We start from the raw sequence: 288,358 nt of genomic DNA on the forward strand, positions 1-288,358 counted from the left end.
ACATTTACCCATTTCATGCTTGTATAAATGTTTTGCTTCTTATTTGAAAGTGCACTCTGTGCTTCATGAAGACAATCTAATGAATTAAATTGGTGTTTTTTTATTTATTATTATTTTGCTTTAGTAAAAATTGTCCCCACCCAGTGCATAAAGACAAGTGACTGATTCCAGCGCTGTTTTATTTTCTTGTTTTTCTGGCAGTGAATGAAAACCAAAAAGCTAAAAACAAAACAAAACAAAACAAAATCTCTTTTTTTTAGTGGCCTAGTAACTGTAATGAAAAAGCCAAGCATTTGTGGCTGAATGAATGCAAGAGCAGCAGTTCCTTTACAAGTGAAAGAAAGAAAAGTTCAATCAAGCATGACTGCCAGTCTCCTTAACATGCTTGCAAAATGTACAAGTAGACACCATGTGTTCTTATTGCCAAACCAGATCGAAGTTGAAGTAGTGTATGAGAGTTTCCACAGGAAAAAATATAAAACCATTACACAGGATGCTGCCGAAGCCATGTAGAGTGAAGGAAATGCAAACTTCAGAGTTGGGTCTTTGAAGGTCTGTGCACCTGCTGTTTAGCATTACTGAGATGGTATGTCATCTTTCATACATAGAAAATGATCAAATGGCAGATAGATATCTTTTCTAAAAATACGTTTTAAAAAACTGAGAACATTACCTTTTCAGACAGAGAGACAAGATATATGGAACTTTGTTTTCTAAAGTAAGAACAGATGCTGATGGCATAGAAGTTATTAGTAACCAGTGTACAAACTGTCCATGAAGTCACTGATGATGAGCTTTTAAATCACATATCCATTTCTGGCACCCTTAGGTATAGAGAAATTAACTTGGTTAGCATCTTCATTCTCAGAATGATAGATTCTGAGACATTTTCATGAAGTGCTGAGACATTCTTATCTTCTGTTCCCCTTCCTCTAATCTATTTTTAATTGCCTGGTTTGGGGGAAATTATTGAAGTTGTTTATATAACATAAAAGAGGTACCTCACTGCTAAAAAGTTCAATTTTTCTTAACATTGGAAGTCTCTTGTAGAAACTGGAATGATGAAGTGACTCGAATATCCATTTTATTTTCCTAAAGATAGAGGTATCAAATTACAAATACCAAATAATTTTTATAAATTCCTCAAAAAGCTGGTAAATTAGTCATACTTATTATTTCTAAGTCATAGTCTACAAATATATATGCCCTGCAATTTCTACAGATTAGACTGTAGAATGTTTAAGATAGATTGAACATAAGAGTGATGAAAAGGATGGTCCCTGGCATCATATATATGTGCCACCAAGTAATACTATTTACAATTTAACTTCTCTGCAGCTCAGTGTATTAAGCTGATATATGGGCATACATTGTAATAGTATCTCCCAACAAGAGTTGTTTTGAAGATTATATAAGGTAAGGAAATAATTATGTTTTCCTCTGCTTCAATCCCTTCAATGACTTCCCATGCCCTTCTGATAAAACCCCAAAACCTCGGCATGGCCTGTGAGGCCCTATGTAATGTACCTGCTTGTCCCTGCCGGTTCCACTTGTTCCACTCTACTTTATGCGCTATCCAGCTGAAAGACCTTTCAGTTCCTCCAGATTTCCTTCTTTTTGCTGCCTCTGAGGTTTCACTAATGCTCTTCTTTGCATGGAACATATCTCCATCCCCTTCCTCCCTACACACACAGCGCCCTCAGCTCACTCCCACCCAGCCTTTACTTCTCAATTTAACATCACTTATTTTAAAAGGACTCTTGATTTATCAATCAAAAACCCTTACTTCCCTTTATTATTCTCTTCCTTTAAACTTTGTTCATTCCTAATACCACAAATGTTAGAGTACCCTCTTTGAAATGAATGGAAAGATAGACAGGAATCAGGCAGATGAGGAGTCAAATATTACTTTTATACAAATGTCAGACTCTGGAAGCTATGGATAGATTCAAACCTCCCATAGGGTTTGCAGTTTGGGAGAGCAACACAGTTCCTTGTAAGGAAAGGGCCTGAAAGAGCAGGGCTCATGGGGCCAAGTTCCTCCTTCCAAATACACCGAATAAATAAGTTACTACACTGTCACAGGACAGTGTGTGTGTGGTGTGGGACTGGTGTGGGGATGGAGGCAAAGAATGGCCAGAAGAATTAGAAACTCCTTTTACATGAACTAAAGATTAAGAGTAGCAGGAAATCATTGCCTCCAGATTCAATCAAATTGTATTAATTTGAACCATATGCAATGACGATTTTTGAGGTTAAACATAGACAAATATCAGCAAATCCTAATGGTTGAAACATAATTATACATGTATATGTTGCATACACATGTAAATATATAAATAGATATGTATGTATGCATAGATATACTATGTAGTGAATGTATGTATCAATGAATGTGTACTACACATATAGTATACAGGCATACCTCATTTTATTGTGCTTCACTTTATGAGAGTAACAGGTGTTTTGCTTTTTACAAATGGAAGGCAAGACCCTCCACCAGCAAAAAGATTACATCTCACTTTATTGTGACACTCACTTTGTTTTGGTGGAACCGAACCCACAGTATCTCTGAGGTATGCCTGTATGTACTCTACTACATGTTATATGCACATGTCATACATATGTGTGTGTGTATATATATATATGTGTGTATATATATACACATATATATAAATATATATATATATATATAGTGATTATTTGGGTAATATCTGCCTCTGCTATCATAGTGTAAGCTTCAAAAATATAATGAAGTATGTCTACTTTGTCTCAGCATTACTATGAGTCATGACATCTTATGAGATCTACAAAAATTAGTTCAGTGAATAATAGCTGCAAAGTGTTCAACATGTTATTTGATTTATTTTAAGAACTCACTAGATGCTAGCTTTTATGATGATCACACTGCTGCTGCTTTTGCCGATAAAACATTCTAAATATACGGGTATTAATGTTTGATCTGGGCTGTATATGTCTAAGACTTCCATTTCAGAAACCCATAAGCTTGCCTCGAGTGTCACTCATATAGCTTGTTTTTTATGAAGCATAATTTCAGGCAACATCCCATAGTTGCAACTTCCATAGCTCCTAAGGTATAATCTCTAGGAGAAACAGGGTGAGTAGGGGCTATAGCAAACTATAGAGTGTAAGTTCTGTCCAAAAATGGCAGCAAGATTTCCAATGTGTTCAAATCTACTTTGTGAAAATGTGATTTAAGTGCTGTCAGATATTCTGATTTTTCAAGACAGGATGAAAATCCATAGTTTAATGTAAAATCTAAATTGGGGGAAACTAATTAAAAATTGCTAAACTCTATGTGGTCTGAAAGATACTTGGACTTCATGCAGCTGGTTTGTGGCTTCTGCTTTTATGGTAGTTGTCTTGTGGTATAGGTTTTTATTCTTTTCTTGTTTTTCACTTATCTTTTATATGGATATTAGTCTGTGCTTTTCAAGTTAGTTTTTTAACGTTGAATTTTATTGCTTTGTAAGGGATATGTTTTTAGCTTTTATTTTTGTATTTTCATCATTTTGTATTTCTATCAAGCTCTCTATCTTTTGCTTCTCTAAATCCCTCCCCGCCCCTTTTTTTCTTGTTGTCAGAAGAGCTTTCATGTTGATTTTCTATTACAAGGGCAGCATTTTTAGCAAAAAGGAAAAATATGGAGCTATACAGCATTTTCAAGTTATAGCACAAAGAAATAGAATTTGGTGATGTGTTTAGTAAACTCAATTTCAGACATCTATAAGAAAAATTGACAAAACAAAGTAGAAGCAATGATTTTACACTCAGTTAATGTATTCATATGCAAATCCATTGGTTAAGAGTTAGGTTTTTTTGATTTCTCTTAATGATTTTTCCTTAAGGCACTTTTATCTGCAGAAAAATGAAATCAGCCTTTTATGTTAGCAGTGGTAGAAACTACTAGATATTAACAACTCTAAAATGCAATCTATTTTCAGATACGTGAATATTTTCCAAACTACGAGAAAAAAAATCACTGTGACATAACACTATTCACTTAGAATTTTTTTCATATATGTATACATGCATATAGATAGATAGATATAGATATATGCAAATGCTCTTTGAGAATTATTTAGACATAGATTTTAATCACATATCACACAGCTCTGTTTTCTTGTCTTTCTGCAGATCTAATATAATCTCAAGGGCATTTCAAATGATAATTAAACTCAACATATGTAGCACTGTCATTGAAAATAACGAAAGAATTGATGACAACATAAATGTCTGTGATCAAGTTCATGAAACATGTAGACAATGACAACTATGCTATGACTGGCCAACAGCAATTGATTTTAAGATGAATCCCCATTTCAAAAGTAGCAAAGTACAAAAATATTTGTATCAGTATCAATGAAATACTCTAATCTCTAGTGCCTAAAATGAGTTTTTGAAATATTAGCTTTATAAGAAAACTTATGTTCACATTTTTCTGATATCATTTAATTATTTCTGAAAAACTTACATTTTAAAATAAATTAATTCCATAATACCATCAACTGTTGATCAATAATCAACTTAATGGAATATTTACTCTGCTCCTTTGTCTACCTTACAGCAGATATCCACTAAGTTGTTCTGTTGTGCTGAGAAAGAGTTAAAAAAAACAAAATAAAAAACTTAAAACTTATAACAAAGTACCAAGTACCCATAATGCAAAGCAGACTGACAAAAGTACTCCAATGGTACTTCTGGAATACAAATAGTAATAAGAAAAGCTCCTCAATATCCATAATTCAAAGCCCACTGACAAGAGTACTCAAATGACAATGAAAAACAAAGGGCAATGGGAAAATCCAAGAGAGAGTATTGTATATGCCTGAATATAAGGTACATAATTTTCACCCAAAAATTAGGCATCTGAAAGGAGGTTCTTAAGGTCAAAACTTTAAAAGTCTCTGAGGTTATCACAGAAGAATGCTGAAGACATAGGCTTTGAATCCACCTTATCTAGGTTCAAATCCTTTCTACTTTATTTACTGCTTGTGAGTTCTTTGATGAGATAACCACTCCGCGTCTTGGTTTCTTCACTGGCTAAAAAGGTCGATAATGATAGCTCCTACCTCCCAGCCCTACTGAGAGGATTAAAAGAGTTTATAATGTATAACTATGCCTGGTACATAGAATCTGTGTATCGCAGGATTTCTACCTTCCTTCAATTATTGTACATTCATCTGAACTGCAAACTACTAAACTACTGGAGTGGGGAGTCTAGCATGAAATATCCTCCATCAATGTAGTGTAGGATATATACGGAGGTCATCTGACAAAATTGGTCTAAAATATAAGGAGGCCAAGATATTAAAAACATTAAATAATTATATATGGGGGTATGACCCACAGTTTTAAGTGTCCCATGTTAATGCAAGCATCCAAAAAACCAAAAACTGGTGGAGATCCACTAATTTACATACTTAGGATGAATGAGAAAAACCAACTTCTCAATATATTGCAAGTGGGAACTTGTGGTTTGTAATAAAATTCCTTGTGACAGCATCATAAAAGGATTCAGAAAGTTAGGTACTGTAAAATATAGACAGAAGTGAAAATAATATGCTCTGGAAAAAAAACAAAACACTGATGATTTAAAATATGACTTTTATGATGGTCACTGATATCAAAGTGGCACGCTAAAATTTGAATAGAATTATTTGTAAAATATGAATGGAAAGGCAGTATTTATACATTAATATCAAATTTTACTTTTATATTTGTTTATCTAAAATGTTGAATTAAATATTATAAATACACATATGCCTATTTTATCTATATCCGTCAAATTTTATATTTGGCAAAAATAATATTGGATTTTCCTTTAGAGAAAAATGGAGCGATTCCTTCAAATTCTGTTGTGTAAATAATTCTGGGTATTAGAGATTTGGGAAGGCTTGAGAGGGAGGTGAGATTTGAACCTGGTCTTGGAGACTAATTGATCTAAATGTAATAAAGGACTTCTATTTTCTACATGCCTTAGATATGTAATCACATGAAATTCTCATAGGTATTATTTCCAGTTTACAGGTCAGAAAATTGAGGCACATATTAAGTTAATGAGTTTGCTCAAAATGCCATAACCCACAAAATCAAGCTTCATTTTGAGTGCAGGCCTTTACAATTCCAGTAGTTTGCTTTCCCTAAGAGGCAATCCAGGCCGGGGGCAGAGGGTAGATCCTGGAGAAGACCGGGTTAGAATGTTCCTTTCCTTGCAGCCTTAATTGGTATCAATTGCTCAACCTCTCTTAAGTTTCTTATCATGGGGATAACATCATCTCTTTAAGGAGCTGTTGAGATAATTAAATGAGCTTTTACAAGTAAAGTGCTGGGAATAGAAACTGGCTCCTAAATGCTCTGTGGGTGTTAGCCTCCATAATGCAAGGAAAATGTTAAGGAGGAAAAGGAGGGAGAGGAGGAGAGAAGGAAGGTTTCCACTTTCTCAAACTGTCTCTTTCAGAAGCAGTGCATTCTGGGTAGGAGGCCTCAATTTTTACAAAGTTAGTTTTCTTATCTAGTTTGCTCCCTGAATGCCTCAGTGTGAAGGCTACTACATAAATAATTTTTATAGCATACAAATACAGCCCAGTTGTGTTCAATTTATCTACTACTTAGCTTCTTTAAGTATCATTTAAACCTATATAAATAAAATTGGGAAAAAATCCCAACTTATAGAGTTGAATATATGTGTTAGATGTTTGGCTGGAACCTGGTATGATTAATGAGCAATTCATAAAAGATAGTTTTTACCATATTTCCTCAGACAACTTTTATTTTCCTCTATACATTAAGGTTCCTAAAACTGGAATACATGTTATAACCAATGTATACATTCCATGGGGGAGCTGTGTTTTTCTTCACTTCCCAGAGTTATTATTAAATCATCAGTGTGCCTCATAGCTCTTAACTTTATTTCCCCTCAGAGAAGACTGTAAATCCAGAGGTCATGTTGTATTTGCTAACCACTGTATTCTCAAACTATCAAAAAGTAAGTGTTCAATAATTTTTTTAAACAATAAATGACTGAATAATCAAGGAACTAAGACATTGTTGCAAAGAGGCACAGTCCTAATTAGCTTATAAAATCTACCAGGAGAAGTAACTTGAGGATGAAACAATGCTTGACATTCTGAGACATACCATAACTGAGGTAAGAATTTTTATTTATTTATAACCTATCTTGTTCAGAAAGGGAGTTAGGATAGCTTACAAAGATAAAAATAAAAGTATGTGAGAACTCTGAGATGGAAACAAAACAAAACAAAAAAACAAAAAGAATATGGACTTAAAATGAAGCCAGGAAAGAGCCACATAAATAAGATTGTACAGGAATGCAAAAAAAAAAAAAAAAGACAATTGTTGAGGTTTAGAAAATGTCAAAAACAAACAAACAAACAAACAAACAAAATGCTCCCCCCAAAAAAAAAACACAAAAACTTTCCTGATGGCAAACTTTCCTGGGGTTTGCTATGAAGTATTTAATTCTAAAGAAACTGATGATTTGGTGTCTCTGGAACATGCCACAGCTGCTTCAGGAGGAGCTGCATCTCTGCGGCAGGAGGGTGCTTTCCGCTGGGCAGGTATTTTGATGAAGACGATGCCTCCCAAGGGCCTGGGCTCCTGGGAAGCCTCCCACTCGCTGGACTTCACCAATTATCTCATTTTCATAATAAGCTCACCACTTTCCCTAATTGCTTCACTTCTATCAACAGTACAGCAGAAAGATAAGGACATTACATGTTTTAAGGGAGAGAATTTCAGATATAATCTGTGAAGAGATGATTATTTTTTAAAAATATAAGTAAAAATAAGGAGTTGGCCTTTGAACTCTCTGGCAAACAAATGATTTTATGGACTCTTAGGTACTGGGGGCGCACGAGGATTTTTTTTTTTTAAATCTCATTTTCTTTTGCCGCCTTGTTATCCTCACTTCCAAACGCAGAGTGTCAAGGTCCAACTCTAAGGGGAAATGTCCATCCAAGACCTAACAATCTCAGGTGCCAGAAGGACTGGAGGCATGGTTATCCCTTCCCTCTGGGGAAAACAAACACACCAACAAACAAGAAACACCAAAAAACAAAACAAAAATAAAAAAACAAGACAAGGGGATTTAGAAAATCAGTGAGGAGGCTGTATTGCTCGGGGAAAGAATTCAACTTTTAACTGAAAAATCACCTCCAGTCTTTAAAGCTGTCTGCCTAGGCAAGTTGCTTTGCCTCTCAGACTCATCAACTACAAAATGGGGACACTAACTCCATCCTCACAGGGACGGACGGCTTGCTGGAGAATCCTATATAATGAATGGGCTCAGCCTAATCAGCAGGGAGCCTGGTAAATAGAGATTCTCACGGGTCCACTGAATGCAGTTTTACAAAGCAGCAGCCCGGGAAAATGAACGCCCTCGATGAATCCTAAGTTTGGGAAACGCTGAGGCAACATGGAAAGTAGTTAGTAGAGTAATCCTAATAATCAGTAGTGGTGAGGTTCCGCCCATTTGACAAGCAACCCCACCAGTGCGCACCGACAGACCAACTGGCCGGCAGGAGCCCGGGAGCGAGCACGGGCATCTCTCTCCCGGGAGGGTAAGACCCTCGCCCGCCTCCGCTCCCGGACGCGCCCTCGCAGCCTCTCCAGCCCCGCCGGCCCAGAGCCTCGCGCCCAAGGTGCGCCAGGTGGCGAGGGTGCCAGGCGCGGCCAAGTGGCGGCGGACTGAGTCAGCCACCTAACTATGCTGCGGAACCAGGACGGCCGGCTCCGCCGCCCCCGCAGCTGAGCCCGGGTTACCCCGGCGCGGGACGCCGGCTCCCCGCCCCCGCGGGCCGAGAGGAAGCAGCCGAGGCGGGGCGCGGGAGCACCTGGGCTGGGCGCCGCGCGGCTGCGGGCGCGGTGCTTCCGGAGCTGCGCCGTCTCCGCCTACAGGTGCGGCGGCCGCGGCGCGCGGGCCCGAGTGACAGCGCCGCCCGCGTGGCCGCCGTCCGGGCTGCAGACGCGGTGCTGGCAGCGGGCGGAGTCCGCGAAGGAGGAGGCCCCGCGCCTGGATTGACGGGTGAGGACCAAGCAAACCCGGCAGGGAGAGACGCCGGCGCCCAGGCTTCCCCTTCTGCAGCCTCCCGAGCTTGGCGGCCCACGCGTAAGGCGAGTACCCGGGGCCACGGGTGGGCTGGGCTGCGTGGACCCGGCGAGTAGAGGAGGAACGTCTTTTCGGTACTTTTTCGGGTAAATTTCCAGACCGCAAAGTGCTGGTCTCTGATTTCAACCCGTTGGATTTCGCTCCCGCGTGTGGGCGTCTAAAAGGAAACCAGAAGCGGGTAAGTGATACAAAAAACCCACTTACTAATGGGATTTGGCCCGGGAGGGTGACAATCCGGATAGACAACTAGACGCCCCCTCTATTCCCCGCTCCCCAAAAGGAAAAAGAAAAGGAGCCGCCCTTGAGCGAGTTTCAGGCACCAACTCATTTACTGGGTAGGTAATGAGTTTGCACTGATCTCTATGCTCCCCCGCATTCTGCTTGTTGTACACGTTGAGACGATAGGCCTGTAAATTAACTTTGATTACAGTCATTTGGCTTCCACCTGCCTCAACCCAATGCAGTACTTGGGGACCTGTCAGCAGCGAGTTGACCAGATCGATCTTTATCCTTTACTTTTGGAGACAGGTCTCTTGAGGATATGAATGTCCATCTCATTTAGTAAAGTAAGTTCTTCCTGGCTTGTTTTCTTAAACACTTCCCTAACCTTCTTGCGTCGATCTGGAGTTACTTTGGTTTGGGGGAAGACTTCGTGAAATTATACTGTGAACTATATAACCTTTGATCATTAGAGGACAATAGAAGCTAATTTGTGTGGAATAATAACTTTTTAGGCTGTTGCAAGTTTGTATGGTGATAGCAACATTTTTTTTTTTTTTTTTTTGCAAGGTTGTCCTTGAAGTAAGTAGGCTGCTCAGTGGAATACATCCTTTCGGTTAAATACAAAAGTGTATTGAAAAAAGAAGCTATTTTTAAAAGTACCTTTAATCGGATGTCATTGTGATTACCAATAATAGTATTGTACTTACAAGCTCAGTATTGATTTCCCCCGCACTTAAGCACTCAACACCCTAGCGAGTTTGTGGAACATTGCCCATAAGTAATTGGAAAATGAAGTTATGAATTTTTTTAAAAAATAAGCTAACTTTTTAAAGGAAAAAGCTACAAATACCTCTAAACTCTTAGTTATGATTTTCATACAAAAGAAGTATTAAGGGAAAATTCTCATGACAGTCCAATGTTTAACAATGTTTGAAAAAGAAAGAAAAAAAGTAAAATGGGTCATGGAACTATGCTAAAGCCTAATGTGGAAGTATCTCCCTGGCTCCTTTTAAAACATGTATTTAGCACATCATATCATACGTAAGGTGGGTCTTAACACCAAGACTGTTTTATATACATGTGATTGGTCAGTACTCAAAGATTTATTTAAATTAAGATACCTAGAGGGTAAGTCAATGAATTACTAAAACATATTAATGTGAGTATCTTTGTATTTTTTCCTTCTTGCATAATCCTCTCAAATTTTATGTGGGTTGTCTATGAAAGGAGAAGCTGACGGTTCATTTAAAAGCAAATTCTTAATCATCTAAAATCACTACAACTTTCTAGCAGTATGAGACTTATAGTCAATTCATACTTTTCAATTTAACTACTTTTACAGTGGTAAAATATAATACTCAGATTATAATGAATTGCAATTTTCTTGTAAATTGTTATGTTAACACTGTGAAACTATGAAGTTTTAAAAACCTATTTAGGACTCTCGGTTATAGATCTCATGATATCCAAGAAGGTATTTCTTGTGTCCTTACTTTCTACCCCACCTCCTTGCAGCTTTGAGAAAGTTTGTGAAAGATGCTGTAAATGCTAAATATAAATGATGGTCATTGCTTTAATAGTACTATTTTAACAAGTGTTTGTTTTCACTCATTTTATTGTCTCATTGTGTCCAATCTTTGCACTTACTCTAAACTGAGGGATTTTAAAAATTCTCTGTAAAATGTTAATTAGGTAGAGAACTTCGTATTAACGTTGGAATATTTCTTGGCTTTTAACCAACAGTGATTGATGAGATGAGAGGTTATGAGATATCGTCTTAATCTTTCTGCAGTTTATCATTTTAGGTTTCTTTTAAGCATTGGCCAGAATAAATATATAATGATAGTTAAACCATTTTGCTTGCTGTTTTCTTTAACTGAACTATTAGGTCAGTGGTATTCTCTTCACATGATCTTTTCTAGTTAGAAATTTGATCTGTTAGAATTTTATTGTAGTTTTGACTCAGCGTAAACTTACTTCCTTACCAATGCTATGGAGGAAACAAGAGAGTCCTGATCTGGGTTAAAGTAGTCTTTTTGAGCAGCTTCAGGGGTAAAAACTATTAGTGAAGAAATGGGGAGAATCTTTTTATTTTATTTTATACCGTTTGTGTACAAAGGTGTGTGGGTAGGTGAGGGAATACTTAGGGAAGGGCTAATAAGAGTGATTCTGCCCTAATAGTTTTCACAAAAATGGATGCAAAATGGACTGTTACATCACATAGCTTTAGAAAGAGTAGAGAGTGGTTTAATCCATTTGGAGTTGGAGAGAGGATCAGGACAGAACAGAAGAGAGGTGTGGTCTCCTTGCTGATTATCAGGTGACTTGAGCTCCTGGGGGGTGAGGGTGGTGATGGTGAAAGTGGTTGCCAAAAACTCTTTCACAGTACCTTGATGAAGTTCAGAATTCTTAGCCTCCTGTTCAAGGCCCTCCATAGCCAATCCCAGCTTCCTTTGCTGGCGTCACCTTTCACTGAACCCTCAGTCTCTCCTAGCTCCTCTCCTCTTCTTCCTATTGTCTGAAGACATCTTCTCCCTCGATGCTCTCTTTATGACATCCCTGCCACTTCAGATGCTGCTGTCTCCGTCTACTACATTTCTTCCTGTACATCTTGAGACATCCCTCCATAGCTCCTTCACTGAGCATTCCATCCTCAAGGCTCAAATTGCTGCATATTTCACTTATATTTATGGAGCTGTTTTGAGATTTCAAGAGTTCCTTGGCACTTGTGAAAGGTGATGCTATTGCTTCTTTGTGTACTTAAAAATAAAGCAGTACTTAAAATGTAAACCACGTTAAAGTCAAGGTCACAAAATTTGATTTTTTCTTATCATTATAATTTAAGTGCTTTGTTAGAGTCTTCCAATTTGGGTATTCCTTCTTTTCTGGCGCTTACTGCATTGTAAAGTACTGAATTTTCACGTGCATGCTATTTTCTTTTGTTTATAGTCATGCCTAATTTACCCCTTTGGATTTTAAACTCTTTTAGAGAAGACATTGCATCTTCTCTTTCTTTGTAGCACTTAACACTGTTTTCAAATGAGATAATAGGTGCTGTTATCTTAAACTGCAAATATTTCCTCCTATTATCTTGGAGAGAGTAAATTGTGTCCTTTAAATATTTGTTGAACGAAGAAATGTAAATGAGTCAATAAGCTGGGAGACATTGCTGAGTTACCCTTTCCTAAGAAAAAGAGACTTTGACAATTACAGAAGCACTAGGAATAAGCCCTCAAATTCAGTTGGAAAAGAGGTCAGGGTGCTATTTATAAATGCAAAGAGAGGAAACGGTTCACTGGGCTATTTTGAACATCTGGTTGTTAGTCTAGAAAATTCAGCTCAAATTCAGAGAAATGGTGGGGTACACATTTGTACTAAACTAAAAAAAATTAAATATAAGGTAATATATAAGAAAGTGCACATATCATAACTATACCTTTTTAAATCTTTTTATTGAAGTATAATATGCTAGTTTTGATCTGAGTAAATTAGACATTAAAGTGATGTTCAGTGCAGCATGAAATGGAACAGAAGCCTGAAGAATATGTGTCTGTGTTCATATCAAGAGTTCTTAGGGGTCTGATTCTCCTTTCTTCAGGTAGATGTGGCTAGACTATAGAGAAGGGTAGGAGGGGGGGCTGGCACTGGGCGGAAGGAGCTGTCCAGATGTCCATGCAGGTGGGTGTCCTCCACAGTGATGCAGGCTTCCACTTACTCCTTTTCATTACCCACACTTTGGCTCTTGGAGGGACTCGGGAAAATGAAATCTTTCTCTGGTTGCCCAGTACTTATGGCTCTACTTTAAAGACCTCCGAATTAGAATCGAAAAGAAGCCTCAAACATTAGCCAGTTAACTTAAAATCTAGGTGGGCAGCTTGAAAGAGAAAAGACTTACTGAAGCTAAGGAGATTATCAGCCATTTAACTATTGTGATATTATCTAAAACACCTAAACCTAGGTACTACATAGGCTACTAATAACTTCTCATAATAAGTAAAGGGATTATCACTTCTGGCCTTACATCAGATGTGGAGATGGATATTAAGTTGTACATTTTGACAGAGTTGTATATTTCAGATTGCATAGTACATATAATAATCAAATCATAGAGCAGTCCTTTCTCCTTGATCCAAGCCATAGATCCTTTTGCCCAGACCCTGGCTATTTCAAACCTCAGTTATTCTCCACTTAGCAGACAACTCGATGCTTATTGCTTGCCAGGGACTGTTCTAAGATCTTTATACGTATTTACTCATTTCATCCTCAAAACAGTCCTGTGTATTGTGATCACTGCTTACACATGCCAACATTGAGGCTCAGAAAAATAAAGGATCTTTCCTGAAGTCATGTAGCTAGCACACAGCGGAGCTGGGATCACTGATAATCACTGCTCTGTGTCCCGAGTCTAAAGTCTTCAGGTAAGGTCATCATTCTCACTAACCACATCTACAGAGGGTGCCAAAAAAATGTAGACACATTTTGAGAGAGGAAAAACTGTATTAAAATCGTAATACTCAATATATACCGATAACAAAGGATGACTACAAGTCACGTTTGACTTCTGCAATTATAAGAGGTGCTCAAAGTGGTTACCATCAGTGTCCAGACACTTCTGATTACGGCGCACTGCTTGAGCAATGTTGACCAACGTTGACACATGTTTTTTTGGCACCCTCGGTCTATTTTACTAACTTAATAATGCTATGTTGACTGCAGTATCAAATGATTTGTAGGTCTCTTAGAAGAATAATTTACAGCGCTAATTTAAAGGAATGTAATTGTACTAGGCAAGCAGAATACCAGTCAAACCAAGTTCAATAATCTAGTACAAATATGACCAAGTGCAATATTGTATACAACAGATGAATGAATATTAATAGCCAACATGCTTCGTACATTTATAATACATGTCAGGTACTGTTATGTATACCTTACATATTTTACTTGTTTAATCCTAACAGAAGTCCTATCATATTTGAGGCATATTATCCTCATTTACAGAGGAGGAAACTAAGCTTCAGGGAAGTTACGTAATGTAATCAAGGTACGGTACGAGGCCAACAAATGGGGAAGGCCAGATTGGAATCCATGCAGCCTGACTCCAGACCACTGTGCTCCCGATACACTGCCTGGGGAGAATTAATGAGGAATTAAGGAGGGATGGAATAGGTGGGGAGTGTTCATGGGTGTGTGGTACATACTTGAAAGACTCGACTTGGTCCCCAAAGGAGAGAAAAAAGCCAAGGTATGTACAGGAGTTCAGTTTGAATAAAAGCTGAGAAGCTAGCCCAAATCTTCTAATCCATCTCCCTACGTCCTTCTTATTGTGGTTTAAAAAATATACACAGACAAACATAGCATTTAATTCTCCATCTTAGCTATTTATAAGTGCACAGTTCAGTAGAGTTTAGTATATGTTTACATTGTTGTGAGGCAGCTCTCCAGAACTTTCTCATCTTGCAGACCTAAACTCTGTATCCATTAATCAACTGCCCCTCTGCCCCCAGCCCCTGCTAACCACCATTCTACTTTCCAATTTTATGAATTTGACTACTTTATATCCCTCATGTAAATGGAGTCATACAGTATTTGTTTTTTAGGCTGGTTTAGTTATGTCCTCAAGGTTCATCCATCTCGGTAGTGTACTGCAGAGTTCCTTCCGTTTTAAGGCTGCTTCAATTGTGTGTGTATGGTGAGGCACTTTTGTTTATCCATTCATATGTCCATGTACACTTGGGTTGCTTCCCTCCTTGTCTTCTTTTGTATCACATTTGAAGTTGAACCTTTAAGACCATGGTTAAGTACGTTTTGGAACAATACTTCTGTTGTAGTCAAGCAGTTTTGTTTTTTCATCCCATCACCACTGACTGCTCTGGTGAGAAGGGAATGCTGTGGTCACGTTCGATGATTTCATTTTGGCTTCATACTGCTGAACGTTACTATATCTGTTGTCCTACATAGAGCATTAACTACCTTTCTGCAATGAAAGATGCAAAATAAGTTTAATACACTAAACTCTATATTACAGTTGTTTTGTACAATTGTTTCAAAGATGTTCTTTAATATGTGATTGCTCTTAATCTCAAGCGATTAAATGTAAATGAATGTAGGCTTCCATATTTAACCACTTACGTGGACACATATGTCCACAATCAAATTGAAAAGGTGTGTAAAACTTGGGTTTGCAAGGCATGGTGTAGGTAAGCAGCATTTCTCTATTGAGTGTAAGTCCATAACTAGACAGTCAAGGGAGAGAGAGAGAAAACATAGAGTCCTTTTACACACCTCTACTGTTTAAATAAATTGTATGTTAGGCAGCATAGTTAATTGCACAGGTGGTAGAATCCAACTCTTAGAATTCTGGCTCCACTGGTTATCTGCTGTGTGGCTTTGGGCGTGAACTTTCCTCCCAAGGCAGCTGTGAGGATTACATGAGATCCTACACAGATGGTTTGTTAACACTCCAGACGTGTTGGCTATTATTATTATTAGCAATATAAGACTGAGGGATAATGAAGGAGGAAGGCTGTGTTTTGATGGATGGGAAGGAAGAGTGGTCAAGATAGAGAACATGGCAGTGAAAGTCAGAGTCTGTGGATGACCACAGTTAAGTGTGATGACCTGACGGAAGAAACTGGGCTTCCTGTAAGGGGTTTAATGGGGTGGTGTTGCTCGAAGCTAATTAATGTAGGTGAGTGGATGGTAGAGGAGAGGGACGCTAAATGACCAATTTACAGGGTTCTGGGGCCGAGCATTCAGGCCAGAACAGTAAGTTAGGATCATTGACCTTTGACCTTTTGCAATCAGTTCTGTATATGGGATGGAGTAATTTGACAAGCACATTTTTTTCAAAACCACTTCCTCTTCTGCATGGTTATGGGGAACAAAGTAGAAAGAACGTGTTGTCTTTATGAATACTTGGAGTTAATATCTTGGTATGTTAATGAGTTTGCTTGATATGCAAATACCATGATACCCATTTCTTGTGACTATATTCTGTACTGAAGCAAAGGTGGGATTCCATTAAGCTCTGTAGCTTGAACTAACTAGTTCAGCAGGTATCCATATGGAGCCCTCTAATTTTTTAAGGGCTTAGCTCTTTTTCCACAAGAAGTTGACAACTTGAAGGCAGGGGCACTTCTGTGTGCCTATTTTGCCAGGCGCTTTGTGGGAGTGCTTCATTGTAGAGAACTGAAGTAGTAAAATTGTGCCCCTAGGATATCATAAATCACCTTTCCTATCTACTGGTGCTACTCGAGCATTATGATCAGCAAAAGCATTTTCTCACCCATTTCTGGATTTCCCCCTCAGAGACGGTGTTCTCTGAGGTTCCTTTCCGTCCTGTGATCCTGTGATGGTTAAGCTTATCGTTTTGACACATTGCAGTTTCTAAATGCTCTAAGGCTATGTTTCTGATTTTAATATGGTGTGCTTTTTAAAATCAAATGGATGAAATTTGTGACTGAATTTGATTGTCCTGTGCCAATTTTTGCTTCCTGTAAGATACTGGAGTAAAGCACACGTGATTTCAGAAGTGTTCAGCACTGAAGAATTGATGACCTTAGAAGTTTATTGAAGTGACCCATGGTTTTCAGTTATTTTCTTTCCTTCTAGTTCAACTCTGGGAACCCCACTGGTAATGAGTGGGGAATGGGGGTGAGGAGGGGGTCGCTGGGGTGGTTTTCCTTACTTGAGGCATTAGCGGAGGAAAACTGTCCCAACCCCTGAGTTTTTAAATAAAAAGTCCATAGGTGCTTTGCGATGTTTCTAGCTGCCCTCCTGGCAACGCCTAACCCCTGATTTGATCTCTTTTCATGGTTGCATGGATTGGAGAAATCTGTACTTGAATCCTGTCTCTACATCTTGTAAGTGTGGTGACCTAAATAGAGAAAACTTTAAAAGTATACTTTCCACTTTTCATCTTAAGTCATCTCAAAGTGGGAAGAAGTCATTCAGCAGACATTTGTTGAGCCCATGCTACATGCCTGACTGACAGTGTTCAAACTGAAGGGCTAGAGTGTTGAATAGTAGACAGGATCCCTGCCCTCTTGGAACCGGTGGTAACAAATGCCATGAAGACAGATAAAACACAGGTAAGGAGTAGTGAGGTACAAGGTGTGCTTCCATGCATAGGAGGATTAGGGAAGACCTCCCCAAAGGGGCACATGTGAGCAGAGACCTAAAGTGATGGAGTGAGCCACGCGTCATGGGTGTATGTTGAGGAAGCAGATTTGAAAGAGATAGAAGGGTGAGAAGGTCATGAGGTGGGAATAGGACTGAGGCCAACTTGGTGGCAATTGAGTGATGGAGAGGGAGAGTCAGGAAGATGAAGTTGGAAGTTGCAGGAAGTGGTATGGTATGACTTTTGTTATAAAATGAATCATCTGGCTGTTGTACTGAGAATATGTTGTGGGGTAGGAGGCCAGGACAGAATCAGAGCTGTCAGCCGGGAGGCTATTGTAATGGTCTAAGATAGACAAGATAATCGCTTGAACTAGGATCTGACCAGGACAGGTGGTCAGAAATAGTTGGTTCAGGATGTAGTTTCAAGGTCATGCTCAGGAAGATGGTAAGATAATGTTTATTAAGTGATATCACAAGCCAGGCATGTAGCAGACACTCCTAAATATTCCTTCCCTTTTACTTAATTTTTCTCTTGGAAATGGGTCCGGATAGGATAGGCAAATGCACAACCACATATGTCATGCCAGCTATTTGTACATTCTCTAAACATGTACTGCATAGATGTCATATACTATGAACAGATAATTTATAAACAGATCAGAATTTATTGGTCAGTTTATATGGTCATCTTCTTGGCAGAGTTATTAGTTTATTATGGGATAATAAAAATAATTATAATGGCGAACAGTTATTTAACGTTTGTTGTGTGTAATTGGTGTCCTAAATCCTTTACAACAGCCAATGAAGTAGGTACTACTTCATTGCTGATGAATCTAAGGCACCGAGTGGTTAAATACTTGTCCAGGCTCACAAAACTATGGGTGCTATTATTACTCCCATTTTCCTTCCTGAGGCACAGAGAGGTTAAATACTAATCCAAGCGCACAAAACTAATAAATGGAGGAACTGGGATTAGACCCAGGTTGTCCAGCCCCCAGATTTTGGCTTTTGCACTGTACTTTCCCACTTCTGTAGGTTACTACTGATGAATAGAATAGAACAGAATTTAATGCTCTAAGAAGTAAATGCTGTAGGAATATAAAGAAGACAGTTTATTTCTTGTTCAGTAGACTTTGTGAAGGAAATACATTTAAGTTAGACTTCAAAGAATGTGGAGTGACTGTAGTGATGAAAAGAAATAATATTGGAAGTGAATGTTTGCTTAGCACTTACCATATACTAAAGTACTATTTCAGCACTCACGGTGGATTATCTCTTTTAATCCTCACCAGAGCTGAGGTACATTGAGTGTTTCCATTTCTTGGTTAAGGAAATGGACATATAGACATGTGCCTATGTTTACACCGCTAGAAAGTGGAGGAGGTGGGATTTGAGTCTGACTCTAGCCTTGGGGTCAACGCGTTTGTAGGAGGGGCCTTCATCCTAGGGGAGGAGCGTGATGAAGTTAGGCCAGGTAAGATGGTATAAAGCGTACTGGAGAATGAGCAATTTAAAACTGTAGTTGCCAAAATTTGTTGCACATCCCAGTCATTTTTGAAATGTGTTACAAATACAGAGACCTGGGCCTGTCACAGCACTTGTTACTGTACAGCAGATCCATAGACCAGAGCCTGGAGAGCCGCTGACCTAGAGCACGTCATGTGTACCCTTTTGCCCAAGTGGAGGTCAGAATGGAGAGGGCTTTGATTTCATATGAGAAGTTTGAATATAATAGACTTATAGTTAGGTACGTCCATCACTTGCCTCTGATGACGTGCATATGGGTAGAAGCCTCTAAAGAAGTGGATCTGTGAACACCCTTGTGGGTGGTAAGACAGTTAAAGTCAGGTGATTGGAAGATGGAGCTGATGATAAAGTACAGAGAGTATTGTAGGGCCTGTGGGAGGGAACCTCTTCTGGGTCACGAAAAGGAATCAGGTTCACTAGCCACATTCAGCATGTTGACTGACAGCAGTGGTTTTGGGTGGAACGTGGTGTTTCCATCCTTGAGCCAGCACGCAGGAAGTGTATGTGTACACTCCGAAGGAAGGAAAGCGCTTTGTGTATTTGTGTAAACACACGTGCACACCAAAAAACTAACACAATGGGCTTCTCAATCACTTCAACCATCCCTATGATCTTCCCTCTCAGAAACATTGTCCTAAGCACTTGGCAAATTACAAGGATCCTAGTTCTATATTAAGAAAGGAGTGATTCTGTTTAAGGTCAGTGGGAAGCTTTCACAGAGAAGGTCATACATGTCCTCCTTTTAAATAGTGCTTAGGACTTTGCAAAATGTGTAGATTTGCAAGCAGTACAGTATACACAAAAGGTATGGGGCTATGAAATGGTTTGTTGCCTTGGGAACAATAATTAACAAAGAGCTAAAGTGAGTGAAGGATGTTGGTAGACGGTTTGGCAGGGATTAAACTTGAGCCTGGAGATAGTACGTACTAGGAACACTTACTTACCTTGCAGGAAATATACATGAGGTATGATGTCTGGCACATAATTGCTGTTTACATCAGTAGTAGCTGCTCTTATTATTGTTAAACCAAGACCAGACTGTGTTTATGGCACCATAAGGAGCTTAGACCCTGGAGGATGTGGCATGACATGGCAAATTTGGATTTCAGTAATTCACCAACACATGGAAACTGGACTGAGGGATTTGTTCAGAGTGTAGCAGTAATCCAGGCAAGAGATATAATGTAGGTCTGAACTGGGGCGAGGTGCAGTGAGTCTGGAGGAGTGTGTTAGTCATTTGGGCTGCTGCAACAAAATACACAGACCCCCTGGCTTAAGAAACCAGACATTTATTTTCTCACAGTTCAGGAGGACAGAAAGTCCAAGGTGCCAATCAATTTGGCGATAATTATTTCCATTTTGTGATGTGCCAAAAAATTAGCTAATGTATTTATTTACAAAATATTGTAAAGAACTGGAATGGTATATCTGAGACTTAGGTTTGTATGTGGTATTGAGGTTTAACTTTATACTTTTTTTTTCTGGCATTTGTCATGATAGAGAGATACCTTATTGACAAAGGCATTTCCTGCCTTTCATCTTGGCTCTGTATTTTTATTTCTCTGCTCCTGCAGTGCTACCTGAATATGATATGTGCTTTCCCTCTTATCCTATACCTGTTTGTCAATATTTACTGATATTTTAAATAGTTGAGGCAATAGTTTCTGGTCATTGGTGTATAAGACGTGGCAGCTTGTGAGAGGTGTCTTTTGAAGAGCTATTTGAGAGGTGATATCCAGAAATACTGCATCAACGCTTGTTCAGATAAATTTACCTTGTTTGGGTGTGTCTCATTTTATTACTTCAGTATGTGGGTGTGAGGCATATTGTGTACTTTTTTTCTTTTAATTGAAACATAATATACAGAAAATTGCACATACCATACATTTTCACAGGTTGAACACAGCCATAAAAACAGTACCTTGATAAATCGACTTTTAAAACAATTTAATGATGTTGTTTGGGAGAAAAATGAACCTATATGAATTTGCACTGTATAAAGGAAAATGTGACCTTTAAACTTTTACTTTCATATTAACTTATTTCTTGTTATTTAATGTATTTAAGAATTAACTAATTATTCAACTCATCTTGTATGTAAATATTGTACATCCAATGCCACTGTTTTTTTCAAATGAAATTTATTGATCTGAGAAACATGTTCTAAATGTGCTTTTTAATAATCTTCCAAGAAAGTATATTAAAGGGCACAGTTGTTCATATGCTTTTAAGAAAAACTATCTAAAATTTGGTAATCAAAAGAATGTATAACATGTTCTTTTAACACCGTGCTTGGAGTATTGTTTAACAGGCCTATCCTAGGGATATGTAATTCTAATTTTTATGTTCCACTTTCTATTTACTATTTGGTTAAAGCCTAGAACTGGAAAGTTATCTATTAGCTTATAGACCATTTCTGCAGTAGAAAAGATAGCTCTAAAGATTATAGTTTTATTGCCATGTAAGACATTAACCAGCTTTTGTTTCCCCTAGTCTACCAGTCTTACTCTAACACTAAAAAACAAAACGAAACAAAAACCCCAAAACAACAACAACAACAACAACAACCACCACCACCACCAAGCCTTTTGAAGGACTGTATGAGTCTATTCTACAAAACCGGCTAATTCCTGTATAAGCTAGTTCTTCTTGGAACTAGTCTTACCACCATACTGGTTCCTTCATTAATGAGTTGAATAACATTTTTGACACATGCTTATTTTATATCTGTGTGAGAGTCATTTTTTAACTTTCTGGAAATCATTTGATACTGCCATAGCATTTCTGTCCAGTACCTTCATACTCAGGAATTGACTTTCTAGGACATGCAGAGTAATGCACAAAGATTCCAAACTCGGTGAGCGAAAGTAGTTATCTTTATTTCTATTGTGTTTCTTCAGAGAGAGTTTATAATGTAAAACTAGGTTTTAATAGCTAAAATGTCCTAATAAATTAATTTTCCTTTTTTTTTCCAGGCTGAAGCACATATAGCATTCACTATGGAACAAATAACATTTTGAGACATTTTTCTGTTGCAAGTGAGAGAGGAAAACCAATACAGAAGCGTATCCTCCTTTGTGTGTATCTCATTGTACTCAGCTTAGTAATGAAGCCACCATTATGTCCTCAGTCAGTGAAGTAAATGTTGACATCAGAGATTTCCTAATGAGCATTAATTTGGAGCAGTATCTCTTACACTTCCGTGAGTTTGGTTTTAATACTGTGAAGGACTGTGCAACAATAAATGACAGCGTCCTACACAAAATTGGAATATCACCTACAGGACACCGGAGGAGGATAATTAAACAGTTACAGAAAGTCTTGTCAAAATCACAAGATATCCCAATATATGCAAATATTCATAAAGCAAAGAAGAATGCTGAGACTTCAAAGGATCACCATGCTCCGTCTTCTGATCAGGATACCTGCATAGAACTTTCGAATTCATGTCGCGTTCAGACTCCTAACCCAATGCAGTTGGAGACTGTTACCAAAAATCTTGATCAAAATGACGTTAGTGTGGAAAATAGCCAGTCTCTTAAGTCAGATGATAAGATATCTCTTCCCGAACATAACTTTCCCATTCCAGAAGAAAATCCACACCTGAATTTAGGTTCTTTTCAAGGTTCTCTCCTTGGTAGAGAAAATATTAAAATAGAATCTTTGATTACAAAAACTGTGGGTTGTACAATTGAAGAACAAACAGAAAAAATTGATTTGATCTCAGAAAATGTGAGCAAGCTTCCTAATGCAGATCCTGTATGCCTTTCTTCTCTTGGCGGTTCAGTATCAGAAGCAAATTCCGGAAAAAATGGAACTGGGGTTTATTAGAAAGATCAACCACCAGCCCAATTCTTTAAATGCAAGGAGAATGGTTGGAAAGATGTCGATTCCATCATCACCGGGCACACCTATGAGAAGTCGTCGCAAGGTTTCAAGGCCATCGCGATCTGCTGCGAAGACATCGACCGTACCAGCGAGGCCAGGATCAACAAAGGAATTACAGGAAGGTAAGAACGTTTATGAGTAAGCGGTGTAAGTACGCACATTTGGGGAATTTAGTTATTTTTAATGATTATATGTCGAGGGTGTTCTTCTAATTTGACTTCTATTAAATTACCTATTCAACCAATTCTTTCTTAAAACATTTTTTGTTATGCCACTTCTCTTTTACACTTTTTCCCAGAGTCTGTTTCCAACGTAAAGCTGCCTGGCACTCTTTAGCTTTCTCTCATTTAATTGGGGGGAACATCCCTTCCCTTAATTCTGTGTGGATATTCCTTCACATACCTCCCCTCCACACCTGGTATTACATCTTCCATGAGTACAGTTCTCATATTTGAATAGCTGACTCTGTCTCCCCACTGAATTATTTGTTCTTTGGCAGGGCCATGTTTCTAACGTTTGCACCTCACTGCCTGGCACAATGCTGGCATGAATTAATAATTCAAGACACATCTAGTGAGTACCTAGTTGGTACTGGTTAACTCGTGCTAGGTGTGAAAGGTAGTATATATTAAAAAAACAAAATTCAACTGAGTAAATCTGAAAATGTATTTGATTTATTTGATGATTCATGAATTGGGCAGCATTCCATTTAGCAAATAGAAAGGAGCTCCAGATGTTGCACAAAATGAAGACTTTATAGGCAGATGGAGGTGGGGCAAGGAAGATATTCTAGCAAAGAATGGATTGTTTCAGGCAGGTCACTCTCCTTGGGAAGGGAAGGCATGGGTCTCTCCTGCAGATTACCTTACTAGTGTTGACCAGATAACTCGACATTGACTGATTAAAGGCTGAAATTGCAGTTTGGTTAAGTATTAAGTCTTGATTTGGTGATCTGGTGCTTAGCACTAGTGACTCCATTTTAGGCCTATTGTTTCTTTCTTTCTTTCTTTAAAAAAAAAAAAAGCAGTAGCAAAGAATAAAGGGGCTTGAAGTGTGGTGTAGAATATAGACATGAAAAGATGGTAACAATAGAGTGTGAACCAGGTCCCTAAGAGACAGCAACTCTAACGAGGGGCTCTCACAGTATGTCTGGTCGTTGGTGGTCTGAGGTAACTGTAGAGTCTGAAAGGAGCAGACTTAACAGTAGAGAGAGCTTTTATCTATGTCTCGAAGTTACACCTAAAATAATTGTGGTTTTCTCTAGGGTCGTGGTGGTATATATTTTTTTTTTCACTAAAAGCTAACACTTGTCTCTGCCCGGAGTCATGAGGCTGTTCAAGTTTGACTGTTACTGCCGAGGCTGTTCAAGTTTGACTGTTACTGCGAGGCACTAAAAGCTACTACAGATTTCTTGCACTGGTAGAGGCTGGCATAGATTTCTTGCACTGGTATCAGTGCAGATTTCTTGCACTGGTAGAAGGAGCATTTCTGCAAGATGCTCCTTCCCCCCTGAATCTATTTTATTCCTGCTACTGGGTCTCTTGCTATCAGGCACCTTTGGTAATTACAGTGCTAGATCTTGGTTATGTTTGCAAGTGAAGACATGGCAACTACAAGACAGTTAATTTAAGTACCTCTCGTTAGAGCACCTACTCTTTGAGGACAGAGGCCCTGATCTATTGGTCTAGCTTGGCATCCCTGGTGCCAATAGTAGTTTCTAGTATTTACTGGGAAATTAGTAGTAACAGTGTCATTTATTAAGCACAGAGTTGCTAGTTTGGTTTATAATTTTCCATGAGTTATCTAATTGTCACAATAGCCCTGTGAAGTAGATAATATTCATCCATTTTCTTACGAGGTAACTCAGGTAACTGAGCCTTAGATTAATTTTCCCAGGATCCCATGGATAGTGAACTGGGATTTCATTCCAGTAAATGTAACTCCAGAACCCACTTCTAAACCAGTCATTTGGTAAATATTCTTTAAATGTGTTTGCATGTAGAAACATATCTCGGAGATATTGAGGGTTCTGTTCCAGACCACCCTAATAAAGTGAGTCAAATTCTTTTGTTGGTGGAGGGTCTTGCCTTCACTTTTTTAAAAATGCAACATCTGTGAAGCACAGTAAAGCTAAGTACAATAAAATGAGATATGCCTGCATAAGAACTGGAATATTTCCTAGGAATGTAGAAGAGCCCTGATTTTTGTATGCCATGTTAGCTTTAAAACATTTTACTAATTTGAAACAATTGAAAGAAAGTAAACTGAGAAGGGTCTGCTATGAGTACACACATTAAAAGTATATCTGTGCCAGAACAGAATCCTTTTGGGAGCCGTGGGGTAACTTCAGATAAGAAATATTTGGTTTAAGTTTTAAACTAGATTTACTATTTTTTTTAATAAGTTAAAGGCTTGTTATTCCTTTTGTCAACCTATAGTCATTGGCACCAATTCAACATGAAATGGAATCCCCAATTTGGGGTGTGGTGAAGAAGGAAACTTTATTCAGTGCAGATAGCTCAGTTGTGATAAGAGCGTGGCTGTGAGAAAAGCATGGCTGTGGAACAGCTCAATAGTGTTACAGCTCAATTACGAAGCATCACGCTGTGGCAATGAGGCAGCCTTGAGGCAAAGCCCCTCTCTGGCTAGACAGCTCTGCTCTGGTCTGATCTGGTTTGTTACACCTGTTTCGGTCCACTCTGCTCCCTAATGTTTCAGCTCCAGCTGGGGAAATGTAGTCTTCAGTCTTTGGTGGAAAGGGAAAGTACACTCCCTGAGTGAGCTTTATAGACAGGGAAGTCCCCACCCCTTTTTCCTTACTGGCCTGTCCTCATGCAAATGAGGACTCTAAATCCTTGCAGTTTGATTGGTCCAAAAGGCACTGTCTTGATTGTTCAGAATGGAGCTATTCTGATTAGTCAGTGATGATGCTGTGGGGATATAGCTGCACAGCTCTGATTGGATGGGGAAAGTCTCGGTCCTATTGGTTGAAATGCAATTTCAGGACCGCCTTTATAAGGGCTGACTCAGGAGGCAGGAACACAGTGCAGGCATGCAGTTTAGTGTAGGCTTCTCTCTGAAATGAAAATTTGATTTCTCATAGAACTGTGTGGAAATGGCTGCTAGGCTCTGATTTTTTATTTATTTTTTAAGCCCAGTTACCACTAGGAGCCCTTTTTGGTAGGGTATCCTCTCAGGGTTTACGCCACTGTGACTATAAGTCTTTGAAATGAGAAATGAAATAATGTTAAAATTACCGTGTTTCCCCGAAAATAAGACTTAGCTGCACAATAAGCTCTAAAGCGTCTTTTGGAGCAAAAATTAATGTAAGACCCAGTATTATATTATTATATTATATTATACCAGGTCTTAAAGTAAAATAAGATTGGGTCTTATATTAATTTTTGCTCCAAAAGATGCATTACAGCTGATTGTCCAGCTAGGTCTTATTTTCGGGGAAACGCGGTAGTAGTAAAACTTAATACTAGCTGCATTATAACCAGATTACCCATTGTAACCTATTTTTTCTTCTTTGATTATAGCAGTAAATGATAGCTATGCATTTGTAGTGCTTGGATCATAATATAAGAAAGTAAGTTATTTTCAGACCTCACTATCAATTTTTTACTTATGGTTCTCACCAGAATTGCAAATAATAATTGTGTGTTTTTAAAGTGTTAAAATATGACTTTTAAAGTAAGATTGTGGATTATGTAATCCCTGATGCTCTCTTTTAATGATTTTTAGTACATTCCTTAATATTACCACATAAAAATATTTCTTTGTGGCCAGTGCTTTTAACATAATGTCTTTACTAATTAAACATTTCATACTACTGTTAAAAGGAATATGATGCTGGATGTGTTTTCTTGAAGTGAAATCCTGTGTTTCTCTCTCCCTATACAGCACCCCTGACCATCCCTTTTCTTGTTTATCTGACACAATTGAGTCTCCAGTCAAATGGGTTATTTTGCTCTTGCCTTGGGTTTCTTCCCTGAATTCCCACTGCTCCTTTCTGGGAAGGCTGGGCTGAGTGGGGCTATACTGAACAATGAAACAACCTCAAGTTCACTTTTTAAGTCCTCTCTTGAAGGCCACATCAGAACTAGGCTGGAAAAACCAAGTCCTTTATTGCATTTCACCTGGCGGTCTCCCTAGTCCCATGGAGACCTCCAAGCTGAGAGCAAGTCCAACTAGCTGCCATTTCCCTGGGAATGATAGGTATGTCCGCTGATCCTTACAGGAAGGACCTCCTTAGTGATCAAGGCAAGAAGGAACAGGTATCTTTCGTCTACTGAAGAGGTACCTCTTTTCTTCTCCCCAGTTTAATGATTTTTTGCACATCTTTCATGCAACTATTTTATCCTTGGTACAAGTCACACAGCCTCCCTAATTAGGTGTTGTGCCTCTGTTCTTTTAAAAATTTATTCTCCCATTCTAGGTTAGTTACGTGCACATTATAGAGTCGCTTTATCAATTTCTATTAATGAAAAGGCCCACTGGACTCTTGTCTGGGATTATGCTGAACCTATGTATCAATATGTAGAGAACTGACATCTTAATGTTGAGTCTTCAAAACTATATAAATGTATTGTATCTGTCCATTTATTTAGCTCTTCTTTAATTTTTCTCAGCAGTATTTTATAGTTTTCTGTGTGCAGATCTTGACCATATTTTGATAAATTTACCCCTTAGTATTTCATGGTTTTGTAGTTTATTGTAAAAGTTGTATTTTCAAACTATTTTTTTCAATTGTTCATTGCTAGTATTTAGAAATATTACTGAATTTAAAAGTATTTATCCTTTATCCTGGGACCTTGCTAGATTTACTTTTTTTTTTAAATTAAATTTATTGGGGTGACAATTTTTAGTAAAGTTACATAGATTTCAGGTGTACAATTCTATATTACATCATCTATAAATCCCATTGTGTGTTCACCACCCAGAGTCAGTTCTCCTTCCATCACCATATATTGGATCCCCTTTACCCTCATCTACCACCTCCCTCCCCCCTTACCCTCGATTTACTTTTTTTTGAAAAGCATTTTGGTAGGATTTTCTACTTACTAGATACCTTCTAAGTAGACGATAACTTCCTTTCCAATCTGCATGCTTTTATGCATATTTCTTTTTTGTGTGTTATTGTACTGACCAAGACCTCTGAAATAATGTGAACACAGGTAGTGAGAGCAGACCTCTTTGCCTTATTCCCAATCTTAGGGGAAACCATTCAGTCTTTAACTATGAATTATGATGTAGGTTTTTCATAAATGACCTTTAGTAGGTTGAAGACGTTTCCTTCCATTCCTAGTTTGCTGAGAGTCTTTGTCAAGAATGAATGTTGAATTTTATCAAGTGTTTTTTTCTGGATCTATTGTCAAGAGCATGTGATTTGTCTCCCTTATTTTCTTAGTGTGGTGACTTACATTTTTCCATATTAAACCAATTTTACTTCCCTGAGGTAAATCTCACTTGGTCATAAAATATAATTTTTATATATTGTATTTGATTTGCTAATATTTTGTTAATTAATTTTGAATTCGTGTACATGAGGAATATTTATCCAACATTTATCTGTAGTTTTGTTTTTGACTGGTTTTGGTATCAGTAATACTGGGCTTAAGGAATGAGTTGGGAAGTATTCCCGCTTCCCCTATTTTCTGTGTGGAATTGGTGTTATTTTGTCCTTAATTGGTAGAATATCTGGGCCTGGAGTTTTTTGTGGGTAAGTGATTAATTGCTAAATTCAATTTCTCTAGTAGATCTAGGGATATCAAAGTTTTTTGTTTATTTTTGTGTCATATTTGGTAATTTGTGTCTCTTAGGAAATTTTCCCATTTTATCTAAGCTGTTGAACTTATCGACAGAAAGTTTTTCTTAATAATATGTAATTGTCCCTTTCGTGTTTATAGGACTTATAATAATGTTCCCTCTTTCATTCCTGATATTGGCAATTTATGTCTTCTCTTTTATTTTCCTTCCCTGAAGGTTATCAATTTTATTGATCTTTTAAAGAACCAGCTTTTGATTACAATGATTTTTAAAATTTTGTCCATATTCTATTTAATTGATTTCTGTTTTTTTGTTTTTAGATACTTGAGCAGCTATGTATTTCAGGACACTGTCCAGGCCCTTATATTTAGCTGGAAAACTAGATAGAACTCTTTCATTTAGTAGTAGGTATCCATAATCCTCTGTTTGTACTATTGTTTTCCTCTGCCATTACTGTTGTGTTATATTCATAAAATTACCTGTAATGTCTCTCTCCCAAGATTTTTAAGACCTTTGAGGGAAAGTCTTGTGTGTTTTCATAGTATGCTCATCGAGGCAAACAAGTTTTTTATTCAGTACTATAACACTAATGACAAAAAACAACAGCAGCACAAAACTACATAAATACTGAAATCTAGTTAGAAAATTTGTTTCACTGTTGGGTATGAATAGCAGTTTTAAAATTGCTTTATGTTCATACTAGCGTTGTTTATTTGCTCTTGTGAATTATAAAAATGAGAAGCAAATACTTAAAAAATCCATTGAAATCTCTTCCTTTAATGCTATTTAGAAAAACACATTTATGGAATTTGGACATTCTGTTTATTTAAAATCAAACTTATTTTTGAATTTTTTTTTTACCCAAAAGAACGTATGTCTCAATAATTAATCTTTTACTCAGGACAGTAACTTACCTATTTTTACTTATCTATTTTAATATATCTATTTTTCCCTTTGCTTTAAGCTATTACCGAGAGAGAAGAAATGTTGCTACCTCAACTGGAAAATCTGTGACACAGCAAAGTGAGTCTGAGCATTTCAAATCTCTGACGATCAGTGAGCACTCATTTGATAGTCTTAAATGTGTTTAACTTGTGATCAAACAAGGCAGCCCACAGGCAGAATAGGGATAATGGGCACAACTGTCTGTTAGGGCTCGTAGTACTTAAGACACTTTTAAAGGTGAGTGAATAAAAGACAGTGATGTATATGCAGACTTCTGAAAATTTGCACATGGTCACATAAAAAGACTTTTTTGTACAGGCTTCATTTATCATTAGCCACAGCTGATGAAGGCATTTAAATGAATTAAGTGGTTTCTGACTGTCTGAGCTATAGGACATAGATTTATGGAACATAATTTTGCTATGGTAACAGTAAAGGGCTGACATTGCCTGGTAAATTGATCATTGACAGAGGGTTTTCTTTTTCTGAAAATTCAGCTTATACAAGTTCAGGAACATTTTTCTCAACAGTAAGATGGCAAAAACACTTGGCTACTGACTCTTTAAAAAATTTTTTTGCCATATCAAAAATTGCAAGTGTTGAGAATTCTTTCCTGTAGATCAGTGTAATTCAAAGATGGTGGAAAGTCTCTTGAAATAATTTGTTGACACCTGTGTTAGTAGCTATGGAATTAGAGGGATTATATTAAATAGATTCTGGTAATTTGAATGGTATAACATCTAGTTATGTTAATGAACTTTTAATAATTATTGAAAGTTATGATGGAATTAAGATTAATTTTCTGCTGTTAATAAAATTCTCTTATTTAGGTATTAATGTTATAAATGGCATCATGACAATTTCCATTGTTTGCGGGAAATGTGCTTGGTTATATTAATGTGATTCTTAGAGGTTAGCAAGGACATTTATGACGTGTCACACTTTAAGAAATAGTGAGTAATATGTCATCATGTGATGCGAGGGGTATGTATATACAGTGAGTGTTACATCAAGAAAACCATGGGGACAGTTGATTTGGGGGTAAAAATTATGTGCATAATTTTGGACTCTCAGAGAATAAAGCTTAAGCTGTAATATTGTTTTAAAATAATTAAACACATTTTTTTTCAATGTTTCACATTATTCACATTTTTCCATTCTCATCCTATAATTCCCACAGAAGATTCAAATGAGGAGAATTTATCTTCCATCTTTCCTTATGGAGAGACCTTTCTCTTCCAGAAACTAGAAAATTCCAAGGTTAGTCCCATACATTTTAATTTTTTTCCGTATTCAGTTCTTAGCTCTTCTGCTCATATTTGACGCTTTATTTTCCTGTAAGCTGTTTGAAGAATGTGTTATATTGAAGAATGAAATTTTCAGTCATTAAAATTCTGTTCAGTAAAATCATGGTAAATTTACATTTTTAAATATATATCACAAAATCACATTTTTAGTTTGATTTCAGAAATACAGGACAGTGGGTTTTCAGTTTTCTGCAAGATAAGTTCCTTAAAAAAATAAAAATAAAACAAAGATGAGAAAACCATACAATCAAAAGCAAACCAACAACCTCCCCCTATATTTTGCTTTGCCTTATACCCAAATACAGACTTCTCACTATTTAAATATCTTAATTATTCAGTTTATCACTTAGTCTTTCTACTCCAGTATTTGTGCTCAATTGCTATTTTATTTCTTGGTCATGATAAAGAGAAGCTGGAAGACAAAAAGTAAGTGGGAAAGTAAAAGTAAATAAATTTTATTCTTGGTTAGCATCTTTTGTTTTCTTAGTTGGAATAATGAATTATTAATGATTTAAATAAAATACTGAAAAAGGCACCAAAAGGTTACTGTTTAATATAGTCTCCCTAATTAAATTGATTTTACTGAAAATTGATCTAAGCCATTACACATTTGTTTAATATAACTAAACCCAAATGTTGTGGATCTTTGTAAAATATTGCTACCCTAAAAATAAGTGCATTTTTTTAAATAGAAAAAATCTATAAAGAATGAATTTTGGACCCATGAAGGACCACTCAAAGGGGAAGGAACTACTGAAAGAAACTCTTTTCTTGTCACGTCAAGGTATGAGGTCATGATTGATGATGATTAATTCTTTTGAATAAAATGTTGACTTCTTGCTCTTATTATAATACAATATTTCGAAGAAAATACATTGGTAAGTTAAAATCTTTTTTTTTTGAATGTTTCAAAAACAACTCATTTTAATAATTGAATTTAGAGTCTATATATCAAGTATATAGTGATATTCTTTAGCAGATCAGTTTTCTTTCCCTAATTCAAACCACTCTCCCCTCCCCATAGTGACAAATATGTGGTGATTATGATTGCACTTTAAAGATGGGAAATTATATTAATGTGAAAGAGAAAAGGACAGTGCAAAAAATGTCACTATGTGAAGTGCAGAATTTTTACAGATGTAATGTAGTATCCTTTGTATTGCAAGTTCAGCATTGACAAGTAGCTTGACAATTATCTGGTTATTTGGGTCAAACATGAAATTAAACAGTTTGTAAAGAACCAGCTTAAATTTTATTTTTCTCAGTTTTATTAGGGTTTGGTGTACTGGATTTTTATTTAACATTGGTTTTATCTTCTATTATATCCTTCATTTTCCAAAGCTAACATTGTCGTAGGTTTCCTTAAGTTGAAACTAAACTTAAGGAATATACTAAAACTTAAGGAAGATACTAAAATATTACTTGAGCATCTTCAGCAAGCATTTGATGTGAACCTATGATAATGCAAAATGTAGAAGGGGCCAGCTGAAATCATTCTTTAAGGAAGTAATGGCTTTTAGAACACTGTATCTGGAAGGACGTAATTTGAACCCCAGGCATATCTGTTTTATTGATTAACAAAACATTCTTTATAATAAGTTTTATTATACATAAATTACTCAGTGCATCTATTTTGTCATTCCTTAAATTGATAGCAATATGCTTAGCTATCATAAATATGTTCCAGTAAATATTATATGCTGCACAGGTTTTTACCTTCTGAGTACCCTGACCCTTTCTCACTTTCTAGCTAGTAGTGGAGTGCAGTTTTTCTTCATTAGCATTGCAAAATTATACTAAAGCTCTCACCAGTCAGAGGTACTCCCTGTTTTATTACATTACAATGGAACATGGTCCTTGGAGCTGATTAGTGGAGAGCCAAAGCGGTGGCAACAAGTTTGGAAGTAAGAATTCCAAAAAAATAAGTTCATGGTTCCTGATGTTGCCCCAGTACTAGAGCTGGGGCTGCCCATTTAATGGTACTGGTGAAGAGGTTTAAATTGTGATGCAAAGAGTGTCGTCACTCTCCATCCTTCTGCATCCAAACCCCAAAATAAACAGATCAGATTAAATGATACATAAGAAAAAATACACTACTTTTAGTAGTGTTCAAATATGTCTTAGGATAATGAGAGATTTCTATTTAATTTTTCTGTAAGAGTTTTTAAAAGTCTCAGATGGGTTAATTGAATTCTAAGATTTTCCTGGCCTTAAATTTCTGCAGTTCGTTGTTTGTAAATTTAAAAAGTAGCTGATGGCATAAATGACATACAGCACTTTGAAATGTTTACACCATACTTTTCCTTTTAGCGTATATGATAACAGGAAGGAGAATGTAAGTGAAGACAAAGTGGAAGATATTTGGATACCTCGAGAGGACAAAAAAAGTTTTCCGATAGACTCTGCTTCCGATTCAGAATATTCAACAGTAGAAGAATGCTTTCAGAGTTTAAGAAGAAAAAATTCAAAGGCGTCTAAGTCTAGGACTCAAAAAGCATTGAATTTGGACCCTGTTAATAGGCATAGTTATCCGTTAAGCTCAACAAGTGGAAATGCTGCTTCATCAGTCATTTCCTCAAATGCGATATCTCCTTATGCCTGTTTTTATGGATCATCTGCAAGGAAGGTGAAATCTGGATGGCTAGACAAACTCTCTCCTCAAGGGTATGCATTTATTCATTTTCTTTCATAAGTAGCATAGTTTTAAAAATTCAAGTTTGTCCATTTCTAAACCCTCAAAGTTGCTGCTTCTCTCTAACTCCTCCCACTCTCTCCCTTCCCCTCCCCCCATACAGATACAGGTTTTAGGAACTTTCAACACACTTTTTCAATGCTATCCTTTAGACATAAGGGGGAACATGTGCAGTGTGCTCTATGGAATGCTGGGTTAAGGTTCTGGATAGCAAATTAAAACTGGCAGTTATGATTTCATGTCTAGATCCTTAAGGTTAGTTTCTCACTTTGCACTAAAATGCACTATGCTGTGTCCCGGTGTGTAGCAAAGAAAAACAACATAGATTGAGTTAATATTACTCAGCCCACACTGCCTTTTGCTCATGTCATAACAGTGTTCTGTTTGGGAGTACAAGGCTTATTGTAGTTCAGGGTAGGTACATGGTTGCTAGATTTCGGGCTTCCCTGTTACTGATATATTGTTTTGGTTTTTTTTGTATGTTGCACGGAGGATCACAGTCCCTTGAAAATTATACTTTTCAAACAGATTTATCATTTCCGTTTACAAAGAAACTTCTGTCCCTTAAGCAATTTATAGTACTGAGAAATCTTTGGGGAGGGATTATGTTTAATTAGAATTGTTTTCTGGCACCTTGATTTTTGGATGTCTTTTTGAAATACTTATTTGAAATGTCCCTTGTGAATTATTAAATTATTTTGGGGTCAAAAAAAAAACAGCAGAAAATTTTATCACCTCTCATATTTAAATAATTAATATGGTGAGTCTCTATAATGTGCTGGTTTTCTCTGTTATTCCCCCCCAAATATGCATCATTTCTAGAAAGCCTTTGTTTGACCTAAAATAAGTTTTATTTGCAAAAAATTACCAAAAGAAGCATTAGTTGACTAGTGAGAGCAGGAATTAAATTTCTTAAGAAAGCAAACAAACAAAAAAACCCAACACTTTTATTGTTAGTAATTATATAGTTAATACATCATAGGATTGCATGCTTTTAGCAAACTAGATGTTGAATAAACTGAAGCAGAGTACTTCTTAATATCAGTTACTTTGTCTCACTCCTTCCGATTACATTAGAATGACAAAGTAGTCAGCTATGTCTATTTTTCATCAGTCATCAATATTATTGGTAAATGCATAGTCAAATAGCAAAGATATGAGTCAGCCCTCAAATAAACACTGGTAGAATGAAACAGTGAGCTGGAATATTCTCAAATCTTTCATTTCTATGAAATTTTAGTGTTTTGGGAGTTCCTACTGCTCTCTCAAAATATCACCGGAAGATTTCACAGACTGGGTACAGAGCCCTCGGCCGCTATGATTTCCTGTGTGATCTCCAGTGGCACCTGCTCTTTATAGAGTTAGGACGCTTACACCATGAAAGCCATCATAATTTGCCACCTTTGAGACAGAATATTTTGCCTTTCTCTTTATCAGAACTCTGAGTTTCCATCCTTTCTAATCTGAACCTGCCTGAGGTTAGATGCTGTACATTTTCTAGATTTATAGTCTCTTTTAAGGGAAATAATTGAGTTTTCTGGCTTAGAAGTTTTTTCTCCTGGATACCAAGATGAATGGAGATAGGAAAGTAAACAAAGGAGGTTGTTATATTACCAAGAAATTTAGAAATTCTTCTTCATGATTATATTGCTATGACTGGAAAGAAATATGTGTAACTGGCTAAGAAGCAGGTATTTATTAGACCAGAACTAGAATCTGATTTTTTCTTCTTCATAATTAGACTCTATAGGCCATTCTGAGGTTGTATAAGATGCTCATTAGTTAAAGTGGTGCGTACCCATTTCTTACGCAGAGGTTACTGAGCTTTCTTTAACTCATAGTCACATATCTCTTGGTGCAGGCAGCACTGATTTAGATGACATTCTGAATTCCATAGAGAAGATGTTAGCAAACTTTTTCTGTAAATGGTCAGACAATAAATATTTTAATCTTCACAGCCATATAATCTCTATGGGATATCAGCAGCTCAGCAGTTGTAGCGTGAAAGCAGCCTTAGAGAATATGTAAGCCAATGCATGAGGCTGTGTTTCAATAAAACTTTATTTATAAGTATAGGTCATGGGCCCTATACTTGGCCTGTGGGCCATAGAATCACAAGACAGATTAGATGGTTTGGCTAAAATCTTACACCAGCTTCCTCCATCTCCCCTGGACCCGGAATAGAAAATTATAACCTGATAGATGACAAAATAGGGAAACCAATTTCTATTATTACATGTACAAGTGATAAGAAGAAGGAGCCCTCTTCAAGGACCTTTGCACTTTTTCTTCTCTCTGCCTGGGATGCTGTTACCCGAGAGCAATGTGGCTTGTGACTTATGTCCCTCAGGTTCTTGGCTGTAATGTCTGCTTTGCACTGAGGCCCTGAACACCAAATTTAAAATTTCCATTGCCCCTCCGCCACCCACCCCATCACTCCCTTAATTACTTTATTTTTCTCTGCAGGACTCATCTGCTGGATGATCTATTTACTTCCTGCACGCTCCATGGGGACAGCGTCTATATTGGCTTTTAATTACTGTGATCTCCTCAGTAGCTAGAATGTTGTCTGGCACGTGGCAGATGCTCTTAGTACCCTGTTTCCCCGAAAATAAGACCTAGCCAGACAATCAGCTCTAATGCGTCTTTTGAAGCAAAAATTAATATAAGACCCGGTCTCATATTATATTATGTTAGCTAAGACCCGGTCTTATAGGAAAATAAGACCGGGTCTTATATTAATTTTAGCTCCAAAAGACGCATTAGAGCTGATTGTCTGGCTAGGTCTTATTTTCGGGGAAACACGGTATTTGTTGTTCAATGCATCAAAAAAAAAAAAAAGAAAGAAAAAAAAGCACCTAGCGTTAGACATACTTTTTTCTTTAAATTTTTCTAGAACAGCTAATTTTGTAAAACTGAACTCTAAGCACTATAATGGTTGAAAATCTGCAGATGCCATTGACAGTGGTGGTATACACGAACAGCGCAGCAGACTCAGTGTTCTTTTTATAATTCTGTTTCCTCCTTAAATACACTTACATGTTTTTGTCAAAGCACAGTTTAAAAACAAGTAGCCACACTCAGTTAACCTTCTCCACGTACTGTTTGAAACTGTTGTCAGTTATGGGTGATATGAAACAAAATAATCAAATTCATAATCTGGATTTATTTCCCATGATTGAGTAGATTTGCTTTTGAAATGGAAAGGCCAGCGCTGAATTCATGAACAGTAGGTGAAAACCACCCAATATTTGGTAAGAAAATAAATGTGTAAGATTATGTAACTAAAGAAATACTGACACATTTCCAGTTGAGCTTAAAGTATGAAGTTTGTTTAAGTATTTGAAGGATCTAATTATTATATAGCCTGATACTATTGGTTTACAAAATTGTATGTAGTGAACTTGACAAAATGTTGAACGTGGGTCTGTTATTAGTATTTTAAATACATCAGATGAAAAATTTATAAATGGTACCTCTTTTTAAAAAAAAACCTCATTGGGCTTCGAGGATTAAAAACAAGTCTCTCCCTTTCCCCATTTCTAGCTATAACTAATAAGCCCAAGCTTTTCAGCGTATCTGGGTAGATGCAAATATGAAAGGCTGAATATAATTTATTCCAGCATTTTCCAAATACGTAACTCAGAAGAACAATCCTGCAAGTTGCTGTAAAGAAAAGAGAACATGGTTGAATGTGCTGTACTCCTTTTGGGAGATGCACATATTGAAATATCCAAGAATATCTGCAATAAGAAAATCCTTTTGACTTTAACTTGCTGTTTTCTAAAGATGTTTGTTCAGCATAACACACTGAGAATATTTTTCAAAACTGTATTATATCTTGAGTAATTCATATTTTACTTGACAACATGTCTTAGGACTTTTTTTTTTACTCAACTAACTTCTCTTTTTTAATTAGTATTGAATTTTTAATCATGGAGAAGCATTGTGTGATTACGTGAGCCTGAGATAGCAGAAGTTGAATACATGAGGCTAATTCAACAATTTGAATAAAAACATACTTTAGGATTTATGGAGAAATACAAAGATAAGTGAGATGTGTGTGTTCCTTTTCTTTTCTGTATCTTCCATTAGAACAGAAAAAAATATAAAAATCAAAAAAGGACAAAAGACAAGAGTATGATAATTGGTACAGAAAGGTCCATGGAGTACAGAATCCTGAGGTTACAGAGGGGTTGAAAAAACATGTCTTCAAAGAATTTTTAGGGAGAAGTAGTAGTTCAGTTGGTCTTTGGAAAATGGATATATTTTTGAACTGGCATTTTTAGATGAAATACTTTTTCTCGTTTGAGGGAGTGAATAATATCTGGAGGTACTGAAGTCTATGAGGCGGATAGCAAGAGTTAGCTGGGGTTATTCGATGGACAATGGAAAATGGGGCTCTAGGATTAGGAGGGAGAAGCTGCCAGTGGATTTCAAGTTCAGGTTGAACAGAGATCTAGGGAAAATCAAAAGGCCAGTGGTCAGATACCAAGAAGAGATCAAATCCCAGATGGAGATTAGGAATCAGATCACGCAGAAGCCAGCAGTCCGGGCCTAGGTGGGAGATCAGAGCTTGTACTGTTGGTGGCATTGTTAGTAACTGATTTTCCAGCCAGTGCCCCGTATCCAAGACTGCTTTAGTGGAGGATACCCCTCCATGGCACACAACCGTGTGAGGGCAGATCTGGGAATGCTGTCCTGTGGCTGGCCTCTCAGTGAAAAGCAACCGTAGTGGAAACTTGACAAGTCTTTCTCTGACCAGGGTGTGATGTATCAATCACCTTGTTGAACTTCAAGTTGAATCTTAAATCTGATTGGAAGTATCTTTTTATAATACTGGCAAACCAGTTGGCTGTTTCTCCAGTCTCATCACTTGTAAAGCCTGTGCCAAGCAAATAAAAAGCCTCAATATTTTTATTTGTAAGTTGAGGGAAAAAAATTCTCAGTTTTAAGTGCTTATTAAAATAACATGCTGATTTTTTTGTCAGTCTGACTGCAGAGAAGTGAATGAGGCTGTTTTGGAATCAGACAGACTGAAATTAGTATTGTCGAGCTATCATTTATTTGCTGTGTGACTCAGTGTCTCAGACCCTCCATTTCCCACATAAAAGTGTAAGGTCAAGATTTCCTCTAAGGGATCAGTTCGAAAAGGTAGGTAACGGGGCCTGACAATTAAGGCTAAGTTTTCTTCCCCTTGAGAAGGGCATCATTTTAATTCAGGTTAACCTTCGATGATGTTTCTGAAAGTGAGTTCTTGTCAGTTCTTTTCTTGGCAAGTACAGTGTGAAGAAATCATGTGTTCACATTAAACTTTCAAAGTCATAATTTTCAGTGGTTATAAAAGCACATAAGTTTAAAGTGTCAGAAAGCTCTACATGATTTATTAAAAAAAACCATAGTAGCTTCTTTCCCCTCCCACTTCTTCACAAGAGGGAGCCACTTTCAACTCTTTTAGTAATTCCTTTTGTTATTTACTTGGTATATCTTAATAATATTTTTATACCGATTCTTTCTCCCTTTTCAGTGGTAGGAATTAACTATTGAGGTACTACCATGGAATATAATACTTCTTCATTTAATCATTGTTCCTTCTTCCACAATCCCTTCTAGCATGGACACAGTTCCTATCTTTCATCCTTTAACTATAGTTAAAGATTTAGATTATATCTGTGTGTAGTTTTATACTCTTTTGACTGTGTAAATGGTAGTCGTGTGAACTGTGTAGCATGTTATGATTAATTTTTCTTTGATTTGCAACCTTTAGTTTTCCTTAGAATTAATAAGTGTTGACTTTTTTGTTTGCTTAATATTTTATGTACTTATTTATTTATGCCAACATTTTTCCTCAGAAGTATACAACTGTGAAAACCAAAATACATATATGTATCAGTTTCATCATCCTACCGTCTCCTAAGGAAACTTATTTGGTTTGGGCTGGTTGTTTCCCAGGCGTGCTGCACAATTAGCATTCTGTGATCCCTTTCATTGTTATCCTGGGGATTCTCTATGCATCTCTCTAGTGTTTTTGTCTTTCCTCAATCCCATGTCATTGTACACTACTCCCCTTGCTCCTTGGAACTTCCTGAAAAAAGGTGGATAGCAGGTATATTTTTTTGAGGCCTTGCGTGTTTGAAAGTGTCGTTTTTTTCCTAAGCAGGCTTATTGGTCATTTATCATCGTTGATTAGAAAGAATTCCTCCAGATGAGCAATCCATAGCCTTCCTGATCTCTGGTATTATAGAACTGGTATCGAGAAATCTGATTCTTGATCCTTTACACTTTCTCTCTCTCTCTCTCTCTCTCTCTCTCTCTCTCTCTCTCTCTCTCTCTCTCTATATATATATATATATATATATATATATAAAGGGAAAATTTTGAACCCACTTTTGTGTTTTGTTATCCTGTATTTAACAGTACTTTCTTTTGACCATCCTTCTTATAACATACTCTTACTGTTCCACGAATACAATATATTCTCTTGTTTCTCTGAGGATATTAATACATAGGTTTTTTGATGCTTTCTTTTCCTGTAGAGTCTGTTTCTTTCAGTTTGTTTTTTGAGAGGATGGTCCTTCCCATCTTCTACCTTAGAGATATTTTCCTCCAGTGTTTTGTTATTCATGGTTTGTTCATTTTTACAGTGAGATATTACAAAGCTCATTGGAACAGGCTCCGATGGGTCTTGCTATTTGTTTTTCGTTAGATCTTGCTAGGCCTTTCCTTATATGTTTCCTTGGAGACTCCTCATGGCAATATCTTTTAAGTGAATCCCCTTCTTGAAGGTGATAAGACTGCCAAAAAGCTTTCTGGGAGCTTAGTAGGGAAAGTAGACTTTGAGTATAAATATTTACAACATAGGTTTTCATTTGATTCTGTTGTTCTTAATTCTGTCCCCTACTTTCAGCCATGTATGAGTCTCAGTCCAGAGATCCCGTTTGGTCTTCTCTAGTGAATAAAACTCTACCATTCTTTTGAGGAAGAGAAGGGGCAGTTTTCCAGCTATGTGAAGTAAGAAAGGGATTTGGGGATGGAGTGATGAGGCACAAGTTTATCTCTTAAATTGCCTTTCAACAAATCTTCCTGTCCTCACCCTGTTCTTCATAGTAACTTCGTTGGTGCCTCCATCTCCTGAGACTTGAGATTTTTGTGGGTAAATTGGTTTTCCTCTCAAAGTGATTGATTGCAGGCTTAGCAGTCGGCTCTCTGAAGCCTCCTAAGTCAGTTCCTATTCCTCCTCCTCTTTTCCTGATTCTAAATATTACTATTGTCTACTTCTCAGGTCAATGTTGGTTTGTAGATATTTATTTTAATGTTTTTTAATCCTTTGAAGTATTGGAAGAAGTAAAAGTAAGCATACTTAATTGATTATCTTAATTAGAAGCTGGTTTCATGTTGCATTTATTTTTACTTTTTATTTTTTTTTATTATTAGTTTTTTTAGAATTTGACTCCATAAAATAAAGAGGAAAAAATTTTTTTAACATAGCTTTTCATACAGTGTTTCCCCAAAAGTGAGACCTAGCTGGACAATCAGCTATAATGCATCTTTTGGAGCAAAAATTAATACAAGACCTGGATCTATAATATAATATAATACAGTATAATATAATATATGGTCTTATAGTAAAATAAGACCAGGTCTTATATTATTTTTTGCTCCAAAAGACACATTAGAGCTGATTGTCCGGCTAGGTCTTATTTTCAGGGAAACATGGTATATCATATCATGTAAGCACTATGCTCTTTGTAAATATTATAAAAATTGGTAGTTACACATAAAAATTCATGCTTTGTCATTGACTTTCAAAAGTCTTATTAGCACCTGGAATTTTACGTTAAATAAGATTTGTTATTTTTTCTCATTTAAAGGGTTAGGTCTAGCAGAGATGGCAGCTGGGATTTCAGAGAATTTTTGCTTTTCTGACCCCAACGCATTTTAGTTCATATAAACTTGGAAACTATCACTTTGGTTTACTTAAAAGTGAAGAAATGCATTTTAGAACAGAAAAGTTCTGGCTTTTTATAGAAATATAATAATTCCTTGGATCTGTATAAAATACTTCATAATTAATACTGCATCATTTAAAAGCCTCATACTTAAAAGAGTACTTAGGTTAAATAATAGAGAAATACAAAATGAATGATTAGATAAAACAAAAATCTATACTTTTGGGACTTGCAGGACTAAAATTATTGGTGCTAGTTAGGATTAGAGTAGAGAATAAGGTAAATGTGCATATAATTCTTTAGGATTATGTAAACAAGGCAGATGAATCAGGAAAAGTATATTGATATCTTTTTTCTTAGATATTGTTTAGAGTGATTAACAAATTAGTTTGTTTAATTTAAATTTGATTTAAATACAGTGATTTAATTTGATTTAAATACAATGATTAATAAAAGCTATAAATGACTTGCGCCTTTGAGGTTCATTCCAGTTGTATGATTTTTAAAGAGGACAATTTGGTAGCCTCTGCCACCTTAAATTAATATCATTGGTTAGCATGCTTGTTCGATTTTGGGACTTATTTTTTTTTAAATTATAAGATGTAATCTTAAAAAAAAAGAAAGTTTCCTGGCATTTAGAAATAATGTTAAACAGAAGTGCCCTGTGAACATTTTATAAATAGAGATTTAATTGTTTGTATATACACTGCTGTTAAAGAATTTTTAAGATACACAGTTTTGAGACAACAAAAACTGACACCAGGTGGTGAAGCTGTATTTATGAAAGCAATTGGAACTTTATACCACCTGCCCTACCAGAGCTCAGGGGAAGAATTTGTAGAAATCTGTTCAATAGCACTGCACAAGCTTTATAAACTATTCTAAAAAAGCTTCTTAAAGAAATGTTTCCCTTCAGAACCCTAAAAAAGAAAAAAGGATAAAACCTAGGCTAATATGTTTCTTGTCTGCTTTACCTTTTTTCCTGAAGGGATTCTGAAGTACTTTACAAAATTGAACTTACACATAAAATGGGTAGAGGTCAAATGTTAATGGCTGCCTAAAGAGATATCAAGGATACTTTGCTGTAAAATGTACTAGAGTAGAGTTTGCATAGTGGTTAAGAGAACAAACTGCCTGGGTTTGACGCCCAGATATACTCTTTACTTGTGTGATGTGGGCAACTTATTAAACCAACCAGTGCCTTTATGCCTTCATCTGTAAAATGGGAATAAAAATATTACTTATATGTATGTTTGGAGGATTAAATAAATGAATATTTATATATGACTTGCAGCAGTGCCTAGAATAAAGAACTATATAAGTGTTTGCTGTTTTTATTACCAAGATTATTGTGCCAAATAAATTGTTAATTTACTGAGGTTTTAAAATCTCTCCTCTGTGTAATAAGTCATTGTTATTTCAGATCTAATTTGTGCTGTGCGATAGGAACATAGGTTAAGGTGCCATTTGTTTCATACCTAGTTGTTTTTTTGTGTGTGTTTTTTTTCCATAACATTTACTAAACCAGTTCAGCTGTTAAAAGACATTTATGGGAAAGGCATAACTTACACATTACAAAACATTTTAAAAGTATTTTAGCAACTTCTAATTGTGTGTACTAGATAATTTTACATAATTCCAGTGGAATTAGTTGCCTGATTTCTAAAAGACTTTTATAAATACATGAGAGAAACACTTAACCCTTGAACAGAAAAGATAATTCTTAAAAATCTAGTATTCACCAATATTTATTTATTTTAAATTGTTCGACATTTAGAAACACATCCTTCTCAAGCTATCTCTTTTAATATTTAGTTGAAATTTTGATTAATTTGTAGGATTTCCTAATATTAAATCCAAGTTTTCATTTGGTAGAAAGGGGAGTAATATTGTGATAAAGGATCTAAGTGTAAGTTCTTCAATTAACCAGTTATTAGAATTCGGTATTGACGCTCACGTGCAGAAAGTAGCTAATTGAATGTTGACATACTGAATAAGCAAAATAGATTGTTTATATAAATTTAGTTTTAGAAACATCTTAAACTGATTAATTTGCATTTTAAATAGGAAAATATCAAATGAATACATTTTGAAGAATATTTTTAAAATGCTTACTTCTAAAATGTATTTTAAAATTACATGCAAATTAATGCTCAATTTCTCAAGTTTGCTTCAGGCTTTAATTTTTCTTTAATAATGAGGTAGTTTTAGAAAACTTTTGTATGTTCATATAAAAATCTGATCTTTTAATAAAGATTTTTATTAAAATATAGCTGACATATATTAGTTTCAGGTGTGCATCATAGTTATACAACAGTACCTACTTGGCACTATGTTTTTGATTATATTCCCTATGCTAAAGAAGTGATCAACATGATAAGTCCAGCAACCATCTGACACCGTACCATGCTATCACAGTATTATAGACTATATTTCCTATGCTGTAAATTAAATCCTGAAGACTTGTTTGTTTTACACCTGGAACTTTGAATCTCTTATCTCCCTTTATCTTTCCCCCTCCTTTAAAAATTTTTCAATTATAGTTTACATTCAGTATTATTTTATATTGATTTCAGGTGTACAGAATAGTGGTTAGACAGTTATATAATTTAAGAAGTGACCCCCCTGACTAGTACCCACCTGGCACTATACATAGTTATTACCATATTCTTGATTATATTCCCTATGCTTTACTTTATATCCCTATGACTATTTTATAACTACCAAATTGTATTTCTTAATCCCTTCACCTTTTTCACTCTACCTCCAGCCCCCTCCAATTCATCATCCTTATATATAGATCTGACACCATACATTGTTATTACAATATCATTGACTATATCCCTTATGCTGTACCCTCTACGCCCATGACTACTCTGTAACAACCAATTTGTACTTCATAATCCTTTCCCCTTTTTTGCCCACCCCCAAAACCACTCCCATTTGGCAACCAACACAATTTTCTCAGTATCTATGAGTTTGTTTCTGTTTTGTTTGTTTATTTTGTTGTTTAGATTCCACTGATAAGTGAAATCATGACATTTGTCTTTTGCTGTTTGACTTTCTACACTCAGCAAAATACCATCTAGGTCCATCCATGTTGTTGCAGATGGCATGATTTAATTCTTTCTAATGGCTGAGTAGTATTACACAATATATATGTACCACCTTTTCTTTATCTATTCATCCATTCAGGGACACCCAGGTTGCCTTCGTATCTTGGCTATTGTAAACAATGCTGCAATGAACATATGGATGAGCACGTCCCCTTGAAGTAGCGTTTTGGATTTCTTTGGATAAATACCCAGAAGTGGGTTACTGGGTCCTTCTTTGTCTTTTATTGTAATCTTTGTTTTAAAGTCTATTTTGTCTGGTGTAAGTATTGCTACACCAGCTTTTTGTTTGTTTCCATTTTCATGAACTATCTTGTCCCACCCCTTTCCTTTTAATCCATGTGAGTGTCAAACTGAAGTGAGTCTCTTGTAGGAAGCTTATATAAGGATCTTGTTTTCTTAACCATTCATACCCCCCTATCTTTTCATTGGAGTATTTAATCCATTTACATTGATAGGTATGTAGTTATTGCAATTTTATTCATATTTATTATTTATTTTTTTATTTTTTCGTCTTAAAGAAGTCCCTCTAAGATTCCTTGTCATACTGGTTTGGTGATGATGAACTCCTTTAGCTTTTTCTTGTCTGGAAAGTTCTTTATCTGTCCTTTGATTCTAAATGATAGCTTTGCTGGGTAAAGTAATTTTGGTTGTAGATTCTTGCTTTCCATCACTTTGAATATTTCCTGCCAATTCTTTCTGGCGTGCAAAGTTTCTGTTGAGAAATCACCTGATAGTCTTATGGGAACTTCCTTGTAGGTAACTATCTGCTTTTCTCTTGCTGCTTTTAAGATTCTCTCTTTGGCTTTAACCTTTGGCCTTTTAATTATGATATGTCTTGGTGTTGGCCTCTGGGTTCATCTTGTTTGGGACTCTCTGTGCTTCCTGGGCTTGTATGTCTATTTCCTTCACCAGGTTAGGGAAGTTTTCTGTCATTATTTCTTCAAATAGGTTTTCAATTCCTTGCTTTCGCTCCTCCTTCTGATACTCCTATAATGTGAATATTGATACTCTTGACTTTGTCCCTGAGGCCCCTTAAACTATCCTCGTTTCTTTGGGTTCTTTTTTGTTTTTGCTGTTCTGATTGTGTATTTTCTGCGACCTTATCTTTTAAATTGCTGATTCTATCCTCTGCTCCATCTAATCTAATCTGTTAATTTCCTGTCATGTAGTCTTCATTTCCATTACTGTATTCTTTATTTCTGACTGGTTCTTTTTTATGTTTTCTATCTCCATTTTTATATTTCTTATCTCTTTGTTGAAGTATTATTGAATATTTTTGTAACCAATGTTTGGAACTCTGCTTCTGGTGGATTGCTTGTTTCTATTTTGTTTATTTCTTTTTCTGGAGTTTTGTTCTGTTCTTTTATTTGAGACATGTCTTTTTGTCACCTCATTTTGGCTGCCTCCCTGTGTTTGTTTCTATGTATTAGGTAGGGCTGTGATGTCTTTCAATCTTAGAGAGTGGCCTTATGTAGTAGGTATGCTGTGGGGCTCAGTGTTGCAGTCTTGCTGGTCACCTGAGCTGCACACTACAGGTATGTCCCTTGCATGGGTTGTGTGTGCCCTCCTGTTGTAATTGAGCCTTGGTTGCTGTTTAATGTCAATGGGAGGGACTGACCCTCAGGATTATTGGTTGTGAGAACTGGCCATGACTACAGTGAATGAGCTGTTGTGCAGGGGCTACAGAGCAGGATTTACTTTAGCAGGGCTCTGGTGCCTGCTTAGTCTGCCCCTTGGGTGTATTGTCCATTGAGGCAGCTGGGTTGTGTTCTGGCTTGCCCCCCCACAGGCCAAGTTCAGGCTTAGCCTGTGCACTGCCCGTTGTCTTCTGGCAGGAGCCACAGAGCAATCCGCAGATGGCCATTGCCAGTGCTGTGCTTGAAAGTGCCTCGAGAGGCCAAGCAGTGAACCAAGGTTGTCTGCCTATAGTGCTGGGTTTAGGGCTGCTCAGCCAGAGGTATAGGACATGCTTAAGCCAGACGCTGCTTGTCTGCGTTCTGTAAACCTTTAAGAGACTCTAGGAAAGTCTGTAGCATGAGCCAAGGCAGGCAGATTGTATGAAAAAGCCACTGGAAGCAGCTTGGATGTGCCCGAATGTTGGATGGGGTCTGGTCTCAGAATCATCTCGGCATGGTGAACGGATGGCATTAGCCAGCTTGATGGAGATTCAGATATGGTGGCCACCTATGTCTGCACACCCAGAAGGGGGATGGCTCAACAAAGAAACAATGGCTTGTGCCAGCTCCTCTGTCTGGGAGAAAGTTGCCCCTCCAGCCCTCATCCTGAAGCCAGACAACTTAGTTCCCTACTGTATGTCCTTTTTGCCACTTCAGCTGCTGCCCCAGAGCTGGAGCTCAGAGCCAGTGATTCTGTCATAAATCTGTGTGTGGTCCCTTTAAGAGGAATGTCTGGGACTTTAGCCGTCCTCCATTTCAATCAGCCACAATCTCTGCTGGTTTTCACAACCAGAAATTATGGGGACTTCTTTCCCTGGCACTAGAACTCTGGGCTGGGGAGCCTGGCCTGGGGCTGGGAACCCTCACTCCTCAGGGGGAGACCTCCACAGCCAAGGTATCCCTCCCTATTTTTAACGGTCACACGTGGGTGTGGGGCCAGCCCATTCTGCTTCTCTGCTCCTCCTACCAGTCTCGAGGTGGCTGCTTCTGCATGTCCATAGTTGTAGGGCTTCGGTTCAGCTAGACTTCAGGCGATTCTCAATCATCGTTGTTTTGTAGTTTAGTTGTAATTTTGATGTGGTCATGAGAGAGGTAAGCACAGCGTTTACGTACTCCACTATCTTGACCAGAACTCCTTCTAAAAATCTGATCTTTAATATTTGCAAAAAGCAAAAAATAAAATTACAGGTGAAGTGTTTTATTAGTGTTTATTTTCTCTATATATAAAGTGCAAGTTTGTGTATTTTTAGTGAAAAATATATTCATTCTTTTGTTAAATATTTACAAAGCATAATTTATATGCTAGGAACTGTGACAGTCACTGGCTTTACAATGATAAACAAAACAAAAATGGTTTCTTCATTCAAGTACCTCAGTATCTAGCATGGGAGAGGAATGAAGCAAAACAGGTTTATATTAATAATGACAAAATCTGTGAAGTATGATTAAGTAAAGAAATGGAACAAGAGACCAAGGGGACCTGAAGGATCTTTATGGGAGTCAGGAATGGCTACTTGGAGAGAATGACTTTTAAGTTGAGATCTCAAGGATAAGGAGCAGGACACTCATAAACACATCTCTCATTCACACAAATCATGTTTTTAGTGTACAGTTTGTCTCTGTGTTTGTTGTTGATCATAGAGATGAAATGTTCTAGGACTTTGACCTTGTAAAACATAAGGGCTGGTGTCGGAGACAGACATTAAACACAGAAACAGATGCGCATAATTGGAAATTGTGTTGAGAGTTAGGAGGAAAAGAAGAGGGTGCTTACAAAGACAACAGCTTTGTGCTTGGTTTGGATTGGCCCACTAGAGAAGGAATGTCTGTGTAGGAGGTTTAGGTGGAACGCTGAAAGGTAAGGAATAGTTAGCAAAGGGAATGTAGAAATAATGGGAAGTCCTAAGGCCTTTAGCTCCCTATAGATGTTGTATTTCTATAATAAAACGGAAGATTATGAGTTACTGAGCTCTGTTTAACACCATTCACAACGAAAGGCAACTGGGGCACCAAACAAATCTTGGTTTACAGAATTACTGTTGAGATTGTGTGGGAAGGTATGTGTTTACCTGCCTTTAAGTATAATGGAGATCCACATGAAAAGTGTGCAAAGTGATTTTGTTCACTGTAGTTTTGTGTGTTTGCATAATATTTCTTTACTGTTTTAATTTTCATGCTGGGAAGTTGAAGAAACCTTGGATTGATGACAGACATGAAAACCAGATTGTAACGCTGTTGTATGTTGCAAGGTTAAGAAAACACATTGCAGACCAAGAGAAGTTAAAAAGAAGCAGAAAGATGAGGGAATAAGATGGAAGGAGGGCTGGGTCATTAGTTGTGGTGATACCATTTTCAGGTCTCTACATATTCTTATTCATAATTCAGTGCTTACATGTGGAAATGTCTGCCCTGATGGACTTTGAAACTTTTCTCCATTTGATCAGATTTTCTATAATTTTATCTCAAGCAGAATAAATTGGCTAAGGTTCAATAAAAGGGTCTTGCTGTATTTCACTTGAGTAATAGATATGTGTTGCTCAGGAAAAAGCCTGGAAGCCAATTTCTCCACACTTCCTGAACTTTAATTCTTTTTATATCTTTAACTCTTCTGAAAAACCACAGAAAGTTACTCCAGTTCCTTATCTTACACATTTAGAAGACTATTAAAGCAAAAAGATAGATATGGTTGCTATTTACATATTTGTTTAGAAATGACTTTTTAAGAAAAGTTAGTTTTCATATCTTATCTGTGTTAAAGGCTAAAAGTATCTAGATTGTATCAATCCACACTGACAGCCAAGTAGAGAATAGGATATTCAAAACCTTTAGGATTGTCTTTAGGGAAGGGACTAACACAAAACAGAACAAGCCAAAAAAAAAAAAGAAAATCCAAGTAGAAATGGTTTTTCCACTTTTCCCTTATATAGCCAGAAAAAAAGTTTTTTTTTTTGTCTTTTAAGCATAAATAGGAAACATGTGGTTACATTATTTTGCATTGTTTCTCACGTCAGTAACCGTTTTAAATCGCATTTGCCTTTCATGTGATTCTTTTTCAAAAACTGTTAATGTTTCCATGAATTTTGGATGATTGTGAGTGATTCTCTATATTTAGACAGGGTTTTTTTCAGCTTATTGGATCGTAATTACATAATTTATCTATGTTAACCTAATTGCAAAGCTTTGTTATTTTAGCAAAATACTATTCATGCTCCAAAGAAAAATTAAGGTAAGGTAAATGTTAAAAACTTAATGAAGGATGAAAGTTTATATTATTTTCATTAAAAAATTATCTTCATTAAGGGAAATGGGTACAATGATAGAGTGTGTAAATGCGCTTTGTTTTGCACTCAGAACAAATGTGAATGACAACACTGTTAACAGTATCATTTTATTTTATTTTTATTTTTTGTATTTTTTGTATTTTTTTAAGGAGGGAACAGCTCACAGTGGCCCATGTGGGGATCGAACCAGCAATGTTGGTGTTAGCACCACGCTCTAACCAACTGAGCTGACTGGCCACCCAGTATCATTTTTTTGAATACCTATGTCAGCTGATTATAAAGTATCATTTTCCTATGTACCATTGCCAAAACTGGACATTGTCATAGCCTGTTGTTTTTTGTATTGTTTAACAGCAAGTGAGAATGTACTGAACGCAGTTACATTACAAATACATTTAAAATCCACGTTCATGGTACTTAAACGTAAAATAGCAATTTCATATGTTTTACAGAAAACGCATGTTTCAGAAGAGATGGGTGAAATTTGATGGCTTTGGCATTTCTTATTACAATAATGAGAAGGTAAGTACATTTTATAGTTTTAGAAGATTGCTTTACGCATACTGAGGACTTCAGTACACTAAACAAGTGATTTGTGTTTTAAGAATAAGAATTGGATTATCAACATGAAAAGAATTTGAGTAAATAAGGCTTATTCTTTTCATTATTTAATTTTTCCTTGACACATAAAATCAGGATTTAAAAAAAAAATTATATGACAGTTATTTATGGTGTATTTTTTACAGCCTCCAGGAATTGCTATGAGTGACATATAGGTGAATAAGAAATTGCTTTTATTCTAGAGAGCACTAAGGAATGTTTGCAAAATGATACCACAGTAGGGAATGGCAAAGTAAGGAGAGGTTACTCTGTATTCTGGAAGGGCTTGTGAAAGAACCAAGGAAAACTTCTTGCTTGAGATTTCATTTGCCATGGGGCTTGAAGAAAGAGGAATGTTTGCACATAGAGAAAGTAGAGAACAGGACGTGATAGAGAGAACAGTCAGATGCCCAGATGGGAAATCCGTTCTACCATATATGGTAGAATTAAGTAGTTTTCTCTGATTGGAAGAAAGAGTAAGTGAAGGAGACTTGTGGGAGATGAAGCTGAGAATGTTGTTTAGAATTAGGACTTACTGAAAATCTTGACTGTTATGTGAAAGTGGGTATAATATTTTCTTTAGGCAATTGAGTCTTAATGATGTGACACTGTTTTTATTGTGTCCTTCTCATCAGGTATGCAAATGTCTTTATTGTTAGGACATGTAGCCTGAAATATTTAGGAGTGAAATGTCATATCTACAGATGTTTTTCAAATGTTACCTCTCTCTGTATATATTTATATTTACAAATATATGTATCTGTATATTTGCACACATGCATAGTTAGGTAAAACATAAACTGAATATGTTAACAGTTATCAAATCGAAGTGGAGGGTAAATGGGTGTTCATTGTACTAATCTTTCAATTTTTCTGTGTTTGAAAATTTCCTTGACAGAAGTTGGAAATAATACATATACCATATTTTTTAGTTAATTAAAATCAGATAATTTTATAATCTTAACTGTGTACATTCTTTTAACATCTTCATTTAACACTTTCTCTTTTTTATAGTTTATAATCTAACATTTTTTTCCATTACTTAGAGATTGGTGACATTTGGAGATAATAGACTCCCTTTCATATATTGCTTCTTCAGGGCTGCAGGGCACAAGAGTATATGCTTTTAGACAGAAGGTAACACACATTGCATGCTACAACACTAAGGATAGCAGAAAGTTTAGAGAAGTGTTGCTTGGTTTCACTTTGCAATGATCCAGATAAAGCATCAAATAGGATTAAACACACCCCACTGAGATTTGCCAGATAGCAGGATGAATATTTTTTAAAAGCTGATTTTCTGCCTTAGCTACTCTTCTTAGTTTGCTTGTACATTTGAATGTTGAGACAGTTCCTGTGCCTCTGTTGGGTACAATGTGGTCTCTGTATCTGATGGAATCTGACCCCTAGTTTTCTTCAGCATCTGTGTCCTTCTCTGGTTTGATTGAAATGAGGAGGAAACTATTCAGGAATGACACAGGCTGTCATGCCAAGAGGCCCTATTGTTGGTGGAATTGTTATTCTCATTTGGGAGAGAGAATTTCTAGTATCTGCGTTCAGTTGTCCTTTAAAAGCTCATCTGAAGTGCAGTGAGGAGATGAGTGCCTATCACATTTTTAGATATTGATGCAATAAAAATGATGCAGCCTTGGTTTGAAATTGAGATAAAAAGTTCATGTTAAATTGAATTATTATAAATCCTTTAGCTTAACATCAAATTTTTTGAACAATTTAAATTACTGTTTCCTGTGGCATTTCATCCCTTTACTATTCAGATGATTGGTTTCATCTTGGCAAAACAAAAACAAAAACAAAAACCCCAAAAAAACAGAACCCTGGGAATGGATGTTTCCTAAAAAAAGATGCAGTTTCTGTTGTGACCCTTCTGGCAAAAGGGATAGATTGGTTGAGTGGGAGAAGAGGATTTTGTCATGTGGGGTCTCTGGTCCTGTTCCCCGCATAAGAACGCAGGATATGGCGAGGCCAAAAAGGAGCACCCAACGGAGTCATGGATGGGGAGTCATACCACTATAGTCTCGCTGGCGGCTGGGTTGGAGATACAGGAAGCAGGAGCCACGCGATCCTCAACCTACTGTCTGCTTCTCTGCCAACCAACCCACCCCCTAGCTCAGCCACGGCTGTTATATCAATGGCTAATGGCTAACCGGTAACAGCTGATGGCTGGCCATCTAATTACAGCTGATGGCCATCTAATAACCGAGCCAGCACCGTTCCACGTGAGGTCGAGAGCCTGGAAACAGCTCTCTGGGACTCTGTCCCCACAATTTCAAGGCCCGTGAACAGAAGGCATAGATGTGGTCATAGCTGCTGTGTCAGCTAGGTGTGCGGTTGTCGTGGTCATGTGCACCAGCCACGTGGGTCTTTCAGTGTGTAGATGTGAACTTGAGGAGCATGTGGGTGGGCTTTTAGGAGGCAGTGTGCACAGCTGCCTGTTTCCCGAGTTTTCTTCTTCCTGCTGCTCACTCATGTCTCTGCAAGGACTTTTCATTGTATTACTGAAAATGACAACATCCCTATGGCCTTGATATCTTATCACCTGCCAAGAAATCTAACTCACCCTCATTCTCACTCAGCTGCGGGCAGAATTGCCCTGTGGTTGGTTCATTGTCTGAAAGTGGTAGATAAATGATAAACTTGACCTAGATATCTTTGTGTTACAGGCTCAAGGGATGCTTTAAAATTTCTTTTCTTAAGGAAAATTTTACACTCTGAAAAACAGTCATTTTTGAGCCTGCTGTCATTGAGTTTTTTCTTATATTGTCTTTATCATGTTTTGTTAGAACTATGAAATCAACTCTGCAGCATTAAAAATTATGACATTTATCTTGAGATGTCATAATAGATTATAAACGAAGCATTAGAGAAACTACAATTTCGTGAGGTTAAAATGACACCATATGTAGCTTGTTAAGTACATTTTGATCACTTCTGGAGAATTAATTTTTCTATTTCTATTCCATAATTACTTGCCTGTTTAAAATTATATCATTATTATAGGCATGTAGGAGAGTTGTTATTTTTGTAAAGGAATTGTTTTTTGATCTCTTAAAGAGATCAGGAAGGGAAAAAAATCTCCTTTTTATAATTCCTGTTTATTTTCCTACAATGCAGCTTGATTTTTCTCTACTGAAAAATGGAGGGAGAACTGACACTGGGTGGTGAACACACAATGTGATACATCCTCTATGTATCACAGACTCGTACACCTGAAGCCTGTGTAACTTTACTAACCATTGTCACGCCAATAAACTTCAATTAAAAGAAAAAAAAATCATGCAAACTTGAAAAAGAAAAATGGGTTAATGGTAACATATTGTTTAACAAAAAGTTAATTAACTCACCAGAGATATATTTTGATAAGCTCTTCTAATTCTTAGGCAAACTAAAATTTGAGAATGGATCATCTAAGGGCTAAAGACTAATCATTTTTGGACATTCTAGATTTTTCACTGTTTGGTCTTAGTCACTACAAACTTACAGCCGGAGAAGAAAGCCCTTACACTGTCCCCAAGGAGGCTGTGCCCTTTTCCATGCCTTACAAGGGGAGACATTCTTCCCTTCCTCTGATTCTTAGAGCACTACGTGGTCTGGTATTAACTTGTATTGTCCTTGTAACTCACCTGCACTTACTGAGTTTTCTTTGGTAAGCCAGTCATTTCATTCACTTCTTTGCAATGACCTTTCCCAGCTGTGTCTGGGTACTTACTGTGGGGAACTAGAACATGTATGTCTTTTCCCATATGTTCACTTCCATATTTTTGCTCTTCCCTCGGAACTTTCCAACCCATTGCCATCCATCAAAATCTGGTGCCAACTTCAAGACCCATCTTTTTACCCTCTTCCATGAATATTTATTTTCTATGACATTTGAACTATAATATGCAAGACCAGGTAAAGGGAAAACAAGATGAAAGTAAGGAAGCAAGTGAAGAGAGTATGCAGTAACTCAGATAGTAATTTACCAGTGTGTAGGCTACATAGGCCAGTGGAAGTGTTAAAAAAATGAGCTTAGAAAAATATTACAAACGAGCCACTAGCATTCTGTATAATTGTGATTGATGGGGCATAGAATTCATCCATTCAGAAGATATTTATGTAACACTGATTATGTGAAAGGTGGTGAGGAAAGTAAACGTGACCCAAAGTTTCTTTGGGGAGACTGTGTTTATCAAATGATCACACAGTAAATAATAAAAAAAAATCATTTAAATGATATTTAGTAATTGCTCTAAAGGAAAAGTACAGGTTGCTATGAGCTTAAATTAGGGTTATGTACTTGGGTAAGACTAAGAGGCCTGAGAGAAGAGTCTGGTCAGAAGGACTTAATTCAGGGGCATGTATTTATGCTGAAATGTGAAGGGTGCAGAAGCGTCCTGAACTATGTGCAGATGGATATGAAAAACATTCCTTGCAGAAGAAACAGTATGCAAAGGTGCGAGATTGGGCAGAAACAGGTATGTGTAGGGAACCTCAAGAAGGTTAATGTGACTGGAAAGAGCCAGGGAGTGGTAGGGAGAACGTTGACACTGGAGCTAAAGGAAGAGTCCCAAGTTATATGGGTGCAAAAGATCAGCACAGGTCCAAGACTATTCTGTTTCAGACTGATTGGCTAGAAGAGCAGTATTTTAATGGACATATATAGATGGAGGAAGATACATTTTTCAGGAGATAATTCAGTTTTAAAGTTTGAGATGCTAAATGGGATAGTTTCATTCATCGTTGATAATTTGAAATATAGGACTGGAGTTAATGGAAATGGATAAGAAAGGAAGGGACAGATTTTAGAATTCTCTATAAAATTGGTAGTTGAAATAGCTAGAAGGGATTTTCTTAGGGAGAAAAGATGAAAACACAAAACAAACATGGACAATAAAGAGAGGAAAAAGTAACTTTGTAATTACTTATTTCTTGATATCCCTCTCCTTTATCTATGACATTGCCCAGTCATCTTTCTAAAGCACAGTTAAAATATATTCAGTTTTGGCTGTGTGAGAGGACATTGGAAAGCTTTCATGACATTGGCATTTAAGATGGTGTTAAGGAATGGATAGAATTTTGGTGGATACATAAAGTCAGGGTTGGGGGATTAGAGCAGAGGCAGTGGAGGAGAATAAACTGTCAAAGAACTAAGAGGAAATACCATGATAGTATAGTACTGTGTTTCCCTGAAAATAAGACCTAGCCGGACCATCAGCTCTAATGCATCTTTTGGAGCAAAAATTAATATAAGACCCAGTCTTAATGTAATAATATAATACAATACAATATAATATAACATAATATAATATAATACCAGGTATAATATAATACTGGGTATAATATAATACCGCTCTTAGTATAATACAATATAATATAAATAATGTAATACCGGGTCTTATATTGATTTTTGCTCCAAAAGATGTATTAAAGCTGATGGTCCAGCTGGGTCTTATTTTCAGGGAAACACGGTATATATCTTCCCAACTAGCAGAGGCTAAACCTCCCAGTGGGACACCATGTTGCTGGTAGTAACTGTCTGCTAATTATCTGCTGTGTATGGGAGTTTACCTCTGGGAGGAATGGGACCTTGGCACGCGTTCTCTTCATGGAATGGTTTAGTTGTTGACAAGTTGTCTCAGATACTTGGGACCAGCTCAAAAGTGAAGGTGCCATGACTGATGCCGTGGAAGCGAAGGGGAGAAGAAACCTTATCAGGATATGTCCAAACTCTTGATTGATATACAAGACCTTCCATGTTGTAGCCTTGACGTATGTGCTCAGCCTCATTTCTTTGACTCTACACTGCAGCTCCTCTTATTTCTCTTCTTTACACCTCCATCACTCAATCTTTCCATCCAGGATTAGCCCCCCACCCACTTTCCTATTTGGTGAAACTTAACCTTTCATAAAGTCAGGCTCAAATGTCACCATGTCTGTCACATCTGACCTCTTTTAAGCAGAACAGAGAGTTCCCATCCTGTACTTAACATTCCATGGTTGGTGCTCAGTTTTAAACGTTTCTCTAATTTCATTAGCTGTGTTTTCATTTTGAGGTTCCTTGAATTTATAAATAATCTTCTAATTTTATTTCCAACACAAGGCCCCATAAATATTGCACCCTTAGTAAATAGTTGAAATTGTGGGGTGGTCATTAGGCCAAATGGTTTAGGAAGGTCCAGGGAAAGGAAGACTGAGAAAGGTACCACGAGTTTTAAGAATGGTCTTCTTGAGCAAAATTAATGATATGTGTATGTCAATTGCAAATAGCTAAGTCTGCCTTATTTTATTCTTCAGTCATTGGGGAATAAAACGCAAAGTGATGCAGCTGTGGGAGTAAGACCTTGATCAGAGCATTGCATAGAAAAGTTCATTGATGTCATGCAACAGTCTGGTCTCTTAGATTTGTTTTTGTTGTTCATAATATGTAATTGTGGTTCTGAAATGGTTCAGTTACAGTACCTGGTATGGCCAGCAGATGCCTGCAAACACCATCAAATCATTGTGACCAGATTTTTTTTTTTTAAAGAACGTACTGCTGTTTTTTGGAACTATATATTGCTGGTCTAGTACAACTGTTCATATTTGATTCTTTGACTTTTAATTCCTCATGAAGATAATATTGAAAAGACATTTCACTTGAAAAATGGAATATTTTCCTCTCTGGAGGTATTAACTGTGTATGAGACTATAGACTATTTGTAAATCTATGTCATTAAAAAAATTAGATTATAATCACGAAAGAGAAGCACTTGTAAATATTGTGTCATTCTTTTTTTTAAAAAAATAAGATTAGGAGAATTTAATCTGTCTTCTTTTTGTATGTTTTTCTCTAACCAATACAGGAGAAATATTCAAAAGGGATAATTCCACTTTCTGCTATATCTACAGTACGAGCTCAAGGAGACAATAAATTTGAAGTTGTTACAACACAAAGAACTTTTGTTTTTAGAGTAGAAAAAGAAGGTAAGATGGTGATTTCTTTAAAAACATTTGCAGACATTAATTTCTCACCACTCGGAAGATTAATAAGCTAGTTATGCTAGAAATGCCAAGAAATCTTTAAATATGTTACTTTTAAATAATTTATATCTTACATTAACTTTTTGAATGCCATACAAAAGTTGAGAAGTAATTTTTGGTTCACTATTCTTACATGAAATGAATAGTGAGAATCTACTAAGTGTCATGGACTCTTCTAAATTCTGGGTATACAGCAGTGAAAAAAAAAGGTAAACAAAAATCTCTGGTCATATTATGGAGCTCACCTTTTAGCTGTTGTTTTGATAATGCAGAATAATTATTGAATATGCAAATTGTTCTCACTACTAAAAGGTTGGTTTTAGGAAAGTTTACGTATGGCAGGTTTTAACTGAACACACAGGCACAGTAATCATTCTAATATAGATTTTGGAGCATCTTTAATATTTCTTGAATCTTTTCATCTGCATCATCTGCTACTGGTCACTTGATGGTGAAATTGATCTAAAGATGACCTGTGGTTTGGGGAAGGAGTCTAAACCTTTAAATCTTCTCTGGCTGTTTTTGTGGGGAGATCCAGGAGAGTTGAATTAAAAATTCCCTGTTTTGTACAGTGACTACCAACATACCGTTACTATAAACCATACTAATTTTAAATAATATAGGTAAGGCTGTCTTCATTAATTAACTAATTAGAATTTTAACTTATTTTTAGGCCTACTTTTAGTATGGATTATAATTCAACTTGATTTTTTTTTTTTCCCTAAAGATTTTATTGGGGAAGGAGAACAGGACTTGACTGGGGAACAGTGTGTATTTCCAGGACTTTTTTATTGGAGAACAATGTGTTTTTTTCTTAGGACCCATCAGCTCCAAGTCAAGTTGTTGTCCTTTCAATCTTAGTTGTGGAGGGCACAGCTCAGCTCCAAGTCCAGTGGTCGTTGTTCAATCTTAGTTGCAGGGGTTGCAGCCCACTATCCCTTGTGGGAGTCGAACTGGCAACCTCGTGGTTGAGAGCACGCGCTCCAACCAACTGAGCCATCTGGCTGCCCGGGATCTCAGCGGTGGTTCAGCTTCAGCGGCAGCTCGTTATTTTCATTCTAGTTGTGGAGGGCAAAGCTCGCTGGCCCTTGTGGGAATTGAACTGGCAGCCCTGTTGCCCAGAGCTCATGCCGTAACCAACTGAACCACCTATCTGCCCCCTCAACTTGATTTTTAAAAATACTTCTTGGTACTTAATTATTTGAATAATGCTGATATGGAAAACTTACTGCATACTTGACATGTGCCAGGCGACCTACTAACTGCTTTATTTTCACAATAGTTTTATGAGGTATGTAGGTACTAAAATTATTTCATTTTACACATATGAACATTCACCTTTTATTAACTACAACAATATTAGCTCTTGGGCAATATTTGTCTCTTTTAAACTGCTACATTCCTAGAACATATGCCTGGGCATGGTGCTTAGAAAACATTCAATAAACAGTACGTATTCCTAGAAAGTCTCCTTTATTGCTTGGGATAATCACTAAATGAGTAAGTTGTTCACACTGGAGCAGCTTTTTTCAAACTGAATCACTACCCATTTGTGACATCAACTAAGTGGTTTCTAGTGGTACCAGAAAAAACAACAACAAAGGTCCCTCCACGTAAAACAAACAAAATAGAATAAGAAATACCAAAGTACATCACTTCTAGTAAGTGTAAGTATTATATTGTGAAACATACCTATGCGTATATTGTACATGTGTAATGGAAAAATGCATTTCTTACTTGATACTAAAAATGGTTGAAGGTTTTCTCCTAGAGCAGGGGTTGGCATAGCATGTCCTATAGCCTACATCTGGCTCACTGCTTGTTTTGTAAATAAAATCTCATTAGATCACAGCCACTGTCATTTATTTACATTGTCATCCTATGCCCACTTTTGTGCCTCAGTGGCACTATTGAGTAGTTGCAGCACAGACTGTATGGCCAGGAAAGCCTAAGATATTTATTATCTGGCCCTTTACAGAAAAAAAACCAAACAAACAACAACAACAACAACAACAACAACAACAAAACACCAAAAAGTTTGCCAACCCCTGATCTGGAGCATTTTATATAGAATTGCTTATGTGAGAAGCCACTTTTTAATGATTCATTACCTAAACTTCAGAAAGTTGTCCACAGTTGTGATACTTGATATGGAACTTACATTTGAAGTCGGTTTTCTTTCTTGCTATTTCTTAAAACACATGGCATGGCTGCAGTCAACTGGCTGTCATGACAGTCTGTCCTTATGCTTGGCTTCCCACTGCCCCACAGGTGACTGCGTGTCTCTTTGAGGTGCTTATCACCTTCCTCCCTCTCAAAGTGAATTTCACATATGCCACATAGCCTGCATTTTAAGATAGACATACTAAATAAAGCTTCCAACTTGTGTGAAAATCTGCTTAGCCATATTTACTTGCTGCAGTTAGAAGTGAAACAGACACATTTTATTTAAGTAGAATGTACCAACCCACACATGTTTAAAAGCTACATGTTTGCAATTGACCATTACATCCTTCCTGTGATACATGGTCATCTTTGTAATGGAAACAGTGTAAGGATTTCATTAACGTTGATATAAATTATTATTTGTTAAATAAGTCTTAGGTCTTAAATTTTCGAAAGTATGAAAATACTGCGTAAGTAGAAACGGAGACTATCCACATGGAAATACTGAATAAGTTATTTTCATTGAAAGTCATTTTTGCATAGTAACAACTCACGTTTTTTTAAGATGAGTATATGTAGAGATATGTATGTATTCATGTATATGTATATGAGTACATATATGTATATACATATATATGCATGTAAATAATATGTGTGTGTCTATATATAATTTACTGTGGAACTTTCAACAAAACACTAAATGTTTTATTAAGTGTTTTTTCCTCCTTCCATATATGCAAATGGTTGATTATTTTTTATGTGGGCACTGAGAAATTGACTCAAGTGGCTTATGAAATATTTGACTTAATGAACTTTAAACCAAATTAAACTTTGCTTCAATCTAATCAAGATGCAAGATCAAAGTTTAGAACACAAAGGGGAAATGGTTTCACGTCCTAACAGAGATGAATCCTTCACTTTTGGTGAAAAGGTTCTCAATGACCTGTATACAGTAGCTACCCTTTGTCTCCCCTGAAACCAGTGTCATTATTTCTAAATGGCTACATCGCCCAGAGGCATTGCTAAAATAAGGATTACAATTTGGCATCTTCTCCCCACACATTTTTCAAAAACTTCAATTCCCCCAGGTTGCCTATTGAAATATTCTTATGCTCTTAGTTGAAAGTGAATTATATTGAAATAATAACATCTTAAAAATACTCTGCCTCACGTGAAAAATTTAGTCTGATTCCTTTTGTCCTCAAGCATAACCGTTGAAACTGGTCAGAGAGTCTTAAGAACTAATGATCTCTCCACTCACTCTGTATTCCCTTGGCACTTGTGGTCACACAGCAGACATGTTGCTTCAAAAAGCAGGTAATGTTTTGAGTGGGCAGTTCTCATAGTTAGAAGAGGGCTTAAGAATTCTGAGTGGTCATTCCTGTTCCAGAGTGATTTTCAGTGCTGGCTCTCAGCCGCAGCTCCCGTGTTCCTGTCCACTTCAGTCAATTCTGGACTCTTGGGAGACAGGCACGTGTGTCACTCTCACAACGCTGCATCTAGACAACATCATACAGCCCTCCAGTGGCAGCTAGCTTACTGTACAGCCTTCCCCCCCCCCTCCTTCTTTTTCTTTTTAAGAGAACAAATGGGATAAGAAACATAGATTCTCCTTAGTTGTTCTGGGCAAGCAGACTTACCTGTTTTGAAATTTTCCTTTTTTAGAAGCAAGGCATGGAATACATTGACTATCTAGTAAATGTAGTGAGAGGGGAATTCCAAGGTCTCCATTGTATACGTTGATAGACTTCTCATATGATAATAGGCCACAAACTGTGGTGTCTTTCTTCAATCTTTTCCTCTCTTATGTCTCACATCCAGTCTACCAGCAGATCTTATCAGTTTTACTTTTGAAATAGGTCTGGATTCACACCAATTCTCAACACCTCTACCACTACCACTCCGGTACAAGCCACCACGTCTCTCTGAATTATTTTAATAACCTCCCTCTATCAACTACAGTGGTATCTTCAATATAGCTGTCAGAGCCATCATTCAACAAGAAAGTCAGATCATGTCAGTCCGTTTCAAACGCTCCATTGTCTTTCCATCTCCCTGAGAGTAAAGTACTTACGATGTCCTAAAGCCCCTACGTGGACTGGCCCTGGTCTCTCTGCCCTTGTCTCCTTTTGTGCTCTCCCTTACGACTTTTCACCTGTGGGAAAGCTTGTTCCATGAACATGCCAGACCTGCCGTTGCCTTCCGGTCTTGACACATGCTGCTTTCTTTATGCTGGCATGCTCTTCCTCTCCCTGTCCTCCTAACTTGTCCCATGGCTTCCACTTCCTGTAGGCATTGGTGAAACCACTGCCTTCTTTCTCAGGCTTTTTCTGTGATCGTATGTAAAATAGCACTTCCTATATCCCTCATCTTGTGCTTTATTTATCCCAGCGCTTGTCACTGCGTACATAACATTTTTTTCTACGTTGTATTGCCTTCCTCCGTTCACAAGACTGTAAACTCCAAGAGAGTAAAGCCGTGAAATCTGTCTTGTTCACACTTCCATTCCTGGTAGGTATTCAGAATAGGTCTTGGAACACAGGCATTCAGTAAATATTTGTGTGAATGAATAGTGATTGACTTTAAGAACAACCCTGGTGTGTAATACTTCCTTCTCTAAAATCTATCATAGGTTTCACTGAAGGATCTTTAGTCAGATATATTATCCTGTCAAAAGTAAGGGTCCATCTAACCTTGGTTAGATGCCATTATTAATCTTTCATACAGCCCTTGCCTATTAATGCCTGGTATAATCCGTCCTTTGTTAATAATATTCGTGCCTACTGCTAAATCCAGTAGCCCAGAGAATATTAAGTCTCTCCTGTTGATTTTTTTTTCTAATTTCTTTTTTTTTGTTTCTCACACCATAGTTGGCATCCTGAAAACCTTAAGAACTAATTTGAGATTTGAGGGAATTGCTATTATCTTTTATTTACATTCTAGCATAATTACAAGAAAGTGGCAATTTTGTTTTCCCTACTCTCTTTTTCTTTCTCCAACCACGGATGTTCTGTTTTGAGCAAAGCTGTATTTAGATCAGCTGATGTTCTCAGAAGTGCTGGTGCTTACTTAGCACAGTACTAAGATCAAGATAGACACTCAACACGTATTTGTTATTGGAAAGACTAAAAGTCCTTTGGTGTGAAGAGCAGGCAAAAGTGAGTGTATCCTGTAGCTTTGCCCGAGGGAGAAATCATTATTTGTTTTGGCATACTGTGACTTATCAAAGCATATTCCCCATGTCTGAGGCTGCACCCGTGGCACAGCCAAATACCAAATGACACTTGTGACCTAATTTATTGTGTTTGAATTATTTGTTTCATTGTTTATCTCCATTGGCATGGGTAATTAAGAATAAAGCGAATGTTCCTATTCATTCCTTATCTTTATGACTGTTTACTTCCTATTAGTAAATGAGGACCTTAGGAGCTAGATAATTCTTCAAGGCTATGAGGGAACTATTTGTTGAGATGCAGCCATAATATGCTTAAGTCCAACAGATGCAATTGCCAATTTCAAATTATTTCCTGAGAAACTGAGCTATATGCTAATAGTCATCTAGAAGCCACACACACGTTGGCTCAGTACATAAAATTATAACCTATATTTCAAACTCAGTGACTTATGTGGATTAATACAGACAGAAAACATTATATGTTGTTTACTTGTGTGAAAGGAATGATCACAAGGAATAATCAAGTTAAGTAGAAGGTCTGTTGCTATTACTGAAAATGTAATAACTTATTATAATGCAGTCTGAAACAGTTTATATAGATGTAGACTGTAGAATAGCTACTACATATTGACAATGACTTATTTGACTATTTTTATGTTTTTTAGTTTATAACGACATGGGGGGGAAGTCAAATATTTTGTCCTGACATACACCGTGTTTCCCGGAAAATAAGACCTAGCCATAGAATCAGCTCTGATGCGTCTTTTGGAGCAAAAATTAATATAAGACCCCGTCTTATTTTACTATAAGTCAGGGTCTTTATAATATAATATAATACCTGGTCTTATGTTAATTTTTGCTCCAAAAGACACATTAGAGCTGATGGTCTGGCTAGGTCTTATTTTCGGGTATTGACTTTAAGAACAACCCTGGTGTGCAACCCAGGTAACGGTAATAAGCACCGTTACCTGCGGATTATGTAATACCTGCAGTAAAGGATTGTTGAATGAGTTTTTAATAAATATTTGGCTTTGGTCATCAAAGACACTAAATGTTTTAGGAGTTTTGATGGTGAGCAAGTGTGTAGATAAAATTAAGACTCATGTTACGAATTAACTTTGGATTCACATTTGAATGTGAGCAAGTGTACTACGGAGACTCATTTCAATTTACAATGAAGTTATTCTGGCCAGGCCAGTCTTAGGAGGATCTGAGATACTATCCAATTTCCCAGGCTTTGGGCCTTGTTTACTCTTCCCTTCTTGAAAATTTTTCCTACCTAGAGTTCAGTCTGTTTTGCTTTCATTTTGCCTTGATATCCACTTCTCTCCTCTTTTTTTTTTTGCTAACCCATTTTCCAGCCTCATAGATACAGTTGTGCCTCAAGATTTGTCAATTTCTTCTCTTTTTACATGAAATATTTACCCACATCTATGGGTCTTCTCTTGTACGGGTTACATTCATTTACATGTTATTATCAGTCTGCCTAGATGCTCATGCCAGGGCACTGAGAACCTGAGTTGGTTCTGTTAATAAAATGGGACCTTCTACCTACTTTGTCTGATCAGTTTATGATGCCAAGGTACCTCTTATTTTGAGTAATTTAAATTTTTTGTGAACATCAGTCAGACATTTTAAAAACCTCAGCTGTTTTTTCCTCCCCTTAATGTCTTGACTCTTTATGTTTTCTTTTGTTTCCATTTACATTGTACTTTAAGTCTCTCTTGTCTTTTCTTGAATCTCCGAGCTTCCATTTGGATTACCTACTGTGTTTCCTCGAAAATACAACCTAACTGGAAAATAAGCCCTAGCGTGATTTTTCAGGATGACATCCCCTGAATATAAGCCCTAATGCGTCTTTTGGAGCAAAACTTAATACAAGACCTGGTCTTATTTTCAGGGAAACACGGTATTATCATCCTTATTATGTATCTTCCTTGCTAAGAACCCTGAAATGGTTTTCCCTTGCCTCTCTAATAAAGACAAAATTCCTTACATAGACACTGGAGACTCTGTAGCTGTATTTCCCATTATTTCCTTGTGAGTTTAAAATTATAAACAAGCTCACCTATAAGTTAGTCCCTCAATAGGTGTTGTAGGTTCTTTCTGCCTTTGTGCTTGTGTTTTCCTCTGCTTAGATTTAAAAAATTCTACTTTTCCCTCTCCCTAGCCCCAGTTTTATCTTTGCAATTGCTCTTCCTTCTAAAGACCTAACATAAATCTTCTTTTCATAGTGCCAAGAACAATTGTCTGAGAGTTAAATAAAACATATGATTCTCTTAATTTTAATACTAGTACTAACTTGCTGTATGACTTTCAGCAGATCACTTACGTACCTCAACCAAATTGACTCATATTATTTGATTCCCTTTGTATGACATGTATAGTATTCTGTGTTCCAGTATGTGTTCATATCTAACTTTTGGCTTTGATTGCTCTTTGGGGACGAGATCAAATTCCTATGCCCATAACAGTGTGTTGTACATAATTGAAGATCACTTAGCTTTTGTGGAAGGAGTGAAAGAACCAAATTTTAATTTACCAAATGAGATATTATTGTTAGTGACCGTGGTGGGAATGGAATGGGTGAAGGAATACCAAGGCAGCATACTCTTAAGAAGAGTAGGTTTTAAGTGACTGAAAGTAGGATTTTTCTAGGCCTTTGAGTAACTTAATTACTGGGAATAATCTGTTAACTTTGGTCACATTATTACTTTCTTCTACTAAAAGAGAAAATCCAATCTCAAGAATAATTGAAGTATTTCTAAAACATGAACATGGGTACAGATCACCTGGGGATCTTCTTAAAATGAAGATTCTGATTCATCAGGTCTAGAATTAGGGCCTGAGATTTTGCATTTCTAATAAGCTCCAAGGTGGAGACAATGCTATTGCAGGTCAACTGAGTTGTGTGTGTTATTTCTTTCTCCTAACAGAATCGGGCTGTTGGCTCTGCCTGCCATAACATTTAGATTGTGGCTGTGGGAAGGAATCTTGGAATTATCTGTTGCAGAGAGAGTAGATCCCTTGTCCATGTTTCTAAGTCTGCCTAATTTGCATAAGTATAGATGGATGTATTTTCTCCTGTCTTTATTTTCAGAGGAGAGAAATGACTGGATCACCGTACTATTAAATGCACTGAAGTTGCAATCCCCTTGGCAATCTCAAGCAGTGGCTGTGCCTGAGAAATGTGGATATCTTGAATTGAGAGGGTATAAAGCCAAAATTTTTACTGCGTTAAGTGGAAACAGTGTGTGGCTTTGCAAAAACGAACAGGTAAGCTGTGTTACAGTGATGCAAATTGTGGTTCCTTCATTACATGAACAACTGTGCTTTGTTAGACTTACTAGTGTTTTTACTTCCAGTCTTGCTTTTGCCTTGAGTTCCCTACGAAATGTAACAAAAGAAAGAGTTCTTTGGTTGAATTTTCTCAGTTCATTCAACAGCAAGAAAGTTAATCTACAACAAATTTGAGGCTAGACATCACTTTTTTAAAGACTGACGAAATAGAATCACTGCAAATAATTTTCAAAATGCATTCCTTAGCTGAAGTAACATTATAAAACTACTCGAGAGAATAATTAAGAACCAATTAACCATTGCAGCTGTTGTTGAAATAGGCCCAGTTCTGCACCTGTTGTGTTTCTTTTGTTTTTGTCACAAGCAATTATAGAGTAAGCACATATTTTCTGGAGTTTACAGCATTTTTGGTTTCTTTCTTTCTTCCTTTTTTTTTTTGAGCAGACATGTTGCTTGCAGACGAAATAATTAGAGGAAATAATTTACTCGTGATTGAAAGGTACACATCCACACGTGCACATACATATCACATATATATACATAGATGTAGACTTCTTGGCTTATTGAATTTGGTTATTATCGAAGGATTCAATAGGAAATTTAAATGTTTTGAGGAGACTGATGTTAAAATAAAGTTTTAACAATTTCCATTAATTCATTTGATTCTGTAGACTTCTCTTTCTCTCACATACCTGGTTTTTAATATGTATAGGAAAATTCTGTCTTTACCTCTTTTTGGGTATTAATTCTTACAGAATCTTTTAGCCTAGACTATACGAAATACTTAGTAATTATTTATGGAATTAAATAGTGTCCTTTGGTATCTGATCTAACGTGAATTCATTTGAGGATACATTATAATGGGTTATGATAAGGTGAAATACGAATGCTGACTATTTTCATAACAAAAATAGAGATACTAACTCAAAGACAAAAATTAACGATAGAGCCTTTGCCAAGGCATCCCCTGAACTTCAGTGTGAACTTACTCATTCCATTTTTTTGGATAAGATTTCTGCACTAATTAACTGAGGGAGGCATCACTGAGCACTGCTGGCACATTAATAACTTGGATAGTTCGCATATTCCTCAAGAATAGTGATGTATAGCTTCATAATGTGTATGAGCATTTTCAGTTTGGGAAGTAAGACGATTAAAACTTTTCTTATTGGAATGGAGGTTAAAAATGCATACTTTACATGTATCAGTATAGAAGTTACTCAGCCGAATGAATACCACAAATGAGATATTCATCTTTTACTTGTACAGACCTAATGGGCTTCAAATTTGTAGTTTAATCGCTTACATTAGTTAGATTGTCTGAGTTTGTCATTCTCTAGAAATAAAGTAAAACGTTTTTAAGATTTTATTAATACTTTCTCATTAGAAAGATGTTGTATGATATTTTTCCTTTAGTATTAGTAATTGAGCATATAAAGCATAATAATGACTACCATTTGTTGAATACCAGGTACTGTGCTAATTAATTTATAAACATCCCCTTTCATCTTCCTCACAAATGTAGGAGGAAGATATTCTCATCCATGTTTTATAGATGAGGAAAACGAGGATTAAGTAACTTGTGTAAGGATTACGGTTTATTATGCAGAGTTTAATTTAAAACCAGAACTTTGTAAGTCTAAGCCTAGCTTCTTAGCCGCTATATCAAACTATTGTTTTTTTAAAAAAATTATGTTGAAAAGTAAAAATCTGGCATGTGACCTTTTAAAAATAGAGTAAGATTCTTTCCTTGAATAATTTAGTTGCCTAGAAGGTTCAGAGTGTGCATTTAATAAATATTATGTCATGTCAGTCACTCTAAAAGTGATGCACTTAACTGGAGTACACAAGTCTTCTGTTCTAGGAGGAAAAATCAGTATTTATGATGGATGGTGGTGAGCTCAGTGGTCTGGTAGACGTCTGCAGGAGTTACAGGGAAGTACAAAAAAACGGGCATCTCATGAAGTCTGGGGATTAGGAACACTTCCATGTACACAAATAATGAACATATTCTTAAAATTAAAACATTAATACTGGACCCTTCCTCATTTTTTGAGAAGTAAATCTGTTTTTTTTTTTTTTACTGTATGTGTATTTTAAGTCCTTTTCAATGCATTAACATTTATATATAAACACACACACACACACACACACACACACACACACGGTGCCAAAAAATATATACGCATTTTAAGAAAGGAAAAAAAGTATTAAAATTTTAGTACTCAACATATACTGATAACAAAAGATGAATACGAGTCACGTGTATACATTTTTTTGGCACCCCTACTACATAGCCTTAAAAAGTGTATACTATTGTTTGGATATGTGTTCTTTTTTAAAAATTGCGTATTAATCAGATTATATGGAGCTAGGTCTTAAGGGTCTTAGTCTTTTCAAGTCTTGAACTAGTTGACTAAAGACTGGATGGATAAATGCCTTTGTGTTTAGGCACTGACATACTATTTCAATTTCATTTATTTTTACATCCTAGTTTGTTCCTGTTCAGCCTGAGGAAAGTTGCCCAATGGTTTTCTCACATGGTTGAGCAAATTGTGTGAAGGACTTGGGTGACATGCTAAATAAGGGAGTCTTTCTTCTGAATGTTTTAAGCTAGAGTTTTAGGAAAAGCGCTAAAAGATGATAAAACAGTTTGACGCAGCTTCTAAAAGTTTTATGCACACAACACATGAAGTAATCTTCTGTTTCTTTTAAAAGATGATGGGGAAAAAAGATCTCATAAAATGTAAGAGGTATTAGATTTGAACCTCCTTTTCTTAGTTTGTATTGGCTCTTATTTATGGTAGTTCATTCTATGCATCAAAGCTTAATTATTTTTATTTATTAAAAATCTAAGACAGTGAATTTATTGCCCACATCATTTATAGTATGAATAGAATAATAAAAAAACATTGACCTACACCACCCTAACAGATGAACTACTTTCATTTTTCTTGCCTCTATTTGTACAGTTTCCTAATTTACTTTGGAGGTCACTCCAGGGAAAATAGAAAGACAGTGGAGGAAAGTGGAAGGACAGCCAGTATAGCATGTTGAATAGTTATTATATAGGACACTTGAAAGCACAAAGAAGATTGGAGTGGGTGGTAGCAGTTCTGGGTTTTCATTCTTGCTCTGCTATTAATTGGCTCAGGTAATTAAGTTAATCTCCTTCGGTTTAAATGGTATGTGAAGAAGAGAAATGGATTACTGTCTCTAAGGACATTATTTAAGTTGCATATTAAAATCCCAGATATCTGGGCTCATTAGACCCATGGATTTAGAATTACTGGGGAGAGGGTGTTGGAATCTGCATTCGTGTAAAACATCCCAGGTGACTCAGTGTCAGGTGATCCACAAAACACACAGTAAAACACTGATCTGAAGTTCTTTAAGAATTTTAAGCGTTCAGGTAAAGTGAACAAAATATTTATGGAGTTGGAAAATGAGTAAACACAGTCTTCTATAGTTCATCTATTAACTTGCTCACTTAGAGGCTGCTACACCTCTTTTTATGGTAAAGTTTCATTTGGAAGCATATCTTTTTCTTTATTGTCCATTTTAAAATATGCACACATTTAAGTGGAAAGTTAAGAAAATCATTATTAGTGGTAATAAATTTTTAAATTTTAAAGAACTCTTACTAATAAATTGTATATGGTTCTAAACTATAGCTGCTGGGTTTTTAATTTGTTTCTTGCTAAACTCTCTATAGTTTCTATATAAATTTTAATTTTTCAGCTTATAAATCCTATTTCATTCCTTTTCCTAACACAGACTTTTATCACCTGAGTATGCTCTGTTGGAGAAATCAAAACTGTTTGCAAAGTCAACATAAAGGATGGTGTTTGAAAACAATTTGAAACTGTTATTTCCAATAAGTTCCTTTAACTCTGTGTGTATGTCTGGAAATTTACTCTAATTTTGGAGAGTATTGTTAAACATTTCTAGAGGTTTTTCTCTACTTCCAGTAGGGGTCCCTGAAAGTCCACGTCAAGCTTCCCTAAAAATATTTTTTCAGTAATTCATTCTTTCACTTTTTCTGGAGCTGTCCCTTCTATTGAATCAAGAACTTATATTTTCCATGTTAAAGTAACTTTTAGGACACTATCATAATTATTGTCTTAATTATTTTTTTCTTTTCTTTTTTTCTTTTTGCATGTGGCATAATATAACAAGGGGGACGCCAATCTGTATATTCTCACTGACAGTTCGCTGACAGACCTAAACTCTTCAGAACCTACATGGACTTTTTATTTTCTCAGTTGCTCTGTTCCAATATTAACTTTTTTCATCTCTTTCTTTCCTTTTCATTCATTAGTGGATTGTAGGAACTGAAACTTGAAGTAATTCTTGGCTGGTAGGAGAAATACTTTAGGGAATACTAGTTTTGTTTGAATACTAATATTTGTTTTGTTTCCAGATAGGCTCCAAAAAGTAGAAGAAAATTGTGAATAGATAATTAAAACATTTATTAGAGACGAAGATGGCAAGATAGAAACTGACACTAAAATTCTTTTTTTAAATTTATTTTTAATTATAGTTGTCATACAATAATTACATTAGTTTCAGGTGTGGAACATAGTGATTCAACATTTATTTATATACCGATGTGATCACTGTAAGTCAGTAACCATCTGTCAGCATACATAGTTGCGATATTGACTATATTCTCTATGCTGTACACTACATCGCCATGACTTATTTTATACCTGGAAGTTTTGTATCTCTCATTCCCCTTCTCCTTTTCCCCGTTCCCCCATCCCACTCCCTCTGGCTGATAATCACTTTGTTCTCTGTACCTATGAGTTTGCTTCTGTTTTATTTCATTTGTTCATTTGTTTTGTCTTTTTTTTTTTTATATGACACATATAAGTGAAATCACATGGTATTTTTCTTTGTTCAACTTATTTCACTTAATGTAATACTGTTTAGGTCCATTCATGTTGTTGCAAATGGCAAAATTTCATTCTTTTGTATGGCTGAGTACAAAGGTACTATTTATGTACCACCTTTAGCCATTCATCTGTTGATGGACATTTTGTTCGCTTTCTTATCTTGGCTATTTAAATATGCTTCAGTGAGAATAGGGGTGCATATATCTTTTCAAATAATTACTTTTGTTTTTGTTGTTTTCACATAAATACCCAGAAGTAGAATTGCTGGGTTATGTGGTAGTTCTATTTTTAATTTTTGAGGAATCTCCATACTATTTTCCGTAGTGTAAAACTCTTTACCTAATTACTTAGTTGTAAAACACTGGGGTGCCATTATCACAGAAATTAAATGTAATCCCTTTAAATATTTAGCACTTTACAATCCCACCCCCCAAAATGTTTAATTTTTACAAATTTTGTTCTATTATTTTTTACCTCTGCTTATGTCTTATGTGCCTGCAATGCATTATAACTATGATAGTTTTTCTCCATTACTTCACCTTTGTATAAAATGAGCTGTGTGATTGAATTTGTACTACTGTGTTTCTGTATTTATTCATCCATTTTACAGATTTTTATTGGGCACCTTTTCATTTCTGGGCACTGCTCTAAGCACTAGGGGTATAGTGGTAACTCAGAAGTTCCCTGCTTTTTAGGATTTTTAACTTCCAGTGGGGATAGCACATAGTGATAAATAAATGAGATTTCTGGTAACCTTCTGTATATAGCTTTTTATTCCTTTTTGATTATTTTTTGGCAAGAATATTTATGATCTTTTTCTAAAGAATTATTTACATTTAACATGCTATTAGCTATGTGGATAGATTCCAGTTTCACTTTAACCTTAAAAGTGTTATAATTTTTATATTCCCAAATTAATGGTATAAATATTTATTTTATTCAGTGCTGTGCTCTAAGAGTTCCAGGCAAGTAGCTGACACTCAGTAAACATTTCGTAGAGTGAGCTGGTTGAATTAATGGTTATTTGTAGCTGTTTTCTTGACTAGAGAGTTTATCTTTTAGAAAAAAAATTTCTTTTTAAATTATTTTCTTTATGAATTGTCTTTTCATTTTCTTTCTCCATTTATTTATTGGCATTCTGTTGTCTTTCCTGACAGTTTCTTTAAGCTCTTCATATAATAAAGATACTAATCTTCATGTCGTATTTTCTGCAACTGCTTTTCTGAGCTATTGCTTATTTTTCATTTTGCATTTAATTTTTGTTGTATAGATTTGTTTATATAATTGTTTTTTTTTAATCAGTTCAAAGCTTATAGATTTTCTGTATCCTGGAAAAATAATTATTTTATAAATTTATTAATCTTGAAATGATGTGAATGTAGTATATAAGCTAGTATTTTTAAAGTTTTAAATGAGATAAAATAGGAACATACACTGAGGTGTATGTAGTGTTCACTATACATATATGTGTGTGTGTGTGTGTGTGTGTGTGTGTGTGTGTATATATAGTATATATGGTAATATATATGTATAGTATATATGGTATTGCTAGTTGGATGGAATTTCTGCATATGGATGTGAGATAAATTTAAGATATTTAGCTTTGGTTTCCATTTGTTATGTTGCCCTGACAGCTAGTCTCCCATCTTTTTCTAATGACTTTTTTTGAATATCATGTTAATATTAGTGGATTCATTATAGCCAGATGTCTTGCGTGGTGGGTTTGTGTATGTATCTATTAAATGATAATCATGGCATTGAGGTTTTCACTACATAAATTTACTTGATTAGACATTCTCAAATCAGGGTATGACAAGAGACTCCTTCCCCCTCATTCCCCTAACATAATGTTCCCTGGTATCCAGCAGGAGAATGAAACTCTGATAGAATTTAAATAGACCTCATAGGGCTTTGGGTTGTGTGGTGCAGAAAGAAGCACTGGGGTGTGGGAGGTGGCCTCAAATTCTCTGGGTTCTCTATCTGGCCAAACTCTGCATCTGGTGTTTCCCAGGAAGTCTGGTGCCAATGTCATACAATGCCACATCTGCTTTCAACAAATGTTTAAGCCCCGAGTTCTGAAATTCCTGGCATGGAAACCTGGCAATCCAGTGTTTCCCAAAATAGATTTCAGATTTCAGATATTTTGGGGTTAATAAACCCTTCTTTAATTTTTCTGCTTGAGGATCAAACTTTTATTTTGCTCTTTTCACTATGTAGTTTCAACCAGTTTCTGTTGTTACAAATTCGTACAAATAACCAATGTCAGTATCTTGGTAAATACTTAACCATTAATTCTAATCTGGATTTTAATATGGAATTATTGGTGTGAATATTTTCAGTAATTATAAATAAAATGGAAGTATTTTTATTGAAGACAAATTCTGGTTTTGGAAACCCTCAAAGGGAAGGATCGTCTCGATGTATTAAACCCTCAATTTATATTTCTTCATTCATTTTTTCCTAACAATGCTATATAAAGTAGATATAACTGTCTTGTCATAAGTGAGGTAATTGAGGTCTAGATTAATTAAATAACTTGCCAGCAGTCATATATCTAGTAAATGGCTCAGCCAGGCTTCTCCCCCAGGTCTGACTCCCAGGGCCACTTGGTCATCACCACCTTTGCAAGTGTCCAGATCTTCTCTGCCAAACATGCCCGTTTTTATGGTAGTATTAGTGGTGGGATTCATGCTTTCTGAAATCCTACGTTCTATGGCAGCAAACTAAATGTAAAATACTGTTTACTCCACAATCTGTTTTTAGCTTTATTGCTTTCTATAATAATATGAGGTTGGCCAGTTAAGTTCATGAATTCATCCTAGAAAAAGCGCTGCATGTCTCATTGCTGAATATCACTGTGGTCATCTTCAAAGTACTCCCCTTGGGAAGCTATGCACCTATGTCAGTGCTAATCCACCCTTCAAAGCAATTTTGGAACTCTTTCTAGAAAGGCCATCAGAGCTATCGTCGTATTATCTTTGATGTCCTGAATGTCATCAAAATGTCCCCTTTCAGTATTTCCTTTATCTTCGGGTAAAGAAAGAAGTCATTGGGGGCCAGATCCGGTGAGTAGGGAGGGTGTTCCAATACAGTTATTTGTTTATTGGCTAAAAATTCCCTCATAGACAGTGCCATGTGAACTGGTGCATTGTCGTGATGCAAGAGCCATGAATTGTTGGTGAAAAGTTCAGGTCATCTAACTTTTTCACACAGCCTTTTTAGCACTTCCAAATAGTAAATTTGGTTAACTGTCCAGTTGTTACAAATTCATAACGAATAATCCCTCTGATGTCAAGAAAGATTAGCAATGCCATTGCAATCAGTTTGCAGACTTAATTTTCAGATCTTGTATTCTACCCATTTAGTTTTCATGCTGTTGCCTTTTTTCCCCCCACTCCAGTTTATAGCATTTTAAAGGTTGAAAGGTTCAACTTGTGCCTATTTTTCAAAATGAGACTAGTGCTGACAATCAGATTATAGTTAATGGGTAATTTATTTTAAATTTTCTTCAAAGTTTAACATTCACATTACATACCATTTAAAAAAATTTATGTATTCTTGCTAGTTATTTTTAAACATGCACTTTCTTGTAACTGACTTTTTAATAGGTAACATGTTCAGTTGGCTTCAAATTTAAAGAGGTAGAAAACAATAATAATTTCTAACTAGGACGATGTAGCCCTTACTGGGTGCCAGGAGTTCATTCATCCAAGAAGTTTTAATGTATTAATAATCCTCCCCACAGTGGTGAGATAGGTACTACTGTTATCCCATTTTGCAAATGAGCGAACTGAAGCACGAGAGATATATCTGATCACACTGGTCTGGGTTTTGTCATTTGTCAACTGTCACTGCCTTTGGAAAGAATCTTAGGAACACCACTCTCTTTTCTAGGCTGGATTAGGTGCTTACCCTACATGCACTATTTTTTTTTTTTTTTATTACAATTCATTACGGTTCTCTGTCATGTCCTTTCTAGACTGAAGACTGAAGCTTCTCCAAGGTGGGTACCCTTTGTTGTGCTTCAGAGCTTAGCACAATTTCTGGCACTTGCTAAGTACTTAAACACTGCTTTGCCAGGGTACATTTTCCCATTTTAAAAATGGCTAGATCTGCTCTGCCTTCTTTATAGAATTATTCAGAAAATCAACTGAGAGTCCACAGCTGTTTGTCAGCTTCAGAGCACTACACAAATAGATACTAAACCGATCATGGAGTGCCCTGTATGTGCTTACTGAAGACTCATGCTTCAAAACCTCTCGATATTAGCACAGGGGTTGGCATCCCGGAGAAGTAGGATCTTGACAAAATCCAATGCATCACTGTGAGTCCTGGCCAGCCTGTTTTTTAACCAGTAGTCTTAATGATTTCAAATGACTTGTAGAATCTGATTGCATGCCTTTTTTTTTTTTTTTTTTTTGTGCTGCTTTACAGACGGTAGAGTGAAGTGTTTATATCCTGACATTTAAATATTGCAGATTCCTACTGTCTAGATTCTACAACTGGTTCTGCTGCCTAATTCAGTGTTTCTCAATATTGGCTATATGTGAGAATCTCAGTGTTGTAGTTTTGCTTTGTTTTGTAACTGAAGATTCTTAGGCTCTGCTTTCTGATTCATGGAACCAGCATCTCAGGGTAGGAGGAGGGAGAAAGCACCACAGGTAACTTTGATGAGCGTCAAGGAATGAGATCTAGATGTTTTCTAAATACTGTCTGCAAAGATGGCTTAATGTCACCAGAAATATTTTTTAATAAGAAACGCAGTTGTTTCATGTTTAATAACACTCCAGAGCACTGACATTTATTTTGTTCTTCTGCGGTACATTTTACAGTCCATTTGTGCTGGTGAGTTCAGTGGGTACTCTAATTACTCAAAACCATATGGCCATGGCAAGCAGCTGATAAATGGGTTGTGATTTTTTTCTTTTTTTTCCAGGCTGAAAAAAATCATCTTTGCTTTGCTTAGGAGAGATTTTACAGTTTTGGGTTGACCCTCACTTAGTTTGCTTTTAACAGAAATTGCAGCTTTGTATGTAGACATTTCATGACTTGCTTGTAGAAATGTGGGACCATATCATATATTCATGTTGGAACCTTCAGAAGGCTCATTATTTACCATAAAAGCTGTCAGTCTTATCATCTGCTTGTCCGATGGTCTGAGGGGTATCCTGCCCTAAGTACCTGCAGGCTAGACTCCCGTCAGAGAATAGAACCAGCGGTGGTCTGATACCTGGCTCATGTCAAAAGCTTCATTACTCAAATTTTTTGGAGGGGCAGGGAGTCTAACTATTTTATTCTAGAGTTATCCCTGTATCCAGCCGGGCCATCAGAAAGCTGTTTTTAAAATATCTTCCCTTGCTTTCCCTACTTTATTTCCTGATTTATAAAAAGAGAGTTGAGTTTCCAATCACCTGCAGTGGGAGTTCCTCTATCAGTTACATTATCCGGCAAGACCATTGGTATGGATAATGTAAATGTTTTTTAGTTTTATCATTCAGTAAGTAAATATAACACTGTACCAATATATTGAAACTTATTAAAATGAGGTGGATTGAAAACATTTAATTCCCCTCCTTTATCCAGTGATCACATTAAGCACTATTTTTTGTTAAGTGAAAATACATCACATTTTTCTAGCTATTTTATAACACTTAGCATGTCTCTGCGTCTTTTCTATTATTGACTCTCAATTTCTGGCTTGTTCCCTCTAACAAAATGAACCATTTGTTCTTTCATCAGAAAAAAATAATATCCAATTAATTTGTTTTATAAATGAGTCATTTTCTCATTCTAACTAAAAACTTGTACATTAAAAAAACAACGAAGAGCGGCTTTTTTGCCATTTGTGATGGAAGCTCTGGAAACCTTTACAAGCAGGGGAAGATCTGTTGTAACATTATTTCACGTATTTTTTGTCAGGAATGCATTGGTATCAAATGGCAAAAACCTGAAGGATAGCTTCAATAGATAGGGATTTATTTGTTTTAACAAATCTCTTGGTGTAGGCACTAGAGAGCTGATGCCACCAGGGAACCGAGGTTCTTTCTGTTTTTTAACTCACTCTGGCATCCTGAGTACAAGAATTTGTCCTGAGGCTTTTCATCTCAAGGATTCTAACATTCTAAAATGGCTTCTGTGCGTCTAGATTTTACTTCTGAAGAAGATGGAAAGGCAAGGGGTGAAAGTCTTTTTCCAAAGCTTTTCCCTCCACCCTTCCACCCCAAACCAGGAATTATTTATATTTTATTGGACAAAAGTATGACATATATCCTCTTCTAGCTGCAAGGGGAATGGGAAAACAGTACTTTCACTTTTAGCCTGTATAGCAGGGGAGACAAAGAGAAAAAGGCCTATGAATTGTTACTTTCTCAGTCTGCTGGAACTGTCATTGAAAATGGACCAATATTTTTTGTAGTCAGTCTTTAGTATGGCTACTTTCTCCCATCATAATTTAATTTAGGAATTCAGAGCACATTTCATCTGCATCTGTTCACATAGACAATTCATTTTTTTGAGGTACAGATTAATTATATTTTTAACATGTTGAGATTATTTGTTTGTTAATCAAATTCCCAGACCCTTAGGACGAGACAATATATTATCACCTTTAATGCTTTTGAAATGCAGCTTCTGTCGCTTTTTGAACAATTTCTAATTTTTATGAGACAAGCCAAACATAGTGACTGTAAGTGTTGAACAAATGACAGGTTTCATATCAAAAAGAGCATTAGAGGAGCTTTTTAAGAATCTAATTGAAGGAAGAGGGAAGTAATAAAATATTGGAACTGAGATGAAATTGTCAAATGAGTAATGCCTTTGTTTGGGAGTAAATGAGAAAAATAATGTGACAGAGCAGTGGTAACACCACACAGTAAAACAAAGAAACAGCGAACACATGACTTGGTTTCAGTCCCTTTCTCTGTGTATGTTTTCCATCTAATTTTATCTTCATGAGCCTTGATTTCTCCTTTTTTAAATATAAATAGTAACCTCACTGTGTCAGCTGGCTTCCCCACCTAGAAACTGCTAGGCCCATGGTAAGTGTTAGTTTCTTCTAAGAATGGATAAAGGTGAAAAAATGACCAACTTTTAAAAGCCAGGCATGTGTAGTTCAAGATCTGTGTCCTGGTCAACTTCTGTTTTATGTGAAAGAAACCCATACTTTATTAATATTTTATTAATAGACCAACTGTCGAGCTTAGAATGGCACTGGGTTATCATGTATTTAAAATGACAGCCTAAAATAAGAAAACGGCTCTCAATGCATTTTCAATCAATTGTTTAATTCCATATACGTATGTATAGTACAATTTAGTAGAATTACTGGGTTTTGGAGAATATAGTTGCCTTTTCAAAAATCCATGGTTTTGGTTTCTTTATTATTTTTTTATATTTTTCTTCAAACTAGGATTTCAAGAGTGGACTTGGTATTACCATAATTCCTATGAATGTAGCAAATGTAAAGCAAGTGGACCGAACTGTGAAACAATCCTTTGAAATAATCACCCCCTACAGAAGTTTTAGGTAAGCCTTATGTAAACAGTTTGTGTTTGTACTGCTGCAGGGAAGCTGGGGGTGGGGGTGAAGGAGGGGCAGGGAGGGTACTTGTACATTGCTAGCGGTGATTTGTTTTCTTCTAGGACACTCAGTAAAATTATGTTCTTTCCCATACTGTTTATTAGCCAGTATATGTAAACGCCTTGTAAAAGCAACTTGAACAGTCACGCAACCTGAAAAGATACTAATTTCATGAGATTTCAGTCATTTATTTTCTTAATACTCTTCGTCTTAATAGGCTTGATGGGTATGTTAATTTTTCTTTATCAACAAATATATGAAAGCTTCACATTTTGAAGAAATAAAATACAAAGAGAATATTACTTGTTTTTAAGCTGTATTGCTATTTACCTTGTAGCCTAATCAAATATCGTCCCTCCTTTAAGATCAATCCCTAATTATAATTGCTCCATAACGATTTCCTAAAAGGAACTCCAGCTTCAAATGATGCTGAATTTAATGGATCTCCTAGCACATATTGATCGTATACTTTAGCATTTTGTTATATGTCTTGTATTATGATATTCTAGTAATTAATTCATTATGACAGTGAAACAGGAAACCTAATATATGTTCTTGATATGTGTAAATAATCTATAATGACTGCATAGCTTTAACACACAGAAGAGGCATCAGTCAGTATCTGTTGAGTTCAACCATATTAATTCATTTGTCACAAATAATCAATCTACCACACAGTAGTATGCAGGTCAGAGGCAATTGTCAGAGGCCTTTGAAGGACTAACAATTACTTAGCAATTTCCAAAATACTACCAAGTCTAGTACTCAATTTATCTGTCAAAATATGTCTACTGGCTCAAATTTTAAGAAATAAATGATCACATGAAGAATAACAAGCTTTATTTTCATATATGCAGACTCAAGCCACAACTGAAAATGTAGACATTGGCTGAGCTTTTTCTACTCATAACACTTGCGGTACCAAATATGTGGGGTTTTTACTCATATCAACCAAGTGTCCAACTCTGGATACCAACAAGGGGTCCTCCAATTTAATCCTATTCTGCCACCAACTACCAGAGTGAGCATCAGACCCCACAGGTTTAAAGGCTCAGTCCCACAAACCGTCCTTATTCAGACACCAGTCATAAGTATTGGGTTCCCAGGTTTACCCACATTTCTGTCCAGCTTGGCTATAAATCAGGGTTCCCATGATCTTCTGTACCCAGGGTTGATAGTTTAGTAGAATGGCTCACAGAATTCAAGAAACAGTTTAATTATTATGACCAGTTTATTATAAAGAATACAACTCAGGAATGGCCAAATGGGAGAGCTGCATAGGGCAAGGTATAGGGGGTGAGTGGTACAGAGGGCTTCCCTACCCTCTCTGGGCATACCACCCTCCCAGCACCTCAGTGTGTTCACCAACCTGGGAGCGCTTGTTTAGGTGGGTTTTTGTTGTTTATTTTTTTTTTTTGAGGTTTCATTCCATGGGCATGATTGATTACATCCTGGGCCATTGGTGATTAACTCAGGTAACTCAATGGCCAACCCCTCTCCCCTTCCCAGAGGTTGGGGGTAGGGCTGACTGAAGGTTTCAACTCTCTAATCGCACCTTGGTCTTTCTGGAGACCAGCTCCCTCCCATCCTGAATCTGTCTAGGCCCCCAGCCACAAGTTACCTTACTAGCATATAAAAGACAGTTTTATCATTCAGGGGACTCCAAGGGTTTTGGAAGCTGTATACCAGGAGCCAGGGGCAAACTCCAAATGTCTGTTTTTCATTGTACCATCGTGGCTGTGACCAATCTCTAGATACTTCAAAAAACATAATCCATCGAGGCAGCTCACTTTTCTTATAGATTGTTTAGAATATTAGTCATCTGTTATTTTCATTATGTTTCAAAGCATTTTCATCTTTAGAACAGAACATTTTAATGTGAAGCATCATTCTCTGGGCCATTGACTGAGCGTGGAGCATGTTTCCTGCCACATCAGGAAACATTTCTCGAAGGATTAAACTGATGTTTAATGTTTTATCCCTTCACTCAGGCACCCAATAAACACTAATATTAGAATAGATCAAAACATGGCTAAAAATGAGTTTGAATTCTGTTAGAATAATAATCATTTAAAACTTTTTTGATTTCTCGGTTTCTTAAAGCCAGCTATACATATTTCTAATTAAAAAAGAATGCATTTCTGATTGTAAAAAATTTAAATTTCTGTTGGGTGTTTTTGATAATTTAGTTTCAGACTATCATGGCGTTCTTTCTTGGCCAAATAATCCTATAGACCTGAAACGCTGCCCGTCTCCTGTTGTTTGTTACTTAATCACTGCTTAGGAAACACGGCCTCTCATTTAAGCTTTTGACCTACAAAGGCAATTTTTATATGCTGGTTAGAAAAATGTGTGTGTTAATTCTGGTTCAAAATATGTAAACAAAGTCATAAGTAATGTGGGAAATTCAAGGAAAAAATGGATTTCTAAATTAGATGATTTTTAACAGAAAAGACTATTCAACTGCCTGGAAGGCATATTTTTCAGCTGCTGTTTAATTTGTGAGTGAAATGAATATGCAAACTGAACATACTGCTTAATTGGCCTTTACAAGGGAGATCGATAATGCAGAAGTGTTAATTATTTCAGCTTTACAGCTGAGTCTGAAAAGGAGAAACAGGAGTGGATTGAAGCTGTGCAGCAATCGATAGCAGAAACACTCTCTGATTATGAAGTAGCTGAGAAGATTTGGTTCAATGAGTCCAACAGGAGTTGTGCAGATTGTAAAGCCCCGGATCCTGACTGGGCATCTATCAATCTCTGTGTTGTCATCTGTAAGAAGTGTGCAGGTAATTCGTGAGAAGTTACACTCTTCACTGTTGGGTGGCAGATTGGCACTGAATGCTCTTCGTTGTCAGATACAATGCCTCCCAGCTAATGGTTATGAGAAATAAAAACAGAGAAAGCTTATTACATGTAAATCAATTTTAGAAATGCAATTCTAAACTTCTCTTATGCATGACTTAGATATAAAAATTGATTTTTAAGCATGTAATCGTTTTTCTGTGCTTACTGGTCCACGTATGGATTTTTAAAAGACAGTGTTGAAATTTTTAGATTTTCGGTGAAAGCGTTTCAGAATGACCCCTAAACTCGCTTGCTCTTTTGTATGATTTGTCCTTTTTTCCCAGTCGTATTTCATAAGACTTATTTTTCCCATCAAGGTTGTTCTGAGCTCTAAACTTGGGTGTGCTGGATCTGATATCTCTTATAATGAGAACTTTTATATAGAAGCATTTTCCAGGCATATTGACGTTTATGAGAGGACCCAGTGCTATCACGGTTTTCTCATTGTGACCTTAACACTTTACAGATTATCCGATAGCTCATTCATTGTATTTGGGAACTCAGACAATTGTCCAAGGAGGTGGAGGCGGGGGACCCCAGCTTAGGTATGTGATCGTGGAGGTCTTGGAAAAAGTTAACCACAACCCAAACTTTATTTCATCTATTCAGCTCTACCAGGTCTTGTACTGGTCCTGGGAATTAAAAAGGTATAAGATGAGGCATTTCCTGCACAAATATATAAATAGTAATTACAACAGAGGATCAGAAGGGCAAGTGTAGAGTACAGGTTTCACTGAGAGAACACAGAGAAAGAGTGCCTGTCTCAGCTCGAGCAAAGCGCAGGACAGGTGCCTCAAACCCTTGATACTCTCTAGATCTCCATGGTACCACGTTTCTCATCATAGGAGGGTAGACTTCCTCACAAGCTGATAAACAACATCAATTGCAACATCAAAAAGCATCATCAAATCCCCCTCTTTGCGTTTTTCCCCATCGTTTTCTCCTCTCCAGTCTCATTGGAAGAGGTTGTCTTTGTGTTGCCCAAGGTCATTCTTCCCACTTATACTCCCTTTCTTCTCATCTTAGGATCTCACCCCATCACGTATTCACTCTCTGTGTAACTATTCAACTGCGATTTCTTTTGCTTCTTGCCTAAGTCTGTCCTGTTAACACTGGCTTTCCGAAAACTCAGCCTTCCCTTCTATGTATCATTCTCTGTCTCTTTTGTCCTTTAATAGACAAATACTTTCAAGACTAGTAGTTTGCACAGGTTTTCTTCATTTCTTTAACTTCTAGTTTTTCTTCAGCATCCTGTAATCAGCCTTCTTTTCTTTCTACTCTAGTACAAATGTTCTCACCACATTTACCAATGTATTTGAACTCTGAGTTTCAGTGTGGTCAATTGCTATCTGTATTGTCTTCTCTGCAATATTTAACACTCTTGACCAGTTTGTCGCTCTGACTTACATCTTCCCTCAACTTCCAGGACACTGTTTCCTCTTCTTGTCTCTTACTACTCTGATCATTCTTTTTCAGGTTACTTCCTTTGCCTGCTGCTAAAATATATGTGTCCCCTGAGGTTACATCCTTGTTCTCTTTCACTCTGATGTTCCTGAGTGATGATATTTATCATTTAAATTCAACATTCACTTTTAAGCAGATGATTCTCATTCTTTTGGAAGCCACACTGTTCTATCTACCTACTAGATTCTCTACTAGGATTTGCCCAAAATACCTCAAAAATAACACGTTAAAAATGGAGCGTTCAGTACTGCCCAGCTCATTACAGTTTTAACTGTCCGTTCTCCTATATCCCAAATCTTTGTCAGAAGCAATACTCTCCACCCTACATTCAAGCCGAAAACCTGAGGCACCTTTTGACGCTTTCTCGTTCCTCAAAGCCCACCAGTCCCCCAGTTTTATTTTCTCCGTATCTCTAAATCTGTCCTCCATTTTGTTTCTCTTCCTGTTTCAACTCAGATTCTATAGTTTCTTGTCTAGGCTACTCCAGTATCTCTCCCATTTTACCTATGTACTTCTAAGTTTGCCCTTCTTGTCTTTAGGTAGTCTTTATAAATGTGGACCTGTGCAAATTCCTGTCACAGGAATTCTAGGGTTTTGTACTCTGAGTAGTTTCCATTTCAAAGAAGGGAGGAAAGGAACCTCTCCCCTAATGTAAAGAGAATGAGCTTTCATGCTCCTAAAGCAAAAGGTCCTTATGATCAATGATAATGTGTTGTATACCTTGATTCCTTCTCAGAAAGAAAGCATCTGGCATATGCCTGAGTACCCAGTAATGACTGAATGGTGACTCATACTGCGGAGTCGAATTGATGATGCTAGAATGCTGGCTGTTATTCTCTTACTATTCTCTTCCAAAAAAGCAGAATAAGAAATTCACTTCAGATTTTCAAGTACACATTTACTAAAGTTGGAGCTAGTGTTTTTAAGAGTAAAGGGGTAGTATCTGTATTCATATACATGTAATTTACACAGACCCGTTATAAAATGTTTTCAGTTACCTACAGTTTCTAGTTAATTGCCAAATGATGAAAAAAATATACGTATGTATATACACACATGCACACATACATACACAAACACACACACACACATTCATGCATACACACTTGTAAAAGTGTAGTCTTATACCAGTACAGGGTGGTGGCTGATGAAGGCGAGTGCTGTTATCCTCACTGTGGTTACTTGTAATTTCTGTATAATTACCACCACTACTTCAGGGTGGAAATTTATATTGGTGTGTTTTAAGTTGAAAAGGTATATAAATACACACATCCATGTATACGTACATGCACATTTTTTTTTAGATGTAAAATATATTTACATACAAATTAATATAGAAATGCAACTGTGTTTTGACTTCAGGACAACATAGATCTTTAGGACCAAAAGATTCCAAGGTTAGAAGTCTCAAAATGGATGCCAGCATTTGGAGCAATGAACTCATCGAGGTAAGTGGGATTTAACTGTGGCAGTGGATAGCAGAGATCTCTGGGAGGAGGTATGCAGGGGGGTGACATGCCTAACTTTTCGGGTTCTTTGATTAAGTTCTCACCACGTTATAAAAATGGTTTACAGTCTGTTTGATAGCAGCAACTTTCTACTTTAACTTTCAGAAAGCTTCCTAAATGAGATAGTTATTTTTAAAAATAAAAGTACAGGGAGCTTTAATAGTAATAACTACTTTTCAAGGCTTGGCAGCTTTTTCGTTAAGCCAGAATTTACGTTCTTTCTTTTTAACCCAGCATGGATAAAATATTAGAAAAGTGATGAAAACATTGGGCAAAATTACCCTTCTTTATCTTGGCCATGCTCTGTCATTAGCTGCGATCACGTCTCACTGGCTGTCTCCAGATTCCATTTTCTGCCTGGGTTTCAGCACCATTCTCAACCGCATTAGCCCACCTACTCAGCCATTTTAAATGAAGCTGTCTTAATGTAAGCTTCAGAAATACAATGCTTTTGCTGTGATTTCTGTGGTTTGCAATTTCTTTCTTCGCTAATCTTTTACCACGATTAAGAGCAGCTAGGCTGTATTTAAAATAGAAATAGCATCTGCCTTCACACTCCATCTTCCTGAGAGAGTTGGATCCTTCTTTCATGTATTTTTGCATATTTCATACTAAGTTCCATTTTAATTTGTAATGTGAGTCAGTTTTCTGCAGATTTAAATACGTTTTAGGAACTGATATGTTTTATGATTTCTTGTTAATTCAGCTTTTTATCGTCATTGGAAATAAAAGAGCAAATGACTTTTGGGCTGGTAATCTTCAAAAAGATGAAGAATTACACATGGACTCACCGGTAGAAAAGAGAAAAAACTTTATCACTCAGAAGTACAAAGAAGGAAAATTCAGAAAAACTCTTTTGGCATCTCTCACCAAAGAAGAGTTAAATAAGGTACCTAATAAAATATAGCCCAGACATGGATTTTAATTTATTTTTAAAAATATATGCCAAGGGTTTTGAAAAGATATAAAACATATTTTACTAGTAGAAATTATTTTCTTTTGTGAGATTGCACCAGTGGTTTTCCCATGGTTTCACTTACGGACTCAGTATCAGTAGCAGATCAACTCTTCATCCATAACTGAGGTTTCCAGCTAACTTAGGCATACCCCATTGTTCTTAAAACTTCGGCAACTTTCCCGCCTTCAGGGCCAGGATACTCAATATAACTTCAGCTTGTACATTGCTGACTTTATGGCACCAAAATGAACATCATGTACTCAATTGATTGTTACAGTAATATCTGTTTGGTGTCCTGGTTGAAATTGTCATTTGTCTTTGGCTGAATGATTCCAGATTTTTTTTGTGACCATTTTATGCTGCCCATTTGGTTTTCATCCTTTTGGCAAAGAATTTGTTAAGCATCCTTCTCCCGTTTTTCAGATTGCTCCTTCATTTTCTCCTGTGTCAGGAGGCTCTTCTACATATAGATATTTAAAACATATACTTTTACATGCCTATAGTTTTTATGCTTAGAGAATATATTCTTTCATGGTTCTTAATTCTTTAGTATGCTTTTAATGGCAGTACTTATTAAATAAGGATCCCCAGGTAAGTAACATTACGCTGAACATTTTGGAAAATAAATAAATAAAGGCCTTTCCATACTTCTCTAGATATTATAAGATATATACAATTGATGTACATTTCTCTTCTTTTGGTTAGTTCCCATAAACTACGTTTTTCTTCTTAGTACACCTTTGGTATTAGTAAAGTGAGGCCACCAGTTGATTTTAAAGCAATTGCACACAATCAATTCAGGATTCAGGGTGGGTACATAAACTAGTGTACCTCAGGGAGATGGGATGGGAGTGGAGAACCATAAATTTATATAGGTTATTATTAAGACATTTAATTTTGTGTGTATAGGTAATTATTAAGACATTTTTGTTTTCATGGGTGCTAATTATATTATTAAAATAACTGACCAATTATACCAGACATTTATTGAATAATGATAACAGAGTATTATAGACCAAGGCTTATAATTAAGCTGATTCTGTATACCAAAGGTCCATAATAAATAAGTATAGAAATAGATAAGTTGTGGATTTTGGGAAGTCATTAGTGAAGCAGGAGAACCAAGGCATATCTTCCTCCACTGGTTGCCTCTTTTTGATGGTTATGGGGATCTTATCTGTGGATAAATTTACTGATGTCCGCAAATGTGGTCTTGTCTGACACACCACACAGTTCCCATGAGCTAAGACATTAGGTAGGTTTTACATTAGTTACTAGCTATTGCACTCTTCCTAAGACTATTATAGGAAAGTCTACCTGTTAGGATTTACTTCCACATTGGCCTTCTTAAACATGGCACTCTTAATGTCAGTGAATAATTTTTCTAAAATATATATTTATTTTATTGAATAGATACTTTTAAAAGTTAAGATATAATTTATACAAAATGTTGTATAAGTTTAAGGTGTTCATCTTGTTGATTTGATACATTATATGTTGCAATATGATTGCCACCATAGCTTTAGCTAATACTTTTATCACATCACATAATTATCATTTCTTTTTAGCAGTGAGAACATTTTAGATCTAGTCTCTTAGCAATTTTGAAGTATACATTAGAGTAGTATTGACTATAATCTGTGTGCTGTACTTAGCTCTCCAGAACTTATTTTCCTACTAGCTGCAAATTTGTACCCTTAAATATCATCTTCCCAATTCATCTACCCTCCAGCCTCTGGTAACCACCATTCTCTTGTTTTTCTGAATTCGCTCTTTTTTCAGATTCCACATATAAGTGCTATCATACAATATTTGTCTTTGTCTGGCTCATCTCACTAAGCATAATGCCGTTAAGGTTAATTCATGTTGTCGCAAATGGTAGGACTGTCTCATGGCTGAATAATTGTGTGTGTGTGTATCAAATCTTTATCCATTCATTTGTTGATGGATACTTAGGTTGTTTCCATATCTTGGCTGTTTTGAATAATAATGCTGCAGTGAACATGAGAGTACAGATACCTTTTGAACATTCTGTTTTTATTTCCTTTGTATGTATACCCAGAAGTGGGATTGCTGCATCATAAGATAGTTGTGTTTTTAATTTTTAAGGAATCTCTATATTGTTTTCCAGCATGGCTCACCAGCAATGCACAAGGTTTCCCTTTTCTTCACATCCTCACCAACCCTTATCTCTTGTCTTCTTCTTGATAACAGCCATTCTAAAAGGTGTGAGGTGATACCTCATTGTGGTTTTGATTTGCATTTCTCTGATGATTAGTGCTATTGAGCATCTTTTCATGGACCTGTTGGTCATTTGGATTTCTTCTTTGGAAAAAATGTCTGTTTAGTTCCTCTGCCCATTATTTAATCAGGTTGCTTTTTTTTTTTTAATTGAGTTGTATGTGTGTATATATTTTGGATATTGACCCCTTATCCATTCTATGGTTTGCAAATATTTTCTCCTATTCATTAGGTTGCCTTTTTATTTTGTTGATAGTTTTACTGTGCAGAAGCTTTTTAGTTTGATGTAGTCCCACTTACTGATTTTTGCTTTTGTTGCTTGTACTTTTGGTGTCATATCCAAAAAATCATCGCCAAGACCGACGTCAAGGAGAGTACTGCTCATTTTCTTTGAGGAGTTTTATAGTAACAAGTTTTATGTTTAAGTCTTTAATACATTTTGAGTTAATTTTTGTAAGTTTTTTAAGATGGGGTCTAATTTCATTTTTCTGCCTGTGGTTATCCAGTTTCCTAATTTCATTTGTTGAAGAGACTATCCTTTTCCCACCGAGTGTTCTTGGTGAATGGATACTTATTGCACATATAACAATTGCTGAGTTCTCTTAGGTGCTGGGGATGCAACTGTAGTGAAAAGTAGATGTGCTTCTCTCATTCATGAGCGTGATCTTCATTCAATAGTGGAGACTGACCATACATAGATGAAATTCAATAAATATACTGTCACGTATACAGAGTGCTGTGAAGGAAAAGAATAGAATGATTAGAGAGAGCAAGAGAGGACATACATAGGATTAGATTGGGAGGGCAATTAAAGGCCACTACAGTGGAAGGGACATTAGCTGGTTAGATTTTCCAACAACTTCATTTTGCAGATGTGAAAAAACTAAGACCCAGAGAGGAGAAGGCCTAAGATCACCTAGCAAATTAGTACAGAGTCAGGTACAAGAATTCAGGCTTCGTGATTTTGATGTGAAGGAGATTGCTGGAGGTCAGCCGAACCGTGGTAGAAAAGATAAGTACTTTTTTAATAGTAGACCCTCCAAGCTGGAAGTGCGAATGTGTCCTGGGATTTCTTGGCTCTATACTCACACTGAGGTACCCACTGGGATAGTTCATGATTACCCTGAAGTTGCATTACAGAGGGCAAATTACTCGTGATCCATCCAGATGCACCAGCCAGGAAGGAGGTAACTGGTAACCCTGAAGCTAAAGAGTCAGGGAGTCAGGGTGCCAAAATCAGAGAGTTTGGAAGCAAAGGGGAAGCCAATAAAATGAGGAAACAGGAAAAGAGGATGAGAAGAGATATGAAGGCAGCTTATTACTTCAAGGAAAAAAGAAATCCTGTCCCAGCAGTTCTACTGTTTGTGCAGTGATGACACATGTCAACAATGTTTTATTATGTTTGCTTATTGTTCCTCCTTTGCACATATCCCTCCCCACCAAAAAAAAAATATTATTTCAAATTACCAAAGCACAGCAATAATTTAAAGATTCTACAGATCCTGATTAGGCTGGAAAACACATACATACATATATACATACATACAATATTCATATGAAAACATTTAGTAGATACATCATTATATTGTGTTTGAAATATTTTTAATTTTCTGGGTACCAGTCATTATAATAGTATGTAAGTATTAAAAATCTCTTCCAAAGAAATAACGATGGATTAGAAGGTTTGGAACACCACAGCACCAAAACAATGAATTGGGACTTGGAGATCTTGGGTTATAACTAAAATTCTTACAAAGGAGGCCTTTTGTCCCTATTACTTAATTCAGGACATAACTTGTTATTAGATTTCTTAGTTAAAAAGGAATACAAACGTCATCTCATAAATGAATGGTCAGACTTTCACTCATTTTAATAGCTAGAATGCTATTTTCTTCCCTTAAAAGGTGTATTTTATTTTAATGACCAGGCTCTGTGTGCTGCTGTAGTGAAACCGGATGTTCTGGAAACAATGGCTTTGCTGTTCAGTGGAGCAGATGTCATGTGCACAACTGGAGACCCCGTGCACAGCACCCCGTACCTGCTGGCCAAGAAGGCTGGGCAGAGTCTGCAAATGGAATTTCTCTACCACAACAAGTTCTCAGGTGAGTCCCTGTCCCTTCATTAGCCTGGTTTCTTCTCATATATATCCCTACATGACTGAAGCCCAAATACAAGAAGAGCCATCAGAATGTAGAAAAATATAATTACCCAAAACTTGGAACATGCTTAAGGCTGAGTTTTCCTTCATTATAAGAAGAAAAAAAAAGTATAGGAAATAAATCTTTTCTGTTCCTTTAATCTTACAAATGGAAGATTAAATCGGTTAATCCCACATAATCGTTTTCACCAAAATTAAATCCGATTTTCATATATGAATAATAAACACAAGTGCTTATTTTGGGAGGTTTTTTACAAAGTAAAATAAATATCTTTGTATATGTTTTTCTGTGGTATATTTGAAGTAGTGTTTCTTCTAGCTCAAAGCTCACCTACATATTTATTTATAAGCAAAGGAACAACTTTATATTTTAGATTTCAAATGCATTATTTCTATACTTTTTCTAGATTTTCCTCAACATGACATTCATTTTGAAGGCGGGTTAAGTCAAGAATCCTCCCAGTCCACGTTCCTCTGTGACTTTTTGTATCAGGCTCCTTCTGCTGCTTCTAAAGTCTCTTCAGAGAAAAAACTGCTTGAAGGTATCCTTTCTGCTCCTTTAAGATTTTATCCGATAAAATTTTATTTCATTATCAAAACAATTAGGTTAAATTGTAGTATTTTTTTCCCTTAAGATGTTAGATTTGATCTTGTAGTAGAGAAATATTTTTTTTGAGGATTTATAAATGCTTCCAGGCACAGCTAATATTTTATGAACTGCAACGGGTTTACTACTGGGCTGGAATGCTGAGTGAATGAATTCTCAACAGAATTCACTGATGTCTACCTTACGGCCAACCAATTCTGTTTCAGGATGTCGGGGTTATTCCCAAGAAAGGGGAAACTCAGCCCATTCCTTTAAGGGACAGACACCCTAACTGGGGAGATAATATAGATAAATGTCAACCCGTAGGAAGAACTGACAAGATTTCAGTACATATTCTATCCACGTACTCCGTGATATCAAGTAATTCAGTTTGTTCTGATTGTGTGCATGCATTTGTGTGCACACATGCATGCTCGTGTGTTGTATGTAAGTAAAATAAATCTTAAGCCTGGTTTCCAAATAATGATGGGGATTAATTTGATTTAACAACCTATTCTAGGTTTGGAGAATTTTCTGAGCAGGGTCCCAGTAGGCTTTTCTCTGTCCTTGTGGCAGGCATGTGGTAGGCATTAGGAATACAGAAATGCCTAAGACACAGGCGTCACACTCATGCTACATGTATTTGAACTAATTTTAGAACTATAGGCAGGAAAATATGAGATGTGTTTTACTGGAACAAAGAGAATTTGAAAGAGATTAAGCTGTACAGGGCCATCGAGGGTGGGCATTCCGAGGCTCAGGAGCCTAGTATTGGGTCCCTAGGTGGTATCATCCAGCTATATTACTGGAGCAAAAGAACAATAGGATGAAAAACTCACTTTAGGGTGTTAATCCTGATCCATGTGCCTTTGAAATGATTATTTCAGTATAAATCCTTCTTTTTTAAAAAAATGATATCCCTAAGCAGAATTATATTGGGATTAACTGTACTTTATTAGAGTTTTCTGAAAACAGTAGCTATCCTTTAGTGAGCATGTACTATGTGTAAGGCATTGCTTTAGGTACTTTACATACATTAATTGTAATCATAAAAAACTCTGCGAGACATTTGGCATTATGCTGATTTGCACGTGAAAAATGGAGGAGCTCAGCATGAAGCAGAGTTTTATATCTAAGTTGTGTTATAAATGTTACTGTAACATTTTGGCCTTGGTCAAAGTGTAATGGCTGGGTGACACTAAGATGGCAGAGCACTTTTATCGTTTGCATTTAGATGTTTTTGATTCTTTCAGTAATTGTTTTTAATGTCTTCCTTCACTCAACCTAATCAATAAAAATGTCAAATTTTACAGAGATTTTCTCCTTATCAGTGTTTAACTCTGAAGTAGTCAAGAGTTGACTGATCAGAAAGAGAGAGAAAGTACCTGAATAATCTGTGAATTGGCTATAACATTTATTAAAATAATTGACTAACAAGGCAATTAATGGACTTGTAAATAAGTTTATAACTTTTTTAAGACTAATGCTTCTAAATAGTTGGAGCCTATCTTTAGACCTATCTTTCAAACCACTTATACAAAGATGAAATAGGGAATTTTAAATATAAGATTTTCTTCCTAGAGCTTTCCAATATATCATAGGCATGCTGCAGGCTAAAAATAAATTTTTAGGTTTTTTTTTTTTTTTGACAATTGTAGTTATACCACCTATAGACTTACCTGGTTGTTTTTCTATTTCCTTGAAATAGATCATTTTTCTTAATCACTTGATGACTGACTTGATGTTTTGAACTTGTAACTAAATCATTGTTTACATTATCTTTTTTTATGGATTCTATTGTTAAAATTTGTTTCAAAAAACAGAAACTGGTGCATTCTCTGTATGTGTAATTTAATTAGGGATGTTTTCTCATTTTGGAATATTCTGTTTTACGTAATATGAGATTGAACTTTTGTACTTCACTCTGTAGCACACAGAAAGTATTTCACTGGAAAGTAGTCTCCTGGTAAGGTCTTCTTTAATGGTCTTCATTTCTTCCCATCCAGTTCCCAAGCTCTATTATTGCAAACTCAAAATACTAATAGATCATGAAGCAGTCGAATACTCTCCTTCTTCACTAACATCGTCCTAGCCCCAGCCACCATCATGTCCTGCCGGATCTGTAATACTCCCTCTTTGTCTGCCAATACCTGCCCTAGCGTCCCTCCAAACCATTCTCCAAAAAGCAGACTTAATGACTGTTAAAAATGTAAATCAGATCCTGTACTTCCATTGTTTAAGTACATTTAACAGCTTCCTATTCCAAAATACAGCCTTATTCCTTATTATGGCCTACAAGACCTTCTCATACCTTCCAGCTTTCAGCTCATAGTCTTCCTTGCTATGTTACGTCATGCCTGGCCACCCTGGTTTCCTGTCTGCTACTACAACATGCTATGTTCTTTTCTGCCTCTTCTGGATCTTTGTGATTGCTGTTCACTCTGCAAGGAGCCTCTTCCCCCATTCTGTCTCCTCATCTTTCAGAGATCAATTCAGTGCTACCTAGTCAGAGAGACCTTTTGGCCCCTGCTAAAGTGTGTTCCCACTGCCAGCTCTTTCTTCTCTTTCAGTCTGCTGCTCATTTCCTTTGTAGCACTTAGCACACGAAGGTGATCCCTCCTTCACTGATTTCTCGTTTCCTCTGGAGTTGAAGCTCAGTGAGGCATCAACATATTCTGGCTTATCCAGGATTATCAAGTCTTTGGTGCCAAAACAGTGTCAACACATCGTCATCACATGATAACTATTTGTTGAATAAATGACCGTACCTCTAATCCGATTGCTGCCAGTGCAGAAGTGCAATATTTTGTTAATATATTGGTTTTCATCTGCATTAAGAATATATAATTGATGGCACAAAACATATTTTGTTCAGAAAGAGCTTACTTAAAAATAAAGAAGAAAATGTCAAACCACCAAGAAGCATTAAGTTCCGGTGTCTGGTATTTTTCTTTTTCTCTTCCTCCGCAGGATTCTGTAGTGTTGTTACTCTGATTGAGCACCAGCTTTATGGAAAAGATGAATTATTTGGAAAGATTTAGAGATTAAAGTGTGGTTGCCACCCTTTGCCTCTGAATGGCAAGCACCTGGACTGCAGCACTCCATCAGTGCTTGTCAGGACGCCACAGAGCAAAGTGATTAAAACGAAGAAAAAATCGAGGAGTAAAACGCATGCAGTCCTTCAGAGAGTTACGGAGGCTTCAGATTGTCAGTTCAGGTTTTCAGGATGTGAAGTTCTTCTAGCCTCTGGTTATGAAGACTGATCTGTCTTTTTCTTTTTCTTCTCAATTTAGGGTTCATGAAAAGAAAGATTGATAGCTCTTGTGAAACCTAAGGATAGAGCTGAATAATAGCATCCTGGTTTTGTTTTCTGTTCTCTCCCCTCAACCATATTTTTTTCCCCTTAGCATCTCACTTTGATTCGTTGACACAGTGTTTGATTTTTTAAAAAAGAAAATGGCTGATAGGGTTTACTAGAAACTCTGTATATCTCTGTTTATATTTCATTTCATAGATTAGCATTGAGGAATTTTGAAGATCTCATTTTATAAATGCCTTAGCTTGTATAGTTTTAAAATTTATTTTCAATGGAAAGGATTCCTAGTGTGTATTCCTGTTTTGAATGGATGCCGAATACCACCAGTTTAGGAAATTCTTCATCAGGAAACAGTTTCATGGTTTCCAAAAATAAAATCTCACCCTAACTATCTCAGATTTATTGTGCACATGTGTGCTAAAAGGTATGAGCTCCGCTCTGGCCTAATACATTTGAAAAAGGGACATACGTGTTACAAACGTGTAACAGGCACAGAGGGTGGTATGGGTAGTGGTTAAGAGGGTAGTTTTCCGAACTGACTGCCTGGCTTCTCTCTCCAACTGTGATGCTAAGTATTTGTATGATTTTAGAAAATCATTTTGTGCCTGTGGACAGGATACAAGGAAGGGGTATGTAATCATAGAACTGACCTAATGAGGCTGTTCTGAGGATTCAGTGACTTCGTGTATATAAAATGTGTAGCATAATGCAAGGCACATAAATATGCTGAGGAAGGAAGGAGGAGGAGGAACACAGCCGAGGGCCTATCTGTATACAGAGCTGCTTCTGGTTTCCAGTTAGCCTTTGAGTTTAGGTATATCCTTCAGGCTGTAACTGACAACCCACGTACCCAACTGTAATATCCATGTCACTTCATAGTCGAAATTCAAAGGTCACTTCTGGAGTCCTTTACCTGTGTTTGAGTAAATTCCAGTAATGTTTGTCTTCCCTGATCTAAACATTAAGATTCGATAGAAGGAATGAACAACCCCTCCAGCCAGTCCAACAAACCATACACACTACCGCTTATCTGTTAAACAGCTTGCATTCTGAGGGCTACCTGTTGAGAGTGGCCCCAATTTTGTTTGTTATGGATGTGGTCTGATAACTTGATTAACAATAAAACTTCTTCTGTAGCAGATGGGGTGTCATGGATGGTATTGACTTTCTCGAGGTCAAAGTCAGGAGAGCATGTCTGAATTGGCCTAAGCCGACCAATGCAATCCAATATAATTTTGTTAAAACTTTTCATTGCTTCCCAAATGAAAGGAATGTCAAGATTTTCTATCACAGCTTTGTTATTATTACAAATCCTCAAAGGTAATATCTGTGCCTCTCTTGTCCGACCTCTGGCCTATTTTCACTTATAAAAATGAAGTTAATGAAGGGTTATAGTGATGATAATTCTATAGGACTAAATCTCCTCAAGCTCCTATTTTTAACTTAAAATGAGTTTGTACTCACCTTTTTAAAGAGGTCTGTCATTTGTTTCCCATTAGAATTTACATAATTAGATTTTGCATTTACATTTATTTTATGCATCATGTATTTGGCACTTTTTGTTGAAGACCTTCCAATGGCTCCCACTTGTCTACTGAGAAAGGTACAAACTCCTGAACACCTGTCACGCGGGACTCCTGGGGCCTGGCCTCTGCTGTGAGCCTGCAGTCTCCTTTCCCATTTCCTAACATCATGTGTAATCGGAATATCTGGCCAAATACGTTTCTCGGCAGTTACCCCTTTCTATGACTTTCCTCCTGCTGTTTTTTCCCCAGAATTATGGAATGATTGCAGCTCAGAATGCATTTTTCGCTACTTTAGAATCCTGCCTTTTCAGTCATAAATGACTATTTCAGGAGCTGTGTTTTTCTGTGAATTTTTTTTTTATCCCTTCAGTGCGAGGGTTGCTTAGCTCGATGTGTAATTCTCACCTGAAAGGATCCATTTGATGGTTGTTATGGTTGTTATCCCAAATACAACTCTTAGATTGGATTATAAACTGTCTGAGGACAGGGTGGAATTCCTAATCTGTGCTGGTGATCAGCTATGTACTGAATAAATGTGCTTATGTGCTTTATTCTTTATGAAGATGATTCTACTCATCTGAGTACATTGTTTTAAAAACGTTTCGTAACTCCAGTTGAGTAGGATTTGGACTTTTACTTGTGTTTTAGTAACCTGCAAAAATACTCAGTTAAAAATAATGGCTTTTGTGATTTTCATGTAGCTGTGCAGAGTATACACTGTGATTCAGGATTTGAGGACCCTGGAGCAATATGTCATCCTTCTAGTAGGAATTGATTAGGTCTCTGTCAGCTTTCTTTCTCAGTACCCATTAAGAATTTTTTTGCGCTGTTTTCTTCTGCCAGTTATGATTCAGCTTTTTCATTTGACAATCGGTTTCTCAATACAGGGATCCTACAGTTCTCAGGGTTTCTACCTTTTGAGTGTTTCTCCTCACGATGATTTTTGAAGCTAAACACATCATCTTGTTTTCTTTCTTCTAATTCTCACCCCAGACCCACCTATGATAAAGGGAAATTTAAAGAGTAACTTAAATTTTCACAAGTAAGAATATTTTCTTTTTATCATCCTCGTCTTCTGAGTTTAGAGAATGCAAAAGGCAAGAACTGGAACTGCACAAAGAAGTCAGGGGAGAAAAATATGACTTGCAAATGCCAGCCTGTCTCAGCATAAGCGGAAGAGGAACAGCGGGCTGCTGGTGAACCAAGTACACAAGAAGCTCAGGGAAGGGAACCAATCGAAAAAGATCTGTGGAAGATGGTGGAGCTTCCTGTCTACAAAAGATGGCACTAGATAATAAAAGAGTAAGACTTCAAAAGAGGGTACCAATTCTTCCATTACCCTCTAAACTGCCACCAGTCAAGTTGCTTCTGAGACATCGTGAAGGCCTGGTGCCAGCAATGAAAGCTGGCCACTAAAAGGCTTGAAATTGGAAGCATGTAAGAGACTCTGCGATTATCCTCACCCTAATCAAAAGGATGTTCCTGTCACAGCAATGGAGGCCAAGAGCCTGACAAAATCACAAAGGAAATTTAAGATGGGAAAGGGAGAATGAGTCTGGAAAGTTCTGATCCTTCTAAAGTGACTGCTCCTCCTGAGCAAGGGGCACCTGCTCTCCTTGAGGGAATGGACAATGTCGTGGTGACAGTGTCCGCCCTGGATGATGTGTTTGTTCCTGGACCAGAACTGCGGCCGGAGCTGGGAAGATGGAGGCAGTGGAATCACAAGAGTCCTGGGGTCAGGTGGTGTGTGGTCCATGGGCAAGGTCTCCCAGCGGATACAGAGAGTTGGGTCCAGCTACAGTCTTATGCTGGGCAAGCCTGGGTTCCTGAAAAACAAGGGAGACTGTGTGCACTCTTCTTGCTGCCTGCCTGCCACTTTCCACCCTCGCACCTGGAGGATAATATGCTGTGTCCCAAATGTGTTCATAGGAATAAGGTGTTGATGCAAAGCCTCCAATGAGATTACAATGCCAGGAAAAGGGATATAGCTATGATTGTAATTAATGGTGGAAAGGAGACTACTATCAACTCCGTGGTGCTACTGACAGCTGAACTCCAGGCTGCTCTATAAGCTGCATGCTTCCTGCTTAGAGAAGGCACAAAGACTCGTTGGGGTGCAGATGTTACCCGCAGACCCCCAACAGTGTCTTGTGTCTGCATTGGTTGGGATACAGAGTGTTACGTTTTAAAATGGAAAAGCATTTCACAAATTATCATTCATTGCAGTTAATAAGAGGAAAAAGTGAATTCTATCAAATGATTACTCTTCTGAAATAGAAGTGCCCTCAGCAGCTCTTTTAAAGGGAAAGCTGGAGTTGAGCCTTGTGAAGGGGTTAAAGTGAAGAAACAATGTGCTCCTGTCCTGGATTCCCCCCTCAGAACGCCGACTCCCCCAGGGGCTGCTGCCTTCTAATTCTGAGTTCAGTGGCTTCTAACTCTTGACTGTTTTAAGCCAAAGGGAATGCTGTTATTCTCTCCACTCCCCAAAACACATTCTTAACATACAACACAACATTTTTCAAAATTTTCTTAACCTGAGATTTCTCTGATGTGATGCGTCTCTGGGATAAAAACACAGGGCACTTTGTCAGTGTTATTTCCACTTGTAACTGTTTCGTATATTTTTACTGATTAAAAATGTTCCAGACTACTTCTGAATCATAAATACATGACATGTTTAAAATGTATGTATAATTCACCTATTTAGGAAACTGTCATATGCAAATAAATTTTCTTAATACAATTAAGCCAAAAGGCATGATTACTGGTCAGATTTTTTCAGTGTAATAAATGTTACACACATTTAAAAAAGTAGAGTAACTTAATACAGTTTTAATTATTTTAACATAATTTCAGACTTAAAGAAAGGTTGCAAGTATAGTACAAAGAATTCCCATACACCTTACACCCAGACATCACAAATATCACCATTTGACATTTACTTTATCATTTGTATACAGAGGGTGCCAAAAAAATTTATACGCATTTTAAGAAAGGAAAAAACTGTATTAAAATTGTAATACTCAAAATATACCAAAAACAAAAGACAAATACAAGTCACGTTTGACTTCTGCAATTACAAGAGGTGCTCAAAGTGGTTACCATCAGCATAATTTTAATAGTTTTTTTCCTTTCTTAAAATGTATATGTATGTTTTTGGCACCCTCTGTGTGTGTGTGTGTGTGTGTGTGTGTACACACACACACACACATATGTACATGTACATACATACATATTTTCAGAATTACTTGAGTAAGTTGCAGACTCGATGATCCTTTACCCTTGAGTATCTCCGTCTGCATTTCTTAAAAATAAGGGCATTCCCTGAAGGAACCATCGTATAGTTATCAAAATTAGGAAATTATGTCATCTGCAGACTATATTCGTTATGTCTGTATCTATAGACCTTGTTTATTAGCCTTGTTGGCTGTTGGTCTAAGGTGTATTTTAAATGCAACATTGAGGGTTCCTTACTTAATTTTTGGCAGTAACTTAACAATTTGAGATTTTGTATAATTTCTAGAGTCCAAAACAGGATGGTGAGGTGATACTTTAAAAAAATAGTTTCTTTTATCAAGGGAAACTGAAAATTTCAAATAACTTTTTCTTCCTAGCCTTACTTTTGTCAAACATTTGAGTTTAATATTTTCTGTCACTTAGAGTGACTTGGCAAAACGGACTTTGAATTACATCATTAAATCCTATAGAAAATAAATCTTTCACAATTAAATTTTCACATGTTAGTGTGTTTCAATAGGAAATATAGGGAATGGTTTATTTTTTGTTGCTTAATCAGCAAGGCTCATTATTTTAAGTTTTTAAAATAGGAATGCAAAATGAGTGCTAAAGATCAATAACGCAATTTGGCCACACAGAGGCAGATAATAGAAAATCATTGTGTCTGGTTGGCATTTGTCTCTTTTGTTTGAACTCTTTTGCATTTGTATTTTCAGTGCCTACGGTTCAGTCAGGAAGTAAGCTAAATAAATGCAAGGAGTGCTTTCAGAATATATAATAAAGTAAAAGCCACTAGGAGATTTAAGCGGTATATACACACTTTATATTTGCGCATCATTTTCAGAATTCAGTAGGAGTTAAAACAAGCCCGAGCACACCCATGTCTGAAATGATACCTTCTTCCCAGCTCCGCTATCTTCCTTTAGACTCCTCTTTAGCAAATAAGCATTGCGTCTTGTTAGAAACTGCCCCAAATTTTGTTTTCAAAATTGAAAGAAAGGAAGCATAGATAGCCTTTAGGAAATAGTTCCTGACTTCCACGGTTAAGTAGTAAATTAAATTGTAGCAGTTAATAACTTCTTGCTGCACACTTCCTGAGAGAGCCTCTTCAAGACTTTCTGGAACTTTGGAGAACATTGCTTGCTTCTTGTTGACATAATTTTCATGTCTGAAGATACCAGCTTTTGTCTCTCAGACAGATCAGTCATTTCCTATGCCCTGTAGGTCTCTTCAGTTGTTCTTGTCCTTTTGAAATTATACCTCTATTCCTTCAGTGTCATTTTGGGGGGATTTTGGGCGGGAATGGAGAAGCATACAGGGAATCTCCTCCTACTCTTAAAAGTAATTCCATTTGTGATTCTCTTATTGATTTTTTAACCCATTTCTTATCTTTGCAATTTTCTTCAAGTTGGCAATCTCATCTGAGCCATCTCCATAACTAATAACTTTACTTCCTAAATTATGAAAATAAAAATTTCAACAAACTTTCCCTAGGCTAAGCCATGTGGTGATTCTTAAGAACAGAAAATACAGTCCTTGTTCTCCAGTAGCTTACAGCATTGCTGGGTAAATAAATAAATCTAAATTGTTATGTGGCTCAAATATTGTGGTTATATTTAAAAAGTAGTATTTTAAATTATGTTACATAAAATTTTTAGATCGTATAAAAATAGTATGTATTTAAACAACCATCTTTAAAATCTCTTTTGTCTGTGCTTCACATGTATTGGTTGCATCATTTGATCACCACTGTAATCCTATGAGTTAGTTGTTTTTCTTATCCCCGTTTTATGGATGAAGATCCTGAGTCACAGAATGGTGAAGCTCATTTTCAAGGGTACCCACTTAGTGATGGAGGCATTATTAGAACCCATGGTCTTTGGCTTCCAGTTCCACCTTCTCAGGTCCTCATAGTGATAAGGATGCCACAGGAAGATACTTCACAGCCTGGTGAGAGGGATAGAGGGTTGGAGAAGATTCCAACGAGAGGTGGTACCTAAGCCCAGGCTTGGTCTAATTGGGTTAACAGAGCCAGATGCCATTATAGTTTAATAATCCTCTTAACCCAAGATCTAAGTGTATCTTTCCAAGTCTTATCTTTATTCCGTTCTGTTTCTGAGAGAGAACATGTTCATCCTTGGTTCATTTCAGTAAACGTTTTTTGATTGCTTGCCATTCACCTTACCATATAACTCATGCTTTCATTTTAGTGTTTGATATCTTTTCCTGTATGACACAGGTTATTGGTCTATCCTGATTGGATCCACTTCTTCCCACTTAGCTTTCAATATGCTGCAAGCTGGCTTCTTTCTCAGCACTCTCAGTGAAGTATGCAATCACCTCCTTATTATGAAGATCTACTGACATTTTTTTCAGCTCTTATTTTATTAGATCTCTTTGCTCTATTTAAGTCAGTAATCATCCCTTTTTGAAATACTCTATCTACCCTTTTCTTTTTTATGCACTCTCTTCTCATTTGCTCCATTGCTTTCATGAAACCTTCTATATCCATTACAATGTTTTACGTTTATATATATTTGTTATTAAAGTGAAGTTGACAACTCCTTACAATTTTAAGTTTCCTAAGATTTTATCCTTGGTTACTTTATATGTGCAACTACTACCTACATTCTAAACATTTGCTATTTATTAAGGCTTTTCCTTGCTCCCAGGTGCAAACCTAGAGGGTGATCTGCCTAAGACATATTTTTACTTGGATTTCCAAGATATCTCTCATTCAGTGTATCTAAAAGGAAACTCACACGCACCTTATTTTCTTTTAAGTAAAAGTGGGCATCACTGCCTACTTTGTAATCAAAGCTAAGCATAGTGCAACCATTAGTTAGTTCCTCCTTACTCTTTGCATCCAGTGGATGTGTGTTTATCTCCTTAGAACACAATGCATGCGCTCATTTCTCCCTCCTCCTGCCCTCTCTCTCTTCCTCTCTCTCTCTCCTTTCTTCCCCTTATCCCTGCTACCTCTGTCTTGCTTTTGGCCGTCTTCATCTCTCAATGGAGTGTGTCTACAGCATCCTAACTGGTTGCCTCACCTTCTCAAATCCATTTTTCACATTAAGCGGATTGTGTAAAATTCAGATCTGATTATAATCTTCTGCTGACCCCATTTTAATGGTTCACCATCAACTCCAAAATCAAAGCTCAGCACACTTTTTTGAAAAGGGCCAGATAGTAAATATTTTAAGCTTTGTGGGCCAGATGGTCTCTGCCACAACTCAGATCTGCCCTTGTAGTGAGAAAGCAGCCACAGACAATCCATAAACGAATGGGTGTGGCTGTATTTCTGTAAAACTTTATATACAAAAACAAGTGTTGGTCTGGATTTGGCCTTTGACTTGATTGCTGTTGTGCACGCATTCCTTACAAGATAAATTTTAAGTCCCCTAACCAAAGCATTAAGGGCATAGAGGTTCTGACCCCCTCTTACTCTGAATACCTAAGATCACCCATGGTCTTACTTTTTACCCTACTCTTTTTCCTATCCAACTCTGTACAGACGTCAATCTTTGCTGTGTTAGAGGTGTTTTGTAGAAGTCCTTCATGGATCTTCCAGCTTCACTGGTCATCAATGTCATAGTTATTTTTGTCTTATACACCCCTTGCTACTAGACACTAAATTTTTTGAGAGCAGAATGTGACAACTTTATATCTTGTGCAACCATAGCATGCTTTTTACATAAAATGGGAAATTAATAAATTGATTTGAATGCAGTCATTATTTAAGCCATGTATTTTTTTAAATTAGAGTTATGATATAGTTCAATTTATGTGTTTTCTTTTAAATTCTTAGAGACAAATAAAAAGTGGTGTGTTTTGGAAGGAGGTTTCTTGAGTTACTATGAAAATGATAAGTCCACTACACCTAATGGCACCATTAATATCAATGAAGTTATCTGCCTGGCAGTACACAAAGAGGACTTCTATTTAAATACCGGGTAGGTCTATCATTAACAGTCAGGAGATGAAAGGTATTTTCTGATGCGTGTCATACCAGGTAATAAGGGTTTTTTTAAATTTCAGTTCTTCAGTTGTGTATTATAAAGGGTTTAATGACGCTTACTCATTTTGTAGCTTCTGAAAGTTCATGAGGGAATTCACTAAAAAAGTAGGGAAATTAAAATATACTACGTAATTTAGGTTAACATGTTTGCATCTAATCTTAAGTAAATTGGTAGTGTTTAATTTCTGAACATGTCCTATAATTTTTATGGCTTATTATTTAAAATAGTGGACTAATGGCAAAATTTATACATTGATTTGCTACATCATGGTTTAAATATATGACAAAGGAAAATATTCGGTGAGGATTTATTCATATTAATATAAACAAAATTCTAAGTATATTTAATAACATGGAAGTGGGAAATTTCTTAAATATTTACTTTGACATTTTAATTGTCTCAAAAAAGTTGCAATTAAAAGAATAAGCATTATTTATTTTATATATTGACTCACAGAGTAGTTGAATCCAGTTTCTGTGAGGACTTTTAGAAACAGACCATTGAAGATTTTTGGTGTGAAAGTTTATTACATTTTGTGCTGTATTTAATGAAGAATTATAAAAATTAAAATCTGCCAAAATCACTTGTATAAGAGCATACTGTTTAATAAAAATTTAATACAAGAAAGGAAAGAGATATGCGAAACTTTATCATTTACATAAAATTACATGGACCATACTATTACGTAAAGATCAATATATACTAGTTGAGATGACTGTTGTTTTCTAGTAAATCTAATTTTATTATTTTATGCCAACAAAATTGATTATTGTTTGTTTTTAATTTTAACAGTTTTTATTCTGAATAATCAATTTAATGTGTCTTACCATGCAATGTTAAAATAAGTGCATTCTATGTAGTAAATTGCTTAATTAGTAAGTAAAATAGAATTTAAAATAATTAATATTAGTTTCTGTCAGCATATAGTCATATTTAAAGACAAAACATTTTTTATAGAATGTCACCGATACAAGTAGATGTGTAAGAAGAAGCATCTCCAGTGAGATGCGGCTAAAAAATAATTTTTGCAGCCAGATTCTGAATTGCCTCAGTTAGCATGTTACAGAATTTGAACTCTGTAATGTAGGCACTGAGGAGTTGCACAGATTTGTATTTTGGGAAGAAAGCTGGATGGAACAGTAAGGAAGAGATTGGAGGAGAGAGACCATAATTACCTGAGAGTTCAACTAGAGGAAAAGACAATTAAAAAACAAACAAACAAACAAATAAAAAACAACAGTGGGTTGAGAGAATATTATGATTGCTCTGATAAGATTAAATGTCCCACTGACTGTATGAACAGCTGATGTTAAGGGGAAGAATAAACTAAACGCCATGGTTTTGAGCTTGTTGAGGTGATGGTGATATCTCAAACTTGGAACATGAAGGAGATACAGCAGGTTTGGGGTACAAAAGAGGAAACAGGAAGATGACTTTGACATAGGCTATCTTGAGTTTTCTTAGGTCACAGCAGCATACGTATTTAGCGTGTTCCAGGAAATAGTTGAAGCTGTGGATGAGGAACCAAGGGAAGAATTCAGGACATGGGATATTACTCTAATTTTATCTAGAGTAAGTAGATGACATTTCAGAATAAGATGACATGATGGAAGGAAACTTTGTGAAGTAAGAAAAGAATAGGGCTAGAGAACTTTCTGGACAATGTTTGCTTTGAACAGGATGGAACAGTAAGGAAGAGATTGGAGGAGAGAGACCATAATTACCTGAGAGTTCAACTAGAGGAAAAGATAATTAAAAAAACAAAACAAAACAGTGGGTTGAGAGAATATTTTGATTGATCTGATAAAATTAAATAAACAGTTGGTCAGAGTACATAAAAAAGGAGTGGTCTCAGGGAAGACAAGACCAAAGAAAGCCTTTTGCCACATCAGCCAACTGAGGGGGGTCCAGGACAGCAACAAAATCATGCAGTAAAGTAATTACAATCAGAAGAATATTCGTTTTGTATGATCCAGTGTGTCCATTTAACTCATTTGAATAAAATATAAACCATCAACAGATGATATGATATGTTAGATTGATAGATTGATTTCACAATATTATCCAGTTTTCAGAATGAATTTAATTTAAGTACTTGACCTTCCTGTGATTTGCTTTCATGAGAGCCAAACATAACTAGTGGTATCTTTTTATCTGTGTGTGTGGTAGGCCCATCTTTACCTTTGAGATCTATTTGCCATCAGAACGTGCATTTTTATTTGGAGCTGAAACATCTCAAGGCCAAAGAAAATGGACAGAAGCAATAGCTAAGGTATTTAAATATCGTATTATTACCCTAAATCCAGAGAAGTTTCTCAACTTGGGGTCTATGGTTGAGCGTTAGAGGTCCATGGAAATTTTATGCAAGACTCTGGGAAGAATGTCCATACTTCGTTTGGTTTTCAAAGGTTGGAACCAAAAGAGGTTACCAGCTTAAAACTTTAAGCAGAGAAGAAATTAATGTAGGACCTTGGAGAAATCATTCTTCAAATTAAGGCCATGTTTTGATGACTGATTTTTTTCAATACTGTAAAGTCATTTCTGTGTATGTCTTTTTATAGGTAGATGTCTTATTCATGGTATACAGAAAAGGGGAAGGGACAGATTCAGTAAAAGATACAAATGGAGACAAACATTTAAGGTTGATATTTTGAAAAATGCCATACATCAAAAAAGAGACTGTCTTCCTATTTCAATTCTATATATAGCAAGAAAAATGGTTTAAGATGCTGCCATTTGAAAAGGCATTATTAGCCGTTCAGTTTCAAAACTAATAACAAGCTTAAATAATTATTTTGAAATTTGGGTTACTTCTAAATCTTTAAAATAGAAAACCAAGATAATTTTTTTTTAATCTTCCATCATATCTGTAGATAAAGAAGGGATTTCCTATTTTCACTGTCTTTATTACTTTTCTGTATTTGTTTTAACAGCATTTTGTTCCCTTTGTTGCTGAAAGCTTAACAGAAGCTGACTATGATTTGATTGGTCAACTCTACTACAAAGACTGCCATGCCCTGGATCAGTGGAGACAAGGCTGGTTTGCTATGGACAAATCTAGTTTGCATTTTTGCCTTCAAGTGCAAGAAGTTCAGGAAGATAGAATTTACTTAAGAAGACTGCAAGAGCTAAGTAAGATTTCTTTTTCTCTCTCATCTGACATTTTTGACACAGTCTGTATTGCATATGGTAATAGTAGCTTTTACACAAAATTATGATGGCTCACTCCCAAACATGTGACTAAGGAGTATTAATAATTGTGTCTTTATGGGTATGTAGTGGGTATTTAGTAAAATGTCTTAAGCAATGTACTAATGCTTTTCTCTTCTCCCTTTAGCCACCAGCACAATGGTTCAAAATGGGGAAAAAATGGATGTCTTACTTTTGGTAGAAAAAGGGAGGTGAGCACATTTTTGCCTTTGACTCTTTATTGCAATCACTCTAGGGAGTGGGTTATTTTGGTTATCTTATTGGCAGAGAACCCTTTATTTTATAGCCTGTTGGAAATTTTCTGGAGAGAGAGAGAGAGAGAGAGAGAGAGAGAGAGAGAGAGAGAGAGAGAGAGAGAGCGCTCTTCAGTATTAAGAATACACCAGTGAAGCTTGCATATTTTTTTATATTTGTTATGACAAAACTTAGTGTGAGCAATTATTATAATTTTATATAGATCTAGATTTGGGACATTCACATTTAAGTATTTGGAAGCATTTGGTAGTTGTAAATATATTTTCAGTGTAGGTGTATGAGGAATATAAATAATATCCTGAATTATTTTTGCATGTGAATCATGCACAACTAAAGTTTGATTTCTTGAATTCATTCACTTTTTCAATAAATATGAAGCATCTATTGTGCATCAGGTACTGTTATAGCTTTTGGGAATACAGTGATGAATAAAATAGACATGGTCCCTGCTCTCATGAAGCATGTACACTAATGAGGGAAACAGAATATAAGCAGGAAAAAAAAAAGTTACATAGCATTGTGTCCATCAGTTTTAAATGCTTGAAGAAAACTAAGGTAAAGAGAGAGATCCTGACGGAGCAGTATTCTGTTTTAGATAGGGTGATAACGGAAAGGACTTTTGGTCAGAGATCTGTATAAAGTGAAGAAGCAAACCTGCAGCAGTTGAATGGTGTTCTAGGCGGCAGGTCAAGAATATTTTGAGGACCCTAAGAATGCATTGTACTTGGCATGTTCAGTGTCTTGAAGGAAGCTGCTATGGGTGGGTAGATTTGAATGAGCGTGAGAGCGGGAAGAAATGATGTCAGAGATCAACCTGGGCCGGATCATATAGGATCTTATGTTATACCGCAGGTGTTAATATGTAAAGATTTGAACTTTATTCTAAGCATGATGGGAAGTTGCTCAGTTTGTTAGCTGGGAAGTGGAATGATCTGATTTAGGTTTTTAAAAGACTACTCTGACTCCAGATGAATAGGCTATTGGGGAACAGGAGTGAAAATGAGTGTCCAGTCATGATGCTCCTACAGATGAGCGGATCTGTTGATGGATTCGATGAGTGTAATAGTCCAACAGTTTTGGCCTGGTCAATCACATGAATGATGGTGTGGTTTTCTTTGTGTTTTGTTTTTATTTTCTTGTTTTTTTTTTTTTTTCAGATAACAAAAATACAGGACAGTAGGGGTCAGACACTAGTAAGTTAGTAATAGTAGTAGTAGATGAGGAATTTGGTTTTGGAAATGATATCTTTGAGATGTCTATTTGATTGCAAAGTGGGGCTGCTAAGTGGGCATTTGGAGATACAAGTCTGCAATTAAGTGGAGGGGTTGTAGCTGGAGATACACATTTGAGAATCATCAATATACTCAATAGCCAAGGAACTGGACGGATTCACTTAGAGAAAGAGTATAGACAGAAAAGAGACTTAAAGATGTGGCCCCAGGGTTTCCGGTATTTAGAGGTCAGGAAGAAGAGGATGATCCAGAAAACAAGCCTTGGAAGGAGGTCATATCACAATTAGGAGGGTAAAGTCTCTTGGACAAATTGTTATTTTTTTTATCTTTTGTCATTTATTTTAAAATCCCTTAATTGCTGATTTGGAATGTTTAGCTCTACAAGAGTACAAGATCAATTCCAAAAAAAAGTATGTAATAATATAAAAATAGAGCGGAATCAGATTTCCCTCTGGTTATTTTCCTTGCTGGTGACAAGAATAATGACTTTCAACAGTTATCTGAACCTGTCTTTTCTTCCACTTCTTGGGAGGATATTGGCACCTTTCAACAGCATGCAAGATGTTGATGAGATGTTTATGTTAGAGTGTGTTTTTTTAATTCACAGGCATAATTAGGATTTTGTGTTTTCACGTATTTATTTCTGAGATTATAATAGTTCCTGATACTTTAAATTCTGATTTTTGCTTCCAGATGATGGTTTCACTCTGTCTGAGTACTGTTAATTACACATTCAGAAATACTAATGAGGTAGTATTATGCATACATAGTATTATATTTTTAAAGTACTGACACAAGTATAGTTTTTATAGTCATCTATTAAGATTTATGGAATGTCTGCTGCCTGCTACCTCAATGGCAGGAAAAAATGGTCAACTCTCTGTATATATTTATATATTTATATATATGTATTTTTTTTCAACTCTATATATATTTGTGTGTATATATATATATTTTTTTTTTCAGGTTATTATAGCTGAGGTATTTTCTTACCATTTTCTCTCTAAGAGGGATTTGACCAGTGGTACATAGGTTTTAATAAAATATAGCAAACATGAATTAGAATTAATCAATTTGATGAATATTTCTTTAGTGAGTATTGTTGATGCACTATACTCCCTGGTGGATGCAAGATAGGGAAGCCAGGAGACTAAACGTTTTGTTACTTTGTAGTTTCTTGACTTTTTTCCTGGATTACAGGAATCAGGAGTTGAACTCAGATACACTCTTGAGTTCACAAAATTGTTGAAAACTAATGGAATTCCAAATTAATGGTTAAAGCTGCTTAATCATGTGTTTGATAATAATTTTAAAGTTTTTATCTACATGTGTTATTAACAAGTCGTGTTGAAAGCACATTTATGAAAGTGTAGAACAAGGAATGGTGCCAGAATGGGCGTAGGAGAAATGCACATACAAATATATACCCAAGTTATTTTCCTTAAATCTCTGAATACCTGCCATACAAAATGCACTCTTTTAAAGCAACCATATTTATCACGTGCTTATATTCTGGTTTTACTTGGTTTTCCTGTTTTTTCTAAGTCAATAATATTCTGATAATAACAGTAATTCAGTGATGAAAATACATAGATCATTCTGTGTACCAGGCACTATTTTCAGTGCTTAAATCGCCTTCTAGGGCCTCCATGACATTGAAAAGAATAATACATTTTGAAATCAACATAAGGTCAATTTGTAACTTAACAATCAAAAGATTTTTGTCTTTTTAGAACACGTGTTAAGTGTTAATTTACCAGTACTTTTGTGTGGATCATTCTCAAGAATTAAATCAACAAATGTACCCAGAGCCTGGGTACAAAATTTCAGCATTTTGTTAGAAAATAAATTTTTTACTAGAAAACTTAAGAAGTTATTTTATTAGAAATTACACACACACACACACACACACACACACACACATTATGTATAGTCATACATTGCTTACCCAATTAAAGATGAAGCAGAAAGAAGAGAGTTCAGAAGTGTGAACAGAGTAAAGAATCAGCCTTGGAGTTGGTGAGTGCTGATTAAAATCCCTGACAGGACAAAGAGCATGCAGATGTACCAGCACACGATGGTGCATAACAGGGTCTCAGATGTATTTATGTATGTATTTTCACATACATGCACACATGTCTGTATATATATGTGTGCATGTAGAGATGTATATGTTATGTAAATACATGGACTTGAGAGAGGGAATAGTGGGAAAAAAAGAGCAGGTTTGGGAGAGAATTTAGGAGATGATGAATTTGATGTTCGTCATGTTGAGTATGAAGTGCTTGTATCCACCTATGGAGAAACTGCTAGGAGAACGTTTTATTTATGGATCTGACGTTCATGTAAAGGTTAATGGGAGGAGATACAGATTTAAGAGTTACCCATATATAGAAGGACGAAGGTGAAATCATTTAGGGAGAGTCTTAGAGTGACAAGGGAAGAAGGAACATGTTGGTTCCTTGATGAATACCCATCATTTTGTCAGGAGGAAGAGCTGTCCTGGAATATTAAGCTAATTTATCCAGGGAGTGAGGCAAGAAACCAAGGGAGAGTGTGTCACAGAACCTAGAAAGATAGTGCTTCCAGAAGGAAAAAATAGTCAAAAGTGTCAGGTCTGCCTGATGAGGACAGATACTCCATTAGATAAGTGATGTAGACACTTCACCTGGTGACTTTGAGGAGAGCAGAAGTGATAAAGCAGAAACCGGATTAGATTAAGGCTGGGAATTGAGTAAATTGAAACAGCTGGCGAGGACAGTTTGTCAAGGATGTCTGGAGGTTAATAGGATCAGCAAGGTAGACGAGATTTGACCCAGGAAGGAAATATGTGTGCGGGGGTAGGAGAGGGCGGGTTGCTGGTTTTTTTTTTTTTTTTTTAGATGGCCTGGACTTATTCAAGTTTAAATTTTAATGGGAAGGAGACACAAAGAGGGAGTAGTTGAAGGTATAAGAGAGAGGATAAGCAGAGCATGGTCTCAATTGTAAGAGGAAGAAAGGAGGAATTGATGGATGCTTTTGGATGTTGGTAGCTTTCTAGATCTGGTGGTAGGTTGTTGAGAAACACCAATTTAATGGTGTTAATTCTTTGTGAACTAGGAGATAAGGATGACTTCTGAGCTTTTGGCCTGGGTAAAGTTATGAATGGTTGTATCATTTACCAAGATAGGGAATACATACTTCTCTTCCAGTACTCAAAAAAAGCCCATTAATCATAGTTGTGATTGTTTAAGAGCTGTTGTAATACCATGTCCAAATAAGAGAATTTCATTGCCTTGCCCTCTTTGTCAACTCTTTTGATCTGTTAGCCCCTTGGGAAATAATGACTGTAAGCGAAAGTAGATTGTCTTAGACTTGTCAATGACAGATACAATTGTGGCTTTAGGAAATAAAACAGCTTCCAATTATTCATGTTGATGGCATATAGAGATAGTGAATAATTGAAAGAGCAAGAAAGCAACCAGCTGTAAGTTTTAACCTTTTTTTATTTTTTTGCTAGTAAACGCTGAAACCAGAATTGCAATTTATCAATAAATTTAATGAATTAATTTCACATCTTTTCCATGTCCTTGTCTATCTTTGATTAAAGTGCTAAAATACATTAATGTTCCTTAAAGGCAAGAAAGAGGAAGAACCCTCTCAATTGGGAAAGTTCATAAATTGATAATCATCCACGGAATATAGTTACTATTTAGATATATGTTTTAATCTTCATGGTAATTTTCTCTACATGCATAGCATGAGTGTCTTTAGACAGAAAAATATTGCAATAATATTTTCCACACACACAGCATTTTTGCTCTAAAAAGCTCTAAGCAGAAGGTGTTCCAGATGGTGTCGCTTTAATGTGTGTTCTTTGTATACTTTAAAAATTATTATTTTGGAAAACAAAGGTTTCTTGATTACACTTAAGGGTTTCTGGCATGCTATTTGATGCCATTATTGGGACTGGAACCTGTGCTTTTCTTTTATGGCTCAGTCAGGATTTCTATATGTGAAAAAAAATCATGTTTTTAAATATCTATTGCTAGTGAATGTTCTGCATCACAAGGTCAGAAGGCATTTTCCTGGACAGTCGGTTATATATCCACCTTCACTGGAATTTTGTATAGATTACATCATCCTTTTTTTTACCATTTGAAAATGATTTCTTCACTTTAGCCCACACTTTCTGTATATCTCTTTGTGATAAATAAGCTACTGTGTTCACCATCTTCACCACTACAGCTGCACATCCATTTGTGAAAGACACCTGTTAGTAACTTTTACTGAAAGCTTGTTGGTTACAATAAATATTAGGTTGATGCAAAAGTAATTGCAATTTAAAACGTTAAAAATAATTGCAAAAACCGCAATTACTTTTTCACCAACCTAATACAACAAGTATGAATGAATCACTCAGCTATGTTACCAGAGTAGAAAAGACTGGCATGGTTTTTTTGGATGTAGTTTTCAGATTCCTTGGTTGACCTATGGTAAAGCATAATGAATGCACTTAATGACTCCCAACCCTGACTCCATTCAGTTTATTTTTCCCCCCTTCTTCCACCTCCCCTCCTCCCACTCCGGTTCAAGCCATTGTTTCTGTCTAGTTGTGTAGGACACAGCTCCCTGGCCCATGCTGGTATTATGAGCCTTGCGCTTCCCCTGGTGAGGCAGTCGGTTGCCAGTCGTCGGCCGGCTGCTCACAGCAGCTCACAGCAGTTCTCGCCAGCTTCTGCCTGCTCACGCTGGCTGCCTACTGCTCACGGTGGCACACGGTAGCCCGCGGGAGCACTCAGCAACCGCAGCAGCTCATGCCAACCTCCGGCTGCTCACGGCAGCCCAGCTCCAGGGAGAGCTGTTGTTTATACTCTTAGCTGTAGAGGGCGCAGCTCACTGGACTAAGTGAGAATTGAACCGGCGACCCTGGCATTAGGAGCACGGCGCTGCATCCACCTGAGCCACCAGGCCGGCCCTGCATTCAGTTTTAATTGCAAATCCCAGACATAAAGAAGCTACCACTGGGGAATAAACATTTTATGAATATGTTGCACTATTGTGAAATGGATAACTTTTCTCAATTTAGGAGATTAACATCCTAAATTTAAGATTCTTATTTTATATCAACTTTCAACATGTGATGTTTTCCCCTTCTTGAATTGTGTTTTATAGCAGCTGATATGTTAGCAATACTCTGGAGGGTGAATTATCTTAAAATGGTTTCTAAATTGTGCATGTAATTGCAGATTAAACAGTAGCCAATTGCCCACAATATCAGCTTGACTGCTTTTGTAACTTACTGATGATTTAATTCAAAGAGATGGTTTAATCTGAATGTTGCCAATGTAAGCAAGAGATTCTCTCTCTCACCAAGCCCAGGTTTTGCAAAAAAAGAGTATTCAAATTTATAAAGTGATTTTTTTGTTAAAGAGAATTATAATAAAGGGAATGCATGGCTGTTTAACAAAAGGTGGATTTTAAAGTATATATTATATCCTTTAAATTGCATTTCAATCAATCTAAAGTCCCTTTTATACACTAAAATGTAAGCTTACAAACAAATAAATGAGGTACATAAAAAAAAAACTACAAAAGATTGAGAAGATCACTTCTAGATTGATAAATGAGAAAAGGATAATTTTCTTTTAAGAGAAGTGTTTTTAACTGGATCTGTAATTTCTAGGTAGAATTTCAGTAGGAAAAAATTAGGGGCCTGAGAGATTAAGGTATTCTAAGAGGTAGAAATGATAGGTTCAGAGAAATAGTATGGACTAGGGAATGAATTCAGTTCAGGTTGGGCTGAACCTTAAGTTCTTGAGGAGGAAGCATGAACCAATGGGCTTAGAAGATAGATTGATGCCATTTGAGTATTATCAGTTACATTTAAATAACAACTTGCCTTGTCTAGAAAGGATTGCAGGCCCTTTACAAGTGTACAGAAGATTTCTTTCTTTTTTTTTAAAAGGGTATTCAAAAACTCTTTTAAAAATGAGAATTTGAATTCATTCTGCAGCTGGTGGAGCACCATTAAAAGGTTTTGAGCAGCCTGAAGCAGGGCAGTCCCTCACCTTCCTATAGGTAATTGCTTAATAGTACATAGAGATGAGATTGAAAAACTGAAGCCTTTGCTTTTCTCAGGGAATCAGGTGCCTGGACACTTTTTACTCAACTGTTATCTGCAGAAGAAACAAGCTATTTAAAAATATAATGTTTTCTACTGGATTATTCTTGTGACACAGTCTTTGTATGTGCATATTTTCTTGATAATTTGCTTATTTCTGCCCCAAATTCCAGAGTTTCTTATCTGGAGCTGTGGGGGAAATACTGTATCTCTCTAAAAACTAAAAAGAGGGCACTTCATGGAAGCAGTGACTAAATAAAATTTACCATACTCCCATTTCTGGTCATCAAGAAATAAGTGGCCTGGTACATACCCTGTCAGTTCAAACAACTAGAAAACTGGGCAAAATATGTGAAACAAACTGTTTTCAGGCTTTGGGACAATAGGCATTCCAGGATTGTGATCGTGGAGAGAAGGGAAACAAATGAAGTAAGGTTTACGATTCCCTTGGGTTCCTATCGGTAGGCACTTTTCATTTGATAGCACAGAATGAGGAGGTTCAAGCAGCATGTGATGGTTTTGCTACGTTGAAGAGGTAGAGAGGAGTTCAGGGAATCTGTAGTCGCTGGAATTTGCAGGTTAAGGAGCTATGTAGTGAAAGAGTTTCAGAAATCTTCATAGGGGTTCACTTCCATCTTTGGTTCAGTACTAATTTGCATATTTCCATATTTCCTCTTAAGAGGCCAGACAGAAACAACTCGCATGGTGGTACTCATATGAACTGAACAATTCCCAGAGCTTAGACAGTGTTCGAGTATGTTCAAATTCCACCCAGCCATGTTATACCTCATTAAACACACAGAGTGTTAGGAAAGACCCCAGAAAAGTAAATCCATAGTATCCAGGCCAAACCAGCGCTAGAGTAAAGGATGCTCCATTTCTACCTGACTAAGCTTAAAAAATAGACCTCTATTGGATCAGCTGTTCCACAAGTAATTTAGTTGTCTGGGTCAAACAGGCAAATGATACCAAAACAAACATCAACACTCTAAAGGAAGACAACACAATCTTGACACTCAATTTAACACTCACAATGTCTAGCATATGGTTAAAATTACTAGTGATGTGAAAAAGCTACAAATCAGTGGATAGGAACTGACTCAGAAATGAGAAAGATAAGGGAATTAGTAAAGAATCTAAACAGTGATTTTTAAATATTATTAATACCGGGGGTGCTAAAAAAAATGATTATAGGTGGACACTTTGGTCAACATTACTCAAGCACTAGTTCACCGTAATCAGAAGTGTCTGGACGCTGATGGTAACCACTTTGAGCCCCTCTTGTTATTGCAGAAGTCAAACATGACTTGTATTCATCTTTTGTTATCGGTATATATTGAGTATTACAATTTTAATACAGTTTTCCTTTCTTAAAATGTGTGCACATTTTATTGGCACCCTCTGTATAGTCAAAGATGTAAAGGGAAATATAAGCATAGTGAGAAAAAAGTAGACAACTAAAAGAAGAACAAAGTGGAACTTCTAAAGCTCAAGGATATGGTACCTGAAAAATTTCTAATGGATCAGCTTAACGCAAGAGTAGACTACATAAAAAAGATCAGTGAACTTGAAGGCACAACAATGGAAATTATCAAAACTGAAGCACAGAAAGAAAAGACTAAGTAAAATCAACAGAACCTCAGCGACCTGTGGGACAATATCAAGCAGTATCAGGGAAGTATAATTATAATCCAGAAATAAGAGAAAGATGGAGTTAAAAAAAAAAAAACTTTAAAGAAATGTAGTCCAACATTTTCTAAATTTGAAAGAACTGTAAACCCACACATGTATTAAGATCAGCATACCTCAAGGACGATAGAGATAAACTAGATCAAGACACATCATAAACAGATTCCTGTAAACCACTGTGAGGGGAAAAATAATTGAAAAGCCCCAAAGGAAAAGATACATTAGATATAGGAGCCAAACATGAGAATGTCGTGTCAGAAACCATGTAAACCAGAAGATGGCATAATGAAATCCTTTAAAAGTGCTGGAAAAAAACAAAGAAAGAACACCGGCCCGCCCCCCCCCAGAAAAAGTGAAAAAAATAACCAAACCAGCAGCTGATAACTTAAAATACTCTATTTAGCAAAAATATCTTTCAGAAATTAAAGAAAACTAAAGTATTTTTTGGCCAAATGCTGACTTATACTAGAAGACTTGGTGTTTTTATTTTTGTATAAATGCTTATTATTTGTTAAGTCATATTTGTGGGTCTGTTATTTGCTTTTTAGTTGTGTTTAAAATGTTATTAGTTATATAAGTGAATTTATTTTTTATACAGTCAAATTTATTGGTTCTATTATTTGTGAAGACAGTTCTGGTTCTTGTCAGTAGACTGGTTATTATATTGCAATTTTGAAAACATTGTTTTTATATTAGTCCTGGGACTTGGTTTCTGGGTCTTATTGAACTGTCTTGATTCATTATAGGATATAAGGATGCTTCTTTACATGGCTTTGATGTTCCCTTTAACATTTATGCTTGGGGAATGGACAATTAGATTCTTTCTCTCTATAATTAGAATTCTTCAAAATAACTTTTAAGATTTTCAAGATGTAAATGAATGTTTCTTTGGAATTCTTAACCAGAAATGTAAAATCATTGTTTCATAATACTTGACATCAAAAACTCCACCAGCCTTTGTGTTGAAAATATCTTTTGATGCTTTGTTCAATGTGCACAGAGTTTAGATAAGCGTTAGAGAGGAAAGTTGAACTGATGCAGTTAAATGTCAAACATCTGCTGCACTAAACGATATATTTTAGGACTCAGTCTTTGACAGGTTGACTCAGGAGTTAACTTGTCATTACTCGTTCTACCCCTCACTAGTTCACAAAGAGACAGCTAAACTTGCCATCATGGCATTTCTTCTGACTAGAAAGAAAGTTTGAAGTTTGAAACATTCGCAGTTAATGGAATGATTATACTAGTATTGTACGAGGGACATTGCATTTTGGATTTCTCTTACTGCTTGCTGAAATACCCATTGTAGTTGTTTGTTTAAAAGCAGACAGCTTCAAATATTTTATATCAAATTTAGAGCTTAATCATCAGGTTAAAAAAAACACAACTAAGACTCAAAGTTAACATTTTCTCTTTCCCTCAACTCCTAAATTTAGCAAGACATAATTTTTGCTAGGTCTGATAATGTAGCGGCTTATAGTTTTCAGGGAAATTATCTGAGCTATACAGTTTCATTTAGACAAATACACCAGCCATAGAATGCTTTTGAGCTAAAGATGATGTTAGATAAATGGAGAGGCTTAAAGCATGTCAGGAATATTAGAGTGTCAGAATTCTTTAAAAAGAAAATTACAAAACCCGAAGGTCAGGGCTGCTGGAGTGGTGTAGAAAATATAAACAATAGATAAAGACGTCAGAAAGCAAGAGATGAAGATTACAGGTGTGGATGTCAGTAAAGTGCTAGCAGTTACAGCAAGTTCAGAAGATGGTAGCAGTGAGTATGCTGAGGTGCGAGCAGCTTTGTCCTCTGAGAGGAGCATTTCAGGAAAGGAAACCAAAGGGGAAAAAAAGGAGGACTTTTGTATTTTTTTAAAAATAAGGCCAGTGAATTTTCAGGAATATGAAAACAAAACAAAACAAAATAATAGCAACCCAGAGTTCACGTGGCTGAGCCTGTTCCTGTTTCTTTGGGTTGAATCCAATGTGGTCCTCTCATAGTTTGGAATTGAGATTAAATAGTTTTACTTTGGTATATATATATATATATATATATATATATATATATATATATATATACTAAATACATTGGTGATTAATGGAACTGGTGTTTCTAATCTTTTTGTATCTTGTAATAGGACTTGATGACGTACCCACTAGATGCCAGGCTCTGTGCTCATGACTAGAGATACTGGAATGCTTTCCTTGCTCACCTGAGCGAAGTTTGGGGTTCAGCAGCTAAAATATTCACAGATGGTTTAATGGAGGGCAGAGCGGCAACTCGGGGTTAAGAAGGAACACTTGTTCCACACTAAGCATAGGAGGGACTCAGGGAGAGTGTCACGGAAGGTCCCTGGAGTACACTCGCAGGAAGAGGTGGAGTTGCCAGGCAAAGAGCAGAAAATATTTATTACAGAAAGAAGGAGATGTCATTTTTTTCAGTATGTCATGAGTGGAGGGGAAAGGCAAAGTTAAAGGGGACATACAGGGCCAGATCATGAAGGCCTTTCAATCTTGAAAACTCCAGAGCTATAGAAGAACAGTAATCCAAAAGTGATGTCATTAGCTTTGCATTTTAGAAAGATCATTCTGGCAGCCCTGAGGAGGAGGGATTAGAGAGGTGGAGAACTGGGAAAGAAGTTCTCTTCAGAGGGGTTTTAGTGACCTCAGGGAGCTGAAAAGAAGGCAGTGTTGGAATGAGGAGGAGGAAGAATGAATATGTCAGGGAACTGGACCAACAGAATTTTGTGGAAGTGACGAGGTGGAGTGGGACGGACCAATCTACAATTAATCCTAAATTCCTGGGAGAATCGTAGTACCAGCTTGGTATGAGGAGGCAGAGAGGTTTGAGATGCTTGTGGCACACTGAGGTGAAGGTGTCCCAAAGTTAATATCCGTTAGTCTTATGGTTCATTACTCAGTTGTTAACACTACATTTTTCAAGTGTGAAGGTAGGTACTATTATTATCTTCATCGTGCCAGTGATGAACCTGAGGCCCAAACAAGGTTGATAACTTGTCCAAGGTCACAAAGGAAGTAAGCGCAGAGCTAAAATTTGAGTTCAGAAAGTGATTGAATTTCTCCCTGTCTTAGCTGTGTTCTTCTCTTGCTTTTTGATCACACGGAGATCTTGTCTGTGAGACAAAGTTATAGCCTGGAGATAGGGATTTGCAAGTTACCAACTGATACTCGGGGGGGTGAAACCACTGGAAGGTCCTTGGAGTTCACGAGATCGCTGAGGCTATACCTTCATTTTCAGAAAGAGGAAGTGAGTTTGGGAAAGAAACTGACCAGAAAGATAGGAGGACAAGCCAGAAAGAAGTGTGCTATCAAGACAAATGAAATTGGGTGGGTTCCCCCCACCTCGTTCTTTTCCCTCCCCCTCCTCCGCCCTCCTTTCCTCTTCTCCCGCCTCTTCTCCTTCCCCCCCCCTTTTTGTTTAAGAAATGAAATCATCAGTTCTAAAATCTTGAAAAATACAGCCCAAAATATCCTTTAGAAATCACTGGTGATGCTTGCCAGAAAAGTTTCAGTTATGTTATTCAGGAAGAATAAAAGGGGTTGGAAATGAAAGGAGGAGAGGCCACAGATTCAGAGAAGTTCCTCTACTCTATGGAGAGATGTGACTGTACAGGCAAAAGAGGGATTGAGTGGAAACTAGTGGTAGACAGAAGGTTTTTCTTCTTATGGGTAAGACAAGATCACATGTATATGGATTTAAGGATCATCTATCCAGAAGTAAGGATTTTTTTTTTTAAAGCAAAATTATAATTTGAAATGCTTTTTAAACTTTACAGAACATTATACATCCATGGGCATACAAAGTTGGATTTCACAGTCTGGCATACTGCAATTGAAAAAGCAGCAGGTACAGATGGCAATGCATTACAAGATCAGCAGCTCAGCAAAAACGACGTTCCCATTATCGTGAACAGCTGTATAGCATTTGTTACACAGTATGGTAAGTATCACAGTTTTTATTCAACCCCCAGAACTCATAGTATCATTCTTACAATTTTTAAGTGGTACCTCCATTGGACTGAATAAGAGCTCTTTATATGTGTAAGTACATCACTGAATAATAAAAACATAGTCACTGTTCATTTACATGCTATTCCTTCTCCCAGTAAAATTCATTGAAATTATGTAATGTACTTTGACCATTTCCTTCTTCCTTTATCTGCATAAAAATATAAATAAGGTATTGAAAGAATCTATATTATAAAATGTGTATAAAGTAAATTAACGACTCTCTTTTTCAGATGTTACAAACCTACAGTATAGTCTAGGGGGATGCAGTGTGCTGCCTAAGCATGTGTTTTTAGAAGTGTTAAACCATGGGGCAATATGTAAAAGAATTTACTTTTTTCGTGAATCCATACAAAGGTGTGTGTGTGTGTGTGTACTTCACTCATCATGCTATTGATCATATGTTTATATTAAGAATCATGGTTATTAATTGTAATAGTTTCTTGATTGTAACGGATATTTTTTTGAACAGTTCATAGGTAAGAACAACTTGATATCTCCATCGTCCAGCTTCCTTTTAATATGCTATAATAGTATTTTAGATATGCCTGGAAAGTAGAAGTATGCCTTTATTTTCATGTTTATGTTCCATTTACTACGAATTCTTCAAACTCCTTTCTGCTATAGATTTCCTTAATACTCTAAAAGGTAGACATTTCTTAACTATAGTTTTAATATAAAAATGTTTCTGTCTTTTAATCTGTAGCTAAAAAGAGTAAAATGATTGATCTGGTGTTTTAGAATGTGTTAAGTTTTTTTGTTCTCCTGAAATTAGAAATGTCTTTGGGTGTTTTCAATTTGAAAGGAAGGTATGATCAGTGAGAGAGCTGCAGTAAAACATCGTGTTATTAGTTTGTTACTTATTTATTGAGAGTCCGTTGTATGCCAGCCACTGATCTGGGTACTAGATATACAGCTGTGGGAGTAAAAAGTTAAAGATAAACGCATGAATCATATGTTCCAGCCTGACAACTGACAATAAACTGATATGCAACAAAATATCGGAATAAAAAAGTATATGAAGAAAATAATATTTGTAAATTTATAACGTATATATTAATCTATTCCAAGAAGGGTGCTTGCTGTTTTAAGTATTTTACTTATTTCATAAGTAATCCAAGTACAACTATCATTAATCTTCAGATTTCTTGTGTTTGAATTATATTTCTACTGTAAATATGTATTTAATCACATTATGTGGGCATTACTCTATGAAGTTCCTTCTACGATAGTATGTTTATGTTTTCCTTATCAGCTGTAACCATCTTTTTATTTGAATACTGGGGAGAAAGAAGGTTATCATCTTCATGTATTAGTTGTCCAGTGTTAGTGCACTCGCATTTCACAGGTATAAATGAATTGCACGCATATTATGTTTTGGCAAGAGCATAACCTCATTGGGGATTTTCACATCATGTTACTTTCATAATGTCATGGATTCTTTCTGAAGCTGACAAGTGATTAAAATAACTTGACTAGCTCCAATGTATCCAGTTTAAAGTTTCTCGAGGGGAAGCAGAAGTGTCTTTGTGGTATTTATTTGAATTTAAAGTCATTAAACATTAGATTGTTTTCAGCTAAATTTCATACATTATAACTACTTTGTATCTCTAACACAAGGTACATTAACTTGCATATTAAAGTCATAAAGCCAATGAAAGACACTTTATTTCATTTTGTTTTTTAATGAGCAGAACATGGGGAAAACCCCAATGTCATTAACACGTATGGAATGGAAAATTTAATATGAACTTAGAGCATGCCCAGTGATGACAGGATGCAGATAGTGTGTGTGTGTGTACACTCATTGTGTCAAGATCTGAACTTGACCAAGTCCATGGTATAATTTTTAGAATTGAAATATTTTAAATGAGTTACAGTAGTTAGCTCTTGGGGAAAATTATTTTATGTAAACAAAATTATGTTCAAATTCACATTAAGTTAACTTAATTTGAGTACCAGCTATTAGAAATTCACTCAACCAGGAACATAATATCTCAGAAACTTAGTCACAATGGGTTTTGTTTTTTCTTTGTCCAATTTGCTTGTTCTTGCATTAAGTGGTCGTTTATTGAATACCAGCTGGGTTCTTCTAGGCAGTGTGTAGCTGCTGTATACAGAGAATAAGCATGACCCTTGGCCTCTAGGCGTTTACATATTTGTGGGTTAAAGACAAGCAAGTGGGCTGACAGTTAACATCGCAAGTGTCCAAAATTCTATGGTAGAGAGGTTGTGGGGTTGGTACAGGCGTCCTTCCACGTGGGTAGGGGTAAATGTCACCCAGAGTGGGGTGGTCATGGAGGGCTTCATGGGTGAGGCATAGCACTTACCATGAGTCTTAAGAGAACACAGGAGCCGGTTAGAATGAAGAGGAGGAAACTGTGTGTGCCCATGTGCAGCGTCGTGAGCAGCATTGTCTGTTCAGGGAACTCTGTGTAGTTAAATGTGGCCACTTGGTGTGAGAAGAGGGCACAGATACAAAAGGCAGATGGGTTAGGCCAGTCTGTGTAGGGTCTTATATATTGTAATAACATCCTCAGACTTGCCTTCTAGGCAGGGAGAGGGTGGTACCCAGGTTTGTAGGTATGTTGATAACACCAGTGGGCCTGTATATATCTTAGATCACACTGTCATCACTGCTGAGACACACTGGAGGGCTGCACACGAATAGCAGCCAGGAGCTGTGACAACGTGGTGAGGAACCGAGTGTACAAAAGAACAGCATGTAGGATGGAAAGAAGGGGAAAGTTTGAGAGTGAGGTCATGATGCAAATCTGTGTGACACAGTATTTTTGTTTCATGTGGTAAGTGAGAAGGAATGGTTCTGACTTGGAAGGGATTGGGGAGCAGGCCATGTTGTATATTGAGATCGAGGAACAAGATAAAGAATATGTTGGGATTGGCAGGTGAGCTAATGAATGAGGTAGGAGAATTAATTCCTCGTAGGTTATTTTGATTTGTCCATATGTATAAGTATGGGTGTGTGTGTGTGTGTGTGTGTGTGTGTGTTGCATGTATATTGTATATGTTTATTAAAGTGTGTGTGTGTGTGTGTGTGTGTGTGTGTTTAAAATCTGAGAATTAAAACCTGGGTGAAAATATATATGTGGTAGTTGAAGCGATGAGGTTAGCTGGGTTCACCCAGAGAATTTTGTAGGGGAGGGGAGAAGAGGAGGTAATTGAGGATGGACTCCTGCAATCATTAGTAAATATCAGATGAGTGCAATAAATAGAAGACTGGAAGGGTAGCCATAGAGGAAGGGGGAAAAAAGATACGTTATCATAATGCCATAAAAGCCATAGGATTAAAATAATTTTAACAGGGATCTGTTTGGAGTGTCAAAGAGTGCAGGGGATTCTCATTAGATAAAAACTGGAAAAGCATCTAGAAAGTAGAATTTCATTGATATTCTTTTTTTAAAGATTTTTTTTATTTAAAAATAAAGCTAACATGCAACATTATGTCAGATTCAGGTGTACACCATAGTTGTTCAGCATTCATATTACTAAAAAAGCGATCAGTATAAGCCCAGCCCCCATCTGACACCACGCTATCACAGTATTACTGAGAATATACCCCATGCTGTACGTCACGTCCCCATGACTTATTTGTTTTATGCCTGGACATTTGAACCTCTTATTCCCCTTCACCTTTCCCCCCTTTTTTAAATTTTTCAACTGTAGTTGACATTCAATATTATTTTATATTAATTTCAGGTGTGCAACATATGGTTAGACATTTATATAATTTAAGAAGTGATCCCCCTGACTAGGCTAGTCCTACCTGGCACTATCTAGTTATCACCATATTATTGACCAGATTCCCTATGCATTAATTTACATCCCCATGACTAGTGTATAACTACCAATTTGTACTTTTTAATCCCTTCACCTTTTTCACCCTGTCTCTCAACCCCTCTCTCATCTATCACCCCGATAAATCTAGTACCCATCTGACACCATACCTAGTTATTACAATATTATCGACTGTGCTATACCCTACATCCCCATGACTATTCTGTGACAACCAACTTGTACTTCTTAATCCCTTTCCTGTTTCACCCACCCCCTCAATCCTCCTCCCTTCTGGCAAACACCAAAATGTTCTTTGTATCTATGAGTTTGTTTCTGTTTTGTTTGTACGGATGGACCTAGAGGGTGTTGTGCGGAGTGGAGTACGTCAGAGAGAAAGACAGCTGCAGCATTTCACTTATATGTGGAATCCAAAGAACAAAATAAATAAAATAGAAATACACTCTTAGATACAAAGATCATTGATATTCTTGATGAAGATACTTCTAAGAGAGTGGCAATTGGGTACAGAAGCAAGATTGTGTGGTTAAAGAATTAACAAGGATGTGAGGTGGTAGAAACAGTACATATAGGAAACACAGCTTGGTTTTGGAAGGAAGAGAAAAGAGACCTGAGAGGGGCAAGGAGGACGTACGTTTGTTTTTGAATCATCATCTTTGTAGTCATCACCATCACCATCACCATCATTCCTGTCCTACTGCTACTCACCACTACTACTCCTCTGCTTTTATATGGGGCACTTGATGAGTCAAACTAACCAGAAACAGTGTTGGAGACAAAGAGGAAAAACTGAGGTTTGCTAGATGGGCGGGGGGGGGGGGGGGCGGGTGAAGGGATTGAAGGGCAGTCGGTGACCACAGGATGGCCACGGGATTTGAAAATTAATCTGGGGAACGTAATTTAGTGGTTACCAGAGGGTAAAGGGGTTGGGGGTGGGAGATGAGGGTAAGAGGGATCAAATATACGGTGATGGGAGGAGAACTGACTCTGGGTGGTGAACACACAATGTAATTTATAGATGATGTGATATAGAATTGCACACCTGAAATCTATGTAATTTTAATAACAATTGTCACCCCAATAAATTTAAATAAAAATTAAAAAAGAAATAATAAAAACAAAACAAAAAAAAAAAAGAAAGAAAAGGAAATTACCCAGTTCTGCATCTAGAAGAAGGTAAAGGTGGGAACAGACAGAAATTCATATATAAATATGATGGCAGAGGGTTGAGGAAATATATGCCAAAGAACTTCAGTTTTGTCAGTGAAATTGGAGGCAAGTTTGTATTTTGGGGGACTAAGTGAAAATAGGGCACTTGCTGTAAACAAACGTTTGCAAAAGATACTGTGTAAAACTGGGGGAAGGGCTGACCGGGGTCTCGCTAAAATGAGGGTAGAATAATTCATCAGGTTTACATTTTAAATACTAAAATTAGGGGGCAACACTTCTCCCTTCATGCATGTTTATAGCAACTCTTGGATAATGATTTCATCTCACTCATCGTCCCAGCACAAATATTTGTTCTATTGTTAAGATACCCAAGTGGATTTTCGTTTTAGACTTTTTCCCCATATAACCTTCTTTTTTTTTTGTTTTTTTAAACAAAGGTTTAGGGTGCAAATATATCTATCAAAAGAATGGTGATCCTTTGCACGTAAATGAACTCCTGGAAAGTTTCAAAAAGGATGCAAGAAGTTTTAAATTGAGGGCTGGAAAACATCAGCTTGAAGACGTGACGGACGTGTTGAAAAGTTTTCTCTCTGACATTGATGACGCACTTCTTACTAAGGAGCTCTACCCATACTGGATCTCTGCTTTAGGTAATACATGTAACATAGGCCGTCATAAATGCTTACGTTCTTACTGGATAGGTGGATTTGTAAATCTTTCATAATCTGAAAATTTAAGTGAAGGGAACAATATGCATATGGCTCAGAAGAGAAATTTGTAAATATCAGTAGTTGTTTATATCTACCTCAAAAGAAATTTATTGTAATAATTGCTAAGTGATGTTTTATACATTTAGTTTTCAGTAGATTTCTTAGTGTTTGCTTTGCTTGAACTTGGGAGATGTTATAGTCAAGTCCATGTGTGCTATTAATTTCTCATTAGGATTAAAATGAAAGGTGTAATACAAGATTGGTTTTACAAGATTTCCCTATATGGCACTTTTGGCTTTACCATTTTTTCTTCTTCTTTAGAGTACATAAGGGTAATTTTTCATTCTTTCTTTATTTCCCCTAGATTCTGTCTAATGATGTTAAAAAGCTTTGCTACAGTGTAAGAGAACCTCTTTAAGAAATGATTTAAGTAGCTTATTAAATGACTAATTTGGCCAAATCTATTTCACTAAACCTATATTTATATCCATGCAAAACAACTCCTTTTATAGAAAAATTACAACAATAAAGACTTTAAAATTTAGACATTACCTTTAATCCCATCTTTCTAATAGAACTATTTTTATTTTTACATTATTATATAGTCTTTGCCCCCACACCTATAATTTATATATAAATCTTTATTTTATTAATAAACCACATTTTCCATATATCTATAATGATTAGTTTTTTTTTGGAGGGTGCAGCTCACAGCGGCCCATGTGGGAATCGAACTGGCAACCTTGGTGCTACCAGCACCACGCTCTAACCAACTGAGCTAACCGGCCACCCCTCTAATGCTTTTGAAATGAAGATTTTTCAGTTTTCATTTTTTCAATTTTTAAAATTTATCATTGAATTATACCATAATTTACTAATATATTTATGTCTTGCACAGTTAATCTGTTTAAAGATTTTTTTGGAAAATGACTTTGAATTGGACTATATGATATTTCTGTTGAGAAATAGTTTTTTTTTCCTTGGAAGTATTTGTTTACTCTGAAACATGAATGTTATATTTTAAGGTGTTAATTTTGAAATATCACAAAGCATCCACAGTTTGAAAAATTATAAGAATGGCCCCTATTTGTATCTGCAAGAAGAATTTACTGTTGTTATTAAAATAAAGCTTTTCACAATTTAACTACCTAATTCAGCAGTCGTACTTACTTACTTACTTACTTCTCAGATCAATAGGTTTAACTCCAATCACAAGAAGAGTTGATTGTATAATCTTCTGTGATACAAAATATGAAATTAGCTAATACATCTCTTTAAACCTTTTTACCTCGCCACCCTCAGTTTTGTTTTTAAAAAGATTTTATTGTAATTGAAAACTGTGAAGTTAATTTATAGTATATTTTATAAAGACTTAGTTTGTCTTTATTGTAAAAGTAGTGATCAAAAAATGTGTGACAAATATGCTTTTGCTGAAGGTTGAAATTCAATGACAAAGATGTCTTTAATATCAGTTTACCAGGAGGAAGTAGTGGGGAAATGGTAACGTGCGTCAGAGAAGAATGTGCATACCTTTCGCTTGGATGTGAATTCTTTGAGGAGTTACATGGAGAAGGCTTTGAATACCGAGTCTAATAGCCTTCAAGGTGTTTGCTTTTAGATCCAGTGTAGCCCTGTCAAAAGCCCCTACGTTGGATGTGACCAGGCTAAACCAGAAAGAACTGTCTGGGTGACCGCCCAGGGGAGCTCTCTTTCTGCAACAGAGACAAAGAACCGCCTTACAGTGGTGTACCACCCGTTTCTATGCTATATGATCTATTCTTCCAAGAACACTATTAAATTGTCTGATGTCTGTGGAAGAATGATGAAATATCATTAAAAGATAAAAAAAGAAAGTTAATTCTTTTTTTAAAAAACTTTTATGTATTTTAAGTGTGTTTTTCCAGGACCCATCAGCTCCAAGTCAAGTAGTTGTTTCAATCTAGTTGTGGAGGGCGCAGCTCACAGTGGCCCATGTGGGGATCGAACCGGCAACCTTGTTAAGAGCATCGCGCTCTAACCAACTGAGCCAACCAGCCGCCCAATAGTTAATTCTTAATTTCCTTTCAGTATTAGTCTCTGAGTGTAATTTGTGTGTGTTCCCTTCTTTTAGAGAGTCATCTACCAATGCTATTACGTCAATATGATGATGTTTACTTTTATAGATCTTATGTGTAGGCTGAATCAGTACAAAAGGTCTGTCAGTTGCAGTTTTGAATAGGAGTGTACTTCACAAATGTGGCACAGAGTTTCTTACCTCCCCTGGGATCCTAATGCCCTTTACAAGTGACCGGGTACTTTTGAAGACGCATTAATGTGCTGCTGGCTTTTTGTGAATAGAAGCGGTAGGCTAAGCAGAAAATGAAAAGTCTTGTTTCTAAAGGTATCAGGAATTGAGAGGGAAAATATAAGTGCAGTCCCCTTGAGTTACAATACAGCACAAGTTATTTATTTGAAGAAACATCTTTTATTTCCCCTGTGAGCTAGCAGGTTAGACCAAACCACCACTACACATCTTCTCAAGACTAGAAGTTTGGGGGTTCTTGTGTCTGGCCTCTCCACGTATTTGACTTCTTGGAGTTAGGAAAGTGAAGGGTAATTCCTTCTTGTTCTCTTCTCCATGAATAGCCTGGTTGGTTTTGTCTGTGACAAGGGCAGAGCATCCATGCCCCTCTAAGTCAGTGTCATAGTTTTCCGGTCCTGCACATGACATCTGTTGTCACCTTGCCTTTTCCAAAACTGCTGAAAGTACCAGGGCTGATAAAAACTCCTTTACATGGATCTGCGGGGTAATACACTATTCATAGCTCTCAGTTGGTTTTAGTTTTGGAAAGATTTTTATGAGTTTACAAGGACAAAAAGATGAGAAATGTCATTTTCAAATAAAAATAGTGAAATTTTTCCATAGCCAGAGTTAAAATACTTTTGGCTTATAGCTTCACTTTGCACTCCACTTTGAGTAATTAACGGAATATATTCCTATTAGGGGAAATTCAGTGGTCCATAAAGTAGAAGATAAAATACAACCGTGAGTTTTGAAAGTGCTTCGTTTTTAATTACGAAGTATAAGAACTATAGCATATAGCCATGGGATGTTTATGTAAATACTTCTCCAGAATTATAGAAGTTCGAATATTTTTCTATTGAAACTTGATTGTATCACTTAGTGAAATATAATTTGTGAATGTTGTTTTAAAATACCGTAAAAGGCAAATTTGTAATACAGGTTAATATTTTAAGCCTGAATTTTTTTTTTTTTTAACCTTTAGATACCCAAGATGACAAGGAAAGAATTAAAAAATATGGAGCATTTATACATACTCTTCCAGGGGTCAACCGAGCAACGTTGGCAGCTCTAATTGAACATCTTTACAGGTGAGTGGATTTAGGAATTTTATAGTTCATTTCAAACATGGCCCTTAATAAGTCATTATTTTCCTGAATATAAAGTACTGTGGTTAACCTTCGACATGTGACTGTGAATCTTTCACCATGTGTTAAAAATGGTTTCAAAATGAAATTTCCCATTAAACTATCACTTTACTGTCTCTTTCTGTAATTAAGATGCATTTCAGATAAATAGTACTGGAGAGTTTCTTATCTGAATTAAAAATAATCATGGACAGCATCCTCAATTACATCCAGCACATAAGCAAGAATCTTAAAATGCATTTAAGAGGGAAGTTGGAGAAGAGAAGAGATTTTGTGCCGTAGACCAGAACTCTCCAGCAGGAATCTGTCTGTGAGCATAGCATTTTCTCATAGTGGACTCTTCGTAAACTCTTATTTCTTTATTGTCAGTTTGTGTCTAACCTGACTCTAATATGTTGGTGTCAGACTGTTGATCAGATGGGGAAATTTTAAAAGTCAAGAACATTTCCTGTGTCAGGGCATGTAGTCCCCTGCATTTGGAAGGATAGGAGATGTATTATGGGAGCTGGAGGAATGATATCCAAAGGGTGAGGATGTTTGAAAATTACCTTTTATGTTAAAACAAAAGAATTGTTTTGCTATCAGGAAAAACTATTACACAGACTTTACTAAGTATTAACTATTCCTTAAAGAATATATTGTGTAGCTTCCTGCAAGGATGCAATACTCCCTTGAATAAATTTGTATGAAGTTGAATTCTACTCAAAGTATCTTGTTTGGATCTAGATTCAGAAGTCCTCCACAATTTATCTTTTCATCTTTCTATTCCATCCACTACTTCTCATACATGTAAACCTGTTACTGTAAAACTGATTTTCTTATTGCACCATGTAAATATAGTCTATATATTATTGTCCTATCTCTGTGCCTATGAAACATTGGAACAGATTTTCTTTAAAAATTTTAATGTGTGTCCATGGTGCTACAGTGTATTAAGTTAATATTTCAAACATTGAGTTATACATCATTATTCTTGAAATTGTTAATTCAGATTTGAATTCGAGATGAGTTCCTTCCCATCTTTCCTCCTTTCGTCCTTGCATTCAGCTAACATATTCTAGCTTCTACTGTGCACGAAAGAATGCATGTGAAGACTCCATGTGAACAGAAATCTTTGATCATAGTAATACATAAATGACAAAAACAGTCTTAAGTCTGCGGTTCCTGAACTGAGCACCAAGGAACCCTGCGACGTCACAGTGAATTCTCAGGGTGCTGCAAGGCATTTTATATTTTTTAAGGCAACACAGAAATATCAGAACAGGTTTTAGTACAGAGAATTTTGGCATGAGACATGAACTTCTAGAGGAGGGATTGAGTCATTTTGTGCTGAGGTCCAGGGATGCCTCAGATTTAAAGAGACATATGAACTGGGCATGAAAAAATGGTAAGTATGAGGAATGAGTAAAGGATAGTTTCTAGGAAATAGCTGTGTTAAGAGATGAGATGGTTTGTAGTTGGCTGGCAAGAGGTTGTGAAAGGCTCTGTCAGTCATGCAAAAACATTGGGATTTTATTCCTTTAAGTGATTAAGGGTGACTGATCAAATGTGTTTTAGGATAATAACCCCTGTAATGGGATGGGGTTAGAATAGAGGCAGAGAAACTCATTAGGAAACAGTTTCCTTGGGCTTCTAAGGAGAAGGCCTGAGTGAGAAGAGACTGAGCGGCAGAATATGAAACACTGTGGAATCCCAACATGTCAGGGCAGAGAAATAATGGAGAAAAAGGAAAATACTATATTATATGTACTTTTGCTAGAAATTAAGGCAGCTGCAGAAAGTAGAGAGAAGAGGGGTGAAGAGTACCAAATGGAAATGCTTTTGCACAATTAAGTCTCAAGAAAGGTGTGAATGTTTGGTATAGTTTCGTCAAAAGTTTGAGATTAGTTTGGATAAGGTCAGGTTGAGTTAGCATTTAATCCATTCCTGCCCTAGACAAAAGATCACTTCCTCCATGTCTAACATTTCCTTAATTCTATTTATTGCACACTGCAGTGTAATTAAAGCAACACTCTCTGACTGAAAGATGCTTGGATTCTAGTAATAGAGGCAGACATGCAGATAAATTTTCCAGAAGTTTACAGCATAATGTGATAAGAGTACAGAAGTGGTTTTGAGAGGGGTGTCCACAGTTATTACATTCTTCTCTATTAACTTGTAATTCTTTTTGCATCTGGTAAATCATATAAGATGATTGCACTTGCTCCATCTCTGCTATGCAGTTTGACATTTTACTATAAGTTTCTTACATTATCATATATATCGCTGTCATATTTACTCAACTTTTTCTTGTACCTGCTAGAATCTCTGCTTTTATAGACAGGTGTACCTACCCTAGTCTTGTTTTCTTCCTCTGATGGAATTGGTCTCCCTTGTTTAGTATGTATTGTAAAAGTTTGCAAATGTAATTAGGCAAACAAGCAGCTGTTATTTATATAGCATATGTATACAACAAGTGACAAATGGAGGGCACAAATAGATGCTTCATGTGTATCCCTTAGTGTTCTCATCTCATGCATTTTAATCAATGTAAATTTCCTTTTATCAGGGTGACGGCTGTAGTTTGTTTTTTTTTTTTTTTTTTTTTAATCTCTTTGAATTTATATTTGTGAATACTTTAAATGCTGTTTGTAAGACCCAAGGGTAGCTTACTCATTGGGAGAGTTGACTTGTCTGTTCCTTATAAAAAGCCAATCGTAGTTATACCTAAGAAAAAGTATAGGTGTATATTTAAATTGTTTGTTTTCTAGAGCTAGTATCTTATTTTGAATAACTGTACAAGCAGGTGCTGCCAGGTAATTTCACACCTGATAATACACTTTCTGGAAAATTCAGCCTAGCCCTGAACATTGAATTTGGAAGTCTCTACTATATGCCTCCCAGTTCACCTTTCTTGCCTGGTTTCCTGTTTACCTACTGCCCCTTTTCCCTCTTTCATTTATGCTGCAGTCCCAGAAATCATTTCACACCATTATGTAAGCACACCTTTATGCCATAGCCTCAGGTTACCCCATTATCTGGAATTGTTTGCATATAGGGGGTCCTTCCTCTAAATCATTACTCAAGTATTGCTTTGTAGCTTGCAGTAGTATCTTCTTTAACAATAGTTTTTTATTTTGTTATTTTTTTATATGTTCTTAATTAGACTGTTAGCTACTTGAAAGAAAGAACTGTGTATTTTTCTTTAAATCATCACTGTACCTTTTATATCAGAGACCTTCAATATATGTACCTTAAAAGAAAATGATAAATGAGCATTATGACTTACAGTTCTATGAAATTTTCAAATAGAAATATGTTGTAATGAGCTATGCTTTTCTCTAACAGGGTTCAGAAATGCTCAGAAATCAATCAGATGAATTCCCATAACTTGGCCTTGGCCTTTTCATCCTGCTTGTTTCAAACTAAGGGACAAACTAGCGAAGAAGTGAATGTAATTGAGGACTTAATTGATAATTATGTTGAAATATTTGAGGTAAATGTTTTATATCCTCTTCTTGTTAAAATAGTTTTGATGTTACTGCTTGTGAACAAAAATGCATAATTTTTAATGTTTTTATTTAGGTCTTTATGAATATATAAAAATGAAGAAAATAAAGGACAGTTATATATGATCTTAAATTTTTCAGATATAACTAGCTTTTTAAGCTATAGCCATTCATTTAAATATGGCTGCTTTTAAAGCTTTTTTTTACCATCTGTTGTCTTTTGAATTTGAGAATATTTCTATTTATAGTGTTTTTATGTGTTGGTTTTTTTTTCCCTCCTCACTGTGTGTATGCATTAAGTATGTGTTCCTAGAGGTGTGAACTTACGAATTACACATTTTGGTAATAAACACCAGGCTGTTAATTTCTGCAAATGGAAACGTTTTCTTTTAATTGTGCCTGAATTGGAAAAAACAAAAACTCTGAAATATTTTTCTGTGTTTTTTTATTAAGTTATCTCTAATTATTTGACTTTTCAATTTGCTGTTTTATGATAATATTTTCATGTTTCATCAGTAAACTGTTAGAGTAGGGATAATTTCTTAGTTCAAAGAAGTAAAAATAGAGGAAATAAACCCAGGATTTGAATATGTGGGAAATACAGGAGATCTGGGTCAAAAGTCCCAATATAAGTTAAAGGTCCAGCTCTGTCATTTATTTCTGGCATCTCAGTTTTGTCATTTAACCTTTTTGAGCATTCCATTAAACGGTGCTTTAAGATTACTTGTTTTCCAGGGCTATAGGTATACCAGATGAAATCAAATGGGTTAATGTAATACGTTACTATTTGTAAAGTTCTTACATTTTCATAGTAACTGATGACAAGATTCCTTAGCAAAGAGAAACTATTTTAATAAAATACAATAACAGTTTGTATCTTTATTTGTATAGGAACAGACACCAGAGTTGTTGGATTCTCTTTACTCTTTGATTTCCTTTTTATTTCTTTCTATGTGTCTACTGTTTTTGATCAACAGCAACTTCTGTGCAATAATTCTGATGTTGAGAAATGAAAGAATTAGGGGAAAATGTGTGGCTTTGCATGCTCTTATTTTTTATATTTGTACTGCTCCATTAATAAAATAATAAATGGTTATCTTCTTTTGTTAAATCCACCTTTAAATGGTGGAAATTTCATAAGCACTTAATGAATATTTTAGTTTGAGAAATGAGTCTTGTCTGTCAACCTACATAAACTTGAACAAACCAGTCATCTGCCCCTTTGCTTATTAAATCACCTTGGCAAAAGGGCTTCCATTGATAGAATCTGCAGCCAGAAATGGTGTCATCATAAAATGTTCTGACCTTTATGAAGATCTGTCTTGTCGGCTTTATTTCTGTTCTAGCTGTGTGGGCCCACACTGACTGAGATGGCCATTCTCACTTATTTTCACTTGTTGGTCTTTAAATTCCTAAAGAAACGTATGTGAGGATGAGTACCATCGCTCCATATATTTTATTAGAATGTCCCAAATTATATTTTAAACAGGTTCAAGAAGATCAAGTCAAACAAATGGACATAGAAAATAGCTTTATTACCAAGTGGAAAGACACTCAAGTGAGTAGCAATAGTTAGATCTCCAAAGAGAAAAAAATAAATAAAAATAAAAAACAACAAAAAAACCCAGAAAGTATTGTTGTAAGTAAAGACATTTGCTGTGTTTATTTTCAAGTTTCTATTTGAAGCAAAGTAAAACTAATGGGCAAAGAGAACCGAGATCAAATGGTTGTGTAATTCTGCTGCATGATGCATATATGCAAAATGCCCTAGTATGTTAATGTAATTTGTTCACAATACAGAAAGGAAAATCTGTTTTAATCTTATCAAAATATCCTTTATAAAATCATATTATTTATAAAAGCACTATTAAAAATGCCAGTGGGTTTCACAGGAAGTTTTTAAAGCCAAAAATACTAGAGTAAACTGAAAACTCAGACTCCCTAATGATTCTTTCCATTATGATTTTGAATATATGAATTATTTCTTACGTGCTTTTTGCTTTGCCTGCTCTTGGATGATTACATTAGTGGAAATGTTTCTATGTGATCTGTGTGACGTATGCTAATTTATGTCTTCAGTTGATTTTTCTAGATTTTCTCTTGCTTTCCTCAATCACATCATACTGGATTTGTGTGTTCAGGTTGCACTACACTTACCCAGGGGACCTTTCCTTGTTTGCTGACTATTTATTATATTTGCTTAAAATTGATCTTTAATTTTCTTCTAATAACTAGGAATTATAGTGAGTTCAGGGTACAAATGTAAATAATAGAAATGGGTCAAATATATTCTGTTTATAAGATACACTCAGAGCATGAGGCTCAAATGCTTTATTAGTCAAACCCTAAATTCACCTCATTCCTGAAATATCCACTACTCATTACGATAGTCATCAGAGTTATCCTTCCCTATGAAGGAGATAAGGAAATGCCTTCATTCTAGTCCCCCAGTGCTAATTCTGTGGTCCTAATTACCTGAAGAAGTATTTCCTCCGTTTTGACCCAAAGTAATTAACGCAGTCTCCAGGGGAGTTCGCTGTAACACTAAAAAAATCTGGCTGATTATCTCTTAGTTCTCTTGGATTCTTGCTTTTTTGGGACAGTCTCAGTCATGAAAGAAAGGATTGTGTGAGCCCAAGGTATAATCTTTGGCAACATTATCTATATTGTTATTAAAGTATGAGTACCCTTCCACATTTTTATCTTTTATATTCATATTACAATAAAGAAATGAATCTTGAATGCTTTCTAATTAAGTATAAGTAAGCAAAATGAGAAAACAATTTTCTATAAAATAGAATATTTGGGAAAGGAAAGAAGTGTTTGGAAAAATCTGTTCTTTTGCTTGAGCTTTTCTCTATTTCATCCAACTCTCCTCTGGAGTATTTTTCTGAGAGTCTCTATGTCTTATCCGTGTTTGAATTTCTTAGCTATGCCTGTTTTTGGCTTCGTGGTGTTTGCTTTTTTAATTTTTAAAATGTGTCCTTCCTAGAGAGTTGTTTATGCAAACACAGTGAAAAATAAAAGTGTCAGCTGTATCTTTTCTTCCCTAGAATTTTCATGTGGCATCGAAAGTGAGAAAGAAATTGAAAGTAATAGCTTTTCTAAGTCTGTAGTGTTAGAATAATTAAGAACACTTCTTCAAAGTATATTTTAATGTTTTCCCCACAAATTCACTCATCAGGTTTTACTCTGAGGCAAATTTAACTTCAGAATGATTGTTTCTCCCTTATGATCATGTTTTTAAGTTGGATGATGGATTTTTTTAAAATTAAAGTTTATTGGGGTGACAATTTTTAGTAAAGTTTCATAAATTTAAGGTGTACAATTCTGTAATACATTATCTATGTCTCACATTGTGTGTTCATCACCCAGAGTCAGTTCTCTTTCCATCACCTTATCTTAGACCTCGTTTACCCTCTTCTAGAGCCCCCCTCCCCCTTTACCCTCTGGTAACCCCCAAACTATTATCTGTGTCTCTTGAGTTTTCGTTCCTTCATTTGTTTGTCTTGTTCTTTTGTTGTTTTCAGTTTTATATACCACATATCAGTCAAATCATATGCTTCTCTCCTTTTTCTGTCTGACTTATTTCACTTAGCATTATAATCTCAAGATCCATCCATATTGTTACAAATGGTCCTATTTCATCTTTTCTTACCGCTGAATAGTATTCCATTGTGTATATATACCACAGCTTCTTTATCCATTCATCTATCGAAGGACATTTTGGTTGTTTCCATGTCTTGGCCACGGTAAATAAAGTTGCAATGAACATTGAAGCACACATGTCTTTATGGATAAATGTTTTCAGATTTTTTTGGTAGATACCCAGGAGAGGTATTGCTGGGTCATATGGTAATTCTATTTGTAATTTTTTGAGGAACCTCCACATTGCATTCCGTAGCGGCTGCACCAATCTGCATTCCCACCAACAGTGTATAAGGGTTCCTTTTTCTCCACAGCCTCTCTAACACTTGTTACTATTTGTCTTGTTGATGATAGCCATTCTAACTGGGGTGAGGTGATATCTCATTGTGGTTTTTATTTGCATTTCTCTGATGATTAGTGATGTTGAACATTTTTTCATATTTCTATTTGCCATTTGTATGTCCTCTTTGGAGAAATGTCTCTTCAGGTCCTCTGCCCATTTTTTCAAATGGGTTGTTTGTTTTTTTGTTGTTGAGTTGTATGAGTTCCTTGTATATTTTGGATATTAGCCCCTTATCGGAGGCACTGTTTGCAAAAGTCTTCTCCCATTCACTTGGTTGCCTCTTTATTTTGTCGATGGTTTCTTTTGCTGTGCAGAAGCTTTTAAGTTTGATATAGTCCTATTCATTTATTTTAGCTTTTACTTCCCTTGCCTTTGGAGTCAAATTCATAAAATGCTCTTTGAACCCCAGGTCCATAAGTTTCGTACCTATATTTTCTTCTATACAGTTTATTGTGTCAGGTCTTATGCTTAAGTCTTTGATCCATTTTGAATTAATTTTGGTACATGGTGACAGATAGCAGTCTAGTTTTATTCTTTTGCACGTGGCTTTCCAATTCTCCCAGCACCATTTATTGAAGAGGCTGTCTTTTCTCCTTTGTATGTTTTTTGCTTCTTTGTCAAAAATTATCTGTCCATATTTATGTGGCTTTATTTCTGGGTTCTCAATTGTATTCCATTGGTCTGTGTGTCTTTTTTCTGTCCATACCATGCTGTTTTGATTATTGTTGCCCTGTAGTACAAGCTGAATCCAGGGAGTGTGATACCTCCAGCATTGTTCTTTTTTCTTAAGATTGCTTTGGCTATTCAGGGTCTTTTGTGGTTCCGTACAAATCTGATGATTTTTTTTGCTCTGTTTCTTTAAAAATGCCAGGGGGATTTTGATGGAGATTGCATTAAATCTGTATATTGCTTTGGGTAATACGGCATTTTAACTATGTTGATTCTTCCAATCCATGAGCATGGAATGTCTTTCCATTTCTTTTTGTCTTCTTCAATTTCTTTTAAAAATGTCTTAGAGTTTTAAGTATATAGGTCTTTCACATCATTGGTTAAGTTTATTCCTAGGTATATTATTCTTTTTGTTGCAATAGCAAAAGGAATTTTTTTTTTCTTTTTCTGAGATTTCATTGTCAGTATGTAGGAATGCAATGGACTTTTGTACCATGATTTTGTAGCCCGCAACTTTACCGTATTTGTTTATTGTTTCTAATAGCTTTTTGGTGGAGTCTTTAGGGTTTTCTGTATATAGCATTGTGTCATCTGCAAAGAGTAACAGTTTAACTTCTTCATTCCCAATTTGGATGCCTTTTATTTCTTTTTCTTGCCTGAGTGCTCTGGCGAGGACTTCCAACATTATGTTGAAAAGCAGAGGTGATAGGTGACAGCCCTGTCCTGTTCCTGAATTTAGAGCAAAGGGCTTCAGATTTTCACCATTAATGATGAGATTAGCTGAGGTGAGGGTTTGTCATATATGGCCTTTATTATGTTAAGGTATTTTCCTTCTATACCTATTTTATTAAGTGGTTTAATCATAAATGGATGTTGTATCTTGTCAAATGCTTTTTCTGCATCAATTGATATATGATTTTTGTCCTTTATTTTGTTTATGTGATGTATGACATTGATGGATTTGCATATGTTGAACCATCCTCATGCCCCTGGGATGAACCCCACTTGGTAGTGATGAATAATCTTTTTAATGCGTTCCTGCATTCCGTTTGCTAGAATTTTGTTTAGGATTTTTGCATCTGTACTCATCACAGATATTGGTCTGTAGTTTTCTTATTTTTGTGCTATCCTTACCAGGTTTTGGTATTAGGCTAATGTTGGCCTCATAAAATGAGTTAGGGAGTATTGTCTCTTCTTAATTTTTTTGGAAGAATTTGAGGACAGGTATTAGATCCTCTTTGAAGGGTTGGTAGAATTCACTAGTGAAGCCATCTGGTCCTGGACTTTTGCTTTTGGGAAAGTTTCAGATGACTGATTCAATTTCCTTACTGGTGATCGGTCTATTTACATTTTCCAGTTCTTTGTGATTCATCCTAGGAAGGCTGTCTGTTTCTAAGAACTTCTTCATTTCTTCTAGGTTATTGAATTTAGTGGCATATAGTCCTTAATAGTATTCTTGGATAATCCTTTGTATTTCTGTGACATCCGTGATAATGTCCCCTCTTTCATTTCTGATTTTATTAGTGTCTTTTCTCTTTTTATCTTAGTGAGTCTAGCCAAGGATTTGTCAATTTTGTTAATCTTTTCAAAGAACCAGCTCTTTGTCACATTAATTTTTTCTGTTGTCTTTTTGTTCTCCTATTTAGTTCTGCTCTGATTTTTATTATTTCCTTTCTTCTGCTGACATTGGGTTTCATCTGTTCTTCTTTTTCTGTTTCTTTAAGGTGTAACGTGAGGTTATTTATCTGGGATTTTTCTTGTTTCTTGAGATAGGCCTATAATGATACGAATTTCCCTCTTAAAACTGCTTTCGCTGCATCCCAGAAATTTTGGTAGGATGTATTGTCATTCTCATTTGTTTCTATGTATCTTTTGATCTCTCCTCTTATTTCTTCTTTGACCCAGTCGTTTTTTAAATGTATGTCATTTAATCTCCACATATTTGTGGTTTTTCCTGCTTTCTTTTTTCAGTTAATATCCAATTTCAAAGCCTTGTGATCAGAGAATATGCTTGGTATGATTTCAATCTTCTTAAATTTGCTGAGGCTAGTTTTATGTCCAATATATGGTCTATCCTTGAGAATGTCCCACGTACACTAGAACAAAATATATAATCTGATGTTCTGGGATGATGTGCTCTGTAAATGTCAATTATGTCCATTTCATCAAATATGTTATTTAGGGATGCTATTTCATTATTTTCTGTTTGGATGATCTATTCATAGCCGTCAATGATGTATTTAGGTTCCCTACTATAGTTTTATTTTGGTCAATTTCTCCCTTTAGTTCTGTTAGTAGTTTCTTGGTATATTTCGGTGCTCCCTGACTGGGGGCATAAATACTGATGACTATTTCTTGTTGTATAGTCTTCTTGTTGTATAGTCCCCTTTACCATTATGAAATGTCCATCTTTGTCTCTTGTTACCTTTTTCACCCTGAAGTCTGTTTCATCTGATATCAGTATGCCTACACCTGATTTTCTCTGGATACCATTTGCTTGGAGTGTCAATTTCCACCCTTTCACTTTGAGTCTATATTTGTCCTTGTAGCTGAGATGTGTCCCTTGGAGGCAGCATATGGCTGGGTTTAGTTTCTTGATCCAGTCTGTTACTCTGTGCCTTTTTATTGGTGAGTTCAGTCCATTTACATTTAGGATGATTATTGATATGTGAGGATTTCCTATCATTCTGTCTTTGGTTTACTGATAAAACTGTGTCTCCATTGTTTCTTTGCCTTTTGTTGTTGTCTGTTATTTCTTTGTGGTTGTATTCTATGATTTTTCCCTGTTTCTTCTTTTATTACATTATGTATTTCCGTTTTGGAATTTTTTTTTTAGTGGTTACCATTAAATTTATGTAAAAGAAAGCTTTATATTTAGAGTATTCCGTTTTCTTCAGCATGCTTACTTTATCCATTGCCATACAACGGTTCAGGCCTTTACTCTCCCCCCTTTTATGTTTTGGTTGTCAGAAATTATCCCTATTTATGCTGGTCGAATAGCCTCCTTCAGTATTTCTTGTAGTGCAGGTCATGTGTTAGAAAATTCCCTCAGCTTCTGTATGTCTGGAAAGGTCTTTATTCCTTGTTCGTATCTAAAGGATAGCTTTGCTGGATATATTATTCTTGGTTCATAATTTCTCTCTTTCAGAGGTTTGAATATTTGGTTCCCCTCCCTCCTGGCTTTTAGAGTTTCTGCTGAAAAATCTGATAATAATGTAATGGGCTTTCCTTTGTAGGTTACCGTCTTCTTTACCCTGGGTGCCTTGAGAATTCTTTTATGTCGTTGGTTTTTGACAGCTTCAATACAGTGTGCCTTGGAGAAGGCCTGTTGGGATTGAGGTAATTAGGTGTTCTATGTGCTTCTTGGATTCGAGGATCCAGTTCTTTCCACAAGTTTGGGAAGTTCTCATCGACTGTTTGAATATACTCTCTGTTCCCTTCTCTCTTTCTTCACCTTCTGGTATGCCCATTATTCTTATATTGCTCTTTCTGATGGAGTCAGAAAGTTCTTGTAGAGTTCTTTCATTTCTTTTAAGTCTCAAGTCTTTCCCTTCTTTGATCTGTGTCATTTCCATGTTTTTATCTTCGATGTCACTGATTCTTTCCTCCATCTGGTCAACTCTACTACCTAAGCTGGCTGTTTCATTCTTCATTTCTTTTACTGAGTTCTTAATCTCTAGAAATTCTGTTTGTTCTTTTTTAAAATTTCAATCTCTGGTAAAATGGTCATTTGTTCTTTGATAGTGTTACTGAGTTCATTAAACTGCCTTTCTGTGTTTTCTTGCATCTTGTTGAGTTTTTTCAGAACTGCAATCTTGAATTCTCTGTCATTTAAGTCACATATTTCCATAACTTTAAGATCATTTTCTGCTGACTTTTCATTTTCTTTCTGAGCAGTGTTGTTACTTTAGTTATTCATTGCGATTAATGATTTATTATTTCTCTTCCTAGACATCTACAGGAGTGGGTTCTGCAACAGGTTGATAGAAAGAGGTCTTTCTTTTGTTTTCTAGTAGGTGTTGGTAGAAAGTTTTATTTTCTCTCTGACTGGAGCCTTTTACTCTCTTTCACATTGTAGTGTTATATTTTCTCTGCACTATTCCAGTTTGTCACACAATGGGGGGGATTCCCTCGAAGGCAGGCTTCTCTGTGAACAGTTCATCTGGGTAATAGGGTGAGGTGTCCGTGGGGGAACGTGGAGAGCTTCTGAAATTCCTGCACCAGTTCTTCCTGCACAAGATTCAGAGCCCATGTGTTTCAGCATCTCTGTTTATTCCTTCAGGGATCTGCCCAGATAGGTGGGGAGAAGGGCGGGGTGCATTGTAAGAGGTGGCCCAGAGCAATGGCGGTGACCACCACCACAGCCAGTCCTGCTTCCACAGCTTCCTCCTCTTTGTTGGGCTGCGAGTCCGCGTCTGTGGACCACAGCTCTCAGAACTGCAAATATTCTGTTCTTTTGATCTGACCGGGCTACCTTTCTACTTCTAGCACTGGGCAGGTGGGGGCATTGTGAGCTCAGGGAGGATATGGAGGGTACGGCTAGGCTAAGTGCTTAAGGCTTCTGTTCTCTGCTCGGTAGTGAGGGCTTAAACCACCATTTTCAGCCTTCCTCCCTCATTCTTTGCTCCGAGGTCTCCGTTGTGAGCGTGGGCCATAAGCAGAGCCCTAGCCATCCAAGTTCTTCCCTCTCCCACAGCTGCGGTAGTTCTGGAATGCAGCCAGCTCAGAGCACTGAGCTAGGTCTGTGACTTGCTCCCACGTGTTTTCTCTGCACTTCTCCCTTCCCTCCTCCCCCATTCACACAATGTGCCCACCGTTAGATGATTTCAGTAGTGTGCCTCTTAGTCTTGCCTGTCTGCTGTGCAGGGAGTCCTTTTTGGAGTTACAGTTGTTCAATTTGTTGTAAATTCCAGGGGAGATTTCAAGAGGCTCACCTCAGGCTCCATTTTTATGACGTCATGGATGATGGATATTATTCCTAAGTGGTTACACAACTTCAGGGAATTTCTGAAAAAAGCTGCTTAAAATATTTTTCATAGATTCATTTGGTTCTTTATTAATCTCCACTTTATACTGTCAATCCATAGTGATATATGTGTGTGTATGTGTGTGTGTGTATTTATATATATATATAATATATATATATATTATATATATATTTATTTTCTGGATTGTATATTCTTCACTTGGTATATCTTCTTGGGTATGATAGAGACTCAAAATAGCACTAATGCTTGGCTAAAGATAATTAAAAACTTACCTTTATTATCTATGTTATCACTTTTATCTTGCTAAATATATTTTCTCTATTTGTGGTTTTAATACATCTCGGACCTAATTTATTCTCAGATTTCAAGGTTTAGACTTATCTCTGAAAATGTATCAAGACCTGTTTTCCCTTTTTAATTATTGGTATTATGTCCATCCTGTAGCATAGAGCAGAATAATATATGGCTCGTTTTCAGTCCTCATTTTATCCTCTTAACATACATGATGATGGCTCTTACAACTTCTGTTGCTATAGTCAGCATATTTTCATTGTAACCAGATACATCGTTTCAGTTAGAATGTGAGGGTATTTAAGGACTTGAAACTCTTTGAGTAAGATTAAAAAACAAAACAAACAAACAAAAAAAACCCCATTGTGACAGTTGTTCCTGATTGTTCAGATTCCTTGTCCTTAATCAACCACATCTGGAAAATGGGTAGCGTTGTGCTATTAACAGGGACATTGGCTCGTTTCATTATTAAAAAATATTCAGAAATAGATCTAGGACTTTCCAGTTGTCTTAAGTATCACATGCGTGTTCTTGCAACATACTTATATTTGCTGTCTTCACATCTACCCTTTTCTAGGTTTCCCAAGCTGGAGATTTGTTAATTGAAGTATATGTAGAAAGGAAGGAACCCGACTGCAGTATTATAATCCGGGTGAGTCCTCCTAAAGATGGATGTAAAGAGTACTGTTGGAAATCACAAGTGTTAGCATTAGTTTACATGCCTTGAATTTTCCCTTGTTTCTTATAGCTTATTTTACACACCTAGTTAAAACCGTGACTGATGAGAGAATTGACTCTTCATACCAATATCCTCTGGGAATTCCATTTTGAGTTATTTGAAAAGGGAGCATCTTACGTGTTTTCAGTTAAGGTTAGGATTTTCTATAGGTTCTAGAAAATAGCCTGAGCTTAAAGTTTTGCTCCTATTCCTAGGTTCTTCCCATCAGGCAAATTATTTACTCTGAACCTCAATCTTCTTACCTGAAAAATAAGGAAATATTGCAGTATGCTCAGCACATCAGTGTTTAATAAATATAACTATCGCTGTAATTATTTTTGCACCTCATGTATCCTAGACATTAGCTTCCAGTCATCCAATTTAGGTGAATATTGGATAACTCTTTTCTTTCTTAAGACTATTAATCAGTTTTTTTTCCCCTAAATTAAAAATATCCTTCTCAGGCTACCATATTCAGGACTTAGTCTGCTTTAAGAAGAGTAACAGTGATATTTCAAATTCCTGCTTGGTAAGGATACATTCTCTATGAGGAATAGATATTCTACCATGTAGCAGTAGAAATTCAGCTTTAGCTCCTTATCTTTTTTAAAGTTCAGGACTATTAGATATTTCTGGACTTTAGTTTTGTTAAAGATATATTGTAATTGTTAATTTATATGTTTTTAATAATTATGTCTTAGGACTCTGGCACTGGTTACCTTCCTTAGAACGTGGAGCGGAACCACTGTGATCATAGGCTTTGGGCTTGTGACTCTGGCCATAACGTATTTCTTGTATTGATGATGTGAGGTTGAAAATAGGGGATTTGGGGAAATACTACAGATTGATCAGCACGAGTCCATCACTAATGTTACAATTGGTATTCATAGCACAGAACTTCACTCCATCTATGCCTACGTTCTTTAGTAGCTCAATTTAATTTTATCTTACTAATGAAGCCATAACAGTAGCCATTACAACAGAGCAAAATTTATTGTTATTTTAAGTACAATATTTAGATAAAGGGTTGTCCAGTTTCACTATACAACTCCAAGTGCTCTTTAAAAACAGTGCAAAAACTATACAAAAATAATCATTAACATTTGTTTAATGCTTCAGAGTTGGCAAAATTCTTTAATTACATTTATCTCTGCTGATCATTCCCTCAACCCAAGGAGGCAGATAAAGCAGGTAATGTTTCCGGTTTATATTAATAGCAACTGGGAATTAAAAGCATTAAAATAAAGCCAGAACGCAAACTTGGATCGTCCTATTCCAAAGCTGATGTTTATTATACTGCTTTATATGTTCTTTAGGGTAATGATTTCTAAAGTGTCCTTTGTGGAGTTCTAGGTATTCTGAAACGGGGCCTTGGGTTTTTCCTGGGATGAGGAGTGAAATTCTGGTTCTTCCCCACGTCAACTGGAGGTGCACTCCCTGCTGACTATTTCACAAATTTGATTTTTCAGTAATTCATTATTTTAAGAAAGAGCTGTACTTCTTTAAAAACATTTAAAACCATTTGGAAGAACAGTATCATTGAAATAATTCATCTAATGTTTCTACTGCTTCAGGTTTTCCACTTTTGCCAGATGCTGTTTTTATTTTTTCCTTTACATTTATACTTAGTTGGGCTTTTCTAAATGGAAAACAGTGGACTTCACTGTATAATTAATGTATTCCAAAGAAAGCACTAAATTCCCCGACATCTGAAAGATAGACTGTAAGAGTTACATGTAATGAAAAATATGTTATTTATATATGTGCAATATGCTTATGATCAGTAATGGACAGGAGGAATGGAAATGAGAACATTCCTAAGAAATTTTTAAAATAGGTTCATACTTTTACTGAAAATGTGCAGTTGGAATATTCTAATACTTCAGACGTCTTCTATTTAACATTATAACCAAATTCTAATTGAAGAAAGCCAATTTGCTTTTGGCCAGCATGCATTTAAAACTAGCAAAAACAAAAACAGGAACAAACAAATCAAAAATCCCAGAAGTCCCTAAAGAAAATAGTGTGTTGATGCAATGGCCTGAGGCTTTGGGACTCTTGTAGAGCTGACCCCCAGGCCGGCACTGTAGACTCTGCCCTATGCCCTGAAATCCTGGTTCCAGGGGACTTTGGTATCCCACCATCTGTCACTAGGTGTGGCAGGGCACACCACAGACCACTAAAACCCTGAGGCTTTTTGGCATGGAAGATAGCAGTCAACTGTGTATAATTTAGGCATCAGGCTGAAGAAACCAACCCACTTTGAACTCTTGATTTTAGAACTGACGAGTGAAAAGTTTTATTCGTGGAAGACCATTGGATTTGCTGTTTTGTAACAGTCTGTGTGTGAATGACTAGGTATATTTTTCCCTCCTCCTGAGTGATCTTATTGCTCACCATTTGGGGAAAAAAATTCTTCCTGACTATGTCTGTGTTATAATATCTCTTTTGCACTCACACTGAAATGTATTATATTTTATGGAGAAGATCTGAACAGGCTGTTTTCTCTATGTGCTTAGAGACGCTAGTAAAACACACTAGAAGAAACATGAGATACCATAAGATGGGGGATGGCAAGTATTTTGCCCTTGCATAAGGCTATGTCTGTGTCTGACATATATTCTGAAGAAATTTTTCCTCTTTTGCAGATATCTCCAGTGATGGAAGCAGAAGAATTAACTAATGATATGTTAGCAATAAAAAATATTATTCCTATAAAAGGTGATATCTGGGCCACATTTGAAGTCATTGAAAATGAAGAGCTAGGTAAGTGATTTTCATGCTTGGAATTCTTAAATTCCTTATAGGATGAAGAAATGCTATATTGTGATGTCATTACTAACATTTTATGTTTTTCTAAAGATTAACGTTATGAGTTCCCTTCTACCTTGGTGCATGTGTTGATAAGCTATTGCCACTTGAGGTTGCCTTCCTGTGATTTTACTCATCAAAAAAACTAGATTATTTTGTTGACTATAAAAATATAGTGCAAAGCATTAGGCATTTCTGTTGCTGCTTCCGGAAATAGGTCTTTGCGTATAAGAACAAGCAATTTGATTTGTGACAATAGTCTAAATGTCACCACCACCATCCATCTTATGCTTATATGCAACTTATTTAACAAAAAAAAATGTTGATTTAAAAGATTACTATTTTTAAAAATAACTTTGGTTTAAGCCTATCAGAGGCTTATTATTTTTTTTTTCTTACTTTTTCCATTTCACTTATCTTTAGTGGAATGGATCAGATATTTTGACATCTTTTATCTCTGACGTGGAAGTATAGATAGAGCTTTTAAAACACCTTGACTACCTCAGTAGTCCAGTGCTGAATACGCTTAACATTCTAATGACAGCATTTGGTTTTAAAGACCTCTAGGAAGAAAAAAATAAAAAAGATGCAGAACGTCTTTGTGCCTTGACCATCTGTCTAGCTGATACCTATTAAGGTCTTGGGACCCTTTCACGCATAGCTGTCAAACTGCCAAAAGGAAAAGCTTGCCACCTGCAAACTCAAGATAAAAATTAAAATTCAACATTGAAATACCCCATCGTGGATTATGAGGAGTGTTGTAATCATTGTTAGAATGAAATGGGATTAGCACGTATTCTGTCTTTCATTCCTCCATGTTGATGTTTTTATTCTCTTACATCTTTTTATCACGCACTTTAAAAATCAAATGTGTATTACAACGTTAATTTTTCGTAATCACTGTGAGGATTCAGTGACCCTGGTGCTTTGATGTTGCTTCCCGGTGTCTCCTCCACAGTCAGGCTCACTCTTTCCCACTCACAGCAAGTATTCTGGTCAGTAACTCCTGGGACCATCCCCCCAGCGCCACGTCTCAGGGCTTTGCTTCAGGCTTTACTTGACTGGCCTTTCTGTGGTATTTATTGTCAACAACCATGCCCTTTGTCTTCTATGCTCTGTTTTGTGCCGGCTGGATTTTCCTCCTGTCCCTGTAGTCATTCTATCTCATCTGTTCATTCTTCTTCCTCTGTTTCCCCCTAAGCAGTGGGGGTCTGCTGCCCCCGACATCTATTCTCATTGGACGTGTTCCGTATAGATAAACTCTTCCATTCTTTGTGCTTGACTAACGTGGATGACTAAAAATGTTCCCCAAATGCACTTTTATCTTCCTGCCTCTGGCCCAACAGTTTACCTCCTTTAAAACCCAGACAAAGGGTTTTATTGTACGTTGTCTCCTCTTTTTGATAGTGCCCATCACCTGGATTCATCTCTCAGTGGGAGCTCCTTGGAAGGAAGGCGGGATTCTCTTTTTTTTTTTTTTCTGTCTCCCGTGTCTGGCACAGTGCGTGCTACATAGTCGCCATATAATTACAATATTTTGCATAAGTGAAGCACAATTATGCAATACCAAGTGGTTCAATGGTGGCCAAGTCTTTTGATTTTTGTTGTTTAATTATAAGGAAAGAGGCCAGGTTATCAGCTTCATCATTTTTGTGCATGAACGGTAACTGCCAGAATTATCTCTCTAAATCACAGATAGGATCATACTGCTCCACCATTTAAAACCCTTTTATTATTTCCTCGTTGCCTGTCCATCCTGCTAGATCCAGCTCAGATACCCCGTCCTCCATGGCGATACTTAGATAAACATAGTTCTCACTGATTGTTTTCTGATTATTTGCTTATAGCTCTAGAGTACTACATAGTGCCTCACTTACAGAATAGTATATGTGGCTCTGCCCTACACCACGTGTTCTTTAGGACATTTACCATATCTTTTAGACCTTTATATCGCTCACTATCTCTAGCATAGTGCATTGATGTGGAATATACCCTACGAATATCTTGTTACCTTAGACGGAACATAAAATAGATGCGTTCTGAAGCTGAGTGACATGGGTTGTTGCTCCTTGGATAAATGTATCCACATGTGTAAAGCACATAAGAAGGGATTCCTTCTTGTACATTGGGAACCACTGAGAGGTCTCCAGGCCCTGGTTAGCCTTTAGACAGCTGATTGTCTTCTGCATGCTTCTTTTCTTCTGCTGTTTCCTTAGGAGATCCACAGCAGAATAATGAATCATAGCTTTTGGGGGCAGACATCCTCTCTCTGCCACCCTTGTTCTCTCAAGGACTGAGTCCAAGCATATCCCTGTGTCACAGCATTGGAATTCTGTGCCTTTGGATGTTGGTCCTCCCACCTGAGAGGGGGAAGCAGAATGGATGAGGGTAGGGAGGAATTCTGTATAGTTAGACTAGAGATTGCACTATATCTGGAAACACAGTGAAGGATGCTTACCCTGAAAATGGCCGATTATCAACTTGTGTGTGACAATTAGTACATCACAAATCGTAAGATTGGATTGAGGTGGAGTTTTAGTTGGTGGTTATTGTTTTTGTTTTTTTTTCCCTTCCCTCTAATTAAAAAAAACCAAACAAACAGTTAATGAAGCTGTAAAAGGACTAGGAGATCTCAAGTTGTTTTGATGTGTGAATGTCCAAATATATAATCAAAAGTAACATTCCAAGTACATCAAGCGAGAATACATTCAATGAAGAATTCAGATTTGGCCTGGTTTTCATGTCTGGTCCGCTATTCAAGTAGAAATGGCTGGAAGAGAAAACTAAAGATGATTTTTACAGCGAGGAAAGCAACTGAAGGGCCCTGTGACGATGTCGGCTTACTGACGCAGGTGGAACCTGTGGCTCCACCTGACCTTCGGAAATGTGAAAAGCTTCCTTCTAGTAGCATGCAGGGGAGACAAAGGGAAATATAAAAAGAAGATAAAATTGAAAGCATTGGTCGTCACAAGAGTGTAGTTGATAGCAAGAATGTCAACAGGGAATTGATACTATTTCTACTGTAAATGTATATTCTCTAAGTAAGGAAGTAACCCAAATAAATAAATAAATAAATGGACAAATAATTGAACCAGAAGGGCTGGATGTTATTTTAGGCATCTGTAAATTATCAAGCAATAGTTCTCTACCCTGTCATGTCCAGTAACCCCTTCATATGATAAATATTTTGTAATGTTCCCTTTATTCTCTTGAGATAATGTATGATACTCATTTAAAAAAATAGTAATAATAGAATACCCGAATTACAATATAAAAGGGAGGAACGGGAAAATATGTAGTAGAACGTATACATGCTGACACGCGCCTACATGGTGAAAGATAATGAAAATAGATTCTCACACCTACATGGAATTACCATTGGCTGTGACAACTCCAGATGCAGACTGATAAAAAGCGTGACTTATACATCATCAGAAGCATTGCTGTTGTTGTGAGATGCTGTCTTAGTCCATTTGGGCTGCTGTGACGGAATTCCATAAATTAGGTGGCTTATAAACACCGGACATTTCTTTCTCACAGTTCTGGAGACTGAGAAGGGCAGATCGAGGTGCTGGCAGATTCAGTGTCTGGTGAGAGCCAGCTTCCCAGTTCACAGAGTGCAGTCTTTTCCCTTTGTTCTGGGGAACAAAGGAAGGGCGCTCTGGGGGGTTTCTTTTACAAGGGCACTAATCCCCTTTCATATGAGGACTCTGCCTTCCCAAGGCCCCACTTCCATATACCATCACATTGGGGATTAGGTTTCCACAGAGGAATTGGGGGAGGGGGACACATAGTCAGACTATAGCAAATGGTGGACACTTCTTAGAAAGTTCTGACAAAGACCAGTCTTTTTTGGCTTGTATGGTGGTCAGATTCCTGGAAAAATAGGTCAGATTGAAACCATATAAGACATGTTGAGAATTTATATGTAAAGCTGGGTTAGATTCTAGGCCCAGCTGATTTATCGGTAGGTTTTTCCCTCTAAATGAATGTCTGGTGGGACATTTGAAATTTGTACTGGATAGAGAAAAAGTCTTTTTTGGTCTCACTCTTTGAAAGATGCTGAACAAGCTTCCTTGACCCACTGCCATCAATCATTAGCACAAGCTGAAACCCACCCTAGGAGAGGCTATCACCTTTATGAAGTGCTAATCTCCTAATGCACACAGTTATTTTAATGCCTCACCTTAAAGCTCATATAGCCCCATATTCTTAGGTCCTTGACATGCTGTAAAAAAGTGACTGAGGGGTCTCATTTAAGTGGGCTTTTTCACTGAGAGGTTCAAGTTTGTGAAATACTTTCTATGCAGCAGTATCTTAACAAAATGTTTTCCTGGTTCTTCCTCATAGCTACTAGGAAGTAGAGGATCTGATCATTTTTAATCAGGATTCTTTCCAACCTTTCTCTTGATTGACACAGAAAGTGCTGTCACCCTCTGATTATATGAACAGGACAGAGTGAGACTTGCACATTTGAGGAAGTCATAATTGTCTCAGGAATTTCTGTGTCATTACTGCCAGAAATTTAATGACAATACCTATAATTTCAAGTGAAAAATGGATAGCTCTCTTTTTAACAAGGGAAGCCAGGTTTATTCTGTGAACATGATTTTAAACTATTAATAATATGATTTACCTAGCTAAAGAACTACCTCCCTAATCTGTTCTTCTCAAATAACTACAGTAAATTTTCAGCAACTTTTATGCTATAGATAGTATGCAAATGAGCTATTTATTTCTAGTAATGCCCTAATGCCAAATGACTTAACATAACCATATAATCTATCTTGAAGATGGTTGCAAATGTAACTAAATAAAAATTTGTAGGAATTTGTATCCCAGCAATGTTTGATGACTCAATTTTTCTTGCCGCTTCTCTCTTTCATAAGGTGGATTGTAATGTCATTTTATAATTACAGTCTTTGACAGTCTGTAAAAAAAAACCACATTTATCTTTTCATCCCATTTTTCAGCTCTGTTTTTTTGCAGGAACTTGAATCTTCAGGATTTTCATTCTCCTGTATTATTTTATACTATGATACTGCTGTGAAAAAAATACAACTGAGTTTTTGCAAATCTGTATTTGCCTCTATATCTGCTGTGATATTTTTCAGTTTAACTAAGAAGACTTTAGAGCTATCACAATAATACCTACTTAGGACAGTGACTCTCTGTAATATAAATGGTCTGGTATTTGGAAGTCTCAATACCAATTTAATCTTGTAATAAAGAAGCAGGCTTTTATTTCAGTCCAGATACCGTTTTCCAGTTAAGAGTGTCATTCTCCCCCGAAGCCAGCTGCAGTACCATCAGTTTCCTTAAGTGCAGAATGTTGGAAGTATCTGGCAGTTATTTCCTACCACCTTCTCACTAAGGATAGAAAGTGAAGGGGGAAGTGTGAGCTGACATTCTTTTCCACTTTGCTATATGTTACCTTGTTCAGTCCTCAAAAAAAATCTTGGTGAGTTGATACTTTTTTTTCTCAAATTGCATGTGAGAAAATCATGTAGGGGTTTACATACCTGTCTAAAATAAAACTAAGTGTAGTAGTTAAGATTTGGGGCTGTAAAGTCAAATAGATTTGACATTCAAATCTCTACTCCTCACTTGAGCCAGGCAAGTGGCTGAATGTCCCTGATCCTTGGGCTCCCTTCCATGTAAACTATGAATAATAATATTTAATGAAGAGTGTCCTTGTGAGAATTAAAAGTGATAACTGATGCAAAGTATCCAGTATATATACTCTACTGTCTGGTACATAGTGATTAATCCAGAAATTGCAACTCTTAATGAGATCAGGAGTGTCCCAAAGATTGCAAGTAGTAGAACCAAGAATTATATAACACCAATGTAAGGAGCGTGCTTATTCTACAATTAGTTTTTTATGATATTGTTGAGTACATTCCTTATGCTCTACATTACATCCCTGTGACTTATTTTTTAACTAGATGTTTGTACTTCTCAATTCCTTTCACCTTGTTTTGCCCCTCTGTGTACTGCTCTCCCTCTGGAAACCATTGGTTTATTCTGGATCTATGAATCTGTTTCTGTTTTTGTTTTTGTTTTTAGATTCTACATATCAGTTGAAATCACATGGTGTTCCTGTTTCTCTTTCTGACTTATTTCACTTAGCATAATACCTTCTAGGTCTACCCGTGTTGTCACAAATGGCAAAATTTCATTCTTTTTTTATAGCTAAATAATATTCCGTCGTATATATGTACCACATCTTCTTTATCCATTCATTCATTGATGGACACTTAGGTTGTTTCCATATCTTAGCTATTGTATATAGTGCTACAATGAATGAGGGGGTGCATGTATCTTTTTGAATTAATGTTTTAGGGTTTTTGGTTTTTTTTGGATAAATACTTAGAAGTGCAATTGCTGGGTCATATGGACATTTTAACAGTATTAAATCTTCCAGTCCATGAGCATGGTGTATACTTTCATTTATTTGTGTCTTTAGTTTCTTTCATCAATGTCTCACAGTTTTCTGAGTACAGGTCTTTTACCTCTTTGGTTAAATTTATTCCTAGGTGTATTATTCTTTTTGATACAATTGTAAATGGAATTGTTTTCTTAATTTCTTTTTTTCTAATAGTTCATTAATAATGTCTATTTGTTGTGGCTAGGTCTTCCAATTATAATAAGTTTTAGTTTTAAATACAGCTAATTCTAATTACAACCTCCATTAGTAGAAGACAACCAATTTATGGGTTAATCAACAAGTGAATTATAGCTTTGGCAAATTATGGACAATTATGATCTTTCACCAAATCCTTTAGAAAATTATTTAAAGAAAAATGATTGATATAGCACAAAAGATTTTCTCTGGTTTTACAAAAAATTATATTTTGTCTAATGATCTACTTACAAATATTTTCTGTAAATTATAGGCCACCATAAAAATTCATAAGATACTTCATTCCTAAATATTTATTGGCCACCTGTTATGTACGTACACAACACGCTACTGTGTACAAAGGATGTATTTGTAAACCACAGGGAGATTTGTCTTTCAGATATATGGCCCAGTTGCTCATTTTTTTCCATTGGCTTTGTCTAATAAAGATAAAATGCAGACCTACTTTACATTGTACTGAATAGTAAGCAAAATCTGGTTATTTAGACTGGAAGCAAAAAATTTATTTTCTTTTTCTGTGGACCTGGGATCATTTGATAAGTTTTGGAATGTTGTAGTCATACCGTGTTTCCCCAAAAATAAGACCTAGCCAGACCATCATTTCTAATGCATCTTTTGGAGCAAAACTTAATATAAGACCCAGTCTTATTTTAATACAATGTAATAATATAATATAATATAATATAATATAATATAATATAATATAATATAATATAATGTAATATTATATAATACTGGGTCTTGTATTACTTTTTGCTCCAAAAGACCCATTACAGTTGATAGTCCGGCTAGGTCTTATTTTTGGGGAAACACCGTAGCAGGGGAGACCCCTACGTATTAGGAGGATATTGTACATTTGGCTGTTTTTACTACTAATTAAAATATCGTTGTTTATATATAAGTATGATGCTACTGACACTCTTTCTTGTTTATCATTAGTATTTCTACTGTAAGCAAAAACAAAAAGCCCAAGCACTGTTTTTCATTTAGAAGGGTAGGAAAAAGTTGAGTTGGCTTATATATGGTGATAATACTGGGAAAGCTGCATCAACATCTTCATGTTATAGCTTATGTCCTGCTGGTTCAGTTATGCTATTTTCAGTGTACTATAAAAGGTTCGAATTTCTTTTTCCCAGCATATGCTTCTCTTGTAACATTTAATAACTGATTGGCATATTTTGATCAGCAAAACACTTTACTATGAAGTTTTGATTGTAATTGTAAAATCTTTTTTTTAAAACTCTCTGCTAAGAACTTGTGATATATTTAAAAATATGATTGCCTAAAACAAAATATGTATATATGAGTGTTTCAAGGAAAATCTTTAAGATGTCATTAACTTCTTACTTTTGATCTCCTATATCAACAGTTAATGTATAATATTGCCATGTAAGATTCTGATTGATATTTCCACTAATGGTTAAACATAAATTACTCAGTAATATTTTATGATTATTTTCATATGTTCTCTGTTGAAATTATATTTATAATTTTATATTAATTGACTATGAGAATATCAGGTATAAGTTGTTTACTACTATTGATCAGAAATTATAACATGCTAATCTTGTTGGGATAAACAAAGAATTAATTTATATTTTGACTACTGGACATGATTAATTTTGCTATTTTTTTTACAGTTACTTAATTGCATATGCAAATAGGCAGATTTCCATAAGCAAACCACAATGTTGTCTAAATTAAAAAGATTGAGTAGGATACTGATTTGTTGTACAAAAGGGTAGCATTATTTCTGAGATTTTGGCTAAAGGATAACAGCTCTGAATTTTTTGTAAGTAGTTGAGTGACAAACAAATGTTCCTGCACAGATTCATTTATATAGTAAATTTTATTATGTGCTTAATGGTAATCTAGGTGTTAGGGTCTCTTTTATGTAGTTCTAGTGGTATTATTCTGTAACTTAAGATATGATTATGTTTATTGTTTGCATACAGATCTTTTTTAAAAGGATTTTTTTAAAATTTATAGTTATAGTTGTAAAAAAAGATATCTTAATATATTTTTGATTTTTTTTCTTTTTTTTTTTTTCCTGCAGAGCGCCCCTCTTCACTACACAGAAAACGTGTTGGAGCAGGTGCTTCGGTGGAGTTCATTAGCTGAACCTGGCTCTGCTTATCTTGTGGTGAAGCGATTCTTATCCACTGATACAATTAAACACTATAATGGTAGGTGCTATTTCTCATAGCAACTATGATTGAAAATTCAAGTGGCTAAAGAATAATTATTATGACACAAGGGTTATTTGAAAAATAAAATAAGTAGCTAAATACAGAATCTATTGCAACAGTATTGTTGACTAGAAAGAAGAATACCGTGTTTCCCTGAAAATAAGACCTAGCCGGACAATCAGCTCTAATGCGTCTTTTGGAGCAAAAATTAATATAAGACCCAGTCTTATTTTACTATCAGACCGTGTTTTACATAATAAAATATAATACCAGGTCTTATATTACTATAAGACCGGGTATAATATAATATAATATAATATAATATAGTATGATATATAATATAATACAGGGTCTTATTTTACAACAATATAAACACCAGGTCTTATATAATATAAGACAGAGTCTTATATTTCTATAATATAAGACGGGGTATTATAATATAATATAAGATAAGATAAGATAAGATAATAATAATAACAATAATAATAATAATAATAATAATAATAATATAGTAGTGGGTCTTATATTAATTTTGCTCCCAAAGATGTATTAGAGCTGATTGTCCTGCGAGGTCTTACTTTTGGGGAAACGGTATATAGACAGGAGTATCAAGAGCCGGAGTCGGATTTCCCAGAGGGTAGCACTATGGTAATTAATAGTGGGCTAATCTGATGGTACCAAGTTAAAGCATTTGAAAGGAATCAATCCCAAAAGCAAAGGATTCAGGTTTTATAAGATGAATTTACCACAGCTTTTATAATTAATGGTAATAACCCTTATTATTTATTAATCACATATTAGCTGAGCTCTATTAATATATTAGTCCCTATATCTTCTATAACAATATAATAACATGTTGATCATTCACTGAGCTCTGTATGCACCAAATCTCATTTCAAGTTTACAAAATATCCTTGTGAGTTATATTGTCACTGGATCTTTACATATTGGATTTGAGAACAGATTGGTCTTCTAATTTTTTTTTTAAAAAGGTGGGATATTGATACAGCTCTTAAATGCTGTAAACCTCCTACTAAGTATAATTGCAGGCTCTCTAGTTAATATAAGTCAGTAAATTCTAAATTGCGCCAAAGCTAATCGGATAAATTTCTGGTTTCATGATAATGTCTTAGTCTGTTTTGGCTGCTGTAACAAAGTGCAACAGAGTGGGTAGCTTTTAAACAACAGGAGTTTATTTCTCACTGTCTGGTGACTGGAAGTCTGAGATCCAGATGCCAGCATGATTGGGTTCTGGTGAGAGCCTTCTTCCAGGTTGAGTATTTCTCATTGTATCCTCTTGTGGCGGACAGCAGAGACAGGAAGCCAAGTCTCTTGAGACTCTTAACAAGGGTACAAATCCCATTCAGGAGGGCTCCCACTTCCTAATTCCATCCCATTGGGAGGTTTGGAAGGACACATACGTTCCATCCATAACATTGCCCTCACATGCAAGTATTCGTACAAAATGCAAGCAGTGTAACAACCTCTCTGTCATTCTGGCCTAGTAGTATCTAAGTAAACTGAACAGGTATTCTTTTTGCTATAGAAATTTAGCCTTTTAGAGACCTTTGTTTTATTTTCATTTCTTTAATACTCCTGCATATGAGCGTGACCACATCCTACTATACATTTTAAGGATTGCAATGGAAATTCTCTCCAGTTTTGTGAATGCAACATGCATCCATGGCAGAGAGCACTGGTTCTCAGGTGGGGGCTGTTTGGCAATGTTTGGAGACATTTCTGACTGTCACAAATGGGTGAAGTGGTCCTTCTGGTATGTAGAGGGCAGATATCAGAAATGCTGCTAAACATCCTACAATACACAGGACAGCTCTGTTAAAGAATTATCAGACCCAAAATGTCAACAGTGGCCATGTTGAGTATTTCTGATTTAGATGATCTATGAAATCTGTTCTAGCTCTTAAATTCTGTATGCCTGCATTTTAACATTGAGTCAAAGAAAAAGTATTGAGATTACAAACCAAGTCCTGTCAACATTATGAAATACATATAATAGGTTCTCATGGTTTCTTTTCTTTTAGAAAATGAGTCACTTTTCAGGGTTTTTTTGGTTTTGTTTTTGTTTTTTTCTGGTGAGAATCTTCCTTTTCCTTTTTCTAATATTCCTCCAAATATCTAATTCTTCATGTTGCAAAATACTTGACACCCACACCTACTTCCTTACCTCACGTTTGAATGCTAATCGGCTGGCTCTGTGAATAAAAATAAACAAAAATAAGATCTTAAAAGGCTATGATATAAAGGAAAGTTTTGTGCACATGGGGTGAGGAATAACCCAAACAAGGATAATACCATTAAGTGCTGTTGATCTTTGAGAAAAAATATGTTCCAGTTGCGAGCAATCACAGTGAAGTACAATTTTTATGTTGTTTAAGGAGAAGAAACGGTAGAGTGACAAACTAAGTGTACATTGGCTCTATCCAAACAGTAGGAAGATTGGTATCACAGTGAAGCCTCACATATTCCTGTGTATCTTTTTTATTATGGGGTATGAGTGTGTCATTTCTGTTGTAAAAGCATCAAGCCTCTGCAAGATCTAGGCAAAGCATCTTGCACAAACCCTGGAGAACCCCAGCAATGGAAAGCAGGCTTAAATGATAGCGTTAGGGATCGGATGAAACATTATTTGGAGTAGAATGTCAGTTACCTTCTGTATTACTCTTGTAGCTCCTTCATTCCTCTATCTGGGTGGGAGCTGTGAGACACATCCCTGTCTCTGCGTGGACCCCTATCTCTATTTGTCAAACCAAAATGCAACTTGTTATTATAATATCTATAATTCTACAGGAAATTATCTCTTTGCATGTAAAAAGTCAGGTTTTAGAGTAACACTGTCAGCAAATACATTAATTGGATCATTTCATATTAGTAGTTATGTGTTTTTGGTGCAAAACAGGAGTATTTATGAAGTAAATGTTTTAAAATACTTTTTTAGTTTTCTAGCCAATATTAATAAATGTTTTTAATTAGAGCTTGCTTTATATTTAGACTCTCAAAGCAAAAGAATCTCTTTCATTATGGTTGCTTCTGAATGTGTGTGAATTTAAGATGTCATTTTAAAGAAGCTTTGGCCTGTTTATTTGTTTTTTAAAATCAGTTTCTTAAAGTCATGATTTTTTTCCTGATAGTTGTATCTTGCAGCAACCTGTAGCTTATAAATACTTCTCATGGGATATACTTTGTGATGGATTTTAGGTTGGTTAAATATTCAGTCTGCTTTGTCTCTGTCTTGCAAATCTCTCTTAAATCAATCATAATGAGCACCTACTCCAGAATTATAGCTCCATTCATTACATCCACTGCTCCTTAAAATTGGGACCTAAAAGGAAAGTAATGAAAATAAATCAAATGTGATTTCTCTGTCAATTTGTTAGAAAAACTGGATCATCTCAGAAATACACTGTTCTTTATGCAGATAGGGAACACTATTAAGGATTTCTTTGACTTTAAGATTTTCTTATTCTGACCTGAAGGCCAAGTGGAAATCAGTAGGGTTTGATACAAAAGTAGTTGACTGAAGCCACAGTTTCTCTTAGTAACAAATAGCTGATGTGTTAACATTCTTTTAAAACATAAAGAAGCAATAATACCCCACCCTTGCATTCTGCCCCTCATACTTGATACCTAGTTGCCACAAATTTTACTGTCTGTCTACCTATTCCTGTATCTGTTTCTCTTTCCCTGTATCTACACACACACACACACACACACACACACACACACATATTGCATTTCATTAATTGTATGATAGTATTTTTTTAATCTTACGTAATGAATTATAAGCATATACTTTTGTTTGACATTATGTTTTCACCACTTCTTGCTAAATGAAGAATTTTATCAAGTATAAATTTGGGGGTTCAGGGTAATTTAGGGGTTTTAGTTGTTTCAATTTGCTCACTTGATCTGAACAGTTTAAAATGTAGAATGTCACAAGTGGGAATCGATTTAGACCCACCCAACACTTAATTTCTGCTCATTCATTTAAGGTTGTGGACGGAAAAGGGGCCACATGTTTAACTTGACAAGCTCAGGAGACTGAAAATAACCACATAGGATGGTGTGAACTAAAAATTCCTAACTAAGGCGGGCCATGGCAGGAAGTCACATCCTTGGCTTCTTTGACAAAGGTCAATCTTTACCTTAAGTGAGCCTATCTGTTGTCATTTTGCATCTAAGAATACATACCCTTTGGAATGTCAGAGTAATCCCTTTTTTTGGATTCCCCCGGGGGGCACAACCTACCACACCAGAGCAGGAGACTACAAAATCTCTCATTGTTATCTTGTTCCCCAAATATCATTTCTATGTGCTGTAAAATGCTATTAACTGTCCTGTACACACCAATGTAAAAGAAGTGTATGTCTCCATTTTGCTTTTTATACAATCCCAGAGATTTGAGATTTCCCTGCTTTGCTTTCTCCCACCCCCTTAGTCTACAAGCAATGGATTTCTTGTAACCTTCCTCCTTTGATTCTAATGTATAAAATAAGTTGCAAAACGGCCATTTTCTGGAGCATTTTCTCAATCCGTTGAGAGTTTGCTATCCGGCAATTGTCGTCAATTTGGCTCAAATAAACTCATAAGCTTTCTCTTAGGCTGGATGTTTTTTTCGTTGACAGGTAATGAGGTAACATACTGTACTTTTATAGAAGAATGTGGCAGTAAATTAATTTTCTGTTGCCTCTACTTAAAAATCAATTCTATGTTTTTCAAAAGCAGCATTTTGTTTCTTAGAAACAGTTTGCACCATTGTCATTATTGTAATGGGCAGTTAACTAACTTGAAAAGAAAGAAAATAGTCTTCGAATTTCTTTTCTACCCCTGAGTATGAATGAGACATTGAGATAGTGGGAATAAACTTCATTAAAATTGTCGTTTCGACTTTGTCATAGCTAATCTTATTAGACCATCTTTTATCATTATATTTTATACTGTCACAAGTAAACCATAAATTTGTAGCTCCTGATGGTTCCAGAATAAATAATTTTATGTTGCTAAAGTCTCATTTTAAGTGCTAAAGTTCTTTAAAATTACCCTCAATAGAATGTAATACATGGGAATCAAGTTTTAATGATCTCAATGGGGGAAGAAATCCTTTTAAGATATAAGCTGTAACTCAAATAATAGATCCCTGTGGGTTTCTAAATTTAGATTGCTGCATATGACAGATGCTTTGGAATTAAATTTGCATTAGAATTGAATAGTTCAAAATGCAGCTACTTCCAGCACATTCAGACCTGGAAAGCTAGCTGTGCCATCCACTATCAAATGACTTAAGAAAATTTCAGGAAAAATAGTTTTAGTCTATAAAGCATAGTCTAGTCAAAATAATTTTCACTCCACTCCCCATCAAATCTTTTTAAATCCAGAGATGTGTAAAAAGTTGAGGGTAAGACCTAGTCCATTTCACATGGAAATATTTTATTGGAAATTGATGATAGTTTTTGGTATTCACTATAGCGTATGAATGTCCTGGCTTCTTCTAATATTCTATTAATAATTCAGTACCGAGCAAACCAATTGATAAGTTTCTGTTAGCTCCCTGTTTCATGCAAGAATCTACTGTGGAGAATTAAAAGGACTTGAACATTATTTTTACCCACAAGGACCAGAAAATCTAAATGTATGAATGCTATTTAAATATAAGCCTATAAACACACTGTGGGATAAAGGACTAGTGTAGGCCTGGATGTTTGCTTATGGAGCGCTTTCAAGCACAGGAAAGGGGTTCAGCCAGGCAGTCATTGATATCTTTTCTTACACTGAATGTCTCTCAGTCAAGGAAATAATCATTTCTTGTCTAGTTTTTCTTGTATGTGTTTTTCTTCCATAATAAGACCATATCTTATTCTTTTACTTACTAAAAGCATATGGTGAGTAAAATTTTTTAAAATATAAATGAATAGAAGAGTATGTGACTAAGGAAGTTACTGACAAAATTTCACAAGACTGGCAAACTCCCTTTTATCCAGGTAGTTAGGGAATGCTTTCTAAAGGGGATTTAGCTTCGTATTATTACAAAGGCAGTTGTGTGCAGTCCTCAGTGTCTCGGTTTGGATGTTCCCTGAGACATTAAGGTAGGGAGAATAGAAGAGGTTACTGTTTCTGGTGACATAGGGGTGGGGTCACGGAATTCAGGTTTGGATGAGTTGGGTTTTAGTTTTTATGTGTTAAAATAAGAACATTAGAGAGCTGAACATAGAATTACCAGCATTTAAGGGATTGCTGTATCGAGAGAGGCCTGGTGTGTGAAGGAATAGTCAGAAAGGTTACAAGAAAACAAGGACAGCAACGTCATGGAAGTCATCCATGGGGTATGTTTTAGGAATAAGAGTGCTCAACGCTGTAAAATGATGCATGAGGTCAAGGAAGGCACCAGAGCATTTATTGTTGTGGTGGTGCTGGTGGTGGTGATGATGGGCATGACCATTACGTAAAAGAGAAATCTCTACATGTAGAAGACAGCAGTCTGTGTTAGGTGTTAGGAGACCTGAACTGTGTTCGAGTACAGTCTTCCTAACCTTGTCACATAACCTTTGTGAGACACCGTTTTCTCATTTATAAAAGGAGATCATGTTACCTATACTCCCTACTTGAGAAAATTGCATGAAAATCATACGAGATAAAATATGTGAATATTTTGAACGAACAAACAAAACAGAAACAGACTCATAGATACAGAGAACAAACTGTATCTCAAACAGAACAAAACAGACTTACAGATACAGAGAACAAACTGTTGCCAGAGGGGAGGGGGATTGGGGAGTTGGGTGAAAAAGATGAAGGGATTAAGAAATACAAATTGGTGGTTCCAAAATAGTCACAGGACTATAACGTACAGCATAGAGAATATAGTCGATAATATTGCAACAACTCTGTATAGTGCCAGGTGGGCACTAGACTAATTGGGGGGATCACTGCATGCATTATATAAATGTCTAACGGGTGGTTAGACATTTATATAATTCAGGCTGTACACCTGAAACTAATATAAAGTAATAATGAATGTCAACTGCAACTGAAAAAAATAATTAAAAAAATATGTGAACATTTCAAAAGTCTAATATGTTACCTATGTGTTTATTAAGAGTGTGCTAAAAAGTACACCATAATTTAATGTAAAAGGAACATACCATTTAGTATACTAAATTTTATTTTATGAACAGTAATTATAATTCAATGTAATAGTAAAAACAGAATAGAAAAGTGTTCTACTTTCTACAGTTTGCTGCATTTTCAATAAAATGGCATAGAATCACTGGCACTTTTCTAGTCAGTCCTATAATAATAACTATATTTACAATTTTACTGCTTATGGATAATATAATTATAGAAGGATGTCATCAGGCTACTAGTTCCATGAAACATTGCCTCTTTAATGCAAGTAGCATAAAGGAAAGCAGACTGGGAATAGGAGAATGAACATATTTAGCTTTTCCGAAAAAAGAGGAAAAGCTACTTTCAAGCAGCTATGATGTCTAGTTTGGTTTCTACTCTGTTGTAGAACTAAATTTTACTAAAATGCATTTTGAGTGAATGTCGTACAATGAGTGAAATTATCAGAAATTCTGCTCCTCCAAATTATAAAGAATATATGTATAATATAAAGTCAATATTAAACAAAGGAAAATGGATGATTTTTTCATTGGGAAGAAATATTTAGATGTTAGGCTACAGATTTTGCCAATTATCACTTGGTTTTAGCATGTTTTCAAGAGGATGTCTCTCATGGAAATTGCCATGCCATTGTATGCCCATTTGTCTCCTTCAGCATTTATTTAGAGTACGTGGGCAGGGGTGGAACTTGGAACCAGGGATTTCTTCAGATAATATACACGTCTGAGGAAATGATCTTTGCCAACAAAAGAAGAATGGGGATGCATCGAGACCATGAAAAAATAGAATCAGTTGTTGTATATTCCCTTGTCATTGCTCAAATCATATATAAGAGAGAACAGATATTACATAATAATAGTTCCTTGTTACTATGCATTTGCTGTCTGCCAGGTGCTAGGCTGAATGCTTTGCATACACTGTCTCATTTAATGTCCCTAGGACTCTAATAAGCTATTTACTAGTACAGCAGGTCCTCAAATAATGTTTTGTTCAACGTCATTTCATTATAATGTTGATATGCATAGGAGCTTAACTTTTGTTTATATCAATTAGCCTATGGTAAAATTGTTTCCGTTATATGGTGTTTCATTTAAAGTTGAAATGACAATGTTAAATGAAGACTTACTGTGCTTACTAGGAGTTTTACAAATGGAAAAACCGAGACATGGAAACATTACTTAACTCCCTCAAGATGACCTGCTGGAAAATGGAGAAGCGTGCGTTACTGCCATATATTCTGTCACAAAACATCATACTGCAATGAAGGACAAATCAGAGTTTAGTTTTTTAAAGTTTTATAAATTCAGCCTATAAATTGTCAGATCTTTGGAAGGGTAGTTCTTTGTATATTGCTTAACAGACTCAGTAGTACAGAGAAGAATGATGTCTGTTCTCTAGTAATTAAATAAGAAATGGCATGCTGCTTACTATGTTCTGAACACTGTACACACCACGTCCACTGGATGACTACTGCACGTGTCCCCATTTTGCAGGTGATGAGGAGACTGAGATTTAGAGATTACTGCCTGGAATCTAGTGGAGGATGCAGTTGTCATTCAGACGCAGCCCTCCAGCTCTGGAGCATGTCTTAGTCACTGCACTGTGTTTGTTTTCACATAGGGTGGTGGGATAGCCAAAGCACACATTGATTTAAAAAGCAGTTAGGAAATTATGATGTATTTAAGAGCTAAATTACGGTATGCATCAAATAATGACCTTTATGAATTCAAGGGCTAAATTATATCATAGAGTTTAGAGGCATTATTAACAAGTATGGATTGGAGTAGTTAGAAAAATCTTCAGGGGTGAGTTGGGTCCAGAATTGGAGACAGAGTTTATGCAAAGCAAGAGGCATGGGATTTCCACCAAGTTCATTCAAGTGATGAACTGGAGTCGTGCCATAAACACCAGAATAGGTTTTCCAAACAGTGTATTATGATCAACTGAATTATAAATATTATATTTTAATTCAGTATCTTAATAGAGATGGGTAGGAGCAGTCTCGTTTATTTATCCTTTTATAAGACAGGAAAAGAAGTTCAGGAATTTAATGTTAGGCAAATAAGTCTCTAAACAGTAGAAAAGTAAAGCTTTGGACAGGGCGGGGATTGAGGTGATGAAACAGCATTTGCATCACATGAACCTGGACTTGTATGCTGAAGCCATGAGAAAAGCAGGACATGGAGTTAGAGAATCCAGGAATCCAGGAATGAATTAGGTAGAAAAGACAGGGTTAGAGTGATGATGTTGGGAATGAAGTGGAATTTAACCCTTAAGAGAAATTCTACGAGAACAATGGCTGAATTGTTTGTTAGCCATCTGGACGTGAAGGGTAAAGGAGGAATATATATTTTAGAAATATCGTCCTTGGATGTATGTTTCTCTCTCCCCTCCTTCTTCTCTCTCTCTCTCTCTGACTCTCCCTGTCTCTGTCTGTTTCTCTTTCCCAGCATCTTCCTACCTCTTCCTTTTATCAGTTATTTTATTGGGATTGGGGACCACTAGTTAGGAATTACTGTTTTTGTATGAGAACTTGAGGTTTTCAAATGGTTTGGAAAACTTGGCGGTGCAGGGAAAGGGGGTAGGGAAGTGTATTAGTTTCATTGTCCCAGTAATATATGTCTGTTCTGTTTCAATAAATTTGGCGATTCTGTTTTGGTTCATACATGCAATTTTTAAGGGTTTCCTAATTAATAATAAAATTACAGGACGATATAACTAAGGCTACCAATCTGTTTTCTTACCCAGTGTTAACTCTGAATATCCCTCAGAGCTAAACTCCAGCTGAACCTGCCTTGTCCTAGCACCAAGGGGAGAGGAGTTTATGATTCCCTAAAGATAGCAGTATACTAGAATTTGAGTGGAATGAAAGATAAAAAAAGAGCTCGTGAATGAAATTCTGCATGCTAGGGTACATCCCAGAGTCTTTCTCTGAAGGAATTAGGTGCTTTGGGAGTGCATTAAATCTTCAGATCTGTTACACTTGTAAAAAAATTAGATGGTTTTCCAAGTCGCTTACTTAATGTCTTATTTCATACATTAATTATGACCATAGCTGGTTTCTTTTTTAATTAACAGCAAATATACACGATGTGCCCCCTGTTTTTTGTCCTTTAAAAATTCATGTTCCATAGAAGTACTTCATGCTTTAGTAACTTATATTAGACCATGGCTAGAATTTATACCATGGACCGTATGATATATGAAATCATTTTTTTTTTTACATTTATGAAAATACCTATATTTGAAAACAATTAGTAAAGGGAGTGGTATTATTTTGCCTGGCATTTTTTTTTTTTGGTTCATTTTTTTAACACTTTTTTTTTTTTTTATTAGTTTCAGGTGTACAAAACAATGTAATCGTTAGACATTATACCCCTTACAAAGTGATAACCCCCCTCCCTCAATCTACTACTCCTCTGACATCGCATACAGCCGTTAATTCCAACTGTCTCTATTCCTTATGCTGTACCCCACTTCTTCTGACTATAGATATACATATACATCTATAGTCACTATATATATATGTGTATATATATATACACACACACACATATATATTTTAAATATATATACATAAAATTACATTTGACATTCATTATTATTCAGCTTCAGCTTCAGGTGTATAACACAATGATCAGGCATCTACATCATCCCTGAGGTGGTCTCCCTAATAAGACAAGTGTCCATCGGATCCCTACAAAATCTTTACATTGTTGGTTATAGTCCCCAAACTGACTTTCGTGTCCCCGTGGCCATCTTGTGGTCACCGATTGAGCTTTCCAAGCCCCTCACCATCTCCCTCCCATCTATCAACCTTCAGTTTTTCCTCTATGTCTCTGAGACTGTTTCTCATTAGTTTGTTCATTTATTCTATTCTTTAGATTCCACAAAAGTGAGATCATATGGTATTTGTCTTTCTCTGTCTGACTTATTTCACTTAGCATAATGTTCTCTAGGTCCATCCATATCGTTGCAAATGGTAAGATTTCATTCTTCTTTATGGCTATGTAATGATTTCATTCTTCTTTACGGCTATGTAATACTTAATTGTATAAATGTACCACAGTTTCTTGATCCAGTTGTCTACCGATGGGCATTTCGGTTGTTTCCATGTCTTGGCTATTGTATATAGTGCTGCAATAAACATAGGGGTGCATAATCTTTTTTTAAATTAGTGTTTTGGATTTCTCTAGGAGTGGAATTGCTGGGTCATAAGGTAATTCCATTTCCAATTTTATGAGATACCTTCATACTGATTTCCATAGTGTCTGCAATCCCACCAACAGTGCACAAGGGTTCCCTTTTCTCCACATCCTCACCAACACTTGTTATTGGTTGATTTATTGATGATAGCCATTTTGACTAGGGTGAGGTGGTATCTCATTATGATTTTTATTTGCATTTCTCTAATTATTAGTGAGGTTGAGCATTTTTTCATAAGTCTTTTTGCAATCTTTATGTCCTCTTTAGAAAAATGTCTCTTCATGTCTTCTGCCCATTTTGTAATTGGGTTGTTTGTTTTTTTGGTGTTGAGTTGTATGAGTTTTTTATAAATTTTGGATATTAACCCTTGATCAGATATATCATTGACAAATATCTTCTCCCATTTAGGATGCCTTTTTGTTTCATTGATGGTTTCCATAACTGTGAAAAAAAGCTTTCTGGTTTGACATAATCCCATATATTTATTTTTTCTCTTACTTCCCTTGCCTGAGGGGCTATATCAGTAAAAATATTACTCAGGGTAATGTCTGTAAACTTCCTATATTTTCTTCTAGGAGTTTTATGGTTTAAGATCTTACATTTAAGTCTTTAATTCATTTTTAATTTATTCTTGTATATGGTATAAGGGTGTTGTCCAGCTTCATTTTTTTGCATGTGTCTGTCCAGATGTCCCAGCACCATTTATTGAACAGACTGTCTTGACCGCAATGTAAATTCTTGCTTCCATCATCGTAGATTAAATGGCCATATGGGCATGGATTTATTTCTGGGTTCTCTATTCTGTTCCATTGATCTATGTCCCTATTTTTATGCCAGTACTATGCTGTCTAATTACTATAGCCTTGTAGTATAATTTGATGTCAGGTATCGTGATAGCTCCCACTTTGTTCTTATTTCTCAAGATGCTGAGGTTATCTGAGGTCTTTTATGGTTCTACATAAATTTTAGGATTATATTCTATTTCTGTCAAAAATGTCCTTGGTAGTTTGATAGAAATTGCGTTGAATCTGTATATTGCGTTAGGCAGTCTGATGATGTAACTATCTGGAAAAAGAACAGCAAAATAAGCCCAAAGGGAGTACAAGGAAGGAGATAATAAAGATCAGAGCAGAAATAAATGAAATAGAGACCAAAAACCCAATACAAAAGATCGATGAAACCAAGAGCTGGTTTTTCAAGAAGATAAACAAAATCAACAAACCTTTAGCCAGAGTCATCAAAAAACAAAGAGAAGACCCAAATGAATAAAATCAGAAATTAAAGAAAGAAGAGAAGTGACAACAGACACGACAGAAATACAAAAAAATTATAAGAAATTACTATGAGCAACTATACGCCAACAAATTAGGCAATCTGGAAGAAATGAATAAATTTCTAAAAGCATACAACCTTCCAAGGTTAACTCAAGAAGAAACAGAGAACCTGAATAGACTGATTACTACCAGGGAAATTGAATCAGTAATCAACAAGCTCCCAACAAACAAAAGCCCCGGACCAGATGGCTTTACAGGTGAATTTTACAAAATCTTCGAAATGGAATGATCATCTGTTTTCCTCGAAATCATTCTTTTTGAAAATCATTCTTTTTGGTTGACTCAGAGGGATGCAATGTATATTAAATGACTATAGTAAAGGATGTAGCCATGAAAGCAACTTATGTGGCATTAGAAATACTAGGGCTCTGAAGTTAGGAGATAGAAAAATTTAACATCTAGAAAGATCCATGTGCTGTGAAGAACTAAGATGTTAGCAAACTTCCAAGGAAGAGAGAAGCCCCCCAGCATAGCATGGACACAGGAGTTCTGGCCGGAATTGCAAGAATTATAAAGCAGAGATCCCACTGCAAAGATCTGAATAGCCGAAACTTGACCTCCAGACCAAAGGGCAAGGTCTGGATAGCAGGTATGGTAAACACAGCTGGCGTGAACTTTGTACTGAACCAGATTCTTCTGGAGCAAAGGATCTTAAAAAGCTTTCTGCCTAGGATGAGGTGGAGGAAGAGGAAACATTAAAAGTGAAGTAGCCCAGAGTTGAGGGACCAAGTGGTACTGAAAATGTTTGGGAAAGTGAATGGAAGCTGTTTAATGCATAACCTTAGTTTTGTTATGCACGATATTCCCCAGTGTATGTAGCTTCATTTTGTTCTGGAAGTGGTGAGTAATTTTGCTACTTATTTTAACATTTTAGACCAGACAGAAATTTAGTTGGGACAGGTTTTAGAAATTCTTTAAAATCCTCAACTTTATTATAAAACTTCGTATTTCAAAGTTATTTTTATTCTTCACTCCTTCTTAACATATATTCCTTTCAAAGCCTTCCTCCTGAGTTCCTTAATAATATATGCTCCAAGATTTAGTTAATATACTCAATTACATATGATGAAGTCGATCAAATATACACCCAGGGACAGAAACAATATTTTTTCCCCTAAGCCTGTTTCTCTTTGACCTATGAGTGCTTTGCATAGACACTGGACATAGGATTATGTCTTTCTTTCCTTTTTTCTTCTTTGAATTAAAAGGATTATTTCTCATTGGTAAAATTTGAAAGGTTTATTAATAGGAACAAAAATCCAAATGAAAAAGTTACAATCAGAAGGTGTGAATAGAGTTTGGCTTCAGCAATACATAATATCTATCTCATACTTGATTGTAATTTAATGCTTTTAAAAATGCTTTACCTATTTCTAAACCAACAATGTTATAAATGCCTTTCTCCTCTTTTCTGTTCTAAATCAGCTGAATCACCAAGCCCACCCAAAGTTTTCTAAATTGCTTGCTGTACTTCTATCAGGATATACAAGCATTGTTTGTTTGCCCGTTTAACTGTCTCCAACACTGCCCTGCAAGTAGGGAGACCACCTGTGTCTGGTCGATTGCATATTACTCGTTCCAAGTGTGTGCGAGGCCCTCAATAATTTATGAAGCTATAAATGAATTGATGTAATATGAATTTCACTGAATATTAGTTTGATTTATATGTTTATTTCTTCTTGATTGTATTAAAACATGCCTTTTAAGTCTTTTAGAAAAATGTTATTTTTCATTTAAATAGTAGTTATTTAGTTATAAACCATCATTTAAAATATTTTCCTATGGGATTGAATATTAACAGATTGTACCACAAGACCATTTTGGCAGTATGTTATTCAGAAATTATTTTAAAGTCACAAACTACCTCAAATGAACCTATTTTTGTATGACAATATGATTAAAAGCATGTTACCTGTGGCAAGTTTGTACATGATGAAAATGATTGGGATTTATTAAGTAGTTTTGTTTATTTGTTGTTAGGATCCATGATGTGATTAATCCTGGAAATTTTTGCTTCCAGGTAGTCATTCCATGCTCATTCCATATCAGTGTTATAAGCAATAATTCTATGCTTAGGTTATTTCTATTAAACTTTTTTCTTATGCTACTAATAATTGTGAACATCTGTCTTTTTTTTTTCTGTATAAGGAAAGGTTTTTCCCAAACTGTGGGATTGTTAAGTTTAATATTAGGAGTCCTATTTTCTAAAATCATTCAAGGTATTTTATAAATTTCAGAAGCTGTGCATGACTATTTTAAAATTGTGTCACCTTAATACCAAGAAATTGCTGAAGGTCCTAATCCTGCTATAGTGTCTCAGCAACATCTTTCGTGGACATGATCTAATACGAGGGCCACGGCAATGCAGGACAGGCAACATTACTCCTATTTTACAGGAAAAACAGAGGTCGACGTCGTGTTGACAATGTCATGTCTACTTAGCTTCAGGTTCCTTTTCTTTCCACTATCCTTCAGTTCTTAAAGCATATATATGTATACGTATATATGTATATATATATACATATATACGTATACATATATATACGCACGTACACACATATATGCACACACACATACATATGTGTATATATGTATATATATAAAACAGGTGAAATTAAATTTACTAATTTATTTAAACTCACATATACAAAATATAATTATTTCAGAATGTAATCAATATTACAAAATTGTGATATTCTTACTTTTTTTGTACTAAGTCTTTAAAATCTGGTATAATTTATACTTCCAGTACATTTCAATTGAGACTGACCACATTTTACATGCTTATTAGCCAATAGCTAATTGGGCAGGGTTGACAGGCCTGTATATTATAAATAGATCTGGTCAGTGGATCTGTGGCTTGTCCAGCACCCCTCTTACACGTGGTGTTCCCCGAAATTAACTATAGGCTTCTCAATGGTAGGAAACAAATTATTACTTTATATTATCAGAACTGAAAATATAGAAATGTTTTATATTCTCTTCCAAATAAATGAAAAGTTACCTAACTCACTAAAGTGATATTGTACTTTACAGAGAGGAGAGCCCTGGAAAGTATCAAAGAGGGAACCTTGAAAATCAAAGAAGAACCATCTAAAATCTTGTCTGGAAATAAGTTTCAAGACCGATATTGTGTTTTACGAGATGGATATCTCTTTCTTTACAAGGATATGAAGGTATCTGTACATGTAGTATTTGAATACATACACGTTTGTGTGGGTATTAACGTCATTGTAGACCTCTCTCAGCCCTGCTCTTGGAAGTCAAGGCCTGTAGCAAATAAAATGAAATGGCTAGTAAGCTGAGGATTTCTTTCAGCCTCTGGGATATAACATTGATGCATTCAGGAACATAGTAAAGAATTATGTATATGTCCTTTCTGCGCACCTCATGTTTTTTTTAGGGCAGAGAATGACATAAGTCCTAAAGAAAAGTCTAATATGTTACGTAAACTAGCATATCAATCAGCATCTCAGTCAGTAAGATTGAGAGAATGTCTCATGCCCTAAGGCAAAAGCGGTTACAGTTTAGCTTAATGGAAATTAATAAATGCAATTTAAAACTCTGAGATGCTATTTTACTCTTTTTAGTTGGCCAAAACCAACTAAAATGACTAAAATCATGAGTGGCAATACCTGATGTTGACAAGGATGGTGATTAAAACTCTCATAAATTGGGGGCGGAAGTGTCTAATCACACAATCACTGTGTAGAACTATTGCAATAACCAATAAGGTTATTGGTACATCTCCCCCATCACCCAGCAACTCTATTCCTAGGTCTTATGTCCACAAAAAGCACTTGTGCAAGAATGTTTACAAGCAGCATTATTAACAGAAATGCTGCAACCTGGAAACATTCCAAGTGTGCATCAATAGGAGAGTGACTGATGCATATAATGGAATAGTGCTCGGCAGTAAAATATGTGAATACTAATGCAGCCACACGGATGACTCTTCAAATCCTTGTTGAGCAAAAGAAGCTTGACACCAAATAGTGCCATATGAGTCTGTCTGTAAGAAGTCTAAGATGAAGTAAAACCATTAATAGTGATGTAAGAGAGTGTTTGCCTGGGATGTGGGGAAAGTTTGCTGTGGAGTTGTGAAGAGTCAGTCAGTACAGTGCTTCCTAGGATGACAGAAATAAATGTTCTCTATTCAGTTTTTTTTTTTTATACATAATTTTTTTTTCAATTGGGGAATATTGGGGAACAGTGTGTTTCTCCAGGGCCCATCAGCTCCAAGTCATTGTCCTTCAGTCTAGTTGTGGAGGGCGCAGCTCAGCTCTGAGTCCAGTCGCCATTTTCAATCTTTAGTTGCAGGGCGCGCAGCCCACGATCCCATGCGGGAATTGAACCAGCAACCTTGTTGTTGAGAGCTCGACCTCTAACCAATTGAGCCATCCATCCACCCCGCCGGATGCTCAGTGGTGGCTCGCTGTCTTCAATCTTAGTTGCAGGGGGCACAGCTCACAGGCCCATGTGGGAATCGAACCAGCAACCCTGCTGTTCAAAGCTCACACTCTTACCAACTGAGCTATCTGGCTACTCCTCTGTCCAGTTTTGGGTGGGAGTTGCGTTGGGCGTTTACAGTAAAGTAAGATCTATGTCCTTGAGCTTCAAGCAATAGCCACACCATTACTCAAAATGTAGAATGACAGCAGGACGTAGAGACACTTTTTTATGTTGAATTATAAAATTCTCTTGAGTCAACATTGCTCACATCCTTTAAGTGTATGGTACTTCACTACGTTCTCTTGTGGAGATGTACAAAGAAAAACCAGACTAGTGACATCTGTTAATATATTCTGAAGAATGAGTTGATAGGTGGCTTCCCAAAGCTCTGTGGCCCTATTTTTTTGTGGGGCATCTACTGAGCTCTCCACACGCTTTGACCACTTTCCCTGTATGTTCTTTCCACTGTGACGCCTCCACATGTGGGCATAAATAAATCTTAGTAGCATTCCTACTTTGCGTATGCATCTCATCCTCACTTCCTTCAAGGACAGTGGAATGTCCAGGCAGGAGGCTGGTGAGACAGCGCTGAATTCTGCAGCCCTCATCCCTCTATTCAGAGATCTGTGTTATCTACTGTTACTCCAGCTGATAGACCCAGAAGGGAGACTGTGCGGGTACCAAGTGATTGTTATCACTTATTATCATTCTTCCGTTTTTTCAGTGGAGGAAGAGTAGAGTTTGCAGAAGTAAGGCACATAAGAAATAGCTTATGTGAACTGAACACATCAGATTTTAAGGTTCATGAACTTGAAATTTGCATCCGTGAAAGTAACCGCTAGATGTCATGGCTGATTTTTCTAGCCATCTACAACTAAATCTGATTGAATTTTATTTGGTTTCTGTCCGTGCGTCTCCTTGATCTGTGTTAGACTGATTTCCTTAATTCTCACCCATCATATACATAATATGTTGGTGAAGGGTCACTTTTGTAAGTGAATGTCTGCTTAGGGTATTTAAAAATCAACCTGAAAGTTTTAGTCCCATTGAGGAACTGACACTTGCGTTGTGTAGCAGCAGAAGGTTGCTAGAAACAGCTACTAGTCAGTAGTAGTAATAGCAGCGCAGTCTTAATACCAAGAAACATTCGAGTGGTTACACTACGAAAAGCAGAGTTCTATACATTTCATGTGGATCTCCCCATTTTCTCTTTACAATGACCTTATGGAATTAGTACAATTATTATTTCCACTTTACAGATAAGAAATGGAACCTACCAAGATATTATATCACTTGTCCCAGATCACATAGCCTGAAAGTGACAGAGTCCGAATTCATTCCCAGGTGTTGGACTTCAGAGGCTCTTTTTGGGACTTACCTACAAAAACAATGATTTTGCACTACTTTAAGTAGGTGTTTTTGCGGACAGAATTTTATTTAAAGAGGATACATCTTTTTCATTTAAATAGTACCAAATATTTTCAAATATGGCAATCCATACAGTTCAGTTTTTTTATGTTTTTTTCCCTCAACCTGATATGAATTTTAAAATCTGCCATAAGGAAGCCTTTTCAAGAAGATGTGACTTTTTCATAGGGTTTGTTTTTGTAAGTGAGATGAGGAATCTTGTATCCCTTAACACAGAGTATGTTTTGTTTTACGAATTTGTGTCTTTTTGAAAAGATCATCCGGCTCAATCTAAAATAATACATATAAACTGGTGGAAAGTGATGGTATCAAGAGCTTGTCTGAGAAACAGTGCTTTTTTTGATATTTGAAATAATTTTTTCAGGCTGTATTGAGGTAAATAATTGACCAATGAAAATCGTTTATATTTACATTGCACAACATGATACTTTGATGTATATAGGCATTGTGAAACGATTATTGCAGTCAAGCTAAATAACACATCCATTACCTCACAGAGGCTTGATTTTGTGGTGAGAACATTTAAGATCTACTGTCTTAAATTTCATGTATATAACACAGTATTAACTACAGTCACCGTGCCGTACGTTAAATTTTCAGAACTTACTCATTCTGCATAACAAACTATTCTTTGACCAACATCTTCCCATTCCTGTGTCCCCCCAGCCCTGGCAACCATTTTACTTTGCTTCTGTGAATTTGGCTTTTTCAGATTCTATATGTAAGTGAGACCGTACAGCATTTGTCAGAAATACAGTGCTCTTTAAGGACACTGAACACATTTTATTTTTATCACAGTGACCTCAGGTTATGAAATTATAGTCTAATTATTAAGTGCTTCCAAGTTATATTTGTATATCTGCCAGACTAAATTAATGCAACTGATATTTTAATTTACACATTAAGATAAGCAGATGAGAGACTTACAGTTTTCCTTTAAACTTAAACTTCTGTTATTTTCTACACGTGATTTTATTTGCTGGTTATTTTTTCATGTTGCTAGTCTGTCCCTTTTAATGTTAATGGTCAAATCACTGGGCAGTGTTAACTTTTCAGATGATTGTATGGTAAATAATGGTAACAATCTCCTAACTTATTTGAATAAAGATTTGGTTCCGGTTTTGACAGTTACCATTAATACACAGTGTGCTTGTGTATATTTAGAAGTGATTTAGTGAGAAGGGAGTGAAAATTACAAATGGGAAAATGTATTTAAAGAGACTGTGTGTTAATGAGAGAGAATTTATGAGTGCTCATGAACAGCAAATTAGGGTGCTACACAAGGGGAGATGTATTTTGTTTTGAGAATTTTCCTTGCACAGAAAATGTTAATTAAAATGTTTTCAGACTTGATTTACATAAAAGGTGAGAGGTTTCGAAGAATATTACCATTAAACTCTTAATGGTATAAAACAAGCAAATGGGTAAGGGGGGGGGTCGTTAGAAGTTGCCTGCACTAATAAGCAAATTCCTTTTAACCACAAGAATAGTTTCGTAAGCACACTAATTTAATTGGCTTAGTTAAAAACTTTATTTTGAAATGTAGTGCCTAAAGCAACACATTAGAGACTTCGTAATACTCCAGTATACTGAACGTTTTGAAAAATTGTCCAGAAAATACACATACCAAAAGAGGGAGCTGTAATAAGCCAGCAGTAAAGTGTTCTTGCCAAATGAGATTCTTTTTATAAAACTTTCCATTAGGATCCTTATAGTTACTCTTCATGCATATTCAGTTTAACGATCGAAATGAAAACAGATTTCTTTCCACCATTGCTGGTCTTCTCTCAAATTCTATCATTTGTGTTCTTTTTGGACAGGCTATGGTTTAAAGTAATGAGCTTGCGTGTCAGAAGTGGCTCGGGAATCAGTTGTATGACTTCAGATTCTTAATCTATAACCAAAAGTCCTTCAAACTGTGGACACTCTTGGATTTAGCAATGGCCTGTGTAAATGAGGACTGCCTAGTTCAGGCACAGTCCTTCTCATTCTCAAATAGGCAAGGCCCATCTTACCCACACTGCCGGAAGTGCTGCTATCACCTAACCTGCTGCCTCAGTTGGGGCTGTGGCCAACAGGACAGCAGTCTAGGGGGAGGGACATTCACCTCCACTGTAATCTGAGTTAGCCTCTGACAAAGGTGGCCTGGAGTCTCCTCCACTGTGCACATTCTAAAGTTTTCCTCTCCTTGACTCTCCTGTATGGGACACTTACTGCCTCACAGTGCTACCTCACCCTTCCACATTGGACAGTTCAAATTCCTTACCATTCAGCAACGTAGCAAGCTACGACATCAGCAGGTCTAAAAAGATGAAACATGAACTACCACAAAATGACCTACACAAGAAGTGGAGGCTTATATGAATAACACTGTAGAAATTTACTGGGAGAAATAAAATTCATGTAAAGTCTGCTATATTGATTTATAGGTTTAATGTAATTTCTCTTCAAAATTCCAAAGAGAATTATTTTTAGAACTTGGCAAAAATGATTTGATAATTCACTCCAAAGGGTAAACAGATAAGAAAACATGCAAATGTTTTGGAGCATAAAAATTAAAATAATTGTAAAGTATTATTCATCCAACTATTAAGGTGTACAATAAAACTGAAATAGCTTAGAAAATAGGATCCTGGCATAAAAATGAACAGAGATAGCAATAGTGCCGTAAAGTTAGGTAAAATTATATATCACAATTTATCTTTGATAAATATACCATCATAAATATATGTCTAAAGAAAGGTTTGTTTAATAAATAGAGCCTGGATAATTGTTAGCAAAACATTTTCAATTAAAATTATCATCTATATACTGTATATAAAATATACATTCCAGATTGACAAAAGAATTAAAATTTTAAAAATTAACCCTTCAAGCTATGTAGTCATGTAACTGAGCAAAATTAAGGCAATCAGCAACTTGGGTAGAATATTTCAATTAGAAAGCAATTTCATATTCGATACATAAAGAACTAATGCAAACAAGTGAAGACACGGATAAATTGTTGACCGAATCAAAGCTGAGGATTCCTAGCAAATACATGACTATACATTTAACTGAAAGTTATGTCCCCATCAGTTTAGTCAAACTTTTATTCTTAATCATGTCTGTAGCCTTTGACACAGTGATTCCATGTCTAGAAATCTAGCCATAAAGGAAAAAAGAATATCCAAAATATGTTTCTTTTTAATAATAGCAAACATTAATGGTAGTAAATTAGGAGTTAACAATAGCAAACATTAATGGTAGTACCTTAGGAGTTAATAATAGCAAACATTAACGGTAGTACCTTAGGAGTTAATAATAGCAAACATTAACGGTAGTAAATTAGGGGTTAATCATGGCAAACATTAATGACAGTAACTTAGGAGTGTAAATCCACCTTGTAAATTCCAGGCATTATCATCACTGTCACAAAGACCATTGGTCATCAGAGCATAATTTCTGACCCTCTTCCTGCTTGCTTTTTTCTCTATATTTCGTCTATATTTTCCTAATGTGTGCTCTCCGTGGAAACCGAGGTTTAATTTTATTATATGAACATATTTTCCACCCTTTACTTTTCAAATTTGGCTGCTTTCATAAAGAACAGATTTCATAGTAAGAGTGTTTTATAGAAGTCAGTACAGATTTGCGTTTCGCATTTGCTAAATGGGCTATCATGCATTTGTCTTAGGATCCTAACAACTTGGGTATATTGCTATTTCTGTGAAGCAATATGTTCTAAATTTATAACAGCTGTAGTTTCCTGTGTGTTTCTACATGCCAATTACTAGACATTACCCTTTATGCGCATTTTTTTCATTGAATTTGTACAATAATCTTTCACGGTAACCCTTTACTTTCCCATTTAATCTTCATAACAACCCTATGAGATAGTCCATATTTTTATTATCCCTGTTTACAATCAAGAAGGACTGAGAGAATATGAGGTCACAACTAGTAAGTAGTAATGCAGACTTGCACCTGGGTCTCTATGACCCTTGGCCCCTTGATCTTAGGTATAAATGCTATCTGCCTACCATTTTGAAACAGGAGGATTCCTTGAGAATTTTTAGGTTATGGGACTGCTTGTGTTAATAATTATTTCCATGGCTATTATCTTTATAAAATCTAGTACGGGGTATCCAAGGATAAATAATAAAATATGTGTGTTTTGATATAAGTTTTTAAATTAAAGTATAATGATTCAAGTTTTGCTTCTGATGGACTGTGTTCAAGGATTACATTTTCTAATATTAATCACAAATAACTATGTTTGGATGTGTATGGAGAATATATAATTGATCTAAAGCAAATGGATATAAATTATTTTTTATAGTATATTTTCATGAATTATTAGTGAAAATTTTCATTAATATGGATATATGAGATAGTTCAGTATTTGCCCATATAGGTTCATGGTATGTTTTTTATAATTCTGAAATCGAAAAAGTATAGTAAATCATAACGCATTTCGTGGCAAAGCCTGACCCTCAGGCTGCTGTAACAAGGTACCATACATAGCTTAGGTAAACAACAGAAGTGTATTTCTCAAAGTTCTAGAGCCGAGATGTTGAGATCAGGGTGCCAGCATGGTCGGGTTCTAGAGATGGTCCTCTTCTAGCTTCTCCTTACATCCTCACATGGCAGAAAGAGGGAGCTAGTTAGCTCTCTGGCCTCTCCTTATAAGGGCACTAATGCTATGCATGCGGGTTCCACCCTCGTGACCTAATGACCTCCTAAAGGCCCCACCTCCAAACAGCATCACATTGGGAATTAGATTTCAACACATGAACTTGGGGGGATACAAATATTCTGCCTGTAACAATATTTATAGCCTGTATCTCACACTGTATAAAATGTCATGCATTTTAATATGGAAATATGAATATATTGGAATACAGGGTGCTGCCCCAGAAAATGCTGGCAGTGTGATGGAGTTACATAACATATTGCGTATGTATTGTAATTGTAAAATATGAAAAAACTGAAAAATTACCAGTCCTGATTCACATCTGGTCCCAGGTTTTGAATAAGGAATTACTGTGTATGTGTGTTTAAATATATATGTAAACTTATGTAAACATGCATATACACACACACACACACAATTATCTATTTAAATTTATAACATTGTCATCAAAATAATCATCAGTTACTAAAATTTTGATATTACATTGATGAAACATTGGAGAAACTAAAACAATTCTAAACCCAGTCATTAACATTCAGGGCAAATATAAGGATATTTTTAAAGTCTGTTTAACTACATATTATTTTGTTTTCCTTACAGAGCAGTAAACATGATAAAATGTTTCCTCTCAGTTCAATGAAGTTTTATCTTGGAGTGAAAAAGAAAATGAAGCCTCCAACAAGGTAAAGCTTGAAAGGGAAGGGTGGTTGAAAACTTATGGGGCAATATGTCTGTTCAAGGCTGGACGGATCAGTGGCATTAGTCTCATTTTTTATAAATTAAGCTTTAGGCCAATTCCTTCAGTTTCCACAGACATGTGGCAGGGGACCTACGGCAGACCAGGAGGACTTTTGTGGGTAGATAAGGAGGGATGATGTTCCCCAAAAGTCAAGCTCCTGGGTGATTGCATGACCTCTTTGTCGAATCAGGAATCCCCAGAAACGCTGTCCACTAGGAAACACCTGGGCTTCTCCATATTCTATTCCTTACTCAGTCACCACCTGGGGTCATAAGGAATGTTCCAGTCAGGTCTACACACAGGAAGACAGGTGCTGCCCTCCAGCCTCCTCATGCTTGGCTACAAGAACGTCTTGTTCCTGGCTCTATAATTTGCCCTTTTTTCTTTGCCGAATTTGGTGGTAAATCCACCACACGTAGATGGTAGAGACGAAGTGGGCTCCTCTCGAGCATTATGTTTCTCTTTGACACTTCGGTCAACCCACATTTGGTTTACACCCTACTTTCTTATCACAAATTACTTTGATTAGTTAATTAATGTTTATACTTACACTTTTCTTAACCGCGTGGAGCATCATTTTAATATAATGTGTATGATTTGAGATTCTGTTACTGAAAAGTTTCCCACTTTTGCCTCCATGCTTCTAAGCCCAGCACATATTCCCGTATTACAATTGGCACAGTCTTTAATTTCTCACAATATCAGCAGGTCAGTATGTACATTATTTTGGCCATTTTCCTAGACATCTGCCCTTACTCAGTCAAGAAGATCTTCTGAGAGATTTCCCCCACGGTCCCATGACATCACGAGGCCCCTTCCCTCTGTCTCCCTTTAGTATATTTAAATGTGTAGCCAGAGTCCCTCAACATTTATTATTTGCCTCTAGATAAATCACACCCCTTGAATCACCACTTATGGGTATCAATTCTGTCATGCACGCCCACCATTAAGTATCACCTCCTTAACATCGGATCCTGCTTTCAGTTTTGTAATGTTTATCATTTTTAATATGTATGTGTTTTGTTTTTTCCCCCATGTGACGCAGTTGGGGATTGACAGCATATTCTGAAAAACATCACTGGTAAGTTAACCGCTGGCAGGTTGGAATCTGATACATTGATGATAACTTCAGTAAATGAATAATTTTGTGATTTGGCAGCTAGATCTACAGACAGGACGCATTTCACCTAAGTGAAGTTAAAATCTTTTCTAAATATTTTGTGTTTTAGAAGAAGAAACTAGATTTGCTTCAGGGTTTAGGCCCATCCCAATCCTATGTATCCTATTTGCCAATGCCTCTTAAGAGAAACTAATTTGATTTCTTCCTAGTTATTATATGAGTGTGGAATCTCAGCTTTCAAAATTCAGCTATAGATAAAGGATTAGCCAAATCTCAGTTAAAAAAAATCTTGTTCTCCAAACTGTTCTTTTCATGTATTATGTGCACTTTTTTTCCACTGACGTCACCATGATCTAGCAATTCTCCAAGAGACTGTACTACATGTCTCATTCTCTCTCACCTACCTGTGTCTAACCAAGCACCAAACTATACCAGAACTGCCTCTTCATTATCTCTCTGACCCACCCCTCCCCCTGTATCCTCCAGGCCATGCCTTCATTCATGTGCCTGGATTATTCCAGAAGTTCTAAGTGTTCTGACTTTGCTTTTGTTTTCTAGTGTATTCTCCACCCAGCCACCAGAGACTTTCTAAAGTGTACCATGTTTCTTTCCTGCTTTCAAAGTCTCCTGTGAATCATATCACCTACAGGAAAAAGTGCACAATTGTTGGCATGGCATGAAAGACCCTTAAATGTGGGCTCCATCAGCTTCATCTCCTGTGACTTTCCTTTTCACTTACCGATAAAACAATAATCTGTCTTTAATTCGCCATACATGCCTTGCTAATTCATATCTACGTGTTTAACATGTGTGGTCCCCTTACGGAACCTTCTTCCATATGATGTATAGCTCCCTTCCCGTTGTAACCCCATGTTCTGGCTGCTGATCTGCAGACTCCGCTCTCCTCCTTCATTCAAACCATAGCTTAAATGCCCCAAAAGTCTTATCAGATAACTCTCACCTCTAAGCATTATTGATGTCTTCTCTGTATCTACAGGATTTTGTACACATGAGTGTGTAATTAAAATGCTTTATAGAGAGAAGAGTTTTCGTGGACATGGTGTTGGGAAGAGACACTGTCTTTATGAGAATCTAATGAAGGAAGCAAGAATGTTGCAGAAATTTTATTTTAACATTTTTCTGAATAAATTGTTTTCTAATAATGCAGGAATACAAAAAAATAGTTATATTGAAATGTCCATTTTCTCGTTTTAACATCTGTCACAAAATTTTCCTCTTACAGGACACAACCTCCATCTCATCCCCAAGTGTGCTATTTCTATGTTTGTGTTCAACTTTACTTTCTGTTTTTCTCTGTGTTTTAATTTATTTGTTTACATGCCTGGGTCCCCTAATAGACTATGTGAACCTTGAGGGTAAGATATCTGTTATATATAAGTTTTCAATAAAAGGTTACTGAATCAGTGTTTTGGACATGCAGTGGTTTTTCACTGTTTATTTTTCATGAATCCTTTGGGTATTAATGTTTATAGTCATAATGATGGATAATGTCTAAGCCTTTTTTGAAAATCCGCTATTAAGAAAACATGCACGTATTTTTGTTCTTAGGCTCGGAGTTTCTGGGGAAAAAGACGTTTTATCTTCATGCACCTGAAAAAGCAAATGGCGTTGACCTTTCTGCCTTTCCAAAAATATTGCTGATCCTTGTTCAGCAGTTATCAAAACTTATAGCTATAGTTTGTTTCAACCAGCGTATTTACACTGTTATTTTGATATTGTACACTTAACAGAAGCCTGAAGCAAGTTGTACTGAAATACTCCCATTTTGATAGCATTGTCATTAATCGGGAAAACCCAAAGGGGTTTCTGATCACTTAATCACGAAACAAGTACACTGGAAAATAGTCCATTGTCTTCTTGAATTATGTATTTTATAAACCTTGTTTTGCAGGCACCTATGTTGTGATAGTTTACAAACTCAGATGGAATGGATGGCCAGTATCTTTATTGCTCAGGTATGATGTCTGTTTCTACTGTCTAGTAAAGTATGATAATGGTTTATAGGGGATGTTAAAGTGGTGGTGATTTTCGAGTAACTTTTAATGAGTTTTATGCATATGCTTTTTTAATAGATGAGAATCCAGATTTATCCATTACTCTTTGAAACAGAGTTTACTCTAACTTTTTGTTGAGGCTTCTTTTTTGCCAGCCCAGGTAGCTCCTTAGGTAGCTTAGGAGACGAGACGTGCGTTGCTTCAAGACGATAGAGTAAGAAAGAAAGGCTTGTCTAAGGTGCCATCCTACCAGAGTCCCACCCTGGACATCCTTTTAGCAAAATGCTGTATTCTTGTATGTTCTCCCTCTGAGCTCCTACTCTCCCCACCCCTGCCAATCCGGAAACAAGGAACTTACATTTCTTTAATACTTACTGTGTTCTAGATACTTCAAAAAGAGTTAACTCATATAGTCCTTGTAACAAACCATGCATGGTGTTGCTTATACATGAGGGAGTAAAGGATAACAAAGGTTCCATCATTTGCTTAGGACCATGTAGTTAGTGGTTTAAACCCAGAGGTGTCAGAAGCCAACACATGTACTCAATTCCCTATTTAGTCTCCTCCCTGGAGGAGGTGTCACTTTTTAGGAGAAGGGTTCAATCATCCCATTAATAGGATTTGTTTTTTTCCCCCAACGTTGTCTGAATGAATCCCCAGCAGTGCTTCCCTCAAGAGCATTGAAATTCACTGGGAACAATTCAGTTGCCGAGGATGTACTTCCCTGTTTCTCTTACAAGTGAGAAGTTAATTCACCCCCCAAACCTGGTCATTTGTTTTGAAAACCATTTTCTCTATTCATTTAATTGATTAACTTCTCCAGTGGTTAAGAAACACTGTTCTTCTCAGCCTGGTGCCCGTTACTTCCTGGGAATAGATTTGTGGAAAAAGGCTGGTTGCTAACTTTTTAGAGACTTTTTTGGGTGACTTTTTCAAAATTCAGATATTCAAGTCCTACTTTAAAAAAACTAGATGTGAAGTATTTTAGTAAAATTGGAACCACATAATCAAGAACGGTTCCAATGTCTGTTTTAGGTGCAACGAAATTGATTTTTGTTGTTGTTGTTTTTATAATTGAAGTCAGTCAACTAGTTGAAAATCAAGATATAAATGTCTGGGAAGCAGAGGTTGCTCACAGAACTCCCCTATCTTGTGTTGTCTTCGCTCCAGGGATTCAGCCCGATTGCCTTTCCCTTGTTCATTCCACTTCTTAGGATTAATATGAACACAAAAGTTCTTTTGGATTTATGGATTTAGTGGCTCACCGCCACAGGGAAATAGGAAAGTAGCAAATGTTAATAGATATGTAAATACACAAATGTACACAAATCAGCAGTAAGTGCCCCTTACAATGAGTCTTTCTGGTGCCAGGAATACCTTTCTGATATCCATCCCCGTCCTCACTTCTGCCTCAAAAGTTCTCTAGGTTTCAGCTTACATGTCACATCCTCAGAGAAACCTTCCCATTTTCCAGTTAGACCTGCAGGCTGTAGGCACCTTTAACGTCCTGTACTTTGATATTGTAGCAGTAATTAAAGAGCATTTTTGTGTTTAGATTTTTCATTCCTGTCTTTCCTACTAAAATGTAAACCCCATGAGAGGAAGGACTCTGTCAGTTGTATTAGATATATATGTATGTCAGCATCACAGGACCCCATGCCTTTTATAAAGTACACAGTTAGTGTGTGTAAAACAGGAGAGACGACAAAGAAGTTATCTGATAAAATTTCAAATAGAAATTATTGTGACAATGAAAAAAGAAGTGAGGGAAAGAAAAGCCAGTGTGCCTGAGGTAAGGAAGAGTACTAATTGAGAAAGGTTCTCAGGAACTCCCTTTCTGAGTAGCTAACAGATGTGCCTGGAAGGAGGGAGCCAGTGATGCAGGTATTGAGTAGCAGAGGGCATTCCGGGGATCGGGGCCAGCAAGATCCTGAGATGTCATTATCTTGGCTTATTCCATGAACAACATGAAGGCTTATGTGAGAGAGAGGATGTTATAAGATGAGGGCAGTGGGACAGACCATGTGTTCCCCATTTAGGAGTTTGCGTGGGAAGGATCTAATCAGATTCATAATTAAAAAATAATTTTGGTTACTTTGTTGAGGCTGCGCTATAGGGCTCAAAGGTGGAAGCTGGAAGAATAGCTAGCTATGTGGCAGAAGATGACAGCTCAGACCAGGGTGGTGACAGTGGATCTGTTAAGACATGTTCATATTCAAGAATATTTAAAGGTAGAGCCAATACGTGCTTGCAGATTGATTGACTATAGCAGTTTGAGAAGAGTAGAAATCAAGGAAAAGTCTGAGTTTTTTGGCCTTGGGCAACTGGCAAATGTAAGTGACATTATCAGAGATGAAGAAAAAAATTGAGAGTTCTATTTTAGCCACATGAAAATTGAGATGCCTACTAGATACACAAATGGATGTGCTGAATAGCAGGTTCGATATATGGATGAAAAACCCAGGCAAAACTTTGGGGTGGAAATGTAAATTTGGGAAAAGTCAGTATTTAGACTGTATTGTAAGCCATAGTTTGAGTAAGATCTGAGAGAGACAGAGAGAAGTGGAGCGAGGAGTTGTAGGGAGAAAGAGAAGGAGACGGAAGACAAATAAGCCCTGGGACATTCCAAATGTAAAGGTCAAGTATAACAGGAAAAAATAAACAGCAAACGAAATGAGAAGGGTTGAGGATGGAGGAAAAAGCAGGTGATGGGCACAGAATATCCTATCAAGACATTTGCTATGTAGATAAATGAGGCTGTGATTAGATAGAAACAAGAGGTCCAGGTAGGTTGGGGGGTTTCGGATTGTTTATCTTTAAGATGGGAGAGTGAATATACTTTACGTGTATGCTGATGAAGGCAATCCAGTAATTGGAAGAAAAATTTGATAGAGGAGGAGGGAGATTATTATCTCAGAGGCCATGAGCAGATATGAAGCAATATAAGTAAGTGCACATTTGTTTATCACTGCTAAAAAAGAAATCATTGTACCACAGAGTGTGGGATATTTGTTCTCGAATTACTGACTATATATTCTGGCCCTAAACAATTATAATTACAGATATGACTGGAGAAAAGTTATTTGTAATCAGAGCACATACTGATTGTAAGAGAAGAGAATATTGCTTGTCGGACTATTGGTATATAGGGGAGATTGGTATATTTCATGATGGGAAAATGAAATTCTTGAATGATTACTAATAATTTTTTGAATTAAATCCATTAGGTTACCACATGTGAGTCAGGGAGGGATGTTAGAAATACAGAGGCAGAGTAAAAGATGAAGCTAATTGTACTATAGCGGAATGTCAAGGTAATGTTGAGTGCTCACTTGAAATTTAAGGTTACTTTAAGATGAATCTCCAGAGTGATACTCTATTTTCTTTTCCTCCATTAGTTGGTAGACACCCACAGAGTAAATAGAATTGGGTTTAACTAGGTTTAGGGCTTTGCCAGGCAAATATCACAGAGGGAGAAGGAACACAGGGCCTGAAGATATTTACAAGGATGTGAATATACTGATTGACCATGAACGCTAAGCCAAGCTGTGAAGGAAGTGGGAAGAATGTGGAAAGTAGAATGGATCGAAGGACCCAAGGCGTCTAAGAATATTCAAAGTGAACGAAACTAAATTAAGTTAGCTGGAAAGATAAGAGGTCCTGGTCAGAAAGTGAGAGGCAGACTCACATTTATTACAGAATTATTCACCATAGCCAAGGTAATGGAACCAACCTAAGGGTCTGCTGAGAGATGGATGGGTCAAGAATATGTGGTGTCCATAGACGATGGAGTACTGTTCAGCCTTAAAAAATATGGAAATCTTCCCTTTTGCAACAACATGGATTAACCTGGAGGGCATTATGCCAGGTGAAATAAGCCAGCCAGAGAAAGACAAATGCTGCATGGTATCACTTAACCGTGGAATCGAACAACAACAAACAAGGCAAACTCAGAAACAGAGTGGTGGCTGGGGAGCGGGGGAAATAGGGAGGGCAGCATAAAAGGGTATGAAACTGTCAGTTATAAGATGAATAAGGTCTGAGGATCTAATGGATAACATGGTGACTGTAGTCGATAACACTGTGTCATATAATTTAAAATTGCTAAGAGAGTAGAACTTAAATATCCTTACACACAAAAATATATAGGTAAATATGTGCGGTGTTGGATGTGTTAACTAACTCAATGGAGGGAAATCCTTCCACAATATATACGTGTATTAAATCATCACGTTGCATACTTTAACTATGTTACAATTTTGTCAATTATACCTCAGTAAAGCTGTGGGGAAAGAAAATAAAAAGAAAGTGGGAGACAGAAATGAAGATTTGGGGGTGTGGTCATTGGTTGTAATAATGAAAATATGCTCCTCAGCTGTATGTTCCATGTAGTATATAACTTTTGAAGTCACATATACATAACGGTAAATGTTGTCAGAACATACTACTTAGATCGAGTGATTCTGCTGTTGGGAAAAATACCTCTGGGATCAATCCAGGGATCAGTCCACTAATTAGCTGTTATTCACAGCATTGTTTATCGTGTCAGAAAAAGAAATAGTGTTTGAAAGCTACATTTGCTCTTAGGTTCCTCAAAATATCACTTAGTACATGTACTATATATCAGCAAGTAAAAGTATAGGTGTAATTCATAGGATTACCTGATTCCTTCCCAGCCAGTTTTCTCCCAGCTTTACATGTTGGGAACATCCCAATTATATAATATCAAAATTATTTTCACCAAGTTTGGGACCATGACGTAAAAATAATATTCGAAAGTTCGTAACTTTCCCTCTGATGGAACTATCGCATAATCTACCATGGTAGAGTTGTTGAACGAAAGTGAATGGAACCAAAGTACATGCTTCACTAAAATTCCAGGGCAGATCTTATGCATATGCACTAAGTCTAGTAATAACAGAACCTATAGTGTTAGGGTCATTGAGGATGAAAGTAGAAAATACATGTATGTTGATAAGTACATAGTCTAACAGTATGCCCATCAATATAAAGTAACTATCATAATGGGTACACAGTCAACATTTGTTGAAATGAATTCTGTGCTATGAAACACTACATTAAAATACTCATTGCAATATAAGAGCAAGAATCTGTTGAATCTTAAGAGGAAAATAAGAGTAGGCATTTAGCTATATAGTTTGCCAAATGTTTTTCATTTCATTATAACATCTGTAAGCTGCTCATTTTATAGTTGGTATTCTGTATTTCTTTCATAGATTGTTGTCTGAAAATCGATGTGTTTTCCAACTTCTGACAAGTGACTCTACCCTGAGTAGTAGGAAAATCTTTAAAGATTTTTCTTTTATATGCATATCTCAAGGATTTATCACTCAAGAGCTTATATTTTTTCCTGTGGATATTTCTCCCCATTGCAAAATTAACTTTTTCTCAGTCATATCTGTAATTGCTCAGTGGCCAGAATATATAGTCAATAATTTGAGCTAAATGTGCCACACTCTCTGTTGTATAATGATTTTCAGTATAAACGTGCACAAGGTAACATTTCTTTGGAATTCAATTAGATAAAAAAGGAGCATTTGAAAAAGGTCATAAAATAAGACTAATTTTTCTTCTGATAGACATACCTTAGGTTGACTCTGGATATATAAGGTCAAATTATTACGTTTATGCTAAAGTCGTCTTAGGTGGAGAGAGAACATGTGAATGTAGTTACTTTGATTACAGGGCCTAGAAATGTAGACAAGTATATTATTTTTCTCCCACAAAGAGATTTGCCAGTTTCCTTAAATATTTTCTCCCTTTTGATTTGAAAAGTAGTACAGAAGGCATGTATTTGAAGCTTAGAAATTGAATTGAGACCTCAAAGCTCAGTTCACTTAAGAGTGGTACATCCTTGAGCAATGCTGTCACCAGAGTCGACATCATAATTACAGATGGTGTGCTCCTGGAAAGCAGATCATTCGATTTGGATACATGGAAAAGGATCCAAGTGACTATATAATGTAATGTATACCTCATAATAAAATCAAACACCGATGACAAGAAATTGTGTTTCTATAGCATGAAAACGATATACGGCCACCAGCTGGACAGGAACGAAAGCGTTCTATAACCAAAAATCCCAAAATCGGAGGTTTGCCTCTAATTCCCATCCAGCAAGAGAGAAATGCAACCCAGGCACTGAGAAATATCGAGGTAGGTTAGGATTTTTTTTTATATTAATTATAGCATTTGTTTTCTTATGTCTTATGTGATTAAGTGCATACTTACTTCATTGGCTTCAAAAGCACAGCAATAAACACCTTGAAAGGAGTAAGAAAAGTCACATCCATCAGGAAAACATTATGAACAACCCTATGACACTTTCTGGAGTTTTGCATTTTCTTAACTTCTCTTCAATGATTAGTTTTAGTAATGTCACTGACCACCCAATTAAATATGCACAATACCACTTATTGTCTTATCCGTAAGGTAGCCAAGCAAATAGAAGTTCTGGTGATCAAATCAGTCGCAAATTAATCTTACAACTTTACTTCTGACAACCATAGGAGCCCATGGCAGAATATGTCTGGAGCCATGGTAACTAGACTTTCTAGTAACACAGTCAAATTCCAGTGGTTTGAGAACCAGTGGAGTGTCCCAGGTAATTTAAGGAACTGCAAGATAACCCCTGAGCATCAATAAAGATGATTTGGCATCTTTCATGAAAGCTGCTATTTGTTTCTCTTCTCACCTTGAGGGGCGTGGAGAACACAAGTGGCATCAATCTTGACTTGAAGTTCAGTCTCTTCAGGAAAGGACATAGGCTGTTTACACTCAAAACTCATTAGATACTTTGGGACTGATGCATGTTTCAGTGCTTCGATTGAGTGCCTCAAGGCAAAAAGAAAAGCATGTAAAAGTTATTATTTCTTCTTTGAGGCTCGGTTTGGAATTAATAAGCTGTTTGAATTTCTTGCTTTCCAAAGAGACATACCTTTTGAAAGGCTAAAACCGTTTTAACTTAGTGATCAGATTTTTAAAAAGATTTTTCCCATACCTGTCTTTCCTATCTTTCCTTGTACATTTATCCCACTATCATATTCCTCTTTTCCAAAAGATAAAAGCTTTGAAAATAATGGTTTATTACCTTGGTGGCCTGCTCGGTCCCCCTGCACTGATATAATCAAAGGGAAGAACAAGACTCCAAGAAATCATGAGCTTGTCCTTCCTGCCATTCTGCGTTTACAGGTTTTCTTGGTAATAAACTGCTCTGCAGAACTATGACTTCCTTAGCTAACCCAGGAACTCAGGTTAGGAGACACAAATTGAACAAAAGAAACAAAGAGAGGGCGTAGATATGCCCTATTATGAACCCAGCTTCTCCTGGTGGCCTTAGGATCAGTGATGGAGCAAAGCAAGAGATTTATTATTAGGATCAAAATCCATTACCCGGTATCCAGGAAAGCATTGGGATGATAATTAAATATGTAATTGCTTGTTACCTCATCCGAAATCCAAAATTTCAGAGACAATTTTTGTAGCATACTTAGGAAATTGTCAAAGGCTCTTAAAACAATTCTATGAAGTAGTAATTAATGGAAAATTTATGAATCGTTTCACTCAACCAAGGTTTTTTTGTAAATTTAAATGTGATGTGGTGATTCAACATATTGGCAAAGAATGTTTTAAAATATTTCAGTGCTAGAAAACATGTTGAAAGTTTAAAAAGCATTAAAACAAAATTAGTGAAAACTGTAAATTTTTCCTCTGAACCATAAAACTCCTAGAAGAACACATCGGAAGTGAACTCGGACATTGCTTTTAGGATTTTTTTTTTTTTTTCGATAAATCTCAGGCAAGAGAAAAAAGGAAAAAGAAATGGGACTACATCAAACTATTTTGCACAATGAAGGGAAACCAACAAAATGAAAAAAACAGCCTACTGAATAGAAGATATTGGCCAATGATACATCCAATAAGGAGTTATTATTCCAAAATATATAAGGAACTCATACAACTTAACACCAAAAGAAGCAGTCCAATCAAAAAATGAGCAGAGGACCTGAATAGACATTTCTGCAAAGAGAACATACAGATGGCTAATAGACATATGAAAAGATTCTCAACAGCACTATTCATCAGGGAAACAGAAATTAAATTATGAGATATCACCTGTCTGAATGGCTATCAATAGGTCAACAAACAACAAGTATTGGCAAGGATGTAGAGAAAAGGGAACCCTCATGCACTGTTGGTGGGATTGCAAATTTGTGTAGCCACTATGGAAAACAGTTTGGAGGTTCCTCAAAAAAATTTTAAGTAGAACTACTGTATGACTCAGCAATTCCACTTCTGGGTATTTGAAGAAATCCAAAGCACTAATTCAAAAAGATATATGCACTTCTGTGTTCATTGCAACATTATTTACAATAGTCAAGATATCAAAGCAACCTAAGTGTTATTTGACAGAAAAAAGATTGAAGAATATGTACATATATACAATGGAATATTACTCAGCCATAAAAAAGACAACATGGATAGACTAGAAGATATTATGCTAAATGAAATAAGTCAGACAGAGAAAGACAAATATAATCTGATTTCACTTATACGTGGAATCTAAAACAACAAAATAAATGAGCAAACAAAACAGACACTCATAAATACAGAACAAACTGATGATTGCCAAATGGGAGTTTGAGGGGCAGGGTGAAAAAGGTGAAGGTGACAAATTGTCGGCTATAAAAACAGTCATAGGGATGTAATGTACAGCATAGGGAATGTAGTCAATAATATTGTGATGACTGTGTATGGTGTCAGATGGATACTAGACTTGCCAGGGTGATCACTTTGTATGTTACATAAATGTCTAATCATTGTATTGTACACTTGAAACTAATGATATTGTATATCATCTATAACTGAGAAAAATTTTTTTCAAAAAAGAAAGTGTAACTCTATACCATTGCAGGTGTTACCACAATGCATTTCCAGTACCTATAGGCCCTTATAGTTTACTGAATGAATGTATACTCTAATCCACTGGTCCAAATGTGGGCTTTAATACATATATATCGATGTATATGGATAAACATTCTAATTTTTCCAAAAATATATCTGTGGGATTCTAATAGATATGTGGGAGGAAAGAGTTCACTAAATATTTTTGGAGAAGAAAGAAAAACAGGAAAAGAAATGAAACAGATTTCTCTGCCCTAATACTTCTCATCATCTTTAATAAGCTAATATGTATTGTGAATCTCAAAGAGGGGGCTGTGGGACAGAACATTTCCCTGAGTCACATGCCACAGAAGCAACCTTTTTTCTCAGTGCTGTGAGTACAACACCGTAGGAGTTACAGAACCATGAACATGTGACACATCCAAGCAGAAGTGACCTGAAAGAGGCAAGTTTGAAATGAGTCACTTTAAGTAACTAACCTGAAACGCATCTTTGAAGTGCTATGTTAAGAGCATGTTAAAATGAATTTCCATGGTCTCATTTTAGTTGATTTTGTAGCCCTAAGATAGTATATAAATTCAGACATGCCGTTTGTGTCAAAGTTAGAAACCTGAATCGTAGAAATAAGCTCTAATATAAAAAGCATCAACGTTCATATGGTATGTGTTTTTTAAACATAAATTGTGCCAATCCTCGCCTTCCCGTGAGACGTTTTATTTTATTTTAGAGTGCAAGAGCAGAACTGGAAAAACTGCGACTCAGTGAAAAGCTTGATCCAGAGCCTGGGGACAGCACGTTGGAGGAGAGAGCTTCCATGGTGGCCCACTGCCTGGAGCACAGGGATAGTAAACTTCGAAATCGAACCCGAAAACATCGGAGTCTCAACTGTCTGGAGGACACAGAGGCTGAGGTCCTCCCTGGGCAGCTGAAAGGCCAGAAAGGCCTAAGGACATTGAAGAAGAGCGAGGACAGGAATGGCAAAGCTACTTTAGCCCCTGATAATAAGTTACCATCAAAGGTCATTGAAGAACTTAGCGTGGTTCTACAGAGATCAAGAACCCTTCCAAAAGAGTTACAGGGTGAGAAAATCTTGCATAAAGAAATCAAATGAATTGTCTTACAAGTTTTTTTAATATTGTGTACAATGTTTGTGTGCAAATCAGAAACCAAACTATAAGATAATTCATGGTTGGTGAGATTTGTCTTGCCTACGTAAGCATTTAAAAATATATATGTATATATGTGATAAGTGTAAGATTAACTTTATTTTGGTCTGAATAGAGCTTGTACAGTTCATCTGTATTAATCTTGTGTAAAAAGGCGTTGGGTTACTTTGGCTAACCTTTTACAGTAGCTGTCTGTTAAGTGGTATAATTTATGAGCAGAAATCTCAAACTGTACTGTATTGTATAAAATGCTGTTTAAATGAAGCTTATGAAGCTATATGTAACACATTTTGCACTTTGAGAAACCTTGTATATTAAGTTACCATATGTTTTTAGGTTTACATAGGGTCCGCCTTAGGGAAAAGAAAGGGAAGTAAGTTGAAAAGAGGAGGATTGATTTTAGTGACTGCCTAAAAGCCAAGGAGATCGGTTAGGATTGATTCTAGTTCCCTGTTGACCAGAACTCGTTAATGAGGAAAAAGTCTCATGACTAAGTATTTCCTAAGGGTAACATTCAGCCACCATCCATGAATACTGGCACTGACTACTCTTACTTACGGTGTTAGTGAAGCAGCCGCAGTATACATTCACTACACTTTGGTTCTTCGTGGGTGGCTGGTAAGAAGCTTACACCACATTGAAGAGATCGCGTGCACGTGACCTGGCGTAGATGCCATCTCCACTGCTGCTGTGCACAAGACCTTTTTTTGTTTTTTTTTTTAAGAGTTCCTTCCTGTTGTTTTGGTATAAACAAAATTCATCATCCCAGGGTTTTGCTATTGTTGTTTTTGTTGTTGTTGTCATTTTACTTTGTATGTTCATTTCTTGTTATGTGAAGTAAGGTTTGTAATGTGTTTCTCTTTAATGTCAGAATTAACTGGAAGTATACGACATAGGGCCATTTTGCTGTGGGAGATGGTTTAACTCTACTCCATTTTGGGGGCTACTAGTCCACCCCTCGTCTCGTTGTTGTTGTTAATAAAGCAGTAGTCTACTCCCCGTGCCTAGTGAATCATGACAAAGCCCTCTAACTTCCATGGGAGGTGAGACACTGAGTTGGTGATTTTCCTAAAACAGACAATACTAATTACAGTTCACATCAGGGACGGCACTTTTCAGCAGTTTCTGTAGAATTTTATGGGATCTGATGACTTTTGATTACACATTATTTTACGTAGCTAAGCTTTATTCCTAGCATTTCTTCCTCCCGCCGCCCCTGTTTTTCAGGTGTTTAATCAGAATTTGTATACTTTGGTCAGTCCAATCATGTAACAGTACTATGCTGTTAAATGCTATGAATTGCTTCATTGTAATGTACTGATCACTTATATTTGGTGGGAATAAAATTGTTTCCCTTGGGTATATTTATTCTTTCAATTCCAAATAGATTGGAATTTTTTTAAAAAAAACTGCAGGTCAGTTTATGAAATAGGTGGCACTAGTGGGGCATCTTCATAGTTATTTAGGGGGAAAGACCTAAAATAAACTATTATTCCTAAAAAATAATATTGATGTTATGAAGCAAGGAGGCATATGAAAATTAATGTTTGAGATGAGAAAGTATCTGGAGTTTTTACCTGTATTATCTGAATATTTTTGAAATGAGGTTAAAATCCAATGGCTTCTGTTTGCCTTCCTTTTGTTGTGTAATTGTGTCCATTTTTCAAGTGTAAGATAAGGGCTAATGATGACATCTCATATTTTGAGTAAAAATTAAAATTGTTTTACAGGTTCACTTGAATGTGACTGTCTGTTATTTTCAGAAGTTGAAGGTTATTATGAAATAAATCAAATATATTTTCTTTCCTTTTTTCCCTTTAAAAATTTGAATTTAATACATACTTTAGACTATCTCTGTCATTTTTTCAAATACATCAATATGAATATTCTATTTTTAAATGATGAATATATGCACACATGACACAAACAGGTTGATGGTACTCTAACTCATTTTTATTACCCTAGTTATTTACTAGACATGGCTTTTAAATATTTGACTTCTAAAATCATTACCTGATGATTTATCAAAGTGGCACTGAGAATTCAAAACTAAGCAAAAGTAATTGAAGCAAACATATGACTTGTACACATAACTATATTATCAGCCAATTTGTATTGCTTATATGAGAATTTTTTACATAAAGTGTATTGCAAAAGGAAATGTTTTTGAAAATCGCATCACATTTATTTGGACAGATTGTGGTATCCAAATAATTGTGTGTTTTCACAAGCTTTTGATAATCACTCTGGGGTACTTATTACAGTGTTATCTCGATTTTCTAACATAATCCATTCTGGAAGACCATTCGAGTTCTGAAACGTTCGAAAACTGAGGCACGGTTTCCCCATAGAAAGTAATGCAAAATGGATTAATCCATTCCAGACCTTTAAAATCAACCCCTAAAACTGCAAATTTAGCATGAATTTTACTATCTAATGATACCATAGGTCCATAAAATTTATGGCGTTTGTAAACCGAAGTGTTTGTCAATGGAGATGTTCGAAAACGAGGTACTACTGTATATCAGACAAAGTAGACTTTAAACAAATAATGTAATAGTAGACAAAGGCATTACATAATAAAGGAATCAATCCAACAAGAGGATATAACAATTGTAAATATATATGCAGCTAAATATGTAAAGCAAATATTAGCAGACCTAGAGGGAGCACTAGGCAGCAATAACCATATAGTAGGGGACTTTAATACCCCACTAATATCAATAAATCATCCAGACAGAAAACCAGTAAGAAAACATAGGCCTCAACACATCGGACCATTTAGACTTAACAGATATTAATTAAGAGAACATTCTATCCAAAATCAGAAGAATACATCTGAAGTGCACAGGGAACAATCTCCAGGGTAGATCATTGTTAAGCCACAAAATAAATCTGATTAAATTTAAGATTGAAATTATGTAAGCTTCTTTTCCTACCACAATTGTATGAAACTAGAAATCAACTACAAGAAGAAAACTCACAAATATGTAGAGATGAAACAACATGCTACTGAACAACCAATGTGTCAATAGAGAAGTCAAGAAATATCCTGAGACATGAAAATGAAAATACAACATACCGAAACATAAGATGCAGCAGAAACAGTTCTAAGAGGGAAGTTCATAGCGATAAATGCCTACCTCACGGAACAATAAAAATCTCAAATAAGCAACCTAATTTTACACCTCAAGGAAATAGGAAAACAAAAAAAATAACAAAGTTAGGAGAAAGATGGAAAGCTCATAAATGAAGAACAGAGGGGAATAAATGAAATAGAGACTAAAAAGACAATAGAAAAGGTCAATCAAACTATGACATGGTACTGTGAAAAGATAAAATTGGCAAAACTTTAGATAGACTCATTGAAAAAAAAGGACTCAAGTGAATAAAATCAGAAATTAAAAATTAGATGTGACACCTGATAACACAGAAATACAAAGGATGTACTATGAACAATTATCTAACAACAAATTGATCAGCCTAGAATGGATAACATGCAACCTTCCAGACTGAATGATAAAAAACAGAAAATCTGGATAGGCTGATTACTAGTAAAGAGATTGATCAGTAACCAAAAAACTTCCAAACAAACAAAATCCAAGATTAGACAGCTCATTGGTGAATTATATTAAACATCCAAAGAATAAATACCAACCCTTCTCAGACTCTTCCAATAAAACAGAAGAGGGAACACTTCTAAACTTATTTTATGAGGTCAGTATTACCTTGATACCAAAACCAGACAAGGACACCACAGGAAAAAAAATATATATATGTGTGTGTGTGTGTGTGTGTGAACATGGATGCAAAATATCCTCAACAAAATATTAGCAAGCCAAATTCAACAATACATTAAATGGATCCTACACCATGTATCAATTGGGATTTATTCTAGGTATACAAGGATCACTCAACATCAGCAGAAACAATCAGTGTCATACAATACATTAACAAAATGGATAAAAATCATGTGATTATCTCAACAGATGCAGAAAAAGTAATTGACAAAATTCAACATCTATTTATGATAAAAATTCTCAACAAGCGTGGTATGTTGTGAATGTACCTCAACATAATAAAGGCTGTATGTGATAAGCCCACAGCTGACATCATACTTACTGGTGAAAAGCTAGATGTTTTCCTCTAAGGTAAAAAACAAGACAAGGATGTCCACTCTCACCAGTTTTACTCAAAATAGTATTGGACGTCCTAGCCAGAACAATAGCAAGATAAAGAAGTAACAGACATCCAAATCAGAAAGAAAGAAGTAAAACTCACTATTTGCAGATGACATGATATTATACATAGGAAACTAGTCTAAAGACGCCACAAAACAACAACAGCAAAAAAACGCCAAACAAAATTTAAAAACCTGTTAGAAATAATAAATTCAGCCAAGTTGCAGGATATAGAATCTATATACAAAAATTTGTTGCATTTGTATACACTAGCAATTAACAGAGAAATTAATAAACCAATCCCTTTTACAATTGCATGACAAAGAATGAAATTCATAGAAATAAATTTAACCAAGGTGAAAGATTTGTATACTGAAAACTGTAAAACACTGATGACAGAAACAATTAAATGGAAAGATATTCTGTGCTCATGGATTGGAAGAATCAATATTATTAAAACGTGCACACTACCCAAAGCAATCTACAGAACCAATTCAAGCCCTATCAAAATTCCAATGACGTTTTTCACAGAACTAGAGCAAGCAATCTTAAAATTGGTATGGAGTCACAAAAGGTCCTGAATAGCCAAAGCAATCTTGATAAAGAAGACAAAGCTGAAGGCATCATACTTCCTGATTTCAAATTATATTTACAAAGCTTTAGTAATCAAAACAGTGTGATAGTGGCATAAAAATAGAAACAGATCAATGAAACAGACTGTAGAGCCCAGAAATAAACCCTCGTATGTATGGTCAAGAATCAACAATGGGGAAAGGACAGTCTCTTTGATAAATGATGTTGGGAAAATTGGGTGGTCATATGCAAAAGAATGAAACTAGACTACTATCTTACACCACACACGAAAATTAACTCAAAATGAAGTGAAGTTATAGACCTGAATATAAGACCAAACCATGAAACTTTTAGTAGAATACATTGGTAATTGAATGTTGTTCTTGACTCCAAAGGAAACAAAAATGAAAATAAACAAGTGGGATTACATCTGAATGCTCTTCAGGCATAAAAAAATAAAATCTTGCCATTTACAACTACATGGGTGGGCCTTGAGGACATAATGCTAAGTGAAGTAAGCCTGACAGAGAAAGACAAATACCATATAATTTCACTTTTACGGGGAATATACAAATCCAGCTCATATATACAGAGAATAGATAGGTGGTTGCCAGAGGCAAAGATTGGAGGGTGGGCAAAAATGGGCAAAGGGGTTCAAAAGGTACAAACTTCCAGTTAGAAAATAAGTTATTGGGATGCAATGTACAGCATGGTGATTACAGTTAATAATACTGTGCTGCATATTTGAAAGTGGCTAAGAGAGTAAATCTTAAAAGTTGTCATTGCAAGAAAAATTTTTGTAACTGTATGGAGACAGATGTTAACTAGGCTTATTGTGGCAATCATTTCTTAATATATACAAAAATCGAATCATTATGTTGTACACCAGAAGCTATGTAATATTACATGTCATTTATACCTCAATAAAAATGGAATGAATGAAATAAATAAATAAACAAATAAGATCTGCCACATAACCTCACTTCAACTCAGTCCTGACTGGTTCACTGTCATCAGCCTCATCTCTGCCAAAAAAGAAAAAGGTGCATCCTCTCTGGATAATATTATCTCAAGTTTCAACAAATTTATTTTTTCACTGTCTTGCATCAAAAAAAAAAAAAAAGTACTCGAAGAGACAGGACCCTGTGAATAAAGCACCAAGAGAAAAAATAGAAAATGGAAAGAGATCTACAAGTGATCAAGCTATTAGAATTACCAAACAAGGACTCAATGATAACTATGATTTATATCAAGAAAATAGAGGAAAAACTGGATAATTCTGGCTGAGTGTTAGAATCTAAAAAACGAAATAGAAATTCTAGAGTTGAAAATACAATAACTGGAGTTAAAAATAAATGGGTTTCACAAAATAATAGACATGTGCAAAAGTAGATTAATGAATTGGAAGACAGGCTGTGTGTGGTTGTGTGTGTCTGTGTGTGTGTGTGTGTGTGTGTGTGTGAGAAAAAGCAGAAAGAGACAATAGGACATTGTGAAAAGGTCTAACATGTAATTGGATACATATGTAATTGGATACATATATAATTGGATACATATGTAACTGGATACATATGTAATTGGATACATATGTAACTGGATACATATGTAATTGGATACATATGTAATCCTAAAGGAGAGGAGACTACATACTTAGGGAGGAGGCAATACTGAAAGAGAGGATGGCCAGGAATTTTTCAAAACTGAGACGAGCTATCAACCAACAGATTCAATAAGCTATCCAAACTCTAAGCAAGGTAAATACAAAGAAAACTGTATATAATGTCATAGAAAAAAAAATAGAGAAGAAAAAATAGTAAAATAAAATCGATTTAAATGATCCAAAAGAAGAAAAAAGAGGAAAAGGAGCATAAAAGAGGTCAAACCAAAAACAAATAGTGAAGTGGTAGGTAGAAGGCCAACTAGAATGATCTCAAATGCGAAATAACTGAACAATTCCATTGAAAGCAAATAACAAACCTATGTGTTTGTTGCTTTTAAGAGACTCATGTTAAATATAAAGACAGATGTTGAAAGCAAAAAGTTGAGGAAAAGATACTCCATGCAAACACTAATCCATAAAGAGCTGGTGTCCCAATACTAATATATTAATAAAACAAAGTTAACTTGAAGGTCGGAAGCATTACATCAGATAGAGAGGCATTTCTTATAAAGGAGGATATAAATGAATAAAATCCTTATATCTCCCATACAATTGTAACGCAAATTTCAAAGTCCAGAATCAAACTCACCCTGTTAGAAGATACCACCACCTGAATAGGTAAGAGATCAATATGCCATATTTCATGAACCTGTTTACATGATTGCAGACATTGCAGTAAGTCTGTAAGTTTCCTACCAGCTACAATTTTTCCTTTTGGTGCTTGCTCTCACAAATAGTCTGCTTGGTCCAACTCATAAGCAAGGATAAGAGATTACAAGGACAAAGAAAGAGTACTTAACCTGTCCACTAACTGAAAATGTCTTAAATACCCTTTCTAATAGTTCTACAAGATCTAATTAGGGATCCACCTGAGCAGAGACGGATTAAACTAGTAAACACTCCTCTTGTAAGGACAGGATTTGCCACCTAACAACTATTGAGATCCTTCATGCTTTGAAATAAGCAATCAATCTCCCTGGTGGCCGATGCCCTCTTCCTCCTGGGTACTATAATGCTCTCATTGCCTTCAGAAGCTAAAGAAAAGTGATTTCCTACTCCAGAAAGATGCAAATTCCCATTCCAAAAATGGAGAGGATGAGTTACAACACTCAGAGCTATCAGCCATTGCCAAAATCATGAACTGTCAGCTCACTTCTGTTGAATTCCTTTTATTTACCGAATCCCAGCAAAATAAGGCAACATATTTCTTCAATAGTGCATCTGGACTTCATTCCAAATGTTGGATCCACTTTCAGGTTTCTCATAGCTCCCATGGGGGAATATCTAAGGCTCTTGTTTTTGGAAGTGTCAACTACAATCCAGATCAAACTCTGCAATTGTACTCTGGCTCCAGGGCAGCTGTATACACACCTGCACATACTTTCTATAAATGGTTCCCCAATAAAAGGGCATACTTATATTTTTATATTGAAAATGGGTTGGAACCTGTTGGAAATAACCGATAAATGAGTAAATTTGTATTAATCCTAGTATTTCTTAATCACTTTCTACCCAACTGTTCAATTACTCTCAATAAGAAAATCAGAAATCCTTTAGTGAGAGTTATTTCTTCTTTGGCAGATAAATTTAACCTTTGTTACTAAGGACTATGTCTGGCTTGCCTTTTCATTTATGTATTATTCTAACTATGCACCAATTCTTTTCTCTCCGTGAAATAAAATTGTAAAATTAATTTACACAAGTAACTGAAATAGAATGGTTTAGTCAGTAGTCTTCCAACAAAGAGTTGAATAAGGGAATCAGACATCTAACTAATATTTAAGAACAAATTAGAAATTACACATTTGACATGCGAGATCAAATTTCTAGAGATGAGATGGTTATTAAAAGTATGATTTCACAAAACATAATGACCTTCTATTTTATTCTATTGCATGAAGAATAATGTCTGTACACAGGCGAAGAATGCTATACACTCATTCTAGATAAAACTGATCTTAATCTAAAAATTTATAATTATATTATAATGTTACCTGAATTGAGGCTTCTTTATAGGGCTTTAGTGAAATAACTAAATTTAATGACGGATGTACTCATGTCTATAGAGGGATTTTAATATTTAAAACATTTTTAATGTGTTCTTTATACGACCAATAAAATTTAATATTAGAAACATTTACATCATTTCTATCAGTTGACTGTTCAAATGACAAAATCAACGCAGAAGTTATTGCATATTTTAAGAGATAATTTGCTAATCAGTTAAAGTCATTAAACTTGAATAATAAATTCCTGATAATATACATTTTAAATTACTACTGCAAAACAAACTCCTGGCCTCATCTGTAATCAACAATCATTACAAAATGCCCTAGAAGTAGCCTACGGGCCCTTAGGGAATTTCCTTTCATGCCTCAGAACAAAGTGCTTAATAAATATTTCTTGGATGACTACATGGATATGAGCAGTCATCAGCCTACACTTAGTAAAAGTTACTTCCAATTTTGATAAGTGTTTATATGGCAGTTTGTGGTAATGGTGTAATAGTTTTTGTTTAGTGTTATTTTGTATATTCATTTATTTTGCCTGTTTTGTTTCTTTTTTCTCCCTTTGTTAGTGATATTTAAATATAAATTGGCAAAGGCTCTTTCATGTGTTCTATATAAACATAATTTTATACTGGAAGTCCAGGTCTGGTCTCCCTCAAATTTTAATCATTCTGATTAAAATTCATTTTCCAGCTTGGTTTTTGAAGAGGTGTATCTTCACAAATTCCCCACTGTACTTCCCAAATAGATTAAAATTTAATTGCCTTTAGTGAGAAGTACTGGAAACATACATCCTGCATATCAAAAATTCTGTTGCTTTTTCTACTTACTAATTATAGTAGAAAAAAGTTTGACCCTGAAACAATGTTGCTGATTTTCCCAGTTTTTAGAATAATAGAGTAATAACTGATTATCAAATGCCAAAGTTCTCTGTTCATAAAATATTAGGTTGGTGCAAAAGTAGTTGTGGTTTAAAAGGTTAAAAATAATTGCAAAAACCGCAATTACTTTTACATCAACCTAATATTTCCTGGGCTACTCCTCTCTGGTCCAGACAAAGGGAATTTGGGTATCAAGGTTAATGTTATGGCTATTACAGACGAGTAACCCAACTGCTGCTCTTGATAATTAAAACCTTCTGGTAAGTTAGAGCCTGCATTCCCACAGTTACAGTGATGCATTTTAGTGATTATAGTGATCTATTGAACATTTACAATGTACACAGTATTGGCAAAATATACCTAACTTACAGGACTGTTTCAAGGGAAAAAATATGAGATGATTTATTTAAAACATGGCGTTCTGCTAATTACATTCCTAAACACCCAGTGAACATGAGCTCCTCCCTTATTCATTCTGTTCTTTTCATTCACTCTTACTCCATTTAACAGATATTTACCATGTTCCTACTGTGTGGCTAGTGTTGAGCTAGTTAACAATTTCATAGTTGGATCTAAATTTGTGAGATAATCAACTAGGTGAAGGACCAGCAACTTGGCCACAATTCATGCACAAGGCAGATACCCTGCCAGCTTGCTGAGTTTGATGGAAGTTCTCTAATGTTCCCTTCATTCTCCAAGTAAACACAGCTTCCCTTTAAATAATGTTTACTTTAGAAACTCTTCAAGTTTTCCTCAGTTATTTGAGAGGTGCATCAGTATTTTACAAGTACAATTTAAAATATTTTATTTCACTACAAAGGCATTATTGTTAATGTCTTTGGAAAAGACAATTGAATATGTGGTACCGTGTTTCCCCGAAAATAAGACCGGGTCTTATATTAAGGTTTGCTCCAAAAGACACATTAGGGCTTATGTTCAGGGGATGTTATCCTGAAAAATCATGCTAGGGCTTATTTTGAAGTTAGGTCTTATTTTCGGGGAAACACGATAATTCCTTTTTACTTTGTCAATCACTAAGATAAGTGCAGCATTGTAATGGAAAATTCTCATAAGAATAATTAAAGCGGTTCTGAACACCACTTTCCAATGTGTAGTATGTTGGGGGAGGTGGTTGCCACACCGCCAGACAATTCTGACACCAGCTGGGTGTCCTACAATTCAACTCAGTTCTGACACTAACTACCCACATTAGCATCCAGTCCCACAGGTTGAGGGCTCAGTTCCCCAAGACTGACCCCCACCCCAACTTCAGATGACAGTTGTAAGCCCAAGTTGTCCTCTGTGCTTCCTACCAACCAGCTACAGGGAGGAGGTTCCAACAAGCCCCTTCCTTGAGTTTGATTAATTTGTTAGAGCAGCTCACAAAACTCAGAGAAACATTTCCCTTACTAGATTACCTTACTGGTTTATTACAAAAGGACATAACTGAGGAACAGCCACGCGGAAGAGATGCACAGACCAAGGTATGGAGAAAGAGCATGGAGCTTCCATGCCCTCTCCCGGTGGGCCAGTCTCACCAAATCTGCTTATCAAATCATGTTTACCAACCCTGACGCTCTCCTTTTGAGGTTTTGTGGAGGCTTCATTACATAGGCATGGAACTGAAGCCTGTCTCCAGCCTCTCTCTCTCCCTGGAGGTTGTGGAGTGGGACTGAATGTTCCAACCCTCTAATCACATGGTTGGTCTCACGGCCAACCAGTCACCATCCTTAGGTGGTTTCCAAAAGTAACCTCATGGATGGCAAAAATTATATAACAAAATATACCGGTATAGCTCTCACCATAGGAAATTCCAATGGTGTTAGGAGCTCTGTGCCAGGAACAGGGACAGAGCCCAAATATATGTTTCTTATAAACCACAACGTTACAGAAGTTGTCTTGGGTGGGAACAGAGGTGGGTAATAATGAGGTAACTTTCCGGAGTGGATGGATGGCGATGTTCTGTATCTTGATAGACGTTTCGGCTACATAGGCATATATATTTATCAAAAACCACGGAATGTACACTTAACATGTGCATTTCATTTTATGTCAGTGTTATAAACTTCATGTTGAAGTGTTTGATGAGATGTTTGCAAGTCACTTAAAATGATTAAAAAATTAGATGAATTCATGGATGAATAGAGAGGGATAGATAGTACGCTGAAGCCCTTGTCTCTTCGCTCCAAATCCACCGTTCTGTACTTTGCTCTGGGATGCTGGGGCTGGCACTCCGCAAGCATTTCTGCTTCGCCAGCTGGGTTCCTATTAGGCTCTGCCTAAAGGGGGCCCCAGAAGTAGATGGGTGACTGGAGGAGAACGAGGAAGAGACTCAATCCTTTCTATTTGCTGCTGGTTACTGAGCGTCGCCACAGAACAGTGCTTCCTTTGACAGTAGCAGTTGGTAGCAGGCTTCAGCTTTTTACCCCAGCTCCCAGAAGCAGTTTCACTCCATGCCCTCAGTCACACCAGCTTCATCCAGGCGGTCCCCCTTTTCTAGTTTGGGTTTCAGCTCCACAGAGGCACTGCTCAAAGAGTTTAGGTTCAGATAACTACTCTCTTCCCTTTGTCTCCCCAGTCCTGGAAGGTGATATCTGCTTCCTGCAGTTACTATTTCTGTGCTGTTTCTTTCTACTCTTTTCCCTGTTTTTCTGAGACGCTTGTATTAATTTATTTCTATTGAAATATCTGTGTAACAGGAAAACTTAGATCTGGTGAATAGAAATCTGACATGAGTCATCAAAATAGAGAATTACAACCTCTCACTTCATTGCCGCACATAAAGCCATTTGGAAACCAAAAGTCCCTTAATTGAAGGGGAGGCTGGGTACTCTTGAGGAATTACCTTAAAATACTGCTGTAAGTTGATAGTTGAAAACTTCCCTGCTTGTGTATTTTTCCTCCCTGGACCTATTTCACTTCTCATTACATAGCCCTAATGATGGGAGGCATCAAACTGGCACAGCCCTTTGCATGACGGTTGGTGACCATGAAGGAAAATTCTCCCCCTGTCCTGGTGCCATGTTTTTGGAAGTCACATAGAGTTTAGCTGGGTCATTAGGAAGGTGGAAGATATTCCCTCTTAGGAGTGATGATAGGTCACTAGCAAGGCCTGTGACCGTGTGTCCATTAACCAAGAGTAGACTGCATAGCTATTATCTGCTAGTCTTGGGTCCTCTCGAAGGACGGCTAAGGGCATGGGACAGCTGTGGCATCCACTAGCTGGGGACCCAGCAAGTCCCCCAAGATGTCTGTTCCAGGTCTCAAATGTGGGGCGGGGAGTGACCATAGGCAGAAGACTATGTAAGCTCTGAAAACCCCAAGCTAACAGGTCATTTGAAAGAGAGGTGCATTTTATACAAAAAGAAAACTCCAGATAGAGGCTTCAGGCCCTCAGAGAAAAGAAGGTGAGAAGGTGGAATGAGGACTCCGGAATTCATGTGCTTTGTGACCAAAAGGCTGAGGAACTGGTATGTGCAAAAGACAGGTGGGGCTGGAGGAGATGGAGCTGTAAATGATGCTCAAAGCTGATGCCAAACCCTGAAATGGATTTGGTTGCACCTGTGCAGCAAAGACAGACAAGGCAAGGGGCTGACATTCAAATCCAGATGGGATTTGAGAGAACTGTGGGTATTGGACATGTTTTTGTTTCTTTTGAGTAAATACCTAAGATTGGATTGCTGGGTTGTATAATAAGTGTGTAACTTTATATAAAGTTATATGTATAACTTACATGAAACTGCCCAAATCTTTTCCTAAGTGGTTGCACCATTTGCATTTTGCATGTCCACCAGCAGTGCATGAGAGAGTGCAAGTTGCTCTGCATCCTCATTAACACTTGTTATTATCAATGTTTTTAATTAGCCATTCTAATAGGTTTGTAGTGGCTTCTCATTTTGGTTTTAATTTTTATTTCCCTAATGATGAATGACGTTGAGCATCTTCTCAAGTGTTTATTGCCATCCGTACAGCTTCTTTGGTGAAGTGTCAGTTCAAATCTTTTGCCCATTTAAAAAACGAGTTATTTTCTTATCATTGAATTGTAAAATTTAATATATTCTGAATACCCCATTATCAGATATGTGTTTAGCAAATATTTTCCTTCATAGGTAGCTTACCTTTTTCATTTTTTAATAGTGACTTTGGAGAGCAAAATTTTTAAATTAACAATAAAATTTTAGGAACATTTTCTTTTATAGTTCATGTTTTTGTTGTCCTAAGAAATATTTGATCAACTGAGAGTCACAAAGATTTTTCTCCTTAATGTTTTATAGTTTTAGGTCTGTTTTGAGTTTGTTTTTAGATAGAGAGTAATGTTAGAGTCAAGATTGTTTATTTACTCATTTTTACATATGGGTAGTCTAACTGTTCCACCATCATTGGTTGAAAAGACTTTTTTCTCCATTGATTATCTTGGTATCTTTGTTGAAAATCAATTGACCGTGTATATGTATGTGTGGGTCTATTTCTGGGCTCTCTATTCTAGTCAATGTATCTATATCTCTCCACAAATATCATACTGTTTTGATTATTGTATTTGTAGCTTTATACTAAATTATGAAATCATAATTTCCAACTTTGTTTTCTCTTTTCAAAATTGTTTTAGTTATTCTAATTCCTTGGATTTTTTTTCAATATAAATTTTGGAATCTGATTGTCATTTTTTCCCAAACAACCCACTGGGATTTTGTTTGGTATTGTGTTGAATCTACAGATCAATTTGAGGCAATTGGCATCTTAATAGTATTACATCTTTTGATCCATGAGCATTGTTATGGATGTTAATTTAGTTAGGTCTTCTTTGACTTCTATCATGAATGTTTGTGGTTTTGAGTATACAAATACTGAAAGCATTTTTTCAGATGTGCTCCTATACAATATAATATTGTATATGATACTGTTTAAACATTTTTTAACTTCTCATTTCTTATTGCTAGTATGCAGAAATACTGATATTTTTGTATACTGCCTTGTATTCTCTGACTTCACTAAACTTTACTATTTTTAGTATAATTTTTGCAGATTCTTGGGGATTTTCTATGTATACAGTCATGCTATCTATAAATAGAGGCAATTTTATTTCACTGTTGCCAATTACTATAAAATTTACCATTTTACCATTTTGAAGTGTACAATTCAGTGGCATTTAGTACGTTCCCAATGCTGTACATAATTATCACTATCAAGTTCCTGATGTTTTCATTACTCCAAACAATCACCGTCCCCCCATGAAGAACTCATTTCTCATTCTGCTCTCCCCTCCCTCCTAACCCCTGGAAACCACCCTTCTGCTTTCTGTCTCTATGGATTTGCCTACTCTAGATATTTCATATGAGCGGGATCATACAATATGTGTTCCTTTGTGTCTGACTTCTTTCATGCTGTTTTCAAGGTTCACCCATGTGATATCAGAACTTCAACCCTTTTATAGGGCTGAATAATATCCATAGTATGAATGTATCACTTTTATCCATTCATCCACCGACAGAAATTCGGATGGTTTCTACTTTTTGGCAATTGTGAATAATGCTGCTATGTATGTTCATATATATACAAGGTTTTGTTTGAGCGCCTGGTTTCAGGTCTTTTGGGTATCTACTTAGGAGTGGAATTGCTGATATTTCTATGTTCCACTTTTTGAGGAATTGCCAACTGATTTTCACAGTAACTGCACCATTTCACATTCCCGCCAGCATTGTATGAGGTTCTAATTTCTTCAAATCCACACCGATATTTGTTACTTCCCCCTGTTTTTTTTTTTTTTTTTTTGGTTATTGGTGTCTTGGTGAGTAGTATCTCATTGTGGCTTAGATTTACATACCCCTAATGACTAATGACGTTGAACTTCTTTTCATGTGCATTTTTGGCCATTCCATCTTTGGATGAAATGACCTTTTAGTAATGACCTCCACTGCTTGTGTTGCATTGCCTGCCACCCGGTCACAGTAAACTAAGGATGGATGGGCCTTGAATGAAGACAAAAGTGAAGGCCCTACTATCTAAATCACCATCTTGAGGATTATCAGGGCTCGGGTAGATATTTCATAACTTAAAAAAGACAAACTGTTGGTCCTGCAGCGGAAATCCAACCAGGATCAAGCTTTATGGATCATGGAGATAGTATATCCTACAGGCAGAATTTTCACTCAAGCTGATGCTGTAGTCCCTGACTCACGTATGTTAGACTCCTTGGTCCATGTTCCCCAAGGAGGAAAACACACCTACATTCAACTGATAAGGCTCCTAGTGGGGGAAAGGAAGCTGAAGTGACCTTGTGAGGTAGAGGCCTTTGCGCCAATTGAGTGAGCTGTTGCTGTGGCTTCTACTATGAACTGTGCGTGTTATTGGTATTGTTTTTCATGTCCATTCTGTGAATGTCCCATAAGTATCAGGGGATTCTCTCATCCAGGGGTTGTACCACATTCAGTCCTCTTTATGGTAGTCTATGGAAACAACAAAGAATCCCAGGAAAAAGGGAAATCCTAGCTTTCATGACTTAAGAGCTGTCAGAGTACTCAGAGACTATTTCTCAGTACAACAGCACCACCTGCCAGATGCAGCTACCACATACAAAACACTATTGCTATGACTCGTATGCTCTCCTTAAAAAGCAACCGTTGCCTGACCCTTGGAGGACTCGTGACTCCCCTCGTCTGACATGTCATTTTGGGGTATGTCAACTCAAACTTGACAACTAGTAAGGTCTGAAATGGTTAAATGTAAATGCTATATTCAAGAGTGCAGCCAGCTTGGTCCTCGTGTCATCTGTTTTGCAATAGAAAATGAGCAGCTACCCCTTTGAAGGAAATGTTACCCCCATCCCACTGCCTGAAGCAAAGCCGCTGGCTCAGTACGGCCCTCCATTGACAGAGGTTTCCATAAATGACAGGGCTCAGTTCCCTGCTGGTTGAATTAGGATAAAGCTGATTGCATCCACTAGAGCACAGCAGCCAGCCAATGGCAACGCCAACCCAGGAGACAGATTGCAGTCGGTCGATAGTTAAGGTATTCAGTGGGACTTTCGACTTTCTCCACCATCCACAGGCATCTGGTATTAGTGGTTGTTGGAAGAGTTTCTTCAACTATGTGTTCAAAAAAATGTTTCTGACTCTACGTTTCTCTCTTCCGCCTGGTCCACACACCATAGTCAGGCGTTTGCATAGCGGCTTCATCTCTTCTTAATTGCCTCCTGGATAATGACCAAGACTGAAGGAGTGGGGGAGTGATACAGACCTGTTTTGAAAATTACAGATTCTGCCTCCTGACCATTCTTGGGTCACCTTTCTTTCTGCTGGACTGCCTGGTGGTTATACCCTCCGGGTGGCAGCCTGGCCTCAATCAGGCCAACTAGGCTAGTCAAACTAAATTCTGGTTTAGCCACCAGCATTCTCTTGTTGGCTTGACATGACTCTAGATCAGGGGTTGACAAACCACCACCTGTGGGATAAATCTGGCCTCTGAGCTAAGAATGGCTTTTACCTTTTTAAAGAGTTGTAAAAAAACAATAACATAGAAGAATATTCAGTAGAAATCGCATGGCCTGCAAAGCCAAAAATATTTATTATCTGTCCTTTTATAGGAACAGATTGCTGGCCCCTGTCTTAGCTGCAACTACTTGCTAAAGCTACCTATGGGCTGAACCAAGCTAAGGTAATGGTCATCCAGGTCAAGGTGAACAACAAACTTACGCACCCATCCTGCAAGACTAACCTAACAGAGATACCTCTTCCACTGATGCCCCTTGTGGGGGGGCCCCACATTCCCCAGGACCACCGATCTCCCCATACACTGAGGTCACCTTGTATGTCCTCATTTTCCCCTCCAAACTTATGGGAGCACCACAGATTAGAGGACGTAAGTCACATGCCAGCATGCTAATCACAAGGGTCAAGGATCGTTTAACCTGGTGAGGAAATGAAAAATGAATGGATCCTGGAGTAGGAGCCAGAAGACCTCGACTTTTTTTCCACCTCAGTCACTGACTGGCTGCTTGACCTTAAGGCTGTTTTTTCTCTTCCCTGAGCCTCCTGAAATCACCACTTCCTGAAAGGAGATGTGGGAGGAGGAGACCAGCAAAAGGCCTGCCTGTTGCCTTGTATAAGTATTAACAAGAGCATGGTACCTGGGGCAGTGTCCTCCATGCCAGGACTTGTCACCCCCAACCTTACACAAAACAACTTTAGAGCTAGAGCTGTATGTGATTTAGAATGCATCATCTTCACTGGCTTTTATGTTACTCCCACCAGACACTGGGCAATACTGGTTCCTAGTGGCCCATCCTGACTCTGTGAAGAGTAAGGAGGCTGAGGTGAGGGTGAGAGTGAGGGTAGAAGGGGTGCCGGGCTCACTCCACCCACTTCCATTTTCCCCAGTTAAGTCATCCCCGACCTAGGTCCGTGGAGAGAAAGGGAGAAGGCAGGAGAACAGGAGATGTGAGTCTCGGGTGGAAAAGACCTGGTGGCTTCGGCCTCTGACTTTTTCAGCGCTCTCCAAATTGGGTTGTAGAAATCATTACGTTGGGGATGCAGGAAGAAAAATTAGAATTCCTACTTATGTCTATCTTTTTAAACCAAAAGAAGAACACAAATTACGCTTTACTAATATTAAATAGGTAGAATGACAGTAGTTCATAAGTCAATTTTCTGCAAATGTTGGGGATAGTTTTTTAAAGTGTTGTCCCTGGTAGGAGAGTGTGATAAAGAATGTTTAGATGCCTGCAAGGTAAATAACATGTGTGAGAGAGTAGGTAAAGATTTCGGAAGTGATTGGGAACTAGAGTGGGTGGTGATGGGCGCTGACATTGCATCTCACAGTCAAGACTCTTAGGGGTGGGCAGTGGGGGAGAAGGGTTTTTGTCCAGGATGCCACTAAGGGGTATGACTTCTAGAAGGTGCCTCCAGCCCTTGAGCTGCCTTAACTCTGTTTGATATTTGATGAGGCCAGACGATGTTACTTACTTGTGTAGACACTCTGATATCCAAGACTCGCTGATCTGAAGCCCATGGAAACCAGGTGACCCACGTCCCCGTGCCCAAGTAGGTGAGACTCTACCTCAGGTAAGAATAAAACATAACAGCCAGCTGCAGAAGACCTACCTGTCAGGTCCTGTTCTACCCTCTTGGTAGTAGTTGTGAGATGATAGTTATGGGACAGATTTAGTATGGTCTCCAGTTACCAAGTTAACACACATTCTGGATGATGCTGATTGCTGCAAAGTTCAGACAGATTTAGCATGGTCTCGTTACCAAGTTAACACACATTCTGGATGATGCTGATTGCTGCAAAGTTCCCCCACAGTTTGGCTCAACTCCAGGACAAGGAGAGGTCTAGAAACTCAGAATCTATGTCCCGAAGGCAGAGGGAGATTGGGGGTCAACAGACTGGGCACTCAGTTTACCAGACGTTGGTGATTTGGAGTGTGTGGGGGGCATGCACAGAAAGGACACTGTGCCCACGCCTGTGTGTGGTGTCCCAGTGGGCTGATTTATTGACCCATAGCATTGCTGTGCCAACCCAGTCAGAGAGGGCAGCCTCGGAGAAGTGAGCCACCCCACTGATCCAGTTTGTGGTGGAAGTGGGGGGTGGAGAGAACACTGTCTATCTCTGTGATAACTGGGAAGTTGGGTCCTAGAAAGTGCTGTGATACCCACCCCCATCAGGCCAAAATGGTGCCCCCATTTAACAGGGAGAAAGAACACTGGGTCCACCCAGGTGAGCAATCGAGTTGATTTATTCTGGGTTTTCCAATCTGAAAGCAAAGTGTCCCAGTTAGATAACTGGTACTAATCAAGGAGAGGAAAGAGCTCCTTGGTTGTCCATTTCCTTTGAAGGCCAAATGAGTGATGTCACTGGTTGCTAGGTAAATTTTCCATGTGCTCCTCCCCTTCTGTTCTGGCAGAACAAATGATTTCTGTAGCAAAATGGACACCATTGCCGTCAGTTATTGGATGGATTTGTTCCTTGGAAAAATGGGTGGTGTCATCAGTTATTGAACAGGCTTCTCATGCAGCTATTCATCTTTGGTCTCCCTGTGCCTGTCACTATTGTCTATGGCTGTTGAGGCTGATCTCACCTGACTTGAAAGGGGTTGGCTGACTCCTTGTGAAAAGATGGAAGTCAGACAGGTATTGAGAAGCAGGCTGAACCAGGAAGAGCTCTGGCTGTACCTACTGGAGGGTGTGCTGAGCTGCTTGAGGAATGTCTAGTTTCAGACCCCCTGACCAAGGACAGACTGGACCTCTTTGATTAGTTCTTGGTGTTTTTCTCCTGGGACGTGAAATTGGATGTCGCCAAGTGGTGCTTAGGCCATGTAAGGGACTGGTGGGTACCAAGGGTGTCTTTTTGGATAATAGCTTTTCAAAAGGATTAATAGCGATGCAGTCCTGGAGTTATCATCACCGGTGAAGTGGGTAGACTAGGATTGGCAGAGAGGTGAGGATGCTGAGGACAGAGACCCAGCCCGGGCTGCTCGGCAAGTAGGGCTGTTTTATTTCCTGTTTCTGGAGGCAGAGGGGTAGGTCAGGTTAGGAGGAGGAGGTGGTGGTGGGGATTTAGTCCATGTGATATGAAGGATCAGATTCCCCAGGAGCTGCCTCTGCCTTAGTGGTATCTGCTTGGGGTCTTTTCTGGGCAACCTCATCTTCACCAGCCACCCTGGCAGCTCTGTAATGTCCTTGTTTCATGAGAACCTGGTGCTGACCCTCGACAAGATTGTGGCCTTCCAGAATGTGACCTTGGCCTGGGTCTATAGAGCTAAGAGGTGATGTCCAAGCCCTGGTGTCTGCCCAGCCAGGGACCCCATCCCAGTTCTCTTCAGAGAGTTGGTGCATGATCTTCTCCCTCTGTTCACCCCACAGCAAGGAGGTCCAACGAAAAGCACGTGAGTGCAGGAGGGAGTGATTTGAGGGCAGCCAGGTGAGTCAGAAGACAGCACAAGCAGTCAGGACATAGAGGACTCAAATGACCCTGCTATTGGTCACATGGGCTATTCTGAAGGCAGAGGACTGGAACAGTGCACACCCCCTATATTGGGGGGTCCCCATTTGGAGATCGAATGCAGGGCCCAGCCTCAGGAAGAGCCTGGCGAGACTCTGCAGCTCCTAGGACTTGAGACCTTGTGAGAGACTCAGAGGACTGGAGGGCCCATCCTCCCAAGGGCTCCAGGCCCTAGTAGCCAGAGCAGGACTCCTTCCCAGATGTCCATGCCCACTGTCCCCACCCCAAGTTCAGAGAACAAATGTAGGATGAGCTGGGCCAATTGATGTTGTCCTTCTATACCATCCTATGGTGCTATGTGACCCTGACTGGGCTGCTGGCCCTCCTCTCAATCTGCCTCATGCATTTCTACCAGAGGGTACCCCCTACTACATTGTCTGGAACAGCAGTGTGTTGAGACTCCCCCACCCTGACCTCCCACTCCCATTTTGAGGACGCTTTACCAGATCTCCCGCCCCACAGGACACTAAGATGTCTATTCCTACTGCCCCTCAGGTGGCCACAGTGAGGTCTGTGTGTAGTTCTGAGTCAGGGGTCGAAACAGGCCCTGGAGACTTGAGTTGTCTTGAGGAAGGGGCCACAGGGCAGGGGTGAGAATCCATAGTACCTGGGAGCAGCAAAGGTACTTCCTGAAGACGGAGAAGGAATTCTGGAGGGGAAGGACAATGCCCTCGAAGAGTTTTATCAAGGTGATGAGTACTGTGATGAGCAGTTCCAGGAAGAAGAGGATGGCCCAGAAAGAGGCACCAGGGAGCAACGAGACAGCTTGGGAGAAGGCTGTGAAGGCCAGGCCAGGGCCCTCCATGAACTGTTGGAGAGAAGGGCTCTGAGGCAGTGGCAAGTCTGGATGGGGGAGAAATGGTGCAGTGATTGATTAGCAATGTCTGTCTCGGGCAGAAGATAAAGGAACAGTGGTGGGCAGATGGCAGAGTGCTGCCTGTTTGCCCTTCTTGGTTTCATAATTCCTGTGAGCTTCACCACTTGGGGCCTCAATTTTCTCCTCTAACATATAGGGGTCCTAGAGGTGGTGTGAGAATGAAAATAGAGTGACAACTTAGCAAAAGCCCTGGTACACACAAAATGGTGGTGGAAACATGAGTACAACTGTTACCTGCCTCAGAAGATGTTTGGGTGGCCCACAAGTCTCCCAGGAAATACATGTCCCAATTTTCCCTGTGGCCTTTGGTAAGTACCCTCCTGACCCCCAAATGCACCTTTTGTTTCTGTGCCTTGATGCAACCGGATGGGAGAAATGGATGACCTGGTGCTTGAGGTGTTGAGGGAGATTGTAGATCCAATCTAGCTAGTCCAGGTGGGGCAGGATCAGGATGTTTTTTGGGAGCTTGACATCCTGAGGCAGTACCTCTTGTCTAATAGATTAATCATCTTTGAGACACTCTTGAAGGGGAAGTAGAAAAAAGAAAAGGTGGTAGAGACCAGGCTGGACCCTCTGCTATCTGCAAACCAGGGAAAGTGAGGAAGGACTTGAAAAGGAAACTGAGCTGCCCAAAATGAGTGCAGCTGAGTAGCAAGGACAACTGACAGGAACTGAAAGTTAATCACATGGGCTTGGGGTGAATTGCCCTGGGGATTCCACCTAATCGACAGATAGTTTGTGCCTCTCAAGGAATTTGTCCTTTTCCTTTAAGTATTGAATTTATTGGTATAAATTTGATCATAATATTTCATTATTGTCCATTTAATGTCTACAGGATCTCTAATAATTCTCCTTTTTTTATTCCTGATATTTTTAAATCTGTATTTTCTTTCTTATCAGCTGCTGAGAGGGAAGTCTTGAAATTTCCAACTGTGATTATTGATTTATCTATTTATTTATTTATGGATTCATGGATTTATCTATTAGCTTCTTTAGTTCTGAATTTTTTTTCTTTATTTTGAAACTCTGCTATGAGGTACATAAACATTTAGATGTTCAGTCTTCCTGCTGAATTGATCCTTTTATCATTATGAAATGCTCCTGTTAATCTCTGATATTACTTTTCCTGACTTTGATACTGATATAGCCACACTAGCTTTCTTATGATTATTTGTTTCCATGGTATATTTTTTCATTCTCTTACTTTAAGCCAACTATGTCTTTATACAGGACAGCTTTTGTAAACAGGATATGTTTGAATGTTGTATTATTTAGTCTGGCAATCACTGCCTTCTAAGGGAGATGATTATTTAATGTAATTATTGATAAATTTTGGTTTATGCCTACTCTCTTGCCAATTGTTTCTCTTTGTCTCTTCTATTCTTTTTTTCTTCTTTTTCTGCCTCTTTTTGGTATTTATTAAAGTTTCTTTTTTCATTTTATCTTCTGTATTGCCTTTATAGGTATACCTTTCATAGTTTAGTTTTTTTGGTGATTACTCTGGAGCTGTGTTGTCTAACACAGTAGCCTGAAAATATCTTCATTTTGCTTTGTTCTTGAGAAATAGCTTTTGCTGGATTTAAAATTCTAAGTTGGCAATTACTTTCTATCACCCCTTGGACAATGCTTTCCCACTATCTCCTGGCTTTTTTTTTATATTGATAAGAAATTAGCTGTGAAATTGTCATTCCTTTGTAGTTAATGTCTTTTATGCCTGGTTGTTCTTTAGATCTATTTTTGGTGTGCTGCAGTTTCCATTCATTTATCTTCCCTTGGATTTATGTGCTTCCTCAATTTTGGAAAGTGTTCAGCTTTTTTCTCTTTGCATAGTTCCTCACCCCTATTCTTCCAATGATCTCTTTCTGGAACTCCTATTAGATGTATGTTGGACTTTCCCCCAGTATCCTGCACATCTTTTAATCTCATATTTTCAATACCATAATTTCTCTAGGCTATGTTATTGGTCATTTTTTAAGGTTTGCCTATTTTCCTAGTTTTCTAATTGGTTGTTTAACCCATCCGTTAATGTCTTCAGTCGTAATATATATACATATATATATATATATATATATATATATATATATATATATATTATTTTTTTTTTTTTCTCATTTCTAAAATTTCTTTTTGGTTCTTTTCCAAATACTCTGATAATTTCTGAGAGTCTCTTTTTCCTTGCTCTTAATTTCAACTCCCTCTCTTTGTCTTTATGTTAAGCATATTTGTTTTATATTATGTACCTGATAATTCCAGTATATTAGGTTTTTACAGATCTGGTTCTGCTACTTGTTGATTCTGCTAATGCTCCCTTAAGGTGCCTTGTTTCTGGTATGTTTTGTGATTTTCTTTTGTGACCTTGTGTTCATCAAAAGTTTATCTGGGAAATTCTATGAGGCCTTGTAGAAATTGTATTCCCCCAAGAGATTATTTATATTTACTTATGACAGGTTCCAGGGGTAAGGTGCTATTGACTAGGGAACTTTCATGTTAATCTCAGTTTGGCTTTGCAGACTATGCAGGCTATGTGAATTAGAACCAAAATCCTATTTAAGAGAAGGTTTGGGGTTACAAATCCTGAAATAATATACTACTTGCCTCCTAACAGAGATAGGACCTATCTAACTCTTTCACAGAGAGTGTAGCCCTTCAACTTTCTGTGTATGGGTTTGTTTCTTTCCTTTCATAGACCCAAGGCTTTGTCTTCATCTACCTTTAAAATCAAAATCTCTAAGTTACCAAAGAGTGGCAATTGCCTTAAAGCAGTTCCTAGCTTTGACACTTGCTTATCTATCTGAATTCAAGCTTAGGCTTCATTTTTGTCCTCTTATAGATTTCCCTTAATTTCTTCTAAGCTCATCTATGCATTAAGGAGTATTGTTAAACTATATTTCATTTTATATTTTAGGTGTGTTTTAACATGGTTATGTTTTGTTTGTCTTATTTTATTATCACATTGCCCCAAATGAAGTCCTCCTTGGGTCTTCTTCAGTCTCCACAATCAACCTCTTCTCTCCCCATCATTCCTCGTCAAATACCCTTCCTCCAGCCTCCTAGACCACCTTAGTGAAAATATGTAACGTTGTGTAAAGTTTTAAGCCCTTTGGTATATTTGGTAAACTAATTGAGTATTCCAAGTATTTAAGAGATACACGAGGAGGCCACAAATTAACAGATAGTTAACCACTTTGCCAAATCAGTGAGCCCACTATTTTGTGAGCAAATTGTGTCTACCTAGTCCAATTTACTTACAGGCAGCACTAGGCAGAGAGGACCAAGGATTCTAGCATTTGAATTTAACAGAATCAATAAAAGACAAGACTGGGAGCTGGAAATTTTTTATGACAAAAGTAAATTTTCACTGAATTTATTTATTTGCCAGCACCATTTTTGCCCTAGTTTTATAGGGACCACACCTTACACAGACCACCTCCAAGAGGAAACTAGTCTAGGAGAAGTAGGGTCAGCAGTCACCATTAGTCAAATACTGGAAGTCAAAGAACACTGTTTATTATGGATCTGGTGAGGGAAAATATGGAAGATGTGAGGAATGACCCATCAAGCCAGAAAACCTTTCCTAATCGAGATAAACAAAAGAGCTTTGGGTCCAATTATATTAGCCGTTGCTATAATTATGTCTTCTGATGTCAAGTTGCCAGCCAGGGAATTCTACTGTGAAAAGGAAGGAATATTACACCAAATGAACCAAGTCTTTATTTCCAAGAGGAATTACTCACACGACAGACAGTTTTACCTCTGGTTATTTATCCATTTTACTAATATTCTAGACTTTACCTTGTGGGAAGCTGTGGAACGGGCTTCAGTGAGTCCCCTTTAGCTTTAGTTTTAAAGGTAATTGTGGCCCTACTGTGCATCATGGAGACTGGGATAGCCAAAGAGGGTGTACAAGAAGTAGGCAGGGATGGGGACGATGGTAATGACATCGAGGCCTACGACCAAGACTTTAATCTGTGATGGATAATTTCAGATCATTTTATTTGACTGTGGAGAAAGGGGAGGGAGGTTTAAAATGCCCAGGTTCTTTGAAGTGGCAGAGGGTAGGTGTAGGAGATGAACCCAGGCAAGAGACTAGATAGGTGAATCACCAGGGAATCAGGAAAATAAGATGACTGAGTCCTAAAGTCAAGAGTGGATTGTCCCCACTTCCTATGCGGCCCTGGGGTCTGGGGTCTACAGAGAGAAACTCACAGTGCTTGCATTCTAGGCTAAGTTGGTGATGGTCTTCAGATATAGATGAATTATAGTGTGCTTTCAAACAGGACTAGCAGCACAAACAAAGACATAAAGCACCACAGCCAATGATAGATGGGGAGATGGGGCAGCCCAATGTGATAATCAGGTCTGCAAGAAACCTGGAAGAAAAGGCTGTAAGACGTTGGGAGGGCCATTCAGGCCTTACCTAGCCTTGGGGAAGGGGTCAGTCCAAACCTAGCCTAGGGCAGAGCCCTTAACATTTCTTAGACCTTTCTGTTCACCTCCACAACCAGTCTCCTTGCCTCTAAGCCATCACTTTTCAGGCTAATTTCTGTCCCAACCCCAGGATTTAAACAAATACATTTCTATTCCCCTTCATCCTCAGGATAAAAGCCAACTAAATGTTGCTTCTTCCAGCCCATATATCCAGCTTTCTTTGGTGCACCTTCTTAACCCCAATACATATGCAAGTGGGGTTCCTTCTGCCTAGAATACCCTTCTTTCTTTCTCTCTTGATAAACTCCCTTTCACCTGTCTAGATTCTGTTTATGCATCTCCTCCTTGTGTGACTCTTCAATGTTCTTTAGATAACCAACTGTGTTGCTACAGTGCCCTTGGCTGCCTCTATAGACTTACCACCCTGCCCAAGGATGTACTTACATATGTCTTCGTCTTTTGACTCTGAGAGCAGAAATTAATTATAGTTTATCCCAGTATTCCCAGTACTCACCACGAGGCCTGCTTGGCACATAGGAACCCAAAACAAACACCAAATACCAACAAGTATTTGTTGAAATTTTTGAGCTGGAAAAATTGTAAAGTTAGTATAAGAAATAAATATGCAAAAATATATATGAAAACACGGGGTGGAGGGAGAGAATCAATGAGGGAGATTAATTCTGCCAGATTTCAAACATTCTATAAAGACTCTCTTTTAAAAGTGTGATATTAGCCTATGGCCAGTGAAATAGAGTGGAAATGGCAGAAAGCAACACAAATTTCATGGGAATTTAGAATTTTATGAAAGTGGCTCCTACATCACTTGAGAAATGTTTACCTTTAAATGGAGTGAAACCATTTCTAGAGTGGGCTCAAGAAATAAGAGAGGGATAAGAAATTGCTATAGCTAGTATAAAACTCTCCCAGGAATTTTTGCTGAAAAGGATGGTAGAAAGTGCAGAATTTGTTGAATGTTGCTCTGTGTTGAAGATTTTCTAGCATGCGTGAATGCCTATTAGTGTAATAGAGTAGGGAGGAAGAAGCTTATGAGCAAGGAGAGGAAATGGAGGATTATAGGAACAGGGTATTTGGATAGGTGAGAAACATAAAACTGTAGATTTATTATAGGAGGGAAGGTAGAATATATGGGTTTAGATAAAGGTAGGTTAGTATATTTGATGGTGGGAGCAAGTGGAATTTGAAAAATGCTATTGCAGATCATATCAGGAAATGATCCAACATGAGGGAGAGGCAGCAGACATTTAAAAAAGGAGGGGGGAGAAATAACCTATCCTGAGATTTAATATAATAGAATAATCTTGGGACAATGAATGGTTAACAACACCAATTCTCATAACCAAAAACTATATGAAAAAATATGTACACAAAATAATCCATGCCTATTGAAACAGTAAATCATCCAATGCTTAAAGGTAGAGAGAAAGAAAGAGGATGAGAGTGAGAGAGAGGAAGCAAATATGAGATAGCAGTTATGTCAAAAACATTAAATAAGGCAGAGCAGATTTCTCATCAGAAGGCAATTCAAAAATCAACCAGTTGAATAAGAATAAGTATCACACATCAAACACTGCCACTACTTTTTTTTTTAGCATTTTACTAAGTGGCCTTAATTCGTGCAAAAAAACAAGGAAAAGAAATCAGGGATAATAAAAAGAATAACCATAGTTGTCCTTTCTCACAGTTTTGCATGATTATGCACAAACACAAAAAAATCCATGAAATTCTATAAACTATAAGAGCAAATAAACAAATTCAGCAAGATTGTGATTATAAAGTCAAAAATCAAAAAATCAATAGTATTTCTGTACACCAGCATGAATCAACTAAGAAATGTTATTTAAACAAAATATTCCAGTCACTATCATAGCAAAATTTGTTTTTCCTTATCTAGGAAAAAATGTCTAGATAAATGTGAAAATTTAATGAAAAAAAATTGTATACATGTTTTACAAAGTGTGGCTGATATAATTCATTGTTTAACTAAAAATGATTCTACCCTTATTCCTTTTTAGCCAAACAACAATTTATTTTTTTTATTATCTTTTTAAATTTTCCTCAATCTGAAAGAAAGTAGACATTCCCTGGTCTAGAGTGAGTGATTATAATGGTTGATAGGATGTAAAGAGAAATCCACTGGGAGGTTTCTTTGAATGATTTTTTTTCTGTTATAATTAGGAAGGCCATTGTGGATAAGAAAAAGTGCTCTGTCCCATGCCGCTCTTGGCTTCTTGCCTTTTAATGAATGCAGATGTGCTGTATGAAGCTGTTAGAGTAAAATTTTGACCATGAGGGAAAAGAGAATCACAGAGAGGCTAATAATAGTGACATGACACTGAGTCACAAAACAGAGGTCAGCAACTGCCTCCCTCCAGATTTATGTAAGAAAAATTGTTTCCTTTTGTTTAGGCCACTATTAATTGGATACTCAATTTATTGATATGTGAAATCATTCTTCTGATATGAGGGGTATTAAAGGATGCTTGAATGATGAATGCCATGTTCATTCAGATAAAAAAGATTGCAATCAGGTTGGCAAAATTAAATTCTGATAACATCAAGGGTATTGAATAATCTTTTGCTACGTAACAAACCATTCTTAAACTCAGTGGCTTAAAACAACAACCCTTATTTGCCCACAATCCTGAGGGTAAACAAGTTGGGCTAGGTTCAGCTGGGCAGTTCTTCAGTTGGTCTTCCTTGGAATCAGTCATGAAGCTATAGTCATCTGATGGCTCGAAAGTTCTGGATGATCCGAGGTGGCCTCACTTAGGTGTCTGGTTGATGACTGAGGCATCTCTTTTCTTTTTCACATGTTCTATCTTTTTTAGTAAGACAGACTGGGCTTCTTCATACAATAGTGTGTGTGCTCCAAAGAGGGGAAGGCAGAATACTCAAGGTCTCTTGAGCCCTAACCTTTGGAATTCACATAACGTAACTTCCACCATATTCTATTGGTCAAAGCCCAAATTCAGTGCATAGGAAATAGACTCTGCTTCTTGAAGGGAGTAGTTACAAAATGTTGTGGCCATGTTTTCAATCTCTATCCAAGTTATGGCAAGAATATGTGTAAATACTTAGAGATTGCTGGTGGTGGTATAAAAAGTTTGATAAATTTCAAGAGGAGTTAGACAATGTCCATCAGAATTAAATATGCCCATATCTTTCACAATAGTAATTCCACTTACATGAACGTATGAGAAAGAAAATCTTATATGTGTGTATAGGAAAACAAGTATTGATGTAAGGACACAGACCATAGAATGGTCTATAAATGGAAAAGTCAGAAATCAATTTAATATATACCAACTGGATACATAAATCAGAGTAGATTCACAAATGGGGAACTGTATGGTAGCTAGTTGAAATAAATGAACTAGAGTTATATGTGTTAATATGTATAAATTTTAAAATTATATTATCAAATGAAAAAGCAGTTATAAAGCACACATATAGTACATTAGGACTTATGTTAATTAAGAAATAATACAATACTATATATTGTTATGGATATATATGTAAGTAAGAATCTTGAAAAAATGTTAGGAAGATGCGAATCAGTCTCAAGATTGTGTTTATCTCTGGGAATTAAAGGCTAAGAATGCACTAGTGGTCTCACCTGTACCTGTAATATTTTGCATATATATAAAAAACATTTTGGACACATTAAAATTCATAAGATCTGTTTGGTGTGTACACTGGTGTCTGTTCTATTATCTTCGATAGTTGTTTCCTGTTTGAAACATTTGAATTAAGAGAACTTTAAATGAAATATAACCCAAATTGTGTTTGCATGTAATATATTTAGAAATTTATAAAACTAATTAGTATCAGTAGGTGTCCTTGAGGAAGGGAATCAGAGAGCTAAGGGGTATGTAGGGTAAAGACCACCTGGCGTTTTATACCTTTTGATACTCTGAATTTTTATAACATGATTATGTGTTACCTTTAAAAGTATATTATTTCTCCACAATGATCATGCCTTGCTTGACAATGTGAGATAAAACACACAACCTCTTGGCCATTCTTCAGTTGAATGGCTTGTGTGATCCTCATTATGTATTCTTTGAGAGACCTCTGTCTGTCACCCTCATTCGATGAAAAACTTTCAGTTGGTTCCCCATTCCATTTATGGAACACTTTTTTTGACCTTCTCTGGGGCTGCTGGAAATTTTCTATTTTCATAAGAGTCTGACAAGGCCATATTCATTCTGCCCTTTTGCTCTCATTGTCATTTAAAGGTCAGGTGGTGTCAAACCCATGCTCATTTGTTTTACCACATGCTATCTGAAATCACATAAGCCTGAAAAGCCTGAAGCCCAGGACATAAAGTGACAGTTAAAAACTTAAAGAAACAATACATAGATAATTTTCTTGAAACTCATTTTCAAATATAAATTCAATTCAGTGTCAAGTTAAAAATGAAAAATTGTTATCTGTTTCTTATCAAATCATTAATGTTGGTGCATTTTAAAGGAGATGGACTTTCATTTATGCCTTTAGCAAAAACTGCAGAGAGCCTCCTGCATGCTAAGAGCTATTCTTGGTGCTAGGGTTATAGCGGTGAACAAAACTAATTCATTTCCCTCATACATCTTACTTGGAGACAGACAGACAACCAAACCATTACGCATCTCAGACTGTGATATGCAATATGGAGTAACCTAAAGCAGGATGAGGAGGATAAAAGGCGTGGGAAGATGAGGAGGTGCTACTCTTTTATAGAGAATGATTGTCAGAGAATGTCTTATTTATAATCTGACATTTAAAGCAAGACCTCAGAAAGTATAAGAGCTTTTTGTGGAGTGTTCCAGGCAAAGAGAACAGCATGTGTAAAGGTCTTGGGGAGAAATATGCTTGGTGTGCACAGGGAACAGCAAATCACGTAACTGCTGTGTAGCAAGTGAAGGAATAATGTATAGAAAAAGTCAGAGTAGTAAGGGTCCACACTGGGACCTTGTAAGACGTTTTAAAAAAGCCATTGTAAGTGCTTTGGCTGTTTTATTGAGTAGGGATTTCTGATTAGAGGAATATAGAGACGAAAGGGTGGAAGCAGGAAGACTGGTGAGGAGGCAAGAGATGGCAGTTTGCTTAACAAGATATTTGCGGATAGAGGAAAAAAATAAAAATTATGTGTGATTATTTTTATTTTTTTATTGCTGTGTTTGTCTTGTACAAAATATATACCGATTATCCAATAATTAAGTTGAACCTTTAGACCATTAAAAATTATACAATTTCAAATTCATAATGTAATGAGTTAATTTTTAAGTATATAATTTAAAATATATCTACCATGTTTTCCCGAAAATAAGACCTAGCTGGACCATCAGCTCTAATGCATGTTTTGGAGCAAAAATTAATATAAGACCCAGTCTTATTTTAATATAATGTAAAACTGGTCTTAATATAATACAATACAATATAATATAACATTATAATATAAAATATAGAATAATATAATATAATACAATATAATATAACATAGCGGGTCTTATATTAATTTTTGCTCCAAAAGATGCATTAGAGCTCATGGTCCAGCTAGGTCTTATTTTCAGGGAAATAAGACCTATGGTCTTATTTAAAATGTTTTTAGTCTAAAATTATTGTGGTCATGAAGTATAGCTTTGATACCCTCTACTACTTATTTATCTCTATGTTCGAGCAGGTCCAAAAGTTATCGAGGCCCTCTGTGAAGTGTTGAAATGGCCTGTTCTGATTTGGGTGTTTGTTAGGGTCCTTAATTTTCTATTAGAAGTTGTCAGTCCAATCTACCAGCCCTGGCACTTGCTAAAACATCTGGTTCTGCATTCAATTGGCAACAGCCTATAATTGCTGCAACCACAATACTCCAGAATATGAGATAGAATTCACTCAATCTCTCTCAAAAGCTTAACTGTTAAAGTAAAAATTATATTTATGAGAATTGTCTAAATTTATGAAGGTAATCCATACTTTTAGACCTATGTTCTACGTGGGGGCCCAACAACACAGTGATCTGTCAGGTATTTAGCAAATAAATCACAGACACTTATATTCAAGCAAATGTGAGTAAGATTATTTTCTTCCAGTATGTACTCTTTCCATCTTCCATTTAAATAGAACTTTCGTTGGGCATGTACCTTACTTAATTAAAGAAATGTATACCAGCCTCCCTTGTAGCCAGGTATGGCTAAGTGACTAACTTCTGCTTGATCAGATATGAACAGACGTGAGCACTGTGTTAGTCAGAGTTGTCCAGAGAAACAAAAACAATAGCATGTGAATATATTTGCATAGAGATTTATTTTAAGGAGCTGGAACACATAATTAGGAAGCCTGGCAAGTCCAAAATCTGCAGTGTAGCCCAGAAGCCTGGAAACCCAGGGACGAGTCAAGGTTGCAGTTCAAGTCTGAAGGCTGTCTTCTGGCAAAATCCCTTCTTGCTCAGAGGGAGGTCAGTCTTTGTTCTATTAAGGCTTTTGTACTATTTGGATGGGGCCCATCCACATTATGAAGCACATACTGCTGTATTCAAAGTCCACTGATTTAAATGTTGAGCTCATCCACAAAACAACCTCACACATACGTATCCAGAATAATGTTTGACCAAATACCTAGACATTGTGGCCCAGCCAACTTGGCACATAAAATTACACATCACAGCAACTTCTAGCATATTCTCTTAAAAAGAATAGGTGTTATTTCCATTTATCTATTTTGATCTCCCTGCTGGCTTGAAGGTGGCCGTGTTATTGAACCTTCATGAAAAACATGCATGAGGTCAACACCCCAAGGATGATGGAGCAAAAGAAAGAAGGCACCTGGCAGAGGATATCAGCTTGGAATTTAGGATTTAATTTAGGAAAAGTGTTTTGATTTAGCCAACTATTATTTTGGGATCTCTGATTACAGCTGCTGAATTTATATTCTAACTAATATACAAAGTTCCAACATACTTTTATTTTAAAAATTGTGATAAAAGAAAGTTACCTCTAAACACATTAGTGGTTATCACAAGTGGTGGGTGAAAAGGGTCAAAAGGTACAAACTTCCACTTACAACATAAATAAGTTATGGGGATATAATGTATAATAGGTTGACTATGGTTAATAATATTATATTGTATATTTGAAAGTTGCTAAGAGAGTAGATTCTAAAAGTTTTCTTCACAGGAAAAAAAATTATAATTACGTGGTGATGAATGTTAACTAGACTTACTGTAGTGATCGTTTTTCAACATATTGTACAAATATCTAATTATTACATCGTGCACCTGAAACTAATATTATGTGTCAATTATACCTCATTAAAAAAAGAAAAACAAAACAAAATTACCTGTAATAATGATACAACTCTTTCATTGTTTTCTTCTTTAGTCTGCTTTCTCTTATAGTAGAGTAGTGGAGTTATAATGAAGACTGAACATTATAGTCCAATTGATGTTGCTCCCGGTGAGAGGCATTTTACTGTTGTATCATTTATTGTTATTAGTTGGATTATTATACATAGAGTGAGTTGAAAAAACCCTTTTATTAATGCTTATTTTTGTCAAAGTAGTAAGGGCTGAAGATTCCTTGGTGAATGACGTAAGTATAGTTCAAATCTCACAGAACTTTTGGTGTAATAGGAAAGAAAGACAATTAAAAAGCAATGTGAAAAATTGTAATACATGATATGATGGAAGACATAATAGGAAAGACATATCAGATATAACAGCTCTTGTCTTATATATGTGTCTTTGTATATATGTATGTGCACACACATAGGGTTGGACCAAGGGGAAAGCATCCTGTAGGAAGACATAATTAAGCCAAGACAAGAATGACATGTAGGTGTTAGTCTGGTGAAGAGAAGAAGAAAGATAATCAATGGTGTAACAAATGGCAAATGCAAGATTCTGAGATGAGATAGTATTTGAAGTGCTGATCATAGAGTGTGAAGATGGGATTGGTGAAAGATAAGCTATGAAGGAGGCGCAGAGGATGTTGGAGTCTATAGTAAAGGTAAGGAGTTTTCCTTAAGTCCAATGAAAAACCTTTGTAAGATATTAGACTATGGACTGGTGTGATGGAAGTTGTATTTTTGCAGGTTCACTTTTAGTTGTAATGTGAATATATGACTGAACAGAGATGATATCTAAGGCAGCAACACCAACAAGTACCTGTGAAGTTCAAGTTAGAAATAATGGTGTTCTAGACCTCAGTAGTGCTAATAAAGTTTGAGACAGTAAATAATTCAAAACTGTTTACCAGATAGAATTCACAGAACTTAATTAATTATTAGATGGATGATGTAAAAGAAAGAGAGAAAACTAGGTGAATGTTAATGCCATGAAATTAGATGAGGAAAACAAGAGAATGAATAGTTGGTGAGGAAAGATGATGCTTTCCCTCAGACCCGTTGAGTTAGAGGTGCCTGTAAGCCATGTTTCTGGAGCAATTCAAAAGGGAGTTAATGTCCATGAATATGTAGTGGCAACAAAGTTTTGATCACTTATTTCAGCATCATTCAGCATCCGAGTGCACACGAGGAGCAGTCAGTCAGAAAAAGTCAACCATGTTTTTTGTTTTTCAGTCACGTGAAACAGAAGTTTCATGGGTCAAGAGTGTCGAAGGTACTAAAAAATCAAAACTGAAAAACAAGAAAAATAGAATATGATATACTGAAAAGGAAATCCAGACTGGTGATTGCAAATAGATAGGGAAAAACAATAGACTGATGGGTAAACATGTCAATGAAGTTTATGAGTTGATGTTGGAAGTAGTTAAGGGAGAGTAGGAAGGAGACTAAACTATTGTCTGAAACTGGGCTTATAATTTCAACTAAATTCATGTTTAAGGATCACAGCCATACATGTAGTTGGCTGTTGTAAGGTGAAAGACAAGATCATTTGACCTGAGGAGATTAAAGAATGAGAGACTAAGATGTAAGATAAATTATATTTAGGATAATGGCAAAACTTGAAGAAAAAGGAGGACTCTAAGCCAGATACTCATGCTTTCGATGAGCAGGGAATGAGAAGCCAGTCAATAGATAGCAGCTGGGAGAGGGGTTAAGGCTGATGCAAAAAAGCAAATGCATAAATACATTTACTTGAGAGAAAAGAAGTAGTTCAGATTAACAGTGGGGAGTTACAAGGACACCAACTACATCTCAAGATGGTTTCCAGAAGGATAGTCTTTTCTCAAGAAAGGTGCATAAAACATTATCTTCAGAGGAGAGTTAAATTCCAGAGGGCACAATGGGAAAGTGTTGCTAGAGAGGAACAGTGGAAGTTTAAGAAAAAATATTATGTTTAGACAAAAGTGTTTGGGAGGAAGAGTGGATAACCCAAGAGATTCTGTTTTAATTGTTGAGCAAGGATAAGAGATTTAGCATGTTGTATTACATTGATTTTAGTATTGTAAGAGATTTAAACACTCAGGACTTGAGAGTTTTTTGTAGGATGGGTGTCTTTAGGCAACATCAGAGCATTATTAGGAAAGAAAAAACAAGAAACCGTACTGAATCCTGAGGCAGGCCTCCTTTCTCTGATTTTCTTAGATCTGTATTTATCCTACAGCCCTGTTCAGATTGCTACCAGTCTCTCCCCATCTCCAGTCCATTCAGGACACAGCTGCCAGAGAATTGTCCATTATTGTGTATATTTTGTCTTTATCCAGATACAAAACAATACAGCATTTAAAATTTTACTATTCTAGCTAGACTGTTCATGATTTGGCCAAAGAGTTTTCCAGCTGCCATGAATTGGGGAACATCAAGAGCAGGGAAAAATAACATGCCACTTGGGTATCTTTTGAATGTGAAGGAATGCATGAGCTGTGTCATTTAGTTGTGTGGCAGCAGTAATTCCAGACATTTGTAACAGTGTGTAATAATGAGGTTTTCCATCATGCCATATCAACAGTTAGGTCTTGAAAAGGGAGAAAATTGTTGCATGATCATCGTCATCTTGTTGATATGCAGCAGGGGGTTAATGCTCAGCCTCCCCTTCATATGTTGAGAACATCTGTAGACAAGGCAGCTGGCACTATGGCAGACCACAGCGAAGTGCAATCAAGTGTTCAACCCAAGCGAAATTAGAGATGTCAACCAAATGTTTGCCATTAATCTATATTGCCTGATTTGCATCTTACTGTAACACATGTTAGTGTTTCTCCCAACTGGTGTTGCCTGATTGTGATACTTTGGTATTTACTGAACATCAGTAGTGAACTCGACAGCATGCGGAACATAATGATGGAGAAATTTCATGGGCAGAGACTTGAGACAGTGCTGAAAAGTAAGCAGAAAAGTGGGGAGAAATGGTGATACAAAACATTGAATTGGAAATGATCCTTTTTACTATCCTGTAATCTATTTGAACAACTAGTATTAAAACAAGGAAAGGAAGTGGTTTAAATGAGAATTTAAAAGAAGGCAAAAAAAAGATGAGTTTTTCATTCTGTCAAGAAAGAAGGTATGTTGTCCTAGAGCAGCCAGAAAGGACCACAGCGTTGGACATAACGACGATTCTGTTCATTAAGTGCATGCCTGTTAAAATGTATATACAAGTAAGGAATCAACTTGGGTACCTATAAGAGAACTCTTCCTCTTCATGTGAATTAGCAGCTTCCGGAGGATGAAAAGTAAATATTATGTCAAAATTTCCATTCAAATCAGTGTATTATCTCTAGCAACTTTGGGGTGAATGGCATAAAAATCAAATGAACCTCACGTTCCAAAAAGTGGCCAAGTCTCAAAAATGAGCCTATGAACGATGTTTATTCAAATTACATTGGGTACATATATAAATTGTTGCTCATGGATACCAGAAGAGCATATGGTTGATCCAATAATGGATTTTCTACAGATAAATAAAATATATTACATGTGTATTGAAATAAGTATGAGAAAAGAATAAAAAAATGTATACATTTGGTAATACATTCCAGAAATAGTATGGCTAGTTACTTTGTAGAGTTCACTATAACCCAACAGGTTGGATTTTTTTATTCTTACATTGTAGGAGACAAACTAGAGCCAAAGATGAGTTAAGGTATATTAAGTTAGTAAAAAGGAGAGCTAAAATTTGAATCCAGTGCTACTAGCACCAAACCTCATTCACCTTTTTTTTCTTTTTTTTTAAATTACATTTATTGGGATAATGTTGGTTAATAACATTATGTAATTTTCAGGTGTACAAGATTATAGTTTGACATCCGTGTACTCTATTGTGTGCTCACCATCCAAAGTCTAGTTTCCTTGTGTTACCATATATTTGACATCCTTTACCCAGCTCACCTTACCCCACCCCCTTCCTCTGGTAACCGCCATTCTGTTCTCCGTATCTATAACAAAATACATATACTTTCTACTACACTACCATGCCCAACTCAAAAATATAAAAAGCACAACAATTTTTCTTTTTTAAAAATATTTGGTCTCAGCAGCACAGTTTTGTAAACATGGGAGGTAAGAGCATTGTCACATTGTATAATTAACTGTAGAGCTTCATGGCATGTGTGTGTAAGTAGACTGGTTTATCTCTAAATAATGTATTATGTTATATTTTTACAAAACTGTATCTCTAAAAAGGGTAGAAATATAATTACAAAGTTCATGGCAAATTTAGGTTTTCCTGTTCTAGGCAAGACTAACTTTCCACTAATCATTAAATGGAATCTGTTTGCAAAGGCAATTTTTCTGTCACATGTAAGATATTGATATTTCCACCAGTGTCATTGTATTTATAACAAATCAAGTCAGGGAATTTACTAATTCCTCAATAATGAGGCCCATTGTAAAATTCACTTATCAATTACATATTCAATCCGTGGGGAGGGAGTATTGTAGATAATTTTATGGTCAAAAAAGAATTATTAAATGGCAAGGAGTTATTTATTTATTTATTTATTTATTTATTTATTTATTTATTTATTTATTTATGGTATTCCATTCTGGGAGTCTTTGGGAATTTTACATTTACATAAATTCCATTTTAAAAAAGTAAGTGGCATAGGGATATTTTTAAACTTATTAGTGGTAAAGAAACTTATTAGTGGTAAAGAAAGAAAACAGCTATTGACAAGTGAGGACAAGCACCCACCATATGGATTCTAACATTTTAATTATTTTGTTCTTTTTCTTTTTAAAGCAACTCTTAATGGTAATAATTTTTCAACTAATTAAAGACCAGCTGCTACTTAGCAAGCTAGACACCCAATTAGGAATCTGAAACCTGCTAAACAACCTTTACTGCCAGCCAGCTAGCTGAATCACCTCCTGTCATTGGCATGAAATTGATTATTTTTTGTTTTGTTAAATGCATGTTGTTGTCACACAAACTGGATCTCCAGATTGTTTTTTATTTCAGAAGATTTGAACAATCTGACACCCCATTCAATCTCATTTCTTGGATGAGGTTGAGATTTGTAACAAGGTCCTTCATCTATCTCTGTAAATATAATTATAGAATGGATGTGGAGAATTATGTTTTGCAGAAAAAAAGAAAACATGAAATGCAGGAGGTAACCACACACTCCAGCTCACTATTAGTGACTAATGATGAGATAATGGTATTATGTAAAATGGTTTTATACACTCAGGAAAAAATTACCAAAAAATGATAATTACATTTCTACATACGAGTATAATAAAGAAGCTTGGTTTTAAATGTTAATGACTTTTTTTTTTTTTTTTTTTTTTTTTTGCCTAAAAATAACTGGATGGTGCCAGTACTCATTATAGAGGAAATAAACTTTCAAAATGCAGTTTTATTATATGTACCATGTCTTTCCTCTGTGAGAGTTCAAAATGTTTATCTTATAAAACAAACAAAATCTCCCAAACTGCTAGAGGAAATAACATACTTAGCATTGATGCTACTGAAAGCTTTAAAATGAAATATGAAACTAAAAAATTTCTTTCTCACCCTTTTAAATAGTTGCTCCTGGTCAAAACTGAATACATGAATCAAATTGCAATCCAGAGATGATTGATCATGCCTGACAAATTGACATTTTCTGTGATTCATAAAGAGAATTCAAAATATTCTCTCAGAATTGTCCAAGGCCTGGTGAATCCTGTCAGACATCTCAGATATTGGCAGAGGGGCAGTCTACCAGTCACATTTTTATTTGTATTGAATATTCTCAATGGCCCAGAAGAGCTAATGTTATTGACAGAGGTGTCAGATATAGCGCAAGAGGTGCTACCATCTCCCACTGCTTTCTTTGCTGTGGCAGTTTTCTGTAGCCCTATTTCTGTGCTCTGAGCCCAGTGGGTGCTCCATAAACATTGTTTATTGACTGCCAAGACATCTGTTGTGAATGACAATGAGTACATCCAAAGATCCTCTGGCAGCTCTAGCAAATGGTGAGGATATCTCCTGGGTGTCATGGGACTGGAAGTGTTGAAGCGCTCAGCATGGGACTAGCTCTGACTCCACAAGCCTGGAATTGGTTTGGAAAAAATATCACTGAGGGCTGGCAATCTAGAGAATATTCTGACTCTTCCTTAGGTGGAGGGGGTAAGCAGTGTTTAGGATGTGAATTATGGCTGACTCTTCACCTGGGTGCCTTCTGGGACAGGTGCTGTGGCCCGAAGGCACTTCCTTAAGCTGAGAATTTATCTGCTCTACACTGACTATTACTTACGCGAGAAATTGAAATTGTCTTTGTCAGGTGTGCCAGTAGGGAAAGCAACAGTAACAGGATGTCAACTTTTATTCCACAGTTCTTCATGTCTCTATAATGCTGTCACAGCAGTTTTCGAGAAGGCAGGTCAGATTCTGTCACAATTAAAATTAAACACTTTAATGACTTTTCACTGCTTGCAAGATCCCATTCAGGGTCTTTCTCGCGGCAGACTATTCCTTTGTCAATTGGCCCTTGCCTACTTCTTTTAAATTTCTTGTCTGACTGAGATATTCTCAGATTATAATATAGCACCTATTTGGCATTTACAATTTGATTGGTGCTCATCTGTGTACTTCCTATATAAACTCACTTAATTCTGGGCTCAGCCATTAAGACTCAGCTAAAGAATTCCTTCCCTTACAGTCTCTGATACTTCAAATCAGAGTTGCCTTCTTATTTTATTTTTTTAACCAATACTAGACCTAGAGAAACACTAGTCACAATGATAGCTAACACCACCACAACAGCAATTATAATGATCACGTATCTATTCCTTACTGTGTGCTCGGTATTGTCATAAACCAACTTCAATTTCCACGATAGCACTGCACAACAATGTGGTACAGAGAAGTGAAGTGACTTGCCCAAGGACGGCTCGATAATGAATGACAGCCAGGTTCCAAACCCAGATATGCCTGTGTCAAAGGTGAGAAGATGTGAAAAAAACTAAGAATTTTAAACAGCTACAGCAGAGCATTAAACCAAGAGTGGACTCTTCTAAGCATAAGTACCTATGTGACTGCACTGAAAGCATACTCATGAAGCCGTTCCTGGCAGGAAGCAATGGGAATGCAAGTAAATATTTATTCATTAAATTACTGGGTATGTTCCTAACTTGAGGACTGAGGTACACAAATGGATATGCTAATATTGAACTCTTCTTGCATTTCCATTTCACCAGTCTATGATGCATATTTTTAAGGTGGTACTGAATTTTACTTGCTAATGTTTTATTTATAATTTTACACCTATATTTCTAAGTGCTATTATTATCAGTGTAGATATTAAATTTATATATGCTTCATTAAAAGCATTCAAAATTTATGTAGCATTATGACTATGGTTATCTAGTCTCTGCAATGTCATAAGAATTTCTCCATGAAAGCATCTAGCTATGGTGCTATTTTGAGTAGTGTTTCTTTAAAAACGTTATTTCTTTTATCAAAATGTCTTGGCTTAACCACTCTATTTCTACTTTAGTAAAATTTGGTAAGTTTTATTTTCATTGTTAATTTTTCTTTCATCTACATTTTCAAGTATGTTTGGATTTATACAGAGTAATTCTCATGATTTCTTTCCTGTTTCAATAGTTATTTTCCTTTATAATTTCTCAACTTATAAATTTGTACTTTCTGTTTTTCTGTTTGTATTAGGCTAGCTAGTATTTGTCTATTTTGTTTTTATCTTCAGAGAATCAGTCTTTGATTTATTAATTCTAATTTTTTCCTGTTTTCTATCTCACTAATCCTATACTTTTTCTTGAATCCTTACATTAACATTTTTTTTTCTTCCTGGCTTTTAAGTTCGAATTTATTTAATGCTGATATATCTCCTTGATTATTTTCGTTTTCATTTTTTAGAAATTTTACAATTTTAAGTTCTATTTTATTTTCCCTCTATAGTTATATAACAGATTTCACACCTGATAGTTCTTTTTTCTTATTATTAATTCTAGTTTTATTGTATTGTATTCATACAAGAAACTTCATAAATTAATGTTTTACAATAAAATATTGAAAGTTTCCCCTATATTAGAAGATTTTTCCTAAGGTTTAAAATTTAATACACATAATTTCTTCATCCTCAGAAAGACAAGCAGCTCTAAAATTGTGTGAAATCTTTTTCTTTAAATCTCCCCTTGAGTAAATCTCAAATCTCAGAAAGTCTTTCCTACATCAGGCCCTAGTCTTTTGCCACAGGACCCAGAGACTCTCTGAGAACTACCATCCTTTTGTCATGAAACAAACCAAAGCCCCTCAGCCCGCATTGCTTTTATTATTATTCTTTTTCTTCCAACTATATTTATTATTTTAGCCATTGGTAAAGAAAAAATAAAAATATTTCCTCTCAGGTCATTTGCCATCACATTTTGAAATAGTGGACATCAAAGTAGCTCTGTTTCTCCTACACTTATTTTTGTTCTTTCTTGTTTTTTGTTTGTTTGTTTTTGTGTTTAATTAGTTTTAGGTGTACGAAACAATGTAATAGACATTTCACCCCTCACAAAGTGATAATCTCCCTCCCCCAATGTATTACCCCTCTGACATCGTATATAGCTGTTTCAATTCCATTGACTCTATTCCCTATGCTGCACTCCATATCCTATGACTCTCTCTCTCTCTCTCTCTCTCTAAATATATATATATATGTATATTTATAAAAAATTATAGTTGACATTCAGTATTATTCAGCTTCAGCTTCAGGTGTACACTGCATTTGTCAGGCATCTACACCGTCCGTGAAGTGTTCTCCCTAATAGGACAAGTGCCCATCTGACACCCTATAAAATCTTTACATTACTGATTATATTCCCCAAACTGTCTCTTATATCCCCATGCCACTCTCATTGCCTTTAAAGAGAAGCTTCTCCCCCCCTTCCTCCCACCCCTCCATTGTGCATTAGAATCACCTGAGGCCTTCAGAACTACTGATGATCGGGGCCCCACACTTTGTCAGTAAGTGAGAATCTCTGGAAAGGGACCCGCATCAGGAGAGTTAAACCCTCTCCAGGTAGGTCTAATCTGCAGCCTGGGTGACTCCCAGTTACTAAAGTCCCGCCTTCCTGGAGCACAATGAAATGGGAATGGACCAAGGAGGCCCCTGCACTCAGGTGCAGCTCATGGCAGAGTGCCCCATGCTCCTCTAAAGCAGCAGATGTCAATCCAGGCTGTGTGTTAGCATCACCAAGGGAGCTCTTTACAAACACAAATGCCTCGGACCCAGCCTGGAATAATGAAGTCTGTATCCCCTTCGAAAAGCCTTCTAGCTGATTCCATTGTAGAATTAAAGCTGGGAAGCTATTTCACTGCTGAATTCAATTGCAGACAGCATCCATGATTTTGCTGAGTTTATAGACTAGTGGGAGAGCTACATGTAACCTGGAGTTGTGTCAAACTGTACCAACGTCAGGAGCAGAACAACAGAAAACACCTCTGAAGGGTGTTGCTGTTTGGGATGGCCTCTGTGCACCTGAGAACTGTGTGAGGGTGATAACCAGCTTAACGAATAGCATTAGTGGGGGATGGGAAAAGGACTATCATCACATACAGGACCTTCAATAGGGGCTAACCTCCCACGGGCTTCAGAAGCAAAGAGGAGCAAACACATTTCTAACACTCCGGACCTCCTGACTCTCCTGAGCCCCAGTAGGGAAAGAAAGTGCCAGCTCTCTGCAGGCGCCGGATTAGGCTCTGTGGCTGAGGAGGAAACGCAAGCACAAAAGTGCGGGTAAGTTGGGAGCGAGCCTGCTTCCTGTGTGTTTGTGGGAAGTAGTTGTTAAGTCATCTTTCATTTGTTTCAAAAGCATTTCACAGCTATTAAAAGGTGTGCCCTGTCAGCGCCTCTGTTCTCTATGAATATTAGCTATTTTAACCCTCAAAGCAAGCCTCGTGGAAGGTGTTTTTACACTATTCATCTTACAGAGAAGGAAACTGAGGCACAGCATAGTGACTACCTTGAACAGGGATCCACAGTTGTAATTTCAGAGCTAGGAATAAGAACCCGGCACTGCAGCTCCTGAGTCCATGGCCCTAACAGCTGTTCTGTGCAGCCTCTTAACTGCTTGATCATAAAACTCACAAATTCTTGATTTTAATGGGACTGAGTGTCTGCTTTCAGATAGTATTGTGTTTTTCATCTCTAGAAGTTCTGTTTAGGTAGTTTGTGTCTTCCTATTATCTCCATATGCTCCTGCTTCCTCTCCATGCCCGACCATAGATAGTCCATTTCTTATGCCTATTTTAAAGTCCTTCTGGACCAATTCTACTGTCTGTGTCATTTCTGGTGGATCTGTTGGCTGATTTTCCTGCTAGCAGTGACTATTTCTCTGTTTCACTGCATACCTGGGAATTCTACGTAGGAGGCCAGCATTGTGTATTTTATATTGTTGCGTGCTGGGTATTTTGTTCCTTTAAATAACATTGGACTTTGTTTTGTGATGCTGTTGTCACTTGGAATTCTATCGATGCTTTGGAGGACAGTTTTGGATCATTGGTAGTTGGGACTGGAACAGGATTTAGTCTGTGGATAATTGGGCCCCACTGCTGAGGCAGTACCCTTCGGAGCACACTATTTGAATCCCTCTGGATTAGGGGTCTTTATATTCTGGCCGCTGGGATCATAGATTCTTTCAGCCCTGAGTGACCCCAGGGAACTAGTATTTCTATTCTGAGTGTTTGAATATCTGATTCAAGGTGTTTTCATCTCCATGATGGTTGATTCTGAAATCAAATTATTACCTGAAGTAATTTATTCTTGCTTTATAAATTCTTCTTATGTTTCCCTTGCATTGATGTTGTCTGCCATTTTTTGTTCATTTGAAAATCCAGTTTTCAAAAGATTCAGATGGCATTTTATGTTTTGAAAATTTGATAGAATTCATTTGTATGATCATTTAGGTAAGTGGTGTATTGGGTGTGGTGATATTAAACTATCATGGTCTTTAATAGTTATAGATTTATTTACATTTTGTTAATTATTTAAAAAATTAAGTGGACTACAATTGCCACATAAAGACAGAAATTGTCACATTATAAAAGTATTTAAAATTCATATATATATATATATGCTGTTTATAAAAAAATCAGATAAAGCAAATACATATGCAGAGACTGAAAGTAAAATAATGAGAAAATATATATCAAACAGAAAATAGCCAAAATATAGATTGCATAGCTATATCAATGTCAGTAGATTCCATAGCTACATTGATGTCTCAGATAAAACAGACTTTTAGAGAAGAAGAATTAATAAGCAAGCATAGATACATAATAAACATGCATTGTATTCATCAAAAGATACAGCAATTCTAAATATTCATGCTTCCAATAAATTAGCCTCAATCTTTAAGAAGCCAACATGATAGAACTATAGGGAGAAATTGCTACATCTTTTATTATAGATGGAAAATTTAATAAACCTCACTAAATTAATGATAGCACAAGTAGAATAAAAAGCCAGCAAGAAGAAGATATAAGATGTGAACAATTAACAAGTTTTACTTTATATAAGCATATTGGATTCTGCACATCAAAGTTAGCAAATACATATTCTTCACATAGACACATGAGCCATTTAAAAATTGATCATATATTAGGGAGAAAATTAGCCTCAACATACTCCAAAGTGAAGGTATCACATACCATGTTTTCTGACAATATAATTAAGAAATGCATTCATTTTTTAAAAAATAGGTAACAAAATCCTATAAATATTTGGAAATGCAAAAATACATTGCTAAATGATTTATAGATTAAATAAAAATCATAACAAAAACTTAAAAGCATTTAGAACTAAAGAATAATGGAAAACCTCTATATCAAGACATATGGGAGTCAACCAAAGTGGTGTGGTTCTTCAATGGAAATTTATGTCCTTAGATATTTTTAGGAAAAAGTTATAGTTAGAAAAAGTTGTTTTCTAAAAATATATTTAGAAAAAGAGAAAAAGCTGAAAACTTATGTTATATCCATCTGAAACTTCAAAAATAATAAACTAAATCCAAAGAGATTAAAATAATGGTATAATAAAAGAGGAGTATAAACTAATAACAGAAAATATATGGAAGAGAAACAAATCTGAAAAAGTATTTTATAAAAATGTATCAAAAAGACACACTTTGGTGATATATCTAGAAGAATAAAAGATATATAATACCATAATTTTTAAAATTAGGCATAATAGATAAAAGAAAAATAGAATATATCAGAGCACATAATAGCACACAACTAACAACTACCTGCCAGCATTTTAATAAATGTCAATAAAATGTACAAATTCACAGGAAAAGGTAGTAATACTGTTTTTTTCCAGTTATATAGCATACTTTATACTTGTGTTCTCCTGGTCAGTAAATATATATCTTTTAATATCTGAAACAGTCTTATACTCTTTGTTAACCATGCACATAGATGATATTTTTTAGAACTCAGTAAATAAATGTTTTCTACAGCTTTGTTTAAAAAATCCTGTTTAAAGACCTAGATTTGCATTTATTAAAGTAAAATGGCAACTTTGTGCATTCGTTTTTCTAACAAAATTAAGTTTTCATACAAAATTAAAAATCTGACATAAGCAAGGAAATGTCAACAAGTAACAATGCTAGTGTTATAATGTCATGATGATTTTAAGAGAAATTAAAGATTTTTTAATAATAAATTGATTTTTATACTATTTAAGTCCTTTAGATAAGTTCAGTTTTTCATCTTATTATAGCTTTATTTTTGCTTCTAATACATATTCATTAAGATCTCATTTACCTACAGTTTCTTGTTTCTGAACTCAATTTGATTGATCATCTACTGGGAATAATAAAAAAGTGACATTTCCTTAAAGAGTAGAAATTAATTTTTTAATGGTTTTGACAAAGACTTCCTCCTTGACCAAAATTTATTTTTCCAGCATTATTGAAACATATTTGACATATAATTTTGTGTATGTTTACAGTGTACATATTTTGATTTCATATATATTGCCAAATGATTACCATCATAGTGTTAGCTAATACCGCCATCATATCAAATAATTGCCATTTCTTTTTTGGTGTTCAGAACATTAAAACCTCTCTTAGCAACTTTCAAATATAAAATACAGTACTATTAACTACAATCACTATGCTGTACATTAGATCCCCAGAATTTGTCTTATAACTAAAAGTTTGTACCATATATTCCTTTGGATGTATATATACCCAGAAGTAGGATTGTTGGATCATATGGCAGTTTTATTTTTTAATTTTTTCAAGATTTTAAAGAATCTCCAAACTGTTTTCTATAGTGGATTCTCTAATTTACATTCCCACCAATAATGAACAAGGGATCCCTTTTTCCCACATGCTTGCCAAGACTTATCTTTTGTCTTTTCAATGACAGAATTCTAACAGATATGAGGTGATATCATATTACAGTTTTGATTTGCATTTCCCTGATGCTTTTTGATATTGCACCTTTTGATGTACCTGTTAGCCATTTGAATGTTTTATTTGGAAAAATGTCTGTTGAGTTACTCTGCCCGTTTTTTAATCAGATTGTTTAATTTTTTGCTATTGAGTAATATGAGTTCTTTGTATATTTTGGATATTAATGCCTTATCAGATATATGATTTATAAATATTGTTTTCCCATTCTGTAAGTTGCTTTTCACTTTGTTGATGGTTTTCTTTGCTGTGTGAAAGTTTTTAGTTTTATGTAATCCCACTTATTATTTTTTGCTTTTACTTTTGGTGGCATATCCAAAAATCATTGCCAATACCAATGTCAAGGACCTTTTTCCCTGTGTTTTCTTCCAGAAGTTTTACGGTTGTAGTCTATAATTTAATTTTCAGGTCTTTAATTAATTTTGAGTGAATTTTGGGGAGTGGTATAACATAGGGGTCCATTTCATTCTTCTGCGTGTACTTATACAGCTTTACCAACATCACTTATTAAAGAGACTATTCTTTCTCATTAAGTATTCTTGGCTCCATTGTGAATGATTACTTGACCATATATGCAAGGGTTTATTTTCGGGCTCCCAATTTGTTTATGTATTTATTTTCATGCCAATACCATACTCTTTTGATTACTATAGCTTTGAAGTATAGTTTGAAATCAGAAAGTGCAGTGCCTCCAGCTTTGTCTTTCTTTTTTAAGATTTTTTTGGCTCCTTGGTGTCTAATGTGGGTCCATACAAATTTTAGGATTATTTTTTCTATTTCTGTGGAAAACACCACTGGAATTTTGATAAGGATTGCAATGAGTCTACAGATGGCATTGGATAGTATGGACATTTTAAAAATAGTAATTTTTCCAATCTATGAACATGGGATATTGTTCCTTTGTTTCATTGACCAAACGTTAGTTAGGCTCCACTGAGCCCTCTTCTCAACTAAGTCTTGACCTTGGCCTGCCTTTAGCAAGAATTTTGCTGAGTCAGTTTAGTGAGAAACACCCACTCTTGATATATGATCAAGTTCCTCATCTACTACCCATGATGTCCTTGTCCCTCACTTTATTTATTTATTTTTTTGCATTTGGAGTCTGTTTCTCACTTTTCATTTACAGGTAACCCCCATATAACATGGTTGTTAGGGTCCTAAAAAATGTGTTATGTGAATCCATGTTATACGAAATCAAAGTACTAGTACAAAACAGGGGGTTAGGTTCCAAAACTTTTAAAAAAATACTATTATATTTTTATTATTAAGAGAAATATCTTTATTAAAGCAACTTTCACCAAAGTATAACATATTAATATGTATTAAATAATGTTTTTTTCATCATCACTACAAAGCCCCATTAACTGAGAGCATTTTCTTTTTGACAAGATGTCTTCATCCTCTGAACTTAATACTACACGAACAAAATGGATTTAAAATTCTAAAAAATTTTAAAATTCTGCAGTCAAATCTAGTACGACATCTACACTCAAATGAAAATTTCAAATGAGGTATCTTTTGCTCTTAAAAATTTTGATTACATTCCATGTTATTCAGGGATTTTCCTAATTTCGAATGAGATAGTTTTTGCTCTTAAAAGCTTTTATTACTCTCCATGTTGTTCAGGGATTTCTCTAATTCCCAAACTATGTTAGAGTGAAACCATGTTCTAGGAAGCCATGTTGTACGAGGGTTTCCCCAACTCTTGAACCATGTTAGAGTGAAACCGTGTTATAGAGGTGCTGTGTTATATGGGACACCTATTTTTATTTATTTTTGCATTTGGAGTTAAGTCAATCATTGAACATTACTTGTGAGGTTCACACATATTGTTGCTTATAACTGTAGAATGGTTCTTTATATTGGTGCATGCTATGCCATTGTGTGAATATGTTTGTCAGTTCTATTGATGGGTAATAGTATATTTCCAGCTTTTAGTTATCACAAACAGTGATGTTATGAAGAATTGTACATGTATGTCCCTGGATCTTTTTTTGGATGTATACCTAGAAGTGAAACTGTTAGGTTGATTTTCCAAAGTATTTGTGGCTATTCCTCCAGAGTCTATAAGAATTTTCATTCCATGTCCTTACCAACAGTTGGTATTTTTAGTGTTTTTCATTGTACATGTTATGGAGTTCAATTTATCAATTAATATCAATTTTTAATTTATTATTTTAGAAATTATTGTTTTAATTTTTTATATGTAGATTTGAGTCCACTGAAATTCTTTTTGGGGGGTAGGGTAGGTGAAGTTATGGTGTAAGACAGGTGTCAAGAATTTTTTTTTTAACCATATGGCTATCTAATTAACCCAGGAACATTTATTGAAAAGGCGACCTTTCCCCAACTATTACACAATATTACCTTTGTCACTAATAGGGTGACAAGTCTGTGTGAGTCTATTTCTGGAATCTCTATTCCATTAGTTTGTTTTTCTTTGTTAAAAACTTCACTGTCTTAATTACTATAGTTTTATAATAAGTCTTGCTATTTTGTAAAGTAAATTATTCATCTTTTAATTTTCTCTAAAATTGTACTGGCTATTTTTTATTGCCATTTGTTTCCATAAAAATAGTAGAATCAACTTGTCAACATACACACACACACACACACACACACACACACACAGGTTCACATACAAAAACACATCATACAGATACTGAAATTTAGATTGGAATTAGAATAATTCCCTAGAATACTTTGAGGAGAGTGAATTGTTTACTAGCTTGAATCTTTCAATCCATGAACATGTCATATCCCTCCATTTGTTTGGATTTTTATTAATTTGTCTTAATATTTATAGTTTTCAGTATAGAAGTCTTACAAGATTTTCTATACATTTGTTCTTAGATATTAGTTGGTTTTGATGTTGCAGTGGTGGTTTACTTGGACTTATTACATTATTCAAAACAAACAAATAAAAAGAAGCATTGTTATTCAATGATATTGGAGATGGCAAGTTTGCGAACCTATTTGTCAGATCTCATATGTCATCAGTGAAAGATAATGATTAATATAATTCTTTGAAAATAAGTTTTTACAATGTCACCCTATGAATAAATTCTCCCATATATCACACTATATAAATATTTAAGTAGTTTAGAATTCAGTTCTTCATTTATATTTTTAAATGTAGAAAATTTTAGAAAATGAGAGTTTAAAGTGGCTAGGAAAAGTAGCTACTCCAGGCATCTATTCTTCAATTTCAATATCCCTATCAAGTTGCTATTGTTCAGCTTTTGCTAGAATAGCGGCAAAATCAGAAAACTCATTTTCTCTTGAGACAGTTCCTTTGAACACTGGAAAGTTCTACATATTAAAGATTTCTTATAATTATCAAAAACCCTCTCTCCATATAATCTTCACTTATTCCAATCCAGTATTAATAAAGATCTGGTCTATATCTCCTTCCATAACTTCTTCCAAGTCTATAACTCTTCAGATTATAAGGGTAGTTTCCATGTCCTTATTTTCTTCCCCTTCCTTTTTCTGGGCTGTCTTCCCCTATTTATAAAACAGGATTTCCAGCCTTTTCGCCAGCTGGATGACTCTTCCCTGAATGTACTCCGGGACTTTCAAGCACTCTTCACACACTGCTCTGTGGTGTCCATTATTCCAGGTGTGATCTGCAAAACCAAAGTGGACTACAAATATCTTCTTACTTTGAACTAGGTTACTTCTATCAATGCACTGCCATTGTGGTGTCATCAGAGAAGTTGCCTGGCAGGCAGGTAGAAGCCTTCCAAATTGGCATTTATATTATTGGTTTCACCATTGTCATTCCTTAGCTTTGCCTGCCTGGTGACTTTGGCAGCAGTAAATACCAATACTTCAGGGATGTAATCACACTAACTCACCTTGAAAGAGAAGATTAGCCATGCATGTACACTAGCTGGTCTTCCCTCCCTGAAGGAAAACTACCTCCTGCAAAATAAAATTGTAATCATAAAATTGATTGGTGAACATAGAATCGGGGCAAGGAGAATTCATTCAGCATTTCAATATTTAATTACATCAAGTTTCTGATAGTCAGATACTCCCTTCATCAGAGAGGTGAATCAAGCAGGGTGAATCTTTTATTAATGTAATCTCTCCCCAGAACAGGGTTAGGAGAAGTGACCACTGTCATTGATTGCCTAATGGTCTTACTTTTTTGTATTTTATGCTAATAATCCTTGTTCTCCTAATAAAAAATCATTTTTAGACACATTGTTATCTTCTCTCATCTTGCTCTGCTCAGGAGGTCAACTTGTCTCTTCAATGTGCCTTGAAATCTCTCTTATCATTTTGTGTGGATTTTATAATTTATTTCTTAGACAACAATCTTTTGTCTCTGTTTTCCAAATTCTGAGAGACCATCTCCGCCATGAATTGATATGGCCAGCTAACTACTCTTATAAAAATATGACAATGTGGCCACACATACTTATGTAAGATTTGTTTCTGTGCTTTTTCTACATTTCCTTTGGTGTCATTTACTGGGGGCTGCAGTGGATTCTGAACAGTTTGACCACAGGAATTAAGTGATTAACATTAGCTCTTTGGGATATCAATCTTCCTGGCATATTTTAGAGGGCCACTAATATGACTGATTGGACACTCCCTGCCTACACAGCTTTATAGTGAGAGCAAAAGGTCTCATCTGTCCAACTCTCCATTTGCTTTCTATCTTGCTAAGGCATATCCAATTATAGTTCAAAGCACTTGGCTTCTACAAAAGACTGTGAAGAATCAGGGAATCATGGAGTTCAGAAAAGCAGTATAAAAGCCTTGTGTTTTCCATCAATATTCAAGGAGAAATTTTTTGAATATTTTTTCCTCATTTTAAGATAACATCTATATTTCTGAAGTTTTTTTAGAATCTTGAAAGACCTTGAAGTATCTAGAACTTACATATTGGCTAAGATGTACCTTCACTGACTCAGGCAACAGTTACCTATATTCTGATATCTCTACAAAGTTCCTCAACAGAGCTATGTAAGTAGATGCAGAAGGAGTAATCTTTTCTACACAGCCACTTTAAAGATATGAATACAAATTGGAGAGGAAGATGAAGGTGAGAAGCAATGCCATAGGAAGACGTGTATCTTTCTAAAAGCTAATTGCAATGATAATTACTTTCTGCTTTAGAAGCACGTGAATGATGTTGGCTCTTACAATGGAATTTGTTCAAAGAAATAAAATAGATTGGGCTATTCAACAGTGACCGAATTGTTCATTATGTCAAGAATGGAAAGCAAGCTTGTAAAAATGTCATCTTTTGCATTTATTTTCATTTTCTGAGAACGTTTACACCAACTAAATGTAAAATTTCCCCAATATCACTCTACCTCATTAAAAGGGAAAAAAATAATATGGCTAAATGTCTCTGACAAATAGTGTCATATTATTTGAATAATTATCACTGTCTTTTTCAGTAGAGATACAGACAAAGAAAAATCAGGTGAAGGAGTAGAAGGAGGTTTCAAGATACTTGTCAAGGACAGGAAGATAAGGAGTAACAAACAGCTAGCTCAGTGAGGGGTGGAGACAGCAGTAGCTGCAGAGGTCTGGCTCCCTCTGGAAGCACCTTTTTCCCTTAACCACTCACCCACCGCCTCCAACACATACTCAGAAAAGTGACTAAAACAATGGCCAAAAAAACTATTTCCTGTTCTGGAGTTACCAGCCCCACACTGTTTGTGTAAATCTGCACATCTCTCCTAAGTCATGTGGTTAAAAAAATCTGCTTCGTATAATTTCCTCAGACCTCGTTTGAATGCTGGGTTGGTGCCTGTGTCACTGAATTGTTGCTGATTAAGCCTTCCTTTCCAACTTGGGCTTCTCTAGGTTTCCCTGTTTGGGTCTGTGCAACACTGGCCTGTACAACCTCCATCTACCTCTGCTTACGTACCATGATTGGCTCAAATTTTTGGAAGTAAACGTCGGGCCTGAATGATGAGCCTGAATATCCTGTTCATATTTCCAAACTGGCATCATACCCATACTCTTTTTTTTAAATTGAGGTATAATTGACATAATATTATACTAGTTTCCAGTTTACCATGTAATCATTTAATGTTTGAATATTGCAGAATGATCACAAATCCAGTTAAAATCATCACCATACATAGTTAGAGGTACCTCATTTCATTGTACTTTATTGTGCTTCACAGATGTTACAATTTTTTTACAAATTGAAGGCAAGACCTTCTCCACCAGCAAAAAGATTACAACTCACTTTATTGCGATACACAGTTTAGTGTGGAGATCAGGAACCAAACCCTCACTATCTCCGAATGTGCCTTTGCAAATTTTTTTTCTTATGAGAAAATTTTTCAAGATCCACTATCTTAGCTACTTTCAAATATGCAATACAGCAGTATTAAGTATAATCATCATGCTGTATGCTGTACATAACATCTCCATGACTTATTCATTTTATTACTGGAATTTTATACCTTTTGATCCCCTTCACCCATCTTCCAGCCCCTTACCTCAGGTAACCACCAATCCTTTCTCTATAGCCCTAAGCTCAGGTATTCTTCATTGTTTTGGGAAGGGGTTATTTATTGTTTTATTGGGTTTTACTTTTGATTCCAAATATTAGTTCCTGTATTAGATCATACAGAATTTATTTTTTTCTGCCTGACTTATTTCACTTAGATAATGCCTTCAAGTTCCATCCTTGTTGTCACAAATGCCAAATTTTCATTTTTATGGCTGCATAATATTCCATTATATATGTGTATATCTCTATCTATCTATCTATCTATCTATCTATCTATCTATCTATCTATCTATACCGGGGGTGCCAAAAAAAGTATACATTTAAAGAAAGGAATAAACTGTCTTAAAATTGTAATACAATTTATTGAAATATATATATATTACATATATATTCTGTATAATATATATGTGTATATATAAGTGCGTGTGTATATATCTACATATGTATACATCTATATCTATATCTATATCTATATTACATGTACATGTATTATGTATGTGTATATATATATATATATATCTATATCTATATATATATATATATATATTCCACATTTTCTTTATCCAGTCTCCAATGATGGGCTCTGCGGTATTTTCACATCTTTGGTATTGTATTAAGTTGGAGCAAAAGCAATTGAGGTTTAAAAGGTTAAAAATAACTACAAAAACCACAATTAGATTTGCACCAACTTAATAAATAATGCTGCAATAAACATGGGATGTACATATCTTTTAGAATTAGTATTTTGTTTTCTTTGAGTAAATATTCAGAAGTGGAATTGCTGGTTATAAGTAGTTCTAGTTTTAATTTTTTGAGGAACCTCAGCACTGCTTCCCATAGTGGCTTCCCTTTATTCCACATCCTCATTAACAGTTATCTTTCTGGTAATAGCCATTCTGACAGGTGTAAGGTGATATCTTTATGATTTTGATTTGCATTTCCCTGGTGATCAGTGATATTTAGTGTCTTTTCATGTACCTGTTGGCCATCTGTATATCTTCTTTGAAAAGTGTCTATTCAGATACTCTGCCCATTTTTAAAATCAGTGTGTTTGTTTTTTTGCTGTTGAGTTGTTTGAGTTCCTTATGTGTTGCTATTAACGATTTATCAGATATGTGATTTGCAAATATTTTCTCTCATTCAGCAGGCTGGCTTTTTATTTTGTTTGTTTCTTTTGTGTAAAGAAGCTTTATTGTTTAATGTATTCCCACCTAGTTATTTTCACATTTGTTGTCTTTGCTTTTGGTGTTAAATCCAAAAAAAATCATCACCAAGACCTATGTCAGTCAAGGAGGTTACCACCTATGTCTTCTAGGAGTTTTATGGCTTTAGATCGAACTTCCATTTAAGCCTTTAATGGATATTGAGTTAATTTTTCTTATGGTATAAGACAGTGGATCACTTTCATTATTTTGCATGTGACAGTTCAGTTTTCCCAACACCATTAATTAAAAGACTGTCTTTTTCCTATTGTATATTCTTGACTCATTTGTCATAATGTAATTGACCATATATGTGTGTGTTTATTTCTGGGATTTCTATTCTGTTCCATTGATCTGTGTGTCTGCTTTATACCATACTATTTTAATTACTATAGCTTTGTCATATATTGTGAATTCAGGGAGTGTGATGCTTCCAGCTTTGTTCTTCTTTATCAAGATTGCTTTGGCTTCTTGGGGTCTCTGGTGGTTCCATATAAATTTTAGGTACCATACAAATTTTAAGAACCAGCTCTTGATCTTTCCTGTTGTCTTTTTAGTGTCTATTTCCTCTCTGTTATTTGTTAGTTCTGTCCTTTTACTAACTTTGGGCTTTATTTATTCTTTTCTAGTTTCTAGAGGTGTAAATCTGGTAATTGAGGTTTTTCTTGTTTACTGATGTAGGCATTTGCACTATGAATTTTTCTCTTAGAACTGCTTTTGTTCCTCCCATATGTTTGGTATGTTGTATTTCCATCTTCATTGTCTCGAGAATTTTTTTTTTTTTTGGTATCTTCTTTGACCCATTGGTTGTTCAGTAGCATATTGTTCAATTTGTACCTATTTGTGAATTTTCCAGTTTTTTTTGTAATTGATTTCTAGTTTCATACAATTGTGGAGAAGGTGCTTGATATAATTTTAATCTCCTTAAATTTATTCAATTTGTTTCCCGACCTAACATAGGATCTATCCTGGAGAATGTTCCATGTGAACTTGAGAAGAATGTATATTCTGTTACTTTTTATTTGACTTTTGTATATATCTGTTAAGTCTGTCTGGTCTAAAGTATTATTTAAGGCCAATGTTTCCTTATTGATTTTCTCTCTGGATAATCTATTCATTGATGTAAGGGGGGCATTGAAGTCCCCTACTATTATTGTATGCTATCTAGTTCTCCCTCTAATTCTGCTAATATTTGCTTTATATATTTAGGTGCTCCTATGTTGGCTGCATAAATATTTATCATTGTTATATCCTCTTGTTGGATGGACTCCTTTATCATTATGTAATGCCCTTCTTTGTTTTACAGTCTTTGTTTTAAAGTCTATTTTGTATGATATAAAGATAGCCACCCCATCTTTGTTTTGGTTTCCATTTAAATGGAAAATATTTTTCTATCCCTTCACTTTCAGTTATGTGTCTTTATTTTTAAAGTGAGTCTCATGTAGGCAGCATATAGATGGGTCTTTTATTTTGTTTCGGGGAGGTGGGTTTGTTTGTATTTTTAGTTCATTCAACTACTCTCTGTCTTTTGATTAAACAATATAGTTCATTTACATTTAAAGTGATTATTGATAGTCATGTGCTTATTGCCATTTTGTTAATGGTTTTGTGATTTTTTTCTGTAATTATTCTTCTTGTTCTCTTCCTTTGGGGTTTGATGACTTTAATTATTGGTATGCTTAGATTCCTTTCTCTTTATTTTTTGAGTATCTACTGTAGGTTTTTGCTTTGTGCTTACCATGAGGCTTACACAACAATTTATATTTATAACACTCTATTTTTAAAGCTGATAACAACGTAAGTCTGAATGCATTCTAAAACTCTACATTTAATTCTCCACCCTCCCCATGTTTTGTGTATGGGATGTCACATTTTGCATCTTTTAATCTTGTGTATTCCTTAACTAATTATTATATTTATATTATTTTTACTAATTTTGTCTCTTAACATGTATACTAGCTTTAAAAGTGATTAATCCTCTACTTTTACCATATATTTACTTTTACCAGTTAGATTTACACTTCACATGTTTTGTTGTTACTAATTAGTGCCCTCTATTTTTCCTTTAAAGAAGTCCCTTTAACTTTTCTTGTAAGACCAATTTGGTGTTGATGAACTCCTTTAGCTTTAGCTTGTCTAGAAACATTTTTATCTCTCCTTCAATTTTGAAAGATAACTTTGCCGGGTAAAATATTCTGGGTTGGAAGTGGTTTTCTTTCAGCACTTTGAATATATCATGGTACTCCATTTTGTAAAGTTTCTGCTGAAAAATCTGCAGATTGTTTTATGTAACAACTTGTTTTTCTCTTGCTACTTTTAAGATTCTCTACTGTCTTTACTATTTGATATTTTAATTACAATGTGTCATTTTAAAATTTTTATTAAATTTATCAGGATAACATTGATTCATAACAGTATATAAATTTCAGGTGTACAACTATATAATACATTTGTATACTCTATTTTGTGCTCAACATTCAAAGTGTGGTCTTCCTCCATCACAATGTATTTGACTCCCTTTACCTTCTTTGTCCTCCCCTTGCCCTTCATCCCTCTGGTAACCACAATTCTTTTGTCTGTATCAGTGAGTTTGTTTTTGTTTGTATGTTTTGTTTGTTCACTTGTTGTTTTTGTTTTATTTCCCACATATAAATGATATCATATGGTTCTTGTCCTTTTTTGTCTGACTTATTTCACTTAGCAAAATACCCTCAAGATCCATCTATGTTGTCGCAAATGGCAATATTTCATCTTTTAATGACTGAGTAGTATTTCATTATATATATGAAGCCCATCTTTATCCAGTCATTCACTGAAGGACTCTTAGGTTGTTTCCATGGTTTGGCTATTGTGAATAATGCTGCAATAAACATAGGGGTATTTATATTTTTACAAATAAGTGTTTGCAATTTTTTGGGGGGTAGATACCCAGAAGAGAGATTATTGGGTTATATGGTAGCTCTATTCTTAATTTTTTGAGGAACCTGCATTCTGTTTTCCAGTGCGTGCTTTCTGCCACCATTTACAAAAATTAACTCAAAATGGAGTAAAGGCCTTAACATAATGTGTCTTATAATGTGGGTCTCTTTAGGTTTATTTTATATGGAACTCTCTGGGCTTCCTGTATCTGGAAATCTGTTTTCTTCCCCAAGTTAAAGGCGTTTTTACCCATATTTTTTTTCCAAATTCTCTGTTTTTTTTCTCTTTTTCTTCTTGTTCTGGGACCCCTATAAAGCAAATGTTAGTCCATTTGATGTTATCTCATAGTCCCGTAAGCTATCTCCACTTTTCTTTTTATTTTTCTTTTTGCTGCTCTGATTGGCTGAGTTGTGCTGCCCTGTCCTTGAGTTCACTGATCTTTCCTACTGCTTCTAGTCTGCTGTTGAACACTTCTAGTGTATTTCAGTGCAGTTATTGTATTCTTCAGCTCTGTGACTTCTGTTTGGTACATTCTTATATTTTCTATCACTTTATCGATATTCTCAGAGTGTTCATCCTTTCGTTTCCTGAGTTCTGTGAGTATTTTTATCATCATTACTTTGAATTCTTTGTTAGATAAATTACTTATCTCTATTTCATTCCCCGCCCTGAGGTTTCATCTTGTTCTTTCATTTGGAACTGATTTCTCTATTTCTTCATTTTGCTTGACTCTCTGTATTGTTTTCTATGCATTAGATAAAACGTTTGACTCTTGCAGTCTTGAATAAGTGGCCATACCTCTTGGTTGTCTCTTCAAACCTTTGTAATTTTCCAAGCAGCCTGTTTTATTTTTAATGGCTCTCAGTAGTGGAGGATGTACTGAGGCCTGTGCATGTCCCAAAGGGCAGGATCTCTGTCATCACCTAGATTCGAGTTGATTGGAAACTAGACCGTCAGGCAGCAGCTTTTAAAGTATGCAAATATATGCAGTCCTGTGGGGGCATAAGTGTAAACCCTGCTGGCCATCAGGTGTTCCCTGGGTGGCAGTCACAAAAATTGTGGCTCCATGTCAACAACGTTCCAAGACACTGAAATTTAAATCAAGACAGGTTTATTTTTTTAAAATATGGGTTGAAAGCCAGGGAGATGTAGCTTCCTGTATAAACTGAAAGTGAATTCTCAAGAGAGAGAGGTAGGGCAGAGTATTTAGGGAAAAAATCACAAGAAGCTGAACTTTAAGGGGCTTGGTTGCTAAAGGAAGCAAAGCTGTAAATATGTACTATACTTTTTCTGACTGGTTAGGGCAACAGAGGTTTCCAGTCTTCGGTAACTTAGGATCACCAGGTGGAGTCACGAGATGTAGCCAATGGTTGGTGTCACAAGACCTGGTCAGCAGAGGGTGTCATAAGACATGGGCCACTGCCTTGTTTTCCCTTGGAGCTTGCAAAACAAACTTTTAAACCAAGTAATGATTAAACAGACAATACAAGGGGTGTAGTTTGCAATGGAGACAAGAGTCAGAGTTCAAACTGCAAATCTGCTCAGTTACTCAAGCAGAGCCAGAGACCAAATTGCAAAAAAAGGGTTCGACATTTGGTTATAAAATTATGTATTAAAATCCTCATCCAGAGGAGTGTAAGAGTTCCTTTGTGAGTGACACCAGTGAGTTGGAGCAAGGCAGAGAGAGAGCTCAAAGACAGCGTCTACCAGCCTATGTTCCTTGAGAGCAGCTTTGGAGACACCTAGTTGTATGCCAAAACTGAAACGTGCCCCTCAGGCTAAGGTTACAAGACAAGTAAATAGTCCTTTTTTACAGAAAGAGTGGGGGTGTGTTTCAGTCTGCTGTCTGTGCAGTGCCCTGGGGGCGGTAGCCTGCCAAAAATTATATCTCTACTTGTTATAATCCCACTGGGCCTAAGAACAGAAGCTCCCCTGGCTACCAGAGGCAGGTAAGAGGCATCCCCTGCACAGCAGTCACAAAAACTGGGGCACCAGACTTAAAACTGGGGCACCACATGCAAGTAAAACCTCCCCTCTGGCAGATACTGGAATTCTGTAGCATGGCTGGTAGAGAACGTGAAGAGAGTACTGGCCCTCCCAGGTCTCCTAAAGAATTACTTGGCTAGCCCTTGGATGTGCATTTGAGGAGATTCTGCCTCCTCAGGCTATAGCTATGATGAGAAGCTAATAGGCCACTTCCACAGAAAGACTGAGCTTTTGAATCTGTTGCCTCTCGCTCTGCCTTAGGGATGGTAGACATTTAAGAATTCTTTCTCCATGGGTTACAGTTCTGTGGGACCCATAACTGTCAGCCGCGCTGGTCACCAGGGCCAGTCCCTGTAAATGTGTCTCCTAGTGGCAACCCCAAGAATTGGGGGACCTGACATGGGCTTAAGTATTTTTCTGGGAGATTCCACAAAGCTAGAGCAAAGCAGAGGTGGAACGCAAAGATGGTGTCCACTGGCTTTCACTGCCTGTTGGTACCTCCACAGGCCACTAGTCGTGTGCCAAACATGAAGCCTGACCCTCAGGCTAAAGTTCCAGGACAAGTAAATAGGCCTCTTTCACAGAAAGACTCTGGGTCTGTTTCATTATGCTATGTCTCCAGTGCCCTGGCAGTGGTAGTCTGCCAAGAACTCTCTCTCGTTATAGTCCTTTGGGACCCAGAATTGCAAGCACCCCTGGCTTGCAGAGCCAAGCAATCAAGGGACATCCCGTGGGAGGCAGACTCATAAAACGGAGCACCAGACATGTATAAACACTACCCTCTGGGAGATACTGGTGCTCTGGAGCCTGGCAGAAGGACAGCACAAAGATGGTACGCACTGGTTGGAACAAGACAGAGGGAGAATGTACAGATGGTGATTTCTGGGGGTGGGGGGATGGTGGCCGCTGGATAGAAACAGGCAGAGGGAGGGAGAGTGTGAAGATGGTGTCCACCAGCTAGCAGGCCCCTAGATGTGTGCTAAATTAGGTGCCTGTCTCTCAGGCCAGTGCTTTAAGATTAGCAATGAGCCTCATTGACATAAAATGTGGATGCTTGTCAATTGACTGCTTCTGTGCATCCAAAAGTGGGAGCCCTTTAGGAGCCGTTTCTCAGATCACTGTAGCACATGGATCTCCTAAATGCCAGTCCCGCTGGTTCTCAAAGCTGGGTGTTTTGTTGGCTCATCTCTCAGGTGCAGTTCTTAAAAGCTGAGATGTCCAATGTGTGCTTCCAGCACTTTGCTATTCAGGGAACAGCTATGGGTTTTGAGTTCCCTTGAGACTGTGGGATACTGCACCCGGGATGGGGTGTATGGCAAGATTGTGTCCCAGCCTCTCCTCCCCACTTTGATGTGGGCCTTCCCTTGTTTGCCTGATACACAGGAGTCCTTCAGACAACAACCCTTAGTTTTTTTTTCAGAGGATGTCGGTCCATATATAGCTGCTGATTCAGTGTGTTTATGGGATGTGCTGAGCCCAGGATCCTCCTATGTTGTCATTTTAAAATAGAACCCTTATCCCTTACTTTTACCCTTGCTTTATGTTCAGACCTTGTGACAACTTTTTGCCCCCTTTCCTTTAAAACAAGTTCCTTGTATAACATGAGTCCTGTATCTGAGGCCTTAGGAATGAAATTATTCTGAGTCTTGCAAAATACTCTTGACCCAGCAAGTCACTGTGATAAAGGGGATCACTCTTCCTTGAGAGGGGTGCCTTACAGAAGGCCAGGTAAGCAAATAATGATGAAGCAGCTTTGAGGACAAACTTTATACAAAACATAATAAATTAGGAGAAGTTTATGTAGGGGTCAAATGAGGCTACTGAGAGACAAACACCAAGGAAGAAGAGAAAACAGTGAATTATGAAGGAGGTAGTAGTCTTTCTCAGTTTAGGAAAAGTTGTTTTAAAAAGACTGTTATTTTACCAGAAGGTATAGACTCATATCTAGAAGGATTTGTTATAAGAAAGCAGAAGAGACAAACTGTGTAAATGTCAACTCCTACGATAACCGTTGCACAAAAAAAGTATAATTTTATTTAGTTAAAATTGCTGAGTAATTTCAGCATTTGCAAGTTGAATCATATTATCCTAAAATAGATTTTCATTCTCCTTATTTACTGTATTTTCCCGTATATAATGCACTCTCGTGTATAAGGGACACCCACATTTTTGGTCCAAACTCTCAGGGAAAAGAACTTTCATTTTAATTTTTTAATTCATATTTTTATTATACTTGTCTATATTTAGGTACTTGTTTTTTTATATTATAAAGGAATTTTAGCGTTTATTTTTTTAACATATTATGGTACAAGAAATTTTATGTAACAAATAATTACAAAACACAAGAACAGATACAAGGTACAAGACATTTTATGTACCGGTAACAAATTTATGATATTTCGGCAGCCAATCATAAGGCCAAGAACTCTTTGTTGTTGCAAGTTCGTCGTTAAGTTCAACCAAACCGATTATTGTATTCCAGGGTATTATTTTGTGTATGGATATTGTTATTAATTTCTAGAGTTACACTTTTAACTCACAAGCATAAATAAAAGAATTAAACACACTTATATAGATGTGGAATTAGTACTGCCCATGTATAATGTGCATCCTTATTTTTCCCTCACAAATTTGAGCACAAAAGTGTGTGCTGTACACAGCAAAATACAGTACTTTGTTATTCTTTCCAGTGACATCTAAAGAGTTAACCAAGAAGTGGGGGAAGATTAGAGGCTTAACAGAACACAGTTTGTATTGTACAGATTTGTCCACGTAGACACAGTACACATATGCTGCCCGTATCTATGCAAAAATGCTAACCAAAATCTTGGGAGATTCCAAAGTAAGAATCTAATAGGGAGTTGCGTATATTTTCCCAACATTTAGCATATGAAAATAAAACATTTACAAGGCTCTTTACATGCATATTAATTAAGTAAAATCAGAGGCACTAAGAGTGGGCCTTTAAGTGCTGATTAGACATTGATAGTATGAGTTCTGGCAGTATCAGTAATAGGGAACTAAGTTTACTTCCAAAGGGAGGAGAGATCATTAAAATTTTAATCTGTTTCTCAACAGTTCAATTATGACATGTCTAATGTATCGGATGTGAACCTTAAGGGACTTAAGGCAATTATGAGACTGTTCCAATGTTCTTTGCTCTCTTTCATTTATTTTCTCAAAAGATTAGGTATTTGTAGCTGGTTTAGATCCTTCTTGGTTCCCAAATACTTCAGAATGTCTTTCTTCTACTTCCTACACTCTTTCTATTCCTTAGATGTTTGAATAGTTTACTTCAGACAAAATGAGAACTGTTTATCTTGCTGGGGGGAAAAACACAAACCCTTAAGAATGCCCTTTAAATATGGTTTGGTAGATGCTTACTTAATGTTTCCTTTGTGTATCTCCTGCTAATGGCTCCTTCTGGTTATGAGTCCATTGGCCACTCACTTATTTAATCAATGAACACATTGTGTTCAGTGCCTCCTTTTTTCTAAAACGTTTTTATGGACTGCCATGTCCGGACACCTTCCCTTCCTGACTTTGCAATCTACTCATATTCATGATTAATAGACCCACTATGCTGACAATGATCCCCTTCAAGGTTTGGGTTTCTGTGTTCCAAAAAATAATCATCAGTTTTATCAAGCAATTCTTGCTGATATAAAAAAAATAAAGGAAACTTTAGAGAATTGCATTTTTCTTTCCCTATTTCATGTACATGCTTTAAGAAGAGTCTTTGCTGAAAATTGCCCTGCCTGTGTCTCAGTTATATAGGAACTTTAGTCCAGATATCAGGAAGAGCATTCCCAAAAGGCTAATTAGGCAACTGAATTTAGACTTTGGGGTTGCAAGTAACAGAAACCATTTTAGAAATTTATAATAAGGATACACATACATTTCCCAGAACTTAAAGTTATGCAATTCGAAGAGGAAGAAAACTGAGACACAAATTTGGAGTAATTAGTAAATGCATGGTATTTAAGGCCATCACACTGAAAGAAATAACTCGGGAAATGAGCACCAATATAGCAGAGAAAGGTAAGAGGACTATGCACATCAACACTTGGAGGTGTCTCTGTATGTTAATTTAGAACGCGGTATCCTATTTACCAACTGTAGGAAGATTTGGACAGGCTGTGATCCACTGTGCCAAAGGCCACTGATTAATGAGTGATCTCAAGGATGAGAATTAAACACATTTTCTTTGGCAAAGCAGAGGTCATTTTTGATCTTGACTAGAAGCAGGTTTCTTTGAGGGGAGAGAAAGGAGGAGAGTTAGTAAGGCGGGAAGACTGATTAGAGAAAGTTCAAGAAAGAATGGGAGTAACACGACACTGTAAGGAGAGGTTCTTTTAAGATGATGAGCTATTGGGAGTTTAGCAGGAGGATTACATAGTATCAAAAGAGAGCTTCTTGTCTCTCTCTCTGTCTCTTTTTAAAATTAAGATGGAAGCTTAATTATAGGATGCTTGTATGTTGTTGACGGTAACAATGAGGAGACAGAAAACTTAGGAAGCAAGGGAGAGGGGGAACAATTGTCAGCAACTGCAATGAGGAAATCGAGACCTGAAACATTGAGAAGCTTGCCCCCGTTTCCACTGCTACTGAGTGCAAGACCTGGAATAAACTCTCAGGAAGTCTCACTCCCAAAATTCTCCTCTTCAGTTCTGCCCTATTTTGTGTTTTCCTGAGGGGGGGGGATAATTAATCAGCTCACTGTACCTGGGCGTATGCCTCCAAATATGGTCGTTCTAGCGGCCCAAAGGTAAGGGAGGTCCCGACCGTTGTTCCCAGCTTCAGATTCTTTTATAAACGGTGGTGAGTAGAGAATTCCTGTGTGGATGTTAGGAAACACTCTTATGCAGACCACAGAAAGGATTTCTTTTGAAGTCTTGTGGTAAAGTATAGGTAACAACATCACAGGAGCTTACCACAGGCCTGGCACACAGGCATAAGGGGAACAAAACACTTATGAAATACAATTATACAGAACAAGGAAACCAAGAAGTTTAAGGTTCTCTTTTCCTGTCCAGGCCAAAGCAGAACTAATTCATCAAGTTCAGCAAAAATCCAAAAACAATGGCAGTGAGGCACATAGCTAACCAACTCATTAGGTCAGGAAGATGACTTCGTTAGACGGAAATATGTGAACATAATATGTTCTGACCATATGAAGATATGACTAAAGCTACTAAATATTTAACTGTATTTAGTTTTCAGTCTTCACCGAATCATCAAGAGCCAGATCATTCAGGAGCCCACCTCTCTGGAGATCCTATCCAAGGCGGCAGCACCTTCAGAGTACCATGTGACATCAGAGACACGAGCTAGGAATCTCATGTCTTACAGGTGATGTGAAGCTATAGGACCTGACTTGCCTTGTGCTAGTCTTTATCTCCTGTAGACCAGGTTACCTTCCGCCAGGGTATCTGCCCACCAGATCAGCAGGTGGACACTAAATCATTAGCTCTTCCCCTGCAGATTGTGCACAAGCATCTTCCAGCCAGAAACAGGTCCCCGTTCCTGGACAACCCACATAGGCTTTGACCAGGAGACAAGATGTCCCTCATCCAAGAAAATCTAAGACTTCTGAGATGGTACAATCTTTTCTGCCATAGCTTAAGCACTTGATAAATGTAAACTCATTCTCATGGCTAAATTAAAGCTAATGAGTTTTTCATGCTCATAGTTTTGGCCATAATCCAAATTGGAGACCACTCTAATCACCTAGCCTCTTCAATATAAATGTCCTGTGGTGTACCAGTTTTAGGTTGATACTTGTTACTCACTTCCTTGTTGGAATATCTACTGTGTTATCAGATACCTCAATTCTATGATTAACTCCTTTACTCCTCAGTGTTTATTGACTATATTTTTTTTCCCATTGTCAAAACTGAAATCCATCTCATTCTTGTGGACACCTTTTTCTCTCCATCCTCCTCAGGTGAACACTGCTCTTTCTCTCATGAATATATATCTGAAGACTCAGAAAATAATAATAATTAATGTTTAATGAGCACAATGACTTTTGTGTGTATTTTCTCGTGTCATCCTATTAGCATTTTTCAAATGAGAAAATGAATAAATTTGCAAAAGCCACCCAATTGCTAAGCTATGGAACCAAAAGGTTCAAATAGCCTAAATCCAATCTTGGTGTGCCGTCATAATCTTCTTCTTGCCAATAGGTCCTTCCCTTTTACACAGACTATGTTGGAATATACATTACAGTCAAGGTGGCACTGAGAAGTCTAAGTGCAAAGATAACCAAACAGTGGATTTTTCTGGACAATTCTGTGTGTGTCTCATATAACATATGAAAGCAAACTTTAATCAGCAGTTACTAAGTGATTATGCTTTAGGGATAATGCTATATACCTATAACTGTGTAAAGCTTACATATATCTTACTCGGAAAGCATTGATTTCTAAAAATAGGAATTGGGTTTTTGGGCCAGGTGTCACTTCTCCCCTTTTCTCTACTTCCATCACAGGCTAACCTCTATTTTGATTCATACATTCTTTGTTTTATACACACACACACACACACACACACACACACATATATATATTTCCACATCACAATTAAGGCCAGATAAATCTACCTCTAAAATATATCTCTAAGCACATTTGTTCACCTCTACTGCTATCAGCCTAATCCAAGTCTCCACCAGTATTTTTCCTAAGTTACCATAATATTATTTTACTCTTGTCTATATCCAATTCTTTCTTCACCTAGTAGCTTCAATATGTTCTGAAATGGATTCCTTTAAATCTTTCATTGTTGTCTAACTGAAGAAAAAAATGAAAACCTTTAATTGTGTATGTCAGAATCCTACCTGATCTAGCCACTGTTTCTCAGGTTTTATCCTCTCCTCATTGATTACTGTGCTTCAGACACGTTGCTCTTTCAGATTCTCTAATGTAATAATTTTCCTTTCAGGATGCATTAATCTGTGGGGTGTGCCAGCTAATATATTGGTATGTGAAAATGCTAGAGCTCTAGAATCATATTTTTATCTCATCCTTTATTAATGACTATTTTGTTGAAACATAACACGTTTTATAATGTACATAATAAATGTGTATAGGAAATAAATGGGGGGAAGAGAGAGAGAGAGAGAGAGAGAGAGAGAGAGAGAGAGAGAGAGAGAGAGAGAGAGAGAGAATGAATAGTTAGCTAGCTACTGGCACTGCATGCTCACGTTTTTACTGATAAAAGTGTAAAATTAAAAAAAAAAAGAAAACAAACAAACAAAAAAAATCCAAAAACAACCTTTGAAAAGCACTACCCACTATCGTAATGCTGCAAACTCTTCCTGACCTCTGAGATTTCAAATGTGACACTCTTGTCCTGGAACATTCTTTGCCCACTTTTTCATCAAGCTAACTAATTGCTCATGATTCTTCTAGTGTCATTTACAAAAAGTGAAAGTAACTTCCCAATAAAGTTTGGTGCCCTTGTCATATGCTTTCTATACCTTTTCTTCAAAATATTTATCAGAGCACATACACATGTATATGTGTTGGGTAATATTATTTAATGTGACTCTTTCTTATTAAGCAGTTATCTTGAGAATTAAAACCATCTATTTTGCTTGTCACTGAATCACAATTACCTAAATAGGACCTTGTTCCATTAGTTAATCACCGAAGGTTGTGTAAATGATTCTTTGTCACTGTAAGGTATCATCCTTTATCTCTTCTCGGGTCCATTATGTTTTAATTTCATAAATTATATTTCTCAAAGATTAGTTCCATATCAGACTTATTGAGGTTCCTTGAAGCCAACTCAATGCTTTTTCGAACACTGAGAAAACACACAAAACAAACAATTTACCACTGGGACAAACTGCAAGATCACACTTTATCACCAGCTTATCTTTAGGATCCAAAATTAAAAGTCCACTCTGGTGTACGTATTTTATATTCAATTATTGTGACCTGTAACCAGTTATCTCATTGCCTCACCCTTTTTAAACAGAAGAAACTATACACTAGCTATTAAACTTCCATTTTGCAAAAAATGGGCACATGAGGGTGATGCCTAGTGGGAACTATGCCCAAGAAATTGCAATTATAAAACATCTTTTTAAGACATTTTTTGATTATTTGCTTATTGTGGGGTTTTTTAATTTTAATTTTTTTTATTGAGGTATAATTCACATATAATACTATACAAGATCTAACAGTTAAGTTTGCGAACTTGCCATCATGCGCTTATGTTGATAGCACTGAACAACCAGGTTGGTAAGGTTTCATCCTTGGTATATCAGTGTCTCACAGCTGTGTTCGTGTGGACTTGTGGCAGTGTCTTGCTGAGTGGCATTCATTATTGTTGTTGCGTGTTTTTGTGTGCTGTCGTGAGAATGTCTGAGCTTGAATTAGAGCAATGAACAAACATTAAATTTCGTGTTAAACTTGGCAACAGTAGAAGTGAAATCAGGGACACATTAGTCCAAATTTATGGGGGTAATGCCATGAAGAAAATGGCAGTGTACAAGTGGATTAAATGCTTTTCTGAGGGGAGAGAACTCATCATTGATGAAGAGGCAGCCAGTAACGAGCAGAACTGATGAAAACATTGCAAAAATTAATTGAATTGTTCATCAAAATCGTTGGCTGACTGTGAGAAGCATAGCAGACAAGTAAACATCAATAGAGAAACAGTTAGGAGAATCTTAACTGAAAATCTTGGCATGAGAAAGGTATATGCAAAATGGTCCCGAAGGAGCTCACTGATGAACAAAAGCGAAGGAGGGTCAAAGTTTGCCGAGACCTTTTGGAGAGGCAAGGCGATGGTTTGGGCCGTGTTATCTTTGATGATGAAACATGTATGTACCAATACGACCCTGAAACAAAGCATCAAATTGCACAATGGAAGTCAGACAATTGTCCTTGACCAATAAAGTTCTATCAGTCCAGATCAAGAGTCAAAATGATGTTGCTAACATTTTTTGATATCAAAGGGATTATTCGTTATGAATTTGTACCAACTGGACAAACAATTAACCAAATTTACGATTTGAAAGTGATGAAAAGACTACATGAAAAAGTTAGACGAAAACAACCTGAACTTTTCACCAACAATTCATGGCTCTTGCAGTGCGACAATGCACCAGCTCACATGGCACTGTCTCTGAGGGAATTTTTAGCCAGTAAACAAATAACTGTATTGGAACACCCTCCCTACTCACCTGATCTGGCCCCCAATAACTTCTTTCTTTACTTGAAGATAAAAGAAATATTGAAAGGAAGACATTTTAATGACATTCAGGACATCAATGGTAATACGATGACAGCTCTGATGGCAATTCCAGAAAAAGAGTTCCAAAATTGATTTGAAGGGTAGACTAGGCACTGGTATCAGTGCATACCTTTCCAAGGGGAGTACTTTGAAGGTGACTGTAGTGATATTCAGCAATGAGGTGTGTAGCACTGTTTCTAGGATGCGTTTGCGAACTTAATTGTTAGACCTTGTATTTCAGGTGTATAACATAGTGCTTCAATATTTTTTGCATTGCAAAATGATCACCACAATAAATCTAGTTACTGTCTGTCACTATAGTTACAAACTTTTTTTCTTGTGATGAGGACTTTCAAGATCTATTCTCTGCAACTTTCAAATATGCAATACAGTATTGTTAACTATAGCACCATTGTGTTTTTATAGTGGTAAGTTAATCTGAAGTTTAATTAAGACCAAAGTTGACAAACATTATTCCCTGACTCTTCCTATGTAATTAAAATATTTGCTTTTTCAAAAAAAAAAATGTGTTCCATCAATCTTTATGATAGTAATTCCTCTGAAGAAAAATCTTCCTGAAGAACTCTGAAGCAGTTGGCAAACTGCTGTCTTTATTCTAGAAACTGGCTTCCTAATGAGTCCCAGGCCTTATTGAAAATGACCATTACGGGCATCTAATAAGAGGCTGTCTTTGTGTCTTGCAATTAGGCTGTTTTCTTGAGGAATAGCTGATTGTTACAGAGTTTCTGCAATTGTTTTAAGTATATATGTCCCATTTCAGGATTTACGCCTTCAGCTATTTCGAATTACTTTGAGTAAATCTTAAAATTTCAAAGCTTTGACTTGGCCCCGCAAATTGGTATTCAGCTTTAATTAAAATGATGACATAGAATGTGTGACTGTGTAATGCATAGCCTAGTATATGTCAGGAGCTCAAGAAATGTCTATTAAAGCGAGTTTAAAGGGAAAGGAACACTTTTCCCTGTACAGAAGTTTACAAGAAGCCAGTGAACGTGGTATTTCATTTGAGTTCAGACAAATATGCAAATAAATATCTTGCCTTATTATAGAGTTTATCTTTGAAAAACCTTTCAGTTACATTGGTCTTCTTAAAATTATGCATTTTAAAAGAAAAGTTAATGGAGAGGAGATAATAGCATTTTTGGATTGTATTTGAAACTGTATGTTATTCATTTATTAATTCATTTATTCATTTATTTAACCAGATTTATTCAGTATGTACTTTATGAAAGCTTCAGAGCAGATGACCTGAGACTTGTTTTCCATCCCTAGAAAGGAACCTCTTACACTTGGTTCTAGAGATTGACAAGACGTTGGTATATTTTAGAAGTCTCTGTCTGCGTTTACTTATGTTCTGTCATAGAGTTCTAGCCAGACTCTTGATGGTGTGCTTGAGACAGAAAGTGAAAGCCGTAGCCCTTGAAACTTATGTCTGGTAATGTTTGTCAGAACTTTTCACTTTTAGGGTTAGCCAATTAGCATAAAATTAGTGTGTAGGTATCTTTGCAGTTTATTTGTAATTCTCTCACAAAGTGAGGGTATTCTCCCCTGACACACATGAACCTAGAAGAATATGTTCCGTTGCAAAAGCTTGTCTCTAAATGGGATGGAGTGTATTTTGTGTGTGGTGTTCTCTCATCCTGGAATTCTCTCTTCATTCTAATCAAAGATGCTGCTCCACGAACAGTTACACTTAAATGGGTGTTTCAAGAAGACATTGATTTTATTAAAGCCTTTATTGAAAATCTGTTTTCTCCCCTAAACTTTTCTTTAGAGGATCACACAAAAGTAGTTCTTTATGTATTTCATCACTGATGTGAAATGTAGAAAATACCATAAATTGGGATATATTTGAAATATGGGAATTTTCATCTAATTGAATAGAATACCTTCCACAATGCACTTGTTTGTTTAAATCTTCTGGCAATTTATTTTGTTTTGCAATTAAATACATTTGTTAGTTTTTCATGTGAGACTCCAGCTCTCTACTGGAGAAAGAACAAGTATTTTTTTCAATTCTTTTTGGTTTTTGTGTCTCACTCAAAAATGTTTCTAAAAATGTATTATTTATGTTAGTAAGATTTTGTAAAGTACAATATTATTAAATTACTTTAAAATTCCCTTTAAAAATTACAGAGATTTGTCTTCACTTTCAACATGTTTAAAGAGTCTCACTCTCATGAAAACTTCCTGCTCTCATTAGTTAATATCTCAATACATGTAATTCCTTTCCGACTAAGTTCATCATTGATGGTAATGGATATAATTTCAAATAGTCTTCTGGATAGCTACAGTGTTAGGTGACTTTTGGTCAGATCATTTTAGAGCATCGTCTTTATTGGGGAATGAGTCTTTGAAGTGATCCAATTTTATGGTCAGAAAAGTAAGTGATTTTGTCATTTACTCTTATGTTCACATTTTCAGTAATTACTTTCATTCAACAGGTCATTTTTTCTTTTATCTTTTTTTCTCTTTCCTTGCCTGCTGTTTTAGAAATATTTTAAACGGTGTCCTTTTCTAAGAGTTTACTTAGTTGAAATTAGTAAATATTTGTAAATCCACTTAACGCGACCAGTATGAACTACAATATAATACACTGAGCTTAACTGCTAACTCTTCCGTGTTGTGAAACTTTCATTCTTTTCTTCAGGAAATTCAAATACTTGCTGTGATAATGTGACTAATAAAGAACAAGTGGGCATATACTGGTCAATCTATATATTAAATGAGAATAAAATATATTTTTAATAAAAATAAATTCAAACCGTAGTTTTTATGTGTTCTTATGACATTTTCAGTGAATCTAAGCATTTTCTGGACCCCTACCTTAGTACTACTTATTAGAACAATTTATACATGAAAAACAGGGCATTTAAATTTATGAATACAAATGTTTTTTAAAAAGTTAAATGTCGAACATCCAAATAGTTATTAAACTCTTAAATAGAAATAAAAAAACAATAAAATCTGACATTTATTAGGAAAAATATACATTCCAGTAATGCAGTAATTTGAATATGAATATAAAAATAAAATTGCCAGGAAACACAAACATGAGTAACGTTTAATTAGAACATATTGCAAAGGAAGTCAGAATGAAAGCAAATTATTGAACTTATTCATAAAGAGCAAACACTAATCTATTCTAAGTTGTTAGTGTTAATATAGTCTGTGGCAGTGGACAAATCAATGTTAATTGAGTTCTAAAAGGAACACATGCAGGAAACGTTCTCTATTATGAACTTTGTGTACAGATGAAAAGGCAGCACTGAAATTAAATACAATTTAATTCAGTCCTGAATACTTTTATTAACATCTAAACTGCATGACAGAGTGAATAAATTACATGCATTCTTAATGCTGCATTCTTTTATTTCCAACACTTTATTAGGCAAATATTTGAACATGCAGCAATTTTGAAAAACTTCTTGGTGAGTACCTCAAAACCCACCCCCAGCTTCTATAATTAACATTTTATTGTACTTGCTTAATAAACCAGTGTGCTGACGTAGTGAGAACCTAGGGCTTTGTAGCATTTGACATTTCCGCATACAAATTCGTGCTTTCCAAGGGCTTTGGATCCAGACTGCCCAGATTTCTGTTCAAACTCTGCCACTTTCTAGCTCTGTGTCCTCATGTGAGTCACTTAACTTGTCTGTGCCTCAGTTTTCCTATCTGCAAAGACATTAGTACCTACCTTATGTGGTTGTCATGAGAATTCATCCATTAAATATGTGTGAAGCATTTAACACAATGCCAGACACGTAGCGCCCTGTATGTTAGCTGTTGTCATCGCCGTTGTTATTGCTACCATATTCATTATCGTTATCACTTGGGTTAGTGAGAACTAATTCAGCATCTTTCAGAGAAATCTGGTTGCCACACAACACTTGACAATGTTTCAAAGCTACTCTCTACCCAAAGTGGCAGATCTTTGGAAACCCTCCAATTTGGAAAAAGGATGTTTTGGTTTTGATTTTTGGATGTGTTGGTTGTTGGTGGCTTTCTTGCTATTTAACTAATAATTGCTGTCAGTTTAGCCTTGTCATTACCAGTTTCCTTTGTTATGGGTTGTTTAGTTAAACTGCATGTATAATGTTGCCTGTTTGCTTCAAATGAGTCCGTGGCCTGTAATTTTCCACTAATTAGACTTTTTAAAGACACATATGCAGTTATCTACTCAAATTTGCATCCTGTGTTCCCTATTGCCAAAGCAGATAAACACAGTGTCCACCCACCTTCATTCCAGGAAATAATTTGCTTTCATCCCTGAGTTCTTTTTCCACTGTAAAGTAGGAACAGGGTGTTGAGGTGCAGATGTTTGGGGTTCTTATCTCACTGAAGTGAGAGCCCTTAAAATAGTGCAGACAAGGGGCTGGGCTGAGTCAGACAGGAATAATAGGGCTGAGGGGTGGGAACAGACATGGAGATATCTGAAATACAGCAACAAACCGATGACCCCAAATTCACCATCAGCTCCAGCCCGTATCCCAAAAGGATCTAGATACCCACCAGTTCCCCAAGAATCAAACATCCAGACCCTGTTCATCTCAAATGGCTTTATTTCCCCAGTGTGGTGAGCTATGAGTAGAATTGTGGTCTCTGTACCCCCAGGCTCCTGTAGCCTTCTACCCAGCGGGCTCTGACAGGGTCTTCAGAGAGACCATGCCAGGGCTCCAGAGGCTGATCCTCCCAGAGTGGCTGGTTCTGGGAGGGGCTGGGCCTACTGTGGTTCACATGGGTGATACTCCCTGTGGTGGTTCCGACAGTGCTCCAGGTGGTAGTCTATGGAGGTCCACCTCAAGGACAAAGCCACCAGATGCAGGGGTTCAGAACCAGTAGGTGTACACTAACTGAATTTGAGTAGGAAATTTGTGCAAATAAGATTTGTTTGAGAGTTACATTTTTTTTCTGTTTCTTTAAATTGTGATGAATATAAAGTTTGCAGCAAACTTACTGAGTGATCATTTAAAGATTATAAATGAGAACTTCATTCTTCAGCATTTCACATTTTCTTCTATTCACATTTCTTCTATTCACATTTTCTTCTAATATTTTGAGCAGATTATATATTATAAAAGTCCTGTGTTCAAAATATTTTAATATTAGTAAAAGAAAACCCTGCAGAGAAATCTTTCACTAAAAAATGTGTTTCTACTCCTTACAGTCTAATGCTGATAATTGAATGAAAACATGTTTTGTGGAGGATAAATCTTTGTTGAAAAACTACAAATACATCGATATGTAACATACTTTATTTGTATAAACTCTTTCAAAATCTTTACATGTACAAACGTACAGTTTGTTGCTTTGACAGGTATTGCATTCACAAAACTTTGGACTGTAATTCTATTTTACTTTTATTTATTTTGATGCATATTCCTTGCATAAAATTTTGTAAAGCAGGCAACACAATGCCAAAGTTTCGTTGCGATTTTACTAAGCTAGATATTCATGAGTTTTTGAAAAGACACTCCAAGTCCTCCACAAGTAAGAGCTGAGGTCGAAACGAGAACACTCCCAAGGGAGTTCTAACCATCAGTAACAGGAGTTACCTGGCATGCACTCTGTTTTGAAATCTTAGAATCTCCTTTCTACTTGGAGGGGAACCAGATGTATAGCACGAGATAAGTGCCCTTTGGGAATGTCAGGGCACACATTTAAGGACTACACATCCCTTTGAGATGGTTCTTCTGATCTCTTAGGAGCCCTGCTATTTGAAAAACATGGTTGGGTGAGAAATTTGATGTGGATTACATGTGCTTCAGCTGTAGATTTTATGAAATTGTACAGGCTGGGGTGAAGATGTGCAGAGCAAATTTGAAAATGTCTGTCACACATTAGAATAATCAGACCCACTTGTATGCATATTGATAAAACAAGGGCACACTCAAAAGCAAATGCAAATTTTAAAAAATCATTATAAAGATATCAATGAAGACAGCTGACTGTATGGAGTATTTACAATAACATATTTAGCAATGAAGAAATGCATGTTTTGTATTAAACTAAGTGTATTTTAGTGACTTAAGGCCCAAGTTGTACCTGACATAAGTGAAATGTCCTGAGGTCATGGAACTTACACTTTTTGCCTCAGCAAAAATTTACATCTATAGAAATAGCTTCAGTTAAAAACAAAGACTTTTCTAATAAGGTTACTACATATCACAATTGGCATATTGTGAAGACTCACAGGAATTCCACATTCTAAGAGTTACAAATTAAGCATCCTCTGTAAATCATTTAATAATGTTAAATAAGTTCAAAAATTTACTCAGAGATCACTTCATTTATAATTATTCCACCATGCTTTAGATATTTGGGAATTATTGACACATCTAACACATTATTGCTTTAAAAATATTTGGTGCATTTTTTTCAAGATAGTCTATTTTCCTGTATAGCAGCTTTGCTCAGACATATACAAATAATTCAAAATTATATTTCATTTTTTGTTATGAAAGAAAACAATTTTTTAACTTAAGTATAGTTGGTACATAATATTATATCAGTTAGTTTCAGGTGTACAATATACAGTGATTCAACATTTTTATACTTTACAGTGTGATCACCCCACTAATTCTAGTAATCATTTGTCACCATGCAAACTTATCACAATATTATTGACTATATTCCCCTTCATATTTTTCACCTATTCCACTTATCCACACCTCTCTGGTAACTAACTATTTAGTCTCTCTTTGTATGAGTTTGTTTTGGTTTTGTTCCTTTGTGGGGTTTTTTGTTTGTTTTTTTAGATTCCACATGTAAGTGAAACCAAATGGTATTTTTCGTTCTCTGACTTATTTCACTTAACATAACACTCTCTAGGTCCATCTATGTTGTTGCACATGGAAAGATTTCGTTCCTTTTCATTGCCGTGTAATATTCCATTGTATATAAATATACTGCTTCTTCTTTATCCATTCATCTATTGATGGACACCTAGGTTGCTTCCACTTCTTGGCTGTTGTAAATATGCTGCAATAAACCTAGGGGTTCATACATCCTTTTGAATTACCCAGAAATGGAATTGCTGGTTGTATGGTAGATCTATTTTTTAGTTTTTTGATGAATTTCCATACTGTTTTCCATTATGGCTGTACCCATTGAAACAGCATGGTACTGGCACAAAAACAGACGCATAAATCATGGTACAGAATAGAGAGCTCAGAAATAAGTCTTCACTTATATGGTCAACTAATCTACAACAAAGGAGGCAAGAATATACAGTGAAGAAACGACAGTCTTTTCAAAAAGTGGTGTTGGGAAAACTGGACAGATACATGCAAAAAATGAAACTGGACGACTCTCTTACACCATATGCAAAAATAAGTTTAAAATGGATTAAAGACTTAAATGTAAGGCCTGAAACTATCAAGTCTGAGATGAATACCCAGGTAGTAAACTATTTGACATCATGAGAGTCTGAGTAATGTCTTTTCGGATATGTCCCCTTGAGCAAGGAAAACAGGTTTTAAAGTCTTTTTTTTTTTTTTTTACAGTAAATGCTATAACATATGCAGTTGTTACAAAGAACACTACATTCTGTGATTCATGCCAGCAGTGAAAATTTTAGACTTTGGAGCCAAAAATCCTGGCTTCAATAGTTGGTTCCACTGTTCACTAACCACATGACCTAATTTCTTAATCTCATTTCTTATTTGTAAAATTGTGTAATAATTCTATCAACCCATGAGCCAGAGTGTTCAGAACAGTGGTAGCATTCAATAGGCACTCACTAAATACTCATTATAATTATTTTAATGTTATTTTATATATTATATTTATATTATTATAATTTTTATTACAGACACTATTTACTAAAATCAACAGCGTGCAAACTTCTTAAAGAACAAAATATACATATCAACAATATTTGGATTTTCTTTTCATGAGATTTTATTTCTTTAGAGCATATAAATTTTTGCCATACATACAAAACTTTTTCTATAGAAGTTTACTTAGTAATAAAATTCTGCATACCAAATGGTTCAAATATATAAAAAATGAAATCTATTAGGGAAATTACTTTTCTTTTATGAGGTATGTTGGTTAAATTATATTATTTGGTGAAGAATATAGGTTAATACCAGTAGAAAGGTTAAAAGTTCCACGTTAATAAGACTAGTTTATGAAAAATGTGAAAGTATAGAGTTATGTATTTTTCCTATCCATTTTGACAAAAAATGCTAAATTGAAAAACTCAAGGAGATATGTCTCATCAGAACTATCCTTATATAAAGTGGCCATCATAGTCTTTCTCCATAAATTATGGGTATATTTTAATTAAAAAATATACGACAAGGAAATCATTAGAGAAAAAGGTAGTTTCTTGTGTTAACTTACATTTGTCAAAAGAAATGATCTCTCTTTTAGATCTTGCTCTAGGAGCACTCAGAAGTGACAAGTATTGGTTACATATGCTCAGCTGACAATGAGACTATCTCTCACTAAAGACAAATGAAAAGAATTGGATTAATTTAGTTATAAAGAGATTTACATTTTGCTGTTTCTAACATGTCTTTTGGAGATTGATGAATAAGAAATGAGATAAGAAAGCCCTTCACAAGCTACTCTTGCTGAATATGGTAGAAAAATTGCTCTTGCTGGAAGATGAATCAAGTTTCTGTCAGGTAAAACCAGGGAAAATTCTCTTGTGTTATCAACTAATCTTACTGGAGAGGGAATATTATTCAAGATGTATGACATTGCTTCTCCCTCTCCCAGAAGCCAGATGGTTGTGCACTATACCAATGTAACAAGATTTCTGTACCTTCACTTTATTTATTTACCAGCTTAGTCATGAGTCTAAAATAAATATCATCTGATCTTGCATGTCCACTAAGCGTCTTCTGGAAGATTTCCACCATTTAAAATTAGTTATTAAATCTTTTATAACAACAATGAAATTCAATTACTGAAGTTATCTGTTTTGCTCTGTTTCTCTAAAAAAATATATGTTGGTGAGTAAAAGATAATCCAAATTCAAGGAATATATGCTTTGTTATTTCGCCTGCTTACAGTCTTTTATGTACATGCTCCTCTGTCAACCAGAATTTTAATTTCTTTTTTTTTAACTCAGTATATATAGTAGCACAAAATTACAAAACTGTAAACCTGTATAATTCTAGTGCTATATGGGGATTATACTAGTGTTTTGCCAAGCACAACATTTGCAATAAAAACCAACTTAGTGTGAAAACTCATTTCAAGAAAAATATTTAAGTAGCCTAGACTTAAATTTTCTAGAATGAAGAAGCATAGGAAAGAAAGAACCCGTTACAAAGAGCTAGGATATTTTTCAACCTTTATAAAAGCAATTTAATTCAGTACTTCAGGGTCCTGAAATGCCACTCAGAAAATGTGGAAGACATTTCGATCCTTGTAACAGCTGATCCAATAACGGTACCTCAGGGGGGAAAGAGAGGCATGATTCAAGCACCTTTGCTTTCAAAACACAAAATTGATTACAATTAGGTTATGTCATTCTTTGCTTCAAGCCTTGGAATGGCAGCCTACTGCACTTCAAATAGAATCCGTGTTTCACAAGGCTTTCTACACTGTCACCTGCCTTCCTTCCATTAACTTTTCATTCAGTTTCTCCCTTATACTCTGTTCAGGTCACACTGGTCCGCTTTCTTTCCTCTGATATGCTAAATTCCTGCTTTGAGGCATTGCACTAGTTATTCCCCTTGCCTGGAATATCCTGCCTTCAGATTCTTTATCTGGCTTGCTCCTATGAATACTCAGTTCTCAGTTTAAATGTTATCTCTTCAGCTATCCTTCCTTGACTATCCACTCTGAAATAGAACGTCAATCCCTCTCTGTCATATTACCCTGTTTTTGTTTTTCAATGAACATATGAACTACCTGATATCTTCATATAATTGTGTGCTGCATAATGATGCCTTGGTCAGAAACGGACTGCGTATACCACGGTGGTACCATAGATTATAATGGAGCTGAATAATTCTTATGGCCTGGTGATGTTGCAGCTGTTGGAGCATCACTGACATCTGAATGTCCCAGCCATCAGAACATCCTTCTGGCACAGCTGTCTGAACGTCACGGCCAGAGAATGTCAGTTTTTGTAACATTGTAGCCATCCTAACTTCGTAGCTATCCTAATATCATAGCCCAACAATATGTTATTTTTGAAAACAAATTTAGTGTAGCCTAAATGTACAGTGTCTAGAAAGTCTGCAGCCACGTACAGTAATGGCCAGGACCTTCACATTCAATGGCACTTACAGATTCACCCAGAGCAACTTCCAGGCCTACCAGCTCCATTCATGGTAAGAATCCTATACAACTCTACCATTTTCTATCTTTTATGCTTTATTTTTAGTGTACCTATTCTATGTTTAGATACATAAAATATTTACAATTGTGTTACAACTGCCTCCAGAACTCAGTGCAATAACAGGCTGTACAGGCGTGTAGCCTAGAAGCAATAGGCCATACCATGGAGCCTAGATGTGTAGTGGGGTATCCCATATAAGCTTATGTAAGGGCACTCTATGATAATTCCACAGTGATGAAATTGCCTAATGACATGTTTCTCAGAACGTATCCCCATTATTAAGCAATACATGACTGTACATGTTTATTGATCATATCCTATATAACGTATGCCTTCTAATAGCAGAGCTCTTACCTATATTATTCATTGCCCAGCATATTATTTGTACTCACTAAATATCTGTGTAATGAGTAAATATAATCCCCAAATTATCAGAGAGATAGCTATCCTGATATTATGGGGTTTGCATGCTAGAACCTCACTGTCTCTATTCAATAAATTTAATTTTTGGATGACATTAGTGAATTTCCTCATTTATGTGTGTAAAAATGCATTCAAGTCTTTATATATTGCTTTATATATAAAGTGCTTTATATATTGCTGCACTTAACATTTTTCAGCTACTGTAAGTGGTAGTGTGATAGAACCACAATTTCCTATCTCCTGATTAAAACTGAGTACATTTAGTATGTTCTATTTATTTCAGATTCTGTTACTCTCTTTTTGAGTTTCTCCAACATGGCAGCCATTGGCGTAAGTGCGTCTACACATTTTAATTCTGCACATTAGTTAACATTCTTATTTTACAAATGAAGAAATGAAATTTCAGTCCAAGAAAATCAAATGTATGTCTTCTGATTTCAATATCAAGGCTATTTCCACCATTTCACTCATTATTTCTTCAAATAAAGGCACAATAAACACTTTACACTTGTTCTGTACACTCCCATGATAATGAATGTATGAATAAATAAAAATTTTATAATCATTGATGTAAATTAAGCATACAATGCACATACTTCTTAAAGTTAAAAATCAAGATGATGGAATAATATTGAATAAAATATTACTAGAATTTAACTAAATTGGAAATTTTGGTTTTCTATCAGTAGATAATAAGGCAAACTTGTTCACTGGAAACAGAATCGGAATGAGGGAAAAAAATCCAAAACAAATAAAAATGGAATCTAACCAAACAAAAACAACAAAAAACCTCTTTTATTTTCGGGTCTGAAATCAGTGTTGTGGTGCTAGATGTATGATCGTATTTATGTAGCATGGTTTCCTCATTTATGAGATAAGAATCATCCAATTCTTCGTAATCTTTTAGTACTGCTGAAGGGAAAGATTGAAATCATGTGAAATTTGCTTTGATAAAGCAGAAGTATGATTCTGTTAGAATGACAAGTACAGAGAAGCAAAGTGATGTATTGCACTTGAAGTTTTTAGTTCCCATTAGTGAAAATCAGAGTTCAACATTGGTAATTGTAAGATTTGCTGCTTTGGGAAAGAAGTTTGTAGTGTCTACTGCAAGTGAATTTGTATCAAATTTCAGTTTTGTTTTAGATATGTAAAGCCTTAGAATTAGGAATATTTTAATGACAATGTATTATTTCCTTCCTGCTGGTAGGTGTTTCATATGGACTTATTTAATATGAGAGAACTGAATTCAATGTAATATGAAAAGTAAATATGTGCTTAAATAATATGTGTCAAGGAGTAAAAAGTTGGTGCCATAGCTGAGACCTAGTCACATACTATTTATGTTCTAAGACTGAATTTATGAGCACGGGTTTTCTTTTGTTTCAGGAAGGTAGTTGGTAGGGACCCAGATGCTTTTCTTTGAACAATTTATGGCCATAGCAACCACTGAGATATTTGTTCTAATCTTTCTTTACGTACTACAATAACCTGTAACTTCTTTCTGTTTTGGTTAGCTTTTCTTTTTTTTTTTCATTGATTTGATTTTTTTTTTAAGATTTTTATTAAAATATAGTTAACATACAATCTTATATTAGTTTCAAGCATACGCAATAGTTATTCAACATTTATTTACCTAAAGAAGCGATCACCATAAGTTCAGCAAACATCTGACACTATACCACGCTATCACAATATTATTGACTAGGTTCCCCGTTCTGTATGTTACATCACCGTGACGTATTTGTTTTGTACCTGGAAATTTGAACCTCTTAGTCCCCTTCACCTTTCCCCCCTTTTTCAATTACAGTTGGCGTTCAATATTATTTTATATTCATTTCAGGTGTACAGCATAGTGGTTAGACATTTATATAATTTAAGAAGTGATCCCCTGACTAGTACCCACCTGGCACTATACATAGTTATTACCATGTTACTGACTATATTCCCTATGCTTCATTTTACATCCCCAGGTCTATTTGTAACTACCAATTTGTACTTAATGCCTTTACCTTTTCACCCTGTCCCCCAACTCCCCTCCCATCTATCATTCCAATAAATCTACTACCCATCTGACACCATCCATAGTTATTAAAATATTATTGTCTATATTCTTCATGCTATACCCTACATCCCCATGAACTACTTTGTAACAACTAATTTGCACTTTCTAATCCCTTCCCCTTTTTCACCCTCCACCACCCCCCACATCTGGCAACCATCAAAATGTTTTCTGTATCTATAAGTTTGTTTCTGTTTTGTTTGTTTATTTTGTTCTTTAGATTCCACATATAAGCAAAATCATGTTGCATCTGTCTTTTGCTGTCTGACATACTCCACTCAGCACAATACCTTTCAGGTCCATCCATACCGCCGCAGATGGTAAGAACCCATTCCCTTTTATAGCTGAGCAATATTCCACTGTATATATCTACACATACTCTTTATCCATTCATCCATCGGCAGCCACCCAGGCTGCCTTCACATCTTGACCATTGTAAACAATGCTGTAATGAACACATGAATGCACATATCCCCTCGAGGTAACATTATTGGTTTCACTGGATAATTACCCAGAAGTGGGACTACTGGGTCCTTCATTGTCACTTGCTATAGCCTCTGGTGTAAAGTCTATTTTGTCTGGTATAAGTATTACTACCCCAGATTTTTTTGTTTGTTTGTTCCATTTTCATGAAATGTCTTTTCCCTATTCCTTTACTTTCAGTCTGTATTTGTCTTTAAATCTGAAGTGAGTCTCTTGTAGGTATATGTAAGGGTCTTGTTTTCTTATCCATTTAGCCACTCTATCTTTTGAATGGAACATTTACTTCACTTACATTTAAAGTAACTGTTGATAGATATGTAGTATTGCCATTTTATTATTTACATTCTTTATCTTTTTCCCTTTTTCTGTCTTAAAAAAGTCCCTCTAAATTCCTAGTAATACTGGTTTGGGGCTGATGAACTCTAGCTTTTTTTTTTTTTTTTTGTCTGGGAAGCTCTTTATCTGTCTTTTGATTCTAAATGATAGCTTTGCTGGGTAGATTAATCTTGGTTGTAGGTCCTTGCTTTTCACCACACTGAATATTTTGTACCAGTCCCTTCTGTTCTGCAAAATTTCTTTTGAGAAATCAGCTGACAGTCTTATGGAAGCTTCCTTGTAGGTAAGTAACTGCTTTTCTCTTGCTGCTTTTAAGATTCTCTCTTTGTCTTTAAACTTTAGCATTTTAATTATGATGTGTCTTGGTGTGGGTCTCTTTGGGTTCATCTTGTTTGGGACTCTCTGTGCTTCCTGGGCTTGTATATCTATTTCCTTTGCCAGGTTAGGGACGTTTTCCATCATTTTATTTCTTCAATAGGTTTTCAGTTCCTTGCTCTTTCTTGTCTCCTTCTGGTGCCCCTATGACGCAAATGTTGGTATGCTTGATGTTGTCCCAGGGGCCCCTTAAACTTCCTCAATTTTTTAATGAATTTTTATTTTCTTTTTGCTCTTCTGATTGGGTGTTTTCTGCTACCTTGTCTTCTAAATCACTGATTCAGTCCACTGTTTCATCTGATCTACTGTTGATTCCCTTTAATATATTCATCATTTCAGTTATTCTATCCTTCATTTCTGACTGGTTCTTTTTTTATGTTTTCTATCTCTTTGTTGTAGTACCATTGAGCATTTTTACAACCAGTGTTTGGAACTCTGCCTCTGGTAGATTCCTTGTCTCCATTTTTTTAGTTCTTTTTCTGGAGCTTTGTTCTGTTCTTTTATTTAGGAAATGTTTCTTTGTCTCCCCATTTTGGATGCCTCCCTGTGTTTGTTTCTATGTATTAAGTAGGGGTGCCATGCCTGCTGGTCTTAGCAGAGTGGCCTTATATAGTATGTGTCCTGAGGGACCCAGTGGTTCAGTCTCTCTGGTCATCAGAGCCAGTCCTCCAGGTGTGTCACTTGTGTGGTTTATGTGTGTCCTTCTCTTGTAGTTGAGACTTGATTGCTGTTTGCATATCAGTGGGAGGGTTTGACCCTCAGACTGGTTGGTTGTGAGGACTGGCCGTGACTACAGTGGAGGAGCTGCTGTGCAGGGGCAACCGTACACAGCAGGGTTCGCTGTAGCAGGATTCTGGGGCCTGGAGTCTGCCTTTTGGGTATGTTATCCTTGGAAGTGGCCAGGTGATGCTCTGGCCCAATCCGAAGCTCACCACTGGGCCTGCCAGCCCCAGGGCCTCCTTGGGGAGTAACCCACTGCAGGCCAAGTTCAGCCACAGTCTGTGCCCTGACCAAGGCCATTTGGCATGAGCCACAAGGCAATCCAGAGATGGCTGCCACCTGGGCTGTGCTTGGAGGTGCCAAGCCTCAAACTAAGGCCACCTGTCACTATTGTCAGGCTTAAGGCTGCTTAGCCAGAGGTATGGGACATGCTGAAACCCGGTGCTGCTGCTTGGTTTGGTTTTGTGAACCTTTGAGAGATTTTAGGAAAGTTTGCAGCATGAGCCAAGGCAGGCCATTTGTATGGAAAAGACACTAGAAGCGGCTTTGGTGTGTCCAAAAGTTGGTTTGGGCCTGGCATCAGGGAATCATTTGGGCAGGACAAACAAAAGGTGATGGCTCCTTTGATGGAGACTTAGATGCATGGCATCTGGCTTTGTCTGCACCCAGGGATGGGGAGGGCTCAACAAAGAAACAATGACTTCCACCAGCTCCTCTGTCTAGAGAAAGCTGCCCCTCCAACCTTCACCCTGAAGGTAGACAATTCAATTCCTCTCTGTAGGTCCCTGGTGCCTTTTGAGCTACTGCTCCAGTACTAGAGTTCAGAGTGAATAAGACCATCAGTGGATAAGTCCATGTGCAGGTCCTTTAAGAGGAGTGCCTGGGAGTTTAGCCATCCTCCGTCTTGCTCAGCCACAATCTCTGCTGGTTTTCACAACCAGATGTTATTTGCACTTCTTTCCCTGCACTGAAACACTGGGCTGCAGAGGGGCTGAGGCCCCTCCCTTATTGGTGGTGGGGAGCTCTGCAGCTGAGATATCCCTCCTTATTTTTAATGGTCACACAAGGGTGTGGGACTAGCTCATTTCACATGCATCTCTGCCCCTCTTTCCAGTCTCGAGGTGTCTTCTTCTGTATGTCCATTTTTGTAGGGCTTCAGCTCAGCTATACTTCAGGCGATTCTCAATAATGGTTCTTCTGTGGTTTAGTTGTAACTGATGTGGTCCTGATAGGAGGTGTGCACAATGTTTACCTACTTTGCCTTCTTGACCAGAAATCTAGTTCTTCTTGATAGAGTGACTTCTCTCTTGAACATAAGGAACAATCTTGAAACCATATAAACACGCATTCAGTTTGTAAATACTAAAGTAACTATGTTTGACAGGACCCCACAAAAATTATGATTTAATATTCTCCCTATAGTGGGCATCATCATTAAAGAAAAGGTCTTTTCTCTAAATATTAAAAATTCCCAACTGCAGCCAAAAAATACTTGAAGCATAGAAAATAAGATAATGGTTTCCATGGAATTATTACAACATCCATTTACATGTTAATAAAATTAAAATATAACTGGATTCAGTAAGATTACAAATGTATAGTCTAAAGTGATTTGCTTATGAAAATGAGATTCCTCATTTGATAATGAGTAAACTCAGTGTTTCTGGGTTGATCATTTCATTTTATGTTTTAGCATTAGGGTAAAAATAGAGTTTATATATCCAGAGAGGTAACATTAAATGGGACAAATACAAAAATGGATTTGTTATGTTCCACATGAAAAATCAAGTTAGAAAGATTGATCCTAGCATTGGGTCCTGTTTTTTTTTTTTTTTTTTTTGGTATAATACATTATAATTCAATTTAAGTTTATTTAGATCATTTCAAAGATCTATTTCTGCCTATGTTATACTAGCCAAGTTACTTTTGAGTAGTGGTTCTCAAACTTTAGTGTTCATCAGAATCCCCAGGAGAGTTTGTTAAAACACGGCTCTCTGGGGCCCATCCCGAGTTTCAGGATCTCTTAGTCTGGGATAGGGCCCAAGACGTGGCATTTCTAACAAGTTCTCAGGAGATGCTGATGCTGCTGGTCCAGGGAACACAGTTTGAGAAACTCGTTTTGCATGAACCATTTATGTTTTTGTTCCTCATTTATTTTATCTGTTAAAGAATGGTGTTAAACTGAATGACCATTCAAAAAACATGTATTGCTAAAATGCATGTTTTATCAATAAAATAAGCTGCAGACCACCATTTTGTGGGGCATTTTCTCAATCCATTGAGATTTTGCTTCCCGGCAATTGTCATCAGTTTGGCTCAAATAAACTCTTATACACTTTCAAAAAAAACAAAAGAAAACAAAATGTATTAAGTGCCTTATATGTTAGTCATGGTCCCTGTGTTTGAGAGTATCATGGAGGAAAAAAAGTGACTGATTCTGTTGGTGGTAGAAGAATCTGGGAACACATTATGGATGAGATGGATTTAAAACCAATGAAGGCTGTTGTAAAAAGTTAAAACATGCAGAAATACATACATTTAGAAAAATATTACCATCCCCACCCCAACTCCACCTCACAATTCCTATTCCACTGATATAACAAAGTTAACAAATTAACATGAAATATGCCAAAATGTCTCCAAGTTCTCCAGCCTTTTGGAGGGATTCATTAAATATCCAAATGAAATGAGCTCTGTATCTCATATATAAAAGAAAGTTGAGCAAATATATCCAAATGTTTTCTAGGATTCTCTAATATGTAGGAAGTGTTTTTCTGTTACCTCTAGCTCCAAATTCCTGATATTAATTCCATTCTTATTTCTCACTCTTAGTTTTCTGCTTTTTTGGCTGCTCTTTTTTCTTTGCCCTACATTATTTAAGGCACAGACCCCTTTATACCTTTCTTCCCCAAAGTAGCACACATCCAAGGCTGCTGTGTATAACAGACTTATACTAAGTATTTTGAGTTCGTGGAGGGTGATTATAGCACTGAAAAGAAAACAGTTTTTCAAATATTATAAATGTCAACAGCTATAGTTTCAAAAAAAAATGTGCTGGTCTTCACCATGGGCAGTCTATTACTAGCTGTGGATCTATCCTTAAGATCAGATGCACTGCCATGTCGTTAGGGGCCCTTCTCTTCCTTTCTGAGAGCTTTCACAAATGTCCGTGACACCTGCCCCTACTTTAGGGGCAGCCAATGGTAACCCTCAAATTCCTTTACTCTGTCATCCCAAGCATAATTTTTTCTTATGCTAAGCATCAATCTCTTCTTAACTAGAATAGTTCTTGCCTTACCTTTTATAACTAGTATCTAATAATTTCCTAAATTGGGCTTACACCTTTATAACACACACACACACACACACACACACACACACACAAACAACTTTAAACACATCTAGTTATGCAGAAATGAGTGTTTCCAGGTTTATTTATATGTTACAACTCCAATTCAGTTACAATTTTTGGGTTTGTAAACAATTCTGTAGAATTTATAGAGGTAGTACTGCTGAGCTTATTATTATTTTAATTATATTTTCTAAAAGATTATTCAGGAAACAAACATAAATATTTATGGAAGATGAGGCAACCTTATCTTTAGGCTAAAGGTAATCTTTGGGTAAGCAGCTAGGAAACTATGAATGATCTGGATGAGAAGTTATGACTGAAAGGAGTGAAAGGAAGCATGAGCGTTAGTACTATATGAAAGATTGAATATGAAGTAAGAGAGAGAGGAGAGATTTGAAAATGAAGCCTCTGATTCTTTTTGTGGTTAGTAGGTGAATGACTGTGTCATCAACTGTTTTCTCTATTATTTCATACTTTAGGTTTTGAATCCATGTCAGTTATGTGATTGAAAACTGAGATGAGTTAAGAATGTGGCTGTAGAGAGATGGACCATTAACTTACCGTAGGCACAAAAATTAAATTAAGAAATGCAGGGTTTATGTCTAAAACAGGACAGGCACATTCTTATACATCAGACATAGAGTTAGTCATTTATTTATTTCTATTTTTTTGTGGTTTAAAATAATATACAATTGATCACTAAACTGCTTTTGGAAAAAGAATAAAAAGTTTACCACGTGATTTCTAGTGACAAAGCTGGTGGTGTGATAGGATCATATGAAAATGCCTCTCAAATATACACTAGATACAGGGCACACATAAAGAAGATTATACACAGACATCAGAGATCTATAATGACACCAAGATATCCAGCACTGCAATGAATATGTGAGGATATGCAGGAATTGATAACAAATTATAACTAGGGTAAATAAAAATGTTGTGGTTTGCTATCTAAATAGATTAAAGAAAAATTAAGAACATAGGCTGTTAGAGGTAAGTTCTTAACTTTATCTAATTTAAATCTCTTTTTTGTTGTTGTTGTTGAGGAAAACATGGGTCAGAATTTTTAAGTGACTTGTGATGGATTAAAGTTAAAAATGGAAGGAAAATATAAGATTAAACCAACATTATAAAGCAGCAGCTCTTAACTCTGGGGGTGTTGTGTTCTGAAACTAGCCTCTCCTCAAAGTAATGCAAATATGTAGATAGACATACAGATTAGAAGGCCCTCTAGAGAATGGTGCTTTAACAAGGCTTATTTCTAACTAGGTATAGTAATTAATACTCTACATAAATGATTAGGAATTGAAGCATCATAGAAATACCTATAACCTGCAACTAAGGTGGCTCATCACACAATAAAAGAAAAAATATCGTATTGAATTTTTTGCAAGGCACTTTTTGGTTATAAAAATATATCATTTCTAACACCTGTACATAATGTAGTGAGAAGACTGCTACGCTTTGGGGTAAGTGTCCACAGTTTAAAATGCTTCAAAAAGGTTTAGGATTGTCTGGATTCAATTTTATGCTCCAAAATTCAATCTCTTCAGAATATTTTCCTTTTCATGAGATTGACCTCTCAAAGTCACTGTTAATCTTAGAGAATCTATAGTGATTTTTATAAAAATGGACTTCACTTTTTCTAGCACAATAACATTTCCTTCAAGGTGTCAGGCCAATAATTATTTCCTTTGCCAAAAATACATATGTTGTTTGTTTTTGGTTGTTATTATTTTGTCATTTGTGTAAAAATACTTCACTTATGAAAATCAAAAGTTTGTTTATCCTAAGTTTTTATTTCACCTGATGATGTTACATTTTGTTCCAATTTTAAAACATCTTTATTGAGATAGAATTCACATGCCATAAAATTCACCAGAGTGTACAATTCAGTGGATTTTCGTATATTCACACAGTTGTGCAATCATCAGCACAATCTGTTTAAAACATTCTCCTCACCATAAAGGAGACCCCATACTACCCCATACTCCTTAGCTGTCACTCGCCATCGTTACCCTCCATCCAGCCCCCAGGCATAAGCAACCTCTAATCTACCTACATTTTTTTCCCTATAGATTAGCTTTTTGCAGACATTTAATATAAATGCAAACATGCAGTATGTGACTGGCTTGTTTCATTCAGCATGGTGTTTCCAAGTTTCACCAATGTTGTGGCATATATTGTATTTCATTCCCTTTTATTGTAGGTAATACTTTGTGTATCCATTTTTCAGTTGGTGGACAATTGAATTGTTTTTACTTTTTAGCATTTATGAATAATGCCTCTACATACATGTACATACAAGTTTTCTGTGGAAATGTTTTTATTTCTCTTGCATATGTACCTAAAAGTAGAATTGTTGGATCATATAGCAACTCTATGTTTAAGCTCTGTAGGAACCGCCAAACTGTTTTTCAAAGTGGCCACACCATTTTACATTCTCATGAGCAATGTAAAAATGTTCCAATTTATCTCCATTCTCACCAATACTTGTTATTCTTGTTATTGTGTGTCTTCCTGATTATGGCCATCTTAGTAGATGTGAACTGGTGTCATTTGCAGCACAATATATATGTTTTTAGTTTTGATGCAAATTTATTTTTTTGTTTCTTGTGTTTTGGTTTCATATCTAAGATGCCATTGATAGCATCATGAAAGTTCACTCCTATGTTTTTATTGAAGTGTTTTATAGTTTCTCGCTCTTACAGTTACATTTATAATTCATTTTGAGTAAATATTTTAGTGTTTTTTATGGTGTGAGATAAGATTCAACCTCGTTTCCTATGGATATTCAGCAATATTTGTTGAAACCACTTCTTTTCCTATTAAATCGTCTTGGCACTGTTGTGAAAAATCTATTGCCCATTAATGTATGGATTTATTTCTAGACTCTCAACTCTATTATATTGATTTATATTTTTATTACTATATAAGTATGATATTGTATTTATTACTATAATTGTGCAGCAAGTTTTAAAACCATAAAGTGTAAGTCCTTCAAATTTATTCTTTTTAAAAATATTTTTTGTTTGATATGCTAGGTCCTTTGCATTTCCATATGAATTTCAGTATCACCTTGTCAATTTCTACAATAAAGGCAGTTGGTAATTTGGTAGGGATTGTGTTGAATCTGTAAATTAATTTGTAGAGTATTGCCATCTTAACAATATGCATGAAATTTTTCATTAGTAAATCTTTACTTATTATATAGTCTATTTCTTCTTGAGTCAGTTTTGGTAATTTGGGTCTTTCCAGGTAGTTTGTATTTTTCCATTTTATTTACATTATCTAATTTGTTGGCATGCTTTTTTTTCATATTCTCCTTTTTTCCTTCAAGGTTTGTATGATGTTCCCTATTTTATTCTTGGTTTTAATAATTTGATTCTTCTCTCTTTCTTTCACAGCGAGTCTAGTTAAATATTTGTCAATTATGTTGACTTTTCCATCCAACCAACTTTTATTTTTTATTTTTTTATATTTTATCTTCCCTTATTTGATTTATTCTATAATCTATTTCCATTCGTCTACTTGCTTTAGGTTTAACTTGCTCTTCTTTTTCTAGGTTCTTAAATTGGAAAGTTAGGTTTGGTGAATTGATCTTTCTTTTTAATTTGAATATTGGCATTTACAGCTGCCAATACCTCTCTGTATAGCTACATCCCATATAAGTTTTTATACACTATGTTTCTATTTTCATTTATGTCAAGGTATTTTAAAATTTTACTTGTGATTTTTTTCTTTGATCTGTTGGTTGTTCAGAAGCAGTGTGTTAAATTCCACATATTTGTGAATTTCCAAACTTCCTTTTGTTATTGATGTGTAATTGTGGTTGAAGAACATTCATTGTACTATTTCAGTCTACTGTGTTTCCCCGAAAATGAGACCTAGCTGGACAATCAGCTCTAATGAGTCTTTTGGAGCAAAAATTAATGTAAGACCTGGTCTTATTTTACTATAAGACCGGGTCCTATATAGTATAATATAATATAATATAATATAGTATAATACAATATAATACTGGGTCTTATATTAATTTTTGCTCCAAAAGACGCTTTACAGCTGATTGTCTAGCTAGGTCTTATTTTTGGAAAAACAGGGTACTTTAATTTCTTGAGGCTTGTTTTATGACTGCATTATTTTCAAATATATTTCATTTTTGTATTTTAGAATTCTAACAATACGATTATATTCACATTGTTTTAAGCAATTGTGTTGAAAATCAGGTAAGAGAAGAATAGAGAAAAATATGTAATTATATTGTCTTTTATAACTACCTGTGTAATTATTACCTTTACTGATACTCTTTGATTTGTGTGTGTGTGTGTGTGTGTGTGTGTGTGTGTGTGCGCGTGTGTGTGTGTTTAAATTACTGCTTGATGTCATTTGCTTTCAGTAGGAAGAACTTCTTTTTGTATTTCTTGGCAGACAGGTCTGCTAGCAACATATTCTTTCAGCTTTGATTTATCTGGTAATTATTTTATTTCACTTTCAGTTTTAAAAGATAGTTTGGCTAAATGTAAAATTTTTGGAAACAATATTTTAATTTCATCCCTTATAACATCTCATCCCTCTGGCTTCTATCTTGTTCTTCATTATTTCTAAAAAAACAAAAAGGAAACAAACAGAAAAATATCAGTTAATCTTATTGAGAGTGCATGGAGGGGTGAGTGTGAAACATTTTTCTCTTACTAATTTTAAGATTTTCTCTTTTTTATGTTTGGCTTTCAACGTTTTGGCTATGGTGTGTCTGGGTGTGGGTCTCTGGTTTATTCTTATGGCTTTTTGGTGGTGTTTTGGATATGTAGATTCGTGTTTTTAATAAATTTTAGGAAGTTTTCAGTCATTATTTCTTTACATATTTTTTTCCACCCTGTTCGATCTCCCCTCCTTGTGGTAATCCCTTTATATTTATGGTTGTGCACTTAATGATCTACTACATTTTACTGAGGCTCTGTTCATTTTTCTTCATTATTTTTATTCAATGTTTTTCAGATTGCATCATCTCCACATATTTACCTTCTATTTTGCTGATTCTTTCTTTTAACATCTCAAATCTACTGTTGAGTCCCACGAATACATTTTTTATACTTTTATAGAATTTCTACATAAATGAATGTTGACCAAGTGAAAACTTGATATTTTATATTTATTTCCATTCAGAAAATTATTCACATTTGATAAAGTGATATTTTAATTTACATTTTCATATATAGAGAAAATATTTTCAGTTAAACAAAAATATTTGGAATAATAAAACAATGTATTTCAATTCACTGCCCTTATTGTATTTATGTGTTGTGTGCATGTGTGTGTGTGTGTGTGTGTGTCTGTGTGTGTGATAAATAACTGGCTGTTTTAAAAATAGTTGGCTGTAACATTTCCTAGTCATTAAGAATGATTTAACCTTTATAAACTTTATAAAAACCTTTGCATTACTGTAAATGCTTCAAGACATACATATTTCTTCCAAATTTGTTAATATCATTCAATAAAATTTTATTTCTTCTGAAATTTTAGTTTGTCTTAATTAAGGGCAAATACTATTTTTTAAATTAAAATTCTGAAGCAAAAGTTTTAAAGAAAAGATTTATGTCACCATAAACAGAATCAGGATCAAGTAAAAAATAAAATTACACAATCACATATAGTAACTCATAGTCATTGTAACAGAATCATCCTATATAATCATGAATTATTTTTATAAGTCTTAATAGCAACATAAAGGTATTTTATAACAACTATTTTCAAGATGCGTTGCTTCCCATGGTTACAAAATCTGCTGTGCAGAATTCTTAAGAGAAGAAATTATTATACAGAGACTAGGTATCTATATTGGTTGAAAATGTTGGTTAAAAAGTAGGAAATTATATTCCTTTAAAATTGCAGTTTTTACTCTAATTTCTAATGGTAATTTCTGAATTATTTATAATTTCTGCTGAGATATATAATATATCCAACGAATATGTTGATAGCTGATTATATAATATATAATATATTGTAAAGATCACAGCTACCATTATTATTTTATTGACATTTTTAGATGTTAAATAACAAAAGGTTTGCAATTAAGATTTTTTTCAAAGGCTTACTTAATATATACCCAATAAACTTCTTCTTTAAGCTGGAATTCAGCTTTACATATTTTTTTTGTTTTCTATACTTCTTTCTAATTCAGCCTACTACAATATCTGAAATTTTAAAAATCCTCCCATAAATGTTAATTAGAAGTGAACTCCATAATAATGTCAAATAATTAGTACAAAATCAAGAGGAATATTTTTATAGCTCTTTTCTCTGAGGCCATGTAACAGGTGGTGAATGTAATGAAAAATGGACTGGCTCTCAGGCCAGTTTCTGCGTGTAAGCGTTATCAGTAATAGCAGTGTGACCTTGAAAATGACCAGTCTCCTTCTATTCTCTTCATCTTATCTGCCAAAGAAAGGAGGGGTCTTGATTGGATAATCCCTATCATCTCTTCTCAAATGTGCCTTGACAAACTCCTCGGTTGTGGCTGTGCTTGTTTCTATCTCTGTGTGCATGTCTGGGTATCAGGATGTGAGTTTGTGTGTATCTGCATTGACATACATAAGCAGACACAATAACATCACAGATTACAGTGCAAAGCAACTTTACTAGAAATTGCTCCTGCTGTGCTTGTTTCTATGTAAGCATTTATTATAATTGTAGGATGGGGTTTGGGGGGAAGGGGTTGACCACACTGCTGGAGACCGAGATGTAAATTTACCTTAAGTTCCCTACACTAAGGGCCTGCATTGTATAGGTACTGCTTTAATGTGTCACTGAATATCACAGAAACCCCAAGAGCAAGATGTCTATAGCCCCATTTTACAGATGAGGGAACTGAGTTTCAGAGATCAGATAACTTGACTAGGGTCACATAATTAAGTGATGGAGAACAAGTGAGGAAGGGAACAAAAGGTGACCAATAAGGGAGGCATCACAAGAAAGTCAAAGAGGTGTTGGGGAAATAGAAGGAAACAAAAGTGACCTAATCAGGTTTTTAATTAAAATCTGATTAGTTGGGAAAGTTAAATCCATCACAAGGAAGTGCTCCTGTGGTCTACAACTTTTCCTAGTGCCAGCTACCAATCAAGCAGTGCTGGCAGGCACATACTAATGGGGAAAAAAAAAACAAAAACTGAATCAGAAAGAAGAAGCACACTGTTGTTCTGTCCTTGGTTTTGCATTTGTTAATAGCATTCACTAATTCTCACTAAGTTTTAATGTGCCTGTCCCTGTTCTGTAGTCTTAAGTACGACCTCATTTAACCCCAGTAACAACCATTTGAGGTAAGAACTATTGTCATCATCCCTACTTTGCATGCAAGGAAACTTATCACAGAGATTTTTGGCAAGTTGCTCAGTTCAACTGCCAATAGGTGATAGAGTTGAGATGAGAATTCTGGCATTTTCTCTCTAGAAATGTGCTGTGCAGTATGACAGATAGTAGCCTCGTGTGCCTACTGAGCACTTAAAATAGAGCAAGTCAAAATTACAATGTGCTATACGTATAAAATAAACACTAAGTTTTAAAGACTTACTATGAAAAAAGAATGCTTAACGATTGGTTACATATTGAAACAGTCATATTTTATAACCCAGTGTAAAGTGGGTTAAATAAGATATATTATTAAAATCAATTGTATCTGTTTTTATTTTTGGAAATAATATAGAAATGTGACTACTTTGAAAATTTTAAATGACATCTGTTTGTATTCTATTTCTTTGGAGCAGCACTACTCTGGAGACTGATATCCATCACCATACAATCCTCCCTCCTTTTTCTTGTGTGTAGGAGGATAGGTCTCTGTTTCTGTTATTGCTTTAGTCCAGTGAATAAACTTCCAGATACTCTCGGTAGAAGTAAGATGGTATACACTTGCGCTATACAAATGGAAGGTAACTGGCCCCTCTTTGAGCTAGAGCTTGTTTAAAAGTGGAATACTTCATCAAAAACTTCTTGATTAAGATACAAAGTTAGCCTCTTGATGGAGAGTTAATAATTTTGCATAAAAAACTCAGGGCATTTGGGGAGGAAAGGGTCTAGTATCCCCACTTCAGTACTACTGGAGTCTAAATTAGAGAATGAGTTGGGATCAAACAAAATGGTAAAGATTATTGCCTGTAGTAGGGAGAGGAATAAAAAATCTTGAAATTAAATGATCTTGAGCAACCTGGAAGACTAGACTCATTAAAACAATACAAAACAAAACAAAACAAAAACACACAAAAAGAAAATGAGACTAAGGTCTTGTGTAAGATTGTTGTAGGCACAGACTATTGTTGAGGCTAAAGATGTCTTTAACTTTGGCAGACCCTAGGAGACAATGGATGAGAAGGTGATTGAGAGGAAACCGAGCTGTGCTTTGTCCCCAGTGTGAGGAACACTGCAGTATCAGCAAGGGCATGGAGTTCTCAAGACACCAACATCTGTCCTGCCCTTGTTCATCAGTGGCAATGTGAATGAGTGGCAGGAAGAAGCAAGGACAGTAGTAAGATCAGATTTGAAGGGTCTCTCTGTTCCATTTTTGGACTCAGTTCTTGAGGCTTCTGGTTATTTTTGCAGGGGAGGCCTCAGCTGGTGTTCTGATAACTTCCTGTTCACCCTATGGGTGAGGGAGGCATCCCACAGCCTAAAAGTGCAAGATGGCTGAACGTAGAACACCTGACACTGAACAGATGACATAGATAGCAGTTTATTAGTCATGTGTACTCTCAACTGAGGAGAGGATGCTGTATGCCTTGTAGGGGAAACTTGAGGACTGAATTCGGGAACAAAGTGAAAAACAGCAGCTCTGAGAGGCAGTTTTTGTAATAATAAGAGAATAAGGTGCCTCTCGGTACCTGTAGGACGATGTAATTGGCTTGTTTGAATAATTTCCAGGACTGGAAGGAAAGTGAAACCTGTTTGGTTGAGGGCCATGTGGGGTGCAGCTGGTCCGTCTGATAAAGGAACTGGCCTTTCTCTCTGGGTGGGCAACATATCTGGCCAGAGCGACAGAACTCACAGTTAGGCCTTTGGAGCCTTGTGAGGCTCAAAGATTGCAGGGCAACACAGAAAACTATAGAATTTCTAATAGAGCTGGGAAGTTTTGGACTTCTGTGATTGGCCAGATGAGTACCTGAGCAATTCATGGGAAGATGTATGAGTTGGGACTGAGTTTATACTCTTCATCAGAAATACTTGGGAAAGATAATTCTGTATTCTACAGTATGATGCAATTTTCCATTTTGCTCTAGAATACATGAAAGCTTCAGAAACTACAATGTGCTGAACAATTATATTTTTGTGGAGCAACATGCTGAAATGGCATTTTGGATAGTTTTTCATTGGAATTGTTCAAGCTTGAAATGGCATTCCAGAATCTCATTTTAAAATAAAAATAAATTCAGATGTTGTATAAAGAAATACATGTTATATAAAAATGAAGGTTATTATTGAATAAAATACAGTATTTATATGCATTTGCAAAGTTTATCTTCCTCATTTACTTAAGGCGCATTTGGTTCCCAAAACAGAAAACTCCCTCAAATTAGTTCACGTAAAAGCGATAAATTTACTGGAAAGAAACAATGGTATTTTATAAAAATGATGAGTAAGAAGTACAACGAAGCCCAATGAAGGAATGCACCTGGGAACTGATAAATAGAAGACTCTGACACAGTGACAATTACAAAGAAACCTGAAGAAAATAAAAGAAAATTAAGATTTATCTCCTAATTGTTTACTCCCATGATAGTTTGTGCTTTTTTTTTTCTAGCAATGGAACTTACAGTTATTTATTTATTTGCATTAGAAAATATTTGTTTTGATCCAGAGTTGAAGCTCCATGAGAGCAGAACCATGCTTACTTTTTCATTACTCCAGCAGCTCCACCATCGAGCTTGGGGCCAGGTATAGGGCAGGTACATCACATGTTGATTGCTGCTTTTATTATTGAAGATGTAGCATTTCTTGCAGGTTCTTATTTAGTGGTTTTATGTTTAATTTTATAAGAAATTATAGATACCATTGTATTGTTAGGAAGTAGGTAGGCTAAGATGTTCCAATAGAAATCTAAAAACATCAGAGGCTTGAACAGGTTCTGTGCGTATTTGCAGGAAGGCAGGTGGCTCAGGACAGGGAGGACAGGCTAAGATGCCCCCTGCCCAGGTGCTTCTGCAGTTCTCATGATATTGCCTCTACCTCTTGGTGTAGGGTGGCCATTCGCATTGTCATGACTTGTCAGCCAGTGGGAAAGGGAAAAGAAATTTCCAGCATAATGATTTTCCTTTTAAGGAGATGACCTGGAAGTCACATGTATCACTTTTCTTCTCATCCTCTTAGCCCAAACTTAGTCATGTGGCAAATCTACTGCACAGAGGGCTAGAGATGTGCCCATCTCTAGGGGATGTATTATTAACAGGATGAAGAATAGAAGGTATATATGTATATATATGTGTGTGCATATATATATACACACACATATATATACATATATATGAAAATACAGTTATTGTTTGTGGTAAAGTGTAGGCTAAGCTATTCTAATACACACACACACACACACACACACACACACTCTTCACTGTCCAGTATATAGAGATGCAATAATTTGTTTATTCATTTCCCTACAGGTGGATATTTCATTGTGATTTGTGTTTTTTGAAAGTTCCTCGGTAATTTTTAAGCAGCCAGTCAGACATCTTTTTGTGAAATAGCTAGAGAAATTTAGAGGATAATTCAGAATAGAGAAGGATTAAGAAAAGCGATGCAAAGGCAATTAAGGGATCAGACGCAGGTGATTTAGTTACATCTTCGCATGTTGTAATGTAGTGTTAAAAGCATTGCCAACACATGCTTATGAAGTGCTGACTGTATCAAGTTATGTAACAGAAATAGTGAATAGAGGGTGAGAGATGGTATCTCTTTGGAACATAGCGTTTTGTTTTGTTTTTTGGCTTTGCAGTCTCACAGTGCGGTAATCAAAGTGGGTATTTCTATTACTCTTTTATAGTTCAAAAGACTGACACATTCGTAGTAGGTGAGCAAGTTTAGAAATTAGCCCTCCTGACTCCCAATACAGGGTGTTCTTCTTTCCATGACAGTGCTTACAGGACAGTATAGATGAGTAGTGC

General features: G+C 36.2%; 1 protein-coding gene and 1 pseudogene across 1 annotated transcript; both read left to right on the top strand.

Moving 5' to 3' along the window:
• Positions 1 to 8,966: 8,966 nt before the first annotated feature.
• ARAP2 (ArfGAP with RhoGAP domain, ankyrin repeat and PH domain 2) lies at positions 8,967 to 192,119 on the top strand. The gene is given in 35 exon segments (XM_033106382.1): positions 8,967 to 9,329; positions 22,000 to 22,884; positions 22,886 to 23,013; positions 23,016 to 23,034; positions 29,649 to 29,707; positions 30,810 to 30,889; positions 31,629 to 31,720; positions 33,247 to 33,600; positions 50,103 to 50,172; positions 57,093 to 57,213; positions 65,712 to 65,887; positions 78,218 to 78,333; positions 80,977 to 81,176; positions 84,061 to 84,146; positions 84,913 to 85,095; positions 89,333 to 89,507; positions 89,971 to 90,105; positions 102,037 to 102,181; positions 104,417 to 104,519; positions 105,181 to 105,379; positions 105,585 to 105,648; positions 118,531 to 118,694; positions 124,183 to 124,395; positions 127,722 to 127,827; positions 131,212 to 131,359; positions 132,862 to 132,930; positions 141,889 to 141,963; positions 144,678 to 144,799; positions 153,545 to 153,672; positions 169,392 to 169,531; positions 177,511 to 177,593; positions 178,695 to 178,730; positions 180,682 to 180,745; positions 186,827 to 186,961; positions 190,437 to 192,119. Coding segments are annotated over 34 exon segments (5,112 nt in total). The 5' UTR covers positions 8,967 to 9,329; positions 22,000 to 22,144; the 3' UTR covers positions 190,821 to 192,119.
• LOC117022363 (developmental pluripotency-associated protein 4-like) lies at positions 96,181 to 97,102 on the top strand (annotated as a pseudogene).
• Positions 192,120 to 288,358: the final 96,239 nt, after the last annotated feature.

The sequence above is a fragment of the Rhinolophus ferrumequinum genome, chromosome 5 (genome assembly GCF_004115265.2).
Source record: "Rhinolophus ferrumequinum isolate MPI-CBG mRhiFer1 chromosome 5, mRhiFer1_v1.p, whole genome shotgun sequence".
NCBI classification, from domain to species: domain Eukaryota; kingdom Metazoa; phylum Chordata; class Mammalia; order Chiroptera; family Rhinolophidae; genus Rhinolophus; species Rhinolophus ferrumequinum.